The following is a 288,358-nucleotide window of genomic DNA, read 5'->3' as shown; positions in this document are numbered from 1 at the left end:
AGGGATTCATTGTTATACAGTTACGTACTTCGTATTTGTTATGTTTGTTCAGTAAAAAGTTACAGTTTTGTAGTAGCTGACAGAGTTTAGTTTGAAATTTTATTGTAGGATCTGGCCTGATTTCAGTAATATTGTCACAATGGAAAATTTATAAGGTTTTCTCTGTGTATTCTCTTTCATGCATTACGATCAAAGGATTTCCTTTCTCGGACTTTATTATGAGTGCTTTACTTTCGGACAGTTTTCTGTTAAGAATTGCATGCAATGACATTTTTAACACTGTGATTATTGAGATTTGCTGCAAGATTGTGTTTCAGACCTTTATTTAATAAAGTAAGTTCACTGTCGGTGAATTGGATGTCAGTTGTATTAATTACTCTGTCAAAATATTTGTGTTGTCCTAACTGTTTATTTTTATTCCACTTGGATTTGTTCATAGATTTTAAGGCTTCGATTTGTCATTTGTGTTTGGATAAGATAATCTTTTGTTCTTTATCTACTTTATCGTCTGCGTGCTGTAGGATGTGTGAGATTTGTAAGGCTGAACATGTCTTGCATGTTAGATGTCTGTTCTGTGACTAAGCTGAAATGCTCAGAGATAGAAATTTACGTGTGCAACGACATTGCATTTGTATCTCTGTTTTTAGCCAAAAATTCCTACATTTTTGTTTAGCTAACCTGGCAGCTCTAGTTCTGCAGTTGACTTTGACATATTTCGGAAGTATTTTATGTTGCATACACTCTCTGTTGAATCTAATGTTAAGAGACTTTTCATCTGGTTAGTTTCATATTTCTTGAAAGCATGTGTATTTCTCATCACCTGACGAGGTAAGCTTCATTTGATTTTGTCATATGATGACATGATTGGAGACCATGGTTGTTATTTGAAGACAAATATTGGTAGTGTTAGATGGAAACCAGCCACAAATTTATCTTAAGGTCCTTTATTCAAAAGGTATCATTACCGGTTTCAAATCATTACGCTTCGTCGTCAGACGGCTTTCATGCTTTCATTACAACATGTGCTGCGTTTTTTTACTGATTAGTTATCCTAAAATTAAATAGTACATAATTGTAAGCATGTCACAAAGAGGACTGAGTTGCAGATTTGCGTTGGGATGTGACTCACGTGAAATGTCGGTTTGGAGTACATGTTTTCATAGTTTTCGTCCAGCAGACAACGTTCGTAGTTTTCGCCGCATTCACAACATTGCAAAGAGAAGCTTGCAGAATTGAGCGCTTCAGATTTGTCACTGAATGCATTTCCATCACATTTCTATCGTTGCATACGTAGATTTGTGTCACTGAGTACTTCATCTTAGTCACAGAACAGACTTCTAGCATGCAACCCATGTTTGAAACATACATAGTGTTTACAAACATGTGAGTGTCAAAGATGATATGATATATCGCAGTATTACAAAGTTGCTATATGTTTGGAAAAGCAGCTAGGACACAGCTTCTCACCCTCACAATTCTCACAAATCCGCAGCACGTAGACAACAAAGCAGATAAAGAACAAAAGACTATCTTATCCAAAGACCAAAAGAAAATAGAAGCATTAAAATCAATGAACAAATCCGAGCGGGATAAATATAAACAGTCAGTCCAACACAAATTTTTTGACAGAGTAATTAATACAACTGACATCCAACTCACCAACTGTGAACTTACTTTATTAGATATCGCAGCAGTTCCCAATAATCACAGTGTTAAAAATGTCTTAGCCTGCACAAAACTTGCATGAGACGCAGCAAAACTAGACACATGTGAGAAAAATGCACTTGCATACAAGGCAAATATACTGATACTGAAACAACTACTAACAAATAACACCCGCCAAAACATTGAACTTAAAGATTTTAAAAATATTAACAGCAAACTCTCCGAAAGTAAAGCACTCATAGTAAAGGCCGAAAAAGGAAATTCTTTAATCGTAATGCATGAAAGAGAATACGTAGAGAAAACATTACAATTTTTCCATAGCACAATATTACAGAAATCAGGTCAGATCCTACAATAAAATTCCAAACTAAACTCTGTAAGCTACTGTAACTTTTTACTGAACAAATATAACAAATATGAAGTACGTAACTGTATAACGATGAATCCCTCAGTACTAAAACTGAGTGCACAGCCAAAGGTTCATAACCAAAATTAACAAATACTGCACAGTTGAAAATAAGTGCACAATACATAACACACATGAACTCATAAGCTTAATTAAAGACAACCATATCCCACCAACAGCTACATTAGTATCACTAGACATAGTCAACCTATACACAAACATACCTGTCAAAGAGACTATTAACATTATAAGAAACAATCTGCTTAACTATAAGAAAATTGGTATTGCAAAGATCTATGAACTCATACGAATAATTACACTTATTACTTTAGCTTCAGCAACAAGCTGTACTATCAACATGATGGTTTGGCAATGGGAAGTAGCTTAGCTGGGATAATGGCTGATATTTACATCAACCATATAGAACAATAATTCTTCTCAACCAACCAGCCCATCTCAAACAAAATAATCTACTAGAGAAGATATGTTGATCATACAATCTTGCTTTTTGATGGTACAAACAATGAAATTGATACATCAGCAACAGACCTAAGCAAAATGCCCAAAAATATTAAATTCACAGTAGAACATGAAACTAATAAAAGCATTAACTTTCTTGATCTGAAGATTTGCAACAGTAACCATAAACATCAATTTAGAAATACCAATGAGTGACACACACCAAGACAATGAAATCAAATTAATTAAAACAAGGCTCATAATAACGGACATAAACCCAAAATAATAGAAAAACCCCACAACAAAATTCAAACAAAAATGCAGAGAATATACAGTATTTTGCTGTTATTGTTCGGTTTCCAATTTTCCATCTCACATCGTTCACCCAGAGATTTTTAGACTGGTAGGATATCTAAAGGCGAACGACAGAAACGAAACCATTACCGTAACAGTTTTCAGCGCAAACAAAAATTATGCCCATAAACGTAAATACCGTTTGAACAATCCACTTACGAATTAAATTGTTCCCTTTGCACTTTAGACCAGGCGGAGTCAATTTTTTTACCTTCCAGCCACTTTTGTATCTCTATTAAAAGTAAAACTTTCTAATCGCCAACTGGTTCCACAGTGAAGGTGATTTATAAAGAAGGGAATTGTTTTTTAAGCCCTTATCTTCCATCATGAAAGCTGGAAACCCATTGGTGGGCAGTAGAGACCAAGTTGATTACCACTTATTTTGACTATAAGCAGCATCATTGGTACGCCCGGTAGGGGTGCAAGGTGGCATTTTGGTCATAACACTTCCATCAGAAGCTAATGTTTGAAGCAGCTGAGACGCGGACATCAGCTTCAATTTTATGACGTCATGACAAGTTCCCTTATAATACTCCATACTCCTAGCTCTGGCTGTAGATCGTTTCCAGCCGCCTATGTTAAGTGGTTTACGTGTCGCTGGACTGCTCACCCGTCGATGAGCTCACCTCACTATAAACTGTCTCTTACCGCGATTGCTAAATACAGGTATTACCTTTGACTTGGACACAGTACTTGAGGACATATATCGTAAAACTTATATTGTGTAAATTTCTAAAAAAAAAAAAAATACATTTACAAACAAAATATTATGTGAGAGGATACATTCATTAACACTTCATGTTTATGTGAACAAATATCGGTCAGTACTTACGTAATAACTTAATTTAGTTCATCACATTAGATATTCAAGGAAAGCCTGCAGCTATGTCATTCATGACTTAAACAATGAAAACTGCACCGATTACTCATTTTTTGATGGTTAACACAACGCGTTTCGAGAATTTGTTCTTATTTTCAAGTGCATTTTTGCATTTATTTACATGAATGGGTTTAGTGTGGTTTGCATGTGTGATTTTCTGACTCTCTGGCGTGTTTTTGAAGTTAGAACGTATTGTGCCTCCGCCATTATACAGATTACCATACACACGCAAATCGTCTCTTACACATATAACAGTTTATCACACACATGCAAATCATCACTTACACATATAATCTGTGTAATGGAACAGGCACAATACGATCTAACTTAAAAAAGACGCGACAGAAGCAGAAAATCACACATACAAACATCACCAAATAAACTCATGTAAACAATTGCTCAAATTCACTTGAAAATGAGAATAAATTCTCGAAACGCGTTGTGCCAAGCATCAAAAAATAAGTACCTGGTGCAGTTTTCATTATTTAAATCAAGTCAAATAATAACCTAGCATTGGAAACAAAGACAATTAACCAAATATTGCCAAATTAACACAAAGAAATAACATAAGACGAAAATCTCCGTCATACATCGACTTTCTGAACCTCCTTCCAGAAAATTTTGGCTCTTCTACATCTACATCTACATCCATACTCCGCAAGCCACCTGACGGTGTGTGGCGGAGGGTACGTTGAGTACCTCTATCGTTTCTCCCTTCTATTCCAGTCTCGTATTGTTCGTGGAAAGAAGGATTGTCGGTATGCCTCTGTGTGGGCTCTAATCTCTCTGATTTTATCCTCATGGTCTCTTCGCGAGATATACGTAGGAGGGAGCAATATACTGCTTGACTCTTCGGTGAAGGTATGCTCTCGAAACTTCAACAAAAGCCCGTACCGGGCTACTGAGCGTCTCTCCTGCAGAGTCTTCCACTGGGGTTTATCTATCAACTCCGTAACGCTTTCGCGATTACTAAATGATTCTGTAACGAAGCACGCCGCTCTCCGTTGCATCTTCTTTATTTCTTCTATCAACCCTATCTGGTACGGATTCCTTGCTGCTGAGCAGTATTCAAGCAGCGGGCGAACAAGCGTACCGTAACCTACTTCCTTTGTTTTCGGATTGCATTTCCTTAGGATTCTTCCAATGAATCTCAGTCTGGCATCTGCTTTACCGACGATCAACTTTATACGATCATTCGATTTTAAATCACTCCTAATGCGTACTCCCAGATAATTTATGGCATTAACTGCTTGCAGTTGCTGACCTGCTATATTGTAGCTAAATGATAAGAAATCTTTCTTTCTATGTACTCGCAACACATTACACTTGTCTACATTGAGATTCAATTGTCATTCCCTGCACCATGCTTTAATTCGCTGCAGATCCTCCAGCATTTCAGTACAATTTTTCATTTTTGCAACCTCTCGATATACCACAGCATCATCCGCAAAAAGCCTCAGTGAACTTCCGGTGTCATCCACAAGATCATTTATGTATATTGTGAATAGCAACGGTCCTACGACACTCCCCTGCGGCACACCTGAAATCACTCTTACTTCGGAAGACTTCTCTACATTGAGAATGACATGCTGCGTTCTGTTATCTAGGATCTCTTCTATCCAATCACACAATTGGTATGATAGTCCATATGCTCTTACTTTGTTCATTAAACGACTGTGGGGAACTGTATCGAACGCATTGCGGAAGTCAAGAAACACGGCATCTACCTGTGAACCCGTGTCTATGGCCCTCTGAGTCTCGTGGACGAATAGCGCGAGCTGGGTTTCACATGACCGTCTTTTTCGAAACCCATGCTGATTCCTACAGAGTAGATTTCTAGTCTCCAGAAAAGTCATTATACTCGAACGTAATACGTATTCCAAAATTCTACAAATGATCGACGGTAGAGATATAGGTCTATAGTTCTGCACATCTGTTCGACGTCCCTTCTTGAAAACGGGGATGACCTGCGCCCTTTTCCAATCCTTTGAAACGCTACGCTCTTCTAGAGACCTACGGTACACCGCTGCAAGAAGGGGGGCAAGTTCCTTCGCGTCCTCTGTGTAAAATCGAACTGGCATCCCATCAAGTCCAGCGGCCTTTCCTCTTTTGAGCGATTTTAATTGTTTCTCTATCCCTCTGTCGTCTATTTCGATATCTACCATTTTGTCATCTGTGCTACAATCTAGAGAAGGAACTACAGTGCAGTCTTCCTCTGTGAAACAGCTTTGGAAAAAGACGTTTAGTATTTCGGCCTTTAGTTTGTCATCCTCTGTTTCAGTACCATTTTGGTCACAGGGTGTCTGGACATTTTGTTTTGATCCACCTACCTGTTTCAGTACCATTTTGGTCACAGAGTGTCTGGACATTTTGTTTTGATCCACCTACCGCTTTGACATCAGACCAAAATTTCTTAGGATTTTCTACCAAGTCAATACATAGAACTTTACTTTAGACTTCATGGAACGCCTCTCGCATAGCTCTCCTCACACTACATTTCGCTTCGCGTAATTTTTGTTTGTCTGCAAGGTTTTGGCTATGCTTATGTTTGCTGTGAAGTTCCCTTCGCTACCGCAGCAGTTTTCAAGTTCTTTTCAGTCGCCACTGTCACGTCATCCTTCTCGTCAACATCCGTAAATTAAATGTTAACAGCAATCCATCGAACTTGGTCGCGAAGTTATTTTCCACGATCGCATTCCATGCTTGCACTGCGAAATAGCACTGCACAGTGAACTCGGCCGCGGCTCTAGGCACTCAGGTGACCAAGTTGATGTCCTCCACCGCAGGATCTTCAGTTATCTTTGTCGACTAATAGTTCTGACGACCTACGAGCAAAGTAGGCTTGTCAGAGAATGCTCTTACGGATCTAGCTGAGTTTGCTGTTGACGAGTGCTCGTGATTTCAAAGATTTCCTATCGGTATTCCTCAAATCAATGGCTGTTTCAGAGAGTTAACATCAATGCAGTGGGCAATCAGCAGTACTGTAAGTGTGCCTTTTACAAATGGCCGTGTGTGCTCAGTAAGTAAGACTGTTATACAGATACAAAACAGTTATTTCCAGTAAGCAGATTTCATGTAGGACGGTACGAGATGCCAATCGGTAGGGCGATCGGCATGAGATTAGAAGACTAAATCAATCATAGCAGACCAAGCAGCTGATTAGTTCTTTGCATCAGAATTTGAGCGCTAACCCCAGTAGCGAATCAGAAACAACCTACATGGTATTACGAGAGTATTTATTAATTAAATGATCCGAAAAACACAACGATGGGAAAAAATTGCAGCAGCAAGAAGGAGTTGTGCGCTATAAACTAAAGTTAGTAGGCGTGTTTCTGCATCTGAAAGACGATGTGTATTCAGATTTCACGCGAGTCGCATAAGAGGAGTGCTAGTACCACCACTATAAAAATACAGATGGCTCTGAGCACTATGGGACTCAGCATCTTAGGTCACAGTCCCCTAGAACTTAGAACTACTTAAACCTAACTAACCTAAGGACATCACACACATCCATGCCCGAGGCAGGATTCGAACCTGCGACCGTAGCAGTCCCGCGGTTCCGGTCTGCAGCGCCCAGAACCGCACGGTCACCGCGGCCGGCTATAAAAAATACAAATCCGGCTAGCTTTAAATACATGCTGCAACGGTCGTGAGCTTTAATTATCTTTGAGATTGAACTTGGTAAATTGATGTTAGTCAAGCACGTCTATATGTGCTGCCATTCATGAATAGCATTCCAAGGGTGTTTTCCAACAGGATAACACTCACCTATATACCGCTGTTGTAACCGAACATGCTATACAGAATGCCGACATGTTGCCTTAGCCTGCCGATAATCAGAATTGTCTCCAGTCGAGCAACATATAGGACACCATCGGATGACAACTCCTACGTCATTCACAAGTAGCATTAACCGTCCCTGTACTGACCGACCGACTGCAACAGCCACGAAACTCCATCGCACAAACTAACATCCTGCAACAGTACAAAAAAAAAATGCACGTTTGCATGCTTGCATTCAACAGTCTGGCGGTTACACCGGTCATTAATGTACCACTACTTCGCATTTGCAATGGCCTATCTCGCACTTACATTAACCTGTGATCTAGCAACGTTAATCACTCAAATATGTTACCTAGACAAATGTATTCCCGAAATGTCATTACTCTACATTAATTACTTTTTGGTGTTGTGAGTTTTTTTGCGTCAGTGTAACACGATACTGGCGGCAGTCGATCACAGAGCTATGATTCATTCATCAGGGAACAAGAGTATGTCAGCTGAGAATAAATGAGCCGGCCGTTGTGGCCGAGCGGTTCTACGCGCTTCAGTCCAGAACCGCGCTGCTGCTACGGTCACAAGTTCGAATCCTGCCTCGGGCACGTGTGTGATGTACTTGGGTTAGTTATGTTTAAGTAGTTTATAAGTCTACGGGACAGATGGCATCAGATGTTAAGCACCATAGTCCTTAGAGCCATTTGAGAAAAAATGAGAATCGAAAATAGGACTGGGGTGGGTAAGGAGGTGTAATAGTGGCCATGATGTGGAACCGTGGCCATGGGTTGATAGCCATGTCGATTTTTAGAGAAGGTCGCTCTTTGGTTCTCGAGAAGTTGCTCTGTTGCTTCGTCCACGACAGAGGGCACCTTTTCCATGTGTCACATATAGCACATACAACGGCCCAACGTTGCCTGATTTCCGGTGGGGAGGGGGGGAGGAGAGGGAGGAGAAATCAACTGAAACAATTTTGAAGTAAAATTATTAACTCTGTTTAAGATCATGTAGGCTTTATCGAGCAGTTTTTAAAGGACTGGAGAAAAGAAACGAATGACATAAAATGGTGTGAGTATTCAAACGTTTGAAGAATACATTCTGTGTAATTCTGCTTCATTATATCACAGTTTTACGTGTTAAAAACTGGCATAAGAGTTTTCTTTACATCTTTTGTTGCTCACTGATCTACTGTGCATAGTCCCTAAGTACACCACAATAAATTATATGTTTTCATTATTGACAAAAATCACCCAAAAGCCGTTTCGCGTTATACCCCTCCACCAAACTATAGTACGCCGGTCAGGGAAACAGATGAATCACCAGAATACTCCCAAAGTCCGACAGCTGTTCGTCTGAATTGGAGTTAGTGGAAATTTAAGAGACTTAGCGTTGATTTTGCGATCCTTTCTATGTTACTATCACCTACTTTTACTTGCAGGCTCCCTTGCAGTATTTTCCTCTTCAACATACTTACATGAAATTTTCGTAAGCATTTTGATCTTTGACCCACTATAATACGCATGTGTTTTCCTTGCCTCTCGCCAAATGACGCACTGTTGCTCCGTCCACAAGTCTAAACATTACAAGTTTATAATGCGCCGCAGTTTTCTTTTTAACTTGAGCTGTAATGATTTGTAATATAGCCGAGATACCGTGCACAATTCAGCGCCAGTGACGGCAGACAACTGCCACTTCTGCTTGTTGGCAGTTCGAGCGATGGTAACAGAGGTTAGCCAATCTTCATACTTGTTGAAAACGGGTGTAAGATCGCCATGATAACTTGGTCAGTTTCAGTGTATGCACGGCCGAAGCATCTTATGCTTCAAATATTTTATTTATGACTTGTTCTTGGTAATGAGACTTACCTGTGCAGTGTAGTTTGATTGTCCGACGCAACGCTGATAATGTAGCTCAGATGACGGTTCGAAAATCAAGATTCAGACATCCGTTAGGGCTTAAATTAGTGAATAAAATTTTGTGAGATGCTACCTTCATATGTTGCGTGGAAGTAAAATAATACGGGAAAAAGTAGGAGTTCAGTTTGGTGAATAAATGGCCAGCACTTCATCAGTGCTACAGGGCCCGCCCGATCTTAAACCGCGGCTACCCAAATCGAGACGAAGTTCTAACCTTGTCTGGATTAGAAACTTTTTAAGTATCAGCCTGCTCACTTATATGAAATTTGTGCTGGATCGACATTTTGGCATTGGAGATTCTGTCTGCTTCGATTTACATAATTGTCAGCTGAGTATGATAAATGGCTCTGTTGTGGAATTCACCCAAATGTATAATAATTCGCGTAGCAACTGACGGACGTTACGTTGTTGTACCTGTCAGACACACGACGTGTTAGGTACAGCTGCACAAGGTCACCTGGCCATCACATCAACAGCATTTGTGCAGGTGACAGCTGGCTCACCCAATCAGTTGTTACAAATGGAAATTAATTACGTTCTGTCGCTGGAGTTGCTAAGTTTAAAATGTTGGGAGTGCAGGTATTTATATGCTTCATATGCTATTTTATCTTGATGTCCTGTTTGAGTTTGTATCCAAAAGCGAAATCCTTTTATCATTATCTTTTTCTTTCATGAAAGAGATACGTTTCTGAACTTGTCAAATTCGTCTGTAATTCCAAGAACTTTATGTAACTGGCAAATGTTTATGGTCGGTAAAGACGTACGTAGTGTTTGGGTCAATATGACAAAAAATGTTTTACTTTTTCGACTAACTATTTGTGATATTGACTGCTGCATTACACTTGTACGTTATCAAGGAGCTAATTTCAGACAGTAAAGAATGTATTTTCGACATTTTTCTTCTCTTCCTTTATTGCTCAAATTACATCCCACTGGCAGAGAGCTACATAGGTTACTCGACTGTTGTAGTGCTCTAATGTACTTTGTGAATAGTCACTACAACGAACAAATCAGTAGCTGATAGCAGTGATTCTAAGTGCTTTTGACAGTGATACTCTGTTTGTAAATGTAAATATCATATGGATAATGGTTTTGAAAGTACACAAACTGTCCCTTCAAGAAATCATTCTTTAAAGTACCCGCTTTGTCGGCTTTTGCAGCCTTTCTGCAGCCAACAGGGCCAACAAAAGACCTGGAACTACAACATATGCAGAAACTAGAATGATTCCTTCATGGAAGTAAACTTTTATACAGCTATTCACAGTGAAATTACTTAGTTGACAACACTGAAGTTGAGCTTTTATTTATCCTATGTCAATCATATAGCGATCAGCATTTTATGTGGAATGTGACTGAACATTTATCCTATTCTCGTAAAACTAATGAAAAGTACTTCATTGTTAATAAAATAATAAATAATTATTCTCAACGACTTAATTTAATATTTTGTAAAAAATTAAATCTCAAATTATACCCATGTAAAAAGATAATGAAAATCTCAATCTTTTGTTATCTATGGTTTTTGTAGAAAATTCTTCTTCTTGTTCGAACTATAGTAATCATAGGATGTGATTGATGTCTCATAACACAACGGTCTATAAGAAACTGTATTATGTTGCTAACCGATATTGGAAAATTAAAATGAGTCTTTTTTGTTTGGAGTTTTATTTGATTGTAATTCTTCTCCTATATAAATGTTAAGTTTTCTGCTCAGCTACAAAAGAGAGCAGCCATTAGCGCTATTGATCTACAGCTCAGTTTATTAGTAAATGGTGAATATTAAATCTTGTAACATTGAGAAATAATTTCAAATGTTAATGCATATAGGGAAGGTGCAAAAAGATTTAATATATATATATATATATATATATATATATATATATATATATATATATATATATATATACACGTTATTTATTAGGGACAGAATCGATAAATGATTGTCTTATATTAGCTGCTGTCTTAGTGAAATACGAGGTGCATTCAAGTTCTAAGGCCTCCGATTTTTTTTCTCCGGACTGGAAAGAGATAGAAACATGTACATTGTTTTAAAATGAGGCCGCGTTCATTGTCAATACGTCCCAGAGATGGCAGCACCGTACGGCAGATGGAATTTTACCGCCAGCGGCGAGAATGAGAACTGTTTTAAATACTTAAAATGCCGACGTTTTCCTTACTTGAACAGTGTGCAATCATTCGTTTTCTGAATTTGCGTGGTGTGAAACCAACTGAAATTCATCGACAGTTGAAGGAGACATGTGGTGATGGAGTTACGGATGTGTCGAAAGTGTGTTCGTGGGTGCTACAGTTTAATGAAGGCAGAACATCGTGTGACAACAAACCGAAACAACCTCGGGCTCGCACAAGCCGGTCTGACGACATGATCGAGAAAGTGGAGATAATTGTTTTGGGGGATTGCCGAATGACTGTTGAACAGATCGCCTCTAGAGTTGGCATTTCTGTGGGTTCTGTGCACACATTCCTGCATGACGACCTGAAAATGCGAAAAGTGTCATCCAGGTGGTTGCCACGAATGCTGACGGACCACCACATGGCTGCCCGTGTGGCATGTTGCCAAGCAATGTTGACGCGCAACGACAGCATGAATGGGACTTTCTTTTCGTCGGTTGTGACAATGGATGAGACGTGGATGCCATTTTTCAATCCAGAAACAAAGCGCCAGTCAGCTCAATGGAAGCACACAGATTTACCGCCACCAAAAAAATTTCGGGTAACCGCCAGTGCTGAAAAAATGATGGTGTCCATGTTCTGGGACAGCGAGGGCGTAATCCTTACCCATTGCGTTCCAAGGGGCACTACGGTAACAGGTGCATCCTACGAAAATGTTTTGAAGAACAAATTCCTTCCTGCACTGCAACAAAAACGTCCGGGAAGGGCTGCGAGTGTGCTGTTTCACCAAGACAATGCACCCGCACATCGAGCTAACGTTACGCAACAGTTTCTTCGTGATAACAACTTTGAAGTGATTCCTCATGCTCCCTACTCACCTGACCTGGCTCCTAGTGACTTTTGGCTTTTTCCAACAATGAAAGACACTCTCCGTGGTCGCACATTCACCAGCCATGCTGCTATTGCCTCAGCGATTTTCCAGTGGTCAAAACAGACTCCTAAAGAAGCCTTCGCCGCTGCCATGGAATCATGGCGTCAGTGTTGTGAAAAATGTGTACATCTGCAGGGCGATTACGTCGAGAAGTATATATATATATATATATATATATATATATATATAAAATAAAATACTTCCCGTGTGAGTTTATGAGTTGGGAAGTATTTTATTTTATATTTTTAAATATAATCTATAAACGTTGATAATGTTATAATTTTTGCCTGCATTATTTCAAGGTCTACTAAAATAGTTAATATTTTTTATATAGAAGGCTGTGGATTGCTGTGTTATGAAGGTTAGCAGTGTTGGAGTGTTGGTCATATCCAGAAGAGGATGGGCACCGGGTTGAGGAAGCTGAAACGAAGTTTGAGAGACAAGAATCTTTCTGATGGTAAAACCGTAAGAGGCAGGGTGACAGACAAAATGACTGATAAACTACAGCACCATTATGGGATGGCCATTAGAAATCATACTGAGGATTTGTTGAAAATGAAGCAGGCAGCGTGGGCTACCTTCTTTCACAGACTGCCAAGTGATGAAAAACCAGTACACCACCTTTGCCCTCCTCGACCTGATTCATGGTGCAATTACCGCAATGCCCAGTACTCAAACAGTGCATACAGCCATAAGCATTCCATCCCAGCAGCAGTAATGGATATTATAAAATCTATTTACAGACACCTGGCAAATCCTGAATTACTGGAGAAGTGTGTGCATGGTCAGACTCAAAATCCCAATGAGTCGTTCAAAAATCTTACATGGACACGCTTACCAGAAAAGGTTTTGGTTGGAATGAAGACACTAAAGTGGGGGGTCAGTGATGCTGTTATCGCTTTTGATGATGGCAACATTGGTGGGTGAAAGTGCTAAAGCATATGGGAATTAATCCTGGAGAGAACTTGAACGTATGGACAAGGTTTGCATTGATAAAGCAGAGTATACAGCACTGTTCACCACTAAGGAGTCCACAATGAAGAAAAGAAGAAAAAACTTGGAAAAAGATCAAGAGGATGATATACAGTTTGGTGCAGGGTGCTTCTAAGTGACTAAAAATAAAACATTTATTGAGCACCAGTCTTTTGAAACTATAGAAGGCGTTCATGAAAATTTACATTTTCTGTTGCATTTCTCTAAATCTCAGAAACCACTTAGAGTAGAGCACTGATATTTTCAGGGAGTAATTATATACATATGCTGAGACTACTGAACTAAAAGAAGAACATAATGTTATATATAATTAAAATTATTTAGGATAACGTACAAAAAAGTATACAAAATTTTACCCGTTTAATTAAAAGATTGTATTTCCAAAGGCAGTGGCTGCAATGCAATTATTGTAGTTCACTAGACTCAGAACACACAGTTTAACGTGCTGTAAAAGTTTCATGTCAATGGCTGCAGTGTTTCCTGAAATACAGGGAAGCCAAGTCACTAAATTTAACATTGTCGGGATAGCAAAGATTCTTTCAAACAACAGCACTGAATTTACTAAAAATCGTTACTGTTGGTTAATTCAGATTCCTTATCATATAGGTAGCTGGTTTCCTGCTTATAAATATTACTTCTGTGAATGAAATAAGTGGCATTTACACTGCTTGACAGACAACATTGCTACACGTTCCCAGGTGGAGATTTCTTTAACAAAATAACGATCATTAGCCGAGAAAAACAGTGATTGAGTAAAACGTCATGCTACATGACTAATAAGTAGTTTTATTGTAATCTTGCTGAAATTGTACAACACAACACACACACAGTTACACCACACGTCATATTGGCGCCAAGCAACCTGGGGCCATAACACACAACATTTATTGTAATATTGTATTTATTGTAGTTGTTCACAGGTGCAGTGGACCATGATAAAATATTAATTCATATGTTATTCTCTTTTTATGTGTGAATCTGACGCGAGAGAGAATCTGCAGTATTGCAAGCAGTTGCCGAGAACGATGGAGCTTTATTATCCGCCGACAACCGGAACAGAGGTAGTAACAGATGTTCATATTCCATTCTCGCTCACACACACACATACACACACACACACACACACACACACACTCGAGCGTGCGCGCATTACCATTACCTGCGTGTGCGCTGTTACAAATAGCATCAGTTCAGTGAAAGTGACAGCAGCCATAAGTATCCACTACAGGATGGTAATGTGCTACCTTTATTATTTGGAAAGTTTAATAACATGGACCAGAATAAAGAAAAGCGTAGGCAAGAAATGGCTATAAAAGGACAAGAGCGTGACAGGAAATTCATGGAACAAATAAACAGTATCATTATCCAACGAGACAAGGAAATTGTCCAGAGAATTAATCAGACGTTAGTCGATCGCGATATATCACTTACACTCATTTCAACAAAGAAATCAATGCAATAAAGATAAGGCATCCATTTCCATCATATTGTCCTCAAAAACATCGCCCTTGTGTAGTCCCTCTATATACTCCTTCCACCTTTCTGCTTTCCCTTCTTTGCTTGGTACTGATAGGTAAAAGAACATTGAAAATTTGCCGACAATGTCTATTACAATGCACAATATACAAAGTTTTGCTAATCAATCTGTATTACCCCAGCAATTTATTTCACCAAGAAACGTGAATTATGAAGCATTGTGTAATTGCCATAAAGTCAGTACACCGCCGGCTAATGGCAAGAACGCCATGCACTAAAGTACATTAATGAATGAAGAGAGCTCGATGAAACACTGTCAATTCCAAGTATTCAGCGAGGAGAGTAAAAAGAATATTTATCCTGTAGTTTTATTAGAAACTTAAGAAGTGTCCTTCCAAAGTCTTGCACGGAGGGACAGAAAATCCAGTTTCTGGCTTCACACATTTCCGATGACGCATCGCTCCAGGCGTTGAACGCAGCAGAAACATGCAAAACCTTTAACGAATTTGAGACGGCATTTCTCGACCAGTTCTGCTCAACGTCGACTCAAGAACGACTAAGGAAGTTTGTATTTGACGCAGAGTTATGTAACCCGAAGACTAGTTTGAGAAACTACTAAAAAAATATATTAATATGATAAGGTAGTGGGATGAACCAGTAACGATATGAGGTCTGTTACGAGTACTGAAGGCTAGACTGCCTATAAATATTAGAGGGAAACTGTTTAACGGCACAGATAGTGATCTTAAGGAAATTTTATCTGTGATAGACTCGTTTGACATAGTCCAAGCAGACGCCAGAATGAATTCTGACCCAACAAATGGTGCCAACTGTTCTAATGGAAAAGATTTCTGGAACGGAAGCAATGGAAACAGGGACGAAAACAAAATCCATGGCAATGAGAAGTATAATAACAATAAAATCATTACAACCAAAACTCCGATCACCTCAGTAATAATAATAATTATCAGAACTGGCCGGAGTGGCCGTGCGGTTCTAGGCGCTACAGTCTGGAACACAGCGACCGCTACGGTCGCAGGTTCGAATCCTGCCTCGGGCATGAATGTTTGTGATGTCCTTAGGTTAGTTAGGTTTAATTAATTCTAAGTTCTAGGCGACTGATGACCTCAGAGCTTAAGTCGCATAGTGCTCAGAGACCATTTGAACAATTTAATTATCAGAAAACCAATGACTACCAGCATTCGAACGGTAATCAAAAGCAATATAGTAAATAAAATGCCAACAACAATAATAATTCTAATCGTAAAAGAGGAAATGAAAATAAATCGAACAGTCTGTACAAAGATAAACCAAAAAACATGCCTGGTGACAATGAAAATAGGATGGATTTGGCAACAACCAGTGCCAAGTCATTGGTATCCGTAACAAAATTTTATCAATGCGGGTCAGCCAGTAAATCACGTACAGGCTATACTCATGCTCAATAACCTGTATCCACAATTTTGGGACCCGAGTAGACTAACTCCGACTGTAGAATCACAAAATGTGAAAATAGTGGAGGCACCGCCGGACCCGAAATGGAATATATGGAAGTCAACAAACTAATCTCGGTCCCTGTAGGCCTTCGCCAAAACACCGAGACAAAAAATGAAGGCAATAGGTATACGCAAGAGATCGTCAGTATGATTCTCTATCAGGATGGTAAGAAAACTGAAGAGGAACTCTATCAAAAATCCACCGTCGCTGATAGGGAAGCAAGTGTTCAGGAAAGTGTCAATGGAACCATCAATAATGTAGCAACCACTGTCCTCCTCTTCACAATTGCGGTTGTATCGGTGATGAACGCCCAATTTTTCAAGAAAGTAACGCAAATAAAAAGACTGTCGATTTTGCCTGTTACGAGCTGCAAAGTTATAGGAGCGCTGGGAAAGAAGTCACAAGTAATAAAATACAAGACACAGGTTGGGGTTTCCTTTGGAAATAATAGAGTTTTGTGCACGTTCCTCATAAGTAAAGTTTAATAGTGCTCAGAGCCAACCACTTCTGTGTCTATGTAAAGAGAATAATATAACAAGTGCAAATGCAAAGTTCAAAGTTGCACAAATGTAAATACGCAAACAGTAGTTATAGTGAAAATGTTATCATACCCAATTTCATGAATTTACATATACTTGTCTGTAAGCTGATAAAAATTTTAATTATGTGAAAAACTCATTCACTCGATAGAAGTTACTGTAAATCCTATTTTAGGCCCGATCACGATCAATGGACCACCATATATATATATATATATATATATATATGTTTTGTGTGTAGGTTGCAGAAATTGCCTATATAAATATATAGGAACCGACATTTTTTATTACATATTCGTGTAGTAAGTAAAGAAATATGAATGTTTTAGTTGGACCACCTTTTTCGCTTTGTGATAGATGGCGCCGTAATAGTCGCAAACATATGGCTCACAATTTTAGACGAACAGTTGGTAACAGGTAGGTTTTTTAAATTGCCTATATATATATATATATATATATATATATATATATATATATATATAGGCAATCTCTGCAACCTCTCTCTCTCTCTATTGGCTGGCTCTGAGCACTATGGGAATTAACATCTGTGGTCATCAGTCCCCTAGAACTTAGAACTAATTAAACCTAACTAACCTAAGGACATCACACACATCCATGCCCGAGGCAAGATTCGAACGTGCGACCGTAGCAGTCGCGCGGTTCCGGACTGAGCGCCTAGAACCGCTAGACCACCGCGGCCGGCCCTCTCTCTCTCTCTCTCTCTCTATATATATATATATATATATATATATATATATATATATATATATATGTGTGTGTGTGTGTGTGTGTGTGTGTGTGTGTGTGTGTGTGTATATATATATATATATATATATAGGCAATTTCTGCAACCTACACACAAAACATAGGAAAATTATGTTATATATATATATATATAGGGTGGTCCATTGATCGTGATCGGGCCAAATATCTCACAAAATAAGCGCCAAACGAAAAAATTACAAAGAATGAAACTTGTCTAGCTTGAAGGGGGAAACTAGATGGAGCTGTGGTTGGCCCGCTAGGTGGCGCTGCCATAGGTCAAACGGATATCAACTGCGTTTTTTTTAAATTGGAACCGACATTTTTTATTACATATTCGTGTAGTAAGTAAAGAAATATGAATGTTTTAGTTGGACCACCTTTTTCGCTTTGTGATAGATGGCGCCGTAATAGTCGCAAACATATGGCTCACAATTTTAGACGAACAGTTGGTAACAGGTAGGTTTTTTAAATTGAAATACAGAACGTAGGTACGTTTGAACATTTTATTTCGGTTGTTCCAATGTGACACATGTCCCTTCGTGAACTTATCATTTCTGAGAACGCATGCTGTTACAGCGTGATTACCTGTAAATACCACATTAATGCAATAAATGCTCAAAATGATGTCCGCAATCACAATGCATTTGGCAGTACGTGCAACGACATTCCTCTCAACAGCGAGTAGTTCGCCTTCCGTAATGTTCGCACATGCATTGTCAATGCGCTGACGTATGTTGTCAGGCGTTGTCGATGGATCACGACAGCAAATATCCTTCAACTTTCCCCACAGAAAGAAATCCGGGGACGTCAGATCCGATGAACGTGTGGGACATGGTATGGTGCTTCGACGACCAATCCACCTGTCATGAAATATACTATTCAGTGCCGCTTCAACCGCACGCGAGCTATGTGCCGGACATCCATCATGTTGGAAGTACATCGCCATTCTGTCATGCAGTGCAACATCTTGTAGTAACATCGGTAGAACATTACGTAGGAAATCAGCATACATTGCACCATTTTGATTGCCATCGATAAAATGGGGACCAATTATCCTTCCTCCCATAATGCCCCACCATATATTAACCCACCAAGGTCGCTAATGTTCCACTTGTCACAGCCATCGTGGATTTTCCGTTGCTCAATAGTGCATATTATGCGGCTTTACGTTACCGCTGTTGGTGAGTGACGCTTCGTCACTAAAGAGAACGCGTGCAAAATATGTGTCATCGTCCCGTAATGTCTCTTGTGCCCAGTGGCACATCTGTACAATTACTGCAATTACTGGTGCACAGAAACATGGTACGGGTGCAATCGATGTTGATGTAGCGTTCTCGACACCGACGTTTTTGAGATTGCCGATTTTCGCGCATTTTGTCTGCTACTGATGTGCGGATTAGCCGCGACAGCAGCTAACACACCTACTTGGGCATCATCATTCGTTGCAGGTCGTGGTTGACGTTTCACATGTGGCTGAACACTTCCTGTTTCCTTAAGTAACGTAACTATGCGGCGAACGGCCCCGTAACTTGGATAATGTCCAGGATACCGAGCAGCATACATAGCACACCCCCGTTGTGCATTTTGATCACAGTAACCATACATCAACACGATATCGACCTTTTCCGCAATTGGGAAACGATCCATTTTAACACGGGTAATGTATCACGAAGCAAATACCGTCCGCACTGGCGGAATATTGCGTGATACCACGTACTTATACCTTTGTGACTATTACAGCGCCATCTATCACAAAGCGAAAAAAGTGGTCCAACTAAAACATTCATATTTCCTTACGTACTACAGGAATATGTAATGAAAAATGGGGTTTCCTATTTAAAAAACGCAGTTGATATCCGTTTGACCTATGGCCGCTCCATCCAGCGGGCCAACCATGTCGCCATCTGGTTTCCGCCTTCGAGCTAGGTGAGTTTCGTACTTTCTAGTTTCTTCGCTTCATGCTTATTTCGTGAGATATTTGGCCCGGTCACTATCAATGGACCACCCTATTCGTGTACGAGGGTAAATGAGTCATGAACATTTCTCTGTACTTCACCTATGTAAACTCACACACGTGACGAATGTTAATTGAGTGTTAGTTCTCGTGTTTGTCTGTATCCTCATTAGCTCCTTATGAAGCATTTTCCCTTTGTGTACTGTTTTGAGTGCATTTTCCTTACGCGGCACCTTCTTAGAGGACCATACACAACAACGTGGAGAAGACACTGTTGGTAGGTCATCTGCTCAACACCTACACGTCTATTTGTCTTTACACATCTCAGCAGTTGTCGTTCGCCCGTATCATCAATGGCCAGTGGTGCACCACAGTTACCTTACCGCCAGTTTTGTATTGCAGCATTTTGCAATGCGCGGTATGCTTCATATACGGCGGCACGCGAACAGCTTAGGAACTTAGCCGTTTCGGAAATTCTTTCACTCTCGGCCAGAAAGCCAATGATAATTCCCTTTTTGACGTGTGATAAATCGATCCGCTTCCGCATTACAACGACTGCCCTGTTTCCCACGTTCCCCTGGTACGTTTTATAAACAGTACTCTCCACAGCTAGTGCTGTGACCTCCCGTCTGTGAGTGGCTATTGGACGTTGACATCGAGCACTGGTACTGGTCACATTAATGTGACAACACCGTGCAGCTGGTGAGCTGCCTTCCCATGTTTGTCCTCGCATAACGATCCATCAAGTATGAGACCTTATGTGCTACGACATAGAGTCATTTTCATAGCGACGTGGCTCTTGCTCTTTTTGTTGCGTTCTTCAGTCCGAAAGCTGGTTCGATACAACTCTCATACGCCTGCTCAAGACCTTTCATTTCTGAGTAACGACCGCAGATTACATATGTCTGAAACTACTGACTGTATTCAAGGCTTGGTCTCCCTCTTCTGTTTTTAGCCCCACACTTTTATTACCAAACTGTCGAATTCCTTGATGCCTCAGGGTGTTGTAAATAGGCTGTTTAGGGTTTTATGTTGGTAATGCCACGTAGCGCTCTGTATGAAAATCACTGACTGTGCTGTGTGCAGTCTGTGGTTGGTTTGAATTGTTGGAATATTCGCTACTGTAGTGTTGGGCAGTTAGATGTGAACAGCGCGTAGCGTTGCGCAGTTGGAGGTGAGCCGCCAGCACAGTAATTCATTAATTTTTCAAAGGGGATGTTTCAGTGTGTCTTACCAACCGATCACTTCACTCGGTTAAGTTCTACTATAATTCTTTTCCCCAGTTAGTTCCACGAACCCCCCCCCCCCCCCCCCCCCACTCCTCTCCCCTGATTACTTATTCGGTCTACCTGTCTAATCTGTAGTACCACATTTGAAACACTTCTATTCTCTTCTTGTCTGAACTGTTTATTATCCATGTTTCCCTCTCATACTAGGCTACACTTCAGAAAATAATTTACGGGAAGGACTTCATAACACTTTATTCTATATTCGATTTTAACAAATTACTTTCTTTCAGAAATGCTATTACTAGTTTTCCAGTCTGCTTTTTGTATCTTCTTTATTTCCTCGTCGTATGTTACTCTGTTGCTCAAGTAGCAAAACTCATCTACTAATTTTAATGCCGGGCGTGGTTGCCGAGCGGTTCTAGGCGCTTCAGTCCGGAACCGCGCGACTGTTACGGTCGCAGGTTCGAATCCTGCCTCGTGCATGGATGTGTGTGATGTCCTTAGGTTAGTTAGGTTTAAGTAGTTCTAAGTTCTAGGGGACTGATGACGTCTGATGTTAAGTCCCCTAGTGCTCAGAGACATTTTTTAAACCAATTTTAGTACCTCAGATCACAATCTAATTTGCTCAACATCGCCTGATTTAATTCGATTAATTCCATTACCTTTTATTACTTTTGTTAATGTTCAATTATAGAGTCTTTACAAGACAGTAGATTTCCCCTTCAATTGGTATTCCAAGTCCTTTGCAGTTTCCGAGGAGATTAAACTGTCGCTGACTAACTTCAGAGTTTTATCTGTTCTCCCCGACCTTTAGTTCTCTTTCCAACTTTCTCCGTGTTTTCCCTTGTTCCGATACTGCAGTGCCGGTGTTGTTCAGGAATACGATGCAAAGTTTCTTTAGACAAGAGTGGGTGTCCGAAGGCACAAGGCCTGCGGCAACTGCAGCCGTTATGGAATACATGAAATGTATTCGCAGTTGCAAATATGGACAACCATCAGCTGTGTAAGAGAGTGAGGACAATGAAAACTTGTGCCGGACAAGGTGTCCCACCCAGATTTTTCGTTGTCGTAAGCGGTCGCCTTTCCATTAGGCTCTCCATCCATTGCTCACGGCCAGGCCCAAACTTCCATCTCTCTTCATCTGTATGTCTGAAACGTGCACTCGTACGCCCATGTGTATATTTCTGTGCAGTGGAATCATTTTAATCGAAAATCGCTTGCCCAGTATCGGCGGATGAACACGATACTGGAGTGTCTGTGTTGTTCAGAAGTACCACGCAACGATTCTTCGAAGATGCATGTCTCCCCTGTACGGGAATATACACAACGGATGTACGAGTACAATTAGTGGGCACATGATTGACGACGTATGTAAATTTGAGTCTGGCCGTGAGTCATGCTCAGATATCCTAATGGTAAGGCCACCGCTGGCGATAAGGGGGATATCAGGGGTCAAGCTCCGCCCTGGCACAAATTTGTTGTCATTACATTATACAGCTGATGCTGACCCATAGTCGCAACAGCGAATACATTTCATGTATTTCCCAGTGTATAGATAGAATAGCATCAGCGACAATTTACAATCCTGTCTCACTTCCTTGCATGTCAGTGACTATCACAACTGCAGTCTGGCAACAGTACAATTACTACTTTTCGCTCCATGTGCTTCATTCCCACCATATTTCAGTCTGTGTTCCAAGAAAAGCCTCAGGTTCAGCACCGCCTCGTGTAATCCTGCAATTCTCCACATTTCACACTGATCTTCCCAGGACACGATTCTTCTGTAAATAATAATGGTTAGTATTTTCAAGCATAAATTATTAAACCGACAGTTAGCCCGCCCGGTTAGTCGCGCGGTCTAACGCAAGGCTTTCCGGAGTGGGAAGGAGCGCCTGGTCCCCGGCACGAATCCACCCGGCCGACTTGTGTCGGGGTCCGGTGAGCCGGCCAGTCTGTGGATGGTTTTTAGGCGGTTTCCCATCTGCCCTTATTCCGCCTCAGCTACACTATGTCGGCGATTGTTGCGCAAACAAGTTCTCCACGTACGCGTACACCACCATTAATCTACCACGCAAACATAGGGGTTACACTCGTCTGGTGTGAGACGTTCCTTGGAGAGGGGTGGGGGGAGGGGGGGTTCCACCGGGGGTCGAACCGCACAATAACCCTGGGTTCGATGTGGGGCTGCGGAGGGGTGAGGTGGACTGCGGTAGTCGTCTTGGGGGTTGTGGACCACTGCCGCTGCGGTGAGTACGGAGTTTCTCCGTCGTTTCTAGGTCCCCAGTTAACATACAATACAATACAATACAAACCGACAGTTCATTGAAATTCTCATCTGCCTTCTTTGATATTGGAATGATTATATTCTGAGGACACTTGGACTGTCTCATATAACTTGCGTACCTGGCGGAAAAGTTTTCTTTATGACTAGCTCTCCCAAGGATCTCAGTAATCCTAATGGAACTTCGTCTTCTTCAGGTGCTTTGTTCCTACTAAATCAGTGCTCTGTCAATTTGTTCTGCCAATATCATGCCTCGCATGTCATCTTTATCTGTTGCATTTCTTTATGACTATCTCTCCCAAGGATCTCAGTAATTCTAATGGAACGTCGTCTTCTTCAGGTGCTTTGTTCCTACTAAATCAGTGCTCTGTCAATTTGTTCTGCCAATATCATGCCTCGCATGTCATCTTTATCTGTTGCATTTTTGTTTACTATGGTACTGTGTTGTACACTTTCCTTGTACAGTTCAAATGGTTCAAATGGCTCTGAGCACTATGGGACTTAACATCTATGGCATCAGTCCCCTAGAACTTAGAACTACTTAAACCTAACTAACCTAAGGACATCACACAACACCCAGCCATCACGAGGTAGAGAAAATCCCTGACCCCGCCGGGAATCGAACCCGGGAACCCGAGCGTGGGAAGCGAGAACGCTACCGCACGACCACGAGATGCGGGCGTACAGTTCTTCAACAGTCTATTTTTCCTGTTCTTCTTGGGACTGACATGCCATCCTGAGCTCTTTAAATTCATAGACCCGCTTCTCTTTTATCCAAAGGCCTCCTAAATGTTTCTATACGCGGCATCTATCGTTCCAATATACATGCATCCTTTTGCAGCCTAGTCATTGTCCGCTAGCCATTGCTACTTAGCCATTTTCCACTTTCTGTGAATCTAATCTTTTAGACGTCTGGATTCGCTTACCTCATTCCTGTATTTTCTTTTTCGTCAAATAAATTCAACTGAAACCGTATTAATAGTGCAAAAGAGTGGCCAGTTAATCACCTTAAATATTACTGTCAGAAGATTAAAAATGATTTTGTTATTTATTCGAGAGTGATCTCATCCACGCTAGATGGGGAAGCTGGATTGCTGTTTTTAATACATTGTAATTGTGAGAATGCAATGACTTTTTTGGTGTCTTCTTTGAAGCACTGTAGCCTTGTATAAGTATTCTTGTAATTCTTGTAATGGAATATTAATATCAGCACATATAGAAAATGTTATACAGAATGACGTTCGTATTTTTCTTCTTCTGCGAAACCAAGATTAGACATTATTACCTGTTCCAGCCTCACCATCTCGTGCTCACATTTTGAAAAACGACCCTTGTATATACTGTTTTTACGTATAATTAGCCAGTGTGTGGTACGTTTTGAAACGCTGAGGCACTCAAAGAACTGCATTATAATTTTGACACAGCCAAAATGATTCTTTTCGGGACGTATTTCCTTTATCACTCTTACTGATATCGGAAAACACTTTGCAGACATTTTTGGATGCGTTTATATCTCAGTAGGTGGTATCTTTCCGGTGAAATGTCACCCACTAAATCGGCTCGGTACAAGAGCAAGACCCAGGAGTTTTCTGCCTGACTAACTTCACTGCCCGTGCCCTATTGGGTCACTGTCCACAATCTGTAATTACTATCACGTTAGTCGACGGTAAAAGCTCTCCGAAAATCGGAAGCCTTATTTCTGTATCTTAACAATCGGACTCATGATAATTGAGGCAACCCAAAGATGTGACATTTGGGCAGTGGGTAATAAGTCTGCCACTTATGAACATTTCAGAGAAACAAATATAAGGATGATAACTTTTCAAAGCAATATGAATTAGAAGATACTGAGAGGTGGCTATCCACTCTTTCAATTTACAGCACTGTCAGTCAGGTTAAAATCCATATTTTAGATCATGATCTCTGTGTTCCCCAGTACTACATTTGTTATTTGTGGTTTACGACTTTTTACATCAGGAAATTGTGGGCAGAATGTTCATATGTAGCCTGTTCATGTGTAGTCTGCGAATAACTTGTACCCAAGGGGCAGTAATGGAGGCAACAGAGAACAGGGAGAAAGGTAGGTTGCAGGCCGTAAGTGTTGCATCCAGCAACCTGACTGTGCCAGTGATTCTGGGAAGAACCGCTCTGTGGGTTGTACCCACAGGAGGACTTCAGGCTTTGGCACTCCCCTCTTCTCACTTAGGGAAGGAGCAGGAAGGCGCCGGTGCTCGAAGCATTTTACCTGGGCGAAGGTGGCCAGTTGGTGGATAGTGGATGGAGGAGGCCATTTGAGAGAGACTGCTATAATCTGAGATTTTACCTAAAAATTGGGAAAGTCATTTTTGGTAAGATTTATCAGCTTGTTGTAGTTATGCAAGGTTGGAAAAAGCTTGTCATTATCTTTGTAAACTTAAATGCGCCAGTGCTCTCATTCATACTCCGTCAGCTGTTCACCGTTTTTATTCTATTGTGGTGACACATGGGTACACAAGAAATTTGAGTTCTGAAAGTGACCGCAGACATAGATAAAAAAGTACTGTGAGTAAATTCACTAATTTCATAAATAAAAAAAAAAAGGACGTAGCTCACGAGTTGAAGGTTATTGAGAAAATAATACTTTTCTTTACATAAAGACAATAACATTTAGCATCGCTGGGAGATACACTTATTTATGATTAAAGCAAGCGACGGATTGAAAATGGCGACTCTTGGCCACGATCTCGAATCATGGCCTTTTTGTGAGGTATTGAGTGCATTATCTTGGGGTACAGGCTCTTTTTTACAATTTTTTTTCTTTCTAAGTGAGACTACTGTGCACTAAGAACGTTTAGACTTCGCTTTGGCACTATGCGTTGCACCTCAGTAATTTGTAGTATGTTGTATTCATCTTATTTCAGTACATGTATCGTCCTTGTCATCTATTTTTGTGTCTCATTGTGCATCGTCAGTGACCTCTGCATCACTTCTTGTCTGATGTTCAAATGGTTCAAATGTCTCTGAGCACTATGGGACTCAACATCTTAGGTCATAAGTCCCCTAGAACTTAGAACTACTTAAACCTAACTAACCTAAGGACATCACACACACCCATGCCCGAGGCAGGATTCGAACCTGCGACCGTAGTTGTCTGATGTTGCGTCTTTGCTAACGGTGTTGTAAACTTTTTGTGGAATAAATTTGTTTATGGGGTTGCGTACGACATTTTAGAGTTACTTTTGTTTCGTGGGCTTAGGCAGAAATATGTGCATCATTCGAAAGAAGATAAGAGTAGAGTTTTGGCGCGTGATGCATTAGAGTCGGTAACTTGCGGAAGAAGCGATTGATCTGAATGTTTACGAGAAGCAATGCCCCTGCGTGTAGTGATAGAGGCTGTGCCCTAATGTCATCCATAATGAATCACGAGCCATTGATTGATGCTGAACAAAATAGGATGGCGGAAAACTAATTTAAATCAATCTGCAAACGGGGCACAAATGTGAAAGGCACACAACTGCGATGATGAGGGTTCAGTTCACTCAGGAAATGAAACTGAAAACGATGCCGAGGTGGCAGGTCACGTAGATTCTGTATATACGGAAAGAGGTACAGTGAGGGAAAGTAACGATCCGATTTCGCGGGCAGTGCGCCATAGAGTGGCTCATCCGCGTGCTTCTAGTCCAGGATACGCCATTCAATTTATGCAAGAGGCAGAGAATAGACGACAACTGTAAGAAGACCAAAGGCAGCAGATCCTCATTAATGAAATTAGGGAAACTTAGAAGAGCTTAGACAAGGAGGAAGTAGTGAAGCAATTAAGGAAATTCAATGGAGGGCTTATGAGCATGTCGAAAACGTAAATCAGGTCAGGAATGAAGTTAAGGGTGCAAAGACCTTAGGAACACGTCAGATGAGATGCGAGAAGTTGCGTCCAAATTCCGCGAGATCAGGCAGCGCTGACAAAGGTCGAAGTGAGCGCCATAAAAAAGGCTATTTCTACTCTCAATAAACAAGGACAGTCGGTAGCTGAGAAGACACAGGAAGAAATGTTAGAAATCAAAGGTCAGCAAACACGTCTCACTACACAGCAGAACGAGCTGGCACATGAGGTAAGACAAAACTGCGAACGGGCTGCGAGTGTAGAAATTCAGCAGAAGCAACAGCACGTTACCTTGAGTTCGTCTGTCACCAGGAATGCGAAAGACAAAATTTTGCAACCCAACATGGAGCCATGCTCACAGCACCGGCCGATATACAGCAGGAGCGCCTGCTGAACGGGGTACAACGCTCGGACGAACGCGCAGTCAGTGACGCGTAGTACACGAAGTACAGAGCCGGACCACAATTGCGCGCGATCCAGACGTACAGAAGCATTACTACGTAACTCTGATGACATGAGACGAGGGTGCAACAGCGTTCAGGGATCGCTGGGCCATGAAATCTTGGGCGCACATGCTCCAGAATTTAAAGAAAGTCGAGGTGCGGAAAATTATGAATATTTCGACTTAAAACATTTTCTCTCAATTTACCCTTTTCAGGTTTACAAAGAGAACCACAATTCATTACACTCCAAGTCATCGATTGCTCTGTATGACAGGGTACTACCCGAGTCATGGCTACCAGTATACAAATTGGAATTTGCCTGTGGATACGTGGCAGATTCAATCGCAGGCCCGTGCTTAGTGTCGCAGCCAACTGCCGCAGTTACGGCGAATTCAGACAGGCTTTCCTAAATTCCTACTGGTCGCAGGAAACCCAAGAAAGGGTTGAAGAGGACATTACCTTATGGATGGATTACGAAGCATCGTGGTGCCGCCGTCGGTAAAGTTTTTCGAGATTCCTGTCAACAAGAGTCGTTACGTGGACCAACCATGTAGTGATTAGGAGGTAATGCGACACTGGTGCCGGTTGCAGAGGCCAGCGGTTCTAGGCGCTACAGTCTGGAACCGCGCGGCCGCTACGGTCGCAGGTTCGAATCCTGCCTCGGGCATGGTTGTGTGTGGCGTCCTTAGGTTAGTTAGGTTTAAGTAGTTCTATGTTCTAGGGGACTGATGACCACTGCAGTTAAGTCCCATAGTGCTCAGAGCCATTTTAATCATTTTTTTGCGACACTGGTACACGAAACTGCCATTGAGATATCAGGAACTTCTCATTATCAAATGTAATGACACAATAGAGTTATTCAAAAGTTCTCTGCAAGAGTTAGACTTCGTCAAGGAGGACAAAAAGTGAGGAACCGAATGTGGTACACTGAACGAAATTAGCAAGGTGCATATGGAGGAAATAATGACGGGCAAAATACAGACAGAAATAGGTCAATAAGAAATCAGTATCGAGGTCAAAGATTTAATAATGAGTATCAGTGGGATGATGGAAGCAGGCGAGGATCGTATGGCGATAACTTTCACGGAAACGGAAGTATCAACAGCAGGGAAATCCTAAATTCTAACCAGTTCATGCAAACGGCGTGGAACTACAGGTAAACAAACAAGAACGGAGGAATTGGTAATCGAAGTGTGCAACGTGATCACCGGCCCAACTTAGTGTAAATCAGTCCACCTAACCTCTGAAAAAGAAATCGCTGCAGAAGACGGCGTAGCGTCTGACAGATACCCGCTACGGCTTGAGTCCACAATAAAGCAGCACATTAGATCAATACGGGCAAAGTTGTTCAGTTATATAATTAATCTAGTGTTACGAAGCATTCGTTTGGGATTAATTGATGCGGTCATTTAGTGCATTGTTATTTTCTTGACACTTGCATCTTTTTGGATGATTTATTATCTTAATTATCAGGTACGATCTTCTCCTGTGACATCTGATCAATGAGTAAGGCGTTTGTAATTCCATGTTCAGCAATTTTACACCTATAATTTACCACACATTTGTGACGTGCTGGGTCCCCTCATGTTTCACTAATAGAAATTGATTTCGTTGATGGAAACGTGCCGATTTCTCGTAGGTAACATCTTGGGTTCATATCAAAACTGGCTGGTTCAATACTTGAACATTGCTGTATTAGTAGCTAGTCACGTCACAGCAAAGGTATGTGGCGCGGCAACGTGAAAAATGTATTTTTTTGGTACAGAAATAATTGCACAAGTTTTGGAGACACAGTTATTCTCAGAATTCATCTTGGAATTTAGTAATGGTTTGGTTTCTTTCACTGATATTGTGTGCATTGCCGGTGGGTCTGTTCCACCATTTGGAGTGAGGAGACAATAGTGGTGCCACAGAAGCTGATTTGTGATCCGATAGTGGATCTTGGCGTGGCTTGGATCATGCCACCTATACCGGTGGGCGTATCTTTCGAGATGGACATGGGTTGTCCACGCCAGAAGCGTGTGGAAGTTCGTGTATGGCTATTTTTCTCGCTGTGGTTCGACTAGGGTTATCGCCAGTGGAGCGATGTGTTCTCGTTGGTGGTTTTGGAGTGTGGTTACACTTATGGATAATTGGCTATGGTACAATATTTTTCGCTGGTGGTACTTTTTCGTCTGCGGTTATCGGTTATCGATTGTCACCAGCAGAGCGATGACGTTTGTCTTTAGGTATTTTGATTGTGGATCGCCAGCGCCACAATCGCATCATCGGCAAAGTATTGTATTATGTGGCATGACCACTTGGAAAGCAAGTCACAATAATATGTTTTTAGATGGATAGGCAGAAAATGGCGAATGGGACCAGATGAAAACAGAAGATACAAATCCTTCTGCACTGAAAAAATTTTAAAAAGACCTGATATTTTTATGTCACTGCAGCAACTGTTAATTGATGATATCTGTATGTCGATTTTTGAGAGTTATTAGTCAGGTTCAGAGGGAAAGGTGAATTGGTACCGATGTCTGATCTATGCTGACAGCGTAGAGAGGAGTGTACAGATGGCGGTGAGCAATATTCGACACAGTTTCTGGGCCAGATATATGCATCAGCATTGGTATCCAAGAAGTTTGCGTCAGGAGTTATATCAAAGTCCAGAGCAGCGTATAGTAGCAAGAGTTAGAAGTAGTCAAACTCGGTAAAGGGCAGAATAACTACAAGTAAGTGTTGCATGGTGTGACAATACATGAAGTATGATTGTGCAGACTGTCCCAGCTTAGCCCAGTGGGATGCATGATTGGTGTTGAGAGACTAACATAACATTGAGATAAACAGCAACACAGCTTTACAACTACAAAATGATTAGTTTATGTTTTTTGATAAGATGTTAACGATAGAGTTTTGGCAAATTATTTAAATGAAAGAAATAAGTAAGGCATTTTTTCGTTTAATAATATCGAAATTTTCGTTGACTTTCAGTTCATATGTTTTTGTGATTTTTTATATATGTGTTTTTGTAAACATTCATTGTAAAAACACGGCACTAAAACATGTGCTAAGGATTGTGCAGAGGGCTACGGCGTTTCGAATGACTACTGAGTAGGAGATTGTGGCTGGATGTGGCTTGGCGCAGCGCAGGCGCCCATATGACGACGCAGCTGGTGGAGCTCCGGTGTCACTGTAAGACCTCGGGAACGGCTGCCAGAGTGACGTTGCAGCAGAGGTGACGTCCCCAGGCGAGAGACCAGCTGACCACCACACGGCCACATCGGCAGCTGTGAGCTGAAGGTGAACGGTCCGCCCACCCTGAGGCGACAGGGCAGTTATCCGGTGGTTGTGTGACACTGGGCCAGCTCAGTGGCGACGGAGGCACAGACGGAATCCTGCTCATCCCTTTCGCTCATGCCAATGGAGAGTGGCAGCACCTGCAGAAGCCGGCCGGGATGGCCGAGCTGTTCTAGGAGCTACAGTCTGGAACCGCGCGACCGCTACGGTCGCAGGTTCGAATCCTGCCTCGGGCATGGATGTGTGTGACGTCCTTAGGTTAGTTAGGTTTAAGTAGTTGTAAGTTCTAGAGGACTGATGACCTCAGCAGTTAAGTTCCACAGTGCTGAGAGCCATTTTGAAACACCTGCAGATGTGCCCCACCTGCAGCCAGTAAGTAACGCAGGCTCGCCCCTGATATCACACGACCAACTGGGATCACCGCTCTCTGACGCCAGAGTCTCGAGGAACCTGAACTGAATTTAACGCTGCTGCGGACCAGAAACGAGCGACTGGAGAATGGTCGACCATGCGATTGCTGTCTTTGGGCACTTGCCACGACACTGACAATTGCTGATGGAGGACTGTCTTCACCAAGAGCAACCGTTTGTCATCTGCTGCCCCATCTCTGGTCTGTCAAAGATGCCTACCTGTTGCGACCATAGACTGGAGCTAGGTCCTGCCCCCAACACCACAGCCACCATTGATGATGTTAGGTAATGAATTAACTCTTCTCTTAGCAACAGCTCACCCACTACACCTGCACATCCAACCAGTTACACCCCTCTTGAGTGTAGTGTTGTGTTTATTTGTCCATCTAATTTTTGTACTCCTTAAAGACCCTTCAGAAGGAAGTAGTAGGAGAATAAAAATGTGTTTTTTTCCTAATTCTTGTTTTTGTGTGCCTTGCTGATTTATTTTATTACGTTAAAGGTAATCTTTTAGGGACAACAACAGTTTTAGATATCTACTGGGCTACAAGTTCACTCTTATCTAAGATGTAAGACGGACTAAAGGTCATGTGCAACAAATACACTAATAATCAAACCACCTTTCGAAACTGACTATTGTATTTATTTTTTCTTTGTGATTTGTGTGAAGTTTCCCTCTGTTACCCATGTCATTTAAATTCCGTTTATTTTGTGTTAACATAATTTACTGTGTTGTACATAAATAATTAATTTTGCTGAATGCTTGGATAGAATTTGTCATGTTATTGTCTCTATGTTAGATTAAATCATTGTGAATGCTTGGGAAGGGGTAAAAACATATTTGCGGTGCGTCAGAGAATGCTCAATGCTCAACGATATTGTACTGTGGTTACAGAAACCAATCATCTCCGACCTCGACTTCGGTGTCAATGGGTCTGCATAACTTTTAACCATTCAGTCATTTTTTTTTGTGGACAGGAGCCTATGCCAAAGACCTTAGGGTCCACAGGAAAAGTTATGACATCCAGCAAATCACAAAACTTTTGCAGGCATGCAGCAGTGAGAATGTGAATGATCCCTGGTCGGATGATCTCAAGACAAGTTGTGGACTTTTTTTTTGTCTTAGGTTGCCAAAGGTGCATTGGTCTAGCATGGCACTCACAAATTTCTTTTGCTCCATATTACACTAGCCGCTTTACTCCCCATCCAGACATTATTCGATAACGGGGAGATAGTGAGAGGCGGCACACTACTCTCTCACTTTAACAGCACAGTCAGTCAGATTAATATTCATTTTTTTGGTCATGATCTCAGTGTTCCCTCCCGACTACATTTTGTATGTGTGGTTTATGTGCCACCCGCCGAACCCGCGTTGTAGTGGGGTAAGGACTCAACTAAATGATGACGATGTATATGCGGTTTATGACTGGTACGTAGATTGTGGGCCATAAATGCTGTGTCCATCAATCTGGCTGTGTGAGTGATTCTGGGATGCAGTGTTCTGTGGATTGTAACTGCAGAGGGACTTCAGGCTGTAGCTCTCCCCTCATCCCACCTAGGATAGGGGCAGGAGGGCGCCAGTTCGCAAAATATTTTACCTGGGCTAGGCGACAGACAGTCTCGAAGATGGCCAGTTGGTGGTAAATGGATGGAGGAATCCATTTAAGAGAGACCGCTGCAATCAGAGATTTTGTTTAAATGTTGGGTGGTCATAAAACTCCAAGCATTCTCTTGTTTGAAGCTAGGACGATACAGACAGAGCGAACGGTGCATATGTTTAGTGGATGGAAGATCATAATTCCAGCTGATGCCAGAATATCACCAGGTTCTTTTAGCGACGGGCAAAAACATATATTTCACGGCTCGGCTGTCTGGGAATTTTAACAGCCTTCTTTCAGAAATTGTAAATGGTCGGCCTAGAAAGATCAGATACCTTCAGAAATGAGGGACTGTGGTCCCGTGCAGTTGGCCTTTTTTTGCCGAAACATGGCTTGCACATTCGATTCCCGTACCAAGGCTTGATCGAATGTATTTGTGATTTGATTACTTCGTTTTCAGGTCCTCCCGTAGTGGAGAACTTCAAGTCTTTCCCTAGTGGGTGATACATGTGGTCTGCTACTTGTGTAGGACTGACAGCCAGTGGCGGTTTCCAACTGCACTGACTGTGGAACTGCATACCGTCTCGGTCATTTGAATCAGTGAACGAGTGCATGTCATAATGAAATCTGGCAGGATTTCAGGGCTCTGATAGGGAAGTTTCCCGTGTTCTAATAATCAGAACACCAGTCCGTGTAGTTTGATAGTTTTCGTGGACGCGTTAGCATTACAGCTCCCACAGCACGCTGTTCCCCGTCGTTTCTTGCTGTGGCCTGTATAAAGGTGCAGCGGTAAAGTATCACTGTACCACCGTAGGGTCTTTAAATGATATTTACAGCTCCATGTTGTCCGGTGAACCACACTTTGTGGTTTATTTGGTTGTAGTTGATTGCATTTGAATAGAACTGGGCCTCGCAGTGGATTGATGTGAACAATGTCATATTGCATTGTGGGAGGGATTAATTCAGAGGGAGTTTGTATCGTTTCCACCCCAATGAATACTCTGCCAATCAAGCACCATCCCTCTTCTGATCTGTGTGTGTCTTTTTATTCTAATGTTTATCACTTCGTTGTAGTTATGAATAAAAACATGTCATTATCTTTGTAAATTTAAATACGCCACTGTTCTCAGTCATATTCCCTCAACTATTCACAGTTTTTATTTTATTGTGGTGATACATGGGTACACCAGCAATTCAAGGTTCAGTCATTTACATTAGTTAAGCTGATTATTAATTTGAATTCCGAATGTGACCACAGAAATATGTAACAAAAATGCCATGAGTAAATACGCCAATTTGATAAACAAAGAAATTAAGGATGAAGCTTACGATTTGAAGGATATTGAGAAGATAATACTTTTCTTTATGTGAATACAATAACATTTAACATCAATCAGAGATATATTTATGATTAAAGCTAGGAGCAGCTTGTGATACTACCTTTAAGACACAGAATATATCCATATAAACGGATAACGAAAACAAATAAGTAAACTATTAACCATAGAAAGAATATGAAGTGACAAAGCTTGAAAGCTTACACTGTAGAATATGGAGAGCATAACAAGATGTCAACCAACTTATCTGTGATACCTCTGGCTGCAACATGTGTCATAAAGTGCATCTCATATTTTGTTCTTTCGCGCTTGTACGGGTTATTACGGATCTAGAACGATTTATATATCTGTGTTTTGGTTTTCAGCTGAAGACTAGACTTCAGTTTCCACTGTCATCATTACACAGATGAATATGTGTCGCATGTACAAAATCAACGCAAAAGTCGATGTGAATACAGCCCGCACGTCCGATTTGTTCTCTTCGTTTCTATATTAATATTTGCTAATTACATTTTAAGAGTTTTTTTCCGCTGGAAACGCTGTAAAACTGCTTTCATTAATAGTGCGTAGGGATATAAAATGTTCGCCGTGATTGCGGTACTCAACTTGTTTGCAGACATTTAGCGTCACCGATGGCAGGGCAGTATTTAGGTCGCGCACAGCCGCAGGGATAATTAAATATAAGCTTAATTTAAATTATGGGAAGTGTGCGTTAGTTTAGAGCGCAGAGGTATCGTAAAAAACTTTTACTGCACTGCCACAGTACTTGGATATTTTTTCCCAGCTTGCTCTGAGCTGCACACCCCAAAGCAAAATACCTTTAACTCTGCTTGCGCTAACAATCCCCCACGTTGCTTTGCTATTTTTATCCGATTATTCCATTATTTCACGTTTATTGTACATGTCATGAATTTGAAAGGACAGGTGACTATTTTAGATGTGCCGCCTGTATATTGTAATTAGTTATCTAAAATAAGGTGTTTATTAAACGTGACGGAAACCATTTCCTTTGTTTCTGTAAATGTAAATTATTTTGTGTAGTTAACGCATAACGGATTTCATGAATTACTCTCTTCTAATTCACAATAGCATCTTTTGTTGTGCATAAACTTCTCGTCATCGATAAGTCATAAGTCATGTAAACCAAGATCGTTTCTCGTTCAATAATAGGTTTAGAGAATCGTTCAACTGTTTACCAATTAAACCTGATCGGAGAAAAGGAAATTAACTGGAGAGAAAATGTGAATGACCACCTTAATTAACTTTAATATTCATACACAAACGGGAACTGTGGTGTGGTTTAGGAAAGTGGGATCTGACTTAAATCTGACAGAGGGTTACATATTGCAACAATGTGTGTGTGTGAAATCTTATGGGACTTAACTGTTAAGGTCATCAGTCCCTAAGCTTACACGCTACTAACCTAAATTATCCTAAGGACAAACACACACACCCATGCCCGAGGGAGGACTCGAACCTCCGCCGGGATCAGCCGCACAGTCCATGACTGCAGCGCCTTAGACCGCTAGGCTCATCCCGCGCAGCTATTGCAACAATAAACTACCCCTCAAGTTCCCACTTTTCTTATGAACTGAATTCAGTGACTCATGTAGCATAATAGACGTTTATTTATTTATCAACATATTTATTTTGTGACAAACAACATTGCCTTTTTACCTGCTGCTTGAGAGCAATAGCAAATCGTATTAAACCAGTTATTACCATTTTTAACCGATTGTAGATGTAAACTATGCTCAATGAGGTGAGTGAACTATACCGTTACGTACGATAATGATTTAATAAACAAAAGCTATCTCTCTCATGGTGGCCGAGCTCTTCTAGGCGCTTCAGTCCAGAACCGCGCTGCTGTTACGGTCGCGGGTTCGAATCCTGCCTCGGGTATGGATGCGTATGATGTCTTTAGGTTAGTTAGGTTTAAGTAGTTCTACGTCTGGGGGACTGATGATCTCAGATGTTAAGTTCCATAGTGCTTAGAGCTATTTGAACCATTCTGAATCTGTCTCAGGCTGCTGAATATGTTACAACATAATAATTAATTTTGAATTGTAGTATAAGCTAAACTTATGTTAGTATTCATAAATGACCTATTACATTGCGTATACGATCACGAAATTGCAATTACTGCAGTCATCAGTCTTCTGACTGGCTTGGAGTGGCCTACCACGAATCCTCTTCGACTCTGAGAGTAGCACTTACAATCTACATTCTCCATTACTTCATGAATTTATTCGAATCTCTGTACTCCTCCACAGATTTTACGCTCTACAGATCGCTCTAGTATCATAGCAACGTAGAAGTTACTTTATGATGTCTTAACAAATGTCCTGTTATCCTGTCCCTTCTTCATGTCAGTATTTTCCATATATTCCTCTCCTCTAGGATTACGTGCAGCTCCTCCTGATACCTTACCTTATCATTCTACCTAATTTTCAACATTATTCTGTAGCACTGCATCCCAAATGGTTCCATTTTCTTCTGTACCGGTTCTCCCACGGTCAGTGTTTCACTATCATACAATGATATGCTCCAAACGTAAATTCTTAGAAATTTCTTACTCACATTAGGGCCTATGTTTGATACTAACGGGATTATCTTGGCCAGGAGTGTCTTTTTTTGCCAGTATTATTTTGTTTGCTCTCCTCCTTACTTCACCTGTCATTGGTCATTTGCTGTCTAGGTAGCACAGTTTCTTAACATAGTATACTTCGTGACCATCAGTCCTAATTTTCAGTCTCTTGCTGTTTTCAATTCTGCTACTTCTAACTTTCGTCTTTCTTTGATTTACTCTCAGTCACTGCACTCATAATACTGTTCATTCCATTGAACAAATCCAGTAATTCTTCTTCGCTTTCACTAAGGGTAGCAATGTCATCAGCGAATCTTATAATTTATATCCTTTCACCTTGTGTTTTAATTCCATTCGTGACCCTTCCTTTTATTTCCTTCATTGCTCCTTCAATGTATAGACTGAACAATAGAGACGAAATACTGCACCCCTGTCTTACACCCTTTTTAATCTAAGTAGTTCGCTCTTGGTCTCCCACTCTTACTATTTCCTATTGGCTCTTGTAAATGTTGTATATTACATATTACCTGTCACTCCTTACAGCTTCCCGCTCTTTTCCTCAGGATTTCGATACTCTTACACCAGGTAACGCTGACGAACGCTTTTATCTTTTACCAGATCGGTACGTGTCTTGTGTTCTTTTCTTAGTTTTGCTTTCATTATTATCCTCAATGTCAGAACTGTCGCTCCGATGCCTTTACCTATCCTAAATCCTAACTGATCGTCATCTAACATATCCTCAATTGTCTTTTACTTTCTTCTGTATATTATACTTGTCAACAACTTGGATGCAGGACCTGTTTAGGTGATTGTACGACAATTCTCTTATTTCTCAGCTCTTTCCCTCTTCGTCATTGTGTAAGAGATATTTCTGCGAAAGTCAGGTGGTGTATCGCCAGACACACTCATTTTACAGACTAACGTGTGTAGTCTTTGGTTGCTACTTTCCCCTGTGATTTTAGAGAGTCCAGTGGGGTATTATGTATCCCTTCTGCTTTATCTGAACTTAGTCTTCCAAAGCCCTTTCAATTTCTGACTCTAACATAGGATTCCCTACCTCTTCTGCGTCGACTCCTGTTTCTTCTATAACATCCGAGCAATTTTCCTCTTCTACAAGCCTTCAATACACTCTTTCCACTATCCGCTCTCTCCAGTGCATTTAACAATGAAACTCTCACTGCACTCTTAATGTTAACATCCGTGCTTTTAATTTAACCGAAGGTTGTTTTGACTTTTCCGACGATCATTTCTTTTTCGATTTCTTCCCATTTTTCATGGAACTATTTCGTTTCTGCTTCCCTGTACCATTTACTTCATTATTCAGCGACTTGTGTTTCTGTTTTTCTGAATTTCACTGAACATTCTTGTACCTCCATCATTTATCGATCAATTGAAGTTTTCCTATTGTTACGCACGGGTTCTTCGCAGTTAGCTTCTTTCTATCAATTTTTTTAAAAATTCTGTGAATGTTCTTTTTAGGGACGTCCATTACTCTTCAACTGAACTGCCTAACGATCTGTTCTTTATCGCAATTCCTATAGCCTCAGAGAACTTCAAGCCTATCTCATCATTCCTTAGTGCTTCTGTATCCAACTTCTTTGCGCATTGATTGTTCCTGACTAGTCTCTTGAACTTCAGCCTACTGTTCATGACTATTAAATTACGATCTGAGTCTAATCTGCTCCTCGGTTTGTCTTACAAACAGTATCTGAATTCCGTATCTCTACCTGACCATGGTGTAATCTAACTGAAATATTCCCGTATCCCCTAACCTTTTCCAAGTATACATCTTGTAATTATTGAATGTAATATTCACTATTACTGGCTGAAACTTATTGCAGAACTCAATTAGACTTTCTTCTCTCTCATTCCTACAACCAAGTCCATATTCTCCCGTAACCCTTTATCCTGCTCCTTCCCCTACAACCACATTCCGTTTCCTATGACTATTAGATTTTCATCTCCTTTTACGTACTGAATTACCCGTTTAATATCCTCATACACTTTCTCTATCTCTTCATCTGCAGTTTGCGACGTCGGCATGTATACCTGAACTGTCGTTGCCGGTGTTGGTTTGCTGTCGATTCTGATATGAACGACTCTGTCACTGAACTGTTCACAGAAACACACTCTCTGCCCTACCTTCCTATTCGTAACGAATCCTACTCACGTTATACCATTTTCTGCTGCTGTTGATATTACCCTATACTCATATGACCAGAAATCCTTGTCTTCGTTCCATTTCAAGTGACTGATCCCCACCATATATAGATTGAGATTTTGTATATCCATTCACAGATTTTCTACCTTCCCTACCAAGTTCGGGCTTCTGACAACCCATGCACCGACACGTAGAACGTTACCCTTTCGTTGGTTATTGGTTATTTTCTTATGGTCGTCTTCCCATTGGAATTCCTCTCTCGGATATCCAAATGGGGGATTAGTCCGACACTTTTTCCCAGTGGAGAGATCATATTGACACTTTTTCAGTTAGACGCCATATATCCTATGAATATACATTATGTGTCTTTAATGCAGTGGTTTCCGTTGCCTTCTGCATTTTCTATCATTATTTCAAATTGGTATGTCTGTGGGACTATCTACCACGCATGCAAAATGTATGAATAGATGTGAAAAATATTCTACATTAACACCCGGTTCCAGTTGCGATTCTTGTAACACTAAATCTCTCTCTAATTCTTGCAGGTGGCGCCTTTTGTTGTTCTGATATACCTGAACAATGATGTCGTCAGAATGGGGTGCATACACCGTCATCTCCACCCACATCTGCTCTTCCTACAGAACGCGACTTCATTCATGGGTATAAGTACAGTCATCGAGGTCCCGGGCCGAGTACATGATGTGGGGCTCTTGCACCTTTCCTACATGCCTACATTGACTCCACTCCATTCCCAAAACAACAAACCGTCGCCTCCGTTTCGGTTATCGCAGCTATCTACCCGTCCCCTTTCCCCACACGTATCCATTGAAGATGCCACGATATAGTCTGGTTCAGTTTGAGTCAAGAAGCGATAGAAGTAAGAAAAATATAAAATAATGTCTTGCAGCTCAATGGTCTGGTGCAAGTCCCTCTATTGGACGCCACTTTGACGACTTCGGTGTTCCCTACCTACCCCGTTATCCTACGGTTTAGCGTGGCAGCCAAACCACGTGTTGTTTCTGGCGACTCCTCACATTGTTGAGAGGTGAAAACTATGTTAAAACGAAACCTGAAGTGCTGAGTGCTATTGACAAGGGATTTCAGATCGATTCCGTACTTCTGGATTTCCGGAAGGCTTTTGACACTGTACTACACAAGCGGCTCGTAGTGAAATTGCGTGCTTATGGAATATCGTCTCAGTTATGTGACTGGATTTGTGATTTCCTGTCAGAGAGGTCACAGTTCGTTGTAATTGACGGAAGTCATCGAGTAAAACAGAAGTGATTTCTGGTATTCCCCAAGGAAGTGTTATAGGCCCTTTGCTGTTCCTTATCTATATAAACGATTTGGGAGACAATTTGAGCAGCCGTCTTCGGTTGTTTGCAGATGAAGCTGTCGTTTATCGACTAATAAAGTCATCAGAAGATCAAACGAAACTACAAAACGATTTAGAGGAAATATCGCAATGGTGCGAAAAGTGGCAGTTGTCCCTAAATAGCGAAAAGTGTAAGGTCATCCACATGAGCTCTAAAAACATTCGTTAAACTTCGGTTACACGGCAAATCAGTCTAATCTAAAATTCGCAAATTCAACTAAATACCTAGGTATTACAATTACGAACAACTTAAATTGGAAAGAACACAGAAAATGTTGTGTGGAAGACTAACCGAAGACTGCGATTTGTTGGCAGGACACTTGGAAAATGTAACAGATCTACTAAGGAGACTGCCTACGCTACGCTTGACCGTCGTCTTTTAGAATACTACTGCGCGGTGTAGGATCCTTACCAGACAGGGCTGACGGAGTACATCGTAAAAATCCAAAAAAGAGCAGCACTTTTTGTATTATCGCGAAATATGGTAGAAAGTGTCACAGAAATAATTTGGGCTGGACATCATTAAAAGAAAGACGTTTTTCGTTGCGACGGAATCATCCCATGAAATTCCAAGCACCAGCTTTCTCCTCCGATTGCGAAAATATTTTGTTAACACCGACCTACATATGGAGAAACGATCACCATGATAAAATAATGGAAGCCAGAGCTCGTACGGAAAGATATAGGTGTTCGTTCTTTCTGCGCGCTATACGAGATTGGAATAATAGAGAACTGTGAAGGTGGTTCAATGAACCCTCCACCAAGCACTTAAATGTGCTTTGCAGAGTATCCGTGTGGATGTAGATGTATATGTAGATCATCTGATTACATTCTTTATGCCGTCCCTTGGCGGTGTAAAGTATTTAAGCTTCTAAGTCAATGTAATCACAAGACCTATATTAATATATTAACAATTTTTGGATATTTTCCTTTATTTCTGCTGTGAAAGCCGTACAGATTTTGGGTTTTTATGAGTGAGTTTGCGCGTATCAAAATATATGTCATAAATGGCCGTATGTTTTGATTGCACTGGCTTACAGTCTGAAATTTGTGATGCTCCAAATGAACAGACCTTAGTATTTGACAGAAATTTCAACTTGATATATCTACTCGTTTCTGGGAAAATAGACGGACAGTCAGATTGAAAGACGGATAGCTTGCTGCTGTGGCCGAACGGTTTTAGGAGCTTCAGTCCGGAGCCGCGCTGCTGCTACGGTCGCAGGTTCAAATCCTGCCTCGGGCATGGATGTGTGTGACGTCCTTAGATTAGTTAGCTTTAAGTAGCTCTAACTCTAGGGGACTTATGACCTCAGATATTAAGTCCAATAGTGTCTAGAGCCATTTTGAACAGACGGATAACAAGTGGGAGAAAAAAAGTGACATTTCTAACTTCGAAAATTTATAACTCTTACTTAACCCTTTCTTTCCGTATAATCTTTAATTTTTCTTATCTTTTATTTTATTCCGCGGTCTGCTAATTAACATGAAACGATCAAGCAGACCCGAGGCACTTACGCAAGAAAAATATAGTCTCCTTTTCAACTCATTTCCGTGACAGAGTCATGTGTGCCTACTGGATTCCTTCAGGAAAGGGAACCGATTTGTAAAAGGTCATTTCTTTGTGAAAGGGAAGGTTGGTAAAAGTTTTATTCCCACCCGTTATCCTATTGACTGTTATTATAAATCAAATACTGCGATCTAAAAGCAGGTACTGACTTCTGTAAGGGAAAAATGAAGTAGCAAAATTCGTGCCAGTTTTATTTGCCCTAGATAGAGATGGCATACGAATTTGGTATAAAGTATATAACCGAATTTTTCATAAACTGCCACCTGTCACAATAATTTATTAATTTTCATTAACTGTTTAACTAGCAACATACTTCGGTGTATGACCACATCATCCGGCTGAAACCGTAATAAAAGAAGCAAATAACTTTATACACATAGATGTTATAGGAAACTTATTTTTTCTTGCTACGTTTTGTGAACCGCCTGAGGAGAAAGAGAAGTATAGTCCATCCGAGAGGCTGTTGTTTCCTTTCCTTGTCCGTTGTTAGTATAAAAATTGTAAATCATCACTCACTCCGTTTATCAGAAAAGGGTGTCTTCTTGTGGCGGATTCACTTCTGTCATTGCTGTGTCCATCTGTATTTTAGTTGTCCATCGTTTACAAACTCGTGAAGGATTTACAAAAGAGGTTGTTTATCACTGTCAACCTTTCTGAGCAGTAGAAACAAGATGGCTGTCAAAACAAAATCCGTTTCGAATTCACTATCGATTTGTTGATCCTAATGTTGTCTGTCACTCTGTAATGTCACTTGGGCGAAGAATGTTGGGTTTTACTATACGAAGTATGTAACGGTAATAGAACTAGATAAGTTGTTTAAAACACAGATACAAGACAAAATGGAAATATTCATTATTGACGAACAACATGAAACAGAAATCCTGAATAAAATTAGGGATATCAAGAACTCACAGACTTCAGCAACTATAACGCAGAATTGGTAAATTTCAAAATCCGCAGTTTTCAGTAATGTTAAATAGGATAACTTAACTTTAAAATTCTTAATGTAATTATATGTTATCATTTGTAATATCACATAACATATATTATCAGTTATAATTAGACGTTTCGTCTACTAACTCCAAACATGTTTCCCTCAAGTGACATTACGAAGTGACTGATAACAGTAACGTAGACTTAGTGTACTAAACGTTATATTCACAGGCATTTTGATTCTACTGCACAATGGTGTACATTATAATAAACAACGCACTGAAAGTTCTCTTCACAAATTTGAAAAAGTAGACAAGAGAAATATTTATACCAGTGGAGAAAAATGAAAACGCCACAAAAAGACAGCCTCCTCTGATGAACAGAGTGAGTCAGAATTTACCTTTGTGTTTGAAACAGAGCGGATAACGGAGCGAGCAGTCTTTCATGTGAATTACTCTTCTCTCTCTCTCCTCAGTCACGCCAAAGAACACGATACGATAGAAACCTATTACATTAAGGTGAATGTGCAATCGTGTTAAATATTTTTCTGTTGCCTTTCTTGTCTGATGAAGAGGTCATATCTCGAAATATGCTCCAGTATTAAACATTTTAAGCAATTTGACATAAAAGTGTGACTGGTAGTGGTGTCCGAAAAACTCGTCATTAAATTTTAACAAAGAGTCGCTGTCGAATAGCAATCAATATGGCTTTTAATAGAAGTATCAAACTGCGTCTCTGTGAAATGGGGTGGAATGGAATGACACAATTATGAATGAAAATATACACAACACTAGTGCAATATTCTATAATATATTGCGGGATATGAGGCCAGTGCTGTCTATGTTTTTATTCACAGTGTATGATATTTTGTACCAAGAACAGACAGAACAGCCAGTCCACGAAAATGATAAAATGCTGAAAATTCGTATTTTAATAAGTATCATTGAAAACTAGGCATGCGAGAAGTAGTGGAAGAGTGGGGGTTCAAAGACTTTAACGCTGCCAACTACTAGTAGTGATTCTCCAACAGAAAGAGGTTCCTACTCATTGGCCTGAAGATGACCACAGCAGTGGTCGAAACCGCTCACCTTGATAAATAAATTGTGATCAAGACTGTTTTTAAGAGTAAATACTTGTAACACATTGATTACTGCCACTCCCATAACGTATTCAAAAGTAACTAACAAAGGAGCTTTTAATTCACTCTAAGACCAAAAAGAAAATAAAAAATAAAAATAAAACCGACGCACCACGAAGGAATCATCCGAATTGGAAGGAAAACGGTAGACGTGATGTACATGTAAAGACAAACAAATGAATACAATTTCAGAACAATTATATGATTTATTCAATAACAGGAGCTACACAAATTGAACAAGTTAATAACGTATAACGTGAAGGTCCGCCTCTGGCCCTTATTCAAGCAGTTATTAGGCCAGGCATTGACTGACAGGGTTGTTGGATGTCCTCCTGAGAGAAACTGCAGCAAATTCTGTCCATTTGGCGTGTTAGTTTCTCAAAACCCAGAGATGCTTGCAGGGCTCTGCCCATAACGCTCCGAATGTTCTTAATGTAAGAGAGAGATCCAGCCAACTTTCTGGTTATTGTAGGGTTTGGCAAGCTCGAAAACAAAGAGCAGAAACTTTCGCAGAGTGCGGGCAGACATTATTTTTCTGAAATATAAGCCCAGGGTGGCTTGCCACGAAGGGCGGCAAAACGAGACGTAGAATATCGGCGAGGTAACTTTGTGCTGTAAGGTTGTCCCAGATGAGAACCAAAGGAGTCCTGTTACGAAATGAAATCCCACCCCAGACCATCACTTCTGGTTGTAGGGCCTTATTGCTGAGTGACAGCCAGGCTGGCATCCCACCACTGCCTGGGGCGTGTCCAGACGCGTCTTCGTTGATCTTCGGGGCTCAGTTCGAAGCCGAACCCGTCACTGTATACCATTCCACTCCATTCAATGAGATTCCAGGCCGGATGCGCACGACTCCACTGAAAACGGGCTTGTTGGTGTACAGTGGTCAACGGTAGTTGGCGCCAGGGATGCCGTGATTTCAGCCCCCTTTTTATGAGTCACCTATCGATGATCCTTGTAGTCACTGAAGCAAATCAGATCGACGATAATGACGAATTCTTGGCTCCGAGTGCCTCTCTGACGAGTGCCAGATTCTCACTTTCAGCTGTCACTTCCTTCTCGACATTGTCTTTGGTCATGATTCATCCATTCCTGCCAACATCATCAAACAGTGGCGTCGCTCCTATCCAATTGAGCGATTCGCCGATTATTCCAAGCGGCTTCCTTGAGACCAATTGCACATTCTGGCTCAAATTCTGATATCGATGTTTATTGTTTATGCGTTTGTCTGTGAGTCATAGTTACTGCCCAACTGAGCACATGAAATGAAATTCGTAAGGCTTTTTGTCCTAATATCGACATATCTCCTGTTCACTATCCTTGCCAGTTGCGCGATGAAATTGCGCTGCAGCGTCACACATTTACTCATCGGCCGCCAAAGTTTGCAACTTTACATTTTTCGTTGATATATGATACATTACCCTACGACTTATCTTAGAAAATAGATTAATGAAAGCCAAACCTACGTTTCTAGCATTTGTAGAGTTACAGAAAGCTTCTGACAATGTTGACTGGAATACTCACTTTCAAATTCTGGAGGTGGCAGGGGTAAAATACAGGGAGCGAAAGGCTATTTACAATTTTTACAGAAACCAGATGGCGGTTATAAGAGTCGAGGGACATGAAAGTGAAGCAGGGGTTGGGAAGGGAGTGAGACAGGGTTGTAGCCTATCCCCGATGTTATTCAATCTGTATCGGAGTAGGAATTAAAATCAATGGAGAACAAATAAAACCTTTGGAGCTCACCGATGACATTCTAAATCTGTCAGAGACAGCAAACGACCTGGAAGAGCAACTGAACGGAATGGACAGTGTCTTGAAAGGAGGATATAAGATGAACATCAACAAAAGCAAAACAAGGATAATGGAATGTAGTCGAAATAAATCGGGTGATGCAGCGGGAATTAGATTAGGAAATGAGACGCTTAAAGTAGTAAATGAGTTTTGCTATTTGTTGAGCAAAATAACTGATGATGGGCGAAGTAGAGAGGATATAAAATGTAGACTGGCAATGGCAAGGAAAGCGTTTCTGAAGAAGAGAAATTTGTTAACATCGAGTATAGATTTAAGTGTCAGGAAGTCGTTTCTGAAAGTATTTGTATGGAGTGTAGCCATGTATGGAAGTGAAACGTGGACCTTAAATAGTGTAGACAAAAAGTGAATAGAAGCTTTCGAGATGCGGTGCTACAGAAGAATGCTGAAGAGAAGATGGGTAGATCACATAACTAATGAGGAGGTACTGAATAGGATTTGAGAGAAGAGAAATTTGTGGCACAACTTGACTAGAAGAAGGGATCGGTTGGTAGGCCATATTCTGAGGCATGAAGGGATCACTAATTTAGCATTGGAGGACATCGTGGAGGGTAAAAATCGTAGAGGAAGACCAAGAGATGAAAACACTAAACAGATTCAGAAGGATTTATGTTGCAGTAGGTACTGGGAGATGAAGAAGCTTGCACAGGATAGAGTAGCATGGAGAGCTGCATCAAACCAGTCTCTGGATTGAAGACCACAACAACAACAACATATAAGTATATTAAATGGTGCCTAATTTGCGTAGTTCCTTCTTGGTGAGTCTTTTTGTTTATCATAGAGTGTACTCGATGATTACCTAATTATCCCACACTTTCTCACTGTTTTAAATTATGATTTGTATTGAGTAATTAAATACTAGTCAAGGTCATTTGATTTAATAGCTTTCCGAAGTATTTACTTGACAGCAGGTAGTTGGCTACTTCTTATGAAACTAGTTTTAATCTAAAAACCAGAAAGGCCGGTTAAGTCATAATTCCAAACATCCATGCTCGAACAGTCCACGGGTATACTGCCGGTTTGTAGTCTCCAACACTGTCGTGCTGCTTTGCCAATGTTCTTCCCACTCCAGCTCTGTACAGGCTGTCACGTATGCGTAGATCCGTTTCTTGCTTTCAATGAAAAGGACACTGTATCTGTTGTTACTGTGCTCCCATTTCTTAGTCCTAGTGGAGAGCAGTGGTCGCTCAGCAGATCTGCCAGACACAGGCACTAGTCATCCTCGGAGAGATGATATTCGTTACCGTCGTTAACTTTGTATGTGTGTGTTGGTTATTACATGCAGTCGAAGCTATTGTTGTAGGTTCTCCATCACAGACAGAAGCGCTAGCAGGCTCTTGGATCATTCAGTAATAATAATTATATAATGATCAGATGACTGTATCTATTCAGAGAAGTTATAATATCATAATATTATTAATAGCACGGTAAGCAGTTCAATTGGGCAGGAATGGAAAAGAATAATAACAGAAATTGCACATAACAATATACATTCAACGATGCCAACAGCTAATACCTTTTTGGGAAGAGAAGAAATAATTCAACTGGTCGACGAAAGCAGGAAATTCTTATTAAAGTACAGCTACTCTCACAAGTAAAGTGTAGAGTTTAATTATCGTGTGACAGTGAAACATGGTAGATATGGTAAACCCTTATTGGACACTATGAACCGGCAGTATACCCGTGGACTGTTCGAGCAACAAATACGCCGGGACAAACTGAAGAATCCTAAACATGCATGTTTAGTGGCGACCCATTCTGTACTTTTGATAACACAAATCTGTCCATCCAGATCACCGCTCTTGTAATTGCTCCCAATGTGATAACCAGCTACGTTGGAACAAATCACGCCCTAAGCGACAGCATACGCCGCAGCCTGAATGTCTAACACATAAAGTCGTGTCATCTGCGAAGACAAGAACTTTGGTCTCACTTGCTACACTGTAAAGGCAAGTAATTAAATCCATTTAGGTAAAGATGTACTCCAAGCATGCAGGACTGAGGAGCACTGCGCATTTCAGCGCGCCACACAGAAATTAGCTGACGGCCTTGTGCGGTAACTGTTGGCTCCGTCTGCGTGTCAATGACTTTTTAATTCTCCTGCGCGACAGCCTTAATAAAGCATAAAACTGCTGACGGTGAACATATTTGTCCTCGTGGCAGCAGAGACACAAAAGCCGCAACTTTTGCGTGACGAGCCGCTTTGCGTGACTGCGCCGTCACGGCCCGAAAATGGAGCGGTGGGGGGCCAAATGCTGTCAAAAAACTGCGTGTGGCGGTCATTTGCGACCATCAGCGTCCGCCACTGTGACCTTTCCCCCCTCACGCCCCCTTCCGCTACCCCCCCCCCCCCCATCCATCTCCACCACACCCCTCCCTCTGGAGTTCAAAACACACCGCTGGCTGGCATGTAATTTCGCTGACCGCTTCAAAGCTGGCTAGTGGCACTTTTATCTGCATAATACATGTAACTTTTTGCGGGAGAAATTGTATTTTTAATGTGTCGCGGTACGGCGTGAAACTGCGGCGGGCAAAATATATTTTCCAATAGCGACCATTTTTCTTAGCGGTCGTATCAGCACCCCTGGACGAGAGGCTGTCGGTGTGCGTTGGGTTCTCCATAGCTATTACGTACATTTATTACCGTATAAATATAATGATGTTTGGTATGGTCGTTAATTGGGGACGCCGTTAATCCGCTGTCTCATTCGCTCCATTTTATTGATATTCAATACTGTTCATGCCACATAACCCATAATATCACAGTATAGCGTGGTGGTGATAACACTGTCAGCACACTTACCCACATAAACGTAAAGTAATCAAAGGAAACGTTATACTAGCGCGATATATATTTCCGTCTCTCCTAGGCGCATAAAATGTCGAAATTGTTACTGTAATTTCAGTGACAGTAAAGAGATGTCACGCGCCTTTTGGCAAGCAATGTAATCGACGTACACTTCTGCTTTATTGACGCTTGCATGGGAAATGGCTGATCTGGAGATGATTAAGTTATCCATGTATATCATAGAACCACGTCCGTTGGTATTATAGACGCGGTACTTCTGTCTGCTACTACCAGATTCAAACAACTTGAAAATGATGAAAATATTTACATCTGGACTTAATATTACTAATGTTGGATATAACTGATGATGGAAATGTGGAAATGACAATATTACTAATGTTGCATATAACTGATGATGGAAATGTTGAAATGACTATGAAGAAGCTTGGATTAGTTTATAAGTAATCTTTTTTCCTTTGTCAGAACACTTTGGTGCTGCTTTGTCAATTGCCTTCCCACTCCAACTCTGTACAGGCTGTCACGTATGCGTAGATCCGTTTCTCGCTGTCAATGAACAGGACACTGTAACTGTTGTAACTGTTTTCCCATTTCTTAGCTCTAGTAGAGAGCAGTGGTCACTCAGCAGACATGCCAAACACACCCGCTAATTATTCTCGGAGAGATGATATTCATTACCATCTTAACTTTGTATGTGCGTGTGTTGGTTATTACATTCAGTCGAAACTATTGTTGTACGTTATGCACCACAGAGAGGAGGGCTAGCAGGCTCCTGGATCATTCAGTAATATCAGTTATATAATGATCTGATGACCGTATCTATTCAGAGAAGTTATAATATCATAATATTACTAATACCACGATAGGCAGTTCAATTGAACAGGAATGGAAACGGATAATAATAGAAATTGCACGTAACAATAAACATTCAACGATCCCAACTACTGATACCCTTTTGGTAAGAGAAGAAATAGTTCAACTGGTCGACGAAAGCAGGAAATACTAATTGGTTATACCGTACTAATTAAAGTGCAGAAGTCCAGTGTAGGGTTTAATTATCGTATGACAGTGAAACTTGGTAGATATGGCAATCCCTTAAAGCGTAACCGACTTCAAAGAAGAACGGACTGAGAATAAATCAGTGAAAATTCAGGCCACCAGGTTCAAATCTAGAGCTGTGAATACAAGGAGTATAGAAATGTTTCCACATGTAATGGATTAGAAACGGGACAACGCCAAACAAATGAGAAAGGTGTGATGGTGATTTTATTAGAAACTGCCGCTTACACTGTCTGTTCAGTATGAGCACCAGAGACGTCAACGAGATGCTGCAGCCGTAAAACGACGTGATCAACGGTTGTTCGCCGCAGTTCTGGTGGAACCTAAGCAATATGTTCCTGTATACCGGTCTTCACATCGGGTAGACACCCAAAGCATCCCTCGTAAACGCGTTCTTTTATATTCCTCCAGAACTAAAATCCACATGGATTCAGATCAGGGGATATTTCAGGCGAAGCAGTTGGAATACCTCTGGAGATAACACGTTCGTGGGAGGTTGCTTTAAGCAGATATTTGACTTGGTGAGCGATATGAAGTGTTGCCTGATCTTTCATGAAAGCAATGGTTTCCACACAGCAGCGCTCTTCCAAAGCAGGAATCACATGCTGTACCAGGGAGCCTCAATAACATGCAGATGTCACGGTACACCTGACAGACCCTCTGGGTGAATTCCCTTCAATGCACAACGGATCAAGAGTAAATGTGCTTATGAATCCACACCACACAGTCACGTACGATGAGTGAAAAGGCACATCGTGCACAACGCGCGGTTCAGCAGTACCCAAGATTCAGCAGTTCTGTGTATTCACTGCACCCTGTAGTGTAAAATGTGCTTCGTCACTGCACAGAATATTGCTACACGTCGTCAACTTCGATCTGTGCTAGAAACCGAAAAGCCAATTCACATCGTTATTGCAGGTTATGAGGTTTCAGTTGCTGCACCGTCTGGAATATAGAGCGCAAAACTTTCCGTGCTGTTGACCACGGAATGGACAATTCCCTTTGCACTGCACGAGCGCTAGCTCTGCCTGGTGTTCCTGCTGCATGGTCAGTTACAGCAACTGCCCCGTCGTCAGTAACTTTCACCCTGATCGGACGCCTTCCCTTTCCAGGTGCCACACCAAACTCACTCGCGTTTTCGAATTTGATTATCAAGTTATTAAAACCATTTAATGACATAGGACGTCTTCTCGGGTCTTTCAGTCGCCGATATACAGCTCCAGATACCTAGTGGCCAAAATTGGAACTAATTTTTTCCCAGTGTAAGTCAGTTTCGCATTAACGTATTAGCACATTTACCGTCCCGCTGCCATTCGACAACTATAGCCCACACTGGCCCTCTGTCGTTAGTTTAATTATAGCTATCCAGCACGAATACAGTCAGTGAAACACAGAAATACAGGAACGTAAGTCATTTAGTAATGAAATAAATAGGAATGCACGAAATTTAAAGCGAGAATAGCGTAAGAAAAACGTGAAGAAGGAAATGTCCATCGGAAGGACACTTTCAGCTCAGAGAAAAGTGAAAATATCTTCGGTGAAATTAAAGGCAACGTCATCAACACTAAATGTGCTAAAGGAACTGCACTGTTGCTGTGCTAAAGGAATTGCACTATCCGCAGGAGGGAGCGGATAGGTAGAAAGATTATGTTAAAGTCCTCTACTAGGGGAGAAACTATCTGCTGACTTGGTAAAGGATTTGGAAGATACAGGATGAGTCAAAATTCAACAGAAATTTGGAGGATTTGCAATCAAGATGCGCAGAACGGATGGCAAACGTTATTTCGGAGTTCCTAAAACCATTGGGTGCTGAGGTCGCTAAACGGCTATTCATGTTGGTCTGCAGAATCTGGAGCCATACCACGAGACATACCTCCAAGTTGCTGACAGAATAATATACCAAAGCATAGGAAAGGAAGTTATGAATCTGTTAGGTGATTAGTTTGGCTTTAGGAAATATTAACGTAACAGAAAACAGTTGTAACGTTGCTCTTAGTAACGGAAGCAAGAATTAAGAAAAATCAGAACATCTTCACAGGATTCGTTAACCTAGAGAAAAGCTGGACGACATAAGTTCGTGCAAAACCTTTGAAATCAGAATAACAGGTAGATTCTATAGAGAGAAACGGGTACTATACCACATGCAGTCACAAGTCTGCTGGTATCAAACACAGGCCTTAGTTTGAGCTATAAATTTCAGAGAATGTGCGTTTAGAATCCAGAATTGAAGGGAAGCTAATCGTAAACAGTAGGAACCCGGGAAAGATGCGAAACTAAACATTTGGGATGTTGTGCTATACAAGAATGTTGAAAATTAGGTGGGATCATAAGATATGGAATTAGAAAGTTCTTCGAAGAATCGGCGAAGACAGGAACATATGATAAACACTGACAAGAAGAAAGGATAGGATAATAGAACATGTGGTAAAATATTGTGCAATAACTTCTATGATACTAGAGGGAGCAGTGAAAGGTAAAAATTGTAGGCCTAGTTGCAGACTTGGGTAGGAATACGTGCAAGAAATAGTTGAGCATGTCTGGTGTTTATGAGATACAGAAGCTGTCACAAAAGAGGAATTTGCGGCGGGACACATCAAACTAGCCGGAAGATTAATGGTGCAAAAGGAGAAAAATATTGGTCATATTGATAAAATATTGAAGTTCAGAAAATTTAGATGTCTTGTGCAATATAAATTATTCTAGAAAACAGTCTGCATTTTCTGAGCAAACCTGCATTATTTCTTTAAAACGCTAGCAATATCCTCACCCCCGGTTCTGCAAATAATCTAATTCCCATGTATAAAAACTTCAAACATCTGATTGCTTTCCAAGTAATTTGATGTGTCAAACATTTTAGTTACAATGCCGCAAGACATACACACAGTTTCTACTTTTACTGCATGACATATTATGTTGAACCTTGAGCGTAAGATAATACCTTCTAATATATATATATATAAAAATTTTCTAAATGGAGGCCAATCTGAGATGAAACAGAAGCTTTTGTTCTCAGTTGAGCATTGTTGGCCACTTTACTTGTAGCTGACACTGAATATCACGAGAAGATCAGAATACAGCTCAGCAATCATTCTGCCTTTGCGTTTCTAGGGCACAAAATGAGTAACTTGTATTTTTTCTGCGACATGGTAGTGTACCATTATGTACCACCATTTCTTAAGTCAGCTTCACTAATTAAACACCAAACCTCAATGTTGCATGAATCGGTGGCATCTGAAACTTCTAATGGTGAGCTGTCCGTGGCATGTAGTGGTTAACTCATAGCAGATTGGTTAAGAGTGAAGTGAAGAAGCATTTTGAGAAAGGCATACGGTAGCATGGAATTAGAAATGCATTGTTGCAGCATGCTTTTCCCATCTTTCACCTTGATGGAGACAATTCTAAGTGTTATAGAGTTATCAAAATTACGAAATGCCTCTTTCACTCACATTTCCTATATTGATATAACTAATTAATCTTACTTAAAAGTAACTCATCCTACTGACTATACAGCAAAGTTGGTTGTGGCAACACTTTTATGAACCGCAAAGTTGAAAAAGGCATGAGTTCCGAAAGCGTTATCTTCTTGACTGATTAAATGGGTCTCTATGCTGTCATTTCACTGCTTACTTAATCTGTGTTGTGAACGTAAATGTCTCACTACGATGACGATATACTTATCTTCTAAGAATGAATTAGGACCCACGAATTTATTTCTGATAGTTGTTGCTGAGTTTATCATTCGTAAATGGACCCCATTTAAATAATGAATTCTACTTAGAGAAAAAGTCATGCCTGCTATTATGTGTTGACGTCCTACGCTTAATTGACCAGTAGTCACTGCACTGTATCAGTGTGACGGTCTGTGACGCATGATAGTGTCTTTGAGGTCAAAAGTCCAAAGAACCTAAGTATCGATGCAAACAATAGAGAGAACCACATCCACTCGTTGTCTTCAGTTCCCTGATGTCCCTGGTTGGGTTCTGTGAGCAAGGCTGAGATGCATTCGAAGAACTTGTAGAAGATTTTTTTCCTTGTAGCATCTGAATGCTTAGTCCTGTACATTATTTTTGTACGAGGTAAGCTCAGTCCTGTAAATAAGTTCTTATGATCTCGATGATGGAACCGTTCCCACTTTAAATATAGCAATTCCTTTGTCATCTTTTGGCCACATGTCATCTCTCTGTCCACTGTACGCTCGAGCAAACCGTCTAAAAACGGCAGTGCCCCGTCTTTCACTATTTCTGGCGAATTCTATACGTGGTTTTACGATATCCACGAGCTTTTAGCGAATGTGTATACTGTGCCCAGTGTGGTCAAAAAATTCCTTTGCACACCTGTTAAACGGCTTTGACCGTCAGCGGGTACTACGTAACGCCGTAACCTCAATAAAGATATCCGCTGCTGGTGGTAGTATTGAGGACTACATCGCAAAACGTTAAACTGAGATACTTGTCTCTATCTCATAAAATAAAATATTTGTCAGCCGTAAGGACAGTAGCTTCATGCTGTGGAAGAGCAGGTATATGGAACAATTTCGGAGTAGATCAGATGCTAGAAGAAAACTGGAGAAAACCACCCATCGTAAGGTTTCAAGGAATAAATTACATACTGGGTAATCGAAGTTTTGGGTGTAGGAACGAAATAAATGAACTGTAATGAAACAGCGCTTGTTTTTACGCTTTGCCTCTCGTCTCATGTAATTTCCGTTTAGCTTGTGATTCTTACTGCAAATAGATATCCTCCTTTATCTGTAATGCAACCCCGTAGCAGTATAAGAGACATTGATGCCAGTGGCACCTTGGGAGATGCTGTTTCACGTAGTGCAATACCAAAAATGGGCTGACATTTTTAATATGAATATACCTCAAATATTCAAGAACATTTAACGTGGTAGAGAGTCGAAAACTATTTCACATTGTTTGCTGGCATGGTTACTAATTCTGATGAAACTCCTCACAGCTGCTAACCATTTATTTTCATTACGAACTGAGTGGACTTTCTAGTAGCCATTCTGAATAAGACCCTCTAGATCGCTTAATAAATATCTCTATTTCGCTGTTTTTGCTACTATCATAATCAGATATCAGCAGTTAAGATTAAAGTAACATCCAAATCTGCGGAAGTTCGTTATACGACATCAAACTATAAAAGATTAAAAGTTAATATTAAAAATATTTAAAGAACTTCATTCATCAGAAACTTAGAAGTTTGAAAGCAGGATTCAACGCCAATATTAAAAACCTATACCTGCAACTTGTTTCCCAAAATTATACTAATCTGTAAGCTCTAGTCTCCGCGCGGTGCTAGTGCGTGGGACATTGTCTTCAAGTTTTATTGATTTTATTTTTCTTTCTTCTTTTCTTCCCATACATACTTATAAAAAAAGACAATCCTTAAATTTCAATCTTTCAGAAGCAATTAATGGTATAAGAAAAACATGATTTAAACAAATATAGTTGCACGCTCATAGAATTGGCCTCATCAGAGTTTGGGAGCCAAGTCGGTAGTTGAGGTCCCAAGCAGGTACAGGTTTTTAATACTGATACCGGACCTTGTGTCACAACGTTGAGCGGAAGTTTATAAATATTTTTAACTTTTAATTTTTAATCACACTTGACACTGGGTTATGGTCTACAACGTTCTCCGATCACGTAGCCTACATTTCCACTGTTTTCCTTCAGTGGCAGAGGAGCGGTTGAGGCACATTAAAGCTCAATGTCACACATCTTCAGCATCTGGAATGCAGGGAGCTCGTAGAGACTTGACACATTTGCGAGAGACGTCTTCCAGAATATCCTGCGAAGCTCCAACGATGGCTCGACTGCGCCAAGCCTGCCTTATGTCCATTGATAAGAAATTATAACTGCTACAAATTGTAGTGTCATAGACATATTATGGAATACTATTTCGCAATGCGCCACAAACTACCGGACCATTCCCCTCCTACTCAGTGACAAGTTAAAATTCAATAGATTAAGGTGGAGATAATTACGCATCACTGCCTTCAGGGAACGAAGGTAAATGCGAGATGTCAAGACCAGGTATGAGGAGAGTCCTCTCCATGCGTCATGTTATCTGTGGGAAGCAGGACTGAGAGGTATCAAGAACTGATGACACCTGACCTTCCCCTCCTGTCTGAACTCGTAGAAGGTCTGCTTATCCCGGTCTGGAGATCGGGGACTTGGACATTATCGGCCGCTGACCATGTTAAATAGTGACTTCAAGATTTTTACCTGTATTCCATCTTCCCACAGTTGGTGTGTCATCCCTCTCTTCATCTCTATGTATCAAACGTGTTTTGGCGGCGAAAGCAACATTCAGATGGCACTAAGTAATTATCGTGATATCACAACCCTGGCAACGTTGTAACGCATTCGTGGTGCCTTAGTGATGGTGAACTTCGACTATGTCTTCGAGTCATGACTTCCTTGAGACAGCGCTGCAACAGATGGCTTTCCCCCACATATTTAAATACATTGGCCTTGCAGCTCATCTGAGGTGCAGCGTCACAGTTGGTGGTCAATGGCCGTGTGGCGGGTTTGTAAATAGCATGTCGTCTCCCCGCCAGGGATGTCTCCTGTTGATGCTTCTTTATGCTCACAATGATGTTGCATTTTTCATCTGTCATGCGTGCATGGATGATTTGGTGCCATTGGTTCGATTGGGGGATGAATTGTGAGTGACGTTGAAATGGATCACCCAATATGGGATTGCCAAGGGCAGCCGTGTGAATCTGACGAATTCTGGAGCTCTGCTCCTTGGTAGAGGTCGTCTGCAGAGAGGGTGGTTTCATTGCCTTACTACACAAGCTCATATGTTTGAGGATCACCTTCACACGCAAGATACAGCAAATGGCCTTAATTGTCTATAAACGCCTCCTTAAAGTGATCCACGTGAATGTTCGTAGCAACATCGTGGCAGCATCAGGCACGATATAACGTGCTAATATTTATCAACACTCGTCTGGCATCAGGACTAATCCATTTGGCACAGATTTTACCAATGCCTAAGGCAATGGCACATATACTGCTGATCACGTTTGACTACTCTGTGAGCCTGGGTCTTATCAGCAAAGTCCACTGTGGCACTAACTCTTCCTTCTCCTTCATTGATCGCGTCTATGTCTGTACAAGAGAAGCTGCCCTTTATGTAAGAGCGACTATTAAATCGTGGACCCGCCACTGGACCGGATTATTGGGAACCCTCATTGACGAACTGGCCTTTCTCTCCTTAGTTCCGCCCATTGCAATAGTGCATATGTCTGCCTCCTTCTCCCCATTGGAACCTTCTTCATCAAATACAGTTATGTCCGTGTAGACATGCCTCGCACCAGGAACCATACAGGATATGACGTCCGTCGTCTACTGACGAGAGATGATACCCGTACTGTGGTGGAAAGACAATACCCTATGGTCACATGGTTTGTGGTCTGGCGTTCTGTGCACCATATCCTCCTCGACAGGAACGCTAGTGCGACCTGGTATCTGGTTGTTAATGGGAAATATTTGAGACAACATGGCCTACATGCCATTAAGATGAGAGATTCGACGCTTTACCGCCAGCGGCACACACTTGACGTGGATGAACATGGCCTGGGTTGTGGATCTTCTGTGGATGTGTGGCAGCTGCTTCGGAAAATACTTTTCTTTCTTCTACGACTGGCTCCCCATGCCACTGCACTGAAGTAACTTCTGTTCCTGGATGAGACTTATTTCACACTTACAGAGAGCAACGCAGTGAACTGGATAAATGTATTATAGAAAAGAATGTTTTAAATGGCTCTGAGCACTGTGCGACTTAACTTCTCAGGTCATAAGTCCCCTAGAACTTAGAACTACTTAAACCTAACTTACCTAAGGACTTCACACACATCCATGCCCGAGGCAGGATTCGAACCTGCCACCGTAGCAGCAGCGCAGTTCCGGACTGAAGCGCCTAGAACCGCTCGGCCGGAAAATGTATTATAGATCTCATATGTGTTTCATGAACTATATAAGAGTGTTCTTGATCTTTGGATATTCCTGCAAGATAGTTTTAGCTTTATCACCGACAAACAATTTGTTTGTATTAACATGTAAACTACGTTCTGTACGTACAGTCTGCTAGGAATTTTTTTTGTTTTGGAATAACGTAAGCAGGTACTGTTTAAGTGTTAATACAAACAACTGTGCTTAGGTGATAAATGGATGTTTATTTATGTTTCATTACTAGCTGTTACCTAATAATTGTACTGCGCCACGCCGAAATCAGTTCCTCAAGCAGAAATGGGTCTATTAAATCCCTGAATTCAAACCGTCGTAGAACGGAAACGGTACATTTCCGCACATGCGTTCCTGTTCAAAATAATATGTAGTCACTCCTCGCTACAAGCCCTAGAAGTTTGTAATGCGAATTTCCTTAGGACCTGTATGTTCCTTGTGTCTGCGAAAAGTGTTATGGATATAGTTAATAGTAAAGAAATGACAAATTAAAAACTCATGCATGATGCGAGAGTTTTTCACGCTTCTCGGTGTTTATGACGCCATAAATCCTGAACCATGTATCGTACAACGACATATTTGTCGAACTACATGCAGCAGCATATGTAGATGCTGGCTGTGAAATTTGTTGCGAATGGACTTAATTGCAAAGAAGTAATAAATTAAAGCGCTATGCGTGATGTCGGAGTTTTCTCTCGCATCTCAGTATTTGACGTCATACCTCCTGATCTATGTGTCACACAATGATATATTTTTGTAGTACATCCAGTAGCAAATGTGGATACCGTCAGCAAAAAGTGTTGAGAACAGAGTTAGTAGCAACGAAGTAAGAACTTTAAACCCACTGCATGCTGCTGTAGTTTTTCACGCATGTCTTACGTTCAGCGATATATGTCAACAATGTGTGCAAAATGTGTCACGAATACAGTTAGTAGTAAGGAAATAATAAATTGGGCCGTCATTCTTCAAGTGCAGTTTTACTGCATGAATAACGAAAATGTAGTAAGCGATCAACGTTTTTCCTTTCATCGTTGTGTCGAGGATGCCAACGGGAAAATGTTTCGTAAAGTCTTGAAGTTATGTGTAAATTTCGTTGCAAGTCTCGAAGTGCACCGTTTCTAAAACAGCTTCCAGCTAAATGGATACAAGGATCAAGACGCCAAAAGTACTAGGAAGAAAGAGTCTTCATCGCAAAACGCGAATAATGGTGAAGTCGATGAGACAGTACAATGAAGGGTTATCTGTTTTATTTTAGTTTATTTTAGTTAAGTACAGACTGTGAACTACAGCTGTAATACGGGCTGTGTACAAAAAGTCTCAATTATAGGTATTTCCTATTTAACGAAGTGAAATGTGAACAGATTACCTAACCGTTATTTTATTTATTGTGAGGACCAGTGTGTGCACCGACTTTGACAGTTAAAGTGGTAATAAAGCTGTCGCACTTCTACTAAATCAAGTCATTACGTGCGTATGTGCATGAAACAGTGATGTCGCCTCAAACCTAGCACATTCCAGTCACGTACTCTATCCAAAAAATTGTCAAAAATTTCAATAGTGTCTTCCACAGAGGAAAACCGCATTGGATCAGTGGTGGAAATTATTTGGTATTATTGAAAATTAATTTTTCATTGACAAGGAAGCACCTGCCTTCTTGTCCTTTTCGCGATGACCGCCAAACAGCTGCTGGACAACAACGCCAGCAACTGTCAGCTACAGAAGCAGCACTCGAGATAAGCGAGTGAAACATTGCAGTTATTCGAATCTGGCACCGAACAACCAGTTTACATTCCAGTAAAAATTTATCTCGTAGCATACTCTCTGTGTGAACAATAAATAAAGTTAGAGGAATTCAAAGGGCTGTGTGTTGTAGAGCAATTTTTATGGAGAATAATAGCTAGGCTCATTATATTTGGTTTCATTCCGACTTAAATTCTCTCGCCGTTAAATGTCGTTGTCATGCAGCAATCCTAAGCTGACAGTGGAATCATACTTACTTGATTGCGAAATATAAAACAGAAGATTGAAGTTTGAAATAATTTTCATATAAATTCATTTCCAAAGGTTCAAGTACACAAATAAATTACAAAAAAAAAAAAAAAAATCTCGACTGATATATACACAACCATAGTACTAATATCTCGACAGTCAGTCAATGCTGCTGATTACATTTTACATTAAAATATAATTCCTCATAGATTATTTATAATTCACTTTGATTTAGACATCCTTAGTGACACACAGTAAGCAGCGTGATAAATATATTAATACGCTACTACACAGCAGAATCCAAAGAAACAGTTTATTTATCCTGGTAGTTATAAATACAATTGTCATCGCGATTTCATATACGAACCTGTTCTCATGTAAGTGTGAATGTGTGCATGTATGAGTCTAATGTCGACAGAGCGTCACAGCCAGAAGAGCGAGGCTAGTGGTGTACAGGTTCAACTGAAGCTCCTAGCGTTGAATTACATTGGTAAAACGGTAGCATTGAAGGATGGCGCGTTTCGAGGGATATCTCCCGACAGTGACAGCCGGCGGTCCTTCTGGAATAGATCGGAGGTATCGGAGTGTAGACTAGCAGTATGTTTCGACAAACATAGTTTTACTTGATATTCATAATGACACAGAGAGCAAGTGGTAATTTTAACGAAATTCAGTGCCACTCCGTGGGGCTTTTTCCATGTCCTTGATCCCAACAACACTAATCATAGTATTAATATTGTTATCACCATCATATAACTTGCTTCCAAAATTCGTGGATGAACTGCCGGACACAGTCGTTGAAAGTTCATGGTATTTCTGGGAACAACCGTTCTGAAATCGTTACGTGGTGCTGATGGAATGAAGTATCTGTTACGTGCTGGCAGTATTTATACCTGCCAGTCAAGAGTTCGGGCTTCGACCGGTACTCGCTTTGCTCGGTGGCGGTGAAGAGGGAGGGGGGGGGGGGGTTGCGGCTGTGATGGGGGTGGAGGAAGAGGAGGATAGTCAGTGGCCAACCCTTCGCCGTCTCTGTCGCATCACATGTCAGCATGTCACGTTCAGCTTTGAATGATCTGAGTAGTAGCTCCCATGCCTAGCTCAGTCGGTAGTCCAAGTTGATTAAAAATTGCTGGCAAGTCATTTTAGGTCCATTTCCAATGCCTGGTATTTCTATTGCTGTCTGGGCTCCAATTAGATGATGTGACGGTCATGTTCTGTCCATCTACCTTCAATTGCGCGGAACGTTTGTCCAATATCAGTTTTACAGCATTGGTATACCCCAGCTTTTTTTTGAAATCTAGGTCGTCTCTCGCTGTCCGCAACAAAGCTCGTGTTTTGGCTGGCGGGTAGAAAACTGGCGTTTAGTCGTTTTTTCGCAGAAGAATTTTTGGCGATACCTCTCTAGCGTGTCTTCTTCGGGCTCTTGCGTCGCAGGGCCGTTCGGATCTGTCGGATGACAGATTCCATGTGCCGCAGCTCTGCCGTCAGAGTTTCTTCGTCTGAAATTGTTTACTAGAGTGGTGAGCACGGTGTTTTTCTGTGAGGATGGTGTCAGCTGGAGACATACACATAGGAAACTGTATGCTTTGGCTTACGGTATGCTCTGTGAGCAAGCTAGTCAACAAGTCTGCACTGTACTAAGCTGTCTATTTACATGGCAAATTAATCCTACGAATTTTGTAGCTTTTCAAGTCCATGTGACCGGATGCCAAACGTATCGTCAACAAACAGGTTTTAGTTCAGCGTTTTCCAGTGCCCTATCCTCGAATTACTCCGTGAACAAATTTACTATAACTGGCGATAGAGGGCTGCCCAATGATACGCCATCAGTTTGCTCATAGTAGTGTCCGTTGAAAATATAACACATCGATGTCAGAATGTGTCTCAAGCTTTGTCAGCTACGGGCTTACCTTCTCACTGACCATTTTTAGGTGTCTTTCAAGAGGACTCGAGTGAAAAGTGAGACGATGTCAAAACTGGCCGTAAAATCGGACTCCTGCAGACTTATCTCCTTCAGCTTACCGGTGATATCACCCGAGTTTCGTATGAGATGTGCACACTTGCCAATTTGAGGGCCCAACAGATAAGTCAGACGCTTCGCCCAGGGACATGTCTGTGCCCCAGTGTTGCTCATTATCGACAGCATACCGTCCTTGTGGGTCTTTCCTAGGGCATACAATCAGGCCTCAAAAACATCTCGTTATATGTTACTGCAAAACCGTGTTATTTAATGTTGTGGGTGGTTTAATGTATGGATGTCGGAAGCCTCTAATTGCTGTTTAAAGTAATTTACATTTAGGTCTAGTAGAAACACGCAGGCGCTTCCTCAGACACAGGATAATATCAGAAGGTGCGTACAGCCTTCGCCAGCAACGTTTCTACCACCTTGTGGATAATAGGCCAAGGAAGATTCAAGCATGTTACACTAAGTGGAGTAGAGCATCTCGGTACTACATGCTGTCCAACAGCAGATTTTGATTTCACAGATGTGCAAGGATTCCACTTCCAATGAAACTAGCCGGCCGTTGTGGCCGAGCAGTTCTAGGCGCTTCAGTCCGGAGCCGCGTTGCTGTTACGGTCGCAGGTTCGAATCCTGGCTCGGGAATCTGTGTGCTGTCCTTAGGTTAGTTAGGTTTAAGTAGTTATAAGTCTAGGGGACTGAAGAACTCAAATGTTAAGTCCTATAGTGCTCAGAGCCATTTGAACCATTTCAATGAAACTGCCTTTGTTTTAGATACTGTTTTTTTTTTTTCTTTCAAAGAAAATTTACACTTTTAGTTTCATCTGTCTGAAGTTTTCGTTCTTTGCTCCCCTTGAATCTTAAGCCTTACATATTCGTAGATAGACAGGTGTGCATATCTCGATGTTTATCAATTGCGAGGAGCACATTACCTTCGAAAGCTAACCGAGGCACTGCAGATTGCCGCTACCAGTGGAGAAGCTGTTGTCTACAGGTTGGTTAAAGATCCTTTACTCCTTTATGTTTCACTGTTGCATCCAGTTGATCGCATCTCTCTCTTCCACTTGTCTCAAACCGATAATGTCCACATGAATATCGGAAGCGACGTGTTTTATAACCTATTTTTCCTTTTTAAGTAATGTCTTTGGTAAGCAGTGAAACCTAATGAACTATACTGGCGAACTATTTCCCTACCACTTCGGCGCAAAATGTTCGGTTGCGCGAATGTGAATCTTTAGTGCGCAGTATACACCACCTGACGAAAAAATTAAAGAACTCAGAAGACATGGTCGGATGTCAATGTAACTTTGTATACAAACGCACCATCGTCAAGTGTGTAAGTGATAAGAGTTGCAATTCTCAGTCAACAGATTGAATTACTACTGTTCGTGTTGAGTGTTGTTACAAAACCTGGAAAGACCTACAAGAGGCGTGAACAGCTTCAAATGTTGAGATTTCGCATACTCGTGTGAGACATCGTTATCAGCGCTTCACAGAATTTGAACGGGGCATCACGCTGTCTCTCTATTTCTCCGGCTATTCGATTCGCACAATGTCCAGATTTGTTGGACATTCAGATGTGACAGAGGCCTGATGTTAGACAGCGTGGGAAGGTAGGGTCAAGCATACTTGTCAAGGTTCAGTCGACCATCTCCGGCCACAACGAGGGAGAATCACCATATTGTACATCAAACACATCATAACCCCTTTACATCTGTATTAGTTGTCCAAAAACAAGTAATGGACGCTTTTTAAGATTCTGTTCTGTGTCATCCCGCACCATTGGCCGGAGACTGGCAGCAACCGATATAGGGAATTACCGACCGATGCACAGGCTGTCGTTAACACCACAGCAGAAACGGCTACGTTCCGCTTTTGCAGTGGTGCCGTGATTGGAAAGCGAGGGATGTTGATGAATGGTGTCGCGATGTGTTCTGCACTACGCAGAATGATCATCATCGTCGAGTATGGCGGTGTACTGGGGAGAGCTCCTATTATTCCATTGTTGTGGAGAGGCACGGCAGTGTTACTCGTTGTGTCGTGGTGTGGAGAGCCATCGGGTACGATTTCATGTCATATCAGGTCCAATGTCTTCGTGTGTTACCTCTTATGGGAAAGAATCGTGGTGCCATTTTTCTATATGGTAATGCTTGCTCACACCTTACGTGTGTCTCTATTAACTATCTGCGTAATGTAGAGGTATATCTCTGGACAGAAAGATCTACAGATCTGTCGCCGAAAGAACAGGCTCGGACGTCGACACCGTCGCAGTGCGAGTAACCAGGATATAAAAAAACAGCTTTAGTGAGCTAGCTTACCTTAGGAGATGATACAAAGTATTTATGACACTCTTTCCCATAGAGTTACTGCCTACGTCCAGGTCAGAGCGGGTGCAACGACATAAATGGTTTCATCTGCCAGTTTCTTTGAATCTTTGATCCAATTTGTAATCACCGCAATACCGTTTCAATCCACGGAGTTGTATTTCACTATCCACTTCCCTTGCGGATGCTTCACGTCCTTTGTCAGGCATTGTATTTCAATTCTCTAGTCGAATAAGGGCGCTTCCTAATGTTTTGAACGAGGGCGCTTCCTAATGTTTTGAACGCGATATGGAGCTGATTGTCATTGACCACTCAGTGAGCCAGTTGAGTACGTGATTCACCCTTGTATATTAGAGCGAATACCAGGTGTGATTATAAAATAACGGGGCTGATGCTATCACAGACTACGTACGCATGCGCCAAAGATGAACGACCAATAGCTGTCAAGCGGCATCTCTGGTGTGTGTAGACAAATCACTGTGGCCGTGGCCTTCGTTTCTGTAAGAGCTCTTTTCCAGGAAAAATAATAGATGTAATAATAGAACAACGAATTTTTGTGAACTTCCACATGGAGTTTGAAGGAACTGCGGCCAAAACCTATTTTTCACTAGCGTAAAAGGCTCTTTATGACGTACGCGAGGTTTTGGTTCGTGCAACCGTTTCCATGATGGCAGAGAAGACATTGAAGATTACTCGCGTCCGGGAAACCCTTCAACATAAAAAATGGATGAAAAAATTGTAAAGTAGGTAATCTGATTCTACTTGACCACCGGTTGATTATTTGATCCGTTGCTGAAACTGCAGGAATCGAGAAAGAAAGCACCTATTTACCGCCAGAAAAGTGTGTGCGGAAGTGATGCCGAAAATTCTTATGCTCGAATTAAAAGAAGCTCGAGAAAATGTTTTTACTGACCCTTTGAAAACCACTGAAGATGGTCCTAATTTCTTGGAAAGAATGATAACGTTTGACGAATTTTGATATTCATTTATGACACAGAAACTAAGCGCATTGGGAGAGCCCAACTTCACCGAGAGTTTAAAAAGCTCCAACGAGCAAATCAAGATTCAAAGTGATGATTGTTTTTCGATATTGATGAAACTGTGTATCTTTAATGGGTTCTTGAATATCATACTATTACTCAACATTAGTATCTTGCGGTTCTTGCTCAACTCCGTAGGAAAATAAGAGAAAAAAACACCCTATTGTGGAATAACAAGTTACGTTTTCTGCATCAAGACAACGCACCGGCTCAGACCTCATTGTCTGTTAATGGATTTCTAGTGGAGTACGGTATCCCAGTGTTAGACCACCCCAACTTATTCGCCTCACCTATCACCATGTGATATCATTTCCCAAGGTCAAATCTGCATTAAAAGGAACAAGATTTCAGTCCGTTGAGGCAGCGAAAGAAAAAGCGGCACCCGTCGTCGAGGAACTCACAGGGGAAAACTTCTAGCACTGTTTTGATCAATGGAGAACTCGCATGGAGCTTTGTAAGGATAAGGGAGAGGGAGCAGACAATAACTAAATAGGTATGTTTTCGAAATAAAATGTTATACACCAATAGTCCCGTAACTTAATAGCCTCGACTTCTTCAGTGTCTACATTCGCACGATACCTTCTTGGGGTTCCTCTTTTGGACACGTCAACCATTACAACATCAGAAAGGCAGCAGTATATACTGCTTAAACAACAATAAACTTACATCACTCAATGACTATATATAATAATCACTACTCTTACTGCTCTATTAAAAGATGTGCTAATATATAAAACATCGATACTACTGAATAAGGTAGGTCTTTGACCGGGACGTTGTTCGTGTCCAAGTTTGCAGGAGAGGACCTCTTCGCCGGCAAATTATGTGGGAAGTAAGCACTCTGCCTTCCGCATTCGCCGATGGAAAGCCCGCCCGTGTCCCTCGGACATCGAATGAGCTATATGCATTGGAATGACTAACTAAATTTCGGTACTGTTATGTGCAATGTGAAACAGACTTCAGCCTATTTGTCGAGTGAAGAGATTGAAATATAAACGCCACACCTCAGAGACAATTGGAATGTGTGTGAATCACTTTCTGTGTTTGATGGCACCGATAATGGTTATATGTACGTTGTTTTACTATTTTAATATGCGGAATTATTGATCGGTAGCGTCATTTGAATGCAATCCCGTACAGATCCTGCTTCTCACTTTCCTTTACAATACTATTTAGATGTTCGTTCGCCTCAAATACTAGTTAAATCAATGCGTTCCTCGCTGTTGACTGTTTTCAAATACAACAGGTCCACTGAGGTTGTTATTGATCAGTCTCCTCAACGCGATTGTAGTTTCCTACATTCTCTCTCCGAAATCCCCAAGCTGGCAATCACACCCTTTCGTACCATACTAAGCTGAGCTCACAGTAAGTTTTAGCGTACAAGTTAGATGCAAATCGAGACGACGAGTTTCAGAGCATATCAGGCAGAATTTCCGATGCACAAAACAGTTCACAGGGCTGCAGGGGAAGGTTCTGGTTTTACTGAAATACGTTTCAGAGCATAACTTAGTCGCCAAGCACTCCAGTGCAGATCAGAACATACATAACTTCACAGACTACATGCGTATAACAGTTTAGACGTTTCAGATGATGAGATCATTGCATTTGATATCTTCCATATCATTCATTTTTTCAGATAACTTTTATCGCATTCCTTTTTAGCTAACTTTTGAAAGTTTTATTTCAATCTGTTCAGGGGATTTACGATCATGCAGAACGGACAAGAGAGCATTCCACCATACCCAACAAGTTTTCAGTTGTAGTCTGGTAGTCATAAGGCCACAGGAACTGATGAAACGCTACGAGGACGCGCTGCATAATACGAAGTGTGTATTCAGTCACTGTGCAACATGAAGTACTGATTTTCCTTCCCTTATACAAGTGATTACATAATGTTCCTAAAAAGTCATTTCTGTTTAATAATCACGAGGTTCTGATGAACAAACACTTAGTTTATTAAGGCCAAAGCAGTGCTGATTCATATAGCCTATAACTTATGTATTGCGTGATGGTGGACAGATAAACTGAGGAACAAATGAAGGTTTGATTTTTAGCAGCTCATGGCATTATTTGAAAATGACTATCGTTAAATGTTTATTAGCTTTGTTGCAAAGCCTGCAAAAGATATAATGGTAAAAGAGCTGAGTGAGTAATGTTCAAGAGATACACAGAACGGTGGAAACATGTGATGACCATAGACTGTGGTAAAAAAAGAACGTTTTAAGCGGAGGCGGTCGTGTCAGGCTGTCCGTAAACACCCACGAAATATCCGCTTATACGAGCAATGTTGCATTCGCGGAATGCCACTGGTTCTGAGCCAGGGTCTGGAGATCTACTAATACCACTTTAACTGAAATTTGCGCCGTACTTCGTTTCAATTGCTCATTTGTAACGTCATCGGAGGCGGGCTACACGCTGGCGAGAAGCGACAGGAAACCTGGGGTCCATATCCTTCGTCGTTGTTGGTACAAGAAATTTAAAACTACACAGGACTGTATACATATTAATACAAACGTATTAACTATATTAACTATTGTCGTTGATTGGAGCACTCTGTCGACGCGCCATTTTGATGTTTTCAGTAAACAAACACATCAAAATCAAACGGATCAGCTAGTCACAAATTGTTCAACAAATGACAGTAGAGTGAAACATAAATGGGTTACTTATTTTAATAAAGTTTGAGGCTCCTCTTTCCTTTCTTCTGTGTTTGCGATTTAAAAACAGGGTGATTTTGGAGAACAGCTTCATGCAAACACAATTAGTTTAATTTTATACTTACCCAGACATGTTTCGACACCAATGTGTCATCTTCTATAGGTCAAATTTTTATTTCTGAAAAGTACAATATCACATTTGTAATAATTTAACTGCTGTATGCCTAAGAAATACAATATTTGCAATTTGCTTTGTTCTGTTTTGACACTCACATTAAAATGACATCGCTAACTGAAATGTATTATTATACATGTTGGGTAGTCGAAGAGCACGTAACACCGTTTCATTTTGTGAACGATACTTATTAACTTGAAATAACTTCTGACCCCTTTAAAGACATTTGCAATACTTTTTTTAACAAGACGAACAGTGATAAGGCCCATGAACCGAACAGCATTACGTTGACAACTTCGATATAGCAAATAACTTTTTTTCGAATAGAACTGTGTTATTTCGGGCAGCCCGAATAGCAGAGCTTGCAGAGAAGAAATTTAGTGGCATAACTTAAGAAGATCTAAGAATAAAACATCCAGTAAATACACTGATGGGAGATTGGACTCGTGATTTCCTGTCAGAAGGGAACAAAAGTAATACCTGGCGTTTCCCAAGGAAATGCTAAAGGCCTTCTGCTGTTCCTGATCTACATGAATGATTTAGGAGACAATCTGAGCAGCCCTCTGAGATTGTTTGCAGATGATGCTGTCATTTACTGTCTTGGAAAGTCATCAGATGATCAAAACTAATTTAAAAATGACTTAGATATCTATATGGCGCCAAAAGTGGAAATTAACTGTAAGTAATGAAAAGAGTGAAGTCATCCACACAAATACTAAAAGAAGTTCACAGAAATTTTGGCTACGTGATAAATCACAAAAATCTAAACGCTGTGAACTCAGCTAAATACTTATGGACTTCAGTTACGAATAACTTAAATTGAAATGATCACGTTGATAATTTTGTGGGAAAGCAAACCAAAGACTGAGATTTAATGTTATAACATTTAGAAAATGTAACAGAACTACTAAAGAGATCGTTTCCACTACTCTGGTCCGCTCTCTTCTAGAATATCACCGAGCGGTGTGGGACCTGCATTAAACAGGATTGACGGAGGACATCGAAAAAGTCAAAAGAAAGGCAGCTCGGTTTGTATTATCGCGAAACAGGGGAGATATTGTGACGAATATGATAAACGAGTTGGGGTGGCAGTCATTAAAACAAAGGCATTTTTCTGTGCTGCAGGATCCTTCATATGGAATTTCATTCACCAATTTTCTCCTCAGCGTGTGAAAATATTTTGTTGGAGTTCACCTACATAGGAAGAAATGACTATCATAATAAAATATTGGCAATCAGAGCGTGTTCGTTTCTCTGGCACGTTGTTTGAGAGTGAAACGGTAGAGAAATAGCGCAAAGGTAGTTCGATAAACCCTCTGCCAGGTACTTAATTCAGAATTGCACAGTAATCATATAGAAGTGGATGCAGATACATTAAATACAGGGATTTTAGTTCTGTTGTTGCCCCCGTTGAATAACCCGCCGCCCAGAAGCTGACGGCACTGTCAAATGACATTCCTGCCTCCATGTTGAGAGGCATTAGGCCTTACAAAGGTTTAAATATATTTCGTATCAATGAAAATGATATATCGCTGAAAAGCCATGTAGCCATCGTTGAGATGAGAAACTTTTTCATTCCAACAGTGTCCAGTAAAGCCGGCCGGAGTGGCCGAGCGGTTCTAGGCTCTACAGTCTGGAACCACGCGACCGCTACGGTCGCAGGTTCGAATCCTGCCTCGGGCATGGATGTGTATGATGTCCTTAGGTTAGTTAGGTTTAATTAGTTCAAGTTCTAGGGGACTGATGACCAAAGTACTTAAGTCCCATAGTGCTCAGAGCCATTTGAACCATTTTTTTGTCCAGTAAATGATCACAAGCCCGTAAGAAAATTCGACGTTCGTAAATAAATGTTTGCTAGTGACAAATTTATTAGAATCAGGACAAAATTTGTTATTTTAAATAAAAATAAAATAATTTTTTCTGCTCTTTACATACGCTGAATCATTTACACAACGAAAAAAAGTACGTTAAAATATTACATGAAATAAACGAAACCAAAGCATGTGCAAAAAGTAATGGCGACATTATTATATGCTCTCGCATTTCTTTTGGTGAAATTAATGAGGACTGTTTTCAGCTTGAGAACTATGTGGATCACGATATTTGCATACTAACTGCGTCACTTATGAACTCGATGTTGTCAACATATCTGGATTAATGGCTTTACCCGCAGCTGTAATTTGCTCTCTCTCCCCTCCACAGCCGTTGCAGCCACCTTGTACATCAACGCTTTATGTGATCGCGTAGATAGAAGCTTAACAGCATCAGATTAAGCGATCGTGCTGGATATCTCTGACTGGGACTGTCACTGTCCACCCACCGATTTGTAAATCATCAATTTAATGCATCTCTTGCTACTTAAGAGTTATGGGCCGGAAATCCATCAAATTAGAAACTTGCATTTTATGAGTTCTGAAGAGTATATCTTCTAACAACACGGGTAACACATTTACAAAAAAATGCGTCTATTTTTTCTCGTTCATAGTACACTCAACGATATACAGGCTTTCCACGAGCTGTCCGATTGTGCCTCACCACACATTCACTGGCTAAACACATTACGAATCCAATGCGGGTTTTCGTTTGACCTACATCGCAAGATTCTCAGACATAAATTCCTATGATTTATGAAAGTGGCCCTGTCAGTAAACAATATTTTCGTCGAAAAATAATTGTCTTGCTGAAGCGCCTATTGAAAGTATTTAAAACGATGCTAAAAATAACAACCATGTAGCTCTTGATGTAGGAAAATATGGAATGGTTGATACTTACGTCTAAAAAGAACACACAGAACTCCCTTAGTATTAAACGAAACCTCGGTTGCGGATTTACTGCAGCAGTTGCAAGTCACAACTAATTCCACGGCTTCGCTAATAATAGCCATGGATCGAGTTCTTGTTCTTGAGACAAAAATTCCTGTCTCGCGGATATTTTGATGGCATTAACGAAACTGGGAAGAGTTGGACAGCGGTTGCCTCGGAACAGTTCTGCATACAGTTCCAATGCTATTCATACTTTTGGTAGCCGTCACTATAAATTAGGTACATATAGACCAATTTAGTAAATGGCACTTAATAAAATGGTTGATGAATTATTCAAGTCCATGTGAATGTTTTACAAGCAGCATCCAGTAAAATAATGGCAGCAAACCTAACAAACGTATCCAGTGGTTCCATTATACGACAGTGAGCTTCTCCGAAGGGTAACAGGGAACTGCCCCGTGTTCCTTGTCTCGATGACACGGGCCTTCGTTACTAGTAGCGTAACGTATCTACTGCCTCAGTGGCGCAAGCTTCCTTGGAGAGTGGCGTAAAGTTCTGCGCGGTGCACCATTCAACGGCAGCAACAACAGCACAAAACCGGTATGTTCAGTTTTCTTTTACTTCCTTATTTCTCTTTAGATCTACAAAAGGGTTATTTTACCGAATTTATCTCGTGAAGGGCAGCTAAACTGGTATCAAAAGACAGCATAGGTAATAAAAAATGAAGTTGATATTTGAATTTGGGTTATTAATGAAGTTACGAGAAAGCATGGCAGTTCCATTCATCAGCCCCTAGTCAATTTTCTCCTAGGTGAAAACAAATTACAAATGATTTCAAAGGGTCAAAAACGATTTCAGCCTCGGCGCCTCAACGTACACATACCATGTGTTTTAGATAAGGTGTTTTTCTCTATAACTTACTAGATAATAAACGGAAGGAATATTTATTTAGATAGATAAACACAAGTAACGTTACTCTTCCTGTGGAGCTACGAATGCAATTTCACGACGATATGTCACAGCAAATAGAGCAATGTTTCAGAAAATTTAAAGTTAGAGGTGGTAAACGTAACTTGAGAAGTGCACATGACGACTATAGTGAACACAGTATGAAGTGTAATAATTGCGACAAGTAATATATCGACCAACCCTATCACTCTTTTAATGTAAGTTTTAAAGAGGATTCGCTAAGTAATAAAACTGTCGGTATGTTATACTTAACAGGAACAGGCCCCACTATATGAAATATTGAGAAAAACATATACATTTCATCCGCATAGCGTAGAATGCCTCCCCCCTGAACCAAGGACCTTGACGTTGGTGGGGAGGCTTGCGTGCCTCAGCGATACAGATGGCCGTACCGTAGGTGCAACCACAACGGAGAGGGGTATCTGTTGAGAGGACAGACAAACGTGTGGTTCCCGAAGAGGGGCAGAAGCCTTTTCAGTAGTTGCAGGGGCAACAGTCTGGATGATTGACTGCTCTGGCCCTGTAACACTAACCAAAACGGCCTTGCTGTGTTGGTACTGCGAACGGCTGAAAGCAAGGGGAAACTACAGCCGTAATTTTTCCCGAGGGCATGGAGCTTTACTGTATGATTAAATGATGATGGCGTCCTTTTGGGTAAAATATTCCGGGGGTAAAATAGTCCCCCAGTCGGATCTCTAGGCGGGGACTATTCAAGAGTACATCGCTATCAGGAGAAAGATAACTGGCATTCCAGGGTGGAATGTAAGATCCCTCAATGGGGCAGGTAGGTTAGAAAACTTAAAAAGGGAAATGGATGGGTTAAAGTTAGATATAGTGGGAATTAGTGAAGTTCGGTGCCATGAGGAACAAGACGTTTGGTCAGGTGAATACAGGGTTATAAATACAAAATTAAATAGGGGTAATGCAGGAATAGGTTTAATAATGAATGCAAAAATAGGAGTGCGGGTAAGCTACTTCAAACAGCGTAGTGAACGCACTAATGTGGCCAAGATATACACGAAGCCGACGCCTACTACAGTAGTACAAGTTTATATGCCAACTAGCTCAGCAGATGATGAAGAAGTTGATGAAATGTATGATGAGATAAAACAAATTATTCAGGTAGTGAAGGGAGATGAAAATTTAATAGTCATGGGTGACTGGAATTCGACAGTAGGAAAAGGAAGAGAAGGAAACGTAGTGAGTGAATATGGATTGGGGCTAAGAAATGAAACAGGAAGCCGCCTGGTAGAATTTTGCACAGAGCATAACTTAATCATAGCTAACACTTGGTTCAAGAATCATGAAAGAAGGTTGTATACATGGAAGAACCCTGGAGATATTAAAAGGTTTCAGATAGATTATATAATGGTAAGAAAGAGATTTAGGAACCAGGTATTAAATTGTAAGACATTTCCAGGGGCAGATCTGACCACAATCTATTGGTTATGAACTGTAGATTAAAACTGAAGAAACTGCAAAAAGGTGGGAATTTAAGGAGATGGGATTTGGATAAACTGAAAAAACCAGAGGTTGTAGAGAGTTTCAGGGAGAGCATAAGGGAACAATTGACTGGAATGGGGGAAAGAAATACAGTAGAAGAAGAATGGGTAGCTTTGAGGAATGAAATAGTGAAGGCAGCAGAGGATCATGTAGATAAAAACACGAGGGCTAGTAGAAATCCTTGGGTAACAGAACTGAATTTAATTGATGAAAGGAGAATATACAAAAATGTAGCAAGTGAAGCAGGCAAAAAGGAACACAAACGTCTCAAAAATGAGATAGACAGGAAGTGCAAAATGGCTAAGCAGGGATGGCTAGAGGACAAATGCAAGGATGTAGAGGCTTATCTCATGAGGGGTAAGATAGATACTGCCTACAGGAAAACTGAAGAGACCTTCGGAGAGAAGAGAACCACTTGCATGAATATCAAGCGCTCAGATGGAAACCCAGTTCTAAGCAAAGAAGAGAAAGCAGAAAGGTGCAAGGAGTATATAGAGATTCTATACAGGGGCGATGTTCTTGAGGACAATATTATGGAAATGGAAGAGGAGGTAGGTGAGGATGAAATGGGAGATATGATACTGCGTGAAGAGTTTGACAGAGCACTGAAAGACCTGAGTCGAAACAAGGCCCCGGGAGTAGACAACATTCCATTAGAACTACTGACAGCCTTGGGAGAGCCAGTCCTGACAAAACTCTACCATCTGGTGAACAAGATGTATGAAACAGGCGAAATTCCCTCAGACTTCAAGAATAATACAATAATACCAATCCCCAAGAAAGCAGATATTGACACATGTGAAAATTACCGAACTATCAGTTTAATAAGTCACAGCTGCAAAATACTAACGCGAATTCTTTACAGACGAATGGGAAAACTGGTAGAAGCCGACCTCGGGGAAGATAAGTTTGAATTCAGTAGAAATGTTGGAACACGTGAGGCAATACTGACCTTACGACTTATGTTAGTGGAAAGATTAAGGAAAGGCAAACCTACGTTTCCATCATTTGTAGACTTAGAGAAAACTTTTGACGGTGTTGACTGGAATACTCTCTTTCAAATTCTAAAGGTGGCAGGGGTAAAATACAGGGAGCGAAAGGCTATTTACAATTTGTACAGAAACCAGATGGCAATTATAAGAGTCGAGGGACATGAAAGGGAAACAATAGTTGGGAAGGAAGTGAGACAGTCTTATAGCTTCTCGTCGATTCTATTCAATCTGTATGTTGAGCAAGCAGTAAAGGAAACGAAAGAAAAATTCGGAGTAGGAATTAAAATCCATGGAGAAGAAATATAAACTTTGAGGTTCGCCGATGACATTGTAATTCTGTCAGAGACAGCAAAGGACTTGGGTGAGCAGTTGAACTGAATGGACAGTGTATTGAAAGGAGGATATAAGATGAACATCAATAAGAGCAAAACGAGGAAAATGGAATGTAGTCGAATTAAGTCGGGTGATGCTGAGGGAATTAGATTAGGAAATGAGACATTTAAAGTAGTAAAGCAGTTTTGCTATTTAGGGAGAAAAATAACTGATGATGGTCGAAGTAGAGAGGATATAAAATGTAGACTGGCAATGGCAAGAAAAGCGTTTCTGAAGAAGAGAAATTTGTTAACATCGAGTATAGATTTAAGTGTCAGAAAGTCGTTTCAGAAAGTATTTGTATGGAGTGTAGCCATGTATGGAAGTGAAACATGGAGGATAAATAGTTTGGACAAGAAGAGAATAGAAGCTTTCGAAATGTGATGCTACAGAAGAATGCTGAAGATTAGATGGGTACATCACATAACTAATGAGGAGGTATTGAATAGAATTGGGGAGAAGAGTAGTTTGTCGCACAACTTGACTATAAGAAGGGATCGGTAGGTAGGACCTGTTCTGAGGCATCAAGGCATCACCAAGTTGGTACTGGAGGGCAGCATGGAGAGTAAAAATCGTAGAGGGAGACCAAGAGATGAATACACTAAGCAGATTCGGAAGGATGTAGGCTGCAGTAGGTACTGGGAGATGAAGAGGCCTGCACAGGATAGAGTAGCATGGATAGCTGCATCAAACCTGTCTCAGTACTGAAGACCACAACAACTACAATAGCGTAGGATGGCTCCGCTACCGATTTAATGGAAAAGCTCGAAATGCACGAAGCTAAAAAGCAGGAACTAACAAAAAGGTAACGCGATTTTGTACCCAGGGCGTACTTTTCTTTATTTTATAATATGTTACGTTAATTACTGACCGCCTCTCGTATGTATAGCTTGCTCTGTCGCTACGTAGTATAGGGTGCATCACATATATGCACAACTTTCTTGCATTGCTCGTGTTAATCTCGCGTTTTATTGTCTGTTGACCAATCTCACTGTAACCGTCATGATGTGGAACGTGTCAAGTGCATAAGAAATGCGCACAAGAATGAAGGCTTTTTTTAGCTTCAAATTTTTATTACCCACCCCATTCCCTTAAATGGCACAAAACGCATATATTATACCTAAAGATTTATTTATTCCTATTCAAGAATTCATCTACGGTATTGAAGGAGTTGTCAAGGCGATACGATTTCAATTTATTTTTGAAACTGTTACTGCTGTCTGTATATTAAGTGACTGATACAATATTTTATAATACTCTGCTTGGAACAACATGTCGCAGGGTACGTTAGGCCTTCTGTCTGCTAAATACCTCTGACTTCTCTCCTATGCAGCATCCTGGCGGCTACGCCAGTGTTTCTTTTCATCCTTTTCGCTTCTTTTCCTAGTTATTCCACCAGATTTATATTATTTTATTGGCTCCATTACCTTATTCTTGTATATGTTAATATTTTTATCTAAACTGACCTCAAGATCGTTTCAGAGTTATATATTATCACTTAACAATTTCATTTTAAGAATTTTCAATTTAACTTTATTATAGTTTTTAATTATTACATTTTATCAGTGTGACAAGTAATACACTTGGTAAACCCACTGTAGATTTTACGTATCGTACTCTTCATTTATTGAACTCTTTACAGTTTATAATCGGCGAATATATATAGACTTACAACAGCGACATCTAATGAGCTGATAGCGCTAACATTCGTCGTGGCCACCGTCCTACGGTTTCTTATGAACACTAGCGCTGTTGACAGTATGACTCTGCCGGCACCGTGACCTACTTTGTACCAGATATTAAACATGTGCAACAATGCTAAACTGATTTTTGTGTGTATTTTGTGAAGATGCCACTAAGGCTCTATTATGTTAGGACATTTTAGAATACAGGTATGCCTCGTCTTATATTTAAGCTCAATCATGTTTTCACATCCATGAAAATAATAATTTCTCGTTCTGGCATATTTTTATTGTTCTAGAAAGTGAGACGTAATCAGTCTACTAGTTCCATTACATTTCCCATCTTTTGATGCAGAGCTGAAGATGATCACTGCTAACCGAAACCGGTAGTCTAAGGACCAAACGTTTTTTGCTCTTTGAAGGGATGTAAACGATATTTATAAATATGGAATATTTAATGATTATCCTGAGAGCTGCAACAACAGTCTATGAGTTTTTAAATAGGACAGCATTTTTTCTATCTTGTAGCTGAGGTATTTAAACGAACTACGTGCAAAACAGTTAAATGAAATTTTATCAACATAAGTTTTGGAGCTAGAAACGCTGACAGTTTGAGGGGCGAAGCCACATGCTGTACGTGATTGCCTGTTTTAGATAAATCTGCTGGTGGCGAAACGTTTATGTAAGCCACGTGTTCAAACGAGTGCAAATATTCCTAAATGCACAACTCAACGCATCTTTTGAGTGACCTACGGACGAGATGTGCATCAATGGTTGTATGAAAGTCAATGTTTTAGCTTCGTCACTCCACACTGCCAACCAATTATAATCAATTACTGGTTTTCATCGCAGCTAATACTCCGATAAATAGTAAATTAATGTCATCAAAGATGGAGGATAATTTAATAACATAGAAGAAGATTTCAGAGTGAAATGATAAAAAAAAAAAACTATCAACTTAAACTCAACATGATAGTGGACTTTAAATTACTACTAAGTTCATTCAAACCTCAACTCCGCTAACGCCGGCATGGTTCCTCAGATATGGAAAAGCCATCGTTATCCGTCTCTTGTTCAATCCCTTTATCTACTCTCATTACTTCGATGAATTAGTAAAACAATAGTGCTATGGGCGTCAGAAGAGAATGGAAGATGTCAGTGAAGTGAGGAAGACGTTCAGTGAAAAAATTTTTCCCTGTACTTTTAAATTCTGCATATTGCTTATTCAGTTTTGTGGTTGTTATTCGTTTAGAAATGTTTTACCGACGTGCTTAGTTGACTTGAAAATGCAAATGAATTGCTGTTTATTTGTTATCTCGGCAGTCAAGCATAGAAATGACAAGAAAATGAAACAAATTTTAAATTGTTTGTAAATTTTTGAATATATGTCTTTTCACAACCATTTACAGCTGAGTAAACTTTTCATTAATCTAATACTAATTATATGGGGTGTTCAGAAATTCTCTATACAGACTTCTAGGACTATGCAGACTTCTAGGGTTTGCAGAGGGGAGTGAGTACATAATAATTTTAATAGGGACCCATGTCTGGCAACATACCGTTTCCCTTTTACGACTGTTTCAATTCATATGTTTAATTCATCCACTTCTGCTTGAGAAATTGAACAAGGGGTGACGTAGTACAATAATCAGGTAACAATTCGAAATTAAACATAAGCATCCATTTTTCATTTAAGCACATTTTTCTTGTATTAACACTTAATATTACAGTATGTTCGTACAATGTGCTGCGTCCTTTCTTGTTTCTGAATAATTTTAACACTTAATGTTTAAGTGTTAGTACAAACCAACGTGCTTATGTGATAAACAGATGTTTCGTTATGTTCCCTTTCGATAACTGTACTGCGCCACGCCCAGTTCAACTCCTCAAGCGGGAGTGGAAGATCTAAATCTCTGAATTGAAACAGTGGGATCCTATTCAAAATATTATGTATTCACTCCTCTCTACAAGTCCTTGAAGTTTGTAACGGGAATTTCTGAACGACTGCATTAATGGATGAACAGATGTCAGGATTCTAAATACCTTCCTTGGTGAACAAATCTTTATTATATTAGAATATCTATTTTTCGTACTCAACCCAGACTTCATACACTTACTTTTGTTATTGTTACTTACTTTTGTTATTGTTATATTGTTGTCTTCTTACATGATGTATCAGCATTTTGATATGCATGATGCCCAGAGTGGTGAATAGTCGAAATAAATCTTGCCCTGTACTTTTCCGTCCACATTGTTTCCTCCTTTAGCACGGTTTTCCATAAAATCACTGCGATATACGTCCGATGCTTATCGGGCAATTAATATCAAAGGAGTTAAGATGCAGTACAGTAATTTTATAATAGCTGCATATACTTCTATCTCAGATAAGTCATACTGCATATTAATGACATAATTTGTCATGAAATGTACTTACTGTAATAGCTGTTCATCGTCTATTACATCCATTATCTTGTTACGATTTCATAGCTTCCACTACACAGCGGTAGCTGTCTTTATGTAATTTTCTTGTACTGACTGTGCAACATGACAGTATAATTTCATTCTGATGTTATTATTATTGGCAGTAGTTTTTTCTCCATTCATTTTGTCAAAGTACTGCTGCCGTAATCTGCAGCTATTTTCTGTCGCACTTATCAACAATACAAGATTAGCAAGTTTCTTCGATTGTTACTGAAACTGAACAAGATACTCACTCAAGAAGACTGGAAAAAGCTTATTACAGTAATAGTTATAATAATAAGTTACAAATCAGTGACATGGCCAGTGAAAACTAAAAGAAAGTAAAAAAAAGTGTGTGTGTGTGTGAGAGAGAGAGAGTTTATGTGTTTTAAGTAATTTTTGTACACATTACACTTGTATTTATGTGTATGGATCTGTATATATGAACGAATTTCTGTTTGAATCTAATAAAATCAATAGCTGCTTCATGAACTAATCTTGAATGGATTGCTTTACTGCTACATATTGTAGGAGTAAATTGCAGTGAACACTGAACAATAGCTTGAAATCAGTAGGCTATGTAATTTGGGCATGTAGGTATATTGCAGTATTACACTATTTTTTTTGGTGGGGGGGGGGGTGCATGTCTGAAATAATGGTGTGTTGAAACATAGCATATAATATAAACATTTATTAATACCTCTCACAATTTACAGAGAATACAGTGAGTTTAATTACATCTTGTGTACAACCAAAGGTAATCTGAACATCAAACCAAGGAGAAATACGTTTATTTTTACGCCATTACGTTGTATAAATCAGTCTCTCTGTCAACAGACCCAGACTAGGTTGTTTGCTATACGCCTTCACCTATTTTTCCCATTGTAACAAAACAAGACTCTGCAAAATCATACTCTCTCTTAGACATTACAGCTAAGGAATAACTTCCAAAGAAAACTAATCACTATTGTAGATGCAACATGCGAATTATGAATTACTGGGGCGCCCTGGCGCTTCTTGACATAACATGCTAAATCTCTGAGAGCACTTTAGGTTTGTCTTCTTCCTTTATGACGTTACGCAGGTACCGACATCACACATTCTCAAGCGTACAGTCGCAAGAACAATATACCACAACGCCTTAATGATTCTCTTTTGATGTCTGACTGCCAAGTATGAAATTCTAGATCATAACTGAAATAACAACACTCATCACTCCACATTATAGGGACACAGCTTGAGGTGCACGTTTTTCCATAACGTTTATATGAGAAGTGGTCACTCCTCCACAACAGTATCTCTAAATCCATAGGAGTTCCCTGCGGTAATGGTGTCGCCATATATGGCAGTCAACACTTCCAAGTGAAACAATTTTAAAAGAATGTCTGGTGAATATATTTTTGCTTAAGTTTCTGGTTTTGTGTTGAACAGTTCAATTGTGATGGACCAGCACACTATGTGTACAGTTTTTTGGTGTAGCCTCACCCTGGAAATGTAAAGGGGTGAAGCTCTACTCATCGCACGAGGTGTGAACCCCAAAAAGGAATGTAAAATACGTGTAGCGTCACAGAAGTGAAATATCCCAGAGACGATGCTACGCTCCGCTCCCAGGACGCATGCGCAGTCGGTTGACGCATCACCAGTCAGCAGGCAGAATATGTGCGGCGGTGATACGTGTCACCAGCTGGCGACCGGCGCATGCGCCGCAGGTGAGAACGTCACCAGTCGGCAGCTAGCGCGTGCGCAGTGTGTGGACGCGCCACCAGCTACTGTCAGCGCACGTGCAGTGCGAGGACGCTACTGCGCAGTTAACGGCGGCCGCATCACCTGCCGGCGGCCAACGCATGGAGAAGCGTCAACGATGCCGCAAGAAGCAACGACGCGCTCCTCGTCGCTGCCCCGCCGAGCTCGCCGTGCTGCATCGCTGCTGGGTGCTCTCCTGCAATGGCACACACGATAACAATTAGTTTCATGCAGCTTAGGCTTTACCATAGCTGCTATTGACATCGAAAGAAGGAACAAGTTTACTGTTACCAGTCACACCTCTGAAGCATATGATTAAAATTAATTAAGAGAAGTTATAGTACACTAATTACCATTAGAATTGCTGCACAAGGAAGAAATGCAGATGATAAGCAGGTATTCATTGGACAAATATATTATACTGGAACTGACATGTGATTACATATTCACGCGATTTGGATGGTTAGATCCTGAGAAATCAGTACCCAGAACAACCACCTCTGACCGTAATAACGGCCTTGATACGCCTGGGCATTGAGTCAAACAGAGCTTGGATGTCGTGTACAGGTACAGCTGCCCATGCAACTTCAACACGATACCACAGTTCATCAAGGGTAGTGACTGTGGAATTGTGATGCGCCATTTGCTCGGCCACCATTGACCAGACGTTTTCAATTGGTGAGAGATCAGGAGAATGTGCTGGGAGAACATTTTCTGTATCCAGAAAGGCCCGTACAGAACCTGCAAGATGTGGTCGTGCATTATCCTGCTGAAGTGAAGGGTTTGGCAGGGATCGAATGAAGGGTAGAGCCACAGGTCGTCACACATCTGAAATATAACGTCCACTGTTCAAAGTGCCGTCAATGCGAACAAGAGGTGATCGAGACGTGTAACCAATGGCTCCCCATATCATCACGCAGGGTGATACGCCAGTACGGCGATGACGAATACACGCTTCCAATGTGAGTTCACCGCGATGTCACCAAACACGGGTGCGACCATCATGACGCTGTAAACAGAAACTGGATTCATCCGAAAAAATGACGTTTTGCCTTTCGTGCACCCAGGTTCGTCGTTGACTACACCATCGCAGGCGCTCCTTTCAGTCATGCAGCGTCAACGGTAACTGCAGCCATGGTCTCCGAGCTGATAGTCCATGATGCTGTAAACGTCATCGAACTGTTCATGCAGATGGTTGTTGTCTTGCAAACGTACCCATCTGTTGACTCAGGGATCGAGACGTGGCTGCAGATAAGATGCCTGTCATCTCGACTGCTAGTGATACGATGCCGTTGCGATCCAACACGGCGTTCCGTATCACCCTCCTGAACCCACCGATTTCATATTCCTCTAACAGTCATTGGATCTCGAGCAATGCGAGCAGCAATGTCGCGACACGATAAACCGCAATCGCGATAGGCTACAATCCGACCTTTATCAAAGTCTGAAACGTGATGGTACCCATTTCTCCTCCTTAAACGAGGCATCACAACAACGTTTCACCAGGCAACGCCGGTCAATTGCTGTTTGTGTATGAGAAATCGGTTGGAAACTTTCATCATGTCTGCACGTTGTAGGTGTCGCCACCGGCGCCAACCTTGTGTGAATGCTCTAAAATGCTAATTATTTGCATATCACAGCATCTTCTTTCTGTTGGTTAAATTTCGCGTCTGTAGCACGTCATCTTCGTGGTGTAGCAACTTTAATGGCTAGCAGAGTATATCATCAGTAAACTCAGCAATGGCAAAAATAATCCATTTCTTTTTCTTTGAAGTAAAATCATTGGACAGATAATTAACATAACTTTTTCTGCTTATATTTCCTCAAAACAGGACAGATTAACATTCAAATTACATAGTAGATGATTCTCTAAAGCAGATATTCCCAAAAAATGAACAAAATAAAGCTCTGTTGGCTTGTATAATGTTGCACAGCCTCAAACTTTCTATTTTGTTTGTTTTGTCTCTTAGGCATGGCAAACTTACATACAGTGACACCCGGGGCGTAAATAGCTAGGTAGTGTAAAATGAAGTATGCAGCAAGTCTGACGCTGTCATCAGCATGGGATACATTGATTAATAAGTAGCACTCTTTTGGGCTAGCAGCTGCAATCACTTTAATGAAATAATGACACAAATCTATAATGACGAACATTGCTTACTCCTTTTCCTGAGAGTGTGTCGAATCGCCATTAGTTCCACATACTTAGCTATGATCACATGAACTTTACATGTGAACATTCTTGATATGGCTTTAAAATGACTGCTATTGATACTGAATGAAAGAACAAATTCATTGTCATCAGTCACAATTTATATGCTTCCACGACGCAAATTAAGGTTTTAAACATCCCTCTTCAGGTTGATTTCCGTGTATCAATATGACACGTGCGTGTTGACCTCGTCTTTGGGGTAAGTTGTGGCATTGTCTACTGGGAGATAAAAATAAAACACTATTTCTATACAGGTCTCATACTTCTGTTGTGGATTCTAATAGAAAACATGGACGAAACTATGTAAAATTATAAATACCCCCAATGGTCACAAGCTCCATAGACAGTGATGCTACACCACTTTCACCATCATACACTTTGTAATCACTGAATGGATTACAGATGGCGAATGAAATGGAATGACGTGTGGATAGAGTCTCCCAATAGGTTGACCTGTCGCCTGATGCAAGTCTTTTTTGTTGACGCCACTTCAGTGACTTGCATGTCGATGAGGATGACACGATCATGATGATGGAGACAGGAAAACACCCAATCCCTAAGAGGAGAAAATCTCTGACATAGCCGGAAATTGAACCGGGGCCTCCTGCATGGCATTCCGCCATGCTGACCACTTAGCTACGAATAGGGACTGATGGCTTATAGAATGTAGTAAGTGCAAAGAAGATTTAATAAAAGCAGGCACTATTTTGCACAAGTCACATAGCACAGTGGTAATATATGTTGCTTAGATGGTCAGAAATATAACTGTAAATACTTCTAGTGGTCACACATTATTTCTGTCAAGTTTACATAACTCAATACATTGCATACCTTTAATAATCTGAATGGCTTGTCATAAATGTAAAGTGGAAAGAACCAATGAAATAATTATTTTTACAGTGGTATTGAAAATTGTGTATATAAGAATTTACTTATTTATTAATGTGCTACTTCGGTAGTGATGTGTGTGTGTGCGTGTGTGTGAGATATATTGGGGATTGGTGAAATTTAGAGGCATAGATCTTAGTTAAAGATGGACAGAGAGCAAAGTTATGGTTATGATAGAGATGTGGGTATCCAAGATTATTACAGAGCTGTGATTTGTTAAGGTTATATTTGTAACATGCCATATCAAAGCAGTGGATGAAGTAACACACTTACTATGATTTAAATGCAGATATATATATATATATACTCTTATTAAAGTAAACAGACACAGACACTCTCGAGCTGAGAGTGGGTACAAGGTTTTGTTTTCTGGGTGGATCTGTTGAGTTTTGTGCATCAAGCTAGTCAATCTGTTCACTTAAGTACTGTCATAGAAATCTGCAAATAATTAATTCTTGGTAAATACAAAGGGGAGGAGAGGGCAGTGTGCCTATGTGGGTACCTAGCTGTAATATTTATAAACAACTTTGAAGCCAATACTCTCAATTCCAACTACCATACACGCAAAACATCATTTACTGCCTTACAACAGATATTATATGATACTTTAACCAATTAAACAAAAGAAGATATTAGTGAGTTAACCCAATTGTTTAACTACTTCCATGAAAACATAATGTTCATAACTAGGTAACAAGTACGTATGGTATAAACTTTCTAGACCTGGCCATTACAATAATGAGTACCAGATGCCAATTAGAAATTTAACAGAAACCTACTGCAACACACTCTACCACCTATACTTCTTTCATCCCATAGCACTCCAATATTCCTGCATTATTTTCTGTGCAGACTACAGTTAGGTCGTTATCTAGAAGGTAATAGAAAAAGAATTTCATCTGCTAGAACAATTACAAATAATGTTACACAGAGAACTTTTTATAAAAGTATTTTATGTGTACAAATAGAATTTTTTTCACCACTTTCGGAATTTTATTTTTTCTAAAGATACAAGTATTCAGTAGATGAAATCGTTTCATAAAATAATGTCCTCTCACATCTGCATAAATGTTTTTTTTTCCAAATGAAATCCATGTATAAATGATATTGTAACCACTTTCTCTCATCTTAGGAATAGCAACACCTGTGTTTATATGGAAATGTAACATCTTTAACATTTGGCTATTATCTAAATTGTTAGAATGTTGTTTCCAAACTTCTCCGCATCCTACTGCACCCTACTTCCAATTGTTCTGCTTAATGTGTTGAAATCTTAGTCTCCCTCTACTGATTTTATCCCCCAATCCCTACCCCACTCCCCATTTCCAACCATTACCAAATTAACTATTTCTTAATGGTCAGTATGTATCAACTTATCCCCTGATTTTGTGCCATAAAGTGTGTTCTCCTTGATGCAGCACCTCTTCCCTAGTTATTCGATCAGTTCAGGTAATCTTCAAAATTCTTCTTTGGCAACTATTCAAACCATTTTCGATTCAGGTCAACATATGTTCCAACTTCTTACTGACACAGTTACTATACCATTTGGAAACCTTTATATTTTATTTATTCCTACGAAATTCAATTCCTTACCCAAATTTCTCCATTGTTTCCTTTACTATTTGCTCCATGTACATAGTCAATAACTGGGGAGTATGCTATAACTCCGTCTTACTCTATTCTCAGTTACAGATTCATTTTCAAGTTCTTAGACAGAACTTACTATGGTTCCAACGTTTCCTATCCTTTTGTGTGTGGGACTGACAAATACACGTATAGCGAAAACAGACGTGGAGCGGTCGGGGATAGTGCAAAAGTAACACAAACGTGAGACACCATTAAGTTCGGCAGCACAAGGGAGAAAATATCAGTGCTCAGCTTTGCAGGTTGTGTGATGCACAATTAGAGGCTCTCTCTGTTGTCTGGATGCTATATGATACATATTCATGCATTGCACTGCATAACCGAAGCCCCGTCGAGAATAATATCGAATATACCTCGGATGTTGTGTATTGTTGTCTGTGATGCTGTTTTCCTCCCACGACTATATTCATTCAGCAAAAAAAAAAAAAAAAAAAAAAAAAAAAAAAAAAAAAAAAAAAAAAAATCCTTTCAGTCACGAATCGTGATCGTTATTTCAATAAACGAGGCATTTCGTCGAACTCTGGGAGGCCATCTTCAGATGTTTGATCACTTTATATACAAAGACAAAACCGAAAAATTAAATACTGTTTCCAATAGTGGCGACATATTACGGTTTTTGAGAGCGTATCAGACCATAAAATCGCTCGTAGGACAGACTAGAACAACTACGGTGTGACTCAAAATAATGGGAAATTTTGGAAGTTATTGTGGCAAAACTGCGGGGCATTTGGCGTCGAACGACATACCGAAAGCTACTGTCACTGTCTTGCCACGTAGTAAACAGTAAAAGTGGAGCAATGGAACGGTGTGTAGCGCACTTTTGCGGTAAGAGCCTGTTACAAGAATGGAAATGTAGAGTCCGTGCGTCGAGAATTTCGGTGTCATTTCAACATCGGACGGCACTATCGTGTCCTTTTAGTGCCTGCAGTCATCATGGGCGTCCGTTATTTTGAAACAACGGGTTTTGCAATGAAGAAGCAATCTGCAGGGAGGCACCGAACCGTTCGTACGGGATACAATTCAAGGGCTGTGTAATCTGTTTTTGGAAGAAGCCCATAGTGCCCTATTCGAGGTCACGCACAGTCTCGCAGTGTGTTCATCGAATACTGAAAGTGGATTTAATGTTCCATCCGTACGATCTGCAGATGTTTCAGCAACTTGAATCTAACAGTCTGCTAACGCGTAGACAAAACGCTGAACGCATTTTAACAAAAGTGCACGACGACGACAACGATTTAATGAACAATCTGTGGATGTCGGACGAAGCTCACTTCCACCTCAGCGGATATGTCACCAGACAGAATTTGCGCGGGTGGCCTCAGCAAAATCAACATCTGCTACAACAGACTCCGTTGCACAGCAGTAAGGTTACTCTATGGTGCGCCATGTCATGGAGTGGCGTTATAAGCCTCTACTGTTTTGAAGGTGACGATGGGTACGCCACCACTGTACCGCATCTTCGGTGTGTTGCCATTCAGGAAAGATTTGTTGCACTTGATCTGCCCCATTTTCCTACTAACAGCTGGACTCAACATGACGGAGCAACGGCAAGTGCGGCGCCGATGTCGTTGGGAACTGTGCGACGACTGTTTGGTAACCGTGTCAGTTCAAGGCACGATGACACTGCATGGCACCCAAGATCGCCTGAGCTGAGAGCGTGTGACTTTTTTCTTGTGTAGCCACCTCAAGAGCGGCGTTTAACGTACTCGACCTCCTACTACCGAAGAACGTAAAGCAAGAATACGAGAAGAAATATCCGGAATCCTTTTAGAATGTTGGGCCCAGCAACGCGTAACGTTTCTAGCTCCAGTAACGTGCCCTCCGACGGAGAGTTCTCTTATGGGTGTGATATGCAAGAAACAAAAATGCGTGTGATATACAGTAATGGCATACTCTGTACTAAACATTGACATAAATAAATAAGTGTGAAGTAATTGCAGTTTTTCATTTATCCCTGTTGCCAAATTTCCCGCCCTTTTCAAGCACCCTGAACAACTACATCCTCAGGAAGTTTGGTGGAACTTTACCTCTGTAAATCAATGGGACATATATTCCTTCATGTGAAGATAAAAATAAGCGTAACATGTAATGGTCCCCATCGCCCAAGTTTCGTAATGGTATTTCATTACCTATGGCTGTTATACTCTAATGACAGTTTGTTTTGCAAAGATTATTGAAACTACTAGCAGCTTTTCGTGGTTTACCACGAGGTCCTTTCAGTTCGAACCAAGTCGTTGGTTACTACTATTTCGCCTCAATATGTACTAATATGTCGGTTTTCCTTTGATAAGACACCCAGATTTCACTAATATTCTATTTATTGTTTGTTAGATACTGATAATCGCTAACATCATTTGTTACTGCGTATCAATTGCAAGACGAAATCAGACTCCGCCTATGCCATTTCGGATATTGTTGAGGGATATTTTCCCGGTATTTTAGTATCAAGTAATGATGCAATTCGGTTAGAGATTAATAACTTAATCATAGTTTATGCAACTTGTCACCACTTTCAACAAAGTCTGCAATATTCAGTCACCAAGATGTTCAATGCCAACCACAGAGTAGCGCGACAAGTCTCAGGCAGGTACAAAACAACAGCGATATACACTGAAGAGCCAAAGAAACCGATACACCTGCCTAGTATCGTGTAGGGCCCTATGAGCAAGCAGAAGTTTAGCCACACGACGTAGCATGGACTCGACTAATGTCTAAAGTAGCGCTGGAGGGAATTGACACCATGAATCTTGCAGGGCTGTCAATAAATCCATAAGAGTACGAGGGGGTGGAGATATCTCCTGAATAGCACATTGCAATGCATCCCAGATATGCTCAATAATGCTCATTTCTGGGGAGTTTGGTGACGAACAGAAGCGTTTAAACTCAGAAGAGTGTTCCTGGAGCCACTCTGTAGCAATTCTGGACGTGTGGGGCATCGCATTGTCCTGTTGGAATTGCCGAAGTCTGTCGGAATGCACAATCGACATGAACGGATGCAGGTGATGAGACAGGACGCTTACATACGTGTCACCTGTCAGAGTCGTTTGTAGACGTATCAGGGGTCCCGCACCACTCCAGCTGCACACGCCTAAACCATTACAGAGCCTCCACCAGCTCGAACAGTCCCCCTGCTGACATGCTGGGTTCATGGATTCACGAGATTGTCTCCATACCCGTACACGTCCATCCACTCGATACAGTTTGAAACGAGACTCGTCCGACCAGGAAACATGTTTCCAGTCATCAACAGTCGAATTTCAGTGTTGACGGGCCCAGACGAGGCACAAAGCCTTGTGTCGTGCAGTCATCAAGGGTACACAAATGGGCATTCGGCTCCGAAAACCCATAGCGATCATGTTTACTTGAATGGTTCGCAAGCTGACGCTTGTTGATGGCCCAGCATTGAAATCTGCAGCAATCTGCGTAAGGATTGCACTTCTGTCACGTTGAACGATTCTCTTCAGTCGTCGTTGGTCCGGTTCTTGCAGGATCTTTTTCCGGCAGCACCGATGTTGGAGATTTGATGTTTTACCGAATTCCTGATATTCACTGTTCACTTGTGAAATGGTCTTATGAGAAAGTTCCCACACCATCGCTACCTCCGAGATGCTGTGTCCCATCGCTCGTGCGCCGACTATAGCACCACGCGGAAGCTCACTTAAAACTTGATAATGTGCCATTGTAGCAGTAGTAATCGATCAGACAACTGCGTCAGACACATCTAGTCTTTTATAGGCGTTGCCGACAGCAGCACAGTATTCTGTCTGTTTGTGTATGTCTGTATATGAATACCAGGTGTGTCAATACCAGTTTCATTGGCGCTTCAGTGTAATTGCTATCGCCGTGGTAACACTGCAGTACAGCGTCATCGTGCTGCTTTTTCATTGCAATCAGAGTAATTACGTATGAGGTGAGCATCGTTCAGTTTTTCATCTGCAAACCTGTCCACACTGCTGTGTACCACTGGTAACAAACAACGAAGTAACACTCTCGGAAATAATTGAAAGAAAACAGCCCTCGGTCACTATTTTTCGATTTAACCAGGTTTCAACTCCAGTTTTACAAAAAGAGGTCCGGACAGCCATCAACAGCGCGAATTTCCTACTCAAACCGTTTCAGAAGAAAATGCTCATTAGCACGAACCCTCAGACCCCAAAACTTCAGTCTCAATTTAAAATCCACCAACCTAAGCATCCGATACGCCTGATATCTAATAGTATGAATAGTGCATACCATAATGAGGCCAAACGTCTACATGAAACTCTGAGAAAATAATTCGATTTTGTGAACAGTTTTTCCGTCCCAAATAGTTACACCTTAGTCCAAAAAATAAAAGATTTAGAATGCAGTTCAGACACCAAGTTAGTTTCTTTCGATATCAAAAATCTTTATACTAACGTCCCCGTACAGGAAACGCTTATGATTGTAGAAATAAATTTACGTCGGTTCAAAAAAGATATTTCAGATGAACATATCACAGACTTCATGAATCTCATCTCAGTCGCAGTCAAGTACAACTATTTCGAATTTAATGGGCTTCTGTACCAGCAAACCGGCGGTCTCGCTATGGGAAATCCGTTAGCTGGTATCCTCCCTGATATTCTCATCAACTCCCTAGAAGAAAACGTTTTTAATTGTTTTCCAGCTGCGTCACTAGGCATTCTTTCTTATTCCAGATACGTTGACGATATTCTTATCATATACAAAGGACCCGCTGACGGTGTTGATCGTATTTTTAACCTATTCAGCCGGCTGGAGTGGTCGAGCGGTTCTAGGCGTTACAGTCTGGAACCGCGCGACCGCTACGGCAGCAGGTTCGAATCCTGCCTCGGGCATGGATGTGTGTGATGTACTTAGGTTAGTTAGGTTTAAGTACTTCTAATTTCTAGGGGACTGATGACCTCAGATGTTAAGTCCCATAGTTCTCAGGGCCATTATTTAACATATTCAATGATCTTCATGAGAAAATTTCTTTCACTATCGAATTTGAAAATGAGGCCCTTCAATTAAACTTTCTTGACTTGACGCTTACCATAGAAACAAATAAAATTTCTTTCATTATTTCTCGTAAAGTAACATATACCGACCAGATCGTTCCTGCTTCTTCTACTCATCCACAGTCGCATAAAAAAGCCTTCTTTCATTCTGTTGTTCACCGAGCCATTTCCATACCACTTTCTAAAGAAAAGTTCAACGACGAAATCAATTTACCTAAAATAGTAGCAGTTAACAAAGAGTATAAACCTAACATAGTAGATGACGTCCTTAAAACGAAAACTGCTAAAAGAATTGCTACGCTGTGTACTTCTATTATCGAGTCTAACTCAAAAAAATATTTCTCTATTCCTTTCGTGGGGTCTATCTCTTATCAGATCCAACGCATTCTTGGAAAGAAATACGATTGCAACGTTGCTTTTTCAACTAATAACAATTTGAAAAAAAAACTTCATTCATAATTTACATTCTATTCGTTCCCCTTTAGAAAATTCTGGTGTATACAAAATTGTCTGCAATATTTCCTCCTCTGACTATATAGGACAAACTGGACGTGCCTTCACTACCAGATATAAAGAACACTTGCTAAGAAAAAATGGCACTACCTTCCAAAATTCGTCTTTTGCCGACCATCTTCTAATTACAGGTCATTCACCTAAAGCCAACTGCGACAGCAACATTTTGCAGACCGAAAAGAAAGGGCGTAGACTAGATATTATAGAAGAATTAGAGATTTTCAAACATCTTGCTCGAAAGGATAGCCTCATCTTTAACAAACAGCTACAGCTACGTAACAAAAAATTTTTCAACGGTATAAAGCCGTTACTCGATATCTGACTTCGGGTCTCCTTGTGCAGGTTGCCGAAATGTTCTTTTCCTTCTGAAGCAGTCCTATGTTTTCTAATAATCAAATGTTTCTTGGCTGTGTTCACGTCAATATTGCGTTCTATAAGTTGTCATTCAGTCCTATCTACATTTTCATAATGATGTTTTCATGTTTTATCTTACTGTTATAAGCTTCGATGTAGACAAAACGTTGTATTGTATGCTACATTCAGACAAACATTGCCTTCCATTAGGTACCAACTACTGTTCATTTATAAATCATTTCTGCCTATATTTCAATGTGAAGTAGCCTAATTGTATCTACGGCTACTAGATGGCGCGCTCGTTGCAGTGCCATGTTCACCTGGCCGCATTTGTTAACGCGGGCACCTCAGTCCGTTTGCAACCTGTAACCGCGTAAGTAACGAGCAGCCCTTAGTGGCTCGCCATCCCAATTTTTTATCTTAAATATCTTTGTGACTATTGCCCTTTTGGCATATTTATTATTTTATAAATGACATATAAGTATTGCCAGCCTTTCACGATGATTCTGTACTTATACTCTGTATCATACGATTTTAGTCATAATTGAGTGTCCATGTTATAGACCATTCTTTGATTTAAATTCTGAGGAAGACACTCCAAGCAGTGTTGAAACCCGGTTAATTCGTTAAAAATAGTGAGCGAGTGCTGTCTTCTTTCAATTGTAACTATTCACGGTCTCCGAACGTGCAGCCATGTACAAAACTTTGCGACTCCCGGAAATGAAAAGCAGAGACAGAACTGAGCTGAACTGACGCTGGAGGGCGCAGAGTAAAGTGGGAATGAAGTTTCCAACAACACACTCGGATCATATCGCGGTGGAGATACAGGGGATGGAAAAAACTGTGGAAACACCAAAATCCCAACAAATTGCGACGCATAATACGATGCAGGAAGACAGTTGGCATTCGAAACAGCTTACAGTCCCCTTGGAGTGGATTAATAAAGGTTATGTACGGTTTTCAAGGGAATCTTATGCCATGCTGCCGGCAAAACAGTGTCCATTCCAGGTAACGAAGAACGATGTGGATAGCGATGAAGCACACTTCTCTCCAAATTAGACAACGAAGGCTCCATAATTTTGAGATCTGGTGACTGTGGTGGTCAAGGAAGATGCAAAAATTCATTGGACGATGTGAGCTGTCGTCTAAACACAGCATCACCATTGGGGAATAGACGTGATCAGTTAAAAATGGTGACATAATCCTTCGCAGTAATGCAGCGTTGCAGAGCAACCCAGAGGCACATAAATCATCATGATATGGTTGCCAGCATTATCACCGAACCCCCTCCATGTTTCACTGTTCGGAAATAAATTCGAGCAGAAGATGTAACCTATGTGTAACAAGGCTCATCCGACCAAATGACTTTCTTCCGTTACTCTATAGTGATTTGCATCACTGATGAGTGGTTTTGGAATTCCTACTCGCTACGCAACATCCTGATTATGGAACTCCCTTCGTGCTATTTTGATGGTAAATGATTCACGGGTGTGACATTCAGTTCTCCAGTGACTTTTGCGGCTCCTGTAGCCATACTTTTTGTGAATGTCCTCTTCAATTACCGTCTGCCACCATCACTCAACAAACAATTTCGCCCGTGTTGTGACTTAGCGGAAGATGTTTTTCCGCTTTTCCTGTATGCCGTATAAGCCGTAACGTTCCCTTTTACAATACCAAACACTTCGTCTACCTTCGTTACAGCAGTATCCAACATATGAGCTTCTGCATGTTGTCCACATTCGAATTCACATTGCTGTGACATAATGCACTCAAAATTGCTCACAGCACTATTCTGTGCACGGTTTGTACTGGAAACGTATTTGTAGGTGTAGTTCGTGATCAGATACAACTGCGCTACGTGCAGGACTGGCTGCCATCCGCATTTATGTTCAAGCATGCTTTTACGGCGGTGTTTCCATATTTTATTCTAACCCCTGTCTGTATCTGTAGTGCGCCGCGCGGGATTAGCCGAGCGGTCTCAGGCGCTGCAATCATGAACTGTGCGGCTGATCCCGGTGGAGGTTCGAGTCCTCCCTCTGGCATAGGTGTGTGTGTTTGGCCTTAGGATAATTTAGGTTAAGTAGTGTGTAAGCTTAGGGACTGATGACGTTAGCAGTTAAGTCCCATAAGATTTCACACACGCATCAGTAGTGCGATACAGATTCGAAGGCAAATAGTGGGTAATAAATCTAGCCGCACACGTCAAAAAAGTTTTGCATCACCCCGGTTCCCAGAACTCCTGAAGACAGACGTTGACTGTGGATACTGTATCACAGATACAGTCCCTTTGAATGTTCAGATATGTCACTAAACCCGCCTAAAGATGAAACAACCATGGATGAGCAGCGCCTATTAGAAAGAGGGGGTCCGACAGCCGATCAGTTCCAGTCGCTCAACCAGGAAGGAGGAACACGGTTCGTGTTGCCCTTTGTTCAACCATGCCTGGACGGTCAATACCGCGGTTCGACCGCGTCCACATTGTTACTTTGTGCCAGGAAGGGCTCTCTACAAGGAAAGTGCCGAGGCCTCTCGGAGAGAACCAAAGCGATGTTGTTCGGACATGGAGGAGATACAGAGAGACAGGAACTGTCGATGACATGCCTCGCTCAGGCCGCCCAAGTGCTACTACTGCAGTGGAAGACCGCTACCCACGGATTATGGCTCGGAGGAACCCTGACAGAAACGCCATGTTGAATAATGCTTTTCGTGTAGCCACAGGACGTCGTGTTACAACTCAAACTGTGCGCAATAGGCTGCATGATGCGCGACTTCATTCCCGACGGCATGGCGAGGTCTATCTTTCCAACCACGACGCCATGCAGCGCGATAAAGATGGGCCCAACAACATGCCGAATGGACCGCTCAATATTGGCACCACGTTCTCTTCACCCATTAGTGTCGCATTTGCCTTCAATCGGACAATCGTCGGAGACGTGTTTAGAGCCAGCTCAGTCAGGCTTAGCGCCTGAGACACACTGCCCAGCGAGAGCAGGAAGCTGGTGGTTCACTGATGTTTTCGGGTCGCATTATGTGGGGGCGACGTACGCAGTTGGTCGTCACTGAAGGCGCCGTAACGGCTGTACGATACGTGAATGCCATCCTCCGACCGATAATGCAACCATATCGGCAGCATATTGGCGAGTCATTCGTCTTTATGGACGACAAATCGCGCGCCTATTGTGCACATCTTGTGAATGACTTCCTTCAGGATGACGACATCGCCCGACTAGAGTGGCCAACATATTCTCCAGACATGAACCCTATCGAACATGCCTGGGATTGATTTGAAAAGGGAGTTTATGGACGACTTGACCCACCAAACGCTGTGACTGAAAATGGCTGCTTATGGGCGACGTGACCATTTAACCATTCTGAGGGATCTACGCCGAATCGCCGTTGAGGAGTGGGACAATGTGGACCATTAGAGCCTTGATGAACTTGTGGATAGTATGCCACGACGAATATAGGCATGCATCAATGCAAGAGGACGTGGTACTGGTTATAAGACGTACCGGTGTGTACAGCAATCTTTACTACCATTTCTGACGGTCTCGTTGTATGGTTGTACAAGATCCAATGTGTGGTTGTCATGAGCAATAAAAAGGGCGGAAGTGATGTTTATGTTGATCTCTATTCCAATTTTCTGTACAGGTTCCGGAATTCTCGGAACTGAGGTGATGCAAAATTTTTTTGATGTGTGTACATGCATTTTCAGCGTAACGAGCCACGGTATACTGTGAAAATATGCATGATCCCCCGGCGTAACCTTGTAGGTGGAGGTGCGTTCAGGTTCTATTTTAAGTGGTGCGCTCGTGTTTTAGGTAGTTAGTCATCGAGATCTGGAGCGCAGGGGGAGTTTCGCCAGTGGCCAATTTCCTGAAGCAGTGAAGCAGTACAAGCTGGCGGCCGACCGAAGCCCCCGTGGAGCGTGGTTTATCAGAACCCACGGAGCGGACCAGTGTGTTGGCAGCGGCGCCCTACGAGTGTCGGCCCTCAGGTGAAGCTCCGTTGTCCGCCGGAAGTGGCGGCTGCTGCTCCAGCGCTGGAGTCGAGGGCTCCGGGCAGCCGGAAGCAGCCAGCACTTCCGGCGCCCGGGCCCGCTGCTACACACACTTGCTCTTCGAGTGCCCTATTCAGCATCGACGGCGGTAATCAATCTCGTGAGTGCGCGTGTGTCTTAGAGTTCGTATTAGGTTTCCACAAAACGTAACGTGATTACTGCCACGGTAATAGTTGTCTACTGACGTAGGATTTTGTTTATTATTGTATCATCATGGAGTATCGCGGTATTTACATTGCACCAGATCTACATGTATTCTAGTCTGACAAGGAGAGAATGTGACGATAATATTAAATTTTAAAAATATTTACTACTTTAATTTCGTCGTTTTGACTTTCCTTTAGATTCACTCATCCCACATTATATCTCTATGAAGGTTTTACTTAAAATTTTTCATCTTTCAGTTCCCTACCAAAACAGGCCCGATAAATTTGAAAGTTCACATCGTCTTTTCGGGCGGTTATCCAGTAATCTATGTGTATATCACAATGCTATGTTTTACACAACGCTACGACAGAATAAACAGTCTTATCGTCAAAACGTTAGGTTTTTATTTTATTTTTTATTTCCCCTCACGTTAACTACATTTCGAACTTTCTTCTGTCTACAGAGTGAATGAGACGGGAGACAGGATGCAGCCCTTGCTCGTCCTTCTCAACTACTAACTCGCTTTCATATTCTTCGACTGAAAGCTAGTTTCTGTATATGTTGCATACGACCTACTGCTCCCTGTTTTATGTGCGGATAGCCATTTAGCTATTTCCAAACTTTTTCCTCGATATAGAAATGAAGGTTTTTGCTTCTTGAATGTAATCACTAAGATATGTCGTAGGTCAGTATTGTCTCGAATGGTTCAAATGGCTCTGAGCACTATGGGACTTAAAATCTGAGGTCATCAGTCCTCTAGAACTCAGAACTATTTGTACCTAACTAACCTAAGGACATCACACACATCCATGCCCGAGGGAGGATTCGAACCTGTGACCGTAGCGGTCGCGCTGTTCCAGAGTGAAGCGCCTAGAACCGCTCTGTCACACCGGCCGGCTTTGTCTCGAATATTCCTAAATTCCTCCAGAACCACAGATTGGCTTTTACTAGTCATTCGATGCTTCTGTAGATAATTCGTGTTCGTATTGTGCATTCATGGCTAATTAATCGTATGGTTGAGTAATACGCACGCTTTTAACCACCTGTCTTCTTTAATTCTGCGATTAATTAGTTGCTTCCTGCTGCGGGAGTGCATTTTGGAACCGTCATATGTTACGCTTACCAAGTGGAACATTCCATATGACGGGTCTGTTTTTAAAACGCGAAGCCGTTTGTTGATCACAGATGTGTGCGAGTACTTAATTGGACTAGCGAATGTCGAAAACAATATTGAAGTCATTATAGGATTATGTAGAAGATGTTTCCAGTTGTATACCATGAACTGTAAATTTAACTACCTGTTTATATTGATGGTAATATGTTTCAGCCGCTATCAAGTGAAGATGGTTGGTCAACTTCACTACAGACAATCTTGTAACACAGGAGAGACAGTTTATTTCATCACAGTCATTATTTATCTGGTTGTAGCACACTATTTCACGAGACGGTATCTAGATGCCCCTACAAGATTAAAAGCTACAGTTGGTGGACAAAAATATGGAACAATTAAAAGCGCAACACAACAGCGTGCATGATACCAAGTAGATAAATATTGACATTCAAAACAGCTTTCGAGTCTTCTCGGTATGGATGAATACAGATCCTGTATGGTTGTCAAGCGAATCTTATACCATTCTCTTCTTTCTTTTCTTTCTTTTGGTTGTGCCGATTTTCCCCCGGAGACGCAGGGTCGTCATGGTTAATCGGATGTGGTAGTGTTAGTTGCAGGGGTGGCCGGATGCCCTTTCTGCCGCCACCCCGTACCCCCTAGGAAGGAATTAGTGTACCCCAACTGTCTGCGACTAGTGTAATCCATGGATTAGTGCGAAAGTGTTCAGATGTCTGCGAGCTGTGTAATTGAGACGGGACGTGGGGATTAGACCGGTATTCACCTAGGGGGCTGGAGAAACCGCCTAAAAACCACATCCAGGCTGGCCGGCACACCGGCCTCGTCGTTAATCTGCCGGGCGGATTCGATCCGGGGCCAACGCGCCTACCCGATTCCAGGAACCAGCGCGTTAGCGCGCTCGGCAAACCTGGCGGGTTAAGCGAATCTTATACCATTCTTCCTCCAAAACAGTTGCATGTCCAGGTGACGATGATGGATAATAATCACGCATTCCTCTCTCCAATGTAGACCATAAAGGCTCTAGAATACCGAGATCTGGTGACCGTTGTTGCCAGGGTAGATAAGCAGTTCATCCTCGTGCTCACAAAACCAGGCCGGGAGCTGTGCGTACAGACGACGTGTCGCTTTGGAACACAGCACTCGATCAGCCAAAGTGGTCACATAGTTCTTGGCGCAAATGTGACCTTGTAGAATTACCTTGGGGCCGATGGAATATCACTATATGGCTTCTGAAATAACCCCACCCCCCCGAATCCCCATCATCTTTCACTCTTGGGACGTAAATTCGGCCAACAAGACTCATCCAACAAAATGACTTTCTTCCATTGTTCCGCAGCCCAGGTTATATGTCTTCGACACCATGTTTCCCTGTTAGGGGCATTAGCATCACTAAAGAATTATTTTCGAATTCCAATCCGTCCGGTAATTCTCTGCTTTTGGAGTTGTCATCGTGTTGTTTTTGTGGTGACGAGGTTCGCGAGTGCGACATTCGGTTCTGCAACAGCTTTTGCAACTGTCGTGTATTAAGGTCAGTTTACAGGTTCGCTAGCGGTCAAATACATCGTAGCAGCCCGCTGGTTTGGCTAGCAACTGCGTTTATGAAACTTCCAGGGAGATTAAAACTGTGTGCCCGACCGAGACTCCCGAGTTCGAGTCTCGGTCGGGCACACAGTTTTAATCTGCCAGGAAGTTTCATATCAGCGCACACTCCGCTGCAGAGTGAAAATCTCTTTCTGGAAACTGAGTTTATGTTCAAGAATGGATTTCTCGCGGTATTTTCATATTTTTGTCCACTCCCTGGATGTGCGGCTCTGTAATATTAGTGCAGGTGATGATTGCAGCTAAAACAGTGAAACACTGTTTTATCCGCATTTTCAAATAACTTAGAAGATCAGTTAAGTTGAGTGGATAGGATATCTAAAAGAGTAATTACATAAACTTCAAGAGTAGAAAGGAAAGATGACTCTAAAGTAAGCCTAGTTTCGGTGCAGGCTACAAGGGGCTAAGACACCTGTCGGTTGCTCTTCCAGGTTAAGTCAGATCAAAAAATAAGGTCATGGAGTCTAGTCAAATTAATTCAAGTAATGCTAAGGAAAGTAGGCTAGGAACTTGGGCACTGAAACTGGTTGACGAGCTCTGCTATTTGAACAGATAATGATTGACAATGGTAGAACTATATGTAATATAGAATACAAAATGAAAATATCAAGAAAGGCTTTCTGAATAAAAATGTTAACACTGAATACGTAGTTATGTATGAAGATGCCTTTTCTAAAAGTATTTGTCTTGTGTCTACTGTGTAGTGTATAGTGTATCAAAGTGACACATCGGCAATAGACAATACAGAGAAGAAGATAACTAAAGCTTTTGAGATGTGGAGGATGCGGAGTTACAGATGAATGGTGAGTATTAGATGGGTATATGTGGTAACTAATGAAAACTATCGTATAAGATAGGGAAGAAAATAAATGTACGGTACTGTGTAACCTAAAGAGGGGACAGATTGATGGAACGCACCCTGAGACATCAATGAATACTTGAACTGGCAACAGAGGATAAAGCAAGGCGCGAAAATTGTACAGAGAAACGAACGCTTCTCTCCAGTAAGCAGTTTCAGTGCACAGAATTTACAGTACTTAAGCTGAAATGAAGAGACTTGCGCTGATGTATTAACGTGAATAGTTGAATCATATTAGTTTTCGGACTGAAAAGTACTAGAACAACAACCTTACAAGAAAACTAAAAAAATTGGTGAACACTCTTATAATTGTGTCTAAATGGCATCCTGTGTTTATAATGCATACTCACTCACGAAGTGGCGGCTTGTACAGATACGCATCAATCTGTGAGATGAAACATATTTGCCAGCCGCGGTGGCCGAGCGGTCCTAGGCGCTTCAGTCCGGAACCGCGCGACTGCTACGGTCGCAGGTTCGAATCCTGCCTCGGGCGTGTATGTGTGTGATGTCCTTAGGTTAGTTAGGTTTAAGTAGTTCTAAGTCCTAGGGTACTGATGACCTCCGATGTTAAGTCCAATAGTGCTCAGAGCCATTTGAACAATATTTAATTGTGGAGACTCAGGCCATTGCGGTATAGAACGTTGCGTTACCATTACGTATGCTTACAAATTTGGAAAATTGGTACCGGAGGAGAATGCACAGGACAAGAATTTCTGCCACAAAATTTTGGTTGCGCCGCTTCAAATGTTTTCGGGCTGAAAAGCAACTGTTGAGGTTGCGACTCGTTCATGTCGACCCTTAACAGCTGTATCAACAAACACGAAGGACACACGCGAGCGATGTTGGTTCAAACAGGATGACTCACTCTAAGGTTGACATAAAATCAAGTGAAATTTAGAATTCACGAAGAAATAGACCAGCGGAAGATCTATTTACAGTTTCAGGTAAGACAACACCGACTGAAAGAGGCTGAGACTGCATCGATTGTTTGGCAGAGTTGTACTTCTTTCTTTTTTCTCCAGTAACCATTATGGAGTAGACATGCTGCGACCAGCTGTATGTGGAGTGAGATACGCAACAATCACGGATAACATCAACAGCTATTACCATCGCATTTCAATGAGGTATAACGTCAAAGAATTCACTCCAAAAATAAAATTTCGCTGATAGGAAGAAGCACCTTCATAAACATTCCTAAAAAGCACTTTGTCAAATGGAGAGCCTCTTGAAAGCAAATACTGGTGTATTCACTATATTTCTTTTTGAGTTTTAAGACATCATTTCCCGAACTTTATGTAATTAACGTATACGGGTCATAAATCAGAGCATAGCACTTACGACAATACTGTGCCGATTCTGCGTTCATCAAATTTAACAAATGTCCTGGGTAGGAGGAATCTGGTTATCACCATTATAGAGGAAGAGACGTTTGTTTCTCTTGTTACATACATGAAAGTTACACTACAACAGGCCCGTTGAAGTAATCATGATTACACGTTTCCGTCAATTACGTGAGCCATGTATTTCAGCACAGTAATAACCGTTGACTTGTTCAGAAAAGAAAGTAAGCCAACGGCGGTACAAATTGCCATCATACAATGATGAACGAAAAGTACACAAAAAGAACTGTCACATCATACGTAAGGAATATAATGATGTTTAGATATGTCGGGCACGACAACGGACTTTCAAGTAAGATGATTGTCACATTCTGGCTTGCTATAGATTTTTCACAGTCACTTTCACAATACTTGGAAGAACAGCAATAATCATTATGATCTTAGGTGGGATCGAAACCTATGGTAAGCAAACATCTTGTAAGGGGAGACCACGTAATGGATTTCTGAAGCGGGCGCTTTCCGGTAAATTTCCCAGAGGGCCCCTTTGCCACCTGAGACGCACGTCTGAGCCCTCGACCGCCTTACAGCTCTCACAATGAGACTGAAAGAGGGTTCACGGAAAGCGTTTCTTCCTCATACACCGAACAGGATGACCTACAAGATTACAGTCGTAGAAAAGGAGACTCGCTTTCCCTATCTCCCTTTCTCTCTCTCTCTCTCTCTCTCTCTCTCTCTCTCTCTCTCTCTGCCTCTTTAGGTTAACGTTTTAATAGCCCTATACTTATACTACGTAGCAAAACAACGTTTTAGTTCTTTCTACCGACACCTGTCATATAATTAACAGTGTGTACGATTTCGTTTAGCTGCTACTCGGCCATTTAAGCTTTGGGTAGAACTCTCTACCAACTTGTGAAAGCTGAATTATTCCGTAACCTTCTGAACTTTAAAACTATGTGTTAATTTGCATACGGGTGAATAAATCTGAAAACTGACGCTGCAGTCCTTGTCAAAGACATTGTGTACAAATAGGTAGACGTTTGAAGCACGCTAGTGCAGCATTCTGTACTGTGTGTCTGTGTTTGTGATAACTTAGTTGTTCGTGTTTTCTGAGGTGAAACGTAAGAAACAGCATGCCTTTTCACTAAAAGAGCGAGGGAAGCTGGCCAAACTCCGACCTTGGGGTGAACAGTACCAAACGACGCGAATCCGGTACGCAGATTCGAATCGGATTTGGATCACCTCATTCCCTCGTAAGCCTGCACACTGTGCCTTAAGCTAAGATTAGTTAGTGCTCTGTTTCACGTAGCAGAATTCAGCTGCGTGTAGATAGGTTCCTTAACACTGCAACGGCGTGTGCACTGTTATGCAGTTTTGTATATCAGCTTGTTCTGGCGGCTGTCGGATACAGACGATACCTGCCCTCTGTGAACCAGAGTTCCAAGGACGCTGATAGCCTCTCACACGTGGTGACAGCTCGATGACTGTGATGTGATGGGATAGGCCTACAGGGCACGTAATGCGCCAGAGACTCATCCTTCTTCCATCGAACTAGAACTTTCAAAAACGTCAGTCATCCATTCTTCTCCCGTTCCATGGTAGCATTCTTATGAATAGAGGTCAAGTGCCGCCAGAATTTGATCAGTTTCTTTCATCTGGGTCAACACTACGAATGTGCACTCGAACTATTGCTTAATATCGTTGTTTTAAAACTACGTTACTAACTCATTTCCCTTCAATGTCCTGAACATATAAATTCGTCTATACGGTGAACGTAGGCCAGCCACGGCGACAGTTGGTTTATGGCTTCTCAAGCAATATAAACTCACGCTTTCATGCTCAGAAGGCAATCAACGACTTACTTTGGCAATGGGTGGAGTTTGGGCAGCCGAGTATTAGAAAAACAAGTAATGATGTAATGGATGCACACTTGAAAACGATGGAAGAAATGACTGTGGTTCACCAGTGTGCTAGCAACGTACGCTGAAGGACCGGGTAACAAGGTGAGCACTATTGCCAGACTGATACCACGACGCGGACCGTCAGGAGTAATTTGTTAGCTGGGTTGTAAAGCCGTGATGGCAAGAGTCCAGGGTTGATTCCTCTTATAGGACACAGTTCTAACCGGCCAAAAACCTTCAACGGCTTTGTACGTTAGAGAGGATCCAGTTGTTCTCACTGCCTAATGACATTTTCAGTTTTGATGGGCACTTAGCGTGCCTTTATGCATGGGACTCTGGGACACACTACTCTGTACCTCTCTGTTGACCTGAGTGTCTATGGGCAACCATTCTACTGGTATCCTTTCTCCCAGGCGTGCTAGTGCCGAGAGGTATTCATAAGAAACTCGTCGGAACTGGAAATCTTTAAATGTGCACTCTGTGAATCATCTCTTTGATGAAGTTAGTGGGAGTACCTAAATCGATAGAAATTTAAATATGTTGAACTCTTACTAGTTGCTTTAATTAACAGACAACTGAATTTCACAAGCTGCTACAGAGTGACGAATACAAACGATGACCCGGAAAGTGTATCTTTTATTTCACTCTTTCTTTCTTTCTTTCTTTTACTTCACTCCGTGATCACAAAAATGTTTTATCCTTTAACTATCGTTTTGGTCAGTGATGACCGTCTTCAAATCTGTTCAAAACATATCCCAAAATAATAAATCCTAAAGATATCGCTCTAGCATCATTGTATCCGGATATGTTTTAAACAGAACTGAAGATGGCCACCACTAAATTAAATCGATAGTTTGAGAACAAAGTTTTTTGTGGTCGCAGATTGGAATAAAACAAACTGATTTATACGAATGACTGTTTAATAGGTCTAAATGTAAATAATAAGAATTCTTCAGACACAGTTACACATAACACTTCAGTAATCTAGATTTAGGAGACAATCTGAGAAGCTCTCATAGATTTTTTGCAGATGATGCTGTCGCTTACCCTCTAGTAATTTCAACGGAAGGTAAAAGAAACGGCAAAATGATTTGGACGAGATATTTGTATGGTGCCAAAAGTAGCAGTTGACTCTAATTAACCAAAAGCATGATGTCATTCACGTAAGTACCAAAACGAATCTATTAAATTTCGGTTACACGATGAATCAAACCATTCCGTTAAATGCCTAGGGGTTAAATGCATCGATCAAATAGCTAATGTAGTGGGGAAGGCAAATCAAAGACTGCATTTTATTGGCAGGACACTTAGAAGATGCAATAAATCCACTAATGCGACTGCATGCACTACATTGACCGTCTTTTGGTAGAGTATCGTTGTACGGTAGTTGAGCCTTACCAGATAGGATAAACGGAGGAAATCGAAAAAGTTCTTACATTGTTTGTGCATCCGCACAGGAGAAGATGGTCAAATGGCCAGTGAGCCTTATATATTCTCTTCTTTCAGACGTGTCCGAAAGAGCAGATACCATCGGTGACCACGCAGCTCGTTAGAATGAAATTACAATGAAATGAATACCCTTAGCTGCATACAGGCGTTGATATAAGTTAACGGGGACAGTTGAAAATGAGTGCCCCGACCGGGACTCGAACCCAGGATTCCCTGCTTACATAACAGACGCTCTTTCCATCTGACCCAACGAGGGGACAGAGAGTAGTACGACTGCAGGGATTTATCTGTGGCACGCCTCCCGTGAGACCCACAGTCGCAACTTATTGTCCCACACTACATTCATAGTGCCCCTGCCCATCATACTCATTACCCTCAGCTTTACTGCCGATTCCCGCATGACTTCGGGGACTGTTTGTGCAGCCGCACAGAAGAAGATGGTCAAATGGCCTGTGAGCCTTAACTCTCTATATATGAAGATGGTATCTGTTCTTTCGGACATGCCTAGGTTAATACACAAGGGACGCTGTATTGCAGCTTGCGGTAAGTTGGAAATCTGAGTCAGTCAGGGATTGTGTGCGGATTGCCGAAGTGGTTAAGCCGGCCATTCATGAGAAGGGGCAAATCTGGGTTCGAGGCCCGCTCTGGAACAAATTCTCAACTTTCGAAACTGCATCCGCAGTGCCCTGTGCGGCTGGAAGTCACGAACTCCCACCCATCACATCCCTTTCTTTCGCCATTCCCCGTTTCGTACAAAACTACAGAAAGACACATCAGTCATATCATCTTTGTATGTGCAAAATGTGAGACGCACTGACACTCTTCTTTGCAACAAGAGTTTCCTACGAGTGCCGCTTCCTTTCTTTGAGAAATACCGCATCTACTAAAGAACTTCCTTAAAGCTGCCAAGATATCTTTGTAATAATAAAGCAGCACTGCAAAATAAAGGCTGAAAATTATTTAACTACATGAAAAAAAATGTAAATTAGTTACAAACTACGGCGTGCACACACTTTATTCAACATTTAAACGTCACTACAGATATTTGGTGGTAGGTTATGGCATGTCCCATATGCCTGCCGTCATTGGCGACGGTGTGGCGCAGATGAATAGCGAAATTCTGCATGACCCGCTGAAGAGTGGGAACGTCAGTGCTGTCGATAACATCCTGAATGGCTGTTTTTATCTCAGCAATTATTTTGGGGTTATTGCTGTACACCTTGTTTTTGATATATCCCCACAAGGATCCGGGCGGCGAATCCAGGCCCATGCCAGTGGCCTCTGGGTAGCCTAGAGACAGAATGCGGTCCCCAAAGTGTTCTTCCAGGACATCGAACGATGTTCTACTTTGATGGCGTCGAGCTTCGACTTGCATGAACCACATCTTGTCGCAATAAGTGTAACTTTGGGTAAACATCTTCCAAGACATTCAGGTACTGTTCGGTAGTCACCGTGGCATCAATGAATATCGCACCGATTATTCCGCGACTGGACTTTTAACAACCATGCAAATGCATGAGCGTCGTAATTCCAATCATGCCCAACGGCCAACTATGGAGTTTGAACGTCCTTATGCAAACAGTTCGTAAGTTATGGTGATATTATTATGTATAGTTCAATATTTTTACCCTGTATGTTAATCATCGTTTTACGTTAATGTGTATCTTAAAAAGGATACCCTGGCATCAGGCCCTGAAGACTACGCAATATTCTACCAACTACTATGTCATCCTCAGTCATTCATCATCGGATACAGCATGGAGGGATACCGGGGTCAGCACACGCATTCCTCGCCGTTGCCGACGGTCCGACATTGGAACTGCGACGCCTCAATCATATAGCCCCTAAACTGACGTCACGAGGCAGAGTGAAACCCAGGCTAGTCATCCCACCAAGGAAAAATTCCTGGTAGTTTCGGGAGTCGAACAAGGATCAACAGAATGATGGTGTTTTACAATGACCATTCTTCTATGGAAGCGGACATATCTCTTCTACATGGGGATTATTTCAATTTAGCTTCTGAACATTTGGATTTTTACTTCCCCTCTTCACTTCGTTTTGTTTATTATCTCGTGGTGCTAGAAGAATGATCCTGTCGAACCGTAATGTAAGATTCTTACATACCACGACCAATACGTTTGTTAAGTTAAACGTGTACCTTTCTTAATATTTGTGCTATTACATTGGTGTTAAACGTTAATGCTGACAGATTGTTCTTCTACCCTTTCCTTTAAATTACCAAAACCTACTGTAAAATATTATGTCAATCAACAACAGGCTCGTAAATTATATTTTGGGTTATGTGTGTCGATTACTCAGACCAACGATGGAAAAACTATCTCGCTGAAAATACCTTATTCTTGTGTTTTTTGTGCTGCGAAATCCAAATATGATACATAAAAAACTGTATCACCCACCATTCCCTCAGATTTTACAGTAAAATTTATTAAATTAAGCGATTTTTTAAAGAACTTAATAGCTTTTATATAGTTAAATAATTTAAAAAGATGGTGTGATGAATGGAGATGACGTTGGTAGCACTGCTGAAAGAAAATTTCTGGATAAAAAAAGGTCGATTCTATTTTTGTGTTAACAGACGGTGTTTGGTTTACTATCAACCTAACCTCATTTTACTGTTTCCTGTACATATTCTCAGTACAGTGTCTACTCGTAGTAGTAAAAACTCTGGTGACTGTTTTTGTTACATTTTTTTGGTGAATTTGTGATTAAAAAACACCAAAGAAACTTTACAGACTTTGTGAAAAAGGTTTATCTATCAAGCATTGGATCTAAACCTGGTGATCAAGATAAACCTTGGATATGTTATGTTGTGTTGAAGATCTGAGATACTGGTCCAGAAAGGAGTAAAAAGCCTTTAGATTTACTGTTCCTATGATATGGAGGAGGCCAAGAAATCATTCCGATGATTGCTACTTTTGCAGTGTTGCTATTATTGGTCATAATTAGAAAAACAAGAAGGTAATAAGCTACCCTAGCCTGCCATCCTCCATCTGAGCTGTAGGGCAAGTTGTAGATTTGCAGGTTCCTGAACCACTAGATGATTTAAATTCTGTTCTAACAGAACTACTTTCTGTTGTACAATCTGATTTAGATGAACCATGATGATGAATTCCATTGTAATACAGGAAGTCTAGAGCCCTAACTGTTTACTCAGACCCAGATTAACGATTTGGTTAGGGACCTGGGATTAACAAAAGAAAAAGCTGAATTGCTTGGCTCTAGATTAAAAGAAAATAACGTCTTAGAAGTTGGAACCAGCATATACATGTATAGAAAGAGAGAGCAGCAATTTTCCAAATTTTTCAACAAGAAGGTGATTTAGTGTATCGCTCAGACATTCCCAGTCTGGTGAATGAGTTTGGTGTTGAATACAAAAAGGAAGACAGGAGGCTGTTTATTGATGCATCCAAAACTAGTTTAAAGGTTGTTTTATTACACAATAGTAACATGTATGCTTCCATACCTGTTGGACATTCTGTAAAAATGAAAGGAAGGTATGAAAACCTATAAACTTGTGCTAAATATAATAGGCTACTCTGCTCATGGTCGGATGATATGTGGTGAACTAAAATTAACATGTATGCTCCTTGGTCAGCAAGGTGACTTTACCAAATTCCTATGTTTCTTGTGTGAATGGGACAGTAGGGCTAATGATCAACACTGGTGTAGAAAGAACTGCTCTGTGAGGCAGTCTTTAAAGCCTGGTGAGAAGAACATTCTACGAAAAAACTTTGTAGATCCAAAAAACGTACTCCTACCACCTCTACACATAAAGTTATGCCTAGTGAAATAGTTTGTAAACGCGTTGCCTAAAGATGGACCATGTTTTAAGCACCCCTGCCAAAATTTTCCACACCTTTCAGAAGCTGACTCTAGGAAAATTGATGTTTGATGTTAACTTTGAATCCACAATGACCTTAAATGAGGAAGAAGCATGAGCCGGTCGGGGTGGCCGAGCGATTCAAGGCGCTACATTCTGGAACCGCGCGACCGCTACGATCGCAGGTTCGAATCCTGCCTCGGGCATGGGTGTTGTGATGTCCTTAGGTTAGTTAGGTTTAAGCAGTTCTAAGTTCTAGGGGACTGATGACCTCAGAAGTTAAGTCCCGTAGTACTCAGAGCCATTTGAACCAAAGAAGCATTGGTATCATTCAAGCAAGTCGTTACAAATTCTTAGGACATGAAAAAGACCCAGAATATGTTTCTATTATAGCTACAATGTTAAAGAAGTTTAAAACTTTAGGATGTTTAACGATCTTGAAAGTTCACTTTTTGAACAGTCACCTTGATTACTTCCCGGACAATATGGGAGATGTTAATCAGGAGCAAGGAGAGCGTTTTCACTGGGACATTAAAGTGATAGAAAAACACTACCAAGGCCGCTGGAACACCAACATGATGGGGGCTACAGTTGGTCACTTCACCGAGAAGTTCAGCAAGTGGCTCATCGCAAAAAAAAGCTACACAAGAAGCTTCAAAGAAAAAAGGGAAAGAAAATATAAATCAATTCCAGCTGACAAGTGAAACCACTATTAGCACATTTCATTGTTTTAAGTAGCTTACTGTAAATACAAGCCCTCATTATGTAGTAACAAAGCGTTTCATTGATTTCCCCGTTTACCGTATAGCATAGTATATAATACAAAGCAAATTACTCGAAAACTTATGGGTGATACAAAGAAAACTAAGGCTAGATTTGGGTTCAGCTCATAAAAATCTATAACGATCAGCAATCAAAGTAAAAAAAGTTATTCAAAAAAATTTTTCCTTGGTCTGTACGCCTCCTTTATGGTTTGAATGTAGCCTGTCTGCAATGTAGCCAAAATTGTCAGCACTGTTTGCACATTTGTGAGACATACTGAATCACAGGAATTTTAATGATCACATGCACTAACCAGACTTCAGTAACACGTTCCACCAGCACATGAACAGAACACAGGTTTTAACAGACTGAAACGACGGTTAAAAGAAACATGCTTCGCTCCTCTCTTTATCCTTCGCTTCCCTTCGTTGCTACAAGCCTAGGCTAACAATAGCGACAATACACACGCTGCTATTGGTGCCTGAAGCTTCGTCAGTCTACCATCAGAAGAATTTCGAAGCCTGTATGGAAACGAATGGAGAATGACTGCTAATAAAATATAATTAATTGTACCTCCTTTAATTTGGAAACGAGAATTGAGTTTTTCATCGCCATTTTCATTATCAGCATGGTCGATATGGTTAACATTTATTTCATCCCAGTTACATTTTCAGTGTTGGTCAGTGTTATTTTCCTTTCACCTAGCGCTATGGCCGATAGCTGCTGAAGGCCTTATTAATAAGTCCAACGCAGTACCGATAACGCAAGTAGGACTGTTGATATTTTTAAAAATATCGGGAATCCCATATATCGATATTTAGAAATATGTCATGATGGGCCCTAGATACGTATATCGAGGAAAAGTGTATATCTAGCAACATATCGAGTGAAGAAATATCGACGAAGCAGCCTATAAAAATATCGACAGCACATTGTTATTACACTGCTGGTTTTACTGCTGTATATCTAAGTAATGACATGTTATTAGGTATTCTGAACATCAACATGTTAGAAGCCTGATTATCTCTGTTAGAGCAAGAATTGAATAGATGCGATAATCATTTTGCAAACAATGTCAACTGCAAGTAAGTAGCCATATAAAGGATGTCCGACGGGCACGTCGTTCGGTTGCGTCACGTACCGGATTTGTCCAAAACACTTCATGTCGACTTCCCTGTTTTTTTTTTTTTTTCATTTCTGCAAACAGCAGCAACAAAGCAGTTGCAGTATCAAAATTGCGTGGTGAAATTGAACGTTGCAGTTTCTGTGGGTAGTGCCGAGAGCCGACTGCTTTAGCATTTACACTCACACGTCTCCGTTCACCGCAAAACCCACTCTTGCCATTTACATTTTTGTTCATCATTTTCAGCAGCTGTTTTTGAAGAATGCCGATGTGATGAAGTAGTCTGTTAGTAGCGTTGAAACTAGCACTAGGACTTCTTCTTTGTGCAACCTTTACGTGCTTCACACAGTCAAAGAGAAAGAGTGGACGTGATAAAAGCTCAAAAAGTAGTATGATTCCTTCACATACTGAAAGTAAAATTATGTTCTACTACAATTTCAAGAGAGCAGTTTCAAATATTTATAGAAAACTGCGAAAAAATATGAAATAAAATTATCGACTTCCGATGTTGCTATTTCGACATCGATGTAGCGATATATTGGGAAGTGTGGGGTCACCGGTAAACGTAGGTACGTTGTAAAAAATATCGATATTTCGAAATATGGAATTTTACCGATTACTCTGTACGCAACTGTAGAGAAAACGCGTTTTGAAAAAATGAAAAATGGCACTTACACCCAAACATCCAGATGTCAGACACTCGGACTGGTTCAAAACGTTGTATCTAGATAGAGTATCGACCGAAACGCCGATTTAGTTCGCACTATGAGATGTCGCCCAGTAGAACATGAATAAACGGTAATTGAAAGTGACACCAGAACTACGGAGAACAAGGCAGGTGTATCTGTGAGTGATATATTTGTAGATTTACCGTTCAGACACCACTAATGACAATTTGTTTTTACTGTTTACGTGTCTAACTTTTATATGGGAGAATTTTTTCCCGACATGTAAAAGGACTTTCCGGAATTTGTAGCAATATTCTTCCGGCACTCTGCTTTCGATTTGCTAACTAAAAAGTAGCAAACCTAACAGTAAACCTGTATAAATAGGTGTGATGCTCTGCAGGACAAGTGCGACAGAACAGATACCACTCGTGATGAAGCAGTTAGTGCATAGAAGTAGGGATGTAAATGTGGAAGCGTGTGGGTAATGTGGAAACGTCTAGTATCTGGCCTGCAGAGTGCTGCACCGCAGTGGGGCAGCCAGAAATTGTTGTAATGGTTCCTATTTGTCACGGTAGAGGGTTAGAAGTCAGTTGAGCAACAGGCGCCGTGGCACTGATGCAATTTACGTTCGCGCGTTTTCTAAACCTTTTTCTAGGTAAGTTGTGCAGTTATATTTATCAATATACTTTGTAGTTATCTTTCTTTAGGTCTCATAGCTTATAAAGGGAGGCGCATAGAAGGTTTTAGCAGTCCTTTGTCAACCTTGCTTAACGTGATCTTCCGAAATTTAAAATGGCCATTGTGTAGGTAATGTGGAAGCATACATACGATGTCATTGTGGAAACGTTTCCACAATACCAACATAAAATACATTACTGCTAATACGTTTTGCGTCTGTACCTAGATGTCACGAAAGCAAACTGATCGGAAACCAAGAGCTATTGTGAAGAAGTGGGATGCTCAAAACATGATTAAGGCTATAATAGCCTCAAGGGATAGCAGGTGGGGTTAAGAAGAGCAATAAAAGCTTTCAGCGTACCTCTGACGACACTTCAAAGGTTTGTGCATCGTGATATGTCACCTCAAGTATGTGTTTCTTTGAGACTTGGACGTAAGCTTGTACTACCTGATGCTATTGAGAAACAGTTGGTTCATTATCTCATTGGAATGGATAAAACAGAAGGCCAACATCGTTGTCAAATACCTCATCAAATACGTGTGTGTCTCCACAAGATATCATGATAGTCCCTCCCCTAAAGAGGACGATTTCCAACAGAGGTCGTAAGCCAGGTTCATCAGCTGTTTTGACATATTCGCCTTATAAAACACGCCTTGAAGACTCCTTGCTGAAGGGTAAACAGAAGCTTCCTAAGGCACCTGCCAAAAGCAAGAAAAAAACGTGAAGCTCCTCCTAGAAAACCGTGCAAGAAACGGCTTAAGTTATCTGAGGATTCAGATGAAGAGCCCAATGCACCAACTGTATCTTCAGGCGAGTCACATGTGGATCTCACAGTTGGGGAAGAAGAACCTACTGAAGAAGATGCAGTTTGTATTTTTTGTAAAGGCGCATTTTCGAAAGACATTCGGCGAGAACTGTGGATTAAGTGTGTCGTGTGTGAGGAGTGGAGTCACTCTCTGTGTGCCGGAAATGAAGCAGATATTTACATATGCGATTTTTGCAAGTGAACTTCGATCATGAAGCATTTTTCTAATACAGTTGCGTTTAAAAATATTTTTGTGTAAGTTAAATATAGTATAAAATAAAAAATTTCTGACATTTTCAATAGTTTTCGCTTGAAGTAGTCAGTTTCCCACAATTTTAAGGCGTTTCCACATTACCCGCACTTCTTGAAAAATTAGTGAGTTGTTGTGCAAGCAGAAAATGTTTTTTAATTTTTAAGATATTTAGTTTTCGTGTTTAATATTATTACATTCATTGCTAAAACATTATGAATTAGCTATGGCTGATTTTTGAAGCTGAAAGAGGAAACTGGGTTTCCACCCCTACCTCTATGTAATTTCACATAATAAACGTAGACAGTTGGAACAGTAGACTAAAGAAGCAACTGCATCACACGTGCAGTACTGCTCGTGATTTATTAGTAATCCCATATGATACTTTCATGCATTATACAGTAAAATTGTCAGCATTGGGCTATGAACCTGGGACCCTTGGAACAATGATCTAACGCTCCACCAGATTCTCAACGGAAGCTATTACCCACTGACAGCTATGCTCTTGCTATGCTCCGTAGTTCTTGTGTTACTTGTAATTAATGTTTACGGACGTTCTGCTGGACGACAGCATATAGTACGTACTAAATCGAAGCTTCGGTTCATACTCTGTCGATATAGAACGTTTGGTACAGATCTGACACCAGGAGGTTTGGGTGTTGGAACGTTTTCCATTTCCACTCAATATACGATTAATATAAACCTTTTGACCAAGCGGCACTCCGGCAGGCCGCTGCCTACCTGCTAGTGGCCTAGTGGTGGAGGCACTCACCGTTGAGGACGTGCACCCAGACGCTGGCCGGGTTGGCGTTGGACGGCACGCACGTGTAGTTGCCCGAGTCGGCGAGCTGCGCCTTGGTCACGAGCAGCTTGCTCGTGGTGCCCGCCTCCGTCTTCTCCGTCTCGAGGGAGATGCCGCCGCGCGGCGAGTCGAAGTCGACGACGGCGGCGCCGTGGAACCACAGCACCGACCCCGGCGGCGTCGAGTGCACGTTGATGGAGCACGTCAGGCTGATGGTGCTGCCCTTCTTCACGAACACGTCCTCCGGGCCCCAGATGTTGGCCTGCGCCGCTGTGGGCACCAAAGGCAGCACGGTTTCTCTCCGCTCTTACTCGTGCGCCGAGGCAGGACACGAGCGGGAGGTGGTGGGGTGCACGAGGGTGGGTTGCTCGAATGACACGTGCTCAGTGACCAGGGACTGGTGAAAGTAATGGAAAATAACGTGAACGAAAATTGCACAGGGATGACTACACACGTAACTGGTGATAAAATGAGGGATATTTTGCTGCTTTGTTTATTAATCTTACAAATGGAGACCACGACGTTGGGATCACAGATTTACTTCAAAACTCTTAGTAGGCCATTAAAACAACAAAATGGGCACGTAGTAAGGATCACTCCTCTGGCAATTCTGAGAAAATAGCAAGCTAGGTTTTACGTGTCTATTATATCGCTTATACAGGGTGGTCCATTGATCGTGACCGGGCCAAATATCTCACGAAATAAGCGTCAGACGAAAAAACTACAAAGAACGAAACTTGTCTAGCTTGAAGGGGGAAACCAGATGGCGCTATGGTTGGCCCTCTAGGTGGCGCTGCCATAAGTCAAACGGATATCAACTGCGTTTTTTAAAAATAGGAACCCCCATTTTTTTATTACATATTCGTGTAGTACGTAAAGAAATATGAATGTTTTAGTTGGACCACTTTTTTCGTTTTGTAATAGATGGCACTGTAATAGTCACAAACATATGGCTCACAATTTTAGACGAACAGTTGATATCAGGTAGTTTTATTAAATTAAAATACAGAACGTAGGTAAGTTTGAACTTTTTATTTCGGTAGTTCCAATGTGATACATGTACCTTTGTGAACTTATCATTTCTGAGAATGCATCCTATTACAGCGTGATTACCTGCAAATACCACATTAATGCAATAAATGCTCAAAATAATGTCCGTCAACCTCAATGCATTTGGCAATACGTGTAATGACATTTATCTCAACACCGACGTTTTTGAGATTCCCGATTGTCGCGCAATTTGTCTGCTACTGATGTGTGGATTTGCCGCGACAACAGCTAAAACACCCACTTAGGCATCATCATTTATTGCAGCTCGTGATTACGTTTCACATGTGGCTGAAGACTTCCTGTTTCCTTAAGTAACGTAACTATCCGGCGAACGGTCTGGACACTTGGATGATGTCGTCCAGGATACCGAGCAACATACATAGCATAGCACACGCCCGTTGGGCATTTTGATCACAATACCCATACATCAACATGATGTCGACATTTCCCGCAATTTGTAAACGGTCCATTTTATCATGGGTAATGTATCACGAAGAAAATACCGTCCGCACTGGCGGAATGTTACGTGATACCACGTACTTATACGTTTTTGGCTATTACAGCGCCATCTATCACAAAGCGAAAAAAGTGGTCCAACTAGTTCATATTTCTTTACGTACTACACGAATATGTAATAAAAAATTTGGGTTCTTATTTAAAAAAAACGCAATTGATAACCGTTTGACATATGGCAGCACTATCTAGCGGGCCAACCATAGCGCCATCTGGTTTCCCCCTTGAAGTTAGACAAGTTTCGTTCTTTGTAGTTTTTTCGTTTGATGCTTATTTCGTGAGATATTTGGCCCGGTCTCTTTCAATGGACCACCCTGTATATCTGTGCATGGGTGCTGGACGCTAGAGGTAATGACCCAGCGGTGGAACATTCCTGCAACAAAGTCACAGGGGGTTTTCTGGATAAAGGGCTGGACCCTGTCATATCTACATGGAGACGCTCATCGCTTGCGCCTTGATTTCTGGCAATATTTGCAGACTGCACATCCAGTGGTTGCGAGCAGTTCACGGTATCGCGCATATTTTACCAGTTACCTTAACATCGCCCCCACAAATTTGGCGTTTTCCCACGTGGCAGGTGCCCGCTTGATTCGGAATGAAGCATGAGACGCCTACACCTTGGATTCGGCCGCCAGCCAGCCTGTATCAAATGGTTCAAATGGCTCTGAGCACTATGGGACTTAACATCGATGGTCAGCAGTCCCCTAGAACTTAGAACTACTTAAACCTAACTAACCTAAGGACAGCACACAACACCCAGTCATCACGAGGCAGAGAAAGCCTATATCACCTTGCGGGATTTCCATTGTCCCGGATGAGTGGGCTACTTTTACTTTTACTTTCGTTTCCTCTGTAGATATGTGCACAAAAATGAACTAAATAAGTAAATTAATATGAACAGTGTGAGGGTGCAGCACGGCGGCTGAAAAGGGTGAGGCATCCGGGCCAGGCCTCGAGATTGAGCCCCGCCCACGTTTTCTCTTCCAACCTATATCTGTCTGTGGCCCTAAGAATCCGAAAAAAAGAAAAAAAAAGAATTGTGGTCACGTGGTTTGCGTTCGGGGTTTGCAAGACAAACGCGTGTCAGGCGACGGTTCGACTCTCCTTGAAACATAATTTTTAATCTACATTTTCTTCATCACTGGTCATACTGTTTAATTTATATGGAATTTGACAGGTAATTCAATAAAAAAGCCATGTGTATTTGCATGAAATTTAAGTAAATTTCATGTTTTTCGTCTACTTGCTATTTTTGATTAAATTTAGTTATTAGAGCAAACATATATATAACTATCGACAAATATACCAAGAAACGCATAGAGTTTTCCTGAAAATGTATGCCCGTCGTCATTTGCGAAATCCCTTGTATACGCACTCTGATAGGGTGCCCGGAACCACTTTGCACATCGACCCTTCGAGCTGCAGGCACAGAGGCAGTTTGACAGTTAAACTGTATACCGGTGAGGCATTGCTAATGTACGAAGAACGACTAATGTAGGGGTAAATATTTTGTATATCACAGAATTTGCACTTGTATGACAAAAATGAAGATGATTCACTTTATATCGACTGCTGCAGATAATGCATGTTACAACAATTCGAACCGTGGCCTCGTCCACGATCCTCTTGCAAAGAGCGAATGCTAACCACTTGACCACACTGATTTTTTACTCCCGGAATCCTCACACAGATACTTCAGTTACATAATACACGCGTAAAACTTCTCTTGCGATTTTTCCAGAATTTCCAGAATAGTGTGCCATACTACTCGCACATTGTATTGTTTTAATGGCCTACTAGAGGTGTGCATAATTTGAAGTAAATCCGAGATCCCAAAGTTGTGATCTCTCCTTTAAGGCTGGGATGAAAACAAATGTGGAAGGTCGGATAAATGTATCACAGATTTCTTCCCGCCTCAGAAATATATGTAAACTCAGGTTCCCGACTACTTTCTCTATTGTCAGCAAAACGAGTTAACTGTAAGTCGTGTGATGCATCATGTAGTTGGACGAGTTACGCCATGGAGGATTCACGGAAGTTACGTATACTACCAGATACCGATGACTGCGAGAGCGGAACGTTAGTAGTAATACTGATTTCGTCAGAGGATGTGACAGTCATTTCTCCGTAGTTTGTCAGCATAAGGCTGGGTTACCCACCACCACTACTTATGTTCGCTCATCAGAGACATCGACATATACTATGACGGTATATGGAAGTTCCGCGGTTTCGAGGCGCTTCCATCACATAATTCGGGTAGTTAAGTACTCGTAGCTAAGCAAAGCACCACGTTCTCTATAGAAAAACTCCTGATAATGACTACACAGGAAAGCTTGAGTTTATATACAAACCTGAGGCGGCACGAAATCCGAGAATGTCACATTCTCATACGTGTGAAGGGTTTCTATTGTGAGCCACGTATACGTACTATTTATCATACTCAATAACGGAAACTCAGAATGGTGAAACAAGGGGGTGATTCCAATATTATGTTACAAATGTTCACGGATGATAGAAAATGGGGATTATAATTTGAGGTAAAGGACTTCGATCCGGAAACAATTGAGTCGAAAGTTATAACCGAAATATGTTCTTATATCTCTGACAGTGCAATACATGTACCGCTACTGTTTGTTTGGACTAAAACGAAGAAAAAGTTCTGGTAAACATGAGTTCTCCCAAGAGCAAGGAGCACTTGTCCGTCTTAAATACCGTGAAACACATCTCTTCTGATGTAAGCTCTTTCGTTTCCATATTTTTGGAGCAGGTAGTTTGGACCAAAACAAGAAAAAAAGTCTGGTAAATATGAACTGTACGGTGCATATCATAGGAGTTAAGAGCGTTTGGATATCGTCACTACTGTGAAAGACGTATCTTCTAGTGAACAAGAGCCCATAGCTCTTAAGGTACGCATTTTTTGAGACAATATTTACTAAACAATTTTATCTTGTTTTGGTGCTTAGTATCGCCTCAGAAAGTTGCCTATCCTACCGTCTCAGTCACAATACCGGTACATGTACTCCAATGTTAATATTACCATAATGATTTTATCTTATAAATTCAGATTCAGTCTTTTACGGACCAGGATCCCTTACCTCAGATTGAATCATTTACACTTCACCATCATTCCTAATAGTTTGTAACATCATGACTACATCTCCCAGTATACGTTAAAAGAAGCGAGATAATTTCAAATTTGTATTTACGAGCCGCCACTGCCGTCAGTAAGAAATACTTTGCTAGTATGTATTTGTATTGTAAAATTTTCAGTTCTTCGACTAACTGAGCTCAAATTTCATCCATCGCCTACCTTAACAGGACATACAATGCTACTTCAACACATTACTGCACGCTTGTATCAGTTAGAAGAGGTGTTCCACGTGTCGCACGCGCATTTTGAAGCAATAGTGCACTCATCTCTGCACTGAGTAACGAAATCATTTAAACATCTCCATATAACCATACGTCTTGGCAGGACTATACAGTTCGATGTTACAGTTATTCAACAGCATCCATGAGTGCGCAGTACACTACAGTTTTGAGTAGCAAAAAGTGCCAGTGTCTTAGACGTGGGCCATGGGTGAAATATGAGCCCATTTACAAATGCACATAAAAAGTACGCGAAGTCCAATATATTTTTATGCGTACTCCGGGCCTTGCGCATTCAGAACCACCACAGTTATTATTCTTATGGTTTTAACTAACTGCCACCGAGCGAGGTGGCGCAGTGGTTAGCACACTGGACTCGCATTCGGGAGGACGACGGTTCAATCCCGAGTCCGGCCATCGTGATTTGGGTTTTCCGTGATTTCCCTAAATCGCTCCAGGCAAACGCTGGAATGGTTCCTTTGAAAGGGCACGGCCGACTTCCTTCCCCGCCCTTCCCTAATCCGATGAGACCGATGACCTCGCTGTTTGGTCTCTTCCCCCAAACAATCCAATCCAAATCCAATTTAACTAACTGCCCATTTTTTATAGGGACCACCTAGTATGGTATTACACTTTTTAAAGAAATAGACATAAGGAATTGTTTAGCAAATGTTTAGCACCCCCCACGCTTTACACCTTGTACATGTCATCCGGCCTCTGGCAATTCTCGCGCCACTGCGTGAGCGCTATCCGGGTTTCGGCCAGTCAGTCAGGCCGTGTCCACTGCCGCGCGGCTCCTCTCAGCTTGCACGGTACGTTCTGATATGTTTACATGGCCCTACCCCCGCTGTTTGTTCATGCTAACGTTCCGCTCTTCGTCGTTCGTGTTTAGGGTAGTTTTATCAGCATCGTATTTTATTTTAATTTTCTAGGTCATTGCCACTCCCTTCATTCAAAAAAATTTTTTAAAAAGATTTTTAAATTTTACCTACCGCTTCACCTGATGACCGTATATTCGACATGATTGGTGGTGAGTGGCTACAGGGCAATGTTCAACGTTACTATTTTTTAAATAGCGTTTGTGAGTACTTTCTTGTTTTATTCAAAAACTGGCTATTTAAAAAGTTTAATTTACACCTCAGAATTGGGGGATCGAATAGTTTATACGAGTTCTTATTATATTATTTTTTGTAGAGATTGCCTGAGGATGCACCGATAAGTGATGCGAAACCGGTCGCAGATGTAATAAAAATCTTTCATACAGACCCCTCGCGGGTTCTTTAACACCATTACTGCGACTTGCGAGTGAATGAGGATGAAATGATGATGAAAGACACACAACATCCAGTCATCTCGAGGCAGAGAAAATCCCTGACCCCGCCGGAATCGAACCAGGGACCCCGTGCGCGGGAAGCGAGGACGTTACCGCAAGACCACTTTCTTCCTTTATTGAAACAACCATATATGTACATAAGCACAAAAACAAATAATGACGTGCTGGAAATGTTTCAACACGAATTGTATTCTACAATAGACTGAAGAACACATTTCAATATAGTGCCATTTGTAAGCTTACAAAATAGAACAAAAATAGTAAACTGACAATAGTCTCTAAGACCACGAGCCGCGGACTAGGTTGCAGTAGTTACACCGAGATGTCTGGCTTGCACAGGATAGAGTAACATGGAGAGCTGTATCCAACCAGCCTGCGGGCTGAAGATCACAACAACAACACAACCAAGGCTTACTATTATAAGCGGGTTCAAATACTAACAGATGTAAGTTGCATGTGTTATAAAGAGACGTCCACAAAAAAGACTAGAAGGAACAGCTCCATCAAACCAGATTTCGGACTGAAGGCGACAACGACAGGTCTTGGATACCGTGAGCAGATGTTGCGGTTCTCCTTCCTCTTTCGTTTCGGTAAAAAAATTTCTAATAGTGTGGAAAAATGGAGTAAATTTTTTTCTTCAACCGGCTGTATTCCTGGATAGTATCTTGCACTGGAGAAACAATACCACTGTATGATCGGCCACTTCTTTAAGTAATTAATTTCTGTGACATAATTACTTCCATTACCAGTTCAATTGTGTTTACGTGCATCTGTGGCACCAATCACGTTTATTGCTCATTTCTGGAGCAACACAGAGCGTCCTCGATGGAGTTTGGAAGTAATGAAGAGTGTAGTGTGGAGACTGAAATTGAGTATTCAGAATAGAATCCTCATAGCACAGAATTTAAATTAGTGTAGCAGCTCAATTAAGTCCTAAATAAAAATCGACATCAATGTGACTCTTGTGGCAAAGGCACACGTATACACCAAGTGGGAAACACGGAGAGAGAGATTCGGATTAACTGTCCAGTCGACTGCATGATCATTAACGGCGGTCGCAATGGAAAGAACAATATTGTGAACCAGTTCGGTTTCCTGTTAGGGGAGAAACTGCAAGTCGGTTGCCGTTAAAGGAAGAATGCGAATCTAATTTTCAGAAAGTAGGTTTTCAGTTTATCTGACGCACTGTGCATATTCTATATTCCCTACAATCCTCAACGTAAATGTCCAAAACTGCTTGTAATGAATTCAAACATTGTGGGTATTTGTATGATATATTGATATCATGAGACAGAAGTGCCCCTCTAGGTGACGTTACCACCTCACAACGTCAGCAATGAAAGGATGCTGAAATATTTCGCAGTTAACCTTCAATGGTGCGTCGAAGCTGCACATCGCTAACTACGCTCTTGTTGTAGGTGAAATATTGATGATGGAACTCGAGGACTCCATTTTGCCCGCTCTCGCCTGTGGAGGTATGCTATGAAAATTTAGTCACCTTCTGTTAGCTTCTGCTTCTTCGTGGGACCGTAATCTTTGTTATGATGTTGTTGCAAGCGACCAGTTGGGGCATGGAAAAGGGTGATGAGAAAGGTAGGGGAGCCGGAAGAAATGTAATTCATCCACTAAGGAAGTTGCTCAGCCGGCCGAAGTAGCCGACCGTTTCAAGGGTTTGCAGTCGGGATCAGCGCGACCGCTACAGTCGCAGGTACTAATCCTGCCTCGGGCATGGATGTGTGTGATGTCCTTAGGTTAGTTAGGTTTAAGTAGTTCTCAGTTCTAGGGGACCGATGACCACAGCAGTTAAGTCCCATAGTGCTCAGAGCCATTTGAACCATTTTTGAAGTTGCTCACTAGCCCCTTATTCGACCGATTCTTGAGTAATGTTCATCAGCCTGGGTCCCTTAGTGGGTAGGACTGACAGAAGAGGTAGAGAAAGAAAGAGAGAGAGAGAGAGAGACAGGTAGAGAGAGAATCTCCAACGAAGAGCGGCGCGTTTTGTCACGGGATCGCTTAGTCCGTGAGAGAGCGTTACAGAGATGTTCAGAAAATTCCACTGGCTGACGCTACAGGGAAGACAATATACGTCACGGTTACTACTGAAATTTTGAGAGAGTACTTTCTGTGAAGGTTCGGACAACATCTTACTTCCTCCCACATACGTCTCGCGAAGTGACCGCAACGAGAAAATTCAAAACATGAGAGCTAATACAGAGGCTTCTCGAAAATTATTTCTTCCCATGCATCAATCGAGAATGGAGTTGAGAAGTTACAGGCAAAAGTAAAACTGTGAGGACGGGGCGTGAGTCGTGCTTGGGTAGCTCAGTTGGTAGAGACTTGCCCGCGAAAGACAAAGGTCCAGAGTTCGAGTCTCGGTCTGGCACACGGCTTTAATCTGCCAGGAAGTTTCATATCAGCGCACACTCCGCTGCAAAGCGAAAATCTCATTTCAGGGAAGGATGTATCTGGTAGTGACGCTACAGGTACTGTCCACCATACACCTTCACGTGGCTTGCGGAGTATTGATGTAGAGGGCACAGCGTTCTTAAACTCCTAACTGCTATGCGACATAACTGCTGTCATCTTGTTTTCGTGTCTCTAGTTATAAAGTCCGCTCAACTCCCTACGTTTCTACCATTGTGTGATGTGGTGAGTGCGTGGCCTCTACCCAAAGTATGTCCACTTTGATGAGTACAGCGTGCAAATACTTGACAATAGTTCCACAGCAGAAACACAGTAATTAAAACCAAATTAAGGGATATTTTAAACCATCCAATGAAAGATAATTTGACAGAATTCTGTCTCTGAAACGAACTTTGGTGGCTGTGGATCCTGTTGCAAAATGAAAGAGCGGAAAGTTTCGTGAAAGTGGATCACTGAAAATAGTGACTACTGAAGAATCTATGAGGAATCGTGCAGAGCACACTAAAGCGAACCGGAAACACAGTAATAATTCCAGGAAAAGCAGACGCCACGTTGACACTCCGAGAATAAAATGGAGAGCCGGCCGTTGTGGCCGAGAGGTTCTAGGCGCTTCAATCTGGAACCGCGCGACCACAACGGTCGCAGGTTCGAATCCTGCCTCGGGCATGGATGTGGGTGATGTCTTTAGGTTAGTTAGGCTTAAGTAGTTCTAAGTTCTAGGGGACTGATGACCTCAGAAATTAAGTCCCATAGTGCTCAGAGTCATTTGAACCATTTTGAACCATAATGGAAAGTAATTCACAGCCGAAAGAAGGAGATCACAAAACGCTGAACCGATGCACACAAGTCTGAAACTTTACAAGGTGGGATCAAGACAAGAGATACAGAAGATACCAACAAGACTGGCGTATTTCGTCATGGGCTACTTGTTTATTCATTTACTTCTGTTCATCCAAGGATCATCTCACAATGATATAGGATTTGTCAAGGTAATACAGTATCAGTCAATTGGCTAAAATATAACACACAGCATACATAACATGCTTATGAGTATAGGACAACTAGCCTATAGAGACGGACAGTTGGTCGGCTGTGGCCTTGAAGGAACCAACACGGCATTTGCCATAGTGATCTTGGAAAAAACGCGGAACACCCAAATCGGAATCGTTGGACAGAGCGATTCCATCTTCCCAAATGTATCAGTTTCCTAACGCACTGCCTCATTCGGTAAATCGTTATTGTACACTGAAGAGCCAAAGAAAAGGGTACACTTGCCTAATATAATGTAGGGCCCCAGCGAGCACGCTGAAGTGTCGCAATACGACGTGGCATGGACTCGACTAATGTCTGAAGTAGAGCTGGAGGAAATTGACACCATGAAGCCTGCAGGGCTGCCCAAAAATCCATAAGAGTACAAGGGGGGTGGATATCACTTCTGAACACTACGTCGCAAGGCATCCCAGATACCCTCAACAATGTTCATATCTGGGGAGCTTGGTGGCCAGCGGAAGGGTTTAAACTCAGAAGAGTGATCCTAAAGACACTCTGTAGAAATTATGGACGTCTGGGGCCTCGTAGTGTCCTGCTGGAATTGCCCGTCCGTTGGAATGCACAATGGACATGAATGGATGCAGATTATCAGAGGACGCTTACGTGCGTATCACATGTCAGAGACGTATCTAGACGTATCAGGGGTCCCATACCACTCCAGTTTCACACGCCCCACATCATTATAGAGCCTCCACTAGCTTGAACAGTCCCCAGCTGATATGCAGTGTCCAAGGATTCATGAGGTTGTCTCCGTACCCGTACACGTCCATTCACACGATACAATTTGAAACGAGACTCGTCCGACCAGCAACACGTTTCCGGTCATCAACAGTCCAATGTCGGTGTCGATGGGCTCAGGCGAAGCGTAAAGCTTTGTGTCGTGCAGTCATTAAGGATAAACGAGTAGGCCTTCGGCACCGGAAGCAGATATATCGATGATGTTTCGTTGAATGGTTTGCACGCTGACACCTGTTGTTGGCTCAGTACTGAAATCTGTAGCAATTTGCAGAAGAGTTGCTCTTCTGTCACATTGAATGATTCTCTTCAGTCGTCGTTGCTCCTTTTCTTGCACGATCTCCTTCCGGCAGCAGTGATGTCGGAGATTTGATGTTTTACCGGATTCCTGTTATTCACGGTTCACTCGTGAAATGGTCGTACGGGAAAATCCCCACTTCATCGCTACCTCGGAGATGCTGTTTCTCATCGCTCGTGCATCGACTATAACACCACGTTCAAACTAACTTAAATCTTGATAACCTGCGATTGCCTAGCAGTAGTAACTGATCTAACAACTGCGCCAGACACTTGTTGTCTTATATACACGCTGCTGACCGTAGCGCCGTCTTCTGGCTGTTTATATATCTCTGTATTTGCATAAGCATGCCTATACCAGTTTCTTTGGCGCTTGAGTGTATAATGTCACTCCATTCCCTCACAAACTGTTTCAGGTAATTTGTAGTACAAAACATAGTTTCATTTTTCACTGTCCACATAAAGACTCCTGGACTGTTTCCAGTCACTTGCAAGTAAAACATGGTTCCTCTCTTCACTACTGCTCACACTACGACACCCACCGATGACTCCTGGGCTTTGGAGAGAATCCTATCAAATGATAATGGCCTATGCTAAGAGGGAGGAGTTCTGAGTAATGGAGAAGTTTAGTATTGAACTTTCGAGATTGCAGTTTCCAATTATAAATCACAAAACATATTACATCCTCCAACACATATCGCGAAAAATAACTATGACGAAAAATCAAGGAGAGTCGCGCTCAGGCCAAGTTTACTGAAATTCGTTCCCCCAAAACACGTTAGTGTAACAGGAAAAATGGAAAATTAAAGACACACCTTTGATGGACTCCATAAGCTTACTGAAACGTTGGCTGTAATGTATAAATATAAATGCATATGGAACTTGTACTTGGCCTACAATTCCAAATTAATAGGACCAGTTCTTACAAACGCTAAAAGAACTTCATATGACTACAGCATTAGCATGTCTCACTTGTTGAGAGAATATTACTATTAACTGGATGTAGATCGTTCGGCTATATAGGACTGATACAGACCTTATTTTATAATGTAATTGAGGAAACACCAGACCCTGGATACGTATCACCTTGTCAAAAGAATAATACTGCGACAATGGCACAATTGTTTGTTCCTTCTCAACGTAATTTCGTAGCGATTGAGAGAATTATAGTTAAAGCGTACAAGATTTTGAACAGTGCCTGTAAACAACATTATCCGTTTTATCTTTAGCCTCTGTGTCGAGTACAGTAAAATTCACAGTCTTTCTAACCAAGACGGTACCTAATAAAAGTCACTAGGATGTATGAAGACAAACTCAACGACAATCAATTTAAAAGAAACAGAAAGAGACAGCAAGAACACTCAGCCTACAAAGTAGCTATGGAGCCTGACTTTTGTAACCAAATTAGTTTTTTGTTCGAGAATTTCAATGAGCCAGGGCAGCAATCAGTGCAATATGATCTGTCGTCAACACGATTCAGTCCGAGTGATCAGCCATGTATCGGGCTGCAAGAAAGTTCGCGACCTCTTTGATAACGCGCAAAGCCTCACAATAAAAAAATGAGGACTCACCGTATAACTAGTTCAAGGCGTTATAATGGATAAATAAGGAGTTGAACACATTTTGGCAAATAGCAATATGCAGTTGAAGTGGTGGCATTTGGTATGAAGTGAGAATTATCAAAAAGGTGTCGTGGCATGACTCAACATGACAGCTCTGGTCTGAGAGTCGCATGCCGTGTCGTAAGTGGAGCGCTTGTAAAATGGATCAAAGCTGTGAAAAAAAAATTTATTGGCTCTACATTCACTACATACCGTGATACTACACCATCAATTCCACTTCTAAAAGTGTGAAAAAAATAATAATTTGAAAAAAAACCTGCACGCCCCATTCTTCTTCTCTATTTTCTTGTATTATTCATTCCTGCGACATTTGATTCCAGTTTTGTACAATTACAACGGAGCGAAAGTATGGGAAGTACATCAAAAATCCAGTGGAATAACATCGCCGCCCATGATTCTGTGTTTCTCGGTTTACGTTGATAGTCCACTGTCAAATTTTTTATTCAGGCTTCTGGTAAATTACAGTTTAGAAACTGCATGTACTCTTTCTAACCAATGGAGATGGAGCTGTTAAATTTGGTATACAACTAGTCAGTAGTGTAGAGAAAAATTTTGTGGAAATAATTTTGATTTAATGAAATGGTAAGCCACTTATGGAACAGAATACTCTACAATTCGGCGAATCTTTTTCAGCGTTACTTATAAAGGACAATAATTTTGCAAGGGAAGACGTTGGAGTTTGGCTTCACAGATAATTTTAATAATCGCATATCGAACTGCGTACAAAAATGAATTTAGTTGTGATAAAATCGGCGGAAAATGAACATTTGTTTTAATACTATTGAAAAAAAAATCAGTTGTTTATATATAAAGACAAGGTTACGTGAAAACTAACATGTGGATGACACAACATTTCTTAACTACCCTGCCAGATTTCATTACATTATCTTGAAAACTCTTCCAAGAACTGAAACTTCACGCACATCCCGCTATGAAGTGGATCTTTTTAAATATATATTCTATTTTTACTGAATATACTGTAGTACCTGCCTCCCGTGTGATGTCTGGTTTCAACATAGCAAGAAGACGTCTTCCCCCCAAAAAATTCTCGTCAAGCCAGCCATTTACACATCGTCTGCCAGCGGGGGCAGCATTGATCCCCTTTGTGCCTGCCGTATCCCAAAAAACGTCTCCAGTCAGGCAAAGTGGCCAACATTTGCTACATTCCTCATTCCAATGCAGATGCGTTCAGTGTGGGTAGATTTTTTTTTTTAATCGTATGGCTAGGGCCCCCGTCGGGTAGACCGTTCGTCGGGTGCCGGTCTTTCTATTTGACGCCACTTCGGCGACCTGCAGACGATGGAGGATGAAAGGATGATGATGAGGACAGCACAACACCCAGTCCTTGGGCGGAGAAAATTCCCCGGCCCAGCCGGGAATCGAGCCCGGGCCCAGATGATTGACAATCCGTCACGCTGACCATTCAGCTACCGGGGGCGGACTATGGGTGAATGTACGTTACAAGACACTGTAGGGTGCAAATTTCTTGAAATGATTTTGGATGCAGCCCACGTTAATCATTGGAGAAGGAATGTGACACCTAGGAGCCGATCAAGATCATCTTTGGTGATCTTTTTAGTCTAATAGATAAATACAACAAAGTGTGGGAGCGAAAAACAGACGCTGGTAAATCGAGAGAAAGTTACAAGATAGAACGAGCTGAAAATAGTAAGCAATTAAAATGGCCTTCACAGACAATATGTTATGGTGTGTTGGCTGTCGCTCATCACTGATCAGTATGTCTCATCATTCTCTGGTGGCATTTTTAAAAAGTTATGATGTCAAATTGAAATAACAGCGATCGAATTGAATTTCATAGTAATGAATGCAGTCCCGATGGCAAAAATTATTTATTTGTTAATTCCTGTAACCAGTTTCGGTCAAAGGGTCCATCTTTAGATCAAACACTTCAAAATGCGTAACATAATGGACCAATTGTGGTAAAACAATGCAATCTTAAAAATTAACATACAAGTAACACACAAGTGCGCAATGAAAAGTAATGACTTCCAGTTTTTTATGTGAAAACTCTTAAAGCTATTTGTCAAACTTTTAAAGCTATTTATCAAACGTTATCAACATCCTACATCCTCATTCCTCATGGCTACATGTTTATTTCTCCCAACGACAGACCAGTTTGTTAACACAGTGACTGTAGAATGTTTAACATTGTTGACGCAGCCACAGCTTCACATCGGCACGAACCGCTTCACGAATATCAAAAATGAAGTCCACGAAGATGTTCTTCAAGTTTCGGAAACTGATGAAAATCGGATGTGCCAAGTCGGGACTGTACAGAGGATATTCGTTGACAGTGAGTCCAAGGCATCGGATTGTTGTGGATGTCAGAGCACTCTTGTGTGTCCTGGCGTTGTCGTGCTGAAGGAAAGGGAGCTCCGTGTGTGGGCGAAATCTTCAAATTCGAAACTCGATCACAGCATGCTGCTTCTCACGCACATAGTTACGTCTTATACTACCATGTCAAATGGTTCAAATGGCTCTGAGCACTATGGGACTTAACTGCTGTGGTCATGAGTCCCCTAGAACTTAGAACTACTTAAACCTAATCAACCTAAGGACATCACACACATCCATGCCGGAGGCAGGATTCGAACCTGCGACCGTAGTGGTCGCGCGGTTCCAAACTGTAGCGCCTAGAACCGCTCGGCCACTACTGCCATGTCACACGCTACAAATCGGAGCCCTCTAGGGACAAAGGGCAACAAATATGTAGACATGGATAATAAAATTATGGAACGTTAATAGGCCTAATGTTTATTTCGTTTAAAAATCTTTGAGGGTTTTCACATAAAAAATTTCGGAGGAATTATTTTTCAGCACGCCCTCTTACTTGTATAATAAACTGATGTACGTCACCTTGACGACATGGGAAGCCGGGTCACGGAGCTGCTTGTGAATGCCAAAAATTTACAGTTGATCACTGCTGACCAACTAATGATTGTAACGCATTATAAAGGGGAAGCTCCGCCAGTCGTTCCACATGTCATCGGTAATATTTATCTCTGTTTAAACTGTTCCTGATTTTTTAATAAATAGAGTTCGTATTTGCATGAAAACGTTTTATGTGTCTAAGCAGTGTGTAACGCTGAGAATGAGGCAGGACACACATCGTTCAAGTGGACCGCCTGTAGGCCAAGTTATCACAGGTACGCCAATATTAGCGGGCGTAGGTTGCTATGGCAAGCAGCGGGGTCCACAGCATCGTAATCTTTGCGTGAATGAATGTATCCTCTATGCTAGAGACTATGATAACATGTACACGAGAAAGGGTTCTCTCAATGCAAAACATAGGTCAGGGTTTCTTATATTCCGGACGCCGCTATATGCCTTTTGAGGTTAAAACCTTTTAAACGTTGTAAATGCATTTATGGACTTGAAGTAACTGTATATCAAGTTCGAATGTACAGTACGACGTTGCCCTATTTGCACACACGCTATTTGTGAATTTATGTCGTTTATATTACTGACTACGTGTGAAATGTTCAAATGTGTGTGGAATCTGATGGGACTTAACTGCTAAGGTCATCAGTCCCTAAGCTTACACACTACTTAACTTAAATTATCCTAATGACAAACACACACACCCATGCCCGAGGGAGGACTCGAATCTCCGTCGGGACCAGCCGCACAGTCCATGACTGCAGCGCCATAGACCGCTCGGCTAATCACGCGCGGCGAATACGAGTGAAACAATGGGTGGAGCTTCCCCATAATAACGCCTTGGATTCACTGGCTGGTCAGCAGCTCCGTGGAACCACTCCATCAGTAATCAAGAGTGGACACGTAAGATTATTTTGTATAGTTTTACCATTCTTGACCCATTTTGTTACACATTTCAGAGATTCTGGTTTGAAGGTGATTGCTTAGACCGAAGCCAGTTATTGGAATTGATAAATAAAGAAATTTCTGCTATAAGGATTTTTTTCCTGTTATGCTTGGTGGACTTTGGGCCATGAGAGGTTAACATGCACAACACTGCCACGATTAGAGGTAGCATACCATGCCTAAATGCCTTATGAGCTCCTAGCACACAATGCTACCTGCCCAGCCCAAATAACCAACGGTAGAGTGGTCAATAGTGACTTTATCAAAGGAAAATATGGCTCCAATTTGGAGAGTACATATTACATATATTTCACCACACGTAACTGCATTGAGAAGCCCATGTGAGATAATGTTTAGATAATCTTCCACTCTGACCATGCGTCCTAGATGAACTGGACAAGTGTTTAATTCACGTATTTCATTGAATACCCAGGAATGAAATTGTTTGTTTTAATGTATGTTCCTCCCTATTGGCACTTTGCCTTCGGATCATTTGTTCCCAAATCTACAGATTATTAATACGGCTCGTAAGACATAAATGGGGCCTAATGGGGAAGTATCATAGCCAACTAACAAGTGGCTTGCAGACAACGTGTGACCTGCGAAGTAACCACTACAATGTTATACTGGAATTTCCGTTGTCAAAGGCTGTCTTTTCATACTTCCTGTTTTCGACATCAGCGTTTTACTAGTCAGTGGTAGGGTCTGTCAACTCAACAGGATGTAGTGTTCGTTGTCAGTTGCCATGTTTGATGAAAGTTGTCAGCAGCCACTTCGCTGTGTGTTTTTATGTTTTATCTTGGCACATAACACCTAACCGGAACAGGCACGCGTAGGAAACCAGTTTGTAACAATGATCAGGCAGGCGGCTGTACCAGTCCATGCTATCTAGACCCAGACATTACTGTTCAGTAGCTGGTCGTAGAGGTACCCGTTATTTGCTGCAGTTTATATATTCCCATTTGTTTTTATATCCGGTTCTAAAATACACTCTAAGACAAAAAAAAGGAAAAAAAAGAAAGAAAAAAAAGAAGACGCATCACAAGGGAATCATCCGAATGGAACGGAAATCAGTAAATGTCATGCAGAAGTACAGACAAATAAATGAATACGAGTTCATAAAAATTGGATGATATATTCAAGAGAAAGAGCTTCACAAATTGAGCAAGTCAGTAACGCATTGGTCCATGTCTGGCCATTATCTAAGCAGTTCTTCGTCTTGGCATTGGTCAACAGAGTTGTTGTGTGTCTCTGGAACCGCTCTACCGCTACGGTCGCAGGTTCGAATCCTGCCTCGGGCACGGATGTACGTGATGTCCTTAGGCTAGTTAGGTTTAAGTAGTTCTAAGTTCTAGGAGACGGATGACCTCAGATGCCCCATAGTGCTCAGCGCCATTTGAACCATTTGGCTGTGTATCATCCTAAGGGATATCGTGCCAAATTTTGTCCAACTGGTGCGTTAGATCGTCAAAACTTCGATATCTTTGGAGGACTCTGTTCCTAAATCTTCAAACGTTTTCAACCGAGGAGAGATTCAACGAAGTTTTTGGCCAAGGTCGAGTATGGCAAGCACGAAGGCAATCAGTACAAATCAGTCTGCTGGAGGACATTATCCCGCTGAAATGTTAGCCCAGGATGGCTGGCCATGAAGGACAACAAAACATGACGTTGAATATCGTCGACTTACCACTGTGTTGTAAGAATGCAGTGGATGACAAACAAGGAGGTCCTGCTATGAAATGAAATGGCATCCCAGACCATCACTCCTCGCTGTCGGGCAGCTCGGCGGGCGATACTCCGTTGGTATCCCGCTGCTGTCCGGAACGCCCCCAGACATGTCATCGCTGGTCATCGGGACTCAGGTCTGCCCTGGTAGCTGAGTGGTCAGCGCGATGGAATATCATACCAACGGCCCGGGTTCGATTTCCGGCTGGGTCGGAGACCTTCTCCTCTCAGGGACTGGTTGTTGTGTTGTCTTTATCATCGTCATTTCATCCCCATCGACACGCAAGTCGCCGAAGTGGCGTCAACTCGAAAGACTTCCACCAGGGGACCGGTCTACCCGACGGGAGACCCTATCCACACGGCATTTCCATTTATCGGGACTCAGTTCCGACCGGTACTCGTCACTGAGGACAGTTCAACTCCCATCAGTTAGTTTCCAGGCCAAATGTAGCTGGCGCCACTGCAAACGGGCTTCTTCGTGTACAGAGATCAATGGTACTCGGCGCAAGAGGAGCCTTGGGCTCATCCCCCTTTCTGTGGGCGGCCTATTAAAGGTTCTTGTGGTCGGTTAAGCAGTAGTTGAGTGTCACATTAATGATGATGATGATGATGATGATGAATCCGGAGCTCTCTGACGATAGCTCGGCGCTTGCGTTCTGTCGTCTCTCTAGGTCGACTGCTTCCTTCTTGACACTGTTTTCGGCCATGGTTCACCCATTCCTCCAATATGACATCGTTCTTATTCAAATGATGAGTGATTCGCCAACGACATGTTCTCCATCAAATGTCGACATCCACGTGTATTTTCACCTGCGTGTCTGCGAAACATAGTTACTCTCCAACTGCGTATACCGAATGAAATTAGTAAAGATTTTATGCCTTAGTATCGATATGTCCCCTGTTTATTATCCTTGACAGACACGTCGTGAAATTACGCTGCCTCGTCACATATTCATCCATCGGCCACCAAAGTTCACAATTTTGCACCTTTCGTCGACCTTGAATGAATATCAATTTTTAACCAATTTGGATAACTCCTTTGTGGTGCATAGCTTTTTCTTTTTTTTTTTGTCTTAGAGTGTAGATTGTTAAAAAGATACTAAAGGAATACCTACAAGCTGAAACTATGAGCGTTCATACCTAAAACAGTATTAAATGTGTGGACTTGTTTTTCATGTTTATTTTGAAAGATCAACAAATTATTATCGTGAATATGAAAATAAGACGCCCGTTTCCAGTTGTATATTACATTTCCTTCTTTCCCATTTAAATATAGAGTTAATAGCAGAATAAGCCGAGAAACGAAATTATTTATCTTATTCAAGCAAACAATTCCATTTACATACTAAATACTTCAACGTACGCTTATGATCAGGACCACAAGTTCCTCTATATAGTGCACACAAAGCTCTCTGCGTATTTGCAATCAAGCGTGGTGCTGCGAAATTATCAACTGAGTATTAATAGGGGGCAAGAGAGAGGTATTGTCGGTTGCCGAAGAGCCCTTGTGCCTACAGCCAACACACATCGATTCAAACTGGCGAACATTTTTCTGTTAATGAAGTGTTTTGTTCGTGCCTGCTGGTGTGCATTACTAAATTAAACTTCAGAGTTAATGAAAGTTCTGGAAAATTAATTTATTGTGGTCTAGATTTGAGTTCGCTCAGCCAGCATCAGATGAAACCGCAAACAACATTGCAAATCTCTAACGGCAAAGAGAGTTAACATTTCAACGCAGAAAACCGTGAAGCGAGCTACGTCCTATTGGAATCATTCATTTATTAAAATTCATGTTTAGTAGGCACGCTGTTCCTAGTACGGGCGTAATGACTTAAATTTAATCAGTTTATTGCGAAAAGTGTATAACGGCAGTTTTTAAAAGACTAGAGCATTTAACGAGAAACATTCCTTCCACATTGAACCGTAGGTGTCGTTATATGGATACGTTAACCAGAGTTGAGAGTTCCTTAAGTGCATAATGTTTATAAGGTTGTATGAATGTGTGAGATGTTCGAGGTATATTTAATTTGGCATTGAACTGAGACCTAAAAATCCCAAAAAAAGCTTTTGAGGTATCCGCATATCAGTTAACGTGTATGGGGTTAGACTCAAGTTGAGCAAAGAAAGAAAGAATAAGTCTTATGGAACTATAAAACAAAAACAAAACAATAACTTCTGTCCTTAAAGGCTGGCAAAATCGATCGATTAGTTTATCACGTAGCGCTCTGCGACATAGGTATTTCTCAACGTGAGGGCACCATATCATAGGTTGTTTTCATTTGCTAACCCATAGCAGAAAATCGTATCGGTCATATTACTTGGTAAGTGAAAGGTTTCGATTTATAATAAACACTCATGAAAGGAGAAGAGAATGTACTGAACGATAGCTACGAAAGTACATCCCCTGCAGTAACACATGTTACAGTAACGCCACTTAGACTGCAGCCCTTGCCGGCCCAGCATCAGGATGTTCGAGAATTCTGTCTCCAAAACATGCTACAAGAGCGGCCTTCGTGGCCTTAGACAGTAAATGTCATTAAGCAAGCGTATACTGCTCACAACAAACTCTCAACCACGACTGGTATATAGTGTGGGTCAAAATTTAAGCTTTTAATATTGTCTTTTTTCTAAGTTTGGAATTCCCGATTATGGGAAAATTTTGAGTGATTGTCCATCTATTCTGATTAAGCTACAGTGTTGGACATTAATGCAGCAGTAGAATAAATGGTCAGCTGTAACATGCATGTATAGCATTTCGCTAACATCGAAAAGAAACCATCTGTGGGTATGATTTTGGGTTGCACTGATTACAGTCTTTAAGGAGACAAAGAGGCCGCGATAGTACTAGATTTAGAATAATCCACTGACTTTAGAAAACGCTTATGATGGTTGTTTGTGTATTATGACATTTTAAAGGCATTGTTGTGATAATACAATTCAACGTAGAGAAACCTCTGTGGGTGATAACTAAAACTGTAGCTATAAAAGCCACGACTCTTTTCTCTATTTTCTGTATGCATCATCGATTAAGATTTCTCTTGACGCGGCCTGTCTACGCTGTCAGATGTAACTAGCAGAATTATTTTTGCTGTTTACTTTTCCTGTTGTAGAAATTATGGTGACTAACAAAGATGAGGACATACACCTTCACAAAAATGGTAACCGAAGTAGGAAGTCATTGGTCAAAGCTTATGAGTTAAGACAATTATGCGAAAGCCCAGAGACTACCTGAGACAGTTTATCGTTTGCTGAATGTGATATAGCACAGTCCGTCTGACTCTGAACATAGTTTTACCCCGACATAAAAAGTATATCTCACAAGTTTCATGGGGAGATTACACGAAAGCCAAATTCAAACTGTTCAGGAGCTACATCAATGAATCAAATAGGCTTCTGTTTGGTTCTGGTGAAGTATCAGTTTTATCTCTTTAGTATAATCCATGCTTTTGGTTGAAAGTATATGGTAGTAGTACCTAAAATGCATAAAATACTTAAGTTTAGGGAAAGTGTAGTTTAGCATGGATTGCAAAATAGCATTATTATCGAAACATGTCATTCAGAGACTAATAATGGTCACTGCAGAGTGTTACACAGCGTCTGCGGAAGGACTGGTTAGCCATCCACGTCAAACTTTTTATTTGAACAAGGGAGCTGCGCGATAAGTTCTGCTCTTCAAAACATGTATCAGTTACTCATTCTATTTTTGGGACGCATCATTCCTTGTTCCGGTGGTATCTCTTCGCTGTCTAGTTTTCTCTCTCTCTTCTCGTTCCGGTTTTCTCAGAAGAAAAATCATTATCTAAAATGTATTTCAGTGTCGTCGACGTGAAACAACGTATTAAAATGAATAAAAAACACACCGTCTTACAACTTGTTTCATTTACATTTATTGGTGTGTCATCACAAATGTTCTACCATGTACTTTGGTTAGTCGCTTCATAACCATTTTTTGTATTTTAGTTTCATGCATTGCTGTCAGCGATTCTTCCGTGACAGTACTACTTTCGGTAAATGAAGAACGACTGCCTCCAGTGACAATCGTGATTAGATTTCAATGAGCGATGCATTTAGAGTACTTGGGGGTTGTCTTCATCTACTTTGACAGTCTACATCACTTTTCCTCCAGATTTAGGTTACTTGTGGTCCTGTTAAAATCGCAGTAGTATACAAGGTGTTACAAAAAGGTACGACCAAACTTTCAGGAAACATTCCTCACACACAAATAAAGAAAAGATGTTATGTGGACATGTGTCCGGAAACGCTTAATTTCCATGTTAGAGCTCATTTTAGTTTCGTCAGTATGTACTGTACTTCCTCGATTCGCCGCCAGTTGGCCCAATTGAAGGAAGGTAATGTTGACTTCGGTGCTTGTGTTGACATGCGACTCATTGCTCTACAGGACTAGCATCAAGCACACCAGTACGTAGCATCAACAGGTTAGTGTTCGTCACGAACGTGGTTTTGCAGCCAGTGAAATGGTTACAAATAAGGAGTTGGCAGATGCCCATTTGATGTATGGATTAGCACGGGGCAATAGCCGTGGAGCGGTACGTTTGTATCGAGACAGATTTCCAGAACGAAGGTGTCCCGACAGGAAGACGTTCGAAGCAATTGATCGGCGTCTTACGGAGCACGGAACATTCCCGTCTATGACTCGCGACTGGGGAAGACCTAGAACGACGAGGACACCTGCAATGGACGAGGCAATTCTTCGTGCAGTTGACGATAACCCTAATGTCAGCGTCAGAGAAGTTGCTGCTGTACAAGGTAACGTTGACCACGTCACTGTATGGAGAGAGCTACGGGAGAACCAGTTGTTTCCGTACCATGTACAGCGTTTGCAGGCACTATCAGCAACTGATTGGCCTCCCTGGGTACACTTCTGCGAATGGTTCATCCAACAATGTGTCAATCCTCGTTTCAGTGCAAATGTTCTCTTTACGGATGAGGCTTCATTCCAACGTGATCAAATTGTAAATTTTCACAATCAACATGTGTGGGCTGACGAGGATCCGCACGCAATTGTGGAATCACGTCATCAACACAGATTTTCTGTGAACGTTTTGGCAGGCATTGTTGGTGATGTCTTGATTGGGCCCCATGTTCTTCCACCTACGCTCAATGGAGCACGTTATCATGATTTCATACGGCATACTCTACCTGTGCTGTTAGAACATGTTCCTTTACAAGTACGACACAACATGTGGTTCATGCACGATGAAGCTCCTGCACATTTCAGTCGAAGTGTTCGTACGCTTCTCAACAACAGATTCGGTGACCGATGGATTGGTAGAGGCGGACCAATTCCATGGCCTCCACGCTCTCCTGACCACAACCCTCTATCTTTCATTTATGGGGGCATTTGAAAGCTCTTGTCTACGCAACCCCGGTACCAAATGTAGAGACTCTTCGTGCTCGTATTGTGGACGGCTGTGATACAATACGCCATTCTCCAGGGCTGCATCAGCGCATCAGAGAATCCATGCGACGGAGGATGGATGCATGTATCCTCGCTAACGGAGGACATTTTGAACATTTCCTGTAACAAAGTGTTTGAAGTCACACTGGTACGTTCTGTTGCTGTGTGTTTCGATTCCATGATTAATGTGATTTGAAGAGAAGTAATAAATTGAGTTCTAACATGGAAAGTAAGCGTTTCCGGACACATGTCCACATAACATATTTTCTTTCTTTGTGTGTGAGGAATGTTTCCTGAAAGTTTGGCCGTACCTTTTTGTAACACCCTGTATTGCAAAGCGGGCACCTTGTGAGTAAAAGTTTACAAATCTGATAAAAATCTAAAAATAGCTATCTATTTACAATGGTGCATACATAGTTTTGAAGCATAGTATGAATAAAGATGTTTATGCACTTATACTCATTCTAGAGTACATTTTGTAAATAGATGTCAAAACTAGTCAAGGAAATTGAAATGTAAAGATCCTCCATTTCTAAAAATACACAAATGAAACTTCCTGGCATATTAAATCTATTTGCCAGACCGAGACTCGAACTCGGTACCTCTGCCTTTCGCGGGCAAGAGCTCTACCATCTCAGCTACCCAAGCAAGACTCACGCCCCGACCTCATAGCTTTACTTCCGGCAGTACCTCGTCTCCTACTTTCGCACAAGAGCTTCTGTGAAGTCTGGAAAGTAGGAGACGAGGCACTGGCGGAAGTAAAGCTGTGGGGAAGAGGCGTGAGTCGTGCTTGGGTAGCTCAGATGATAAAGCACTTGCCCGCGAAAGGCAAAGTTCCTGAGTTCGAGTCTCGGTTCGCCACACAGTTTTAATCTGCCAGGAAGTTTCATACCAGCGCACACTCCGCTGCAGAGTGAAAATATCATTCTAAATACACAGGTGTTATTATATCAAAGAAGATACAAAGGTATCACGTTCACAGTTTACAGAATATCATTTATAAAACAGTATGTGAAATGTGGAGCGTATGTATGTACAAGAACGTGTTTACTCATACTGCGCTTCAAAACTATGTATCCACCACTGGAAACAGAAAGTTATTTTTCGAATTGTAATAATTTTAAAAAAAATTTGTGTTATTGTTTCGGCACGTATACTGCATCCTGCGGAAGGCTTGTACAGGGAAAGAATGTTAATACTGCGTCAACGATGTTTACCGCTAACTTCAGACACGTGAAAACACGACCATCTGTCTTCGTCAAGGTCCATTTTTGAGGCCACGTAATGCGGTGAGCGCGAGCTGTTTGCTGGTCGGATGAATCTGGAGACGGAGCTGATGATATCAGCGTTTTTTATGTGTGTACCAGCGGAGCATACTTGCCCGGAGGATAAGAGTCCTTAAATGCCTGCCGACGATCTTTCAAGAAGGGACAGCCTGGAGGCGGCGCGCCAGCCGCGAGACGAGTACATAATAAGACGGGAGGACGGGAGAGTTCCCAGGAGAAGGGCCCAGCTCCGCGGCAACAAATTACCAACTTAACGTAATCTGTCAGTTCTCAGTGACAACCAAAAGGGTAGAGGGGACAGCACGACTCGAGCAGAGCACAACTAAAATTAAGATGGACTTTTTTTCTTTCCGCAAATAGCTCTACGTTTATGGTCTGAGTTGCCAAAAATCTCATGCTTTAATCACATTCTGCGTTTTTGTCAAGGTAAAATACGAAGTCTCGAAAAATTACGTTCAAGCAGTGGAGTTAAGGAGACGACTACATCTTGTCTAGCTGCTGTTCCTTTAAACTCCTCGGTATTAGGCCGTTGAAGAAATCAAGCTGCTGATGTCGCGTCATGCATTGGTGTTAAATGATGGCTGCGCAGTGCAGCGACTTCTCACACTTCTCGAGAATACTGTCTGGTCAAAATACCCGGACATTTGTTACTGGACGCAAATATGGTGTCAATCTATCCATCACTTTTATGACTGCTTGACCTCTGCTGGACACAGTTTCAGCCACGTAGCTTAATGTTTGTGGAGGAATGTGTCAGACCATGGTGTCTATCCATATCCACTCATCACTTTTATGACTGTGTTACCTCTGCTGGGGACACTTTCAGTGAGGTAGCTTAATGTCTGTAGAGGAATGTCAGCCCAATCTTTCTATCGAATCGAAACCAAAGAAATTGGTGATATTGGACGCTGAGATCTGGATCTGAGACGACTTTCTAATTCCTTCAAAGCTGTTCCACTAGTTGTACCTCAGGACTCTGGAAAGGGCAGGCCATTTCTGGAATATTAATGAGCAAAATCACTGCCTCACAGTTGCTGCATTATGAAAGGGCACATCGACATAGTGTGTCCATTGTGTATTGTACATGAGACCTAGAAACAGCGGAGAGGCTTTGTCCCGTCGTAGCCCTAATTGGTTCACAACCCTACAACAGGCCACAGCAGTCCACCACGCCCCCCAAGCCTCTCCATACCGAACCCAGGGTTACTGTGCGGTTCGGCTCCCAGTGTCCCCCCCCCCCCCTTTTTCCCTCCCACCTCCCACCTGTGACATCTCACACCAGATGAGTGTAACCCCAAATGTTTGCGTGGTAGAGTAATTACAGTGTACTCGTACGTGGAGACAGTGTTTGTGCAGCAATCGCCGAAATAGTGCAACTGAGGCGGAATAGGGGGAACCAGCCTGCACTCGCCAAGGCAGATGGAAAACCGCCTAAAGACCATCCACTGGATGGCCGGCACGCCGGACCTCGACACATATCCGCCGGGCAGATTCGTGCCGGGGACCGGCATGCCTTCCCGCTCGGGAAGCACCGCGTTAGATCGCGCGGCTAGCCGGGCGGGCTCACATCGATATACTGAGACAATCTGTCGTCGTCTCCGAAAATTTACCTCTACTGTAAAGCAGTCGACAATATTGTAAAATGTATTCATGCCGTTCCGCACTTTGCGTTTTCTTAAGTGCAATGAGTAGACCGTAAACTAAAACACCCCCTTACTCTCAACACCGCCTCCTCAGCATATGACTTTTGGCACTACACCCTACGGCAGGTAACTTTCTTGAGGAATTAGTCGAAACCAAACTATTCCATCTGGTTACCACACAGACTAGCATGATTCATCCTACCAAATCACTTTTTTCCAATATCACCTGTCAATGACGTCCCTCCTTACACAACCTCAAGCGTCGCTTAGAACAGACCAAAGAATCATGTGGCTTATAATGAGCTGACCCACCATTGAATCGCATACTTTTTAATTCCATACGCACAGAGACTGGGCTGATGGGCTGCTGGTAGCACTTTGGAACTCACGAGTGATTCCTTCCGCTGATTTGCTGCAATTTTATATAGCTACATCCATCGACGATCCATGTCTGTCACTACATAAGGCCTGGCTGATCTTGGTTTAGCTACGATTGTTTCTTTGCATTTCCACTATACAGTCACATCGCTAACAGTGAACCCTGGCAGTTTCAGAAGGACTGAAATGTCCCTTACGGAGTTGTGACTCCAATGACATGCAGTGACTAGGCCACGTTCGAAGTCATTGAGCTGACCCATCTATTCTTCTGTTACAATTTCTCTAGTGAGAATGCAATACCCTCTCCTACGGCTACACTTGCGGGTCCGTCACTCGTACCATCTGCTGGCCAATTCCGCTTTACATAGGGGCATTCGGATACTTTTGGTCGGACAGCATAAGTCTGTGTTGTATTGAGGATACTACATAAATCACTGAGGTCCACATGGTCGCAATTACTATTTGCTATAAGTGCTCACATTCGTAGTGAAATTTTACGACTCGTAAATATCAATGGCTTATAGCCAAGACAGGTGGTGGGCTAAGTGCGCATGGACAGGACTGTCAGTGGCACACTATCTGGGCTCAAGCGAATATGTGGGTGTACGGGCCTGTCTCAATCGTCCCTAAGCAAACAGCCTTTCGCCCCCTCGTTCCCCTCGCCCTCTCCCCCACATACACATAGAAAGTAGCACGTAATGGAACAAGCTTGCTCAAGCATTCAGCACCTAAACCCATATTTCAAACAGACCGCGTAAGGAAAAGAGAAATAATATTGTCACCATGCATCGAATGAGTCGAATGAACTAGCTGTTGGCATCTTCCTTCACTGCGCCGCCAGCTACTACCGAAGACATTAATTTACTGAGATACCACTTCAAACACTTGCTTTCGGCTGTTTGGTGTCCCAGAGCCAGTGACTAGTGCATTTGCAAAAGACAAGACTGTATGCGCTAGATCAGTTGTTATAAATTCTTTTAAGCGTTCGCTTTGTACTAGTTTAATTACTTATATTTATTGCTAAGCCTCTCGGCATTTAGAATGTGTGGTATTACTCATTTTATTGAGTACAGGTTTCAAGAAATAAAATAAACGGTAGGCCAATGCAAGCGACAGTATGTGAACCTAGTATGTTACACAAACATGCATATAAAAACGGGATTTTGTGGTGCTCATACCACGGGTTCTGTTGGTGATGAAAAAAAAGGTAGAGCCAAGCATTTTTGATAATCCTTGGGCTAGGGACCATTTGCATACCCTACAGAAGGATGGTCTTAGTGTCACTACCTTACAGTATATGGCCCAGTTATGAATATTACTCACTTCCTTCTGCTTAAGCAGAAGGAACAAATCGATTCGCTTTTTTTGCATTTGATCTGGTCTGCCGTGAGCCTGATGGGACTTATGGAGGCACCATTAGTTCATGTCCGGCCCCAGTAGCTGACTGATCAGCGCGACAGAATGTCAATCCTGTGGGCCCAGGTTCGATACCCCGCTGGGTCGGAGATTTTCTCCGTTCAGGGATTGGGTGTTGTGTTGTCCTCAAGGTCATTTCATCCCCATCGACGCAAAAGTCGCCAAAGTGGCTTCAAATCGAATACTTGCACCCGGCGAACAGTATACCCGACGGGAGGCCCTAGTCACACGGCACTTACATTTACCATTAGTTCATTAACGGCTACACAAAAAGGGTTTCTTTACCATATTTTCGCCATCGCCAGCGTACCAAAACCAAGCCGAGAATTCCATGATGGCTACGCACAGAAGTGGGCTGAAATTTTTCTATGTATTCATCAGATTTCGATCCTGAAGAATATTGACAAAATTTTTAGTGTCTTTATCCGTTTCCAGGATACAGAGATTTAAAGTTACTCTACTTCTACACGAAAAATACGGTATGAGGCGAAAACTAAATAAAAATAAGAGCAAAAAGTTGCAGTAACTTTAATTTTACATTCTGTAGACAATTATCTAGAAGGGTCATCTCCTCGTTTTCAAAAATCTTTATCCGTTGTCGAGAAACAGCCAAAAACTTGGTTTCTCGGTACCAAGATCGAGCCGTGGATTCCGAGAAGGCCATGCAAAGGAAATGGCTGTAATTTTAACGATGTATTTCTAAAATCTAATCTCAGACAACTTAGAGAACTGCCTTCCTACGTTTATACATTTTTGAGACAAAGAGGCTCAAATTTACCCTGCTTGCACACGTAAACTACGCAAGTAATATACGTTGTGAGGCGAAAACGTAGTTTATAAGGTAATATAGCACGAAAAAATATGCTATGAAGTGTCTCCGTTATCAGTGGTAGCACCGTTTTGTAGTGCTCAAACACACGCAAGTTTTTTGGCACGGAAAATCTGCACTGAAGTGTAAAATGAGTTTTGCGTTTTTGCGTACCAAATTTTACGGACCAATACAATTTTTTGATGTGAATTACATGCCATGCTGCATCTGTAAAAATAAGGGAAACAATTGAAAAGTGCTCTTACCAAGCCACAAATAATGCGAATTTTCCTCAGTACCTTTAAAATTTTTCCCAGCAATTTTGCTATGCAGACATATTCGCGTTTTTATACGCTGAGAAAGAAGAAGACCATGGAAGTGGCAAAGAGACGGAAAAGTAAGAAATACTGGAAGATTCTAGCAAAATGGTTCAAATGGCTCTGAGCACTATGGGACTCAACTGCTGTGGTCATCAGTCCCCTAGAACTTAGAACTACTTAAACCTAACTAACCTAAGGACATCACACACATCCATGCCCGAGGCAGGATTCGAACCTGCGACCGTAGCAGTCGCACGGTTCCTGACTGTGCGCCTAGAACCGCGAGACCACCGCGGCCGGCTGAAGATTCTAGCAAGTGGTATAGAAAAAGCGAAGGAGACAATGGCAGTGTGAGAGAAAAAGAGGTCACAGGGGTAGAGGAACATAGCTGACAGTGGCAAGCAATATCTGGAAAAGACTGAAGGAGACCATGTCAGGAGGCACGAATAAAGAGATAGAGAAAGTGAAAATGGGTGAGAGCCAGTGATAATGAGAGATAGAGTACATGACAATGACAACATGGAAGAGAGACATAGAGACAGGGGGAAGAGACAACAGCAGTAGGAAGGAAGGAAAGTGATATTAACTAAGAGAGAGCAATAGGAAGACAGTGACACTGAGAGGACACTGTTGTATTAGGACAGAACGAAGAGTACTGTAACTGTGTCTCACAGAAAGGTAATAACAATGTGTTGGGTTGAATGAGTGTGTGACAAAGGGCAACTAGGAGTGGATGGCTATGAGCGACAGTGCGATGGACTCGCAGTGTGAGTAAGTTACACTTAGGGGATGTTGTGGGAATCTGAGGTGAGACGCATGCTAAAATAAAACGCAGATATATTTGCATGTCAAAAAATTTGGGAAAATTTTTAAAGGTGATGGGGAGGGTAGAATGTGTTAGCTGGTAGCCCACTATTGAGTCAGAGTATTTTAAATAAACAAGAACATATTTTCATTTTTTGTGCTCTGATAAGAGCATTTAACTTCTGGTATTTTTTTGTAATAAATATTTTCTTGGCCTCTCATCCTTCCATACACCAGCCATGTGTGCGCACTGGGAACAAAAAGATTGAGCCAGACTGAGAAACTGCAAGGAGTGCAAAATAAAGTACTTGTTTTAACTAAACAGCCTGGAAGAGATGATGTCATTCTTTGAAATAATCAAGGCTGTAGTGTACATCGCAAATCTCTTTCATGTTGCTGAAAGATGGATAATTTGAAGACAACTGGATGTAATTAATTTCGACATTCCTCATTATGGGTAAATGATTGGCCATGAATTTGGGACAAATATGTTTCCAATCTGCAACAGCAAATGTCGATTTTAGACCCCCTGATAAATCAAGAGATGATTTCCTTGAAAGCATGCAGTCAATTTCTTTCCCCTCCCTCCATTAATCCGAGGTTTTTGTCTCATTTGAATGGCCTCGTTGTCGATGCTCTCCACTTCGAACAATGGTCTTTTGGCTAAACTTCAATCAAATCCTCTGAAGAGCAAATACGAAACTAGAAAACAGTCTCAGCGACTTCTGTTTCGTTTGAGAAAAGGATACGCACGATTCATCATTTTCAAGGCCCACAGAGCAAACCGAACATTAACCGTTTTCTATTCCGCAACATAGTGTAAGCTCTAGGAAATTAACAACAAAATTTTTCATGTACTCTTTACAAGCTATATGACAGCATGGATTCATTTAAAATTGTTGAAGACGTTGATTATCGCATTCCGGACGGATGAAATGTCAGGGTATAACATCCTATTAAAAAATTACTTCCTTATGAGGATGGAAAACAGCTACCTTTTGAAAGATATTAGATATTACGAGGTAAACATCGCTACACGTCGGCTATAAGTCTGCATCGGAAAATAATTGACAGAAGTCAACACAACATGATAGTCAACGTTCAAAGCGTTTTCGATGACTGTTTTTTGTTAGTATTCGATAGTATTTCTTTTTTTTTAATATCTGAGGAATTTCATTGCAGGTTCACGAATTGCGAGTCTTATATACTCCATCACTATATCCTTTTCTCGCTGAAAATTTTTCTTCATCTACACACTCTCATGTGTTTATCTAAAAGCAAAATATGTGTCCCTCATTTTACCATTTCACTTTGATGACGGTAGATATAAGTCATACTGGATATTTCTGGCGTATTTCGTTCTTGTTTAATGACATATGAAGTATGTGATTTTCATTCTCACCCGACATCGTAATTTTTGGAGCCCCTTTATGTCGCTGAGACACAGACGGAAAGACCGGAAACTAATGGGAACATGAACTTTTGGTATATGTAGGATTTGTACGCACTGCTGACAGCCAAATATTTCAGATACTTCTCTTAAACGTTGTAGATTATGCTTGCATTTGTCCCTATGACTTCAGGTCTTTCCCTTGGAGAGAATGTGTAGTAGATCCAACATTTATTTTTTAATATTTCTGAAAAGGACACGATGATTTTATGTGACCCAAATTTTAGCAGCGACACCAACTACTAGTAGTTAAAAAAATATGGCCTTTGAATCATCATTGACAAGCAAAGATAATGAACGATCTGTTGAATGAAGTCGGTGATCGTGAAGTGAACTCCACTCTCAAATGACTTTGACAGCGCAGTTATCCCCACACGAACCATGAATCTTGCCGCAGTAAAAAATTTTCTCTGGACTGTAGCTTTACGGAAGTCAAACGTGGATGATATTTCAGAAGAAAAGAGTACAAGCTTTTGAAATGTGTTGCTACAGAAGATTGCCGATTAGAGATTGGTAGATCAGGCAACAAAACAAAAGATGATTAAACGAACTGAGGAGAGAAGAAATTCATGGTACAACTTGTGTAAAGGAAGGGATCGTTTTGAAGGCCACTTCTTAAGCCATCAAGAAATTTATAATGCAGGAGGGAAGTGTGTATGCGAGGGAAGTGTGTACGTGTGGAGGGGTGAAATCTACGTATAGAGGGGAACCTATGCATGACTATTGTAAACAGGTTCAGGTGGGTTTATGTTGCAGCAGTTATGCATATCCGAGGGGGTTTGCGCGGGATAAACTAACATAGGGAGCTGCATGAAACACAACAGCAGCAACAGTGTAGTTATGCGGCGGTAACAGTTTAGAGACTGGCATTCTCGGTGGAGTTCGTTTAATTATTTTTATAACTCGACTTAAGGTGGTAAAAATGCTCTTTCAATCTATCTCTCTTTCACTCTCGGAAGCATCTCTAGTAAAATGACACTCGACTGTGGATGTACAAAATCGTTGTCCGGTGGGAAACCACTCATATTTAAGGTTAGCTTATAGTTTATCACCAGACGCAGCTTGAGGCAGTATTTCAGGGTCAGTTATCCAGTGTATAAAGTACCGGCAGAACACCATTGTTGTGCGATCAGTCACCTATTTACCTTGATTGTTTGCGAATTCGTTTTAAATATTGTCCTCTTACCAACGTGCGCCAATTGATAATAAATTATTTGTATTTGAAAGTGACAGTCTTTTGTGGCAAGGCTTGGAATTGTACTTGCTGTGCTTCAGGAAATTTTGGGTGCAAACCAATTTCTCCTTCTACTTCTTTTAATATGCTAGTTACTGATTATGTTACTCTTGTGCGTCTTTGTTACGTTTTCCTTTCAACTTTCTCTCTCTCTCGCACACACGTTTTTTTCTCTTTTCTTTTCATTTTTTTTAAATTTAGGGACCACATATGTGGTGCATGAAGAGAGATATCAAAATGTAGCCTTTTTGTATTAAGCCACATATAGAAGTTCTTTGACAATATGATTTCACTTTTATTGTTAAATTCTCTATATTGAATGTCGTCCCACTGATCCGCAGCGTCGAGAAACCATGTGGCCACTTGATATACATTCATGATTATACCTCATTCCCATGTAATTGAAATTTGCTCTCAAATACCGGAGAGTTCGATTTGTTCGAGCTGAAGGATAAATTTCATGTTTTCTGTGATTAGGGATAATCTTTACCTGTTATGATTTCAGTTCCTTCTCATTTTTAAATTATATCTTCTGTGACCTTCAGTAATGATTATTGGCGCATTTAATATCTTGGGTATTAGAATATGTTGGCTCCACAACCAGCTTTTAGCATTCAGAAATTTCTACAGTTGATGCACAGGCCACGTTTAGAACATTTAACACGTTAGTTACGTAATGGAGTGGGCAAAGAGATGTGCGAAGAGTCATGTTGATATTGCCGGCTGGGTGGCCGAGCGGTTCTAGGCGCTTCAGTCTGGAACTACGCGACCGCTACGGTCGCAGGTTCGTCCTCCCTCTGGCATGGATGTGTGTGATGTCCTTAGGTTAGTTTGGCTTAAGTAGTTCTAAGTTCTAGGGGACTGATGACCTCAGGTGTTAAGTCCCATAGTGCTCAGAGCCATTTGAACTATGTTGATATTAACAAGAGTTTGGATCTGTCTGCGATTTGTGCTCTTAAAGCGTGGTTGAAATATGACTTTAAACTCTGAACAGTGACAAAATACTTTCCACCGCTAAGATTCGAAGTATTACCTGTACTTGATACAATGGAGGTGTGTTATCTATGTACTGAAATTCTAGAAATATTTTGGAGATGTTTGGCGTCTTGTTTGTAAGAAGAAGCTCATGACATCCAGCGGATGGTTAACAGGTATTTACGTCTTCTTCTATTTGTTGGTCCACTTACTCTCTAGTCTGTTTATTCGTATGTGTACACTCTAAAACACAAATATTATGTACCTATTTACGCACGGTAAAGCCCGACCAAATATTGTGTGCCTGACTGGAAGCAGATCGGGGCGTTTTGGAATGACCTGAGGTGAAATATCATGAGGTGTTGTTTATTCTTCTGCATTCTATCTTCAGAAATAATAGTAATACAGAATAATAATAATAATCTTTTCTTTCGGGAGGTGGGGCATTCTTCCACCAATAGGATTGGATTCATTCTCCATTTATTTCTGTGGTGTCACCGCCAGACACCACACTTGCTAGGTGGTAGCTTTAAATCGGCCGCGGTCCATTAGTACATGTCGGACCCGCGTGTCGCCACTTTCAGTGATAGCAGACCGAGCGCCACCACACGGCAGGTCTAGAGAGACTGACTAGCACTCGCCCCAGTTGTACGGTCGACTTAGCTAGCGATGCAACACTGACGAAGCCTCGCTTATTTGCAGAGAAGATAGTTAGAATAGCCTTCAGCCAAGTTAATGGCTACGACCTAGCAAGGCGCCATAGCAATTGATAGTTATCGTATGAAGCATGTCTCATCAAGAACGATGTATACAAATGATGGATTAAAGTTAAGTATTCCACAACAATTTCTATCTTGTACTGGCCCTTTCATGTCTTTGTAGGTACTAACCTCAATATTCTCAACAATTTATTTGGCAGATATGAATCTTTGTGCGCCCCAGTAGCGTTCCAAGTTTACTGCTTCATCAGGCGCTTTGTTAATTACACCTGTAAGCTGTAACCAACATGTCGGTAATCGGTGCCCGTGTTGCGATAAAAATCTGACACAGGCTTCTTCCCTCGTCTATCCTTTCTAGCAGCTGTTAATCTCAAAGTTTTGCAAGTATTTCAGTTTATTCTCTTGTTTTTTTATTCACTGCATTTAATATACGTGCTATTTATTCTTATACGCTTTTCCCTTACTCCATGATGATTATCACATTACGTGAAACGTAAAGTTTTTTGAACTTCTTCCTGAATCCAACAACGTTAAATATCAACAGGACTTCTCTGTCAACGAAAGTTTTGTTCGGTAACAGCAATTTACTTTTAATTCATGTCCTTCCACATATAATGAAGATATATGAGACAACCTACGGTTACCGCATCAGCACCATCATCAATCTATTCGAAGACTATTTTTGTTTCGTTGTATCATCTGCAAAGCTGATGCCATCTCCACTGTATGTCACTGTGAAACATCGACAGTACTGAGTAGCTCAGAACACCATACGGGAACGACAGAAACATGAAAAGCTGTGTGTGTATTCCTGCTAGTCTAATGAGTTCCTTTTTGGTGGCAGTTGATGTGCACCAGTGATTATAAATCTCACCTTTCTTACTGAGCTTGCTCTTGCACACTCCCTGGAGAACATATCTTGGACCTTAGCCTATGCTGATATTCTCGAGATTTCTATTTGCAAAAGTAGGACGCGCAGAGATAAATCCACGCATTGTATGAGCATCTCAGTCAATTTGGTTTTGACCGAATACGTAAAAACTGAGCACCTCGATACATTTCTGAATACTGGGGCTCTAAAAACCGCAGAAGAAAACTGAAAGAAAATGGACATACCTTAATACTTTCGGGTTCAAACAACTAAAGACCTGAAATCGAAGAAAGCAGAATGCTGCAGATAAATATTTCTTCCGTGAAGGGAATTGTATCTGCCTAAATCCAGTCCACTGTAAACGCGTTAATGTCCGTCAGGTACCTCACCTGTAGTGGCCGATAAACAGACTAATCGTTATGGGGAAAGAACCTGCACAGACCATACTATTTAGACAGGCCTGACAAAGCGTTACTTGGTGACCATCTGCTACTGCTTTGAACGGTCCTGATGACGGCCAGTAATGTAACCATGTAAAACATTTTCTGTGAAATGATGAAGTGACCGTACAGAATCATTAGCACGGCGATCCAGCCAGGTGCCAGTCTTTCTATTTGACGTCACTTCGGCGACTTGCGCGTGTTTGTGATCAAGGTGAGATGAAACAGGACAACACAAAAAAATCAGTTCCCGAGCGACGAAAATTTTCGACTGCGCTGGGAATCTACGAGTATCTCGGGAGTCCACAATCTAGAGGCAGCGGCTCCAGCAACTAAGCTATTAGCTCCGGGGACCAAAAAATAAATAAGTAAATAAAGGTCTTCCTTACGTGATACAGATAGCCATGTTTAATAGTTCGTGTGGCCACCGGAATTCCTCAGCAGAGCACTAGCAGCTTGTTATCTTATCTTGTGCGTTGCCCGCATTAGTTCGATTTCATGAAGCATCTCACCACCCGGACAACAGACACAGCACACGCTCCGGCAACACACTAGAAACCTTTAGCTTGTGTTGTCAGCCGCTACGACTACTGTTGTTTTGGTAAAAAATACAATTAAGCGTATCGGCTACCAGTATGTTTGACCTTCAGCGTAATCTTCTTCCCTTCGTTCAATGGTTGCCTCCAAAACGTATTAAACTAATTTTATTCAGTGTGTTTTATACATTAGTTATATTAGTTTGCACCTTTATATTTTTTTCATTCTTCATTCGCTCAAGGGCCCAATATTTTCCTGGATACCATTTACGAGCGGCATCGTCCGTTGCTTGACGCAGCCCCACAGGAACCTATTTTGGTTGTTCAAGTGCCACACAGTTCATCGTGATTTTGACAAAGGTCAGTCCCGTTTTTTCAGTTGTTCCATGGTACATGGGACTGTCCTCATCTCTTTATTTTAGTTACCTTTTCGTTGTTTTTTAGTCTCGGAACAGTTTGTGATTCCTAATTCAATTCCTTCGCCTTTATAGACTGGACATTAATCACTGTTGATGGTTTTAGCAAGTGAAGAACGCTGAGAACTTTGCCTAACGACACCAACAGTTACTGAAAGGTACTCTGTCACGGCTCCCTATACCATATGACATAGCATTGTAAATAAACATCTTTTGGTGTGAAATTACAAATGTTATTCGTTATACATGATTGGGCTCGTTCTTTGTGGGGTATATGTGATCCACATTTAATTTCCTAATCAGACGAGTAATATTTCCTTCCTTATGTAAAACAAGGCACTTAATCCCTTGAAAATATCTCAGGTAACTATTAAAGTATTAATTTATAAAGAATTCTGCACAGAGATACACGAGGAGATTCAAATTAGAAGTTGCGAATCCCACTATGTGAGACGCTAACCTATACTACTGGGCATTAAAATTGCTACACCAAGAAGAAATGAAGATGATAAACGGGTATTCATTGGACAAATATATTATACTAGAACTGACATGTCATTACATTTTCACGCAGTTTGGGTGCATAGATCCTGAGAAATCTGTACCCAGAACACCCACCTCTGACCGTAATAACAGTCTTGATACGCCTGGTCATTGAGTCAAACAGAGCTTGGATAGCGTGTACAGGTACAGCTGGCGATGCAGATTAAACACGATACCACAGTTCATCAAGAGTAGTGACTGGCGTCTTGTGACGAGCCAGTTGCTCAGCCACCATTGACCAGACGTTTTCAATTGGTGAGAGATCTGGAGAATGTGCTGGCCAGGGCAGCAGTCGAACGTTTTCTGTGTCCAGAAAAATCCGTAGAGGACCTGCAACATGCGGTCGTGCATTACCCTGCTGAAATGTAGGGTTTCGCAGGGATCGAATGAAGGGTAGAGCCACGGGTCGTAACACATCTGAAATGTAACGTCCACTGTTCAAAGTGCCGTCAATGCGAACAAGAGGTGACCGAGACGTTTAACCAATGGCACCCCATACCATCACGCCGGGTGATACGCCAGTGTGGCGATGACGAATACACGCTTCCAACGTGCGTTCACCGCGATGTCGCCAAACACGGATGCAACCATCATGATGCTGTAAACAGAACCTGGATTCATCCGAAAAAATGACGTTTTGCCATTCGTGCACCCAGGTTCGACGTCGAGTACACCATCGCAGGCGCTCCTGTCTGTGATGCAGCGTCATGGGTAACCGCAGCCATGGTCTCCGAGCTGATAGACCATGCTGCTGCAAACGTCGTCGAACTGATTCTTGAAGTTTTCCCGGTGGACATAATGTTCCATCATCTTTCGGGCGTGCACTCGGGACAGAGACAATTCTTATTGCGATATTTCGGCTACAAACCTCCCAGCCATCTTCAAGGCGAGTCGGAGACTGAGTTCATAGCGTTTGCGCGTGCCTATTTATACGGAGAGTCACGTGATACAAAGCTGCTGAGGATTCAGTCTCCGACTTGCCTTTAAGATGGCGGGGAGATTTCTAGCCGAAATATCGCAAGAAGAATTGTCGCTGTCCCGAGTGCACCCCCGAAAGATGATGGAACGTCGACGAACTATTCGAGCAGATGGTTGTTGTCTTGCCAACGTCCCCCCATCTGTTGACCCAGGGATCGAGACGTGGCTGCACAATCCGCTACAGCCATGAGGATAAGATGCCTGTCATCTCGACTGCTAGTGATACGAGGCCGTTGGGATCCAGCACGGCATTCCGTACTACCCTCCTGAACCCAACGATTCCATATTCTGCTAACAGTGACTGGATCTCGACCAACGTGAGCAGCAATGTCGCGCTACGATGAACCGCAATCGCGATAGGCTACATTCCGAATCAAAGTCGGAAACGTGATGGTACGCATTTCTCCTCCTTACACGAGGCATCACAACAACGTGTCACCAGGCAACGCTGGTCAACTGCTGTTTGTGTATGAGAAATCGGTTGGAAACTTTCCTCATGTCAGGACGATGTAGGTGTCGCCACCGACGCCAGCCTTGTGTAAATGCTCTGAAAAGCTTATCATTTACATTTCACAGCATCTTCTACCTGTCGGTTAAATTTCGCGTCTGTAACACGACATCTTCGTGGTGCAACAATTTTAATGGCCGGTAGTGTACTTAAATAAATATAGCTATTGCGGAACGTTGGTTTTCTATTTTCAATGAGTTGGCATCTGTATGTCAACACCTGCTTTATACTGTAAGTATGGTCAATGGACTACGTATAACATAGTGTCTTTGTCAGACAAAATATTACTTGTGAAATTAAACTATAACAGTGTAAATTAGTTGGGAGTTCGCAACTCCCTCAGAGGAAAATCTCACTTCATTCAGTAGGACGAACAATACGACCTGCTTCGTATTACAACGCTGTACCCCTCGAATTTCATCGTTCCACTGCGCGATAAATAACCACATGAAAACAGAATACACTGAATAGGGGCAACATTCGATATGAGACTGCCAGCCTGTAGTTGGCGTTCGACCCCGATGTCTCATGGTTAAGTAATCCGAGGCGAGGGCTGTCGGTACGAGAACGGGCGAATCCGTCTAGACAGCAGAGGGGGAGGGGGGGGGGTTCGAATCAGGGCTGGCTGAGGGCCAGGCGTGGACTTCGCCGGGCACGAAGCTCCCCCTTATACGGCGCACTTTCTGCGAGGCTCACGCGTTTACAGCTGTGCGTGAACGTCCGACCGAAGGCGAAACCTCTCCACCTCCAGAAGCGCAGCCCCTCCTCCACACCACCTTCCCTCCGCTTCGTGTCCTCCTCTTCCTTCTCCGCCTGCTCCTCCTGTGTGCCCCACTTTTTCATATCCTCTCGCGCCAGCTTTAAACAGAAGCTTGAAATTATTTATCTTTGCCCCCCTTAGGCCAACTCTCCTGGGAGAGTCTCGGTCTGCTATTTCTCTCTGGCACAGTGGAACACGCAGCACCGGTCTCACAGAGAAATGGCGGAGAGCGTCCTCTGTGTGCTTTAGTGCACCACTAGAGATTTTAATACGTCGTAAACAGCTGTATACACTAAACGAGAGCGGAGACCATCGCCGTACAAGACTGGAGATGGCCAGATCTTTCATTATATACCCGCCTGCAATAAAGCAATGAGCTTTACAGCTTGACCCCCTTATCGCCGTGTCGTTTTCCTCCAGTTTGCTCCGGCGTTGTCTGCTACAATATTCCTCTGCTGTCGAGACCCAGACACACACATCGTCCTGTTTTCCTTAACCCGTATTCTTGCTGCAAAGTAATGAAGCCGTTTCATTACACTAAAACGCACTTATGCATTAAGACGGAGAGTTGTTGCTGCAGTACACATGGACATCTTTCCGTTAAAGCCGCTAAGCAGAGACGAGCGCGTTGTCTCGTGTTTAAACCCGAAGTATTTAGCTCAGCAGAGCTTCAGTACGAAATTAAGTTATTACATCAGACTACTCTGGATCAAGCTCTTGGATACCTATATGCATATAAAAAAGTCATTACTTACCTCTGTGTTATTTCGAAGTGATAATATTGACATTATAACTATCGCTCGTAGTGGAAATTTATTGGGAGTAGCTAATTCTTAGAAAATAATAAGTAAATTTACAAAAAAAATGGTTCAAATGGCTCTGAGCTCTATGGGACTTAACATCGGAGGTCATCAGTCCCCTAGAACTTAGAACTACTTAAACCTAACTAACCTAAGGACAACACACACATCCATGCCCGAGGCACGATTCGAACCTACGACCGTAGCGGTCGTGTGGTTCCATACTGTAGCGCCTAGAACCGCCCGGCCACACTGGCGGGCAGTATATTAAAGATAGTTAAACTAAAACCTCATATAAAGATGTGCAAAATATATCAGAAGAAGCAGAGATTCGAGATTATACCATAGTAGCATGAGATTACATGTCAGGAGTTTCAGGGGTTTTGTGGCCTGCAATTAAATGAAAACAACGAACACCTTCCTCGGATATAAAAACAATAGATTTGAAGACACATGCAGGATGGGTGTAGCCTTCTCTGGTTGTCAGCCAAGTCGAGTTGTCGCAACGTTTCGACGACTTTCCTACTTGTCACCCTCAGGTGAAATGTCAGGTTCATCATCTACTCACACTAGTAGAACAGGAGTACCTTGGTGCTTTTTTCGCTAAGGCAGATCATGGGGAGTTCTTTTGTCTTCACATTACTGTGGAGTTTTTGTACGTCCTTTCTTTGGTGATATTTCTGGTGCTTATGAGCTTTGTTATTGATGTCCCACGCTCAGTCTGAGTTTAGGGATTTTGATGTTTTTATTTACAAATATCTGCGGTTGTAGTTTCCGAGGGTCTTACTTAAATCACATGCTGAGGCAACAGTTCGGAGTTAAGAATATGTGACGAGGGTTCTGAATGAGACATTTAGCTTCTCTACATTGACGGCAGCGTCTAGATTTGCCTTCAGGAATCGGTGATGGACATGTCATGCCCGTCATACGTCCGTCTACTGTATTGTCTTCAACTTCATGTGGGCTGATTTCGCAGCATAGCAGTCTTGTTCTGGGATGGGAAGTGTCAGGCTACTCATACACCCTCACCCCTACGGTGGCTGCTAGGCTGCTGTATCCATTTAGCACGGGGTAAAGCGCGTGTAGCCTGGCACTTTCCTTCACCCTCTACCACATGCCTACGCCGTGTGAAAAATTGGTCCGTAGTCAGCAAGAGGTATTTCACAGTAGGCCCTTATATAAACGCAGTGTGTGTTCTGGGCGTCGGCGTGAACATGGTAGACTGCGTCCTATCACTGTTTACTGATTTCCCTAAATCGCTCCAGGCAAATGCCGGGATGGTTCCTCTGAGAGGGCACGGCCGACATCCTTCCCCGTTGTTGTTGTTGTTGTGGTCTTCAGTCCTGAGACTGGTTTGATGCAGCTCTCCATGCTACTCTATCCTGTGCAAGCTTCTTCATCTCCCAGTACCTACTGCAACCTGCATCCTTCTGAATCTGCTTAGTGTATTCATCTCTTGGTCTCCCTCTACGATCTTTACCCTCTACGCTGCCCTCCAATACTAAATTGGTGATCCCTTGATGCCTCAGAACATGTCCTACCAACCAATCCCTTCTTCTGGTCAAGTTGTGCCACAAACTTCTCTTCTCCCCAATCCTATTTAATACTTCTTTATTAGTTATGTGATCTACCCATCTAATCTTCAGCATTCTTCTGTAGCACCACATTTCAAAAGCTTCTATTCTCTTCTTGTCCATACTAGTTATCGTCCATGTTTCACTTCCATACAAATACTTTCAGAAATGACTTCCTGACACTCGATGTAAACAAATTTCTCTTCTTCAGAAACGCTTTCCTTGCCATTGGCAGTCTACATTTTATATCCTCTCTACTTCGACCATCATCAGTTATTTTGCCCCAGAAATAGCAAAACTCCTTTACTCATTTCCTAATCTAATTCCCTCAGCATCACCCGATTTAAATCGACTACATTCCATTATCCTCGTTTTGCTTTTGTTGATGTTCATCTTATATCCTCCTTTCAAGACTCTGTCCATTCCGTTCAACTGCTCTTCCAAGTCCTTTGCTGTCTCTGACAGAATTACAATGTCATCGGCGAACCTCAAAGTTTTTATTTCTTCTCCATGGATTATAATACCTACTCCGAATTTTTCTTTTGTTTCCTTTACTGCTTGCTCAATATACAGATTGAATAACATCGGGGAGAGGCTACAACCCTGTCTTACGCCCTTCCCAACCACTACTTCCCTTTCATGTCCCTCGACTCTTATAACTGCCATCTGGTTTTTGTACAAATTGTAAATAGCCTTTCGCTCCCTGTATTTTACCCCTGCCACCTTTAGAATTTGAAAGGGAGTATTCCAGTCAACATTGTCAAAAGCTTTCTCTAAGTCTACAAATGCTAGAAACGTAGGTTTGCCTTTCCTTAATCTTTCTTCTAAGATAAGTCGTAGGGTTAGTATTGCCTCACGTGTTCCAATATTTCTACGGAATCCAAACTGATCTTCCTCGAGGTCGGCTTCTATCAGTTTTTCCATTCGTCTGTAAAGAATTCGTGTTAGTATTTTGCAGCTGTGGCTTATTAAACTGATTGTTCGGTAATTTTCACATCTGTCAACATCTACTTTCTTTGGGATTGGAATTATTATATTGTTCTTGAAGTCTGAGGGTATTTCACCTGTTTCATACATGTTGATCACCAGATGGTAGGCCGGCCAGAGTGGCCGTGCGGTTCTAGGCGCTACAGTCTGGAGCCGAGCGACCGCTACGGTCGCATGTTCGAATCCTGCCTCGGGCATGGATGTGTGTGATGTCCTTAGGTTAGTTAGGTTTAATTAGTTTAAGTTCTAGGCGACTGATGACCTCAGAAGTTAAGTCGCATAGTGCTCAGAGCCATTTGAACCAGATGGGAGAGTTTTGTCAGGACTGGCTCTCCCAACGCTGTCAGAAGTTCCAATGGAGTGTTGTCTACTCCGGGGGCCTTGTTTCGACTCAGGGCTTTCAGTGCTCTGTCAAACTCTTCACGCAGTAAAGTATCTCCCATTTCATCTTCATCCACATCCTCTTCCATTTCCATAATACTGTCTTCAAGTACATCGCCCTTGTATAGACCCTCTATATACTCCTTCCACCTTTCTGCTTTCCCTTCTTTGCTTAGAACTGGGTTTCCAACTGAGCTCTTGATGTTCATGCAAGTTGTTCTCTTATCTCCAAAGGTCTCTTTAATTTTCCTGTAGGCAGTATCTATCTTACCCCTAGTGAGATAAGCCTCCACATCCTTACATTTGTCCTCTAGCCATCCCTGCTTAGCCATTGTGCACTTCCTGTCGATCTCATTTTTGAGATGTTTGTATTCCTTTTTGCCTGCTTCATTTACTGCATTTTTATATTTTCTCCTTTCATCAATTAAATTCAATATTTCTTCTGTTACCCAAGAATTTCTACTAGCCCTCATCTTTTTATCTACTTGATCCTCTGCTGCCTTCACTACTTCATCCCTCTAAGCTACCCATTCTTCTTCTACTGTATTTCTTTCCCCCATTCCTGTCAATTGTTCCCTTATGCTCTCCCTGCAACTCTGTACAATCTCTGGTTCTTTCAGTTTATCCAGGTCCCATCTCTTTAAATTCCCACCTTTTTGCAGTTTTTTCAGTTTTAATCTACAGGTCATTACCAATAGATTGTGGTCAGAGTCCACATCTGCCCCTGGAAGTGTCTTACAATTTAAAACCTGGTTCCTAAATCTGTGTCTTACCATTATATAATCTATCTGATACCTTTTAGTATCTCCACGGTTCTTCCATGTATACAACCTTCTTTCATGATTCTTAAACCAAGTGTTAGCTATGATTAAGTTGTGCGCTGTGCAAAATTCTACCAGGCGGCTTCCTCTTTCATTTCTTAGCCCCGATCCATATTCACCTACTACGTTTCCTTCGCTCCCTTTTCCTACTACCGAATTCCAGTCACCCATGGCTATTAAATTTTCATCACCCTTCACTATCTGAATAATTTCTTTTGTTTCATCATACATTTCTTCAATTTCTTCGTCATCTGCAGAGCTAGGTGGCATATAAACTTGTACTACTGTAGTAGGTGGGGGCTTCGTATCTATCTTGGCCACAATAATGCGTTCACTATGCTGTTTGTAGTAGCTTACCCGCATTCCTATTTTCCTATTCATTATTAAACCTACTCCTGCATGACCCCTATTTGATGTTGTGTTTATAACCCTATAGTCACCTGACCAGAAATCTTGTTCCTCCTGCCACCGAACTTCACTAATTCCCACTATATCTAACTTTAACCTATCCATTTCCCTTTTTAAATTTTCTAACCTACCTGCCCGATTAAGGGATCTGACATTCCACGCTCCGATCCGTAGAACGCCAGTTTTCTTTCTCCTGATAACGACATCCTCTTGAGTAGTCCCCGCCCGGAAATCCGAATGGGGGACTATTTGACCTCCGGAATATTTTACCCAAGAGGACGCCATCATCGTTTAATCATACAGTAAAGCTGCATGCCCTCCTTCCCTAATCCGATGAGACCGATGACCTCGCTGTTTGGTATCCTCCCCAAAACAATCCAACCCAACCCAACTGTTTAGTGTTATGTGCCATTTCTTGTCTCAAGTGTCTGTCTTTGCTAGTACATTTTGCAACGGCTTTGATACTGGGTTTCTGTTACTGGTGCTGGCGAGGAATGACATGTTATCAGCGTATTGCGCTCACTGGTTTCGGTATTTGTGTCCGCCGTGCACTAGTTGTACAATGTGGGCCCTGTGACGTATCCTTGTGGTTCACCGTCTCGGATGTATCTATTCGTGGATTGCACATTTTTTACTCCGACAGCGAAGCTTCTGCCCGATGAGTAGCTTTTTAAAGCTTTCAGATTGGCCCTGAGAAACCCTGTGTGTATAGCTTTCGACAGAGCATATGAAAATTTTCAAAAAGTCTAGTCATACAATTCGTCAATTGCCTCTACAGTTGAGTGCTTTGGCGGCGGCCTCAGCACTCTCATTAGTTGTTGAGCGCCGAATGATTTTTCTGAAAGCGTGTTAAATTCATTAACACGAATAGCCGGGAATGGCGTGACAGCAGTCCGCTTTGCAAAACAGTTCACTTTCGCCTACCTGATGGTGCGAGCTAATTATGTGCAACAATTTGGAGTGGAGCACTGGTTTAAGAATTAAACTTGAAGATAACACAGCCATAGGGTTCAAGGTGTAATTATACACGAACTGTTAACGAGCTTCCCTTTACCAGTGAGACATTGGTACATCGTAATAACATAAAATTCGCAGTGGTTCTTTGTTAATCTGCCGTGGAATACATATGATTCAAATGGCTCTGAGCACTATGGAACTTAACATATGACGTCATCAGTCCCCTGGACTTAGATCTAACCTAACGACGTCACACACATCCATGCCCGAGGCAGGATTCGAACCTGCGACCGTAGCAGCAGCGCGGTTCCGGACTGAAGCGCCTAGAACCGCTCGGCCACAACGGCCGGCCCCAATGCTACTGAAAAGGTTAAGGTATCTGTTGTTAAGGTATTTTTTTCTCTCCCTTGATTTATGGAATATTCCGTCCATGTGGCTCTCCTCCTGAAAGATTTTGGGGGCTGCAGCAGTGAATGCGTTAGTTCCACAGATGGCCACAAACGGTATGGGACTAGACTGACCGCGGCGTCGATAGAAGCGAGTCCACTTGTGGGGAGGGGGGCGGGGCACACTAAACATTTGTGAAACAAACGTGAAAACTTTCGCCCAAATGTCATTTTTGGATGTAACAGAAGGTTATTTGCGTGTAAAAGGCAGGTTCCTGCAAGACGAATGATTCCTTGAAAACAAAGACTCATTAGTTCTATGAGTTAGAGAAAATTTACCTCATGTTTCTGTCTTCATTTATGTAGAAAATGTAGTCTCCTGAAATCGGTTGAATCTTTTAGAAACGTCACGTGTTTCTGCATGTTCCTGTAACAAGCAGTACCCTCTCTACGATAACAGGCCGGGAGCTGCACACGAATTATGTTATGGTAATTTCAAATCCCAGGTGCACAAATGAATTTTTAAACCCTTGGTGCAAACGGCTGAGATTCAGATCCAGCTCATACCATGTGTGACAACCGGTATCTGGGGCACGCAAAGAATGCTACGTTGCAAAAGCAGGGCGCCGCTCGAGCCGAAACGTAATCAAGAAGCGCAAGCAACACAATATAACGGGACCTAATGAATCATTCTGCGGGCTTTGCAGTACGGGGCCATATCATTTAACCTCTGAGACCAGCTGCTCCACAGTGTCCTGACGGAAAGTGCTAATGCAAGGGGAACTGACATTAGTTGGGACACTACGAAAAGACAAATTCGCTGACACTTTCGGATAATTAACGCAAATGACCGCATCTCCTGATGCGACGACGTCTCGGAAGCCTCAGTCTCGGGCTCAGTGTCTGCTCATCCTGTTTGCAACTCCGATTCCGATGGAATGACAGTCTCGCTAGTTACAAAATAACTTGATTGGCGAATCGTGATGTGCTGCGTGCTGCTGAGACAAAACTTAAGCTCCGAGACCACAACCGGCCGGCTGTAGTGGGACTTAGGCGCTGCAAACTGCCGCTGCTGTTTGGCCGTCGCCGTGTTTGGAGAAGAAATCGGCCATCCTGTACCTTACCCTGATGAAGGGCTGTTAACGAGTGTCTGCAAACTCCCGGCCACAACCTGGTGGGCAAAATACCTGATTCCCGCCTTCCTGGCTGTACGTCTTCTTGTTGATTCAGGTCCTGAGCTTTCGCCTTCACAACAAGCGCCATCTATGATATGCTGTCGGCATCCGCATAAGCGCACGTCTCTCTTCGACTGCGCTTGGACGGTCCGCACTAGCTGCCAGTGAGCACCGGTAAGCTTGCGCCTGCAGACTCCTGTTCTGGCTACCTGCACTACATGGCTGCTTCACTCATGAAGTTTTTATGGATACAGTTCTCTAAGTGCATTGAACTGGAGTCCAATGAAGCATGCTGTTTAAATTTATTAAACAGATCTTGAAACAATTTAATGATGGCGGAGGGAATACTAAGCAAAAAGTTACAAGATCGCCAAATATGTTCTGCTACCATATTTGAGACTATTCTTCCTTTTACGCCATGTTCTATTCGTCATCTGAGATTTTACCATGTGCGGTTTACATTAGTTGAGCTTTCGATTGCTCAGCTATGTTCAGGATTCCAACCAATCTGGTTCAATCCATTTACCGAAAATACACTACTGGCCATTAAAGTTACTACACCACGAAGATGACGTGCTACAGACGTGAAATTTAACCGACGGGAACAAGATGCTGTGATATGCAAATGATTAGCTTTTCAGAGCATTCACATAAGGTTGGCGCCGGTGGCGACACCAACGTGCAGACATGAGGAAAGTTTCCAACCGATTTCTCATACACAGTTGACCGGCGTTGCCTGGTGACACGTTGTTGTGATGCCTCGTGTAAGGAGGTGAAATGCGCACCATCACGTTTTCGACTTTGATAAAGGTCGGATTGTAGCCTATAGCGATTGCTGTTTATCGTATCGCGACATTGCTGCTCGTGTTAGCTGAGATCCAATGATTGTTAGCAGAATATGGAATCGGTGCGTTCAAGAGGGTAATACGGAATGCAGTGCTGGATCCCAACGGCCTCGTATCACTAGCAGTCGAGATGACAGGCATCTTATCCGCATGGCTGTAACGGATCGTGCAGCCACGTCTCGATCCCCGAGGCAACAGATGAGGACGTTTGCAAGACAACAACCATCTGCACGAACAGTTCGACGACGTTTGCAGCAGCATGGGCTATCAGCTCGGAGACCGTGGCTGCGGATACCCTTGACGCTGCATCACAGACGGTAGCGCCTGCAATGGTGTACTCAACGACGAACCTGGGTGCACGAATGGCAAAACGTTATTTTTTCGGATGAATCCAGGTTCTGCTTACAGCATCATGATGGTCGCATCCTTGTTTGGCGGGATCGCGGTGAACACACATTGGAAGCGTATCTTCGTCATCGCCACACTGGCGTATCACCCGGCGTGATGGTATGGGGTGCAATTGGTTGCACGTTACGTGCGTTGACGGCACTTTGAACAGTGGACGTTACATTTCAGATGTGTTACGATCCATGGCCCTACCCTGCATTCGATCCCTGCGAAAATCTACATTTCAGCAGAATAATGCACGACCGCATGTTGCAGGTCCTGTATGGGCCTTTCTGGATACAGGAAATGTTCAACGGCTGCCCTGGCCAGCACATTCTCCAGATCTCTCAAGAATTGAAAACGTCTGGTCAATGGTGGCCGAGCAACCTGCTCGTCACGATACGCCAGTCACTACTCTTGATGAACTGTGGTATCGTGTTGAAGCTGCATGGGCAGCTGTACCTGTACACGCCAACCAAGCTCTGTTTCACTCAATGCCCAGGCGTATCAAGGCCGTTATTACGGCCAGAGGTGGTTGTTCAGGGTGCTGATTTGTCAGGATCTATGCACCGAAATTGCACGAAAATGTAATCACATGTTAGTTCTAGTATAATATATTTGTCCAATGAATACCTGTTTATTATCTGCATACCTTCTTGGTGTAGTAATATTAATGGCCAGTAGTGTATCTTCAACTCTCGTTACTAGGCTCTTACATTTCACGGAAGTCTTAAAATAAGAATCGAGAATTGTCTGGACATCTGCGAGCATATCTTCTCGTAATAAACTTATTCCGTTATAAAACTTCCTGCCTGATTAAAACTGTGTGCCGTACCGAGAGTCGAACTCGAGTCCCGCACACAATTTTAGTCTGCCAGGAAGTTTCATATCAGCGCACTCTCCGCTGCAAAGTGAAAATTTCACTATGGATGTTCCGTTATATTACTTCAGAGGTAAGAGACGGTTCAACCATTCTATTGCGACTTTTCCAATTTCGACATTCTGCGAGTTGCTATTTCTGATACCTTTCATCGCCACGGCCATATCTTATTGATCCCTAGCCAGAATTACTTGCTAATAAACATACATATTCCTTTAAATACGTCCAAGAAACTATTATTTCAGAGCAGAATGGGTGTGCTACTAGTGAAACTCCTCATTGTTGCCTTGCATATTTATTCTCTCTCTGAAAGTTTCCTTCACTTTTTCACTACTTGTTCATTCATTCTATCCCCTCCTATCCACTGTTTGTTTTTCAGCACACTTAATTCTTTTCATTTATAAACCCCTATTCAAATTCTGAAAATGTCATGATAGTACTGTGGTTCCTCTCTTCTCGCACAATAACCTCACTTAGATATAGTGAACACCCTTTAAAACTGATCTCAAGTATTTCTCGCTCCTTCCCCAATGAAGGTAACGTTCAGGCTGGACCAACACTTCCAGCGAGTGGCAGGTGTCATACTGCTATTGAAATGATCGTATAAATTTAAACTTTAAAAATATTTGTGCAGATATTGCTCTATATGCGAACCCTTGTTGTTGTCCATTGGCAGTTCACTATCAAAAATTGTTTTCATGCTGTTAACCATGCCTGGTCCCTACGCAGTATAAATCTGACGACCTCTAAAAGTTGTAGGCTCATATTCTGCAAAATAATTCATTGTAAGCTACCCGAATTATTGTCATAAATTACATATATAATCCTTTACCACAATACAGAGTAACGCACAAGCCCCATCACAGGCATAAAAATACGAACTCTGTTCTTTGTCCATTTTCTCTTTACTTACTTATTATCGTGTCGTAAGTACAAAGCGTATAATCATCAAAGGGAAATAGTTGACATCAGTTTCATACATTGGTTGACCATACATTGTCCACGCCGAGTGCATTCGGTGTCGCTCTCGTCACGTCACTCGTGATGTATGAGGCTGGGGATGTGGAACAGGGTACTTGACTGATGTTACACCGCACAGAATCACTCTTGTAGAAAACTGATTCCACAGGAAGTCTCCACTTCTGCAGTTTGGTCTTACGTCTAGTGATACTAGACAGAAGTCTGTTGAGAACTTTCGATGCTGTGCACTTCTCTGAAAGACCGGGAGACAGATCTTCCTTCGGAACCATCCATTTCTCCAAATGTTGACGTTTCCCCTGCCACTCTGAGATCTTTGCTCGCTGGGGCGTTCCTGTAAGAGGTTTAGCAGTTGCCAAGAAGCGCTTCCTTCATTTGAGCCTAGGATGTGTTCGCTGAAGGCCATGTTAAACGTGGCTTCCATAGACATAGCATTGCCTCACTCGCATCAAGTAGGTACCTCGCGTCTGATTTCTCAAGGTGCTATGCCAGCAATATTGTGAATTTTATCTACGGGTGTAGCTTTTAAAGAACCTTTGACAATGAGATAGGTCTCATTAAGCAGCACATCTATTTTTAAGGCATGACTGTACCGCCGAACGTGTATATTCAGCACTGGAGTAACACGGCGCAAGAGAGGTAGTTTTCGTGGTGCAGGGGGCAAACTCCACACGTGGTACCTGTCACCTTTTTGTGATAATAGCTATACAAAAGCTTCTGAAGAAATACAATATGAAAAACGCCGTGCCAACTAGCCTACTTTATCCGGAATGTTGCTTTTTGCGACCAGTAAGGTGTTCCTGTCTACATGGGCGTACCATTTCCGCCTGGAGTTCACTCGGTTGCAGTGTGCGAGAGAGAACTCGATTACACTTCGCACAACTTGGCACAGTTTTCTGAAGATGACCGTAGCATGCTCGCCTAATTACAATGGGGCTTTGTGAGGCTTGTACAGCCGCGCGGATACCAGTCGAATTCGCATAGGCCACGAAGTTGCAGGTTGTGCGAGTTCGATGCTCTTCCGTAGACCTCGCCCTGCTTTCTGACGTAGGTAACCGCCATGTTTCCTTAGAATGGGGAGCGCGCCCGTGCGGCCGCGGAAAGCGAGTGATGCCGCGAGGCGTGGTCACTGAGTGTTGGGAAACGGGTGGCGCTCACACCTTTTGGTCAGGCGGATGCAGTGTTCGACTGTCTCAACAAGCTCCCTGGCTGCATAATATCAGCGTAATTAGAGCCAGTTGTGGCCGGTTTCCTGTTTAGACAACACTTCAGAGTTTGTCTGGTTTACTCGAGCCAGACATTCTGGGCACAACTCTCAAAACTAGACAGGACACTACCATTTGATATGAAAAAACTAATGTCACATTTGTTTCCATCTCCTTTTAACACAAAGCTCAAATATAATAGAGTACTTATAATAATACAGCTTTGAGGACTATCCCTGTAAAATAGATTGTATGTTACAGACTGTCACGTGACTCAGTGGTTCTGCACAGAATCTTAAAATTTCACAGAAGGTTGATCTACTTTGTGGGCAAGATTTTCGTTCAATCGGAACCAACTTGCAACCGTATGTTTCAGGAACCACAAGATCCATATACGAGGGTTATTCCAAAAGTAAGGTCCGATCGGTCGCGAAATGGAAACGACTATGAAAATCCGATAAAGCTTTGCACAGATGTGTTGGGTAGTGTCTCTAGTATAACCCCAGTTAGCATCACGTCGCTCTTCTCATTTCTGAGCTCGCAGTAAGTGCGTAAAGATGTCTAGAAAATAGTGTCTGCCGCCAAGTACGAGGGCCTGGTGAGAAATTTCGCCTGAAGCTATGCAGCCAACATTACATAACTGTCGTGCTGTTTCGTCTTCACGACAATTCTCAGCCGCATTCTGCAGGGGCAATGAAGATGCTCCTGCATCGTTTTCAAATGGAAATGTTAGATTACCCACAATACAGTCCGCAATTGTCTCCCCCTGAGTTTCATCTCTGGTCACATGAACCGCTGTCTTTGAAGACAACATTTTGACACAGACAACGAGGTGTAGGCCAGCGTGGAGAATTGGCGGAAAGCACTGGCGGCTGCCTTCTATGATGAGGCTATTGAAAAGTTGGTACAACGCTATGACAAAAGTCTAAGTCAGAACGGCGACTACGTAGAGAAGTAGCTGAAAGGTGTAACTAATTGTTACAAGTAAAACATTTCTGTGGTTTCAATTTGGCAATCAATCGGACCTTACTTTTGGAATAACCCTCGTAGATGATAAGTACTTTCCCCCTCTCTCTAGTGATTGTTCCATCGAAAAAAGGTCATGTATCGACGACAATTCATTGAGCCTTAACGTAGCAACTATATCTTGTTCGACTGTGCCGCTGACATCCAGTCCTATTATCGGAAACGACCGTTTCCCTAAGGAAAGCGTGCTTCGAGCTTCTGTATTAGACTTACGTAAATATTGTTTGGGATATGTCTAGATTTGAACTGACTGTGTGCTGTGTTGATGAGGCAGAGGGGAAGAATCACTCAGATGTTTGTATAATCAAAGTCGGATAACACTCAAATGATAGTCATTTGGGCCATTGTAACAATTTAACACTGATCAGTGCAGCGTGCTGATTTGATTTAAGTCTGGCTCAGATTGCTACTCGGAACCTACAGTGCTGTGCGCAATACTGTATGAGTAACTTCACAAATTATCAGAGGCTGCTGAATCTTTATACAGTTCCGGTGAACATCCATGTCAGATTTTTCATTTACCTCTGGCATCATCGGAATCACGCTTGTGAAACGGAAATGTGGTTAGGATGCGGGACTCGTACTGGGTTGCAAATGATTGCTTTCTCTGTAGTTTTCCTGTATCACACGAAACGAATATTGGAATCTGTTTGAAATACTGCCACTTGTTGGCACCATGGTTTTTCCCCTCCGTTCAGATGTGGACGATGACCCATGAGAAAGTTGCAAGCAGAAACAGGTCGATAAATCATCACAGTGAGTATGTACGTAGGGTCAGAGCTGACCACACCGACGTATGCTGAGTCTCGGGTTACCACTGGTACTTTTATCAAACTACATACTCACGGATACTTCCCACACGTTCTCAAGTTTCGATTTGGTGTACCTGTTCAGTCGACTGGATGACATTTCACTAAGAATTGTCGGAAAATTTAATTATATTGTACAGCTCATTCTTTAAAGAAACTCGTTTGCATTTTGAGACCTCTGCTGATCTTACGTTCTTATCAACAATCACCAAATTATTATTGTTAGTAATATAGCTCTGAAGTAAGCATGGGATAAGAAATACGTTAGTAACTAGAACATTTGGAATCTTGTCATAGCTTCCTCGTTGACATCACTTTTGAATTTAACGACAAGATATTCAGTTTGATTTTTCGCTGAAGATCTAAGCTGAGTCATCCACATTCCAACAAATTCCACGGTAAACAGGTAACAATGCACTGAGACACAGAATTCGTCTGAAGGAAATGTTTGTCTCCAATATGATAAATCATGGTGTCATTTCTGTATTATATACTAAACAAGAGATGCAATTATGTGATGATCAGAATGAAATGGAAGGAAAAAAAAGCAAGGGAGGAACTCGTAAACTGAGCTGGGAATGTAAAGCAAGAGGAGTACGTTCTTATAAAATAGTAAGAGTAATTCACAACAGTTATTATAACATATAAAATATATCATAAACATAGTGAACGAAATTGTGAAGCTTTCATCTGCTTCTGGGTTTCTTAGATCACTGAAAGAGCGGTTTTGTTGACACAAAGTAATACCCCACTTCTGTTTCAAGCTTCACAACTTCATTCCTTTTGCTGCACCTCTAATTCGTTCACTCGTGTCATGTGACCAGAGCGATACCATGGCGTCCTGGCGTCCAATCACAGAACCTGCGCAAGTGGCGCCTCTGTGACGGCACTGTGAACTAATGCGTCTAGTACGTCTACCCGCCCAGACAGTGTATCGTGTATTTATGTACATGTGTATGGCGTGTGTCTGCAGAAGAGCTTACGGATGCAACGGGCCACTGCACTACTGTGCATGCGCTATACTACGTTCAGAAATGTCTATAGCAGTAGTGCATTCCAAAAGACTGCAGAAAGTACCGTGGGAAATACTTGTTTTTTTTTTTTTTACTATACATGCATGCAGCTCTAATTACTTCTACAGCTATGCGTATGAAAATGGAATAGAAGCACAAAAAATTAATGTTTCTTTCTCTACATTCCAGATACATAAAAAAAGAACAGTATGTGAAAAGAAACGAGCAGAAGTGAAAGGACTCCACTGCTTTTGATTTCCACCTTGTTTATTGGAGTTGCTGGGCGTTATCCGAGAGCCGATTGAACTGTCAAGGATATCGGAAGGCTGTTCTGGAAAGGGAGAAACAGAGACAAAGAAACTAAACGTACGATAGAGAGAAGATGAACAACAAATGCTGCAATAGTAATAAAATCGTCAGTAATGATACACTACAGCTCTTGAGCAACAATTCAGTCATTATGTAACATTAGAGATGTCACCAACAGTACGCAACTAAATACTCTTAAGACAGCGTGTGATCACAGGGTAGATACTTGGAAGATATTGGCTACTAGCCACAAATACAGTTCACAAATAGGCATCAGTGCAACTTAAAACTTAAGAACTCTACAGTTTGCTATAGAATGTGCACACTAGATTATGTTACCAAAAGTAAATTAAAAATACTGGGGACAGAAAACATAAACCAAAATCTACATTACGTAAATATACTCTTTACTCTACGCTTAAGTTTCAATTCTGCACAAATAAAGACTAAAATCTAAGAAAAGTGTGCTTCATCTTGATGGAAAAATAGAAACTACCTTCATCCTGTTACAGATGATAGAAGTACGTCAAGAAACAGCACCGCCTGCATAATTTTAATCGTTATTTTTAGCGGTTTGAAGGTCTGGTTTTAAGTTGAACATTTTATAGCTTTTTTTCTTTACCACAAAAATGTTTCGGGAATAGTCAGAAAATTATATCAATTAATGTACTCGAGACTTACTGTAAAATGGAAAAATGTCTATCATTTTCTTTTATAGCTGGTGTTAAACACATTTTACTCTTCAATGGGTATTAGTTTCATGACGCAAATAAAACAGAAAATAGAAAATAAAGAAAAATTTGTTTGAACCTATCGTTTAAAATGTTTGGAGTTTTGAGCAGTTGCATGGTTCTATACTTACGTGCAGAAGTCCAAAGCTAGAAATGGAAAAGTTAACGAGAACAACAGGGAAATTAAATATTATTTTACTGAATACAGGCTAACATTTGTATCTTTTCGTAAATGTGTAACGTGAAAAGTTATTTAGTTAATTGCGTGAAACTTGGATTCTTTGTGACTAGGCAAGTAAAGTTCTGAAACGGAAGCTCCTCTCGATGACAGTAAGAAGCAGGATAGTCGATACTGCCTACAGGAAGTCAGCTGTCAGCAGTGAACATGCGACACAGAAGCAGGAGCCTCGATCCACGTGCAAGCCTTGGCAGTGTTATCGGCTTCGCCTTGTTCGTCTGTCAGCGTAGACAGACACACTATGCTCCGCCCTTCACCTTTGTACCTAATGTGTCCATCCTTCTGGTATCCAAACAGGTATCAACCCTTAAGTATTTAATGTTGTTATGAAAAGCGCAATAGCTCCAATTTCATAACGTGTGATGTTAAGTAAATACCCTCAATAGATCTACACTGTGCTTTTAGTGCACTTGTTAATTCTGTTGGAGGTTTTACAAATACAATAAAGGTTGACTCATCCATTGTGCCGTTGAGAAACAATTTCGTTAAGTGTTTACGTGATTTTGACTGCCCATATCATATATGACTATGACTTTCAGAACATATTGTTTGGGCAGTAGGCGTTATACGAAAGTGATACCCATTGCAAATATGTGTGACGAAACAGGCTCCATCAATGGTGAGAACGAAGGGAAACTAGTTAATGGACACTAGTGATAAGCATCGAACCGAATTGCTGTTATCCAATGCCAGAGAACATAAGTAACAGTAAAATGTAGTACACAACAAAGTGTTTATTTTACGTCTATGAGCATATTTCTCGCTACTTTTGTCGTGCATGCTCACAAATTTTCACACATCACATTACATTTGCTCACTGACGAACACAGTGTGCTTAAGGTTACCAGAATCTTGAACTGCTGTCACCTGTTGTATAACTAGCGTGCCCGTACGCTCCGTCAGCACTTTACATATTTTCCATAAAGGCAATCTATAAAGGAAAATGAATCAAGCGCTTTACCAGGTCATTAAGCACTGCCCCCTTCTAAAATGTAACCATCTTCCTATGAACTCAGTACTCTGTCTTACCTTCACCTCACTCAGTTTCTCTCCAAAAATGATTTGCTTTGAAACTTCCTGGCAGATTAACACTGTGTGCCGGACCGAGACTCGAACTCGGGACGTTTGCCTTTCGCGGGCAAGTGCTCTACCAACTGATGTTTCATATCAGCACACACTCCACTGCAGAGTGAAAATCTCATTCTGGAAACATCCCCCAGGGTGTGGCTAAGCCATGTCTCCGCAATATTCTTTCTTTTAGGAGTGCTAGTTCTGCAAGGTTCGCTGAAGAGCTTCTGTAAAGTTTGGAAAGTAGGAGACGAGGTACTGGCAGAAGTAAAGCTGTGAGGACGGGGCGTGAGTCGTGCTTGGGTAGCTCAGTTGGTAGAGCAATTGCCCGCGAAAGGCAAAGGTCCCGAGTTCGAGGCTCGGTCCGGCACACAGTTTTAATCTGCCAGGAAGTTTCATATCAGCGCACACTCCGCTGCAGAGTGAAAATCTCATTCTGGAATGATTTGCTTTCCTTACGGCATGTTGCAAAAATTACCTCCGATTTTCTTACTCTGTGAAACACAATCTATCGAAAAAAGTAAATGCTAGTGTTTCTGAAATCATTCCATACCAGGGAAAGACTGAAAAAAATTATACTGGTATGCTATCTGTACTAACTTCAACACCCTTATTTTAGGTTGTAATTAAGAGAAGGCACGTTGTCTCAATTTTATTTCTGAAAAACTTAACAAATGAAGACAGAGGAAATTTAAGTTAATGGTAAAAAAATCCGGCAATGTAATTAGTAACCTTTTAAGATGGTGTATTAAAATAGAGAAACGAAGTGAGGTTAAATAACTTAGTTACTGATTTCTTGGTAAAAAATTTTAAAAGAGTGTGTATGGTGTTGCCTCCTGAACTGTTTCACTGTGCCAGCTGTAGTGAAACTCACAGTTTTAGAGTTTGACGTGGAGTCCGAACGGCAGTACATCTCTGCAATTTTCACATCAACACTGCAAGAGGTGGAAGGGGTGACATATAAAAGCCCTGTACACGATTAGACATAGAATCACAGCTCTTTGATTGCATGGTCTGACTCTTTACCACTAGGCCACAATGCTGCACATTTCGCACTCTTGGTATTATTCACTGAAGAAATATACTAACGCAAAACAAAAAAGCACTGAGATGATAATATAATATTAAACAGTGAGCTATGAGTATGTATAAATATTACATTAAAAGACAGATAGTGTATGTAAAAACCACAAAACAGTCCTCAACCATTATACCAGAAAGAAGTAGTTGTGTGCAACACCACATCAAATTCATGGAATGTCGGTGAAAATGAAATAATACTTAGTGAATCGTAATTCCTGCTGAATCAATACAGTAATGATGGGTGGACTATACACGAATTGTGTGACAACTTAACAGCAACATGCACTGAAACGAAAACTTTTCCATGATAGTAGTAACTGGCAAACTTGTGAAAGTGAGTACCGGTTTAGGACAGAGTCACTGTCAAAATAATGGTATACACATAACAGACACATGTTTAATGGCTGTTACTGTTGTTTTCTTCAAGCATATGACCGGTTCGTTGCTACTTAGCAGGCTTGACTATCTTCTGCAAATCTCTTCATCTCCGCATAGGTACTGCAATCTACACTCATGCTCATAAATTAAGGATAATTGCAGAATTTGGTGCCACACAACGTGGCACTACACAAAACTGGACCTAATAACATAGGCACATAGGGAACACACACGACACATGTCTATAAGTCCATGGTATTGGTGAAAAGTTGAGAAAACAGTCCCGAAATACATGTGCTAGGAAACGCCACTGTTTCCTGAGCATGCACCGCGACATCAGTATGGGATGTGATCACCAGGCACGTGTACACAGGCCGCACAACGGGTTGGCTTACTCTGGATCAGGTGGTCGAACAGCTGCTGGGGTATAGCCTCCCATTCTTGCACCAGTGTCTGTCGGAGCTCCTGAAATGTCGTAGTGGTTTGAAGACATGCAGCTATACTCCGAGAGCATCTTAGACGTGCTCGACGGGGTTTAGGTCTGGAGAACAGGCAGGACACTCTATTTGCCTGATACATTGTTTCAAAGTACTCCTCCACGACGGCGGTTCGATGGGGCCGTGCGTTATCATCCATCAGAAGGAAGGTGGGACCCAGTGCACCCCTGAAAAGGCGGTCATACTGGTGCAAAATGCCGTCCCCATACACCTGACCTGTTACAGTTCTTCTGTCAAAGACCTGCAGGGATGTACGTGCACCAGTCATAATCCCATTCCACACCATCAAAACATGACCTTCGTATAGGTCCCCTTCAAGGACATCTTGTTCCTAGTTCACACCTGATGAAAACCCGGCGAGAATCACTGTTCAGACTATACCTGGACTCGTCTGCGAACATAACTTGGAACCACTGTCCCAATGACCATGTACTGTGTCCTTGACTCCAGTCTTTACGGACTCTCCTGTGACCAGGGCTCAGTGGAATGTATCTTGCAGATCTCCGGGCGAATAAACCATGTCTGTTGATTCGTCTGTACACTGTGTGTCTGGAGACAACTGTTCTACTGGCTGCGGTAAGGTCCCGAGCAAGGCTACCTGCAGTACTCCGAGACCGTCTGCGGACGCTGATGATGAGATACCGGTCTTCTTGTGGTGTTGAACACTGTGGACGTCCCGTACTGTTGCGACTGGACACGCTTCCTTTCTGCTGGAATCGTTGTCATAATCTTGAGATCACACTTTGTGGCACGCGGAGAGCCCGTGCTACGACCTGCTGTGTTAGACCAGCCTCCAATCGCCCTGGTATTCTACCCCTCATAAGCATGTATTCTTTGAACCATTCTCAACACACAGTCACCATTAGCACGTCTGAAAACGTCTGCACACTTACTCACTGCACCGTACTCTGACATCCAACGACACACCTCTGCGTGTGTGGACTGCTGCCAGCGCCATCGTGCGACGACCGCAGGTCAAATGCACCACCGCATGGTCATACTCCGAGGTGATTTAAACCCGCAAACCACCCACCACAGCTTGTTTCACCATGTATCAGCACTATCCTCAATTTATAACCATGACTGTACATCTATTTGAACCTGTTTCCTATGTTCAGACCTTTGTTTTTCTCTACAGCTGCACACACACACACACACACACACACACACACACACACACACACAGACAGACAGACACGCACACACACACACACACACACACACAAATTTCCAACCCACTTCCTAATTCACGATTATTTTATGCTGTAGGATCTGTCCTATCAATCAGTTCCTTCCTCTAACGAAATTGTGGCACAGTTTCCCCCCCCCCCCCCCCACCGCCGTTTCATTTGACACCTTCGTATTAGTTTTTTGAGAACATTCCTAGGTAGCACCGCATTTTAAAAATTGCAAGTGAGCGAGCATGCAGTAGTTCATATAGGCAGTCAGGGAAGACCACCACCCAGGAGTGTTCGTGGAAGAACTCGCCCGCAGCGAAGGTCAGTGATACTTAGTCAGCTGACATTTGCTTTGAAGAGCTGTCCCAAGACAGAAGTCACAATGCAGATACGATATCCCATATTGCCAGGCCTCAACAGAGTCAATTTTTAACAACCCAAATGTGGCAGGTGGGGAACTACTGTTTTGCCGAGTCCTGGAAGAATTCTGTTGTTAACAGAACATAAAAAGCCGAGCTTCATCGAAGTACACAATCCAAAACAGATAAAATCAAAAATGTAGGTGACAATCCTGGAGTAAGGCACGTCTGAAGGCATGGGTCGCCGCAAAACTCAGGCACTAAAATAAAACTAATGTTTAATACAATATACAGTCTGACAATTATTGAACTATATGAGAAAAATCATAACTTAGTTACGAACTACGACATGCACACACTTTATTCAATATTTGAACGTCACTACAGATAATCGGATTTAGGTTATGACATGTTCGATACGTTTGCCATCATTGGCGATTATGTGGCGCAGACGAATACCAAACTTCTGCATGACCCGCTGAAGTGCCGGAACATCGAAGTTGTCGATGATCTCCAGAATGGCTGTTTTCAGCTCAGCAATACTTTCGGGATTATTGCCGTACACCTTGTCCTCAACACTGCCCCACAGAAGGGAGTCGCATGTGTTCAGATCCGGAGAATACGGCAGCCAATCGAGGCCCATGCCAGTGGCCTCTGGGTACCCCAGAACCAGAATGCGGTCCCCAAGATGCTCCTACAGAACACAAAACACTCTCCTGCTTCAATGTAGTCGAGCTCCTTCCTGCATTAACGACATGTTATCGAAATGAGGTTCACTTTGGATAATGGGGATGAAATCACCTTCAAAAACCTTCACGTACTGTTCGGTAGTCAACGTACCATCAAAGAGTATCGTAACGATTATTCCCACCCCCATGAACCATGGACCTTGTCGTTGGTGGGGAGACTTGCGTGCCTCAGCGATACAGATGGCCGTACCGTAGGTGCAACCACAACGGAAGGGTATGTGTTGATACGCCAGACAAACGTGTGGTTCCTGAAGAGGGGCAGCAGCATTTTCAGTAGCTGCAGGGGCAACAGTCTGGATGATTGACTGATCTGCCCCTGTAACACTAACCAAAACGGCATGGCTGTGCTGGTACTGCGATAGGCTGAAAGCAAGGGGAAAGTACAGCCGTAATTTTTCCCGAGGGCATGCAGCTTTACTGTATGGTTAAATGATGATACCGCTCTCATGGGTAAAATATTCCGGAGGTAAAATAGTTCCCCAATCGGATCTCCGTGCGGGGACTACTCAGGAGGACGTAGTTATCAGGAGAAAGAAAACTGGCGTTCTACGGATCGGAGCGTGGGATGTCAGATCCCTTAATCGGGCAGGTCGGTTAGAAAATTTAAAAGGGAAATGGATAGGTTAACGTTAGATATAGTGAGAATTAGTCAAGTTCGGTGGCAGGAGGAACAAGACTTTTGGTCAGGTGAATACAGGGTTATAAATACAAAAACAAATAGGGGTAATGCAGGAGAAGGTTTAATAATGATTAAAAAAGTAGGAGTGCGGGTAAGCTACTACAAACAGCATAGTGAACGCATTATTGTGGCCAAGATAGACAAGAAGCCCACATCTACTACAGTAGCACAAGATTATATGCCAACTAACTCTGCAGATGATGAAGAAATTGATGAAATGTATGATGAGACAAAAGAAACTATTCAGGTTGTGAAGGGAGACGAAAATTTTATAGTCATGGGTGACTGGAATTCGAGAGTAGGAAAAGGGAGAGAAGGAAACATAGTAGGTGAATATGGATTGGGGGTAAGAAATGAAAGAGGAATTCGTCTGATGGAATTTTGCACAGAGCATAATTTAATCATAGCTAACATTTGGTTCAAGAATCATAAAAGAAAGTTGTATACATGGAAGAATCCTGGAGATACTAGAAGGTGTCAGACAGATTACATAATGGTAAGACAGAGATTTAGGAACCAGGTTCTAAATTGATAGACATTTCCAGGGGCAGATGTGCTCTGACCACAATCTATTGGTTATGAACTGTGGATTAAAGCTGAAGAAACTACAAAAAGGTGGGAATTTAAGGGGATGGGACCTGGATAAACTGAAAGAACCAGAGGTTGTACAGAGTTTCAGGGAGAGCATAAGGGTACAATTGACAGGATTGGGGGAACGAAATACAGTGGAAGAAGAATGGGTAGCTCTGAGGGATGAAGTAGTGAAGGCAGCAGAGGATCAAGTAGGTAAAAAGACGAGGACTAGTAGAAATCCTTGGGTAACAGAAGAAATATTGAATTTATTGATGAAACGAGAAAATATAAAAATGCAGTAAATGAAGCAGGCAAGAAGGAATACAAACGTCTCAGAAATGAGATCGGCAGGAAGTGCAAATCTGCTAAGCAGGGATGGCTAGAGGACAAATGTAAGGATGTAGAGGCTTATCTCACTAGGGGTAAGATAGATACTGCCTACAGGAAAATTAAACAGACCTTTGGAGAAAAGAGAAAAACTTGTATGAATATCAAGACCTCAGATGGAAACCCAGTTCTAAGCAAAGAAGGGAAAGCAGAAAGGTGGAAGGAGTTTATAGAGGGTCTATACAAGTTCGATGTACTTGAGGACAATATTATAGAAATGCAAGACAATGTAGATGAAGATGAAATTTGAGATACGATACTGCGTGAAGAGTTTGACAGAACACTGAAAGACCTGAGTCGAAACAAGGCCTCCGGAGTAGACAACATTCCACTGGTACTACTGACAGCCTTGGGAGAACCGGTCCTGACAAAACTCTACCATCTGGTGAGCAAGATGTATGAGAGAGGCGAAATACCCTCAGACAGATGTGTTGACAGATGTGAAAATTACCGAACTATCAGTTTAATAAATCACAGCTGCAAAATACTAACGCGAATTTTTTACAGACGAATGGAAAAACTGGTAGAAGCCGACATCGGAGAAGATCAGTTTGGATTCCGTAGAAATGTTGGAACACGTGAGGCAATACTGACATTACGCCTTATCTTAGAAGAAAGATTAAGGAAAGGCAAACCTACGTTTCTAGCATTTGTAGACTTAGAGAAAGCTTTTGACAATGTTGACTGGAATACTCCCTTTCAAATTCTAAAGGTGGCAGGGGTAAAATACAGGGAGTGAAAGACTATTTCCAATTTGTACAGAAACCAGATGGCAGTTATAAGAGTAGAGGGACATGAAAGGGAAGCAGTGGTTGGGAAGGGAGTGACACAGGGTTGTAGTCTCTCCCCGATGTTATTCAATCTGCATATTGAGCAAGCAGTAAAGGAAACAAAAGAAAAATTCGGAGTAGGTATTAAAGTCCATGGAGAAGAAATAAAACTTTGAGCTTTACCGATGACACTGTAATTTTGTCAGAGACAGCAAAGGACTTGGAAGAGCAGTTGAACGGAAGGGACAGTGTCTTGAAAGGAAGATATAAGATGAACATCAACAAAAGTAAAACGAGGATCATGGAATGTAGTCGAATTAAATCGGGTGATGATGAGAGAATTAGATTAAAAAATGAGACACCTAAAATAGTAAAGGAGTTTTGCTATTTGGGGAGCAAAATAACGGATGATGGTCGAAGTAGAGAAGAAATAAAATGTAGACTGGCAATGGCAAGGAAAGCGTTTCTGAAGAAGAGGAATCTGTTAGCATCGAGTATAGATTTAAGTGTCAGGAAGTCATTTCTGAAAGTGTTTGTATGGAGTGTAGCCATGTATGGAAGTGAAACATGGACGATAAATAGTTTGGACAAGAAGATGATAGAAGCTTTCGAAAGGTGGTGCTACAGAAGAATGCTGAACATTAGATGGGTAGATCACGTAACTAATGAGGAGATATTGAATAGAATTGGGGAGGAGCTTGTGGCACAACTTGACAAGAAGAAGGGACCGGTTGGTAGGGCATGTTCTGAGGCATCAAGGGATCACAAATTTAGTATCGGAGGGCAGAGTGGAGGGTAAAAATCGTAGAGGGAGACCAAGAGATGAATACACTAAGCAGATTCAGAAGGATTTAGGTTGCTGTAAGTACTGGGAGATGAAGAAGCTTGCACAGGATAGAGTAGCATGGAGAGCTGCATCAAACCAGTCTCAGGACTGAAGAGCACAACAACAACAACCGATTATTCAGTGACCGGACATTGCACAGTCAACCGTTGAAGGTGAAGAGGCTTCTCGTTAATGAAATGCGGAGTCTCAGTCCCCTAAATGCGCCAGTTTTGCTTATTGACGAACTTGTCCAAATAAAACTGGGCTTCGTCACTAATGCGCAAGCGCATGCTCATAGTAATTCGCAATATGCCCCGCGTCCAATCGAGCAGTTTGAATGTCTTAACGAAAATCGTTCAGAGGTTATGACGTTTTTTTTTTTCATGTAGTTCAATAATTGTCACCCTGTAAAAGCAGCCACGCCTGGTTAAAATAAATAGTTTAGAATTTAGAGATAGAAACTCGTCTGTGCTGCCGAGTTACCACCTCAGTGGCCGTAGACAGCATCTTACAGAGACCAGGACACAGTTTTTCAACAAGTATTAGTAAGCGTACTACTGGTTAACCGCATGAAACATGAGCCAGAGAAAGGCACAACACTCTTTCGAGGCATCATTTTAGGACGGGGCTCGTAATATCCATAGTTCAGCTAGTGAAAATGACGTGAAGAACGAAAAGCGCAAAAACACGAGTCTACCTTTTAGGAATCAAATGATGCTAAATCACTTCTCCCCCAGACTCTTCTTCGTCAAGATCTGTCACCGCCACATTTCTCTGTACGTCGTCAGGCTAACAGCCAGGTACCTCTTCGAGAAGATAAGAACTTGAAAAATCTGATTGAGTTGAACTTACGGGCAGACACAACCAATGACTAATTTTACAGCGACTTCAGTCTTCAACTGCAGATTAATATAGTAAGATCCAACTGCGACAGCAAGACGAGGTGTAGGCACAGTGAAAGCATTTTTACTTTTTAGTTTCAGTAAATTATTATAATCAGACCCCAGGTCCCTTAACCATAACTGTCAAGATATTAGTCTAGATTGTCACTGTACTGTCAGATGAATTGCTATACACTTTGATGTAATATGATGTCATAATGTGAGTTAATTGTGATTCTTGTATAATGCTGTAGGTAATGATGTGCTTATTCATTATTTTGGAGGACAATGATTAATTAAATCAGAGCATCAGAACTACTTTACATGCCACTAATCAACATACCGAGTCATACTCTTACAATCCACACAAACTGCCTTCAGGAAACAATTTACAATACTTAAATTTTTGTTCAACGGTAATAAACTCCTCTGTTTCAGAAATGCTTTTCTTTCTATTGCAAGTCTGCATTTTATACTCTGTCTACTTTCATCATCATGCAACTTTGCTGCCTAAGTAGAAGTGTACTTTCATCATCATGCAACTTTGCTGCCTAAGTAGAAGTGTACTTTCATCATCATGCAACTTTGCTGCCTAAGTAGAAGGGACGAACAAATGAAAATGAGGCAGATGAACAATAAAAAAATTTAGTTAACTTTTTACTTTTTTAAAAGTAACAGCCATATCTGTTCAAATATCTATCCCACTGTGCCGCGAGACGGTCAGTCTCTTCATGGATAAATATTAGCGGTTGCCTAAGGAACCATGATCGTACCCAGATGAGGACATCTTCGCCCGAAGCAAATCGGTGACCAAGAATGTCTTTCCTCAGAGCTCAAGACATATGGAAATCGAATCAGATGAGATAGGGTCTGTATGGCCTTCCCAGAAAAACTTCTGCAGCCCCACATGTTGATAAGGTTGTTTCGACTATGCTGGAAAGGTTTCACTGCGAAGCCCTTCCACATCCTCCAAACAACCCCGATCTGTCCCTATGCGATATCCACATTTTTTGAAGATGTGAACGACGGTATTCGTTCCCGTCGATTTGCTTCGGACGAAGAGGTGCATGTCTGGGTACAATCATGGTTCTGTACTCAACCGCAAACATTTTTCCGTGAGGTTTGTATCACAGTGAGATAAATGTACTAACAGTTATGATGATTACTTTAAAAATAATAAACAGTTTACTTACATTTTTCCAACTACCTTGTTTTCGTTTTACTGTTCCTTATAGAAAAACTCAATGACTACTCCTAGTGTCTCATACCCTTAGTATTGCCTGATTTAATACGACTGAATTCCATCACCTTTGTTTTACTTTTGTGGTTAATCATCTTATAACCTCATTCCAAGACACTATCTTTTCCCTTCAGCTGAAGTTGTAAGTCCGTTGCTCTCTCTAACAGAAGCACAGTTTCATCGGCAAACCTCAAAGTCTTTATCTCTTTTCCTTGAACTAATTTATTTTCAAAATTTGCCATAGCTTCTTTAATTTATGCTCAATCTAACTTATCAGAAGCTTCCTTTAAATCCAGAAGCTCTATAAACGTGTGTGTACTTTTCTTTAGCCTGTCTTCTAAAAAACACGTAGGGTTAGTATGGCTTCGCGTGTTCCTGCATTTCTCCAGAACGTAAACTGATCTCCCCAGGTGTCGGTTTCTACCAGTTTTTCCATTCTATTATAAATAAATGGAGTCAGTATTTGCAACCATGACTTACCACAACACTGGTGCGGTAATATTTACATCTGTCGTTACATGTCCTGTGTGGGACAGAAATTATTACATTTTTCTTATTTCACCTGTGCGATATATCCTGCACACCACGTGGCATAGTTTAGTCACCGCTGGCTCTCTGAAGGATCTCAGTAATTCCGAGGGAATGTCCTCTACTTCGGGAGATTTCTTTCGACTTCAGTCTTTCTTAGCTCTGTCAGATTCTTCTAGAGGTATATCTCCCATTCCATCGTCATCTACATCCCCTTCTGTTTCTGCAATATGATCAAATGTTATTTATATCCCCGTATGTATATCTTATATGTCTTCCAACCTCCCATCCTTTCCTTCTTTGCCATCTGAGCTCTTGATATTCATACGACTGCTTCTTTATTTTTTGTGCTTTTCCAGTACGTCCATATTCATTCTTCCCCTAACAGCCTTGAATTTCTCGTATAGCCACTTGTGTCTCGTCAGTTTGCACTTCCTGATAATCTCATTTCTAGACGTTTTCTTATTCCCGTTGCCTGCTTCATGTTCTGCACCTTTATATTTCTCCCTTCGTCATTTGGATTAAGTATCTCAAGCGTTATTCAAGAATTTCTATCTGACCTAGCTTTTTTGCTTAGTCAATCCCATGTTACCTTCGTCATTCAATCACTCAATACCCGTTGTGTTTCTTACGCTTCCTTCAGCCAATCGTTGCCTAAAGTTCGTCCTAAAACTCTCAAATTACTGCCAAATTACCTAGGTACTATCTCCCTAATTTCCTACGTTTCTGCAATTTCATAATTTTTTTAACATACAGTACATAAACAATAAATTATGATCTGAGTGTACGTCTGTCCAGCGGAATCATTTTACAGTTTAAAATCTGGTTTGGAAACCTCTGTCTTCCACATACACAATTTATGTGAAAGTTTCCGATACTCCAGCTCTCTTCTACGAATACAACCTCCTTTCAAGAATTTTCAAACTACGTATTAGCAATAAATAAATGGTGCTCAGTGCAAAAGTCTACGCGCTGTTTCCTCTTCCATTCCTCTCTCCTAGTTCACGTTCTCCTACTGCTTTGAAGTCTCCTTTTTTATCTACTGTTGAATTCCAGTCGACCAACCTAGTTAAATTTTCTCCCCCTTAACTATCTGAATACTTTCTGTATTCCACCAGACATTATTTTAGCATTTCCGTCACCTGCAGTGCTAGCAGACTTATAATAATGAGACAAAACATTGTGACCACTGCCCTCCGTGACGATGGATGCTGCCTGGTGGCGTTGCAGGAACGTGACACGGCAACAAAAGTATTTAAGAGTAGCAGACATGGACGGGGATCAACCTAGCGAAAATATGGGGAGCTAATGGGAAGTGACTTTCACAAAGGGCATAATATTATAACACAGAGCCTGCGGACGAGTACCTCGTAAATGGAAAAGTTGGTCGAATGTTCTCCCGCTCAAGTCGTGAGTGTGGTGTCACCGCCAGACACCACACTTGCTAGGTGGTAGCCTTTAAATCGGCCGCGGTCCGTTAGTATACGTCGGACCCGCGTGTCGCCACTATCAGTGATTGCAGACAGAGCGCCGCCACACGGCAGGTCTAGAGAGACGTCCTAGCACTCGCCCAGTTGTACAGCCGACTTTGCTAGCGATGGTTCACTGACAAATTACGCTCTCATTTGCCGAGACGATAGTTAGCATAGCCTTCAGCTACGTCATTTGCTACGACCTAGCAAGGCGGCATTATCAATTGCTATTTATCTTGTGAAGCATGTATCGTCAGACCGATTTTTACCAATTAACGATTAAAGTTAAGTATTCCAGAAGCTACGTACTTTTTTACTAGACTCAACTCCTTTAACTGTTCCAGACCTCACGCCAGCCTGCGTGAGCTTAAACGCGTGCCTTTCGGCTACCTCCTAGTGGCTTGGCTGTCTTGCCAAGTCACAACAGTGAGCATCTACGGAAGAGGTAGATGGACAATAAAACTACCACTACGCGATAAATAGTTGGACGTCCACGACTCTTCACACAACATGGAGTTCGGACGATTGTCTGCTCTGTAAGGTAAACTTGAGAGTCATTTTTGTGGTATCTCTGCCAAAAGAGCACAATGTTGGTGAACGCACAAGTGTTTCGGACCACACCGTTCATCGTGCATTGTTGAACATGGAGCTCCGCAGCAGACAACTTCATGTTGATCTAATAACGTCGTCAAGTATGACTGCCATGGGCTCGTGTCCATCAGGTTTCAACCGTCGATCAGTGATAACCTATCGGCTATTCCGGTAAGCCGGGCGTTGTGTCCGAGTGGTTCTAGGCCCTTCAGTCCGGAACCACGGTGCTGCTACGAACGCAGGTTCGAATCCTGCCTCGGGCATGGATGTGTGTGATGTCCTTAGGTTAGTTAGGTTTAAGTAGTTCTAAGTCTAGGGGACTGATGACCTCAGTACAGCGCGCCACGGACGCAAGCTGGGGGAAGCAGTATTATGCTACGGGAGACGCTCTCTTGCTCTTGCATAGTATGTGTCTCAGTAATCCAAGACCCACTGACAGCTGCGAACCACCTGCATCCCTTCATGCTTGTGTCTTCCCCGACGGTGAAATCATCTTTGAGCAGTGTAATTGTCCGCGTCTCGGAGCTAGAACCGTGCTATAGTAGCTTGGGCAGCATTATAGTGAACTCACGTTGATGTCTGGGAAACCAAATTCGCCTGACCTAAATCCTAAGGCACCTATGTGGGTCGTAATCGGGCGCCATCTCTACATATGCAAATCAGCGGCCCGTTTATAACACGAATTACATGACCTATACGTAGGTATCTAATGCGACATCTCTCCACAAACCTTCCAATAAACTGTCGGATCCGTGATAAGCGGAATTAGAGATCTGTTTCGTCCCAAAGACGAACAAACAAGCTGTTAAGCAGGTGGCCATAATGTTTTGGCTCTGCGGAGTGTAAAGTTGTTCTATTCTGGCGAGCGTTGGCTTCTTTTCCAATTTGGTTACCATAATGCATCCAGTATGCTATTCATAGTAGCTTACACGCATTCCTATTTTCTTTTTGATCATTAGACTTGCTCCCGCTTTGCCCCTATTAGATACGGTGTTAATACGCAATTTATCACATGACAAACGTCTTCCATCTGTACAGCATTATCTTGGACAAATGATGTTACGAATTTAGGTAAGATGTCGTCGATCTTGTAACGCAACTCGATTCTAAAAAGCCGTTTTGAATACGGGAATGTGCCTGGCGAATAAACTGTATTCCTTAATTAGACTTTGTGTTTTGTCGCATACGTTGCAATGACTGTGTGCTAATGAATACCCTGTCCACATTGTATTACATCGAGAACATTTTTGTAAATATGAGATATTTGTACCTGTACTGTAATTTCAACAACTGGAGAAAATGCTGTATGAAATGTTATATGCGATAATACGTCTGCTGTCAGTTGAACAATGTTAGCGTCACAAAACAAGATACATAAATTAAAATTACAACTAAAATTACCGTAAACAACCTATATAAAAAGGCGGTCTGAATCCGAAAACGTTGTGGGATCTAGGAATCGTTGTATAGTGGGGTGAAATTAAGTAGTCCACAAGGATATATGGAGACTTAGCATGACTGTGTGACAATGCCGTTAACCATGGGCTTGTAAAGCATAACATCCTGTCTCTATATATTAACTGTCTCTACCTGGCGTCTCTACCCAAGATAAGATTCGCTTGAGAACGTCCATCCCTCGGAAACAGTTCACATTGTCCTCCACATTGCACTCTACACTTGTGAAACTTCCCACTTTATTTGCACCATTGCTCATTACTAAAACCAGTCCCCAGCTTCTTGTCTTGTGGATCACTGTTTTCTAAGATCTGCTGATGGCAGGAACTCCAAAGTCTGTGTTTTCAGATAAATGAAACTGTTAGCAAAACTAAATTCTACTCTATACATATATTATACCTTTTCTAATCCAACCCAATAGTCTCCATTCTTCTCTCCACACCTAGTAATAATCTCCTTGCCCACATCCACTTTTCTCATTACGATACCCATTCTACTTAGACATTCTATGTAGAGTTGGAGTCAAGCATTCAGGAGATCGCATGCAGTTGAACCATAGCGTTTCCGATACCTGTTTCATCGGTACACTACATAAGCGATTCTGGCATCCACTTACAAGTCATTATCAAGCGCATACTCCACCAAGATCTAGACTGAAGTGTTGGAAGAACTTTTTACTGTCAAAATCTGTACTAAATGAAACAGCCAAGAAAGCCAGAGGACAACCGCTTGCAGCCAAAGTAAGTTATCTCCAAGCACGGGTAAAGCCAGTAGAATGCTTACCAGCAGGGCACAACTTAGACTGGCCCTCATGGATGTCACTGGACAGTTAACGAACGGGCGCTGGCTAACCTACGCAGAACCTAATGCAATGCGGGTACTTACAGAGGCTAATACTGTGTGAATGAGAAATACAGACAGCGAAACATCTGCCTTAATGTTGCCCTGAATGGCCCCGATTCCTGCAGTGAGGAGCAGTTATACATTTCTGGGCAGAGACTACATGGTTACAATTTTGTGTATATATATATATATATATATATATATATATATATATATATATATATATATATATATACGAGGTGCCAAAATAAGGTAATGAGACTGATGTGAAAAAAAATGTTACTTACCGTTTTAGTCAAGTTTAGTGTCGTCTCCTTCAAAGTAGTTCCCTTCTGGTTGCCCACACTTTTTCCAGCGCTTCTGCCATTGATGGTAACATTTCTGGAACTCGTCTTATGTAATATTCTCCAAGACCCTCGTCACAGCTTTTTGGACATCTTGTGTTGTTTGAAAATGGTGTCCCTTGACCGCCGTTTTGACTCTTGGATATAGAAAAAAGTCGCACAGAGCGATATCTGGTGAATAAGGTGGCTGTGGTAGTACAGAAATTTGTTTTGAGGTTAAAAATTGCTGTACTCACAGAGCAGTATGGGACGGAGCATTATCGTGATGCAGAATCCAATTATCAGCAATGTTGGCACGGGCACGAAGCACTCTTTTACGAAGTCTTTCTAAAATTTCTTTGTAGTAATATTGTTTAACTGTTCGTCCCGGAGGCACCAACTCTTTATGAACAATTCCCTTTGAATCAAAGAAACACAGAAGCATGCATTTCACTTTTGACTTTGACATGCGAACACTTTTTTGTATGGATGATTCCTTTGAGCACCATTGCGAACTTTGGCGTTTTGTCTCTGGATCGTACTGAAAAAGCAAACTTTCATCACCAGTGATAATACGGCTCAAAAATTCTGGATTGATTTTCGTTTGCTCTAACAGATCGGCTACCACATTTTTCTGTGTTTCTCGCTGTTGTGGTGTGAGATTTTTGGGGACCATTTTTGCACAAATCTTTCTCATAGCAAGATCTTCAGTTAGTACTAGACGAACAGTTTCTCAATTGACATTCAGTTCTTCAGCAATCATTTTCGCGAATAATCTTCGATCAGATCGTACGAGTTAACGCACCCTGGCCAAGTTGACATCTGCCCGTGAGGTTGATGGTCGTCCACTGCGGTCTTCGTCTTAAATATTTTTTATACCAACGAAAAACTTGAGCTCTTGACATAACTTCCTCTCCAAAAGCCTTCTGTAGCTTACCGTAAGTTGTCGTCGTGTTTTCACCCAATTTAACGAAAAAATAAATGGCATACCGTTGCTCAATATTATACGGTTCTATTTCCGTGATGAGAGACAAAAACACGTGTTAACTTATTACAGCTCAAGTCACGACTGAGCAGATGCATCGATGTGCCGCTTGGACTAGAAGCAGCTTATAGATCAAGGTCAAAGAAATTGTGCCTACGCAAGCCTGCAGGGTTGCCATATCTAGCAAAGAAAATCAGCCTCATTACTTTATCGTCGCACCTCATAAGTTCTTTCTGTTTCCTCACGTGAAATTGCAAGTTTATAGAATCTTGTCTGTATGCTACTGAAACGAGTAAATAAATCAATCAAGAATACAGGGAACACATACTAACTTATGGAAACACAGCGATCGCCTTGTATGGTTATTCTTATTGTATACACTGTCCAGTCACATCTATGCGTTCACATTTCAAAAGCAAGAACCTTTTGCAGCGCGGACCGTTGCGAGATGTGCAGGAAATGAGTGAATGGTCCTGGAAGGTACCGACAGGGAAACGGACCCATCGCGATTGCTATGCCGTGGCCACCTGCTGTTGAGGCAGTGGCGCGAACAGCCCAATCGAGGTAGTCCCACAGTTTCTCGGGCGAGTTTGGTAGCCAGGGGAGTACTACAAACTAATCCCGAAATTCTTTGAACCACGCACGTACACTGTGAGCTGTGTGACAAGGTTGCATTGTACTGCTGGTAGATGCTACCGTGTTGAGGAAAAACATATAGCATGTAGGGGTAGATATGGTGCCAAGAATAGATTCATATTTGTGTTGTTAAAAATTCTCCAGATCGTAATCCTCTCCTCCGACTCGTACCCTTCCGTTGATTGTTGCAGGGTGTTTGCTTTCAGGCGTTCCACGCTGTACACGCCAGCGGCGTGATTCATCTTAAAGGCCACCTGTAGCCACTCACAATGAGTGGAGGTCCAGTTGCGAGACTGTCGTGAAAATTCCCGTCTTCGTCACCGACGAACGGCAGTCAAAATGGGTGCATGAACGGTGTCTGCTGCTGAGGCCTCCATCCGTTGTACGGTTTTTGAGAAGATACTGTTGTTAGTACTTTGATTTATCTCGCTGGTCAGCTTCTCAACAGTTGCACGTCTGCCTATTTGCTTCTGTCTCGGGTTCTTCGGCCGTTTGTCTGATGATTTTACTGACGTTTCGTCAGCACGATTGGCTGGCATTGTCAAAGCTTCACCCTCCATTGCCGGTGGAGGGCCGAAGAACCAGAGACGGAAGCAAATAGGCAGTTTGCCAATAAGTGGTCACGAAAGCGTTTTTGAGTTGCACGTCAGTTCACCCGTACTCGTATCTGCAGCCATCATCACCCCTACAGTCTATGGCCTGTGGCCCAACACAGTTGCCTCGGCAGAAGTTTCGCATACCGTCATTTTGGCGTGTGCGCTATATTTTAAATACGGAGGCACGCGAACAATCGTTTTGGAAACGCTTCCACCCTTGGCTCAAACGCCAATGATCATCCCGTTTTGAACGTCAGAGATATCGCTCTGTTTTCGCATTTTTACAAGGACTGCAATATTTTACGCGTCCCCCTGGCGCGCATTATGTATCCTACACTACTAGTGTAGCCACCCCTCCCGTCTCTGTGTGGTTATTGCACGTTTCCATCGAACATAGGCAGTGGTCGCAGTGATGTGACTGGTCTAAGTATCTCAGCCTGGCTTCTCATAAATGATACCATTACGGGTTTCGGCTTATTACCAAGCGATCATCAGATTAGATTAGAAACAAGATATATGATACCGACCTGCACATGCTCTCGGCTAGCAACAATCTAGTAGCTGGCGGTGAGAAGTGTACAAATGATAAGTCGAGACTGATAACTACCCTACCTGTGTTACATGAAGCTGAAATACAGTTAGTGAAAATGATCACGAATAGATTTATGTAATTAAGTTGATCTTATTCCACGTTATCTTTACACATTGTTAAAAATTCTTTGTTTTTGTTTTAACAGGTATCTGTCAGATCGCTTCCATGTTTATCTGTCTGTTCGGTACAAATTTCGGAACTGATTTTCAACTAACTTCCCGAAGAGCTGGAGACTTGAAATTTGCAACGTAACCCTGAACCAGAAGACAATGCAGTATTAACTCGCTTCCTTGGATGGTACATGGCGGAGGGTATATTGCGTATCTCTGTCACTTCCTCTTTTTGTTTCTATTATGTTGCTTTCCTGTCTGTCTCCCAATTAAATACAAATTTTGAATTTGGTATTAAACTAATTTCACGATGAGCTTAAGGCCTGAAATTTTAAATATGACTCAAAGCTGGATGACAACACTTTCTTGTCTGTCTCTTCGGTATTAATGGAGGGATGGGGGGTGGGGGTGGGGAGTTGTTATTTCTGGGATCTTGGCTGGCCTGTAGGACCGACGTGTTATGTGGGTAGTAGTGACATGCGTTTCAGGTGGTACGCCAGCGGACAGACGTAGGTGAGGAGAGAGAGAGGGACGAGGAGATGTGTGCAGTATATGTGACGTACACGTGCATTCGCAAAGCTGTGGGTAAAAAGTAGTATATATGTAAATATTTTTAAATAAAAATATCACATCGAAATTTTTTATATCCGTTGAGAAATCTCACAACTACAGGACTAAAAAGAAGAAAATCCTTGTTGAAGTAAGACAAAATTTTTAATATAATGTGATTTGAAATCGGGAGAAGAAGCACAAAATAATTTCTCCCATTTCCATGCAGATTCCTTAAGCCAAACAATAGTCCGGAAAGTTTTGCTTGAGAATTTTTAATAGCTATGATAACGCTTGCAACTTTATAACAAAAGCGTGGGTGCATCATGTAGGTAGAAGTTCAGAGGTGAGTTATTCATGCATCAGTTATGTGCCCCAGGTTTATCATTATAAACCTTACGCGTATTGTCGTATCCATTAAAAACACACAACGACAAAGTTTGAGAGCTATCTGTATGGGGCTAGAAATATGTGTGGGCTAGGAGAAATTATTTTCAATTTTTTGTCTAATTCATACATGTACTCCATTGAACATTGATTTCTATTTACAGAATTACTTAAAGATATGCTACTTAGCTGCTGGCAGCACTCCAGCCAAACACACAGACACACACACACACACACACACACACACACACACACTAACACTGGGTGATCAGGAGCCTCCAATGCACACGTATATTGATGGAGCCTGTTCAGTTGCCACAAGTGAATTGAAACCCAGTGCCTGTGTTGGTCCCAGGTATGACCCAAAGCGAAAGTGGCCGTGGCTATGTACACCCTTGCTACGGAGCGTGTGTGAGAGACAAGAGCGCCAAGCCACTGGCAGACAGGCCGGAGCCGGCGACGTGACGTCACGGCGAGCCGCCTGCAGCGCGCCGCCCCCGCCCTCCCCTACCTTCCACGTTGAGCAGCACGGCCATGTTGATCTTGGGCTCGGTGTTGACCTGGCACTCGTAGATGCCGGCGTCGCGCGGCTGCACGTACTCGATGCGCAGGTTCCACTCGTCCGTGCCCTCGGGGTGCATCACGTTGAACCGAGCGTCGCCCGTGTACGTGAAGATGCTCGACGTCAGTATGTGCAGGTCTCGCTTGCGCATCCAGGACACCTGCGAAGAAGAAAATAACAGACGGCTGCTTATCTGGTCAAGCGGAAAGGAAGCTTCGAGCTGGACTGGACAGTAGCTATGGTAGCTAAAGAACGACACGGCTGTACGGTCTCCCACTATTCAAAATGCTTCATAGCGGAGTGACAACTGTGCAGGCAGACGAATTTACGTACTTATAACGGTAGTCGACAACCTGCAATTACTAGCCTTCACAATGGAACCGTCAGTACAGCCATACCATAGCTGAGCCAAAACAGCTAATAAATAAATATCTCTAAAGATGCTCAGATTTTAGCTGAGCCAAAACAGCTAATAAATAAATATCTCTAAAGATGCTCAGATTTTATAGATCAGAAAGGTCTTCCAGCCATTAACGCCATACGATCATTTTATTTTTCAGAATGATATGATACGCAGGACTCTTCAAACATAAATATTACTTATGTTTGTTTCACAAATACTAACACCTGTTTCTTGCTGCAATATATTTTATTTCAGGAAATGTACTCGCAATTGCGAATATTAACCACCATCCGCTGTGTACTGGTGTGACGACAATGAAAACTTATACAAGTCCAGGACCCGAACCCAGGTTTCCTGCTCTACGCGAGCCGTCACATTAACCACTTCGGCTATCCGTCCACGAATCGCGGCTAGATCGAACTTCCGTATATAGTCGTCTGTGTGCCACAACCTGCACGGTACGTTACTTACATTCCTGTCCAGGAAGGACATATTTATTAAGCGACGAGGGCCCGGTTTAGGCGAATAAGTATGTAATTCTTGCAGACGCGACTCTCCTTTACTGTGCAGTTTTGTTTTTACCTTCGATATTTATACATTATAAATAGTACCCGTCTTAATTTTTACACAAATAAATTACTGCTTACAGTTATTCCTTTTTCTGCCGATATGCGTTTCCTCTCATCTGTCATAGGTGGAGGTCGAATTTCGCTTCAGTTTTGAAATACTTACGAATTTTCACGTCACGAACTTTTTTTTTCGTAGTTCCATACTTCGTAATCTGACCAGTGACCAGATGAGAAGAAACGCAGGTGTCAGCCGGAGAGAATAATAACTGTAAGCAGTAATTTATTCATGTAAAAGTTATGACGTGAACGGTTTTCTAAACAGCAACTATCGCTTATAAGAATAACAATTTTCACTCGAGATTAAATCCACTGATGATGCCTTAACGCCAAAGACAACAAAAAATAAAATAAATTTCAGCAAGAAGAAGCATTTCAATTTATAAAGCGTTTATTTCTTGTTTATTAGGGATGATATACACCCCAACATTGTGTTTCGTTTCTGTATGTGTGCGTGCGCGCGCGCCCGTGTGTGTGTGTGTGTGTGTGTGTGTGTGTGTGTGTGTGTGTGTGTATGCTGTCCGGATCGGAGGGAAAGGACGGTGTCATCACCCTTCGGATTGGCATGATTCCACACGCCTGTACCGGCACAGAAAAACAAATCATTATATTTTCAGAAAAAAAACTGGATGATTTATTCAATAGAGAGACAGCTTCCCAAATGGGGCAAGTCAATAACCCATTGGTCCATCTCTGGCCATTATGTAAGCAGGTATTCTGCTTGTCATTGATTAACAGAGTTATTGGATGTTGGAGGGCCCTGCCCGTAATGTGCCAAATTCTAGATTAGAGAGAGATAAGGCGACCTTGATAGTCAAGACAAGCTTAGGCAAGCAAGAAGGCGAGCTGTAGAAATTCTCGCCATGTGCATGCGGGGTGAAATGTAAGCCCGGGGTAGCTTGCCATGAAGGGCAACAAAACAAGGCGCAGAATATCGCCGACGTACCACTGTGTTGTAAGGGTGCATCGGATGATAACCAAATGGATCCTGCTATGCAAAGAATTGGCACCTCAGATCATCACTCCTGGTTGTGGGTCCGTCCGATGGGTGACGGTTAGGTTGGTTCCTCACCGCTGTCCAGGGCGTTTCCAGACAGGTCTTGGTACGTCATCGGGCCTCGGTTCGAAGTTGGACTCATCACTGAAGACAGTTCTACTCCAATCAGTGAGATTCCAGCCTGAAAACGAAGGTGGAGACACCCCAGATAGTGGTGGGAGACCAGCATGACTATCGCCCAACATACGGCCCGACGAACAACAGTGAATACCTGGGGTTTCATTTCATAGCGGGACTCTTTTGATTGTCATCCGCGGCAACCCCACAGCACAGTGGTACGCCAACAACATTCATCGCCGCTTTTTGTTGCCCGTCATGGCAAGGAATCCTGGGCTTACATGAAAGCGAGACAATGGCCGCCCGAACACGGTGAGAGTTTCTGCGCTCCATTTGGACAGAATCTGGCACGGCATCCCTCAGAAGGACGTCCAGTAATTCTGTCAGTCGATGCCAAGCAGAATAACTGTTGACTGACGTCGTCAATTTGTGAAGTTCTTGCTCTGAATATATCATCAAATGTTTCTGATATTGTAAGCATCTTTTTGCCTCTACATGTGCAACACAGTTACCGATTTTCGTTCCATACTTATTTTTTCCTAGAGTCCATCTGAAAAAAAATCACGATTCACCGCTAAGAGATATTGATAAAAATTTCTTTGTTGCATAATCAGTTTTGGTCCACAGACCATCAGGTGTCACACACAGTACATATACCACCAAAAAATATGAGATCCATAATCCACCAGTTATCTCAGGCAATAACATAAATTACTTCGTCAACTGTAGAAATGTAGCAGGCACCGCTCTCTTTCAGCATATAACTATCATCTTTCACGATTAAGGGGTGAGAAACTCTATATACTGTTGACTGCACAGCTGATTACACAAACAGTAGAGAAACGAGACATTATCGTAATATACAAACCCACAGGGAAGATCAATTAATATATCAATATATCAAGAACCATTGTCAGTCTCTGGGTAAAGCAGGAATGTACAGGAAACAGTGAAGCTGTACACAAGTGTACGTAGATGCCACCAAGAGAAAAGTAGAAAAACATAAGGCAACAATCGGAGAGTAAAATTCGATGAATCAGGTGTAGCGGAACACTCTTACCAACGAAGAAGTCATCTGCGTTTGAGAAAATACAAGTCCCGGCAGGCATAAGCGGATACAACGAACAGATTGTGTAGCCAAGCGGTGGAGACTGTTAAGCACGCCGATTACTTTAATCGGAAGAAGAAAGGGTCAAGCTAAACAGACTGATTCTGAAGAAATGCAGAAGTCTTCCGCAATTAGATAACAAGGCCGGCCGCTGTGGTCGAGTGATTCTAGGAGCTTCAGTCCGGACCCGCGCTGCTGATACGGTCGCAGGTTCGAATCCTGCCTCTGGCATGGACGTGTATGATGTCCTTAGGTTAGTAAGGTTTAAGTAATTCTAAGTCTAGGGGATTGATGATCTCAGATGTTAAGTCCCATAGTGCTCAGAGCCATTTGAACCATTTGACAAGGACGGTGGCGTAAATAGGTCAACAACAGCTTCCGCATTCAAAAACAATCGTGGCATCATGTCTCCGCACAGCAGTATTCAACGGAGCAGGGTAACGATGAGCCAGTGGAAAACCACTATGTTTTTCGGAGAGACGTCAGAGCTACGACTCCCCATGAAGATATCATCCGCAGACTGGGACGAAACGCTACGTTATCTAACAGATACCATAAGGTCAGGGCATAATAGCACTTATAATTTAAGAAATTTTTTTATTGCCGTGAAAGTTTGCTTTTTAGAATAAGTTACCATACTCGTACATATTAAATATTTCAGTTGTTCTGCATTCAGCGTAACATTCTTAAAGACCGTTCTTTGCTTGCTTTCAGTATATTCATGCAACAAAAAATTAAATTATATAATAAAACAAGAGCATAAAAGACATGAAAATATTATCACCACTCTACAAGTGATTTTTTTTAATTGTCGGCATTTTTCAGCTGTTTCTATACAAGTCTAAATAAACGCAAATACTAGCTACAGTATTAGAACCAAACTATATCTGCTGCATACTTCTGCAGAAAGTTGGGGAACTAAATATAGTGATCTGTATCAACAAATTACACTGTAGTCCTGATACGTATATGGAGCTCTTAACCATCAATCAAGTTTATTTTGAATGCATCGGGCAAAAATATAACACTAAGACTATGCCCGTGCCTGTAGTATATGAAATGCTAGGATTCCGTCTCGATGACGAATGAATTCCAATACGAAACCTCGCAGGAGAAATTTTTTTAATTCGACCGCTTCAACAGCAAGGATTCTCTACTAGTAAATGGTTAGTTTTAGCCATCATTAACGAAAACTTCTCCAGAACTTCGTCTCTCTCCTACAGTTTTGCTCCTTCCTTGTAAAACAGTCGTTTTCTGACCTAATATTGCGTACCTTTTCTATTGCAGTTTCTGAAGAATCGAAGTGACCTGTTTAAAGCTACTTACGATGACATTAAGAATTTGAGCTCGCTGTCATAGCAGGAACTGCTGAATCTATCTTTGTCTCTGTTAACAAATGACAACAGCACCAAACTGGTTTTTGCCATCGTCACGAAAGACGTTTGTCGACACGTTTTGCTTACAATTTTTGGTAATGCTCTACCCAAAGATCATTGTTTAATGGATACAGTAAAGCATTGTGTGTTCTATTTACTGTGTCTACTCCAAATAGCTTTTCATCTAGAAACAAAATAAAAAATGTACAACAAAATGCTTGAAAACAAGGGGAATATTACCATACACCATTGCCTTTCTTGTATCTTTCTCATTACGAAGATACACTAAGTGATCAAACGTACCCGGACACTTGGCTGAAAATGACTTACAGGTTTGTGGCAACCTCGATCGGTATAACGCTTGAATTCAATATGGTGTTGGCCCATCCTTGGCCTTGATGACAGCTTCCACTCTCGCAGGCATACGTTCAATCAGGTGCTGGAAGGTTTCTTGGGGGATGGCAGCCCATTCTTTACGGAGTGCTGCACTGAGGAGAGGTATCGATGTCGGTCGGTGAGGCCTGGCACGAAATCACCGTTCCAAAACATCCCAAAGGTGTTCTATAGGATTCAGGTCAGGACACTGTGCAGTCCAGTCCATTACAGGGATGTTATTGTCGTGTAACCACTCCGCCACACGCTGTGCACTATGAAAAGGTGCTCGATCGTGCTGAAAGATGCAGCCGCCATCCCCGAATTGCTCTTCAACAGTGGAAAGCAAGAAGATGCTCAAAACATGACTGTAGCCCTGTGCTGTGATAGTGCCACGCAAAACAATAAGGGGTGTAAGCCCCCTCCATGAAAAACATGGCACTACACACGCTGGCAGATGGCATTCACGGGGCATCTGCCGTACCCACACCCTGCTATCGGATCGCCACGCTGTGTACCGTCATTCGTCAGTCCACACAACATTTCTCCCCTGTTCAATTGTCCAATGTTTACGCCTTTTAAACCAAGCGAGGCGTCGTTTGGCATTTACCGGCGTGATGAGTGACTTATGAACAATCGCTCGACCATGAAATCCTAATTTTCTCATCTCTCGCCTAAGTGTCATAGTACTTGCAGTGGATCCTGATGCAATTTGAAATTCCTGTGTGATGGTCTTTATGGATGTCTGCCTATTACCCATTACGACCCTCTTCAACTGTCGGCGGTCTCTGTCAGTCCACTTCACTATCACATCGGAAATGGTGGACGTAGGGATGTTTAGGAGTGTGGAAATCTGGCGTACAGACGTATGACACAAGTGACACCCTATCACCTGACCACGTTCGAAGTCCGTGAGTTCCGCGGAGCGCCCCATTCTGCTCTCTCACGATGTCTAATGACTACTGAGGTCGCTGATATGGAGTACCTGGCAACAGGTGGTAGCACAGTGCACCTAATACGAGAAAAGTATGTTTTTGGGGTGTCCGGACTCTTTCAATCACATAGTGTATGAACAGCAGTACTTCCTTTTCGAAATAGCACTCTATATTTCTTATTCTAGAATCTATTTTCTCTCTTCAAGGTCATTACAAAAACTTGTCAGGTATTCACGTAAACACAACATTTATAAGAAAGAGAAACGATGATCTTTAATACCATTTTATAATTTTGTAACCAAGTGTGTGTATAAAAAGAGGTAAAACATAGAATGTGGTCAAAGTAGTGAACTGGAGAGTGATATATTTGCTTAATACGAAGATTAAAATTCTGCGGGGTGTTGTACGGCGTTATTGAATAAAATATAAAATACTTTAAAACATAAAAGCTTTAAATCAGGCGTTTCGGACATATTACAACTTCCTTCGTAAGGGCAATTGGTACTGCTGTTCGTATCTTCGTAAAGAAGTAACGAAGAATGTTACAAGGAAGGTAATCATGCTGGTTAATGTCCGCCAGATAGTTGAAAAGCATTTGCTTGACACTGCAACACCGTGGTTATTTTGTTCCACTTCCAGGAAATGTCTACTCACCCTGCGGCGATCTTCAGCAGCTCAAACATACGCCTGCTCGATAACGAACAACGTATTTCGACTGGAAAAGCTGCTACCCATGTTTAGAGGGTGCGACAAATGTTTTATAGTTTCAGGATTTCTATGGGCTATTAGCAGGTAGAAAATTTTTTTTGAGAGAAACACACCGCCAAGTTTTTGCTCCAGTCTGCAGTTACAATTTAGACACTCACACGCAATCACAGTCACACATGATAGCCATCTTATGGTATTTAGCGAAGCCTTTTACCGGAAATACGAGGGTTATTCTGAAAGTAAGGAAACATCGGTCGCGAAATGGAAACCACACTGAAAATCCAATTAAGTTTTGCACAGGTGTGTTGGGCAGTGTCCCTAGTATGCCTGTCGATCGATTTACGTCTTTCTTTTTAGTTCTGAGCACACAGGGAGCACATACAGATACCTAGAACAATAGTGTCTCCCGCCAATTACGAGGGTCTGGTGAGAAATTTCGGCTGAAGCTATGCAGCCAACATTACATAAGTATCGTGCGTTTTCTTCTTCAAGACAATGCTCAGCCGCATTCTGCAGGGGATACGAAATGCTCCTGCATCTTTCTCAACTGTAAATTTTTGATTACTTACAACGCAGCCCGTAATTGTCTGCCTCTGAGTTTCATCTCTGTTCACATGAACCGATCCCTATGAAGACAGACAGTGAGGTGTAGGTCAGCGAAGAAAACTGGCAGAAAGCTATGGCTGGTTCAAATAGTTCAAATGGCTCTGAGCACTATGGGACTTAATATCGGAGGCCATCAGTCCCCTAGAACTTAGAACTACTTAAACCTAACTAACCTAAGGACATCACACACAACCATGCCCGAGGCAGGATTCGAACCTGCGACCGTAGCGGTCACGCGGTTCCGGATTGAAGCGCCTAGAACCGCTCGGTCACAAAGGCCGGCTAAAGCACTGGTGCCTGCCTTCTATAACGAGAATATTGGAAAGTTGGTACAACGCTACGACAAACGTCTAAGTCGGATCGGCGACTATGGAAATAAGTAGTTGGAAGTTGTAGCTAACTGTTGCAAATAAAACAGTTTTGATTTTCACTGTGGTTTCCATTTCATGACCTATCGTTCCTTACTTTCCGAATAGCTCTAGTATTACCAAAACGGATTGTCTGTGTCAGAATGCCCACGCTAATGCTTCCACATCGATCTCTTTCATAGGTCACTTCTCCGTCCCGGATTGCACAGGACTCCACGTGGATTTTAGTTAATTATTATTTACACATAAAAACCGGAATTTCGCATGTTCGTTCTTCCCAGTCGTTTGCGATTATTTTGCGACACTCTACGGCCGAGTTTAACACATTGTTTCGCAAAATTATCATATCTGTTCAGATTCCCTTATACTCACGTCCGAAAATGATCATGGCTGAGTTCCTAACTGAGACTTTAGGAAGCAATACCCTTAGTCCACGAAGTATACGCGAACGTACTGTCCTCTGATTAGATGATACACATAATAGATAATCCGATGTTAGTATCAAACGACACAATCTCACGTCTTTTACATCCGACCAATCAAAGTAGTTGCTTTTATATTACAATTTATTAAATGAAAAAAATTAGAAAATCCAAAATTATCAAAATAACTCCTTCCTGAAATGACAGAATCATCGCAAATTTTTTCTTGTTTCCTCAGTCCCATAAACTTGCTGGTTGCACTTTACAAATTTCCCCAAGAGTATGATTCACTCTCCCTATAAAATGGTTCAAATGGCTCTGAGCACTATGGGACTTAACATCTGAGGTCATCAGTTCCCTCGAACTTAGAACTACTTAAACCTAACTAACCTAATGACATCACACACATCCATGCCCGAGGCAGGATTCGAACCTGCAACCGTAGCGGTCGCGCTGTTCCAGACTGTAGCGCCTAGAACCGCTGGGCCACACAGGCCGGCCACTCTCACTATACAACCGCAGTTCTCACGCTAACGTATTCTCAGGTAATAAATACAATAGTATTCATTCATTAAATACTTCGCATTCGCCCCATCATTCACACTAATAATGAAACCTATTAAATCAACAATAATTAATTAAAGTCGTTAGTGTAACAGGAGACAAAGTTTCGCTTTCGACGTACTTATCTCGACTTTTTTATTCGTATAATTTCATTGTCTGTAAGATGCTCACACCTTTCGGACATAGCCGTTACTATTTGTGTCAAGTTAGAATAATGACTCATGTATCAAGCTGGTGCTCGCTACTTACATTGGCGCGATACAACGTGCTGCGCCTCAGTAGGATGATTAGAATTGTTAAGGATGCTGTACCGCGGTATTATTATTAGATAGAAAACTTTAAAGTGTGTAAACTTTAAGAAGGGCTTTCCTAAGGCCAAGTCTTACCCCATTTCACATTTTCGTAACGAACAATGTTACAAGGAAGGAAATCATACTGGTTATGTCTTCCTGGTAAGTAAAATAAAAAATGGCTCTGAGCACTATGCGACTTAACTTCTGAGGTCATCAGTAGCCTAGAACTTAGAACTAATTAAACCTAACTAACCTAAGGACATCACACACATCCATGCCCGAGGGAGGATTCGAACCTGCGACCATAGCGAACTACAATAACAATTACCTCCATTACCTACGTAGTTAATTAAATTGCTTAATAAGCTTTTTTTATTGCTTCTGGACAAAAAGGTGTTTGAGGTCGTCGAGATGGATGCCAAATCCTGTAGACTGTAGTGGACAATTTATCATCAGCAGCGCGCTGGACCTAAAATGTCCTCAGCTGGCAAAGTGACCGATTTTCCCCTATACCGAGCCTCACCGGACTGCTGGAACGGTATACATGCTCAGTGTCAGCTAATTAGTATCAGATCAGATGTAGTTTTCGTGACAGCCTCCTGGTTGACTTTGTTTCTCCGAGTCCCCCATGGAGAACGACCGCTCGGCAGGTCCTTGTGGGACCCCCTCGCTTCTCTTTTATTCGGTGCGGCTGTCCCCCATCCCGCTCCCGGCCCTCCCGACTGCCCCCCATCCTCTCAGAATCGGGGAGAGCACTCTCCGCAGAGCCAGACAGCTTTGTTTCCAGCCAATTGGAGGCGCACGCAGCGTGAACCACGGCCCCTGCGCTCTCCTGTCCCGATGTGCATTTCTGCCGCTCCGCCGAGCGCACGGAACTCCTCACAATTGCGTCGCGTCCGCAGATGCGCGACGCTCCCGCGCCCTTTGCACGATAAGCAGACGTCTGTCCGACTGACGATAACACGAATTCCCGTCGCAATTTCTATCCGCATTCGGCTTCCTCCACGGTTTCAGGTGAGAGAATCGACATTCCACAACACAATCACTTCGGGAAATAGCATCTCGATGTTCCCCTCGCGTAATAATTCGTCCGTTAGTTCACAGAGCACATATCGCTGGAAGACGAGTTTCAACACTTAGTTTTCAGAGGGAAAGGGTATTCTCCACAGCACATTTGTAAGGCGCGATGAGTGAAAAGTGTAGGCGATCCAACGGTGAAGAGGATGCAGGGCTACGGCTGGCCATTGTAATATTAGTAATTTTCGCCTCAGAAACATTAATATACGCTCAATAGTAAACGCCTGATGGCCTAAAGTTATCGAACAATTGTAAAGTCAAAGAAATGAATCATCGCATAGCAGCGACATAATCTATTTTTCTTTATCTTTGCCGTTCTTGCGCGGTGCCTGTAAATCTCTATGTACATTTATCGATTAATGATATAAAAAGAGTTCTATTGTTTCAAGACAAATGAGGCATTGGGCGCCTCACCTTTTGCTTTTTGTGCCGGCCGCTGTGGCCAAGCGGTTCTAGCGCTTCTGTCCCGAACCGCGCTGCTGCTACGGTCGCAGGTTCGAATCCTGCCTCGGGCATGGGTGTGTGGGTTTGTCCTTAGGATAATTTAGATTAAGTAGTGTGTAAGCTTAGGGACTGATGACCTTAGCAGTTAAGTCCCATAAGATTTCACACACATTTGAACATTTTTTTACTGTTTGTATTCCATGAAAGGCGGACGTGGACTTGCTGCGTTCCGCATCGGTATTTTATATTTTATGTGAAAATATTCAGTAAATATGCTAACTGTTATTTTTCAAATCAGAAAACATGTAGTTTCTTGTAGCTGATTACGAATAGATAGTATCAACAGGACATTTTGACTGTTACGTATAAAGCATTTAACCACAATGGTCATCTAATGTAATTTAATATGAAAAGGTACGCAGCATTAACAAAAGTGTGTTAAAGATAAGTGTGCTTAGTTTAGTAAATTAACCTTGATGATTTCCATCTCCTCATTTACGTGAATGTTAATTATTTTGTGTTAGTTCATCTCCCGAAATTATGATCACGCTGATGGGCCGAACGCAGCATGAGGCAGAAGGAACATTATCGTTTTTCCTATTTCTGAATCAGCTCTTTTTTTTTTTAATTGTGTAGTGTTGCATTTCTTTTAAAGTCTATAAATCTTCTGGTCCCTTAGTGTTGTTCCCTGTATGACTACATCGCGACTATAAAAATGCACAGAAATGATAATGTTTGTTCTGAACGATCTCAAATAAATCAATCTGCTACTCTTGTTCAAAATAATCCAACCAGTTATTTAATGCTCAACGTATGTTATTATAATAGTGTAATCAATTCCTGATTCTGTTTCCAAGTGGCCCACCAAAATATTCACTTTTCTCGACGTTTTTCAAGAAATATAAAATAACAATTCTTTTTCTTGTCGCCCCCCAAGAGCAACGCTACACCATAAACTTTTAGAACTAATGAATACCAACAGCCGTACGTTTTGTAGAATCAATCATCTGACCAATTTTGACACCACGTTAGAGTCATCTTCAGGCCCCTGTGCCAAAAGAATGATGACATCCAACCCTCAGTGCATATGTAAATCAAAAAATGGCCACTGCGTTCAGATTAACACAAAATATTTATAATAAAAAATCACTTTCTAAATTCAGTAAACTTACGCATAACAACACTGAATCAAATCTGAACGTCTTTATGGAGAAGAAACTTCAGTTTTAAATAGAAAGACGGATATTGAAGAAATTCGAAAGAAAGAAAGAAAGATTATTAGGAAATAGTAGGCTCCAAAATCACTGATGGAGAAACTTACAGGCTCAGAAGTAATAAGGAAATAAAAGAATATGTAGAAATACATAGTGACATGAGAAAACAAGGACTTAAATTTTATGGGTACATTAAAAGACAAAACAAACAGTAGAATTCTACGAAAGCAGAAGTCACGTCAAAACTGAGCAAAATAAATGGGTCGCTGCGATTAAGGAGGATCTTACAGTAGCCGGTATGATTCAGGCAGGCGTTACAGATAGAAAAACAATCAGACAAAATATATTTGGTTGGAAAAGTCGATCAGAGCGAAATTTGAAAACGGACTGGAACATCGTGGTCTGATGAAAAGAAAGAGACTTCATTACGTAAGGATGAAACAAATTTGGACACAAAGTAACGCCAACCAACAAAAGTGGCATTGACTGATTGTATGTCGCATAGTCCCATTGCGCCCCTAAGTTAATAATAATAATATTTCATAAAAAGTAAAGCTGTTTGTACACATTATTTCTACAAGTAAAACCTAAGGCGGACATAAAGAAAGAAGAAAAAAGACAGAGAATGTTTTAAATCCACGCTTTTCTTGGCATGTATGGGAAACCTGTCGTTAAAAATAGGTCCAGTCCAGACTGAAAACGAAGCCAAAGTGATATTTTGCCCTCCACTGAAGACAGAAGTGCTTTATCGTTTTGTCAAAGATGACTTGATGCTCCGCTCTGCTTACGTTAACAAGATTCCCTGCGGGTATGGCTTTTAATATATTGGGCAGACGACTCGTACAATCTGAGAGGGATGCATGAAGCACCGTGGTGTAATGTTCCTACCCAGTCTTTCAACAAAGGTAATAAGTCTTTAGGAAAAGAAATAAGTAGTGAGCAGGCTTCTGTGACGTATTCCATGACCAGCCGCAGGCAGGCAGCCGCACTGTGGCGACAAGTGCATCAGAATAGCTTACACGCAATGGGATTGTAAGACGAGGCTACGAGCACTAAGTGGAAAACTTATTATACACTTTCTAAAAAAATATTTTTTGTTTGTGTGTATAAATCCATGGTATCAATTAATGGTCAGAGATGTTATGTTAATGCTTATTTAATAATAGAAGGCACAGCCATCTATTTTTCAAAGAGCGGCTAAGAGAAGACTGGATCTTTGCATTTGTCTTTCTTCCTCACGGCGTCAGAATATGATGATTGTGGGGTGTTTCTATAATTTCTAATGTAAGTAACCATATTGACTTACCAACGTTTATTAATACGCTAGATTGCATTTTTATTTCAATACGTATTGTGTTACAAGTTTTTTTTTTTTTTCAGCTTCTCTCGCGGGAAGACGCGACACTTCGATTTGTCACCGATCTGCCATTGACGTTATTTTTCTATTAACTGACAATGTTCGGATTTGCTTATCATATGACCTGAGCACGTGATCATTAATTCGGAGAAGAAGTCTAACGTTTTTAAATTAGTCGTACGCCATAGAGCGGTTGTCAAATCACGATAAGCAATTTACATTTTCTAAAAGTCCATCGCTCCACATCCTCCGTTACACCACACCCAGAAGCAATCCGGGACACTTAAAAACTTCATTTTGATTAAGTTTTATTTGAAATATTAGAGTGAGCAGAAGTGGAAGCCAACTCAGAAACTGCACAAGAAGCGTATGAATAAGTCTGAATTTCGAGAAAGTGCGCAATTCTCATCGCCGGAGTTCAGCAGCACCATCACCATGCCAAGAAACCGCCGGGTAGCCAGACGACTGTGCATCGTTAGCAGCAATGAATTCTTCACGGGACTAGTGTCACAACACCGCCAACTTGCCACCCACTCCTGCTGCTACCAACACTAAATTCCTAGTGGGACTTGGGGAATAGGCGACAATTGTCGTCCGACTCCTGACAGAGAGCGGCGAATGGAATCTCGCGCAAGGCCGTATCTACGTGTCGCCGCAATGACGCGTAAGGAATCGGGGGTCCGCCAGGGCTCCACGCCGCCGAGGGAAGTACACCACCATGGACGTCAATGATCACGGACTCCAGAAGCTGCTGGTCTGTTAGCATCGCAGGGCGTCAGCTGAGCATCTATGGCGGAATCTGCAACGATTACGACAGTGCCGGCCATGGACAACAAAGGGAGGCATGCTTCTCTTGTTGAGCCATGACATGTCGTGTACTGGAGGTAAATAAAGTCATTATTCACTCTCGACAGTGTTCTACCGTGCCGTCCAGCCACCGTCACCACCGCCAGTCATCCCTCCAAGTGCAAATGCACGCTTCAGAGTAGTGTCAGAAGAGTCAGAGTGGTGTTTTCAGTAGATACACCACACACTATGTTGCCCCTAGATTGACAATAACATTGTGAAATACTTCTCATCGCAAAATATTATTGAATGTCTTTAGATGAGAGTGAATTTTTTGCAATATACCGTGCTTTCTATTAACAGATTTACTGAAATTAGAGTTTTATTGAGCAAACTGCTTAAGCTGTAAATCTCCGGTTAATATTCGGTTTCTTTGTCAGTTAACTCTTGTATTTACTTTGCACCATTTGTTGTATTGTGGAGTAGAAATGGCTTCTAAATCAACGGTATACACGTTCACTTGAGTGTTGTGCGTGTTTGAGTGTATATAGGGGTTTGTGAGTCTTTGAAACGAGTGTAGTAATCACGAACAATACAGGTCATTGCTGTTAGTTATGATCGAAATATTGGGATACGTACTCAGTTGCAGCTGTGCTTCAGTTAATAAAGAAATTAAATTCATTGCGGACAAATTATGTGAACGTCTGAAGGCCCCGACGTAGTTTCCTCAGGCTTCCTGTTGACTACGACCAAATAGCGAGGAAGGTTGGGAATGGGAGGGGGGGGGGGGGGGGGGGGGGAACGCCAATGTACACTTCATTTAAGAGGGACATTGTATTGTGGTGAATGCAGTTACTTCATAAACACAGACATTGTCGTCGTTAGTAATATATTCACGCCTGGCGGGGCTAAAATGAAGATACAAAGTAACATTTGTCTTTCTATATTTAGTTTCAAGATAGTGCGAGCATTTGGATTGTCACATTGGTGGTTTGGACTGGCACTGGGAGCGTACTCGGACTGCCAAAGTGGTTAACGCGACCACACATAAAAAGCGGGAAATCCTGATCCGCCACCTGTCTTCATGTGTCACCAGTGGCTGACGCTAATACATATTCACCATATGTGAATTCGCTTTATGAATACAGATTCCATTCTGTAAAGGTTAATTTGTCGTCTTATGTCAGGTAATGCTCGTGTTATGAAATGTTTATGAAATATTGGTATTTTGTTTCGAATATGTTTTACGTCGAATGTCCTCATACATCAAGATCGTAGAAAAACAATACAATATGAAGGGTAGATTTTTGCTAAAACTGCAGCTACCAAAGAAACAGTTTGTAGGTGGCACGAATAATCAAGAGGGCGAATTTCAGGTCCCGTAAGCAGCTTACGTACACAGTATAGCTTAAAACGATTTTAGAGGAACTTAAATACGCAAAAGAGGTTAAAGAAGAATCAATGATTAATATATCAGATTCACCCTCAGCACCGATACTGTCAAATACGCTACAATGTCAACAACACCAAAAATTATCTTGTGTATCACATTATACAAGCAGTTCATGAGTTTCTCCGCCTAAAAGACTGCGATTATGTTCTGGACTCAAGCCAAGGAATCTGTGTACACTGGTTTAACGAAATTCGATAAAGTGGCACCTGCTGATCGCCCACTACAGCCAGGGCCCGATAGAATCAAACGCTGCAGCGGTCTTCTGAAATTAAAGGTCGACACTACACCACAGTGGTACCGAATCTCCGATCACGTCCTCGGTACCAAAACTACAGATAAAGCAGAAATTTTATAGTGACAATAATACGTCTTCGATACAATTACGGGAGATAACGACAGCATTTCTGCCTCCCCCATACGGTGCCATCTTTCTCATTTGAATGTTTGAATGTGGCAGTGAGGTACCTGTTAACAACTTTCTCTTCAACTGCAAAAGCAAATAGCAAGAATCCACGATACTGTCGCTGCATGTCATGTTCTCTGGCAGTACATTACTAAAAAACAAGCAAACCGTTTCAGCGACAGAAGATGCTGTACGATTTTATAGCAGAAAGGAAAATAAGACCGTAAGCGATTTTTTATTTTTTTGTAATATAGTAAGTGGAAGCTTAGTCTTATCAACAGTCTTTTTATATTAATAAATGTATTTTAATTCTGTGAGATTACGGACTAATGTAAAATGGAAGTAACTGTAAAATTTTTCTTATAATAGTACTTGTATCGCACGTTTCCTTTTAAAGATTTCAGGCTGCCACATATTTAAATGCTAAAGCATAATCTGAGGCTGGCTGTGTGGCTCATGTTCAAAAGCCATTAATAAGTTTAAGAAAAACTTAATATGACCATTGTGGTTGTGTTAGGATACTGGATACTGATTTCAGCTTAGTAGTTCTTTGAATCTACCTTAACTGTAGTTAAATACGGACCCAGTTGGAGGAATTCAGCACGTGAGTACTGAAGGAGCAGAAGCCTGAAATCGTTGATTGAAGACGAAAGTTATGAAATTGGCTGTCAGGCATAATACTGTTAAGAGTCTTTATGTGTGCTGAGAACCAAGTAATCCAATGTTCGGGTCGTAATGGCTACTAATGCAACCTACCCTATATTTTTACGCGCAGTTAAAATGTAAAGCGCTTGTTCCCGACGGGTTCGAATGTCGAAATTAGGTTGTGCCGTGCCGCGTCGTCCGTCCAGCGATGATGGAAAGGTTGGTGAGGGGGGGGGGGGGGAGGGAAGGGGGCAGGAGAGGGGGAGAGAACTGAGGGAGCCTCTGCGAGCAGAATCGACGCCGTCAGCGGACGAAGCTCCGCTGAAAGCCGAGTTAATGATTCAATTAGGCGGACAGAACGCGGGGATTTTCTGGTCGGCTTGAGCTCACGGCCGCCCCCTCCATTTACGCTTATTCTTCATATTGAAGCGGAGCGATCTCAAGAAATGGTCTCCATCGATTTAAATATTAGGAATATTGTGTTGAGGGAACCCCAAGAAGGGCAGCAAATTTCTGCTTCTGTCAGGAAATGGCAGAAACGTTGATGACACAAGAATGTTTTGAGGGTAGCTACGTTTGGGGATGATCGAGATTCGCAAAGCTCATACCGACTAGAAACTAATGTTAAGTGACGAATATCTGGCGCCATAACAAAATGTGGAGTTAGAGGTTTTTGTAAAGTGATGAGCGAGTCTTTTTACTGACGTCTCAACACACAATGAATTCCTTCAAGACTGCTTGAGTCTCAAATTTGTGATAGCATAACACATGGCACAGCAAGTAAATCAGCATAATCTAAACTCTAGTGCTACAGCGGAAAACACTGAGCAACGCAGTACAATCAAGCACCACCGTAAGCATGCCACTGGCCCATTATCTTCGCCCTTCGCTTTCATGCAATGATCCCATGCTGTGTACACGTTTCCAGCGCTTCAGCAGCTGACTAACTTCAGTTTGTATTGGCTGACCAGTATCCGTATGTAACGATCATATCCGAAGATGTGCGAGTAGAATTGGCACACTGACGGTTCGATACAAACTTAATTACGTATATAGAGAGTTCATCCACGCCAAGAATTGTGAATCTCGACGATTTTTACCTGTTACCGATATCGAAATGGGTTAGACAAATGTCTACTCATTCCCGAGATAAGGCGTCGCAACAGGACAGCTAGACGGTCGGATAACAAAAGCACTCCGTCGTCAGTCCACGAGTGGCCTACCGGGACCATCAGACCGCCGTGTCATCCTCAGTGGAGGATGCGGATAGGAGGGGCAAGGGGTGAGCACACCGCTCTCTCGGCCGTTATGATGGTATACTCGACCGAAGCCACTACTATTCGGACGAGTAGCTCCGCAATTGGCATTACGAGGCTGAGGGCACCCCAATAAATTGCAGCAGCCCATGGCGGCCTGGATGGTCACCCATCCAAGTGCCGACCACGCACGACAGCGCTTAACTTCGGTGATCTCACGGGAACCGGTCTATCCACTGCGACAAGGCCGTTGCCTCGGATAACAAATGGTCAAAAATATTTATTCGTGTTATATCATTAGATATTAACAATTTTACGACTTCTGCCTTTGTTTTACTGCTGAGCCTTACTTCTTGCCGAGGAGCATCATCCTAGGTTGACGGGAGTGAGTTTGCGAGTATCAAAATATATGACATAAATGGCGTATGATTTGATTGACATAGAAATCTTAATTTCCTCCACGGCCAAGGATCATAGATCTTAGTACGTGACAGAAATTTCAACTAGATACGTCTGTCCGTTGCTGAGAGAGACTGGTGTTAACAGACAGATAGTCAGACAACAAATTACAGAAAGAAATATTATCCCCTTAACAAAGGGAAGATGACATAGAGGAAGATGGTAAGGGAGTTATGATATTGATGAAGAATTTCACAACGCACTGAAAGACAAAGTTGAAACAAGGCCCTGGGAGTAGACAACATTCCGTTAGCGCCTCTGATAGCCTTGGGAGAGCCAGCCATGACAACACAGTTCCATATGGTGAGCAGCCGAAATACCCTCAGACTTCAAGAAGAATATAACAACCCCAATTCAAAAGAAAGGGGGTATTGACATGTGTGAAAATACCGAACTGTCAGTTTAATACGTCACGGCTCCGAAATTCTAACACAAATCCTTTACAGAATAATGGAGAAACTGGCAGGCGCTGACCTCGAGGAGGATCAGTTTGGATTCAGGACGAATGTAGGAACACGCGAGGCAATATTTACCCTACGACTTCCAGGTCAAGGAAAGAAAAACCTAGTTTTACAGCATTTGTAGACTTAGAGAAAGCTTCCGACAGTGTTGACTGGATTACTCTCTTTCAAAAAAATGATATAAAAGGCTCTGAGCACTATGGGACTTAACATCTGAGGTCATCAGTCCTCTACAACTTAGTACTACTTAAACCTAACTAACCTAAGGACGTCACACGCATCCATGCCCGAGGCAGGATTCGAACCTGCGACCGTAGGGGTCGCGTGGTTCCAGACTGAAGCGCCTAGAACCGCTCGGCCACACCGGCCGGCTACTCTCTTTCAATTTCTAAAGGTGGTAGGGATAAAATATAGGGAGCGAATGGCTATTTGCATTTTGTACGGAAACCAGATGGCAGTAATAAAAGTCGAGGGGCACGAAAGGGTGGCGGTGATTGAGAAGGGAGTGAGACAGGGCTGCAGACTATACCCGATGTTATTCAACCTATATATTGAGCAAGCAGTAAAGGAAACAAAAGAAAACTTGTTGTAAGAATTAAACTCAAGGAAGAAAAAATAAAATCTTTGAAGTTTGCCGACGACATTGAATCTTTTGATTGCATTTACTTAGAAGTTTCAATTATTTACACCTCCGAGAGACCGTAGACATTAACGTGTGACATAAACTTTAACAGTTGGACAGACAGATAGAGACAATAAAGTGATAATAAAAGGTTCGTTTATACCGGTTGAGGTATGAAGGATGCTATTTCCGCGGTGGCGAAGGATAACTGGTATGGAAGGTAACGTCTGATGGTGGTGGTGGTGGTGGTTAGTGTTTAACGTCCCGTCGACAACGAGGTCATTAGAGACGGAGCGCAAGCTCGGGTTAGGGAAGGATTGGGAAGGAAATCGGCCGTGCCCTTTCAAAGGAACCATCCCGGCATTTGCCTGAAACGATTTAGGGAAATCACGGAAAACCTAAATCAGGATGGCCGGAGACGGGATTGAACCGTCGTCCTCCCGAATGCGAGTCCAGTGTGCTAGTAACGTCTGATGAAAACCCAACAACGAGAAAACATAATTAGGAACAGCGGCGTTCTGTGTCGATAAAATACACAAACCATGTTAATTATACGTCGCCTGGGAAACAATGGAAACCAGTTGGTGTGGGTTTTAAATGCCTAAGTCAAATCCAACAATAACGTCAAGTGGGCAAAATATAATCGGAACCATGGATCATCAAACCGTTGTCCAGACATCATGATTTATATTCTCGAAGCTTTCACTAACAAGTAAATCTACCCAACGGATACACTTCAATTTTGATCGGCTTTGAAAATGTTGTAGTGTAGAGCAATGTATGAGACATGTGCTTTTTATACGCACCCATATTGCCATTAAGGAGATGAAACACCCTGTAAAAAAATTGAGTTTAATATTTCTTAATTAATATCCTCGAAACCGTAAGAGATAATAAAAAAATAAACGTTCAGATAGAAGTTCCCTGGTTTTTAATGTATCCTACTACTGTGCATTCAGATTTGTCTAACATTTTGTCTAGATTTTGTTTTTCTTTTCGACATTTGACTAAGATTTAATACCAAATTTAATAGTATATGATGAAGTGGTTTTGCAAACACACATTTTTCAGAAACAAGAGTAGAAATACCCACTTGAACGCCAGTTATCATGTTGGGTTGTTCAGTAAGTCATGGGAAATGTGATTAGCGTGTCGCCAATTCCTTTCGCCCTAATTGGCAGTCTCCTCATCTGGCCTCAAGAGGTTGAGTGGATCCTTGTCCAATCCCTCCTACCTCACAGAAATCCAAAGAAATATATTGCTCTATGTACATTTTTTCTTTTAATTTTATGAAATATAAATCACTTGTGTTTTCTTTTTTCATTTGGTGTTCTTTTTATTATTTTCCAGCCTTTTAAGATTTAGTTACGCTGTATTTGAAATTGTTTGTACGTTATTGTCGTAAAATTATTGTAAATCTGCACAACACTGAGAAAGCTCTGCACACTTTTATACGAAGAATTCCTAGCATATTTCTGACAAATGCGTGTTTGGAATACCACTTCGTCACATGTGACTGGTTGAATTTGGTATTCACAATGCTATGCGTTTTGCTCTTAGTCAAATGTCAAAATGAAAATCAAAATAATGGTCTAGAAGAAATAACGAAAAAATGACTTTTCCGACAAATCTGGAAGCACCATTGTAACGTACTGAAAAAACCACAGACCATTGTTTTAAGTTTCTTTTTCACGTGTATTCCCGTTTCGACGGTATTCATTCACTTATATTAAACTCATTAGGAGGTGTTTCACACTCACTTAATGACCGTATGCGCACGTACCAAAAAAACGGGAGTCTCTTATTTTCCTCTACAAGACAACATATTCAAAGCGACCACAATCGAAATGTATCCTTTTGGTAGGTTTACTAGTAAGTTGCTTCAGCCAAACGCCGGTGTGGTTCTTTCAGTACGTCCGATCACCTTCGGCAACCCGAACTTTTGCTCCATCTACAATGACTTCATTGTCAACGGGAAGTTAAACCGTAACTTTCCCCTTCCCTTTCTTTCTACTAGCTGACACCGTGTGTTTCACTGCAGAAACTGTTTCACTGAAACTGATTTCTTTAAATGCTTTCTAGCATATGTGTCATCAATTTCACCACATGGTAACAAAAGGTGAAAACGTAAAGATCACAATTAACCTTCGTATAAAACGTATATTCCAAAGTAAGATGGTACATAATTAGTATACAGATTAAGATACAAAGAAACGTAAACACTACTCCAGGATTAGTTCTTAGGCCTCTTCAGTTGGCCAGCTGCTGTCTGCAAGGCAATATGAAGGGCAATCTATTGTCATGGGAAATGTGATTAGCGTGTCGCCAATTCCTTTCGCCCTAATTGGCAGTCTCCTCATCTGGCCTCAAGAGGTTGAGTGGATCCTTGTCCAATCCCTCCTACCTCACAGAAGTCCAAAGAAATACTGGTAATCGAATCTGGGTACTTCCACACCAAATAGAGTGATATTAACTATTCGGTATGGAAGTTGTCTCAAGAGGAAGTTCGCACATGAATTGGGAAACACGTGCACATAAATGGAAACATGAAATAATATTTATGCTTTTCAGAGGCATGTTAATCAAAGCAGTAATATAATTCAAATTTATCTGTATTCTGTAAATGATGAAACATAATACACATACACATGTTATAGATATACATAATGTGAGGGTTGGAACTTTAACTATTTATTTACAGCTCGTACAAACTAGATACGTGTTTCAAAGATATACTGACCTTCAAAGAAGTCACCAGCATTGTGTTTAACCCGTTGACATCGATGTGGAAATCGTAGGATCCACTTAGCATTGCCAGTTGTGTTGATAGCTCGAGCGGCGCGGTCCATTGCCCGACGAATTTGTAGCTGTTCTAAGCTGGTCGTAGGTTGTGTTCCAAAAATTAACAGAATGGAGACAGAAGTAATGACACTTTCTGCAGGACCTGGCCATCATTTTTCAGGACAATGTTCAAGCAAGCACAATGCAAGCTGTTAGGGATTTGTTTGACTGATGGGGCTGCTAAGTGCGATACCACCTACTGAACTTCCCTGACTTCAGCCCTCGTAAGTTCAACTCGATTTCTAAACTGAAGGAAACACTTCATGGCATTCATTTCTGCACTGCTACAAATTCGTCGGGCAATGGACCACGCCACTCGAACTGTCAACACAACTGGCACTGCTAAGAATATCCTACGATTTCCACATCGCTGGCAACTGGCTATGCATAATGCTGGTAACTACTCTGAAGACCAGTAAAACATTGAAAGACGTATCTATTTTGTACGAGCTGTAAATAAATAGTTGCCACTATTAAAGTTCCAACCCTAGTATATACGTATATACAAACACACAGTGTACATCTCCCTTTTCACCTGACAATTAAAATTCCTTCCTTTTCGAATATCAAATGACCTGTACACACCAATCACAGGTGAAATTAACACTTTGCCATGTTTTAAAGAAACCAGAAATAAATTCTATCTCAGCAAGTAGTACATCTCTAATCAGCCAAGAATAACCCTAAATCATTACTTTCCCGACTACAAAAGTAGGAAACATCTGATCTAACTGGAATTAGGTTCAATCACTGTAGTTATGGTTCAAATGGGTCTGAGCACTATGGGACTTAACTTCTGAGGTCATCAGTCCCCTAGAACTTAGAGCTACTTACACCTAACTAACCTAAGGACATCACAAACATTCTTGCTCGAGGTAGGATTCGAACCTGCGACCGTAGCGGTCGCGCGGTTCCGGACTGTTGCGCCTAGAACCTCTCAGTCACACAGGGCCGGCCACTGTAGATATTCAGTTTAACTAATATGAACTGACGTTTCGAATAGTCACTTTGAGATTATGGCGATGGCGATCCACCTCATATACTGCATGTGAAGCCCACAGAACTAAATTATCATGTCAACATAGAAATAATGTTTTGAAAACTATGTACATATGTACATAAAGGGAGTAATGGGTATAAGTTCAAAAATGGTTCAAATGGCTCTGAGCACAATGGGACTTAACTTCTGAGGTCATCAGTCCCCTAGAACTGAGAACTACTTAAACCTAACTAACTTAAGGACATCACACACATCCATCCCCGAGGCAGGATTCGAACCTGCGACCGTGGGTGTAAGTGCACATACGTTTGTTTGTGACTGAGACTCCTGTACTGAAAAATATCAATTCATTATTTGCTTCATTTGCAAATTAATATCTGCAGCTGTTAGGAGTAGTACGTTTTTAGGTTTGTTAGTACCTCCAAGTACATGTGTCAAGAGAAGGCTATTAATGCATATTTTCCCCTGGGCAGCAGGTCAGGTGTTGAAGTGTGGATGCCTGGACAGAAAACGATTATCTATACTTACAGGCGTAGTCCACTTAGTGTACATTAAGACCATGCAGAAAACATGAGGTAGTACTTTATGTGACATGTCTGTGGGAGAGCGTTCCATGCAGAGACAAAAAAAACAACACACATATAAAAATAGATCCACTTATACCCGTTACACACTGTATACAATAGTACAAAAACCTTGTCACACAACGACCTTAGTTTCTACACAACTTAGTTTCCACAGTGCATCACTCACCTGAACTGTAGATACTTCATTCTAATTGTACATATGGTATTATTAAAATGTAAACTGTATAGATAATTTTGAGGTTGCTATGCATGTGCTGTTGGTATCTGTGTAATGCTTTACAAAATGTTGATATTTAAAAAAATGCAAACGTAAATGTACTGCAAAATTTAGGAAATATCCAATTAAGTATTCATGCACCAAAGGTGAAACTGAAATGAACTCTGTAGAGAATTTTGGTAGTGTTCCACACAGTCTGTTGCTGTTTGCGTACTGTATAACTTAAATAAGAGGAATTTATGCTGAAGGGGCTTTAGACTCAGTGTTTTACGCTACAGAAAAAATAAAGAATGAAAGATGTTTTGGATTAAAACTTTTCATACTGAAAATTTTTCCTACTTGAGACAACCTCGGCTAGTATAGGAAATGAGGTTAATAACTGTTTTGGTTAGAGATAATTACGGTAAGAATGGTGAGACTATTGTGATATCAAATAGAGAATGGAAACAAGAGGTAAGAAGATATTATTTTTCCAAGACCATATCACATCCAGCATCTCATTCTCAAGTTACATTTGAATGTTTGTGGCTTGTGAGAAGACGGTGTAATAGTGCGTCCAATCAGGAGAAGAGTAAATTATTTTTATATTGTGCAGATGTAACGCTTTTGTGGCACCGCTTATAGGTGCCTAGAGGCAGTCACTAGCACATTTTATCTCCGTGACACGTTTTCTGAAACCGATAAATGCCGGCAAAGAGTGGTCACGGAAAAGTCGGCGCAAACAAGCTGAAACTCGTCTCAAGGAAGCGAAATCTGCAGCACTCGCAGTTACAAGGGCGAACGCATGTCAAACCGATCAATACTGGCTGTTGTGACCGCACAGGCTGCAATTAGAGCAACTGCCGGCAACGGCAGAGGCAGAACCAGGTGGCATTCCTAACGAGACGGCCGAACAAAAGACGGTGCGCGCAGACTGCTGTCCTAATGGCTTCGCCAGTCTGGGGCCTTGTGCGCGCAGCGCCTTGGCAGCTGTCCCGTACCGAATGGAGCTCGTTCCAGTGTGTGCGCCTTGCAAGGGAGCGGGTAAGGGCCGTCGAGGAGTCGATAAGCGTCTGACGACACTCCTATAGGCTACCGAACACCCTGACGTACAGTAAGGGACAGAAGAATAAGTCTCTATCGAACGGCACGGGAGAGCAGAAGGATAGAATGTGACGTACCATCGACGGCGAGAGCGTTTCAGTTCAAGAGACCCACTGTACCCCATTAAAACTGAAACGTCTCGAAGGCTAGAAAATACTGTAGTTTTACTTACTTTGCACGCGTAGCAGCCACCTTAGGGTTCAACAGTTGTAGTGGCTGACGAATAGCGGCATGTCAGTCTCCCACCAACAGACAACCAGATGTTTCCAAAGGCCAACGACCTGTAAACGTGCTGGCCACAGAAGCTGAACACTTTCGGTATCAAGATAGGCCAGGACAGGACAGGCAATATGCGATCTTGCGTTGGCTTCTTGAAAGATAACATCGCGAGACAGTGACTGAAGGACAACACCTCAGGTATGAATATATCAGAAAGGTTGCGTTTGCTTTGGAAATTATCGTTGTGCATACCAGATATGATTGTATTGTGCGCCGTATGGTATCCTATACCATCACCCAAGGAGCTGCGTCTATGTGATCATGATGATGAATGCAAAGTGACAGCGTTTGTTCTTCTTGGAGCCTCTACACAGGAATTCGTCGATCGTGATGATGTACACAACACCGGGATGTAAAGCAACTTTTGTGTCCCATGTTATCTTGGGACGCAACACTGATTCACCTCTGTCTGATGACATATCAGATGAAGTCTCAAATGAACAGTCGTTGGTAATCCAGTCATTGTCACACTGTCCTTGTGGACGGACAATTTGCTTTAAAGAACCCCATTTCTTGTCTGAGTATGTGACGTAGCAGTACGGTCCTGTACGGCTGAGCGAACAGCGAACCAGTTCTTTCGAGCGTTAGTCACGTGGGGCAGTTGAGATCTTTCATGATGATGACTACGGCCCTCCTCTACCCATCGTTTCGGTATTCGCATAACATGTGGGATCCCGACTACCACAAGGCGAAAAACACGATATGGCAGGATAAACTACAATCTGGATAGACCTGAATTCCGATATGAGCTAGTAGACTCTTCTCCTGATTGGACGCACTATTACACCGTCTTCTCACAAGCCACAAACATTCAAATGTAACTTGAGAATGAGATGCTGGATGTGCTATTTTTCTCTATACAGAGTGATCAGAAGCCGTCTGAAGAACTTGTAATTGTGCTGATGAATAACATTAATTAGCACTGATGTTTGCGAATCAGGTCGTCGTACGAAGATTCAAGAGGCATGCCAGAAACTGTGTCGCCAAACGTGCTCTTTATTTGGTTTCGTAAAATCGAACAAGAGAGCGACACAAAAATGGTTGGAGGGATGGTAGTATGGACCGAAACATATCCAAAGGCTGTTCTGTCTCGTACACTATCATCTACGCTACGAGGAAAAAGCTCACTAATTGTATCTAGCGGACCACTTGAATATGCTTTTAAGACGGGGCAACGTATCGAATTTTTCCTTAAAAATTGTTTCTTAGCAGAACCAACCCTCCAACACCCTTCGAGCATTTCAGACGGTTTCTGACCACCCTGTATAGTAAATATTAAATGCAGTTGGCGTTATTCATAGTCTCTTCGTTAGCTAGATATTAATCACGTGCATATCCAAGAATTTAGGACGATTTAAGCCAATTTATCGTTTGTTTCGTACCATCTTCATGCTGCTGAAATTTTAAAGGCCATCTACGTGTAGGAAATAATTTTTCTTCCAATGTTCATAAGATCTCTCGCGGAAGATGATTGTGCTTGTCCCCGATAATAGAATACTGTCACGGGCCAGAGGTAGTGAATACTAAAAGAGACGCATGTCGTATTTTCGTTCAGTTTACTACGTGGTATATTTTTTCAAGGTTATTCGGCTTGCGGCACTTGCTGTCATTTCTTTTCTCTTGATACTTTTGATTAAGAAATTACTGGATATAATGATTGAACTTGTCCCACAAATAGACCGGACGGTTGCAATACAGAAAAACGTGAAGGATTCTCAGCACACAGGCTGCGTCAGATGGTGCGGAAGCTGTATAGGTATTTTCCCACTTATCCGTGCTGTAGCATTAAGCTGCTGCTGACGGACCAAAGGACACAGAAGTCATAACTTGTTAAGTACGTCTTTAACGTCTTGCATTTAACAAGCTGGTGTTTTACACTTTCATCGCAGTAACTCCGCTTGCTTGTGAATTTTGTGATTCACCATTATAAAACTGTTCATGAGGAAGCGCAGCATGCTTTCAAGGAACACAAATTCAGTGGATGCTCTTTCTGTTGCGAACAAATTCTTGACTACTGTCTGAGTGTGACCTACTGCGTGACATTCAAAATTGTGAAGCGCAAGTCTTCAAAGCTGAGACTGAGTAACTGTTGGCTTTCAAACACCATTTTTGTGCTTGCCTCCAGGCAAAGTCCTATCATTACGTGCAGCGCAGTTTTTGTCCATTTACTTGCGTTTTGCAAACTTAATTCACTGAGCCAAACTATTCACTTACGACGAGAAATGAATGCATTCTAATTACGTGATAGCCTTAGGATAATAGTGACTGACAAGTATCAATAGGGGAGAACAACCCGTCTGTGTCATTTTTCGTGAATGTTCACGTGATTAGGCAAAGCTGAACGAATATTCTGTTGTTTTCCCGAATCAGTCCTACGTTATACAAAGACAGTTGTTGCTGACAGGGTATGGCCCACATCTTCTACTTTTCTTCGCTGTTATTACACTTTATGTAACGAAGGAACTTCTACTGCTATTTAAGAAGTTTATTATTATTTTGAGTGTAGAATTTTAAGGTTCTGCCGTTTTGCTGTGGAAATTTCTTTATTTAAAACATCCTCGAGAAGATGCAGAATTTCTAATAACATTCCGCAAACATCGGAAAGCACAGCCGAATAAAAATTAATTTAAGAAATTAACGATTAGATCAGCTGGGAAAGAAATGAAAAATGGATCAACCGTGGACCGATGAATCGATCTTCGTGACGTCTCACTTAGTGATACCGGGACAGAAATTCGTATCACTAAATGTTAAATACTGTACTTCTTTCTTAGCCATTCGCCCACTTCTTCCATCGCTCAAACCAGCTCCGCGGTCACAGCCAGTAACAGTTACACCGTTATAATGGCATTTATGAATCTCTCTTAAAAACATCGCGTAGTAAGTTGCCGTATAGCGCGTGACGTTTCGCACACGACTCGCTACCACATTACTGTCAACAGCACACACGTTTCGCACACGACTCGCTACCACATTACTGTCAACAGCACACACATTTCTATGGGTAGCCCCTTATGAGTCCACCCTCACCCTCCTAAGGTAGTTTGGTATCGATAACTACGATGCCATTGCTTAGGTTGGCACTACGACAGACACCGACGACAGCGCCTTCTAGCCGGCGCTTTGGAGCTCTACGAGCATCGCTAGAGATTCTCCCCATTTCATCAGGTGCAGACAGCCAGGAAACATCGCTTCAGCTTAGCTTGCTATTGAGACTTTTCATCAGTTACGATGGGGCCACAACGTCGCACCTACGTGTCATCACCTAAAGTTGTGTAATATGTTTGCATATGTTTATACGCTAGTAATGGTGCTTCAACTGTATTTGCAGTTTCCTGCTCCTACCAACGCACCGCCTTCTAGGCGGGATACAAAAGTATTATTGTTATCTAAGCCCACAGTATTTTTCTACAGATAAAGAGACATGTATATACCAAAGTTGGTTGAAATGGCACCAGGTAGGTGCTTTTCTTGTCACCTCTTTTTATCTACACCCTTAGCTGTAGAGGTGTTTGCTGTTGTTTCACTGTCACAATAAATTTTAGCAAGTGATATGTGAACCAAATTTAGTAGAAAAAGGCACTACATAGATATGCAGAGGCGCCACTATCTTCATATTCGGTCTAGCCCTCCTCCTCCCAACATGCCACCCACACCTTTAGTGGCGAAATGTCATCGGGACTGACGGCCGCGGTGGCCGAGCGGTTCTAGGCGCTTCAGTCCGGGACCGCGCGACTGCTCTTCTCTCCAATTCTATTCAATACCTCCACATTAGTTATGTGATGTACCCATCTAATCTTCAGAATTCTTCTGTAGCACCACATTTCGAAAGCTTCTATTCTCTTCTTGTCTAAACTATTTATCGTCCACGTTTCACTTCCGTACATGCCTATACTCCATACAAATACTTTCAGAATCGACTTCCTGACACTTACATCCAGACTCGATCTTAACAAATTTCTCTTCGTCAGAAACGCTTTCCTTGCCATTGCCAGTCTACATTATCCTCGGTTTGCTTTTGTTGATGTTCATTTTATATCCTCCATTCAAGACACTGTCCATTCCGTTCAACTGCTCTTCTAGGTCCTTTTCTGTCTCTGAAAGAATTACAGTGTCATCGGCGAACCTCAAAGTTTTTATTTCTTCTGCATGGATTTTAATTCCTACTCCAAATTTTTCTTTTGTTTCCTTTACTGCTTGCTCAATATACAGATTAAATAACATTGGGGATAGGCTACAACCCAGTCTCACTCCCTTCCCAATCACTGCTTCCCTTTCATGCCCCTCGACTCTTGTACCTGCCTTCTGGTTTCTATACAAATTGTAAATAGCCTTTCGCTACCTGTATTTTACCCCTGCCACCTTCAGAATTTGAAAGAGAGTATTCCAGTCAACATTGTCAAAAGCTTTCTCTAAGTCTACAAATGGTAGATACGTAGGTTTGCCTTCCTTTAATCTATTTTCTAAGGTAAGTCGTAGGGTCATTATTGCCTCAGGTGTTCCACCATCTCTACGATATTCAAACTGACCTTCCCCAAGGTGGGCTTCTACCGGTTTTTCCATTCGTCTGTAAAGAATTCGTGTTAGTATTTCTCAGCTGTGGCTTATTAAACTGATAGTTCGGTAATTTTCACATCTGTCAATACCTGCTTTCTTTGGGATTGGAATTATGATATTCTTCTTGAAGTCTGAAGGTATTTCGCCTGTCTCATACATCTTGCTCACTAGATGGTAGAGTTCTGTTAGGCCTGGCTCTGCCAAGGCTGTCAGTAGTTCTAATGGAATGTTGTCTACTCCCGGGGCCTTGATTCGACTTAGGTCTTTCAGTGCTGCAAATGATACGTGTACCACATATGGTTGATATCTGGATAGATGGTGAACATATATGGTTACATACATACAATTTTGTAATAAACAGGATGATTCAGTTGCCCCTAGCTATCGGTTTTATGCAACCCGCAACGCCTCCAAACACCACATGCAGGATTTTCATTTTCTCTCGCTCGCTACGCGCGAGCTGTTATCGCTTGAGATAAAATGAACAGGACTGTTTTGTAGGAAATTTTATGTAGTTCATTTTTGTATGGAGACACATTTTCACTAGACGCCTTCGATCCGAATTATACAAGAGGAACGTACAAAAGTAACCTTCAAATGCGTTTTCCTTGAATAACTCGAAAACCGTGGCTTACAGTGAAAACAAATCCTAGCACAAAATTCATAATTTGAAAGAGAGTATTCTAGTCAACATTGTATTCCCCACAAAAAGATATTGTTCATTTTTCTGTAGGACTAATATTTTGCGCATAGTGAGCAGGAGAACATGAAAAATTCACTTCTGTTTTTTCAAGGCACTGCATAAAACTCAGGGGCAGCTGAATCATTTAGCTATAATATTGCTGGTCAGCAACTGGAAGCAGTTACTTCCATAAATTATCTGACAGTAGGCATTAGAAGTGATTTAAAATGGAATGACTACATAAAATTAATCGTTAGTAAAGCAGATGCCAGACTGAGATTCATTGGAAGAATCCTAAGGAAATGCAGTCCGAAAACAAAGGAAGTAGGTTACAGCACACTTGTTCGCCCACTGCTTGAATACTGCACACCAGTGTGGGATCCGTACCAGATAGGGTTGATAGAAGAGAGAGAGGAGATCCAACGGAGAGCAGCGCGCTTCGTTACAGGATCATTTAGTAATCGCGAAAGCGTTACGGAGATGACACATAAACTCCAGTGGAAGACTCTGAAAGAGAGACGCTCAGTAGATTGGTACGGCCTTTCGTTGAACTTCCGAGAACGTACCTTCACCGAGGAGTCAAGCAGTATATTGGCCCTCCCTACGTATATCTCACGGAGAGACCATGAGGATAAAATCAGAGAGATTAGAGCCCACACAGAGGCATACGGACAATCTTTTTTTCCACGAACAGACTGGAATAGAAGAGAGAACTGACAGAGGTACTCAAGGTACCCTCCGCTACACACCGTCAGGTGGCTTGCGGAGTATGGATGTAGATGTAGATGTAGGATCATCCTGTATAGGGATATACAAGGTATCAGTATCAGTCGTGAGATTCTTGGTTATGAACCGATTTGTAGAAAAAGACACCAACAAACGCCCTCTCTCTCTCTTTCTCTCCCTCTCCCTCTCTTTCTCTTAAAGACTCAGACCAGAAGCTCTCTCCTGTGCCTTCAAACACCGCAGACACAGGGACTCTGCCGGCAGCAGGAGTCCGGAGTCAATGGCGACCCCCCAATTAGCCGTCACGTCGCCGTCATTACTGCCGCGGCAGAAGTGTGGCCAGTTCGTGGAGGGGACGGACGTTGCGCCGCTTTGGTAACGGCGATCATTAACGAGGATTAGGCAGGCGCACGTCGCGCCGCAGCGTTGCACACCGGGCATTACGGAGCAGCGGCAATTAGAACGGCGGCGGCCAAGGCGCACGTGCCGTGCACGTAATTGGCTCGAGACGCTAATGCGCTGTAAATCAGCGCAGAGGTTAATGCGGCCCACCTGCGCCTCGCAGCCATCCAGCTGTCCCAGTCTGTCGCGAGTGTGCGGGTCTGACCACTCAATGGGCTTGTTCTCTGCCTGTTGCGGGCAGGGCGTACCTCTACGAGCCGAAGTCCGGCATCGGACCATCTGGAGCTTCCGTGTACCTGGAATCGGCTACCGCTACCGAGTCCTCACTACACACTCGAGTAGCCTTGTTTCTCGGCAAGAGAGCGATTATTCCTCCAGACCGATAGAGCGACGGCGTAGGGGGACTTGAATCTGCAGTTATCGTTAAACACCCACTCTCCTTCCTTCGCTCTAGCTTTCCGCTGTGTTCCAATTGAAGCAATGTTGGACATTAATTTTCCCATTGGTTTCGCTAGAAGACGACTAAAACTAAAAGGAAACACAATTAATAAAGCAGGAGAGCTGTGTTATTTTACTGCCTATGTTCTTCTTTTATTTTTAAATAAACAGTACATTTCATGATTTATCAATTAGCTGATTTAGTCCTCTGGATACCATAAAACTGCATTAAAACAATATTTTTAAAATACTTTTATTACAGTCTCAGTTGCAAATTGTCACAATTGATTAATAGTTTCGAACAATTAATGACCACCTTCTGTTCTGATTAACGACGAGGTGTTAAAGCTCCTAATTTTGCATTGTAAGGGAATGTAGTCATCGGTTGTATAATAAGAATACTAGCACCATGTTGCATACCGCTTCATCTTGTTACAAATGTGATACAGAGCTATTCTCCCAGTTTTCCTGCTTACAAGCGAATTTTTTCACAAAAAAATTCACTTTCTTCAAGTCTTCATTAATCAGATCTGAAGAGCATTATAATTTGATCGAAACAGTAAGCATTTGTAACAGTTTTCAGCTGAGAGTGTCATCTGTTATGAAGAAACATTATTGTCCTTAGGCGTTGTTGTGATCCACACAGCAGCACGGGTAAAAGCAGCATCTGATGGGATCACTAATATGATTTTTGTGTGGCCAAAAAACGTTACAGCTGCGAAATCAGTATTTAATAGCAGTGCGCGTACATATTATGGCTCGTGCAAATAGCTACTTAGAAATACTGTCACATTCTGTTTTTCCCCAAGTCTGTGGATCCACAGACAATCTGTAGCCATAACATTTTGTATCGGCGAAGTAACTTGATAACATTCAAGGGCGAGAAATTAGTAAGTTGCTGAATAACGAAATGAAATGTTTACAACAAAATTAGTAAACAGGCTACGCAGAAAAATTGTATCCCTTAAGATATTTACAATGGCTACAGATCAACAAATAAACGAAACCTTTATACTCGTAAGTTTGTATTGAAACCGTCAGTGCGAAGACTGGTTTGATTTAGCTCTCCAAGTTGGTCTTTCCTGTGCGAGTCTGCCCAATTTGAATATGTTTACTTCGTTCGAATAAAAGTCTCCTCTCACAGTTTTTACCCCCTCCTAACAGTTCCCTTCAATTTTCATTATCAAATTGTCTGCGCTTTGGTACCTCATTCTGTGTCCCATTTCCCTATCAACCATACAGCCAATTTGTATTGTAAAGCTCTTTCCTCCCTGAGTCCATTAAGTACTCTGAAGTAGCAGTTTCTGGAAGTTAAGTCCTTACTCGCGTCCGCATTGGTTCAAAAAATGGTTCAAATGGCTCTGAGCACTATGGGACTCAACTTCTGAGGTCATTAGTCCCCTAGAACTTAGAACTAGTTAAACCTAACTAACCTAAGGACATCACAAACATCCATGCCCGAGGCAGGATTCGAACCTGCGACCGTAGTGGTCTTGCGGTTCCAGACTGCAGCGCCTTTAACCGCATGGCCACTTCGGCCGGCCATGTCCGCATTGGTGCCTTAGCCCTTAAGTGCCCACTAGAGTTGTAGCAAGTATCTCTTGAGCATGCATGCCAACAAGAATACTGCATTTCTCTTGATGTGAGACATGATAAATCTGTCAGAACAGTTCTTCTCTTGGCCAGTTCTGTGCACTGCCTTCCATTTTAGATACAGTGTGTATCTGCACTGCATCCTACAACTTTGATTTCGAGAGAGCTTTTGACAACGTTAACTGGAAAACACCCTTTGAAAGCCTGAAGGTATCAGGGATTAAATACAGGAAGCAATAGGTTATCTACTACTCGTAGAGAAACTAGACCGCAGTAATATGTTTGACTTTCTCCGCGACGTTGTCAAATTTTAGGTGTAATATGATATTGCTTTCTCTTCTATAGCTCTACTGTCATTATACTATGTTGTTTCGTCAGCAAAGATTCACCATTTTATTCTTTCATCGGCGTTTTTCAGGCTACAGTAGTACCTTTTGATAAATGTGGTTGTGGTGATAAGAATCAAAGAACATGAAAGGAAAGCAGAAGTTTGAGAAGGGAGCGAAGCAAGGTTGAGCCTATCTATAAACAGAGAAGTCGTAAAGGAAAGCGAGGTGAAATTTGGAAAGAGAAAGTTCAGCGGGATATCTGTGTATGACATTGTAATTCTCTCAGGAACGGTGGAAGACTTGGGAGAACATCGGAGCCGAGTGGACAGTTTCTTGATAAGGGGTTACAAGAAAAACATCTCAAGTGAAACATGGATAATGGGATGTAGTCGAATTAAATAAAGCAATACCGAAGGAATCAGATATGACATGAAACACAAATAGCAGTAAATCAGTTTTGTTATTCTGGCACCAAGATCACTGAAGATTACAGAAGTGGAGTGAATATAAAATACGGATTACCGATAGTAAGTAAAGTACTTCTGATAAAGAAAAAATTGTTGACATCGAATAAAAATGTGTCAGCAAGCGTTACCTTGATTGTAGTATTGTACTAAACAAGCACAGAAGGTTTTGAATGTGGTGCCATAATACAATGTTGAGAGTTAGGAACGTAGATCGGTTAACTAGTGTGGTGGTACGGGGTTGGGTTGTTTTGGGGGTAGAGACCAAACAACGAGATCATCGATCTCATCGGATTAAGGAAGGATGGGGATGGAAGTCAGCCGTGTTCTGTCAAAGGAACCAACCTGGCATTTGCCTGAAGCGATTTAAGGAAATCACGGGAAACCTAAATCAGGATGGCCGGACGCTTGATTGAACCGTCGTCCTGTAGAATGCGTGTCCAGTGTGCTATCCACTGCGCCACCTCGCTCGGTTGTGTGGTGGTACGGAACAGAAGTGGATAAAAAGGGAATTTATGGTACAATTTAACTAAAGACAGACATCGATTCATTACGCACATCCTCAAACACCAGGGAATCGTCAGTTCCTTAGCCGAGGCTAAGTGGGGGATTTAAAAACTGTAGAGATTGAAGAATGCTTTAACACAGTAAGCAGATAGCTATTCAGATGTATAAACGCTTGCAGAGGATTGGCTAGTGTGGAGAGCTACAATGAATGAGCCTTCGGATTGAAGACCACAGCAACACCAACAACAACAGCAAGCACAACAGCAACACGTTGACGCTTCGTACAGAGATAAATGATGCGGGCTATGAATAAAATGGGGCACATAGGATGAGAAGTAACGATAGCATAGTCTGTTAAACTGACAAGACGTTGAACAGAGGTGGATACTGCAACCCAAATGAAGCCATGTGGCAGAAGCCCGTTGGAACTGCGTGGTTCTCTGTTCCGTGGTGATATTCTTTTTATTTCAGAAGATTACTGAACATCGGATTCATAGATCGGGTGACATAACAAACAAAATAAAGAAAAAAATTGACTAAAAGAAAAGACAGGTCGCTCGCAAACTGAGTTACCAAACTACAGATATTATGGTTATGGGAGGAAATGTAAGTGGCAAAAGGTTTAAAGGATGGTGTGAGAACAGTAAGAGAACTCAGATGTTTGTAGAATGCAGTTGTTAAGCACAGATGTAGAAACTTGCATGCGACACATGCGAGGAAAGGTGCCGGAAACCCTATCTTCTGGCTGAATAACACAGTGATAACAGCAATAGGAGTAAGTAAAGTGCATTAACTAAAAATCATGCTGGAATTGATTTCAGTCAGTACTCGATATCCCTGCAGTATGTGAAGAAGAAGCCGATGAGGTGACAGTCCGGAGGACAGCAATCGTCAGGCGAAGTTCTTTCAATCTGACGCTAGGGAACAGGGTGACAAGTGGAACTCATTTATTTCTTTTATTTCGATCCCACCGAAGCTAAAAGAAACGAGCAAGTTACAAGCTCACTTCGTTCAGTCTCAACGTATCGACATGCACTCCTCTGCTAATAGCTAGCGAAATGGAAACCGTCTCTCTTCCCTGTAAATCGACCAGAGTCATGCTTCCGTAAAAAAAAATAAATAAACAGAAGTAACGTCAACGCTGGTATAGTCAAGTACTGATATTTGGATAGAAAAATTAACTACCATGAAACCTCCTTCCCTGCAGGCTGCATTACAGTATGTTGCATGTTGATGGGAAAATCTTCTCACTCTTTAGAGAACGCCATTGCCCTCTTCGAAGTACTTCAGTGCTCTGCTGCGATAGTCTTCAGCGTTCCAGTGGTGTGCAGGGATGGCTGGAGTCTTCAGTCATCCAGAGACAATAGTGGCATCCTCAAAGCAGAAGAGGGATCGAGAAGTCGAGCGCGGCAACGCTGAAGAGGAAAACGTGGTGAACTTACAACTCTGAATATTTTGCCATTAGTGACAAAAGCGACGACAACCTACAGCCTTATACACAAAGTCTGGAGCTGATAGATCACTCATGGGGAACAACGTTCGTTACAGTTCGCTACGATTTCCCAGCGACGCTTGGCGTAATTTAGTATTTTCCGGCATGAGAAAAGTAGCTTTCAGCGAACTGGCAGGGTCGACTCGCCAATTGTGCTGCACACTACGGATTGATACACTGTACTTCAGGAAGAAAACAATGAATATATGTAATTGGAGGAATATGAGCACTCGGTAGTGGCAAATGTCAAGGGATAGCGATATGCACATAACGTATATAACGGCAATAGAACCGCGTACACAAAGTATGAAAGGACAGTGAATTTGCGTAGCTGTCATTTTCACTCAGGTCATTCTCGTAAAAAAATTTCCGACGTGACTATGGCTGCACGATGAGAATTAACGGACTTCTAACGCGGAATGATAGTTGGAACTAAATGACTAGAGCGTTCCACTTCTGACATCGTTAGGGAATTGAATATTTCGAGATCCACTGTGTCATGATTGTGCGAAGAATAGCAAAGTTCGGGCATTAGCTCTCAGCACGGGCAACGCATTGGTCGACGGCTTTCACTTCACGACTGAGGGTAGTGGCGTATGTGCAGAGTTGTCAGTGCTAAAAGACAAGCAACACTGCGCGAAATAACTGTAGAAATCGTGGGACGTACGATGAACGTATCCGTTAGGATAGTGCAGCGAAACATGGTGTTAGCGGACTATGGTAGCAGATAATCGACGAGAGTGCCTAGGCAAACAGCACGTCAAGGCCTGCAGCACCAGTCCTGGGCTCGTGACTATATCGGATGAAACCTAGACCACTGGAAAACTATGGCCTGGTCATAAGAGTCCCGATTTCGGGTGATGAGAGCTGATGGTAGAGTTCGAGGGCGCTGCAGACCCCATGAAGACATGGACCCACGTTGACACCAAGCCACTGTGTTAGCTGGTGGTTGCTCCATAACGGTGTGGGCTGGGCTTACGAGGAATAAATCGGGTCCTCTGGTACAGATAAACCAATCATTGACCTGAAATGGTCATGTTCGGCTACTTGGATACCTTTTGCAGCCATTCATAGACTTCATGCTCCCTAACAAATATGCGACATGTCACCAGCCCACGACTGTTTGCGAGTGGGCTGAAGAACATTCTGGACAATTAGACAGAATGATATGGCCACCCAGACCACCCCACATGAATCCTATAGAACATGGGACATAATCGATAGGTCCGTTCGTGCACAGAATCCTGCTCCGGGAATACTTTCACAATTACGGACGGTTATAGAGGCAGCATATCTCATTATTTTTGCAGGGGCTTCGAACGACTTGTTGAGTCCATGCCACGTTGAGTTGCTGCAGTACACTGGGCAAAAGGAAGTCCGACACGATATTAGGAGGTATCCCCCGACACAGTGTACATTTTAGAAAGCCTACATTTTTCGTTTGGAACATATGACTGGCTTATAGAGAACACACATTTGATAGAAGCGCCACACAGTGTATGCACACTGGCGCCTGTCACGGGCATAATTTTGGAAGACGCCTAGCGTCACTGGGAAGGTTTAGCGAACATTTCATCTCTAAAAGAAGTTGTTCACCGTGACATGATCAATCAGCCCTAGACGTTTGTCGCGAAGACTTGGAAACGCCGTGTTCTCCGGTAATGAGGTAGTCCCTTCCTGCAGCGGCAGCACAGTGCTAGGCGACGTCACTTGCTGTCAGCGGCAGAGAAGCCGTCGGCGATGAGCGGAGAGTGGCAGGCCCCAGTGACCCAGTGACTAGGCTGTGCCGTGCGGTGCAGGCTCCGGGCCGCGGGACCGCGCCACGCCGCTATTGATCGCGCCCAGCCTCCACGCTGTGTCCTCGCCTGCCGACGCCACGGCCGACGCCGACGCCGACGCCAGGCGTCCGCTGCACACAGGCGCCGCCACCCGCTCAGTGGCGCCCCTGCCGCCACTGGCATGCCATCACCGACGCACTCCCGTGCCACTGCCTATGTGACGATATTTCTGCAGATACCTCAGTGAGCAAACTGTGTGTGACGTCAGGCTATGCACTAGTGATATTACCGCTATTATTTCCTATATACATAAATGATATGGCGGACAGGGAGGGTAGTAGTCTCCCAATGTTCGCTGATGATGATGTCGTGTACGGGAAGGTACCGAAGAGGAGTGATTGTGAATGGTATCAGGTGACTTACAAGGGTAGGCCACTACGTTGGAACAACGGATTTACTTTAAACTTTATACAACTTTAATATGCCCTTAAAACAACAAATGTACGAGCAGTAAGGTGCACTAGTTTGCCAATTCTGAGAAAATCGGAAGAGAAATTTTATGTGTCTGCTGTGTAACTGATGTATCTGTGTGTAAGTCATAGTTCATGGCGGTCAAGTGAAGTGTCGCCTTGCGTGTCGACCGAGCAGGTCGTAGTTAACTTCCGCCTGTGCCGCAGCGCCGCTTGTGTCGACATTGCTCTGTCTTGTTGGTGTATCGGCCGGAGTCACATCGTAGTTGTGTCGCAGAGTTTGATGTCGTTTTTCTCTCGGCAGCGGTGTTTTCATCCCGCGCCATGGTGATTGTCGAGTCTCCTAAGTCTGTTCCTCGTCGAACTACTGTTCGTTTCAATTTTGACAAGAGTACGCTTCGTGACACTTCCTGGCAGATGAAAACTGTATGCCGGACCAAGACTCGAACTCGGGACCTGGAAGGTAGGAGACGAGGTACTGCAGGAATTAAGGCTGTGGGGACGGGGCGTGAGTCGTGCTTGGGTAGCTTTAGTTGTAGAGGACTTGCCCGCGAAAGGCAACGGTCCCGAGTTCGAGTCTCGGTCCGGCACACAGTTTTAATCTGCCAGAAAGTTTCATATCAGCGCACACTCCGCTGTAGAGTGTATATTTCATTCTAGTACGCGTCGTGTTCAGTCCGGCCGTTTAGAAACTGGCTGGCTGATGTTATCCGTGTTACAACTCATCAGGTAGATACTGCTTACTTTGATTCTGATTTGTATGCGTTCTTCATGATCCCGTTCAAGCATAACGGTTTCTGTCCCACGTTGATTCTAAAGTGTTGTTTACACATCGATATGGTTCTGTAAGTTAAGTCCTCCTTGAAAATGCAGCACTCGAGTATACTCCGGCTACAGTTCATAACCTTCCTCCTGAACTGGACGATTCATTTTTTAAAACAGCTTGCTTCCGTTTGGGGTAATACGACATATCCGATGGGAACGTTGGTGAGCACAACCTCGCTTTCAGTGCTATAATGGTATTAGGACTGTGCACATGTACGTTAAAAAGAATATTCCTTACCGGATCCATGTTACGTATGCAGAGCAAGAAGGAACGTGTTTTCTCTTTAACGAAAGCGGTCATCTCAGACCTGATTGTCCGCGCCGTACTACTGTTCTGACGTTGTCTTATCAAAAACGTCTCCCTTTAACATTAGCAGACATAGTGTCTTCACAGTGTACCGAGAGTCAATCTCCAGCTTTAAGCGATTTTCGGGCAACATTACTCCTCCGGAATTTCCATCTTTACCGGGGCGTCTCACTGCGGCCTCTGTCCATGAGGGTATGACGGCTCCTGCAGCGCAAGTTAAACGCCCGCGGACTGAAGACGGTACAGATTTAGAGAGCGCCCCTCTCCAGTCTCGTTCTTCTGATACGGCGTTGACATATGGTGCACGTTCTGGCGGTAATGAGTTGTCTACTGACGTTAATTGTGCTTCCAGAGTTACCAGAGATCATATAGCTGCTTCTGTTGATGCTGAAATGTGTGTTGTATCTGCGTCCCCCACTTCACCTGTAGAAGCGACTGTTCCCGTCAGTTCAGATGTTCCCGCAGAGACGTTGCCCGCTAGCCAGTCTTTACAGTGCTCCAGTGAATTACCACCCCTCCTCCACGCTGAGGCGGTGGGGCAACGGGATTCTACGGATTCTAATCCTGATGATCAGGTGATGCACTCCGACACCGGCACTGCATTACCTGTCTCTTCTGCACCTGATGTTGCTGTAAGTCGTTCTGAGTCGGGCTCCCCGATTTCCGATGAGTGCAGTGGAGCCTGCCGCGCCCCCAGCTCTTCCACATCAAGAGTGTGCGCTTTCACGGAGTGGTGCGAAACAGCGTTTTCACCTGCACGTACAGCGCGTCGTAAAAAGAAAATCGAGGATGCGTCGGCTTCCGGTGAGGAGAATTAGAATAATAAATTCTTTTCACCGCCTCCGGACGTTGAGGAGAGAAGGGCGTGATCAGTGCATTTTCCTTAGTGTTGTTTCCATCATCTTACATGTGCTAACGGATGTAGGCATATACATTTCTCACCCTCAATGTCAATAGGACATGTTCCCAATTACGACTTGCTCCGTTACGCCAGTTTATTTACGATTCCCAACCTGATATCGTGTATTTACAAGAGGTGTTATTTGAAGTGTTTTGTCTTCCTGGACAAATTTTGTTTTTCAATGTCGCGCCTGAAAATTCTACCAGTATGGCTCTGCTTTATCGAGATGGAATCCCACAGACGGACTTCGAAACGCTAGATGATGGTCAAGATATAGGCTGTAGTTTTTATGACCTCACCGTAATTCTTCTTTACGCTGTGTCTGGATCCGGTCGTTCATTCGACCGCGCGCGGTTTTATAAAGAAGGTTTATTTACTCCGACAGAACGCTGGCAATGTTTTGTTGGGGGACGATTTTAACTGCGTCTTACGTCGTGTAGATCAGACCCCCAGTTATACATATTGTCGTGAACTTAATGATATGGTGACGTGTTTGCATCTCCGAGTTGCTTGGGTTTGCAGATATCCTACATTGGTGCGGTTTACTATTAGACCGCTTTTATTTACCTGCCCCCATATGTAGTCAGCTTCTATCGACTGATGTAATTCCTGCCAGTTTCACTGATCACTGTGCTGTTTAAATGACTTTTAACCACGTCCCGCAGCGTTTCCATCTTTCGCGCCCTTTATGGAAGCTAAACACTTTACATCTCACGGAACCCTCTCTGGAAGGCATCATCACAGACGTATGGCGACGGTGGGTTACCTTAGCTACACGTCGGATTCGAAATACACCCAAGCATTTTAGCGCTGAAAAAGCGGCTGACATAAGACGAACTAGGGAATTTTATCTAGGCGCACTATCCTCTGTGCCCTCAGTGGCTCAGTTGGATAGAGCGTCTGCCATGTAAGCAGGAGATCCCGGGTTCGAGTCGCGGTCGGGGTACACATTTGAACATGTCCCCAATGAAGTATATCAACGCCTGTTTGCTGCTAGGGTGTCCATTTAATTATCGTTACATAGGGAATTTTATTATGCTGTCCTTCGCGATCTTTACGATAATGCTCGTAATGCCTCCATTAGAGGTGTATACGTCGACCGTGTGAACGCAAAACTTCTACATCTTAAACGGAGGCAAATGGATGGTGTCCGATTGAGTTCCCAGCCTCGTTCAATAGTACAGGTTGAGTTGACCTCTCTCTATCATCATCTTCGGCTTCACAAGTGATCTCAAAGCGCGTGTCTTACTATCATTCATTCTGTAGAGTGGCGTGAGTGGTCCTCCCAATCTGATATCATGCATGAACTTTAGGAGTACTTTTCAGATCATTATACTGGAGTGGATTCAGACGGCCTACCGTCCGTTGAGTTTACCTCCCCCCTTGATAGTGTTGTTACGTCAGCTCTCCAGGAAGAGTTTTTCTCTGTATTCCATCGCGATGATGTACTTGATATTGTGGCTCGTTCTCCCTCTTACCAATCGCCTGGCTTCGATGGCCTTCCCAAAGAATTTTATATTCGATTTTGGCTCCTGATAGTGAATGAAGTATTCCACGGAGGCCTTATCCTGCCCAGCTTTAAGGTTGCTAAAATTGTCCTGATCCCCAAAAAGTATTGACGTTTGCGTGTAGATCTCCCTCCGCCCGATAATCCTCTTGAACTATGATTATAAAATAGTGGCGCGAGCGAGAAATAGCAGACTATCGGTGTTTTTGGCTACCATCATCGCGAGCCATTAAAGGTGTCTTCCGGGTCGTATTCTCCTGACTCTCGTTGCTGAATGTCGTCATCTCATTTCGATTGCTTCCACCATTCCCGTGCCAAGCGCTTTGGTTTTCATTGATTTTCACCAAGCGTTCTGCCGCGTTAATTATGGATTTATTAGTATTGAAGACTGTTGGTTTTAACGATGACGCACGACGGCTGTTTAGCTCTCTAATTACTGGTATTGGGGCTTCAATTGGCGTAAACGGCCGTCTTACTTCCCCCAACTCGGGTTGTCAGGGCATCCTTCAAAGGAGTCCATTATCTATGTCGCTCTACGTTCTGTTTCTGGAACCCTTATTGCGATCGATAGCTGCTCGTTTGAGTGGCTGGTCGCTGTTGGCAGAAACGCTTACCGTTCGTGCATATGCTGATGACGTTATGGTTCTTCCCCGTACCCATGATGATATACCACTGCTGAAGGAAGTTTTGGATGCTCTTTGCCGTCTTACGGGAGCGCGGGTTAATGACCAGAAATGTCGCTTACTCAGTTTGCGAGGATTTGACGCTGTTGAAACTCCATGGGCTTTGAAGGTCACCCGATATCAATCGTTAGGTGTTATAATTGACAGTTGTCCGCTAAAGATGGCTACGATAAATTGGAAGCCAGCAACGGATAAGATTCAGGGAGCAATCACTGAACACGAGCGTCGCTCTCTCTCAATTCTTCATAAGGTCCGGGCCATGGAAACGTATGTGTTAAGTAAGGCTTATTTTATTGCACAAATCTTTCCACTTCCTGCAATGATGTACTGTAAGTTGCAAAGTTTAACTGGCAGGTTTATCTGGCGCAACTCTGTATTTCGTGTGCGTTATGGGGTAATGGCGCGTCCCTAGTCTGCTGGGAGCTTTGGGCTTCCCTGACATTCAAGTTAAGGATTCTGCCTTATTCATCTGTCGCACCGTTTTAACATGTCTACGCGCCCCCCAGTCACGTACAGCTTGCCTTCATGACTGTATCCGACAGGTGAGTATAACACCTGCAGTAGATAGTGGTAGGATTAGTTATAAACTAAGGCAGCTTAAGGAATTTTTTTCTTTTAGTCGGTTATTTAGGAGTAATTATCCTTTCCCAAGCGAATCTATCTCTAAAACTGCTGTTATGCCGCTGGCCAATTCCTCATTGTATTTCTTCTGTGGAAGCCCTGTCGCCAGAAACGAATTGGAAGATTGTTTGGTCTAACGTTAGCCTCCCGGTTGTCCCGATGGAAGTGGCGTCCTCGTGGTACCAAGTCGTTCATGACATTGTACCTATCAACGTGTGACTTTTTCGTATTGGCCTCAGTGTGACTGATAGCTGCAATTGCTGCCATGAAACTGATACATTGTACCATCGGTTGAACTCCTGTGGTCACGGCCATTGAAGGTGGCTTCACCGACAACTGGCTTTTCTTCTCAGGACGTCGGGGGGAGATTCTCGTGCGTACCGATTCAGCCTTCTTTCCCCGATCGAAGAACACTGCCATATTGTGGCTTGTTGGACATTATGTATACTACGTAATGGTGAGTGGATATGACGCAGAGCCGAGCACCTTTTCCCAATATATGGCCGCAGCCCATAGGATGTGGCTCAGGATGCCACGTTATCGAGAGCTTTTTTCTAATATGCTGTATTTTGTTTTCATCGACAAGGAGTAGGATGAGTTGAAATCCCCCATCCCTTTCTTTGTGGGCACTCTTGTTTGGATTTCAATGTTACACGATGTAGAAGTGCCGGAGGAAAAAGGTGTGGGCACGTTAAAATTAACGCCATATTCCTTTATATACATTTGTCTGTTTTAATCCCTTTGTTTTTGTCGAAATGACATATTTTGTTTTATTTGTAATTGATTGCCTTAAATAAGTGCTTTGGAGGGCGAACTCCAAATTAAAAAAAAAAAAATTCTGTGATCGGTGGATCGCTGGGTAGAATATCACTCACATTATTTTATTTATATTTTTTCAACATTCGTCACATTGTTTCGTATACATTCCATTTGAAGAGTAATTTGATGAAAAGGCACGTGTATTTGCATGAGCTTTTATTGGATTTCTAGTATTATTTGGTTATATAGACAGTATTTTGGGTTAGCATGCAGGAGGTCTATGGTTCGATCCTGAGTTGAATCATATGTTAAAAAAAAAGTGATTTGCATTAGAGCTATGTAACACAAACATGTATGAACACTCCTGTTCAAACTTAATTTTTAATATACATTTTTTTCATCACTGTTCATATTATTTAATTTATATTACATTTGAGACGTAATATAATCAGAAAACCAGCATATTTTCATGCAGTTTTAGTGACTTTCATGTTATTTGACTACTTACAATTTTTAATTAAATTTAATTATTTGAACAAACATGTTTATAATTATCGACAAGTATGTAAAGAAAGGCATAGAGTTTTCCTGAAATTGTTTGCCTGTCATTTGCGAAGTCCCTTATACATGCCATCTGGTAAGATATCCGAAACTACTTTGCACCTCGACGCTTCGAGCTGCAGACACAGAGGCAAGCCCCATTTGGCAGATGACCTGCGTAGTGGTGAAGTGATGAGACGTTGTTAATGTAGCAAAAACGAATAACGTAGGTGCAAATTTTTGGAATATCACAAAATTTACACTTGTCCTACTAAAATGAAGGTTTCAGCAGGAGTCGAAACGTCGCCTCATACGCGCTTGTTTTACGAAACTCGAACGCTAACCACCTGCCCACCATGAACTCAAATGTCCGGCACCTACACGCTGAAAAATCAGTTACATAATAGGCGCGTAAAACTTCTCTTGCGAATTTCTCGGAATTGCTAGAGTAATACTTTACTACTTTCACACTATGTTGCTTTAATGATCCACTAAAGGTGTACAAAGTTTGACGTAAATCGGTGATCCCAACGTCGTGTACTTCCCTTGTTAGACAAAACTGGTAGCTGGTTTGATGACTGGCAGCTGGTTCTAAATGTAGGAAACTGTAACTTAGTGCGAATGAGTAGGATAGACAAACCTATCATATTCGGATACAGCATTAGCAGTGTCCAAATTGACACTGCCACGTCATTTAAATATCTGAGAGGGACTTTGCAAAGTGATATTAAATGTAACGATCATGTGAGGATTGTGGTAGGAAAGGCGAATGGTCCACTTCAGGTTAGTGGGAGAATTTCGGGAAAGTGCGGTTCATCTGCAAAGGAGGTCGCATATAAGGGCGCTAGTGTGATCCATTTTTGACTTCTGCTCGAGCGTTTGGGCACACACCAGGTCGGATCAAAGGGAGAGATCACAGTCCAGAGGCGGCTTGATAGATCTTTTAGCGATTGGTTTGAATGATACGCAGCTGTTGAGGAGATTCTGTGGAAACTCAAGAAGGAATCCCTGGAGGGAAGCCGACATTCTCTTCAAGGAACACTATTGAGAAAATTTAGAGAATCGGCATTTGAAGCTGACTGCAGAATGATCTTACTGAAGCCAAGAACAAAGAAGATAAATTACCAGAAATTAGGGCTGATAAGGAGGAATATAGATAGTCGTTTTCTCTCGCTTTATCTGCTAGTGGAACAGGAAAAGAAATGAGTGAAAGTGGAACATGGTGCACTCCGCCAAGCACCGTATGGTGGCTTGTTTAGTATCTATGTAGATGTAGATACCAGTGGATGGATTCTAATGTAGGTACATGACGGGGCAAAGAGAACCACATGCTGCTCACCAAACACGCGTGTCTTCTTCTTCCCGAAAATGGCGAAATCTGTTAGCTCTTAGCTCTATAGACGTTACTATCGGCTTGCGAAACATAGCCGCTATTGCTCTTCAAGAAATCCGTAATTTGTCCCCGAAAGGTTTAACGCAGCAGATTCCTGTCCCTCACCAATATTACTATACTCAGAAGTAGAGGGAGCCGAAAAGAGGTCGTCTGGCAAACATAAACAATTCACCCGTTGGGGCCAACCGAGGAATGCAGGATGTATCACAAATAACAGTGAAAACTGAAGCAGATAAAAACATACAACAGTATACGCAAAAACAATCAACTAAACATGGGACCGCACACAATAACTGTCTTTGGTCTGCAGGCAAAAAGGAAACCGAAGAAAAAATATTTTACTAGTTGTCAGTACTATTAAAATATTAGTATTAATTCCATCTAGGGAAATAGATTGAGAGTATTTATCTGAAAATTCATTTACTGTATGAGATAGAAATATATCTGGGCTACCTTTTTTCAACCTCCCATCGGTTGCGAAATTAAAACCACAATAAAAATCCGGTGAAGCTTTGCACAGATGTATTCCCGTCAACCGCATAACGCCGCGCTTTTCAGTTCTGAGCACACACTGAGTACATTAAGATGCCTGGAAAATAGTCTCCCGACAAGTGTTCCTTCTGAGGGGTTTCTCCTGATTTCATGCAACCCCATAAAACGTACCTATCACGTATGTACTTCTTCATGAAAACCCTCGGGGCAACGAAGGCGCTCCTGCAACAGTTTCGATGAGAAGTGTCTGATTACCTACCATACAGCCCGGATTTAGCTCGATCTGATTTTAATCTCTTTGCTCCCATCATCCGCTGCCTAAGAGGACAGAGTTATGACACATACAACGAGCTGCAGGCCACTGTAGGGAATTGGCGGAAATCGAAGGAGGATGGCGTCCATAACGAGTGTATTCAAAAGTTGATACCTTAGTTCGACAAATGTCTAATTTGGAGCGATGACTGCGTAGAGATGGTGCTGGATGGTGTAGCCAAATGTTGCAAATAAAACAATTTAATTTTCACTGTGCTTTCCATTACGCGATCGATTGGAAGTTAAAAAAGTAGCCCTGATCAGAAGAATCCGGACACCAGTTGGTAGACATTAGTACGGGATGCATCCACTCTTCTCCTTTATGACAGCTTGGACTGGGCACACTTTTAATGAGCTGTGTCAATGCCTCTGGAGCAATGTCAGCCAACGCTTCTCAAGAGGCGAGACCCTAGAATTGTGGGACGCTGATGTCTCGAGCGAACTTGACGTTCTGCTTGATTCCGAAGGTGTTTCTTTGTGTGCAGGTTGGGACTCTGTGCATACCAGTTCATTTCAGGAATGTTATTGTCCACAAACCATTGCCTCATAGATGCTAATTTATGACAGGTTGCACTGTCATGCTGACACAGATAGCAATGGTTTCCGAACTGTTTCTTCACTCTACGCGCCGGCCGGAGTGGCCGTGCGGTTCTAGGCGCTACAGTCTGGAACCGAGCGACCGCTCTGGTCGTAGGTTCGAATCCTGCCTCGGGCATGGCTGTGTGTGGTGTCCTTAGGTTCGTTAGGTTTAATTAGTTCTAAGTTCTAGGGGACTGATGACCTCAGCAGTTAAGTTCCATAGTGCTCAGAGCCATTTGAACCAACCCTTCGCTAAGCCCAAATCCTTCCGCCGCATTGTCATCATTTGATACGAAAACATCTCAGCTTCGTGTTTCGATTTTACTGTTCATCGTTTCCTGCGCTCCTGTCCGTGAAGATGCAATCTTCTGGCACCAAAAACTTCCGTAATGAAATTCCTCTTAAGAGTCAGTCAGAAGATTGGCTGAGAGTATTTATTCTTTTCTCCAGTCCTCTCTCTTCCTCACATAAGCTGCTCCCACCTCACATCTGTCTGGAATATTTCAGTCTTCGTCTTCTTCTTCTTCGCTTTCCTCGGTTCAGTCCTCCATTACTCGGAGAATAACCTGTAAAGTGTTCCCTTTATCTTCTGGGAACCCGATGTTGTAGTACTGAAGCATATGCAAAAATTTTTTGTACGTAAAATTTAACAGCAGCAACGGAAGGGATGAGTCACACAACAGGAGTAAAAGAGTGGGAGAGGGAGACAGTGATATGAGAGGAGACGGTATTAGTAGGACAGAACAAAGTATAATGTGACTGTGAGCCAGATGATATTGTCAGTTACGTACCCAGAAATAACTACAGTGAGTTGGACTGAAAGGGAGTGAGAACAGGCATCTGGGAGAGGATGGGCATTAGCGACTTACAATGATGGACTAGTTGGTGTGAGTGAATTACAATTAAGGGAGCTTGTGTGAGATTGAGATAAGCTGGATCTAAAAGAGAATGCGAATATGATGGCATGGCAAAAATCTTGGAAAATAATTGATAGGTGCTGAGGAAGATAGAATGAGGCAGCTGGTACCCCACTTTGCAGTCTTTTAAATAAACAGGAACGTATTCGCATTTTTTGTGCTCCAATAGTAGCATTTTTTGTTGGTATTATCAATTAATAATCCCTCACTTAGAAGTTACAATCACGGACTGCCCAAGATTTAATGTCTATTAATAATATAACTTTTAATCCGTCTTGATTGAAAAATGTTTATTCATGTGACCAGTTTCGGTTCCTCTAGAAGCATCTTCAGATGTGATATTTCGGTTACAGGAGTAACTCGCCCAAATACAGCAACTTTCACATGCCGCGTCAAGTGCGATGAAAAATTTTGCAGTAAATACGGATTAAAAGTTACATTGTAAAATCACTGATTGCGGCTATCCTATCAGATTTTATGTCTGATTTTGCAAAAATCTATTAATAGTTTTAAACAACAATCGACATTCCCTGAGAGCAATTGTTATACCGTGGCCTGTGTCGTGCTGAAAACGCTGAACACGAATGTGATTATCAATTGTCACCGATCGCAACTGATGGACGCCGAACTTCTAGAAATTCGTTCCTTCCAGGCTATACTTTTCAACAGATGCAATGAACTGAGGATTTAAGTTATCACAATATAACTGTAAAGGTATTACTGTAGGTGTTGTAGGTATAGGAGGTTACAGCACGCGCAAACACACGCACGCACGCACACACACACACACACACACACACACACACACACACACACCTGTAAACGCGGACTAAATTGGAACCACGTAAGTACCTAAAGTACTATCTTTCGACTATAAAACTCCCAACATTAAGTGAAAATTTGTAAAGACCTGTTCTGCGGTTTAAAGGATTTCCGTCTCTCTCCCCCTTTTCTGTACACAGATCTCCCTCCCGCGCTAATTTCCCCAATTACGGCGCCTTCAGTGTTGGCTGAGGCCGGCGTCTGGTCGTGATAGCTCCCTCCGCCGCACGCCGGCCCAGATAAGAGCTGCCCCTATTAAACACAGCTATTATCTTGTTTGTACCATCTCTAGGCTGCAGTTCCCCCTGATATCGGCCGCTGATTATTCGCTGAGCAATTACTCCGCCGTTAATTATAATTGGGAGAAAATCGAGGAAATTGCGTATCTGAACAAGGCGCGCCTTGTTTTCCTCCCCCAAGGCTGCAGTCGCCCGCAGTCCCACTCAACGGGCGCCGAGGCCTGGAAGTCGACGCAGCCGCCAGGCTTTCTCCCCGCATCGATTGCGGACAAACTTTAAATACTGTCAGCCGTGCCAGGTTTCAGCGAAGGAATGAATATAGCTTCTGGAGAAGGAGAAAAGGGGGGGGGGGGGGTTAAGGGTGCGGGGCGCGAGGGTAGTTCTACCCATTATCGAAACTGAGAGCAATTAAGTCAGGTGTTTCGTAAAATGGAGGAAATATGAGGGGCAGTGAAATGAAAAGGAGATGGATGGAAATGAAGTAAGTAAAATGTGTTTTATTCCAAAAGTAATCACCGTAACTGTTAATATATTTATCCTGCTATGAGACAAGATGGGGAGAGATCGGCACTGTGCAGAAAAGGTATAAAGACTTCCCAGTGGAACTTCTGCAGTACTTGAAACAACCTTGGCAACAAATGGGTCTGCCTGGGTACAATAACGGTTAGCTGATGGCCATAAGGAGCACACCACGCATAAAGTTAGTCACACCCTGAGCTCCTGACGCCACAGCATTGCCAACCATCCCTAGGCTTTGTAATAGTCTCGATTACATGAGGAATAGATTCTACGAGTTTTTTTAGGAACGCCATATATAGCTTTCGGCATTCCTGTCACATATTCATTAACAGTACTGGACATGAGGGTTTGGGAGGAAGGCTCTGCATTGTCTGCACTGTGAAGGTGCGCTTCCAGTGTGGTCTCAGGGTCGTGTTGTCAGCAGAATGCAACCTGTGAATTTAGTTAGGAGAGGTGAAAGTCTCCCGGAAATCACGAAGTTTTTGTGGAAGTAAGGCTTCGGCCTGCTTTGGGCTTTGGTGAGCAGAGCTGATGCTTGTCTTAGATGAGGGCAGACGCAATATGCTACCGTTGTTATCCCCAGAGAATAACTGAGTTTGACTTTTTTTTTTCATTTTCTGCACGATGCTGCTGTGCCACCCGCCCATCGTGTGGAAAGCGACTGCTCTCGCTCTCATATCCTGGTCATCCAATCGAACAGAGTCTCCTGCCACCATTCTTGGCACGAAGAAGCTGATCAATCGAGCAGACACTGCAATATCTTGGTACTGCCCTCGTTTTCGTTACTTTCCGTTTTGTATGCCGTCGATAGTTTCTGCTGTGTTCCCCTGTTGTTTCACTAAATAATTCGTTACATTGGCAGTAATAATAGGTCTTCATTCCATATAGTATTCTAGAAAGTTAGGCAGTTGAGGTCTGTGAACTAAGACGCTGTCCGGTGCGGATGTTGAGAAATGTAGGTTTTGGAACTGCAGTTGTGCGATCCACATTCTGAGCAGATCTTAACTTGCTTGCTTTTCCGTGCAACTTGTGTTTCTTAATTTGGTTAGAATTTGTGGCTTTTTGTTGCATCTTTAATTTTTCAGGCACCACCCACCACTCCTCTACACTTTTTCGTACCTCCCCACAGTGTTAGCGTTATTTTATAATTTGATATGTGTTTTAGTGAACAATTTTTATTGCGATTTTTGTCAGTCACTAGATCAAATAATCTGTTAAATTCAGTCTTGACTTGGATATCAGGATCGTTTACATTGCCTTACATTTCCATGCATAGGCGACCCACTAATAACAATTATAACCTGGTGCACATTTATCACGGGAATCGTATAAACTTCCTCTCACAGATTTGATTTATACAGACAGTGTGAGTCGAACACGACTAGGACTTCAACATATGTGAACCTGAAGACGCAACTCAGGACTGTTTTCTAGAAAATCCAATATTAACATTTCAGGTGTGCTTATAGTCTTTGTATTGTCAGACGCATACTATGTGTCTTTAGCAGAAGGAGTTAGCGCCTAATCCATTGCGACCGAGGCCTCTGAATCGAATCTTGCTGCTAGTACTTGTGTATACTTATTCTCATTCACACGTAATTATAAAGGCAGATTTATTATAGCTGTGGCTCACCGTGTGAGCTCATTTTCCAGGTATTTCTACACTTAATTTGGAACCGCCAGAAACAGCTGAATGTGAACAACGCCTTTCAGTTGGTGGAGGGAGAAAGGGAACAGCAAGCACAAATCTAGATAATACTTCATTCGTATGTTAGCTCCCGAGGTAGCTGTTTCCCAACACTCCAGACCGAGCGAGGTGGCGCAGTGGTTAGCACACTGGACTCGCATTCGGGAGGACGACGGTTCAATCCCGCGTCCGGCCATCCCGACTTAGGTTTTCCGTGATTTCCCGAAATCGCTCCAGGCAAATGCCAGGATGGTTCCTTTGAAAGGGCACGGCCGACTTCCTTCCCCGTCTTTCCCTAATTCGATGAGACTGATGACCTCGCTGTTTAGTCTCTTCCCCTCAAACAATTCAATCCAACGCTCCAAGACGTCTGATCTTACGAATAAATGAAGTGATGTGACTGGTACTTCTTCAACAGGAGAACGTGAACCTAATTGTGAAGCCAAATCGGTTGACAATGAAGTTTCAAATGAGCGAGCAGCTCTTTCTAGAAAACGGTCTCATCGCTTCGAATCCTTCTACAGTAATAACACAAGATCGCACAGAAATAGGAGAAGAAATATTTTGCAGTCGTTTTGAAATGCTAGCGGAGAAGCAGCTCGAGGTACAAGACGAACTAATTCTCCAGAAAGATATCGACGAAGGAGATCTGTTTGAAGAAACCGAAGAAGTCAGTTCATCTTCATCAGATGATTGCGAGTCCGAGTAGAGGCATGTGTAAGACGATAGCAAATATGTTCCGTATGATTAAAAATTAGGGTCGTCAGTTCAGCGAGACAGCGTCCAGAATGAAATTTGATAACTTTCACAGTCATAATAAACCTGTTGTTATAATTACGTGGAATGAAAAAAAGTACCAAGAGAGAGAGTGGAGCCAGTGTCGTCGCTGTTATGGAACCAAGCGCTTCCTTACTGGCAAGAGGGCTCCTTCAATGCCAGCGAACATTGAAATGTTACAAGCACGCTTAGAATTTTCAAGTCCGGTTTTCTCGAAAACGGTTGAAAGTTGCGTCTTCCTGTTAACATACCCTACGGTCCTTTTCGTGCCCTACAGACCCTGTCACTATGAATGAAATTAGCGAGCGAAAGCTTTGTGGCCTCGTTATCGTCGTGGACAGTTGCCAAACCAAATAATTGTTCTCTTGTTACTCACCGAAGACAACGAGCATTGCACTACCTCAACTTGTTTGTTTATAAATCTTTTTACTGATGATTGGTTTGTCGGTTTCTCCTAGCATTGTACACTGATCAGCCAGAACATTACGGCTACATATCCAATAGGCGGTATGCCCACCTTGTATAATATCGGCAACGCGTCGTGGCATGGAAGCTATGAGACGTTGGTAGGTTGCTGGAGGGAGTTGGCACCATGTCTGCGCACACGCAAGTCACCTAATTCCCCTAAATTCCGGGGAGGGGGGCGGTAAACTCACGCCACGTCCAGTGGCATCCCAGATGCGTCCGATTGGGTTCAAATCTGACGAGTTAGGAGGCCTGCACAGCATCTGAAACACGCCGCTGTGTCCCTCGAACGACTCCATCACACTCCTAGCCTTGTGACATGGCACATTATCTGGTTGAAAAATGGCATTGTCATCTGGAAACATGATCATCATGGAGGGGTGTACGTGATCTGCACCTAGTTTACGATACTCTTTGGCCGTCATGGTGCCTTGCACGAGCTCCACTGTACCCATGGATGCCTACGTGAATGTTCCCCAGAGCATAACAGAGCCGCCTCCCCGCAGAAGAAGTGTCAAGGACCTGTTCTCCTGGAAGACGACGGACTCGCGCCCTCCCTTCGACATGATTAATAAGGTATCTGGATTCATCAGATCATGCAACGCTCTGCCACTGAACCAATGTCCAGTGCCCATTTCAGTTGTAGTCGCTGATGTTAACAATGGCACATGCTTGGGTCGTCGGCTGCGAAGGCCCATCGTTCGATGCGCTGTGCCTTCGCACACACATGCACTCTGTTCACCATTCAAGCCAGATGTTAATCTGGATCAGTTCGCCGCCTTTTCTTTTTACCAGTCTTCCCAGGCTACGACGTCCGACATCTGTAATGAGAGGTGACCGTCCAACTCCACGACCTCTGGACGTGGTTTTATCTTGGTTTCTCCACGTGTTTTTGAACATACTCACCAAGGCACTCTTTGTATACCCGACAAGTAGTGGAGTTTCCGATATGATCGTGCCGAGCCCACGAGCCATGACAATCTGCCCTCGGTCAAACTCAGAAAGATCGCGCGCCTTCTCCGTTCTATACATCGGCGGCTCGCTCACGGAGACTATATGCACCGTGCATGTGTCTGAGTAGCAGACATTCGCCGCCAGGTGACGATGCTATGGCCCGGACGGGTTTATATTGACAGCAGCTTGGAGGTCACAATGTTTAAGTTTGCTTTGTGTTGTTTCATGACTATTTGGCGAATATTCTTGCAGTTTTCAGAGGACATAAGCAGCGTCCTTGAATACAAACGTAAATCTTTAAATAACAATTTACGCTAAGATCAGTCATTGGTGGATAAATCCTGTAGGGGCTATTAGATTTCGTGGGCGTTGATTGCTACGTTTCAACTGTTGCTCCTGAATCGTTACGCGATCGGTAGATTGCGCTACTGTCTCTAGTAGAACATCTTTGCCTTAGCAGGACGTGGTTAGCGTCGAGGTCGGAGAGAAGTGGCAGTGAGACCGGGAAGGTGGAAGAGTTCGCTCGGGTTGAGGCGTCCGAGTTGGAACCTAGCCGTGAGGCAGGTAGTGTGCCGGCAGTCGATAGGTAGTACAAGTTCGGCAGTTACCAGTCGCCGGCTCTGAGCGTAGTATCGATACCAGAAAAGGAAACTCAGGCGGATTCCTGCATTGCGAAGCATTCGGTTTGGGTCGGCTGCAGGCCTTCGGACGTGTGGGGCGCGCACCCTGGGAAGGAGCGTTTTGTGTGCTTCAGCGACCGATAGATCTTGGAAGAGGACAGCGCACCGCCGCTAGGTTGAAGTTTTGTGTCGGCTCCACACACCTCTTCCTGGATAACGGGACAGATACGTGTGATGAGCTTCCGATTTGATTTATCGGATGCGCGTGAGCTGAGAATCGCCAATAATCTCAGCTATAATTGCGATTCCCTGTACCGGTACTACGACTTTTTAGTTCGGTAGTCTCCTAGTTCTTTGTTTGAGGTTCAAGTCTGGTTCCATATCATCATTCATACACGATAGAAATGGCTTACAAAACACTCGTTCTACTAATTCTTAATTATTGTTAGTATTCATACAGAATACGGAGAACACGCAAAGAATAGCTAACAGTTTCATTACTGATTTGCTTAGTAGCGCTACTCGTCAAACGACAGTGGCGGACGCTGCAAGAGATGGTTTATGTTACAATTTTCAGAGCGGGCTATTCAAGAAACATAAGGAAACATATTGCTTCCTCCATATACGTCTCTCGGAAGCTGACTGTCGTTCGTCTGAAGAACAATTTTCCATACGATAGTTCTATCATAAATATTGCCTGCTACTCATCTAAGGTGGTTTGTGTGTGTCCAGTAGCTGCCACCTGCGATACATGATAAACTTTGTCGCCAATGTTGTGCTTAAATTCACAGATATCACTGCATGAGATTTTCCTTCATTTCGAACTTAAGTAAGAAACATACATCCTAGAGCTTGGGGTTCTGCAGTGATTCAGTAAAGTGGAGAAGGACAGATCCGCAATGGCGATAGTATTTAAAATTATTGTTTACGTGAAATCCACACTAGTCGGACTAGACTGCAGTCGTGAAGAAACTGGTGGCAATAAAACGTGAGTCAATTTTTTCTACTCTACATCTACACAAATACTCCGTAAGCCACAGTACGCTACGTAGCTGAGGGTACACTGTACCACTATTAGTCCTCCTCTGTTCCATTCCCTGACAGAGCGAGAGATAAACTACTGTATGCCTCCGTAAGAGCCCTAATTTCTCTTGTCGTATCTTCGTGGTCCTTACGCAAAATGTACGTTGGCGGGAGTAGAATCGTTCTGCAGTCAGCTTCAGATGAGGGTTTTCTAAATTTTCTCAGTAGAGTTCCTCGAGTAGAACGTCGCCTTCCCTACACCGATTCCCGAAGCATCACTATAATATACTGGTGTCCAAAAATGGTTCAAATGGCTCTGAGCACTATGGGACTTAGCATCTGTCGTCATCAGTTCTCTAGAACTTAGAACTACTTAAACCTAACTAACCTAAGGACATCACACATATCCATGCCCGAGGCAGGATTCGAACCTGCGACCGTAGCAGTCACGCGGTTCCAGACTGAAGCGCCTAGAACCGCACGGCCACACCGGCCGGTCTTCTGGTGTCCAAAATGAAAGCAATAAACCGCGTCTAATCCGCGGTATAATCATACAAAATGTCAACACATGTCCGCACAATCGTGTTCTTCACGGCAGATGGCATTCCTGTCAACGGACAACCATATCAACGATGACGTTAGGGCACCTATCAAGCGGGCAGTGTTTGCCGGGTAGTACCACACCCACAATCGATTTGCATACAGACACAGACTGTGGTGTATGGCAGGAAGAAGACGCCTACCTGCGGTGGAGGGCCGTAAGGAGAATTGAAGCAGGACAGTCGCAAACTCATGTGGTCCGAAGGCTTAATATGAATCGTTCTGTTGTCTCTCGGAAGCGGCAACAATTTATATAGACCGAAACAGTGTCCCGAAGACCAGGGCATGTCCGACCACGTGTGATATCAATAGGAGGGGACCGTTATTTGGCCAATAGCGTACCACTGCACCGCCTTAGCACCGTACAGCCTCTGAAGTCGCAGCATCCACTGGACGTGTTATGCCGAGACAAACTGTGTAGAGAGGGCTTCGGCAGAGTAGCCTTTATTCTCGGAGACCTTGTGTATGTGTATCTCTGATGCGTCTTCGCAGAAGGGAACGTCTAATGTGGAGTCGTCAACACTTCACTGGAACGGTCCAACATTGGGCCAATGTTCTCTTTGCAGAAGAGTCCTGATTTGGGCGGGAGAGTGATTCTCGACGCATTCGAATCTGGAGGGAATGTGGAACACGATTTCGGAATGCAACCACTGCGGAAAGAGATATTGAGGAGGATCCGTAATGGTGTGAACAGGGACTACGTTGACCACTCAGATATGTATTCAAGAGATGGTACAGGTGAATTGGCAAGGTTTAACTGCAGTCAGGTATCTCGACGTGATCTTGAGACCTCACGTGTGGTTGTTGCGAGACTGATGTGGACGCAGACTTCCTACTGACGGACGATAATGCTCGACCTCATAGAACGAGTGGTTGATGTTTTCTTGGAAACGGAAGATATAGCACGTACGGCGTGCCCTGCTCGTTCTGCCGATTTGAATCTCATGGAGCAAGTCTGGGATGCACTACGTAGACAGGCTTCATAACGTCAGCATCCACCAGATGTACAGGAGGAACGGGCGTTATTGCCTCAACATGACACTAATGACATTACTCACAGCTTTCCCTTTCGTTGTCAGGCCTGTATTGCAGCCATGCTGAGGACAGTAACCAGTTGTTGAAATGTGTGTGCAGATCCGTAAAGTTGGATAAAATGAAGAAAATCTTTGTGTACCCTTATGCATATTGCAGTTGTTTACGTTCTGTATGTCCTACATTGTTTCTCCTTTACTATCACATGTTTATACTATTTTGTGCTAAAATAAACGCAACCTTGCAAAATTTCTGCTTGTTGCTTTAATTTTGAACACCAGTTTACTTGCCTGCAGTTAGACACCACCGGTAACAAATGTAAGAAGCCGTCTCCAAATTCTTTTAGTCCGATCGGGTGTGACTCCCAAAAACTCGAGCAGTGCTCAAGAACAGTTTGCCTAGCATTCTACATGCAGTTTTCTTTGCAGGTGAATAACGCTTTCCTAAACTTTTTTGATAATATTGGTACTTGTAAAAGTACGTAGGTAATCTTACATATTGACAGTATGTAGTTAAATAAATACACTAACTTTGTTTAATTACGATGCTGTTTTAGTAAGTGTGAAAGTAATTTTTGCATTAAGTCTCTGCTTAGATAACCATTAGTCAGGTAACCAAGCATATTCTTTGTTATGGCGTAAAGTCAGTGTCGGCACACCAGTCAGGAGCGACAGAGAAGAGTAGACTGTGAGAAGAGGTCAGTCAATTGCATGCTGACTGACCTCCTTCCAGGACGACAACGCGACAGTAGCGGCCCCTAGGTGAAGACGTAAGCACCGCGCCCGACTAGCGGCAGCCACTTCGATAGTAGCTTCAACGTTAGCCACTTCGTTAGCAGACACATCGCAGCCTTTTCATTGGCTATCTCTATATAGCACATTTAGAGAACAGCAGTCACTGCAATTCAGTTGGCAGACTTTTGTTAGAAGCGGTCGTTAGAACCATAAGTGTTAGTTGCGTTTGTGTCTGCTGTGTCCTTTGGACACATCTCTGTAACTGCACTTGTGGATGGTCATGTATAAAGGACTACAAGAATTCTTGGGTCAAAGTTAAGTATTTGTACTTATTTTGCTGTGATGAAACACATTAACACGAATTGTTTGATTGTTTGCCTAGCGAACCGTGTATGTAGGATTCCCAGACACCACATTTTTCTCAAAATAGCCCACGGTACTGCAGCTTGTTTAGCTCCCATTCTCAGTGATATGCCCTTGCGTCTCTCTCGTACCCTCACGTAGTCCTTGATGACGCAGTACGTGCGTCGCGCTGGAATCGACGACGCACCGACACAGGCCTGCGTGCGTGCATGTGTGCACATCAGATTTACCCTGGTCGATACACACGGTGGCCTATCGCCACCAACCGTGTGTACAGAGACTGGAGCCTCAGCAGCGAAAGTCCCTGCAGTGTTCGCTAGGTACAACGTCCAGCTTTCTCAAAACTCTCGTTCCTCTACACAACGACGAAGCGCACAAGAATGAATTATACAATGCTGGGACGCTTCTACGCGACAAAACGTCGGCCACCACGGCTTCAGTTACTGTACATGTCCGCATGAGACCCTTCATTCCCTTTGGCAGGACACTGTACTTTTAGAAATCCGGTTCTGATTTCCAAACCGAATACTGTCTCAACAAACTACTAATGAGTTACGAAAAATTTATAGTAATTTCATTAAGCATGACTTAGGAATCTAAAGAAGACCTAATTTAAATCTTGTTGATGAGTACAGAGTGTTGATCTTCCGCGGAGAGATGAACCTCACCTTTAGGTAATCATAAATTAGTTATTTGGCATGGAAACATTAAGATTTAATCTCGAGGTAAAGACACTGTTCTCTTTGAATGGATTTGATAGCATTTGAGTATTCTTATGCGTTGCAAATAACGTAAAACCACAAATGCCTTAGTCCCGGAAAGTAGTGTCTTACATATATCAAAACAAGCCATTTGTGTGCTAGGATCTTAGCAATAAGGTTTTGTTTTACGCCAGCCACGCTCTGTGAAAGGATGTAATCGTGTAACCACCTAAGAATGTTAGTAATTTCACTTATTTTGTATCTTTTTTAGTAAATGAACACTTTTCCTAAGGCTTTCAATGCTGTGTTACATTTCTGCAACATGCCTTTCGCAATATTCCCTGTATATCCTCTGAAAATTTTTCAATTACGTTCTTCGGATTATTTTCTTAAAAAGGAACTATTTATATATGTATTCAATCGATCATCGATTTATTTGACTTGCCCAATTTTATTACTTTCTGCTGTAATTTATTTCAGTTAGAAGTGTACTAGTATTGTTGTTGGTGGTGTTTCGACCTTCAGTCTGAAGACTAATTTGATGCAGCTCTCCACACTAGTCAGTCCTGTGCAGATATCTTCAGATATAACTAACTACTGAAACCTAAACATATTCCAACATGCTTACTATACACAAGCCTTGATCTGCCAGCACAAATTTACCTCTCACTCTCCCTTCAATAACAAACCGACGATTCCCTGATGCATCGGGACGCATACTGTCAACCAATCCCTTTTGTAAATCAGGTTATGACATAATTTTATTATCCCCCATTTCAGTTCATACATCATCATCAGTTATCGAATCTAGCCATCTAATCTTCAGCATTCTTCCGTAGGATCACGTTTCAAGAACTTCTGTTTTCTTCTTGGATGAATTGCTTATCGTCTACTTTTCACTTCCATACTACACCACACTGTAAACAAATAAATACCTTCAGGAACGACTTCATAACACATACATTTAATTTAGACGTCAATATATTTCTCTCTTTCAGAAACGCGCTTCTTCCCATTGGCAGTCTCCGTTTTATAACCTCTTTTTTTCGACCGTCGTCAGTTATATTGCTGCTCTATTAGCAAAGATCAACTGCTATTTTAAATTTCTATTTTCTAATCTAATTTCCTCGGTAACGCCTGCTCTAATTCGTATACATTCCACTTCCTTGTTCTGCTTTTGTTGATACATACAACCTCTTTTCAATACATCATTCATTCCTTTGCCGTCGGTGACAGAATTACAGTGTCATATGCAGTCCTCAAAGTTTTTATTTCTTTTCCTGAACCTTAATTCACTTCCTAGATTTTTCCTTCGTGTCCTTTACATCTCGCTGAATGGTCAGTTGGATTCGTTTTATATACATCATACAGTACATGTAACAATTCTTAGAGTGCTTACGGTTCTCGTCGCAAGTCATTCCGTAAAGCTTATAACTAGCCTTTGGACAAACTACGTGCCAATTCATTCACTTATTTCACTTGGGTGAGTCTTTTCCGTTACCATTTTGTCCTATACATTATTATGAATTAATGGGTGTGAGTACGAGCACATTTCTATTGTTTTAGCGGGTAATCAAAATTAGTACAAGTAGCAAGCAGGCCTTGCCAGCTTAACACATGGTGAAAAGATAGAGAACCGAAAGCAGTAAGCAGTATTAGACATAAACGCTAGGTCCGGATGCCACATAGGTGTAGTTGATCATACGTAACGGGATTTCTCCCCAAAACCCTCGCACCTCCTATCCCCCCCCCCCTCCCCCGCAGATCTAAAGTGAAACCGTTTCTGCCATGTCCTGTTTTCGCCACTCTTGCGATGTTTTCGTAAATGGGCAGACGTGCCGTCCTGGGTAGTCTTGTCTCAGTGAGGATTCCGGGATTCGAATGTGATAATGCTGCTTGTAGAAATGTTTATGCATTATATTGAGTTTTGTTGCGCTAGGAAAATGTTTTCTAATCCTCTTTTTTGATGGTGTTACATAATTTCGCACGTTGAATGAAAGTCGATGCTGCGTCCTTTTTTTCTATTCGAACTAACATCACGTGTGCCCTTTTCTTACCTCTCATTTCCTCCTTCCACTCATTTACCTATCGCAGTTTATAACTCTAGAGTTGGTCAGATTTCTAATCCCGTTCTTACTTTTTATCAATGCCTCAACTTTGTTATCATCACATGTAACGTAGAGATTTAGGTACAAACAGATAGAAGTGGTTGGAATTGTTTTCTGAAGAGAATACTCCTGTAGTTATTACTAAAGGGTCGCTTGCCCGAAAGCATCCATTTCGGTGATAGATTACGTGCAGGCTATTTATGTTCCTTATTGAATTTTGCCAAATTCTAACAGTCCGTTATCCTCATTATAACCCAGCCCCTATAGTGGCTGAGATGAAAAGATAGACCACGATGAACGTATATTAGTTTCCGTCGATCTGGGTTCCAAGGTTCTAAGAAATAATTTAAAATTACGAAAACCAAATTGGAGATTAACATTGCTGAGTTTACGTTTAAGCGGTGCACCATTGGGAACAAAATATCGGGAAATTTCTTTTCTTTTCTTTCATTACCGTCCAGTCCAAAGCGTCTGCTGTATGGCAGTTTAAAATTGGCGAATTCGTGGCGCTTGGTTTTGTTCAGGCGATTTAGAGTACCTGCATAGTACTCCCAGTTTCGTGATGTAAATTTCACGCTGTACGGTGAATGCAAATGTCTGCACTGTAGAGCAGCAGCAGTTTGTTGTTTTGAAAAGACCCTGCCGAGAAGCGAAAAAGAAATGAATGAATTCATTGTCCTCTCCGAGAATGCGCTATTCAGCCAGAGCAGGTTATTGTTATACAGCGCATAAATTACGTTATGAGTTTCATAGTACAAAGCCGCTTAACGCTTACGGTAGTTTTCATGATTAATCTCACCACAAAATTCTGAAATGATGTTAAAGTGTTTCACACCATTGCCCCTGTCCGTTGCAATCAATGCTAACTGGGAAATGCATTTCCTTATTTCATATTCATAAGCGTTTTCTGTAACCGACCTGATACTTGAAAAATTTTCAACTGTTCTAAGAGGTAAGTACGAAAAAATAGGACAAATTGATCTCTATAGTTGAATGAAATATGTGCGTATTTTCTACAGCGTTCATTTAGTTTACATTGAAATGGGGTTAGAAATGTACAGCACATTGGTAATAACGTGATCAGAACCAGGAATTACAATCACGAATCAATTCACGACGTTAAATGAAAAGCATTTTCTCTATAGGAAATACTTCCTGCTACTCTGGGTTTCGAATAATATATTAAGATCGGAATACAAAACGGCGTTATATACTATGTAACCTTTTGAATATTATAATAAAAACGAATACTAAATACTACTGTTTCCTGTCTGTAACTTAAGTCGCGAAGGTTAGTCTTACATGGGAAAGAATGTAAAATAAAAGTCCTTCACGTAAAAGCTGCAGAATGGTATAAAAACACTCACCGAAATCGATACCTTATAAAAAATTTTTTAAAAAAAGACAGGCTTACTTATGTCGGCAAATGTTTTGTTTCTGATCTAGTACGTCAAGCCGTTTCAATTTCTTGTTGTAAATACATGAAGTGTAATGGGTTTATTGTGGACAATGTAGTTTTCCGGCGACATCTATGAAAGAAATTTTCTTGATTTCCTTACTGAATTATGAATACATGGCCATATTTTCAACCACCTTCTTCGTCGTCGTTAGTATGAACTGAGTGTCACAACCGATAAAATTCTGGTTGTTTGAACGGCACTGCGCTCATGTCCGATATGAAAGATAATTAAATACCGTAGATACAACGCAAAGGACAAGGACTTCTTATATCTACCAAATACAATGTCCAGGTCTAGGATAGTGTCAGTAGAGCTGTAGATGAGTTTGCAAGCTAAAAAAGCGTTACTCATTTCTCTGCAGCCTATCGTTATCGAAAGCCCGCTTGTATGCGCAACGAAAGATATTGTCGCCGTCCCGGTTAATCTGATATCAACAGTTTCCCAGTAAAACACTGTTGGAAGTCGACGAACGGGACAAGATTTTTGTCTCTCCTAAGCCGGCAGTTCTACGGTTGCTCATGAAGCAGTTCTTAGAAACCGGTGATCTGTCCAAATCTAGATATTTAATGTAGTGTCGATTCTGACGCGGGAAGTATGGACTCACCAACACGCAAACTGCCGCATTCCTAAGGCATGCCATAAATTCCAGGGATCTTCAGACCGAGACTGTTAGTCTTTATTTTCATGGACATTTGAAAAGTGGACTGAGACAAGGCATTGTCTTCCCAGATCCTTGCTAGATTTTTTGGAACAACCCTACGTAACTGAAGTAACGCAGCAGTGAGATCATTTTATGATGTTCAAACCTTTGCATGTTTTTGCTTGTCTTATCAGGAACCCCTTGAGTGCGAGGTCGCAAAAGGCCCATGATGTGTACGGCATTCTAAGCACCACATGTTGTCTACCATGCACAAGCGACATTAGCTGCTAATGGCAAAAGGGAGCGGTACAGGTGGTATCCAGTTGTGGGCACAGCATGAGGCTTCGGAGCGTAGTTGAACTGATAGTCGACGAGTAACTCACAACAGTGCTACAGTGCTAGTTGTGTTAGTACAAATCAGAGCTAGGTAACGATAAGCAAAGCAAACGGTGCATTACAGCCACAGTAGTAAAAGCTGCCGATGGTGACAGATGATCAGAAAGGAACCCAATGAATGTCGCAGAATGAGAAAGGAGTGGCAGTAGGAATGTTAGCGTTTCTGCACTTTAATGTGTTGTGTCGTATACGCTCGACTGTGCGGACATAGTACGTGAGGAGTACCGCGATGGCGATGAGTGCTTAACAAGTGAATGTGATACTGAAGCAGATGTCGATCCATGTAGTCCATCGTCCTAGTCGGACAGGGGGCCACAAACACCGTCTCCAGTGAGACGTAGTAAAGGACAGTCGTTGTCCAAGGAGCGGGTACTAAACATAATTACTTACAAGGGAGATCATCCGCAACAGAGTTATAAAAGAAAAATTACGAACAAATTTCAAATAAGTCCTCAGCACTATGACGGTGTAATCCATAAGAAAAACAGCGGATAATCGGGAGAGAACAAACCGAACTTGTAAAAAATAAAACATGTTTACACCTTTAAAGGATGCTCCGTACAATTCACAGGATGTGCGTGAGAGTGACCTACTACGTTATGCACATCAAACTGCGCGCCACATAGATTATAGTAAGTGAGATAAACAAACTTATCCCATTGTTCAACAAGGACTTTGTTTTCAACTCTGACAAATCAGGATTTTAAGAGGAAATGCATCTGAAAGGAACCATGGAAATTAAAGGTACCAAGGAATTTATATGAAGATCAACTAACATCATTACCTTAACGCATTGGTATACAATTGTGCCATCTGTTACTCTGATCGGTAGACTTTGTATCTTGCCTGGTAGGCGAGGCGTGGGTCTGCTCCTGTAAACTGAAGGGTAGGCCGAATGTGGGAAGCGAGTAGGAGCAGGTGAGGTAAAAATCTCGGTACTGCTGTGTGAATTTAAATCACCTTTACTATAGGAAGACTTAGGATTACGTTAGGCTTACGTAACTTTGGCTGAGATGAGCACGTAGGTGCGAAGCCCTACAGGTATGAACGCTAACAGCTACTAGTAGTAGGACAAACTATCAGTGAAGTAACTGAAGTAACGAAGTCTGTAATGGCTACCCCCCTATGAAGTAGAAACAATGTTGCTAGGTCGTCTCCTTGGAATCAAATGGGTAGAATCTGGAGCAGCGCTCGTAGGGTTGTACAGCGCCTTCTAGAGGGCGCTGTCGTCAGTGTCGATGTTCTAGTGCCAGCCTTGGAAAGCTCACCTACGTTGTGGCATCGTAGCTATCGACACTACAGTAGACATGTTGTTAAGTGATTTATTGTGTGCAAGAAGCTGGAAGTGTTTTGGCACATACGATTTTCTCTCGCTTGCTTGATCTTACAAGGGAAGTAGGAAATATTTACGACACAGCAAACAACAGTAAGAAAATTGGCGTAAAAGAATTAAAACTATGGTGTGAGCACTGCTTCTGGCCATCAGTCGTTCAGAACAACTTCATTCTGTTTGATTCCTGGTCTGCCTATAAAAATCATACTCCTTTAGACCAAACTATTACTTCTGAAAAATGTGTGACATTTTAATTCGTACCAACAGGAACCACTGGACAAATTCGGTCCCTGGATGTTGTTTTCTCCGCGCCCATAAAACATATTATCGCACTGTCTGCAGCTACGCCTTAAAGGATAGCCAGCTTCTCGATAAGCCCCACAACAGACAGTTTCGGATTCGGTTGCATTCCATTACATTCCATCAGTTCTCATCATCCCATTACATCAATATGAGTCTATGAATGTCGATGATGTCCATCTTGTGAAGTGTAGTACATACCTCACTTCCTGAACTCTCAGTTTCTGTGGCCTTTCTGATACACTTGGTAAGTCATTGGCAGCTAATATTTCCTGTCATAGCTGTTAACACAACACATTGAAATCACCATCACCAAGGAAAAAACTTGCAACCTTGCACTCAAGGGGTTCCTTGACAGTGAGCTCCAATTTCTGTCTCTGTCCCTCAAGCCGTAATTTCAGAACAAATTCTTCAGCCACCCAATCTTGTAATACGCAATATTCCCGTCAGAAATCGCTATAACCCCTTGTATCAGTGAATTACAAACCGATCTCTTCTGGCGTAGTCGATTATTTTAAAATCCTTTCGGAGCGCATCTGGTGCGCTTGCTGTAAAGAAGGTGGAACCGATCTATCAGTTTTTTTCTTGAAAGTAGAAAGTACTACCCATCTAAACTGGCCTCGATATCGACAGAATGTTCAGCTATAATTAGAAACCTTCTGAATGTAGTGCGGTGTCATGTTATAAAATACTTATAGTGTTAAAACACTAAAATAACGGGTTAGTTCAGTATTTTTAAAATTTGGAGTCTATAAGATGTCTCGACATAACACGCAGAAGGTTGTTAATGATATTGACGCCAGACGCGGTATCCTACATATTTAAATTACAATTTACACTTTCCCCTTCTTTGTGCGATCATATAATTCCTTCGGTGTTCTATTGACATGTGAAGGGAGCCCTCCTTAAATCCATCGTATCAGACAATCGGTATTACAGTTTCAAGCGAGACGTTTACAACTAGAAGCTAAAATAAATAAATAAACCCATTTATCATCCCGTCGACGACTAAGTCGAATTCACGCTGGGTCCGGACAGGGACGAGGCAGAAAACTGGCCGTATCCTACTCAAACATACTACTAAAAGAGTACATTGTTAGGGATAGACACTCTGCTCCTGGCGAACAATAGTTCATTGTTAACCTACGTGAAACCTCGCTCTGTGCAGATAGAACTATTTTTCGTAGACAAAATAGCTTCTGAACGGATCTGTGCCGCTTTCTAGTGCTGTGTACAAAGAATAATACTCCTTTTGTACCACGCGTTGTTCTACGGTCACTGTTTTGCTGATATGCGCGCGTTTCTCCTCCCCCCCCCCCCCACTAATGGCGAGCGTAAAAAATTTGTGTTGAGATAAAAACACGTTTCTGTTCGCAAAAAAAGGCAAAACTAATAAATAAATTGCGATCCAGAGCGCTGTGCTGTTACATTCGCCTCTATTGGTTGCATTTGCTAATTACTCTGCGGAGCAAAAGTTTATCAGCTCAGTGAATAACGATATTTTTTCCAGTAACCTAGTTTCGCGACAGAGATTGAAACTGCCAGCAGATACAAGCGAATTGGCTAATTGCGCTTCTCGAAGTGGCGGAGGTAATGCGATTACACGCGCCTGCGCTGCAAATGTGTTTTCGATAAAAAAGAAAAAAAGGAAGGAAGAAAATATTATTTGGTTTTACCAGGCAATAAGAATTTTATGATGTTTTGAAACCGCCTCCGATTCTGAACACAGCCAGTTAATAAAACAAATATATTCTCTCTTTTGCCGCTGTCACTACTGCTGGAACTAATTGTTGGTCTAAATATAAAACATAGAAGAAAAACTGTTTCACACTAAGTTCCAGACAACGTGATAGTACTGACTTTAATCTCGTCTACTTAGCAACTCCATATGTTTTGTACACAGAATATGCAGTATCGAATCACAAAATCTGAAACTGAAATCGGCTTTAGTGTAGGTGTCAGATTTACAACCAATGCTGTTATTATATAGAAAACGAAATCTGAAACAATAAGACACAGTCAGAAACTTCATACTCGATATAGCACACGCGTTTTCGGAAGTTTGCTTGAAATACACTCTAAGACAGGGAAACGACGAACCATGAAGGAATTTTCCGAATGGGATGGAAATCGGTGTATTTGATGTATAAGTACAGACAAACAAAAGTTTACAGTTTCAATAAATGGCTTTGAGCACCATGGGACTTAACAATCGAGGTCATAAGTCCCCTAGAACTCAGAACTACTTTAACCTAACTAACCTAAGGACATCACACACATCCATGCCCGAGGCAGGATTCGAACCTGCGACCGTAGCAGTAGCGCGGTTCAGGACTGCAGCGCCTAGAACCGCGTGGCCACCGCGGTCGGCGTTTCAATAAAGCTAGATGGTTTGTACAAGAGGAAGGGGGTTAAAAATAGTATCGCACTAATGGCCGGGGCGTGTCATTGACTGTAGTTAAATTGTCTTCAGTGAGTAGTACCCCATAGGCAACGGCCTCGGCGCAGTGGATACACCGGTTTTCGTGAGATCACCGAAGTTAAGCGCTGTTGGGCGTGGGCGCACTTGGATGGGTGACCATCCAGCCGCCATGCGCTGTTGACGTTTTTCGGGGTGCACTCAGCCTCGTGATGCCAATTCAGGAGCTACTCGACCGAGTAGTAGCGGCTTCGGTCAAGAATACCATCATAACGACCGGGAGAGCGGTGTGCTGACCCCACGCCCCTCCTATCCGCATCCTACTCAGAGGATGACACGGCGGTTGGATGGTCCCGGCAGGCTACTCGTGGCCTGAAGACGGAGTGAGTGTCGAGTAGTACCCCATGGAACTGAGCCTCGATGACCAGCGAAGACGTTTCTGGAGGCGCCCTGAACAGCGGTGGGCTAACTGTCGCCCACCATATAACCTGACAACCTAGAGTGATGGTCGGGGTGACACTTCCTTTCATACCAGGGCTTCTTCAGTGGTCATCCGCGGCACCATTACACACGATATTCTGTCTCGTTTTGTTGCTCTTCATGGCAAGCCATCGTGGACTTCCATTTCAGCAAGGTAATGCTGTCCTGCACACAGCGAATGTTTCTACTGCTTATCTTAGTGCTTGCCAAACCCTACTTTCGACAACAAGGTCTCCGGGTCTCTCCCCAACTGAGGACGTACGGAGCATTATGGGAGGGGTCCCTCCAACCAGCTCGTGATTTTCACCATCTAACGCCTCACTTGGGCAGAATTTGGTGCGATGTCCCTCGGCAGGACAGCCAACAACTGCATCCATCTATGCCAAGCCGAATAGCTGCTTGAATAAGGGCCAGATGTTGACCGGTGTGTTATTGACTTGCTCTTTCTCTTGAATAAATTATCCAGTTTTTCTGAAGCTGTTATCAATTGTTTGTTGATAATGCACATCACATCTGGCGATTTCCGTCTCATTCAAATAATTCCTTCTGGAGTGTCTTTTTTGTCGCAGAGTTTATTTGCTCGTCTGATACCGATTTATTAAGATCCCTCTAGCACAAATCTAAAGAATGAGGAGGTGACGTAGAAAAAACTGTCGCAGCAATTCGTTCCTAAAACCATATCCAGGTGCAATAGCATTTCATTACCGGCGGAATGTTCAGAAAAAATGTTCAAATGTGTATGAAATCTTATGGGACTTAACTGCTAAGGTCATGAGTCCCTAAGCTCACACGCTACTTAACCTAAATTATCCTAAGGACAAACACACACATCCGTGCCCGAGAGAGGACTCTAACCTCCGCCGGGACCAGCCGCACAGTCCCTGACTGCAACGCCTAAGTCCCCTCGGCTAATCCCGCGCGGCGGAATGTTCGGAGTCAGCGCCATCAGGAAGAGCTTACGTGGCAAGACTCATATAACGCTCTGTTTTTCACTGAAGAGGATAGCCCACTGAATTGTGTCAACCGGTATATGAAGTGTCCAGTGCCTGTTTGAGTTGTGATTATGGCTGCGATAAATGCTAGTTTCACGGTCCATTTAGTAAGGCTTCAGTCTAGAGATGCTATTAAACTCAATACTGTTCACGACTTAATTAAAGAGAGAAGATGGGAAACCTGATGCATTGGCCTCGGGGAGAATAGCTTGTTGTATTACTGTTTCCGACGGCGGAAATGGTGGCAGGACACACGCTTGGGGACGAGGGACCCGGGAAGACTGGAGAATTCAATACGTTCTCGCGAATGTTTGTCAGGACGCCTTGCCACCCCTAGAGCTGCTATGGAACCATAGCGGCTACGGGAAATCTGAGGTTATTTTGCAATCACAGGAGGGTGTGTATCGCTAGCTACGAAGTGTCACTTTTCCTCTTAAATGTAATAGCTGTGGTAGCCAGGCCATACTTGTAACGCGAAATTCTTCTGGGTGGAGAGGAGATGGAAGGAAGGAGGGGGGGGGGGACTGGGGGTAAAAGGCACTGAGTGATCAATACGATCTCGCCGTTGTGCTTGCTTATGAGACGACCACCGAAAGAGGACAGAGCCATCATTTGTGTATCGGTGAACAGGAACGGAAAAAGCAGTGAAGGCATTCGGTGTTTATCAGGACTCGGGGCCAAGAATCTGAATGGGGAGAGAGGACGGAGCCGGCCGCGGTGGTCGTGCGGTTCTAGGCGCTCCAGTCCGGAGCCGCGCTGCTGCTACGGTCGCAGGTTCGAATCCTGCCTCGGGCGTGGGTGTGTGTGACGTCCTTAGGTTAGTTAGGTTTAAGTAGTTCTAAGTTCTAGGGGACTGATGACCACAGCAGTTGAGTCCCATAGTGCTCAGAGCCATTTGAACCATTTTTAGAGAGGACGGAGTCTTCAGGACTTGAGAGCAGTCCGAAGGAAGCAGGTAGCAGTTCACCCTGGACCGATGGAGAACGGAGAGGCGCAGCGCTCACTATGAAGCAAGTGTCGTAATAAACTTCTATTGTTTCATTTATGGGTAGGAGTTGTTAACTGTGATCGGTCGAAGACAGGAGGAGAAATAATTTGTTGGCTTTACTAGCTGCCAGGAAATACGGAAAGATTCTATTGGAGTTACAGAGGCTAGATTAAACCTTACGTTTCATAGTGTGGAAACGAAAGTGTAAGGAACTGGGGACCTTGAAAAAACGGTGAGAGTTTGTCCCTGCCGTAGCCCTCAGTGGTTCACAACTGCCGCTCCACACTGAACCCAGGGTTATTGCGCGGTTCGGCCCCCAGTGGAATCCCCCCCCCCCCCCGGGGAATGTTTCACACCAGACGAGTGTAGCCCCTATGTTGGCGTAATTATGGTGAACGCGTACGAGGAGAAAGGGTTGGCGCAGCGATCGCTGACTTACTGTAACTGAGGCTGAATAAAGGTAACCAGCCTGCATTCGCCTTAAAAACCACCCACAGAATGGCCAGCACACCGGACCTCGACACTAATCCGCCAGGCGGATTCGTGCCGGGGACCGGCACGCCTTCCCGCCCGGGAAAGCAGTGCGTTAGACTGCATGGCTAACCGGGCGGGCTACATGCAACTTTACTTGCCAAAGTGTAAAAGGTATACAAAAGTTTATTAAAGAATTTGCATCAAAGACTTTTCAATTGAAATTTATATTGCTGTGCCCGTTTCACATGTAGTATCTTCACATGTAAGTCTTATGTGAAGTCATTTCATTTCCTGAGTCCATTGTAATCTATAGGTGATGATGAACGAGGTTTATGTATCTCTGGCTGCATTCAAACATTGATTTTGCTTCGGTTACTCGATCGTCACGAACAGACGCTAAGTCTTCACGATTGTGCCGGCCGAAGTGGCCGTGCGGTTAAAGGCGCTGCAGTCTGGAACCGCAAGACCGCTACGGTCGCAGGTTCGGATCCTGCCTCTGGCATGGATGTTTGTGATGTCCTTAGGTTAGTTAGGTTTAACGAGTTCTAAGTTCTAGGGGACTAATGACCTCAGCAGTTGAGTCCCATAGTGCTCAGAGCCATTTGAACCATTTTTTTCACGATTGTCAGATGGGTAAATGAGTTCTGTCCAGAATAATTCCTCTTGTCTCACTGGGTGAACCTTTTGTAGTGAGGGCGAGGACCCTAAATAATTAGACTTATTAAAAGCTGCTGAGAAAAATTGAAGTGATTTGAGTAGCACACCTAAAGGTAAGGGCTGCATTGCACTATTAAGTCCTTGAGCAGTTGTTAAAAAATCGCCCAGCTTTCCAATCGACTGCCAGTTGTCAGATCATACAAGGCCCGTGAAGTCAGTATATATTACGCAAAAATGTTTCATCTCTTTCATTGTTATCGGGGGATGAGTGACGAATGTGTGTACGGAGACCAAAAACTAGATTCTATAGTTGTTTCTCAATTTCTTTTAAGTATGTCGGTATCGAGTCTTCTGGCAAAATATTATGATTATACGAAGAAGACCCTCTCTGTGAACACAACAGCAAAACAAAGTGAAGAGAGCATTACTATATTACTGAACAGAGGGAAAAGCGGTGACGAAAGACAATGAACATGAACATATTCAAAAAGAATTTCACGGAACAATGAACAGCAGAATCTTTGAATTAACTGTACAGCACAGAGAAAGAATAATTTTCTGAGAACCTATATAAAGAGAAACAGCCAATTGGTGTTTTTTTTAATACAGATCTTTGTGAAACATGTAAGAATTTTTTTGGGAAGAAAGAGAGTTGAACCTCATATTGCTATTTGTAGATAATAGTAACAGAATAGACGACAATTTTCAAATAACGTAATTACACAAATTAAATTCCGAAAGATTTTTCTCTTAGATTTGGTGACAAGAATAGCATCTCAGTGTATGTTTGAATGAAAATCAATGTTTACTGCAGTAGCAACAACTTGGTATACAAACCGAAACTTCTTATTCATGCTCGAGGCACTGGATATCAGTCAGCAGTCAAGAACAATACGAAACTGTGGTCTGCAGATGAAGGAACCAAGCAAGTATTAGTGTGGCTTTACATAGACTGAACTATCAGTTGCAGGGGGTTGTCTGCACGAGCCGGCCGCGGTGGTCTCGCGGTTCTAGGCGCGCAGTCCGGGACCGTGCGACTGCTACGGTCGCAGGTTCGAATCCTGCCTCGGGCATGGATGTGTGTGATGTCCTTAGGTTAGTTAGGTTTAAGTAGTTCTAAGTTCTAGGGGACTGATGACCACAGCAGTTGAGTCCTACAGTGCTCAGAGCCGTTTTGTCTGCACGATATGTGACTGTGAGAGGGCGATTGCGTAACAGCAGCTCCTAGTGGTATGGGCACTGAGAGCCTCTGTCCATGGTGTTACGCTTTTTAATGAGTGGATGAAAAAGGCTTGAATTATTTTATCAAGAGACTTACATGATAAATTTGGTGACCGCGATAAGACGTTTACAGGATATTTTCCATAAGAAGTCCGTAGAACCAGCATCTTATATCAGATGCTTGATTAGAGTACATATATAATGTAGAATTCAGTTTCCTTAAGATGAGAGTATTACAATAATACATAAATATTTCATTTATATATCAGTATTTAGATGTAATACTGTCCAGATTGTCCTATTCCTAGTGGAGCTAAGAAAGTATTCCAGCCACACATTTATGGTGTTAAATAAACAGAGGCTACAAACTGAAACTACAGTTTGTTACTACTGGGAACTAAGGTAGTACAAGGCTAGTTGGAGTCTAATCATAAGAAAGTATGAAGGTAAACGAATAGCGGAGTTCCTTGTGGCTGCAGTGCACGTATAGAACACAAGGGACGACAAATTGTGAGAAGTGGTATATGAGGGTAGAAATAGTTTAGATATCTTGCTTCTGACTGTAAAGTTTTTTTATTAATACAACCATATTCAATCAAAAAATTACCTTCACTCAAAATGTTATCGAGACGAACGAAAATAAGGATACGAGAGTTATTCTGAAAGTAAGGAAGGATCGGTCGCGAAATGGAAACCACAGTGAAAATCCGATGAAGTTTTGCACAGGTGTGTTGGACAGTGTCTCTAGTAAGCCCATCGATCGTGTTGCGTCGTTCTTTTTAATTTCGAGCACGAAGGGAGCACAATAGTGTCTCCCGCCAAGAACAAGGGCCTGGTGAGAAAATTCGCCTGAAACTGTGCAACCAACATTACATAACTGTCGTGCGTTTTCTTCCTCAAGACAATTATTAGCTGTATTCTGCAGAGGCAATGAAGATGCTCCTGCATCGTTTTCAATTGGAAATATTTGATTAACCACTATACAGCCCGTAATTGTCTCCTTCTGAGTTTCATCTCTGCTCACATGAACCGCTGGCTATGAAGACAACATTTTGGCACAGACTACGAGCTGTAGGCCAGTGTAGAGAACTGGCGGAAAGCACTGGCGGCTGCCTTCTATAAAGAGGGTATTGGAAAGTTGGTACGACGCTACGACAGATATCTAAGTCGGATCGGCGACTATGGAGATAAGTAGCTGGAAGTTGTAGGTAATTGTTGCAAATAAAGCAGTTTTGATTTTCACTGTGGTTTCCATTTCGCGACCTATCGTTCCTTACTTTCCGAATAGCGATCGTATATAAAACTACAATGAGACTAGTATCACTTGGTGGGGCAGAAATGTGGTGAATGGTTACGTGTACGCAGAGAAAGATAAAGGTTTTCGAAAGTAAAATCCAGCGGAAGATAACTGCATCAGTTTGCGCGGGAGGAGACAGCGAAGAAGAAAGAACGGGAAGCTCACAGAGGTGTCTAATGGAACACATATTGTTGCGGAAGCCAAGACGAGGAGGCTGAAATGGGTCGGGTACATGTAAAGAAGAGAGGAAAGATACAGACTGAGAGAGGTGTCAGAGAATAAATCCAAAGGGAGAAGTCCTTTAGTCAGACCAAAAATAAGATTGAGAGACAAGGTGGCCAAGAATCTTTAGATACTTAGAGCAAGGGAAGAAGATAGCGAGACAGAGCTCTGAGGAGGAGACAATCAGGCCAAAAGCCCAGTGCGGTTTGTGGGGAAGGAGAATAATGGAATACACATCCATTTTTCATATTTAATAGTTTTCTTGTGTAGTGCAGCAATCTAGATTCCAACGGATACAACAATTTGAATTAGAATAACTGTTATCCTTAAAATGTGTATTAAAGAAACGAAATTACCAAACGATGTTAACCATCTGAAATGAAATTCAAAAACTGAAGAATCAGTCAATGCAGGACCGGAATGTGTAGTCTGATAATTTAATTGTGAAGTATGGCCTCATTAGGATTGGAAGTAAAGTGTCATATCGATAAAACACAGAGACACTGCGCATAGTAAATTTAGGTGTCGTAAAGAACAGTTGTGCAGAATTAACATTCTCTGGGAAAAAGAAACAACACGTTCAGTTATTGATGACGAACGTATGTCCGAGTTTAATGACGCATAACATCAGAACGAGCGATTCCTGTGTTACATGGATATAAGTTGTTATTTGAATAAGAAGTAAAATCTATATGATTTGCAGTGTCAGTTTGGTGAATTTTCTCAAATGCTATTGAAAAGTTGGAAACACAGGATGGGCCTGCGGTTTAGAGAGTCTGAGTTATTATCCAACACTGCCCCACAGACTGTTTAAGAAGCCACTTGCTGCAGAATCCTCGACGGGGCGAAGGTCCATCGCTTGTAAGGTCCATATTTGGAGATCGATATGCTCCAACGAGGTCGTGAATGCTCAGTCGTGCCGCAACGACATAACTGTTTTCAGACTCCAAGCACTTATTTCATACTATAGTCTGGGGATACCTTTACGCAGATTACTTTCAACCCAGGAAACACCGACGTATCTATTTGACTGTCATCACTGAAGAAACCTTTGTAGTACGTCAGCCACATTTAAAATGTTATACACTGTCATTTATTAACCAACGAAATTTGTGAATGAGAGTGGGAGGTGCAATTATCCGTTGCCTCAGACAATCAAAGATTCCAGCATTCACTGAATTCAGTTTTGGGAAGCAACACCAAGCTCGATACAGATAAGAGTATGAACGTCGTTACTTCCAGCGTATCAAGTTACATTCATTCATTATTTCGATGAAGACACTCAGTACTATGTAAATAACGGGAAACGCAAGTGTTTCTTTATACCATGATTTCTGACATTTATTTTGAAAGTACTTACTGGAAACGCGATACAATCGCTCGCTCGTAGAAAGATCCTTACGTAAACACTGGAAGTTGTACAAGTCATACGAAAACCAAAAAAGGAAACAGGAGCAATCCGCTGACTTACAGGCCCACATCGCTAACGCCGATTTGCAGTGGGATTTTCAAACACCTACTGTGATCGAACATTGTGAGTTACCTCACAGAAAACGATTTATTGAGAAACAGACAACACGGATTCAGAAAACATCGTTCTTGTGAAACACAACAAGCTCTTTATTCACAGGAAGTAATGAGTATCATGGACTGGGAATGTTAAATTGATTCCATATTTTTAGATTTGTAGAAGGCTTTTGACAGTTTCTCACATATGATATCTAATCAAACTGCTTGTCTATGGAGTATCTTCTCATTTATGTGAGCCGATTCGTAGTTTCCTGTGAGAGAGGTGACAGTAGATAGTAATTGACGGAAAATTATCAAGTAAAATAGTGATAATATCTGCCGTTCCGAAAGAAAGTGTTGTAAGTCATCTGATGTTCTTGATTTACATAAATAGTTTAGGCGGCAATCTGAGCAACCCTCATAGATTGTTTGCAGATGATGCTATAATTTACAGTCTTAAAAAGTCATCAGACGACCCAAAAAAATTGAAAAATGATTCAGATAAGATATCTGTGTAGTGTGAAAAGAGGCAATTGACTTTAAAACCTCAGAAGTGTGAAATCATCCACGCGAGTACCAATGGGAATCTGCCAAATTCCGGTTACATCATTTGAACACACAAATCTAAAAGCTGTAAATTCAACTAAATTCTTAACGATTACAACTTTGAATAACTTAAACTGGAACAATCACTTAGATAATTTTGTGGAGAGAGCAAATCAAAGACTGCTTTTTACTGTCAGATTACTTACAAAATGCAAGAGGGTGCTAAAGATATTGCTAACACTACGATTATCCACTCTCTTCTGAAGCACCGCCGTGCGGTGAGGGATCCACATCAGATAGGGTTGATGGAAGGAGTCGAAAAAGTTCAAAGAAGGGCAGCTCGTTTTGTATTATCGCGTAAAAGTGAACAGCATGCCACGGATATGACACGCGAACCTGAGTGGCAATCGTTAAAACACAAGCGTTTTTTTCGTTGTAGTATGATCTTCTCATGAAACTTCAATCACCTGTTTTCTCCTCAGGGTGTCAAAACAGTTTGTTGACGCCCACATACATAGGGAGGAATGATCATCACAATAAAATAAGAGAACTCAGAGCTCGCATGGAAAGATCTGAGTGTTCGTTTTTCTCGCGCGCTGTTCGAGAGTGGAAGGGTAGAGAAATATAAGGCTTGAAGGTTGTTCGATGAACCCTTTGACGGGCACTTAACTGCGAATCGCAGAGTAGTCATGTAGATGTAGAAGAAGGAGCCGGTGGACGTAAATTAACTGTGGTGAACCAAGAGAAACCTGAGTTAAAATCTGTGAAGAAATTATAGCTGAAACAAGAGCAGAACTATCAGTAGAATACGTTCTTAATGAGGCTAACTATAGACGTAATAAATGTGAAGCAATTCCAAAGCACGTACCACAATAATAATCTAACGAAAGCGACAAATGGAATAATGATGAAATGCAATTAAATTTTTGGAACTATTGCAAATATTATACTGTTTATACCAAATAAACGAAAAACACGGCACTGAAACGGGTCTCCTGGAATGAATGTGTGTGTGTGTTGTGTCAAAGCATTGCAACATAACAAGATGTAAATTAAATCCTCTCATTTGATAAGCTATTAACATCAGAAGTTTAACAGTTCGTATTTCTATAGCTGGTCGCCATTAATAAATTCTTTGTCTTAAAATCTGTCACATAAGAGTTTTTGGCAGTATGAAATATTTTATCCATATATTTTATTAAAAAAACGTGGAAAATGATTCCAATAAATTTACAGGATTTTATTGGACAAAGTGTGGAAGATGAAGCTTTCATGGAACCGAATAGTACTAACGCAACAGGCTCATATAATTTTGTTAGAGAAACGTACTTCATAAAAATGCTTCTAGATACATAGGACTGCTACTTACGTGCTGGAATTATTACTATCATTCTGTACTCCGACTACTGCTACACAAGGTCAGTTATCCGAAATTCATTTGGAACTGTCACGATGTTACGTTGCACGACGACCAAATGTAAATAAATGCAGAGTATTGCCAACCAAAAAGAAAGAGAATATTCTGTTATGTTCAGTTTTAGCAGATTAACGACGTCGGAAATGCACCACGTAGATTAAATAACTATGGGTAGCAGTAAAGTTATTGGAATGACACTAATGATTGTAAGTTTTCACCAGATAAATTTCGACGTTGGCAGAATATGTATGAATTTAATCGAAGAGGTAAAATAAATTTTAGTAACAGAGAATTGGATACCATGACATGTTGGTGGATTCTCCATATGTGCAATATACGAATGGATCGCTGCTGTAGCGTTGCATAACCTATCATAGCACACCGATTAAATGTTTGGAAAAGTGACCGAATAACACTAGTGTTCGCAAAAATTCAGAAACGGTCTGTTCGAATCTTAAAAGTTTGAATCACTCGACAAAAAAATGTTACGGCAATGCCGACAATAATTCAGGGAGAATGGCTGGAAATAAAATACGATATTCTCCAGTATAATGCCCTCGGGAGAATTCAGAGAACAGTATTTCAGGCAGACCGTAAAACAATTCTTCTGCCCCCACCGTATATTTCGTGTAATAGCTGAAAAGACAAGATAAGAGAGATTACAGTGCTCAGGAAGACATATAAATAGCCATCCTCCTTCACTGTGCACATGAATGGAGGAACAAAGGCGCTATTAACGGCAGTAAAATGTACGCTGCACCACGAACGGCGCTGCAGCTACATATGCATGTGCATTTGTGTTAACGTGCAGCGCCTTCTTTCACCGTGATGACAATGACGACGCTTCCATGAATGAGTTGCACGAGATAGCGAATGCTTTTTGCAACTAGCCCAATTTATGAGCCCTCAACCGCCCGATCGGTTACACTAATCGGTGGAAACTGAATTCAACAATGCAGTACATCTACATCTACATCTACATTTATACTCCGCAAGCCACCCAACGGTGTGTGGCGGAGGGCACTTTACGTGCCACTGTCATTGCCTCCCTTTCCTGTTCCAGTCGCGTATAGTTCGCGGGAAGAACGACTGTCTGAAAGCCTCCGTGCGCGCTCTAATCTCTCTAATTTTACATTCGTGATCTCCTCGGGAGGTATAAGAAGGGGGAAGCAATATATTCAATACCTCATCCAGAAACGCACCCTCTCGAAACCTGGCGAGCAAGCTACACCGCGATGCAGAGCGCCTCTCTTGAAGAGTCTGCCAATTGAGTTTGTTACCAAATAACCCTGTGACGAAACGCGCCGCTCTTCTTTGGATCTTCTCTATCTCCTCCGTCAATCCGATCTGGTACGGATCCCACACTAATGAGCAATACTCAAGTATAGGTCGAACGACACTCAGATGTTTAGGACGGGTGGTAGGTCCAGAGCATCAAGTGACATTATACTGAGTGCACTATCCGAAAATTACCTCGAGCAATTAAACAGAGAACCGACTCGTGGAGATAACATCTTGGACCTACTGATAACAGACCCGAACTTTTCGACTCTGTATGTACAGAACAGGGAATCTGTGATCATAAGGCCGTTGCAGCATCCCTGAATATGGAAGTTAGTAGGAATATAACAAAAGGGAGGAAGGTTTATCTGTTTAGCAAGAGTAATAGAAGGCAGATTTCAGACTACCTAACAGATCAAAACGAAAATTTCTCTTCCGACACTGACAATGTTGAGTGTTTATGGAAAAAGTTCAAGGCAATCGTAAAATGCGTTTTAGACAGGTACGTGCCGAGTAAAACTGTGAGGGACGGGAAAAACCCACCGTGGTTCAACAACAAAGTTAGGAAACTACTGCGAAAGCAAAGAGAGCTTCACACCAAGTTTAAACGCAGCCAGAACCTCTCAGACAAACAGAAGCTAAACGATGTCAAAGTTAGCGTAAGAAGGGCTATGCGTGAAACGTTCAGTGAATTCGAAAGTAAAATTCTATGTACCGACTTGACAGAAAATCCTAGGAAGTTCTGGTCTTACGTTAAATCAGAAAGTGGTTCGAAACAGGATATCCAGACACTCCGGGATGATGATGGCATTGAAACAGAGGATGACACGCGTAAAGCTGAAATACTAAACACCTTTTTCCAAAGCTGTTTCACAGAGGAAGACCGCACTGCAGTTCTTTCTCTAAATCCTCGCACAAACGAAAAAATGGCTGACATCGAAATAAGTGTCCAAGGAATAGAAAAGCAACTGGACTCATTCAACAGAGGAAAGTCCACTGGACCTGACGGGATACCAATTCGATTCTACACAAAGTACGCGAAAGAACTTGCCCCCCTTCTAACAGCCGTGTACCGCAAGTCTCTAGAGGAACGGAAGGTTCCAAATTATTGGAAAAGAGCACAGGTAGTCCCAGTCTTCAAGAAGTGTCGCCGAGCAGATGCGCAAAACTATAGACCTATGTCTCTGACGTCGATCTATTGTAGAATTTTAGAACATGTTTTTTGTTCGAGTATCATGTCGTTTTTGGAAACCCAGAATCTACTATGTAGGAATCAACATGGATTCCGGAAACAGCGATCGTGTGACACCCAACTCGCTTTATTTGTTCATGAGACCCAGAAAATATTAGATACAGGCTCCCAGGCAGATGCTATATTTCTTGACTTCCGGAAGGCGTTCGATACAGTTCCGCACTGTCGCCTGATAAACAAAGTAAGAGCCTACGGAATATCAGACCAGCTGTGTGGCTGGACTGATGAGTTTTTAGCAAACAGAACACAGCATGTTGTTATCAATGGAGAGACGTCTACAGACGTTAAAGTAACCTCTGGCGTGCCACAGGGGAGTGTTATGGGACCATTGCTTTTCACAATATATATAAATGACCTAGTAGATAGTGTCAGAAGTCCCATGCGGCTTTTCGCGGATGATGCTGTAGTATACAGAGAAGTTGCAGCATTAGAAAATTGCAGCGAAATGCAGGAAGATCTGCAGCGGATAGGCACTTGGTGCAGGGAGTGGCAACTGACCCTTAACATAGACAAATGTAATGTATTGCGAATACATAGAAAGAAGGATCCTTTATTGTATGATTATATGATAGCGGAACAAACACTGGTAGCAGTTACTTCTGTAAAATATCTGGGAGTATGCGTGCGGAACGATTTGAAGTGGAATGGTCATATAAAATTAATTGTTGGTAAGGCGGGTACCAGGTTGAGATTCGTTGGGAGAGTCCTTAGAAAATGTAGTCCATCAACAAAGGAAGTGGCTTACAAAACACTCGTTCGACCTACACTTCAGTATTGCTCATCAGTGTGGGATCGTACAGTACTCACTAAACAGCATCTCAGATGTGCCCAATACGGTTGTGGTCATTTGGTCTGGGAGCGACAGAAACACACTCATGTCCTTGCAGTGTTCGTCAATACGTTCTGAATTATTGCGGAAACTATGGTGTGGTACATTTTCGTCCTGAAATTACTAGTGTAGCTCATATTTTACTGATATGTTAAAGTAATAAATCTGTTTTCAAAAACTACCTTTGGCGTTCACTCAGATAGGAAAATAGAAAGCAGAAAATTTACTGAGGAACGTGTTGATGTGGTTAGCAGTGAACGCGATCACGGAGGTCAGGATTAGAAAGCACGGAAAACTGAGTATTAGTCTCCTTCGAAAAGTTACAAGGGCCAGTGAGTATCTGCTACATCCAGGCCATTGCAGACAGTGGAATATAAAGCTGCACTTCCTCAATCGACCAAGCAATACTGAAACTTGACAGTAGCTGACTGGTGGCACAATGAGAATTCATAGTTTCTAGCCTATCTATAATAAAGATATGAGAAAATAAGGTAAATACGAAAACGTGAACTAATTTTTGGGAATTTATTACTCAAAGCATAAGACACAGCATTTAAAAAATTGTATGGTGAATATCGTTTGCAAAACCCGTGACGAAACTGTCTAACAACAACAACAACAAAGTTCTGGGATCTTATCGACATCAAGACATAGTGACTCGGCTCACCAAGACTTGAAAAGGGAAAAAGCTGTCTCCCATTAACACACAGCCTCAGTAAATTGTATCAGGAGTCAAATCATTTCAATGTTATATTATTAAATTAGCGATGTATGTTAAAAAATAAAAATAAAAGTTTGTTACCATCAAAAAAACTGTCCAATGAGACGTTTAACCCGCTGTGTGTGCAGCATGTGGCTCAGGCTACATATCGTTCTGAGTTATTTTGGCCTTGTTTTTCGTACCATGACTTGGACTCACTCATTCAGGTTTCCATTAATGTAAATGAAGATAAGAACAAAGTCCTTCGTGAAGGCATTGTTGTATAAAGCATTCTCGGACTACTTTCTGCGTCAATTAAGAGTAAAATCTCGAGTTTTCGACGATAACCTCCGTTGTCTTTGTCAGGAGCAGATAACTGAATAAACTGCGGCTGTAGTGGCGTTTTATAGACCATAGACGGCTTGTGATTGGTCGATAATTACCCAAAACTGTCTCAGACGGTGTCAACACCTGTGTTGTGGCTCCACCGCTCTCATAGTAGTGTACACATGTGACTAAAACCTCTGCCTCTTCTCTACATCGAGAGGTCGCTTCCACGCACTGCTAAGAATATATCCGCTGCCACGATTGAAGTTCTCCCCACATTTTCTTATTCCAACAACTTCTCAAATTACGGAATTCCTATTTTGTTGGACGTAGAGCTGTGGAAAGGAAGGAATAAAATCTGTGGTTCATCAAGTGATTTTTCACGTTTCCATTTCTTGGAGAACGCTGACTTCGTATCACGTGAACCAGGACCGTTCTTTCCGAACACGAACTTCAGATGATTAAATTAGGAATCCTCGTCATAAACAGTTTTGACTGTGTATAGGAATGTATTTAAAACTGCTAGCTTCTGGACTGGACGATGAAAACTCAGGGCGCTAAGATAAGATCAGTTTGTGTCGGCTTGTGGTATACTGCGTGGCCGAGACGTCCACTGGACTTTCGTCATACCAAAACATCTAAAAACTGCAGGCTTCCTTCTTTCTCTGTCACACCAGTGAACTCAATGTTTGGATGCATATTGTTCATATGTCCAAGTAAATGCTCAAGAGCTTCCATCTCGTGTGACCAGGCCATAAACGTGTCTTCAACTAAGCAATGAAATGAAGATGGACGAAGGGAAGCCAAATTTGATGTGAGTTCCTGAAAATGTTCCTAACACGATTAAGTTGTTACGACATGTTATGGTGAGCACCTACTCCTTGTATGGCGGTAAGTTTTATGAAATGACGGACGGAATGGCTATGAGTTATGCGTTGACTCCAGTAATGGCCAACTCTATGTCTAAGACCCCTACGTACTGGGATTCTGTAGTTAAAGAGGTTGTAGGAACAAGAATGTGTGAGAAGAACTTCAATCGTGACAGCGGATATGATCATAGCGGGGCATGAAAGTTAGCTCTCCAAGCAGAGGAAAGCCAGAGATAATAGTCGCAATGTTTACGCTACTGTGGGAGCGGTGGTTCCACCAGCGCTGACTTTGACACCATCTGCGACAGCTTTACGTAATTATCGACCAAAATCACAAGCCGTCTATGGTCTCTACAAGCCCACCACAGCTGCAGTTTAGTCAATCAGTTTCTCCTGTCGACGACGATGGAGGTTATCGCCGAAATCTCGAGGTTTTACTGTGATCTGACGCGACAAAAAGTCCGAGAATGTTTATGTCTACATTCTCGCTAACCAACTGTTATCCTACACTACTGGCCATTAAAATTGCTACACCACGAAGATGACGTGCTACAGACGCAAAATTTAACCGACAGGAAGAAGATGCAAATGATTAGCTTTCAGAGCATTCACACAAGTTTGGCGCCGGTGGCGACACTTACAACGTGCTGACATGAGGAAAGTTTCCAACCGATTTCTCATACACAAACAGTAGTTGACCGGCGTTGCCTCGTGAAACGTTGTTGTGATGCCTCGTGTAAGGAGGAGAAAAGCGTACCATCACATTCCCGACTTTGATAAAGGTCGGATTGTAGCCTATCGCGATTAAGGTTGCGGTTTTTCGTATCGCGACATTGCTGCTCGCGGTGGTCGAGATCTAATGACTGTTAGCAGAATATGGAATCTGTGGGTTCAGGAGGGTAATACGGACCGGTAATACGGAGCGCCGTGCTGGATCCCAACGGCCTCGTATCACTAGCATTCGAGATGACAGGCATCTTATCCGCATGGCTGAAACGGATCGTGCAGCCACGTCTCGATCCCTGACTCAACAGATGAGGACGTTTGCAAGACAACAACAATCTGCACGAACAGTTCGCCGACGTTCGCAGCAGCATGGACTATCAGCTCGGAGAGCATGGCTGCGGTTACCCTTGACGCTGCATCACAGACAGGAGCGCCTGCGATGGTGTACTCAACGACGAACCTGGGTGAGCGAATGGCAAAACGTCATTTTTTTGGATGAATCCATGTTCTGTTTACAGCATCATGATGGTCGCATCCGTGTTTGGCGTCATCGCGGTGAACGCACATTGGAAGCGTTTATTCGTCCTAGCCATATTGGTGTATCACCCGACGAGATTATATGGGATGCCATTGGTTACACTTCTCGGTCACCTCTTGCTCGCGTTGACGGCACTTTGAACAGTCGACGTTACATTTCAGATGTGTTACGACCCGTGGCTCTACCCTTCATTCGATCCCTGTGAAACCCTACATTTGAGTAGGACAATGCACGGCCGCATGTTGCAGGTCCTGTACGGGCCTTTCTGGACACAGAAAATGTTCGACTGCTGCCCTGGCCAGCACATTCTCCAGATCTCTCACCAATTGAAAACGTCTGGTCAATGGTGGCCGAGCACCTGGCTTGTCACAATACGCCAGTCACTACTCTTGATAAACTGTGGTATCGTGTTGAAGCTGCATGGGCAGCTGTACATGTACACGCCATCCAAGCTCTGTTTGACTCAATGCCCAGCCGTATGAAGGCCGTTATTACGGCCAGAGATGGTTGTTCCGGGTACCGATTTCCCAGGATCGCCGGCCGAAGTGGCCGTGCGGTTAAAGGCGCTGCAGTCTGGAACCGCAAGACCGCTACGGTCGCAGGTTCGAATCCGGCCTCGGGCATGGATGTTTGTGATGTCCTAAGGTTAGTTAGGTTTAACTAGTTCTAAGTTCTAGGGGACTAATGACCTCAGCAGTTGAGTCCCATAGTGCTCAGAGCCATTTTTTTCTCAGGATCCATGCACCAAACTGCGTGAAAATGTTATCACATGTCAGTTCTAGTATAATATATTTGTCCAATGTATACCGGTTTATCATCTGCATTTCTTCTTGGTGTAGCAATTTTAATGGCCGGCTGTGTACATCATAAATGTTTCAAACTGAAAAGGTCTCTTGACCCACATAGTTCCGTAAGAAAATGAAACGCGTACAGCAGTCGTGAGGATATTATTTATTGTGCAGCTACCAGTTTCGGTGCTTGAATGCGTCGTCTTCAGGCCGTGAAGGGAATAGAAGCGCCGAAACTGGTAGCTACGCAATACATAAGATCATAAGGGCGGCTGTGGGCTTTTCATTTTCTTGCAACAGTGAACGGCTGTGTTTCCTAAGACCTCCAGTCAAAAGGATGGGCATACGAGAACTCCATATAGTTTCATCTGACTTTCTTTCTCTTCGGGATGAGGCCTTCAGAGAGGGTAGCGGCGCTGGTATACGATATTAACGGAATATCTCCGGTGTGGTTATGCAAGCTCAGAATTTCCCACTGTTCTTATGAAGGGTAGTGAATACTGTAGCGTCGACTCCGTGCTTATTGACTAACAACTTCCGAACAGGCGTGAAGCAGCGGCAGGGTAGTGACAGAAACAACGCACGTGCCAGCCACGCCCCCGTCAGAGCCGGCGGCCGCCGACACACTTCTCGGTTCATCAGGTGAGTCGGAACGACGGCCTTTCACTGGCGCTGCGGCTCCGGAAGCGAGCGGCAGGTACGCCGCGGGGCCGTACTCGTCATTTCCGGCATCGGAAATTTGACGACGAAGAGAGGCAGGTGGAGGCGGCAGCGACGCGGAAACCTCGCCGTGCGGTCGCCGCCGCGCCGCGGAAATGCCGCTGGAAGCGGCCGCCCATGGACGACTCCGGAACCTGTTCCCCGGGAAAAAAATGCCGTCTAAAGGGGAAACGTAACCGCGCAGACTATTACCTGTGAGTGTTTCCATTTTTGCCCGTGCATCAGTGCAGACCCTCCCCACTTATAACAGAACAACACAGCAATCGAATTTTTGTAATTTTTAGGTTTATGGTACGTCAAGTTCATAACCAAACATACGAGTGGCCTTCAGCATTCTAATGGGAAATGCAGAAACGTCTGATTCCACCCGTCTGCCTTGACCTATGACGTCACAAATATGGCGGAAACGACCATATACTACTACTCAAATATGGCGCCTATGACGTCAGCACTTAAACATGACCGCAAAATCGAAAATACATTGAAAAACCAACACACACATTATCCACAAAAAACCTAATGAAACTAACGGGACAAGCGTGGGAAATTGGGGGTTTTTGGGTGGGGGCAAAGTAAATATCAACAAATTTAGACACACACCACCATACCAAACCACACAAAACGACAAAAAAACCCGACAACACAAAACTACCCAAATTCCGCTAAGCACAATATCCTCTGGAATCGGACACTTCCCTTGACCTGTATATCTCAACAGCAGCTCCCGATCCTACAAACTGCAATCGAACACATCCCTTGACCTATATAGCTCAACATCAGCTCCCGATCTCACAAATAACACTTCCCTTCACCTATATAGCTCAACAGCAGCTCCCGATCCAACAAATTGGAATCGAACACTTCCCTTGACCTATATAGCTCAACAGCAGCCCCCGATACCGGAACACCCACAACCACACTTTGGAATCGAACACTTTCCTTGACCTACATCTCCACATACAGCCGTCCCTGGTCCGAGACGCCGGAACTTTAGTAAGCCTCATTTCTTCACGACATACTGAACTCTTCACGACTTCATCCAAAAATCCGAATAGTTGAAGAAATTTTATTAGAGACAACGCACTGTCCCCCATCATCGCCGACAACCGAAAACTGTTGACCTTGTCAGTCATATCCATACCTACCAAAGACATAAAAAAGCAATTTACCAAAATTCACACACGATGAACAGAAAAAACTACAATATCGTCGATATAACAAAACTAAAATCGTTACCTCACTGAAAAATATTCCGCTGAAAGCACAGTCCCGATACCACAAACGTGCAGTGCTATCTCGCAAATGAACCACATACGTCACGTAACACGCTACCCATAAACACACCACCAGATAGAACCACCGACCGCAACAATACGCCACCTATAAACACGCCACACAATCAAACTAAACCAAAAACATCACCTAACACACCACCATAGAGCAGCACCGATCACACCAAAATGACACCTACAAACACGCCACTCTCACAAACTAAATTCCTCGCCGTTGTGACGTCACACACCCCAACAGCTTTACGTCACGCGTCAAAGCCCCCTCCTCCTCCCCCCCCCCCCCCCCCCCCGAAAGCAAGTTGGATTCCAGTACATATTATTCCCCACCCTTTTTAGGCTACAAAACGTTATTTCTCAATATAAACTTGATTTTGCTTCACGCCACCTTAGTGGTACCACTCGTCTGGTCGACGTCGGAGCCAATACCTTGTTGAACGAATAACTTCCGCAGCATAAACGTACTGCTTCCTACGGGGTGCATCCTCCATTTGGCCAAACGGACGAAAGTCAGAAGGTACGAGATCTTGCCTGCGGGGCTGCAAGATTACCATTGCTCCCACGCATCTTTCTTACTTGGGGACAAATGGAATCACTAACTTTTGTTCTGTCTCAGTCCGTCAAGGGATCGTTGGCTGATTCTGGTGACTTAAACTTGCACTGATAATGATAGTCTCGCGGCGTTCCTTGAATCAATGCTTGGTAAATAGTCAAAAAGGGGCAGCCCTAATTTTTTAGTGGTTATTACATTTAATGATGATTCAGTGAAACACAAAAGGAGCGGGGAAGGGTGAGCAGACACAAGCAACCAAAAAATCCAGCTAATCGACATCTGCACCACTAAACGATGTACTTTTACATTGGATCTTTACTTTGATTAATTTATTACTTCACAACACTAAGTTATGAGGTCTCATTTCAGGATTATATTTACTGGGTATGGTTTTGGGGTTGGAATTACTATTCTATACAAGTAAGATGGTCATTTAAATATCACTTTTACTGGGCCACACACCCTTACTCTTAGTTCTGCACAAATTAACATTCATTAAATTACAAGGACATGTGGCTACTTCCTCTAATCTAAATGGTCTGTAATTCAGTGATACGCTCGGGATGGGGTGGAATGTCACGTTGCTCTTGAGTTTACCGTGTTCATACGATACTCTCATATCCATGTCACACAGGGAATGAATAACAAATATTATTTAACATAATCTATGCAAAATCGAATTTCGGGGTCCCTGTTTGATTTTGGCGGGATCAACAAAGGAGACCATGATGCGATCTTATAGTGGGAGATAGGGTGGTACGCAAGTAGACACAAATATGCACAATCAATAAAAGAAAGGGAAATACGAGTATATTCTATTAAATCCGTCACACGAACATTCGCAAAACCTACATTGAATTTCTACAAGAACGATCGAATGCAAAGACGAACCACCCACCACATTTCATTTACACCTTGTCATTGCAAATAAATTTGCTCGCCATCTTTAATCGTTCTTTGATAGTATCAAATCTTCACACGAAACACACACACAATCCCTAGTGTGTATTTCCAAAAGGACGATCGTTGGCTCATCGATTATGCAGCCAAGTCCACGTGGGATCTTGGAAATAAATGGCTCCAAATTACTCAAAATTCGTTAAATATTTCTCTCTATTCACACTTCAAATTCCTAAAATGAAAGTACAATACGGGAAAGATTAATTTTTGTCTCGCGGCTACGACCACATGGTTGAAGGTTACACAAAGGAAGAAGCCCATGCTACTAATAAAAATCTTATATATTCTGAATTTCATAAAATGAAGTAATTAAAGCTCTCTAACTAATAAATCAACTGAAAAACTATTATGAATGCTGAAGGCACCACGGAACTAACGACCTATAACTGGATTACAAACCTCTCCATTCTCAAGTTACAATCATGGATTGTAACTATCCAATATACTCGGAAAACAAACAAAACAGGTGGTCCTAATGTAAGCCTAGCTATGATGATGCCAGAAAAGAACCGATTAGTGACCTAATCTATGATATACCTCATCCTCTTGTTAAATTAGCAAACTACTTGACGGAGATCGGGGATCCGTCCATACTCTCAGTTATCCGGAACCCAAGTGACGAAAAGTGGCGGAGCACCCCTAACGGCCACACTCATCTCTGAAGGGGACGGGAGGTCTTATCACCAACAACTGTATGTTTACCACTAAAGGTGCATCTTTGCCATTCTACCTACGAGAATTATGTTGGCAGCATACCAAACAAATGTTTATCTTTGGATTACAGCTGTCCAGCTCACAGAATCACGCCCAAAACAAACATTCATTCTGGCATTTAAGAGCAACATAACAGGAATGGGAAAAGGTTGTGCATTAATGCTTAATCAGATAAGCACAATAGCGTCTACTTCTTCACCAGAGCTTCACGGTACCAGAGTAAATAGTTACAAAGACCAATCTCTCATTACTAATGTAGCAATTCTGGATACCTTGACATAACGTAATGGGACGGAAAAACCAGCTTCGGCTCAGCGTAGATGAGACAGGACAGTCCCATGAAGTTTCGTGAGCTCTTCTCTATGTGTGCAGACAAAAAACTGTCAGAACCAGCTTCGTAGTCCAGAAGCAGTTCTGCACAGATCGTCATTTTTAGCTCTTTATGTTCTTCCGTTAGGCGATGAAGAACACAGCCGCCACACGCCATTGAGTACTCCAACTGATGAACGAGTGTGTCAGCTCTACCATCATAGACGTCCAGTTGTGTGGCGAGGTGTTTCATTGTGATCAGTAGACCACTTTTGATGAGGGTGTCCGCACCTACTAACGATGCAGGAGTTTATAAAGGATTAGGTTATCAAGAATTTTTGCTTACAATGAAAACTGGGTTTTTCTGTGCTTTATATAATTAGAAATAAGATGTGCGTTCTTCATAAAAATGACAATTAGATGAATTAATCAGCACATATTTGATGAATTTTATGTGTAAATGATGTAGCTATTCGAACTGAACGGATAGATACGAAAAACTACAATAATCGAAATGCGACTTGATCTAGCAGTTACCAGCTCGTGCGCTTTATGTACTCTACTCTTCACTGGAATACTCGTACACTGCTCCTCCGAGAATATGTACCTTATATCAGCATATTAAATATGGTTGGAAAAGTTCAAAGCCTGTTTTCTCGAGTATTATTGACAGTTGCATCGAACTGCTTTGGTAGTCTAATATATGACTTATAAATTTCACTTACCATAAATATAAAAAATTACAAAATTCCTATAGCCGCGTGGTCCCCTTGTTAGTGAGACAGGAGACGGCTACATGGAAATCGCCTTTCTGTCTTTGTGTCGCTTCGGAATAATATTCGCAATATAAGGCGATTCTTGAAAATAAAGGAACATCTACAGGCAGCTATTAGTATTGCTGTTGATTTACACATATAGCGCCATTAACGGTTTCGAACCGACAGGTTCATCTTTAGACAGCTGTTGACGTTTAGATTACATTTGTTGTTGTTTACATTAGATGTTTGCTGTTTTTTGCCCTACTGGAGAATGTTCCTCCAGGTGGTGCTGATGTCGAAATTTCTGCGTCATAGTATTGCAATGCTGGCTGCTTGTGTTCACGAAAGAAGACGTATATAAAACACTGGTTCCATATACTAAATATGCACATATCTCCCATGTGGCAAAAACAATTCTGTGTGTGTGTGTGTGTGTGTGTGTGTGTGTGTGTGTGTGTGTGTGTGTGTGTGTGTGTGTGTGTCTGTGCGGGCGCGTGCATGCGTTTGTTTGAGTGTGGTACTATACACTGTAAGCATATTACATACGAAAAACGTGTAGTCTTTTACTGAAGAGAAACGTCAACAATAGACAGACTAGAAGAGAATAGAAGTATTTGAAATGTGATACTGGAGAAGAATGCTGAAGATAAAGTGGTTAGATCCAATAACTGATTCAGAGTAGTCTTCTACGGATATGAAACGTGGACAGTGGTTCAGGCAACAAAACATCTGAAGCTTTTGAAATGTGGTACTACAGAAGAATATTGAGGATTGGATTGGTAGACAGTATAAGTAATGTGGAAGTGCAGAAATGAATAGCGGGAAGAACATGTATGGTAGGAACTGACTGAAAGAAGCGATAGTGATGCACATCCAGAAATACATGGCCCCAATATGCCTATATCTATTATTTTTGAGAGGTGAATATGGGGCCTGAAGACGGCATAATGAATCGCCGAAACTGGTAGCGAAAATAAAATAACTTCTCAACCTTTGTTAAACAACTGTAGATATCCTGTCATGGGCAGCTGCATAGAACGAGTCTTCTGTCAAGACAGAAACAACATTAATACATATTCAACTACTGAACAGAAAGATGTGATTACCCTGGCTGCGACGTTTCCAGTAAGCTTCTAAAACTGAAAACATGGTGAGGTAAACTATTGAGCATCAAATTTATGTTGAAAGGCCTTCTTGTGGAATACCCTTTTTGTTATGTGTGACTGCTGCTTACTGTAGCCTATTATTCATTTCTATATGCCACTTCAAACCTTTCATAGCGGTGTTTCTAAACTTGGGGACTTAACTTCTGAGGTCATCAGTCCCCTATAACTTAGAACTACTTAAACCTAACTAACGTAAGGACATCACACACATCCATGCCCGAGGCAGGATTCGAACCTGCGACCGTAGTGGTCACGCGGTTCCAGACTGAAGCGCCTAGAACCGCTCGCCCACTTCGGCCGGCCAATAGGCTTGCATATTAACTACAGAGTAGAGAGATGTTGCAGTGATTACTATAATATAATTCTAGGAACCGTGCAATATCTGAACTGAAACATTGCACCAACTACAGCAGCTATGAAATACATGAAATGTATTGGCAGTTGCAAATATGGATCAGTTTCATAATGGAATGACGACAGTGAAAATTTGTGCAGAACCGGACTCCAATTCGGATTTACCACTTATCGCAAGCGGTCACCTCAGTAGTCTACCTGAACACGTTTTATGCCACACTCAAACTTCCATATGTCGTCAAAAAAACCGGAACTCGTATATCTGTTATACATACTCTCATACAGGGAAGACACTTTCCTGAAAGTCGATTGTCCAATGCTGCGGATAAATGTGATACTGCAGGGCCTGTGGTGTTCAGAAGCACAACGTGATGTTACTTCCATCCACTGCATCGCATTTCTGAGCAATACAGGCAGCAGAATATCGTATTTATAAGGTGAAACCTGGGAAGCGACTTCCAAGTAAAATGCCTCTTCTGTATGGGAATATACGAGTGCAGCCTGTGGACACATGTTTGACGACATATGGAAGCTTGGGTCTGGCCGTGAAGCGTGAGTGCATAGCGTAATGGAAATGCAATCGCTAGCAATAAGCGGGAAATCCGGCTCCGAGCCCCATTCCGAGACCAATTTTCACTGTCTTAAGCGACTATACAGCTGATGGTTGTCTGTATTCACAACTGCGAATATATTTCACGTATCTGAATAATGCCATGCACCTGAGAGACTCTTGATTCAGGGTGTGAATTTTTCATTTGTGTGGAGAGTCATGAGCCTCTAAAACCGGAAGAAAAACGGTTGTGTTGCATAGAAATATCAAAGGTATTGCAAATTTTGTACGTAGCATAAGTATTCGTAAATCCAACTCGATGAAAATGTCGTTTCATTTCTTGGAAATTTAACGTGCTAATAATGATGCAGTAAAGCATGTCAAAATGCGTTTGAAACTGCGCCCCAGTTGTACAAATTAGAAATATAGAGGGTAATGTGGCAGATGCAAACGCGGCCGGAATATCGTGTTGGCGGAATGGATCCGCGCAGCTCGTGACGGTAATTCTAGTTAAATGAGTCATTTTATACATACCGTACAGCCAGCTGCATTAACACATCTGTCATTAAAAGCTTCACACCGGCTGCAGCGTCCCATTTATGTCAAGCTGGCAGACAGACTGTCATTGAAAATTTAGCCTCAATAACGAAACAGGGCATGCAAAAATAATATTCCAATCTAATGAGAAAAATACTTTAACGCTGCACATCGTTTGAACGTGCCAAATTATGCAAGATGCCACAATCATCTGTCTGTTCCTCTTCTGGCTATCACACCCTGTGGATACACTTGATGTGCATCGGCGTTTTTATGTATTGATGATCGAAACATGGAGTAAAACATTGTGGATTTCAATACCACGTCCAGTTTTCGTGCGGACTAGTCTGTCTAATCCCACACATCGGTAAGTCGCGACACTTAATGACTGTCACTGGGTAGTTAAGTAAGACCATTACACGGAATATGTTATAATCGCCCGAGGTCTTCCTTATTTAAATCAGACAGCTTTACAACAGCGTACAAAATTTCTCTTTTATTGGCGACTCCATGGAGTGTTGTGTGCACCACGGACAAATAGTGGATACAATTGGAAGGAAAATCAGCATTGGCCGTATTTTGTTGTTTTATTGTCAGCGAAATCGATTTTCAGTCACTTAGTGACCATCCTCAGTGCTATAAGTTAAATTTTTTCACCTAACGATCACAGAGTATGAAACAGAAAATTACAACAACACCTGCGTATGAACATAACAGTTGGTAGGAACATAACTGTAATAATTAAAATTGGTAGTCACTGGTATCAAGCTATAACCACAAGCTTAAAGCGATCACATAAACTGAGGCCGCTGTTTACATGCACCTGTACAGCAGACTTCGGTGTAACAGCGCTTGGAACGCCCTCTATGTGACATGCGTCACGTAAAGACTTAATATTACTGATTTTGCAAGATATTAACACAAAATACCTCTTACGCATTTGTGAATCATGAAGTAATTCAAATTTAAAATGTACGTAAAAAACATAGCAGACGAAGGGGGAAGGAAACATCTAAAACACACTGGCGTATTCTTTTTAAAAAACCAACTTACAAAACATAAAACAGATCGATAATAAGTTGTCAGAGTGCAGGACAAGTAAAAGAGAAAAAGATAAAGGGAAACGAATAATATATGACAATAAAACAACAAAATACGGCCAATGCTGATTTTCCTTCCAAATTTTTCTTTGGTAGAAAGAAGCACTTGAAGTATAGATTCAATTTTATTCTTCCACGCTAATATGAGTATTACATTCCGCTAGGTTACTGTTCGCATAGACAGGGTACAGAAGAACTCCACTGACAGGCTTTCGGAGTTTGTCCAGGAATGCCTTCTCAGTATTATGGGATAACGGACCCACTGTCTCCGGCGGCTCGTTACAGAATAACAGAGTTTATTCATATTGTTGCCACAGGGACCATTGTTTCTGTGAAAATACCTTCCCAACAGTAACGCAGCCCGTAGTATGCAATCACCGAAACGTACGAGGGTAATCCCAAAAGTACGGTCTCCTCTTTATTTTATTTTATTTATCTACTTTTCGACATAATCACCATTTCTATCGATGCATTTTTGTAGACGCTGTGGCAGTTTTTCTATGCCCATGTCATACCAGTTCGTCGCCATGCTGTTCAGAAAGTTATGAACCTCTTCTTTCACCTCGTCGTCGGAGCTGAATCGCTGGGACCACAATTAACGCTGACAGGTACTGTGAGACTCTGAAAAAACTCAAACGGGCAGTTCAGAACCGGAGAAGAGGAATGTTGAGCAAGGGCGTACAAATTCTCCATGACAACGCTCACCCACACATCGCTCGGCAAACCATTGCTCTCCAGCAACAGTTTCAGAGGAACATAATCACCCACCCACCCTATAGTCCTGACTTGGCGCCCAGTGACTATCTCTTGTTCCTTATGTTAAATGAACATATGGTCGGAAAGCGATTCATTTCCGACGGCGAGGTGAAAGAAGAGGTTCATACATTTCTGAACAGCATGGTGGCGAGCTGGTATGACATGGGCATGCAAAAACTGCCACAGCATCTACAAAAATGCATCGACAGAAATGGTGATTATGTCGAAAAATAGCTAAATGGTCAAGCTGTAAACTGACGTAAGCCATTGTAGAAATAAACAGGTCCATTACTTATAAAAAATAGGAGACCTTGCTTTTGGGATTACCCTAGTACAATATTGAATACAGAGTAACGTAGCAACCCTCAGACGAAACACGTAAACGAGTTCTTGGTAGCTGCCGTCACATTTCCACTGCGTTCAGGAAACCCGTATACGAAATGAATATGAGCCAATTCTTGATAAACAGACTTATCGACATTGCTGCATGTCTATATTAACGGACAACTAACACTGCCGAAAAGCCAAATTTGAGAGAGGACCGCGCAGTACTGAATGGCAACTGAAGGACGGAGAGCAAAGTTGTTGTTAATGTCAAAAACAGCACGTGCAGCGAGTGAATGGAGCAAGTTTAAATCCGAACACACGCGGCGTATACCATCGACACTTGAGCCGTTTTGCACTATATTCATTGCAATACAGATACAAAACTAACTGACGTAACAAACAAAACAAGCCGCGGGAGACCGTAGGTGGTCAGCAGGTATACCCGAACAACATCTGAAAGTTTATCGGTGAATTTTGGTTCATCCCGCGTAATATTTAAATTATTTTTCTTTTTATAATATTTAGGCAAGTTCTCCTGAGTAGAAACTCTAAAGGTTCAACAAACATTGGTTCGTATAAACAGTCCAGACACGTTGATGTGACCACCGTCTGTAATCGACGTCAGCGTGCAATAACCATTCACATACTTTAGGTGGCAGCACAAGCAGTGGATGTCGGTTAAAGCGTGTCGGGTGGGGGGGACACGGGAAACAGTGTAGTCATCGTAATACGAAAACAGAACGATTTGTCTGACGCCCAAAAGGGCATGATCATTAGCTTTCGGGCTAAAGGTGAAAGCATTTCCACAACGGCTAAGTTTATAAACTCTTCGCGTGCCGCCTATCGTGCATGGTAAAATGGGGAACGTTGCTGCGTACGGGTCTCTGCAGCAGGTGCCTGGCTTCCTGCGCCCATTCTGAATGCGGTTCATCGGCGTCGAAAGTTGGAATTTGCACGCCAGTATGGCAACTGGACGTTCATCAAATGGCGACAGGTGGCCTTTTTTGATGAATGTTTCATGCTCCAATTGACAGCTGGCCATTGGCTTGTAAGGACTGAAACGTCTGACGCAAAATCCATGCAAACAGGAGGAAGCATTATTATTTGTTTAATGTTTTCATGGCAATCCGCGGGCGTTCCCGCCATTCTAGAAGGTACAATGTATCAACACAAATATACGTCCATTCTTGAGTATCTTGCGTACTCATACATGCAGTTTGTTTTCCTTCTGCACGATGGCATCTAACAGCACGACAGTGTAACGTGTTACATAGCTCACAGCGTGCATGCGTGCTTCGAAAGAAACCAATGTGAGTTTATTCTACTCGGATGGCCACCAAACTCCCCGGATTTGAACCCAACCGAGAATCTGTGGGACCACCTCAATCGGGCTGTTTGTGCCGTGGATCTTCAACAGAGAAACCTTTATTTATATGAAAATACCCTAATGACATTGAAAAAGCCTGTAATATGGTATTACCAATACAGATATCACGGTAATTAGCAAATCTCCGATTGGTAATCCATGTTAACCTTCCGTTATTAATGATCCGCTTCTAGAAGAATGACGAATTTTTTTGTCATTTTATAGGAGTCAATACGTGCTATATACAGGTTCTAGTTTCTAAAGAATATCGCCTCCCGAGCTGTGGAATTCCAACGTTGATGCTGATATGTTCGACAAGTCTTCTTTGGATTATCATGCAGTTGCCAATTTGAACATTTTATGTTGTTGTAAGGGTGTAGTCAAAATTGTGATTTTTATCTTTGGTCCGCGCATGTTTTGTGTTGTTAGGTACCTGAATCGATGACGAGTATTTTTACTTTGACCTCTCAATGTCTATGGATCTCTTGATATGTTTACTTTCGTACTGAAAATGATTTTCCTTCTAAAACAGTCCGTAATAATCGTCATGAAAGACAAGTAAGATGTAAAAATGTAATTACTGAGAGCGATAATGGTGAATTACACAGAATGGTGGTACAATTTAACCCCGGGAACGGAACAGAGAGAAATGTTTTCGCATGTTCTTTGGCCGATCACATGCCTGCGAGGAAGCATATATATATATATATATATATATAATGCTTTGATACGTACGTGCTGGGCTACGCATGTGCAATCATCTGAATGCGTTCAATAGTATTTTCATTACTTAGTATTACCCTGAGGGCCACGGTTTCAAACATTCTATTGCGAAATGTTCCACATGCAATGTAGGTTGAATACGATGCGCACGTTCATCGTCAGCTGTTTGTTAAAGGCGACTGGAGCTACTTTTATCGTCGATGGAGCAACAAATGTGACTATTCATGCATAGTTGGATATGGATGAACTGAAAGGGGTCACTTTATGAGAATAAACACAACTGAAGTTGCATTTACTGAGCCTGTTTGCAGTCATTCCTATTGGTATCACGGGGAGCTTCATCATCTGGTACACTTAAGCTACTGCGAAGACTCAGGTGGTTAGGAACCACACCCTTCAAAATTCATTCAAAAATAAATGCTTGACAAACGTACATTTGCACCAGACTTAAAGATAGTGTCGGCTTATCGTTGTAACCAATTTCATACTAGTATTTTAAACATACTGCCTAATCACAGGTCTTAGCAACAATTATTTTCGTAGTAACTATTTCATAATGTCTCATTACTATTAATTCATCGCAGCCAAAAGTTATTGTTACATCCGCGTAGGAAAATGTTTATTTTTTGAATTGGAAAGTGCTATACTGTGCTGTACATTCTAGAAAAACAGTAAATGTGTCTATTACCCTTTTTATGTCATCATTGTCTATTACTGTCCACATGCGTATTTTTCCGGTCATCTGTGTATTTGCTCATGTTTACATGTGCTTCTGACAGCGTCCAGATAGTAATTTGACCGATACCATGTTGTGTTTTCATGAAATGTGGGTCGACGTAACCCAGTGAGGTATAAGAAAGCTTTCCCCGTTAGATAAGACAAGATGAACCGGGCATTGACAGGTATTCGACAACAGCTCAACCCAAGTATGATAAGCTTTCATAAATTTTTAAACTAGTCATCACGATAAAATAAGAGAAATCAGGGCTCGCGCGGAAAAATTTAAGCTCTCGTTTTTCCCGCGTGCCGTTCGAGAGTGGAACGGTAGAGTGTCAGCATGAAGGTGGTTCACTGAACCCTCTGCCAGGAACTTTATTGTGAATAGCAGAGTAATCACGTAGGTGTAGATGTAGATGTATTTAATGTGTAATATATACTTATAACCTCAAGGCCCGATGTAGAGCGGTTGTAACATTACTTATACTGTCATTAACCGCGTTTCAACATCTGGGTAACAATTTATTCGAATTTATCTTAATTCTGATTTTACAGTTCGCGACAGTTTTGAGTCATGATCATTTCAAGTTATAATTGTATACAGAAGGACCATATTTCACCAGGTCCCTCTGTTTACCAGAGTTGATCATTAAAGTGCATCTGTGAGACTATTTTTGCTTAAATCTTGGACAGGGCACAAGTATTAACGTCCTTGTGGGGAAATTATCTTGTGGAGCTGGTGCAACTGATATGGAACAAATTCAAATCATGTAGCTATTCAGCTAGTCATTCATCGACTATTTTAATCCGTTCGAAAGGACATCAGATGTACAACACTCTGTTTACTTTGTTCTGAGGATGTTACTGCGATAACAGACAATGTGCCAAAATAGGAGGGCACTGATACGACAGTGGACTATTATTCGAGATAAAATGAGTTCAAAATCTAATCCTACTCAAGCCTTAAACTGACTTATCAATTCAGGTAAACGCCAGAAATTTTATCCTTCTGAGTCAAGGGAAACCTTCTTAGTATTCTCACTTTACAGCAGTGGCTTTCATACTTGTGTGTCCGCGACTTTCTTGTCCCGAATATAAACACCTGCGGCCCAATTCGCACTCATCATCCTCGAAGTGTGGAGTAACAAACTTAAAAAACAATGAATAAGAGTAATTATTTCTTTATTAACTGTATATATAACACAATATAACACCTTTTAATCACCTTCTAATGCTTTTGCATCTTATTCTTGCAACGAAATCAATGGGAAGGATGACTTCGCTTCTTCGTCATCAGTTCTTTAAATCTCAACACAAGAGTGGAAATTGCGACTAGCATCTCTACATCAAGTCGCTATGTAAATTTCGTGGTGATGACTGCCAATGCAGAAAATCCTACCTCATATTAGTAAAATGGCGCATAATGTTTCAAAACACGTAGCTCATAGTTACGTACTTGCGGATATTTCTGCTTCACCAAGCTCCAAATCTCACGCAGTGGCGAGAAAACAAACTTTGATTTCAACGTATAATCTGAAGAAATATTAAGAAATTGCTTTTGTTCTTACTGGTTAGTGTTGATGGAAGTTTTGTACTGAAAGGCTGTTTGATCCAATTGAGTTGATCACTTTCTTCCGGACAGTACTTCAGTAAGTAATCTATGAGTTCATTTAAATGATCCACAGGTACGGAATTCAATTCTTCACTTAACTGAAAGCCAATGTCTTCTAAAACAGTGCGAAGAGCAGTAAACTGTAATATATAACGTGTACGTCCAACTTTTTCTTTCAGTATATAAGTTTGTTTCGGAGGGCTGAAGTTTTGTCTGAGAGATGCAGAATGTTGGTCTCATTACCTTTAATGTATTGAGTTTTTCAAAGATGTCACAAAGGAGTTCCAGCTTCAAAACAAAGTCACTGTCTACGAACTTCTCGGAACTGAAATATTTCTCTTGAAAAAAGTAGCAGTAAAGCTCATTCCTGAGTACATAAACCCTTTCGAAGAAACCACCACGTGTCAGCCAGTGAACGTTACTGTAATAAAGTAGGGAAGTAAGGAAACGGAAATGTTTTCTGTTCCCATATCAAAGCACATTTGTTGAAAACATCTAGATTTAAGAGGCCGACACTGAATAAGCTCATGAAGGACAGGCTTCTCGGTGAATAAAAAAGTGAGTCTAATTGATATGAGGAGACTCTTAACGCATTAGAGCTTGCAATCCAGTGTAACAGACAGCCACACTGTGATCTCTATCTCTAAACAAGCCTCCACAATATTTCGCGCTAATGTAGTTTTCTTCCTTAAACAGTGCAGTCTGCAGGTCTGTTGATTTTAATCAAAGAGATATTTTCTCGCAAAAAAGAATCTTCATGAAATTTGTTGCGATATACAAATAGTATGTAATAAAATAAGATGCAGCCCACTGTGGTTGTCTTTTGCTTCATCGAGCTGAATAGTGAAATCATCGTTACGTTTGAGTTTTTCAATTAAATTATCATTACTGTCGTCAGACATCTCGAGTATTCGACGACTGATAGAGTTGCCTGACAAAGGCACACTTTCCAGTTACTTGGCATCTGACTCACTCATGATAATAGATGCCATGACCAGTACAAATGGTAAAGTAAGGCCTTCCGCTATGGTGTGAGGTTTCTTGCTCAGACGAAAGAAAAGCCTCTGTAAGAATGGTCTCCTTTGTAGTGAGAAAAAGAAACTGTTTTATTGTTTCTTTTAACGTGTGCCTAAAGTATTCTCCTGGCTTGTTTGCCAGATTACCGTGAGTTGACTCCAAATTCCGTCTCATTATATTAGGAAGCGGGCACTTTGAAACAAATTACAGGCATTGGTCGTTCTTCTTTTCCAACGTTATTACACTTAAAATCGA

The 288,358-nt window shown here is 42.2% G+C and overlaps 1 protein-coding gene across 1 annotated transcript; it reads right to left on the bottom strand.

Annotated features, from left to right (window-relative positions):
* Nucleotides 1-79,186: 79,186 nt before the first annotated feature.
* Nucleotides 79,187-203,673, bottom strand: LOC124805518. The gene is made up of 5 exons (XM_047266082.1): nucleotides 203,563-203,673; nucleotides 187,867-188,077; nucleotides 166,605-166,673; nucleotides 112,213-112,512; nucleotides 79,187-80,419 (listed from the first exon to the last, which is right to left on the bottom strand). Exons 1-5 carry the CDS (start codon nucleotides 203,671-203,673, stop codon nucleotides 80,304-80,306), a joined length of 807 nt encoding a protein of 268 aa, XP_047122038.1. The 3' UTR covers nucleotides 79,187-80,303.
* Nucleotides 203,674-288,358: the final 84,685 nt, after the last annotated feature.

Source organism: Schistocerca piceifrons, chromosome 7, assembly GCF_021461385.2.
Source record: "Schistocerca piceifrons isolate TAMUIC-IGC-003096 chromosome 7, iqSchPice1.1, whole genome shotgun sequence".
NCBI lineage: Eukaryota > Metazoa > Arthropoda > Insecta > Orthoptera > Acrididae > Schistocerca > Schistocerca piceifrons.
Note: the sequence above shows the minus strand (reverse complement) of the source record. Positions and strands in the feature narration are given on the sequence as shown.

Excerpts from the sequence above, each read along its gene's own strand:
- LOC124805518 (XM_047266082.1), bottom strand. The coding sequence starts at position 203,673 with ATGCAGCGACAGTATCGTGGATTCTTGCTATTTGCTTTTGCAGTTGAA. Across the intron at positions 188,078-203,562 it reads CAAATGAGAAAGATGGCACC|GTGTCCTGGATGCGCAAGCG; the intron begins GTATGGGGGAGG and ends TCTTCTTCGCAG. Across the intron at positions 80,420-112,212 it reads CTGGGTGCACGTCCTCAACG|GAGAGCACCCAGCAGCGATG; the intron begins GTGAGTGCCTCC and ends GTGCCATTGCAG.